Raw genomic sequence first — 288,358 nt, forward strand, 5'->3', positions numbered from 1 at the left:
GGTGGGAGGGGCAAGGCGAGTCCAGGTGGACCAAGGTGCCCACAGCAGCTCCAGAGCATCTCCAGGGAGCTGGCGCCCCTGAGCGGCTGAGGGCTGTCGGCCACAGACCTTTCCCTCAACCAGGGCACCCTCACGCCCACCCAGCCTGTCAAAGAGGGGCAGGTCTCTGGGTACCAGTGTCCCTGGCTCAAGATCATGGCCCCTAAGTGCCTGTGCCCTCCGTGTCACCCCGGCATCTCAGGGAGGGAGACTGCAGGCGGAGTCTGTGGTGCTGTGAGACCTGGGAAAGTGACCACGCTCTGACTCAGGACTCTCGGGTTCTAAGGGCAGGTAGAGGGCTATGAAGCCAGCCCCGGTTCTGGCTCACGCCTGGGCAGCAGCGTGTGTCCAAGCCCCTGAGGGGCATCCTGGTGCCCGGCCTGTGCTCCTGGGGCTCAGGGAGGGAAGTGAGGCTCGGGCCGCACTCAGGGCCGCTCATTCAGCACCCCTGGTGCTGTCCTCGCCCAGCCCCGCCTGGGCCCCCAACGGCCCGGCCGTGTGGGGGTGGTCTCTGGGCTGCTGGTTGGGGGGCACCGAAAGAAGACGAGGCTCAGCGACCCCGGGCCCCAGGCCCGGGCCCCAGCCCCAGTCCTGTGCTGTCGCCGTGTCGCCGTCGCGCCCCGCGCCCCCGGCTCCCCCACCTGCGGCTCCAGGGGCCAACCGCTGCGCCTCGGGGGCCGGCGCGGAGGGCGGGGACCCCGGAGGCTCGGGGGCGGCCGCGGGCAGCAGCAGCAGCAGCAGACAGAGCAGGCCTCGTCCTCGGGGGCTCCGCGCTGCCGCGCCCATTGCCAGGGGCGCTGACCCTGCCATGACCCCCTGACCCTGGGCCCTGACCCCGCCCCAGCCCAGCCCTGACCCCATTCTGACCTCCGCCCATCCTGCCTGGACTTGCCCCGCCCCGCCCCGCCCCCGCCCCAGCACAGCAGTGACTCAGCCCCGACCCCACCCTGACCCCCAGCCCCGCTGGCCTCTGACCCAGCCCTCACCCCAGGCCCTGACCCTGTCCTCACCCCACCCTGACCTGGGCCGCACCTGGCCCTGATCCAGCCCTGACCCCGGCCTTGACTCCTCCCCAACCTGGTCCTGATCCCGCCCATGCCTGGCCTCTGACCACAGTGCAGTCAAGCGCTCCTGAGAATTAACGAGAAAAGACAGTAGACAGGACATAGAAAAATCAGAAAGGGTACGAAAAGGTAATTCATGGAAAAGGGAATTAAAAAGACCCACAAACAGGAAAAAATGCTCAATCTAATTAGTTATCTAGACAATGAACGTTTAAACATTAAAATGTGTCACTTTCAACGGTCAAATTGCAAACATTTTCTGAGATTAATACTGACACCCTAATCCTATGTTAATCTGTGATTTCATCCAAATTTCAAAGATGTGTGCCGTATTGTCTATTCCAGGATGTAATGTCCTGAGTGTCTTGGTAAGATTGGAGGTAAGAGTTCATCATCTCTCATTTATTTCCTTAATAGTTCGTCTTCCTCACTGAACTGTCCACTCCAGACCACAGGGAAATTATTTTATTCCCCACTATGTCTAGGGCTGAGAGAGCGAGGGAGACAGCACTGCACACAGTATGCGAGAGTATCGAGTATCGGCTCAATAACTACTGTTGTTATTAAGAAGACACAAACCAAGGGGCACACAGCCTTACTTATTGGTTAAAAACTTTAAAGTGCAATAAATTAAAAAATATATATTTCTGGTCTGGCAAAATTTTATTAGTGTTAGGAAGATTTTGTACTTCAGTCTAGAGACTGGAAGAATTCACGTATTTTGTAAAAGGGAATGCAGGGTTGATGGTGAAGGGAGGTGAAGAGAATGAGGACCATCTTGAACGACAATGTGAGGTTCCTGTGGAATGTACAGGTGAATTGGTCCAACAGGTGTTAGAAATAGTGCCAATCTGGAATTCGGGAAGTCGATTTGGGTTGGAAATATAGAGACTTTAAGGTGTGAGGTGATAGTTGACGCCACGGACAGTTGACGGGAGTGGATAAATCATCAAAAGAAAGCATCTAGAACAAAATTAGAGACCAAAACATGGAAAGGAGCCAAATAAGAAAAAGGAGCCAGTAAGAGACTGAGGACTGCATGGGGTACATTTAATCCACAGAAAGACTAAATTAGGTAACTGTTTGAGATTTCTTATTAACTGTTTCACAGCTTTATCGAGATATATTTTGTATACCATAAAATTCACTTACTACAAGGGACAATTCAGTGATTTTCAGTAAATTTTTAGAATTGTGCAACAATCACCAAATTTGCAGTTAATCTCTCCTCCCACACCCAGCTCCAGACAACCACTGCTCTGCTTTATGTCTCTTTAAATGTGTGTTTTCTGGACATTTCATGTAAATAGAATCACTCTCAAGTTCGTCCAGGCTGCCCCACGTGTCACCATCCTGTTCCTCTTCGTTCCACTGTATGGTTGTACCACACTGTGATTATCCATTTACAGTTGATGGATGTTTGGGTTGTTCACAGTTTTTGGCAACTGTGAGCAATGCTGCTGTGAATACTCGTGTGCCGGTCTTCGTATAGATATGTTTTCATTTCTCGTGGCTAGATTCCTAGGGAGGAAACTGCTGGGTCATATGGTAAGTTTATCTGTAGAGTTTTATAAACTGCCAAGCTGCTTTCCAAGGAATCTGTGTCATTTTCCATTCTTGTTATGGCGTATGGCGTCCACTTCTTCCGTGTGCTTGCCAACGCTTGTATTATCTGTCTTTATAATATAGTCATTCTGGTGAGTGTGAAGTGGTATCTGATTGTAGTTTTAATTTGCATTTCCCCGATGACTAATGAAGTTGAATGTGTTTTCATGTGCTTAATTGCCACTCATATATCTTCTTTAGTGAAATATCTATTCAAATCTTTTTTGCTTATTTCAAAACATGTGTTGTTTCTTCTTTTATTATGCTGTAAATCTTCTTTATATACTGTATTCTGGATGGAAGTTTTTTACCAGATACGTGACTTGCAAATATTTTCTCCAAGTCTGTGGCTTGTCTTTTCATTCTTTTTACAGCAGCTTTTGAAGAGCGAAAGTCTTAAATTTTGATAAAGTCTAATTTATTAATTTTTTCTCGTGAGGATCATGCTTTTGATGTCATGTCTAAGAGGTTCTTCTCCTATGATTTTCTCCAATGTTTTCTTTGAGAAATTTTAAGGGTTGGTGCTTACCTTTGGATCTATGATTAATTTTTAGTTCATTTTTGTCCAGTGTGATGTGACTTTTGTTTGTTTTTTGGCTTTGCTTGTGCATATCCATTTGTTCCAGCACCATTTCTTTAAAAAAACAAACAAAAAACACTGGCCTTTCCTCCATTGACTTGTCTTGGGACCTTTGTTGAAAATCAATTCATAATAAAAAGTCAGGTTTTATTTCTGGACTCTTGATTCTGTGCCCTGGATCTCTATGCCTGTCCTTGTGCCAGGATCCCACTGTCTAGATTGACATGTGTTTGAGGTAGTGAATGAAAATGAGGTAGTGAGTGAAAGTTCTCCAGCTTTATTCTTTTCCCAAACTATTTAGGCTATTTTAGGCCCTTTCCATTCCCATATAAATTTTAGGATCAGCTTATCAATTTCTACCTCCACAAAGTCTGCTGGGGTTTTTATAGGGACTGTATTGAATTTAGAGACCAGTTTGAGAAGAATTGTCTTCTTGATAATATCAAATCTCCTGATCTATGAAAAGAAATGTTTCTTCATTTATTTAGATCTATAATATCTTTCAGCATTATTTTTTAGTTTTCAGTATATAGATCTTGAACTTCTTTTTTACATTTATTTCTACGCATTTCATTATTGTCCATGCTATTGTGAATGAAATTATTGTTAATTTCTTTTTCATATTTTTGAAGCTAGTGTATAGAAATACAATTATTTTTGTAAGAAATATTGCTTCCTGTGACCTTCCTAAACTTGTTTATTACTTCTAGTCTGTTTTGTTTTGTTTTGTTTTGGTCAGTTCATTGGAATTTTCTACATATAAGGATCATGTCCTCTGAGAATAAAAGTTCTGCTTCTTCCATTCAAAGTTGGGTGACTTTAATTTCTTCCTTCTTCCCTCCCTCCTTCCCTCTTTCTTTCTTTTCTGATAAGAAGTCAGCTATTAATTGAAACAGTCTTTTATATGATCATCACATATATCAAGATTCCCTCTTGGTCCTTGTCTTCTAATGGATTGATTTTGATGTTTCCAAATGTAAATTTCTTTGGTTTAAACCTATTTTGAGTTTGTTGAGCTTCTTGAATTTTCAGATTATTGTTAAATTATTTTTCATCAAATTTGGAAAGTTATCATTATACTTATATTGATATGTTTGATGGTATCCCACAGATCTCTGAGGCTCTGTTCAATTTTCTTCATTTTTTTCTCTTTCTGTTTTTCATATTGGATAATTCCTACTGATCTATCTTCAAGTTCATTTATTCTTTCTTCTGCCATTTTGAATCTTCTGTTGAAACTATCTAATGAATCTTTTATCTTCATTATTATAGTTTTCCACTACAGAGTTTCTACTTGGTTCTTGTCTTATAATTTCTATCTCTTTATTAATGTTTTCTATTTGCTGAGTCATTATCATCATACCTTCCTTTAATTCTTTAAACATGATTCCTTTCCATTTTTTGGACATATTTATAACAGATGCTTTGAAATCTTAGTCTGATAAGTCCAATATCTGGACCCCATCCAGTTCTTATTTTATGGTTTTCACTTTCCTGTCCATTTTTTTGTTGAAAATTGGACATTTTCGAAAAAATACTGCATCCATTCTGGATTTTCATTTGCCTCCCACCTCCTGGAGTTGTTGCTGTTCCTTCTTTTTAGTAATTTACCTGGATTAATTATGTAGTGCCTGTCTCCCTTGTGGTATGCAGTAACTGATGTCTCTGTTCAGGTTTTTATTTTTAAAAATTCTTGTCTTCATGTTTAAACCTGGCTTTCTAGGAGTCACCCTTGTGTTGGTATAGCTTAGCACTTGGTCAGAGGTTACACTAAAATATCTTGAGTCCATGAGATTTTCACCCTTTTCCAATGGACCTGTGTGTGGATTGGGGAATGCATTCAAAGTTTAGGCTGTTTATAAGTCTTTCTAGGTTTTCCTTTCTACTGGATCCCCTCCTGTCTCCTCCATGCCTGCACATGGCCTTACATTCAACCAGGGATATGTAAATAGCTAAGGTTGTCTCCAATTTTTCCCCAGCATTGCACATGTGTTTACCTGTCCAGACCGCCAACGAAATGTGGGAGTTTATTATGGCCCACTATGGCAGTCTCATTTTTCAGATTTCTCTAAGTTTTTGGTTAGCCTGCCAGTCTGCTGTTAACCTCAACTAGGATCATGACCTCAGGCTATCTGCAATGTTGCCGTTCCTCACTGGTTCCCACCAAAATTGCTACCGTTCCTGACAAAGGCCAAAGGTGTTGGGTATTTCAGAGTTCTGCTCCAAATCAAGTCAGACCTCTCCAGCAGTGGCACTGCCAGTTTTCACAGTTTGCCCCACCCTGGTAGGACTACTGTTGCTAATGGAGCCAGGGAGGGGGCTGTTGGTATGAGCTGCCACAGGCAATAATGCCACGGGGAACTCCCACTGTTATCACTCGAGGCTCTGCAGTTTTTTGTTTTTACTTTAATAAACACTTCTCAATTTGTGGATGCACTAGTCAATTTATAGAGTTCTGAAATGGTTGCTTTCAATAATTTTGTCTGGTTTTATCACTGCTTTTCAGAGAGAGGGTTTGATGAGCTCCCCATGCCATTATTCTAGAAATCCCACCCACATTTCTTCTCTATCAAGAATGAATATGTTTAAATATCCACATATAGCACAGGCCAGACATCAGGTCTCCTGTCCACTCAGATGCTGTTGAGAGTCCTTCCTGGTTCCCTCTACCCCATCTTGGCATTCTAAATCTCCTCTATGCCACACTCTGTGTCACCTCCCAAGCATCCTTCATGCTCACTTTGCCTTGCCTTCTAGACCCCAGATTGAGAGAATCTCTTGAAGTGCCCTGTGTCCCCAGTCACTCCAATGACTCCTCCAGATATTCTCTGGCCCCTGATGCTGCTACGACTGCTTACTGGTGTCTCTCTCCTGACGCTCCAGAGATTCCTTCAGAGTCTCCCATACTACCAGTCAGCCCCTCAACTGACTCCTTCCAAGTTCCTGTGTCCTCAGACATTCCTAAGGCTATTTTCAAGTCACCCATGCCTATACTGAGTAGACTCTTTCTAAGTCTTCCTGCCTGGGCCCTCTGCATGTCCTTCCCTGGCCCCTGTGTGCCCAGACACCCCCACTGCTCCCTCCAAGTCTCCTGTGGCCTCAGGCAGTCCTGCAGCTCCTTCCAAGGCTCTTGTGTCTCAGACACCACTGATTTTACTTCCAAGTCTCCAGGCCCGAAATACTCCAGCACTGCCCTCCAGATCACCTGCTTCCCAGATACTCTTGTGAATGCTTTCAAGCCCTGTGTGCCCCTAGACATTCCAGCAGCTACTCCTATGTCTGCTGTTCACCCAACCACCACTGGGATTCTTTCCTAGGCAGTTGCTATTCCAGACGCTCCCACAAATCCTCCAAGATTCCTCTGTCCCAGATAGTCTTATGACTCTTTCCAAGGGTCCTTTGCCCATAGACATACCAGAGACTCATTTCAAGTGCTCTGTTCCCCAGACACTCTCACGAGTCCTTCCATGTCTCCTTTGCTCTTAGAGTCTTGCACTATCCCTCCTAATTTCCCAGTGTGCCCAGACACTACTAAGACTACTTCCTGACCTTCTGTGCCTCCAAAACCTTTCAGTAACTCCTTCCAGTCTCCAGTGCTCACGGATGCTCCTGCTTGTGCTTCTCAGTCCGATGTGCCCCCAGACACTAGGGCAACACCTTCCAGATTCCTGTGCCCCGGCCCCCAGACACTACTTTGCATCCTTTCAAGTGTCCTCTATGCCAAGATGCTTGTCTGATTCCTCCGAAGTCACCTGTGTCCTCTTGATTCCTTAGAACAGCTCTCCAAGGACCTTGGGCCCCCAAACTCCCCAGTGACTCCTTCCAAGTCTCCTATGCCTGGCATTCCAGTAACTTCTTGCAAGACTCCTATAGCCCTAGACACTACTGCAACCCTTTCCAACTCTCTTGTGTCCCCAGACACTCTTGTGGACACCGCCAAGAGAACTGTGCCCACTATCCACTTTTGCAACTTTCTTCAAGGCTTCTGCAACCCAGACACCCCTGCAATTCTTTCCAGGTCTTCTCTACCCCAGATTCTTACATCCCTTTCCAAGATTCTCACTCCCTCTGAGACTAATGTCACTCTACCCAAGTTTCCTGTTCCCCTAGACACTCTGTAGTGTAAGCCCTAACAGTTGGTTTTCCTTTTATGTAATGCAAGTGCCTGACTTAAGGTTTGATTGCTGAGGCATCCACTTCAAAGATGGCTGTCACAAATAAACACACTGCCAGCCACACGACTAGACAGATAAAGAGCCAGCCCCTTCCGCCCAAAGGCTTCTTTGCATTAGAGATCTTGGTTGATTTTGACAACTGACCACTTGGACTGCTTGTTTTTCTCTTCCTGTGCTTTAAATTTCCACTCTCATGTTTTAAATGTACCAATAACGAGTGAGCCTGCAAAAGTCTAGGCCCCCACCCCCAACCCCAATAAAAGCAGAACCCAGGCCCCTACACTCTCTCTCTACCTGCAACCTTGCTGTGGGCCCAGGTGTGCTGTGTGCTTTCCAGGACTTGTGAGTAATAAACTTTGTCTCTTTCAAAGTGTCCTGATGGTTATTGCTGAGGGTGTCTTACAATCATAATAAGCAGCACAAGGGCCACAGCACTGTTATTGAAGGGCTGAGATCAGCACGCAACTCTCTTGAGACTTCCTCCAAGTCTTCTGCTCACACAGACATCTTTGAGATTCTTTGCAAATACACCTTGTCTTGAGAAACTCCAATGAGTCTTTCCAAAGTCTCCTGTAGCCTCTAGATGCCCCTGTGAGTACTTGCAAGAGTCTTGTGACCTTCCAGATACTCCTTAATTTCTTCCAAGTCTCCTAAGCACCCCTGCCCAGATGCTCCTACAAATCTCTCTCTGACTCCTCAGCCCCCAAGACGAGTGTGATGACCTCCTCTTTACCCACGTCCCTCAGGGACTCCCTTCAGTCTCATTTCCCCAGAATATCCTGTGACTTGGTCCATGTCCCTTGTTGGCAGTTTCTTTAATAAGCATACACTTACCAAATACTCAGCTCACACTCCTGGGCATTTGTCCCAGAAAAATGAAAACTACGTCTATGCAAAAACCTGTACGTGAATGTCCGACTCCTCTATTTTGTATGTGGATCACTGTCACAGCATGGCTGACAAGCGGTGTAGGTCCACACCCGGGATTCAAACCTGTGAACCTGGGCTGCTGAAGTGGAGCAGACCAAACCTTTAACTACTATGCCACAGGACCAGCCCTTTACATTTTTACATTTTATCTGCTTTTGGTGTCAGGGTAGTATTAGCCTCATAAAATAAGTTAGGAAATGTTCTTTTCTCCTCTGTTTTCTGGAAGAGATTGTGTAAAACTGATATAAATTTTCTTCAAATGTTTAGTAGAATAGTCCACTGAAACCAACTGGGCTTGGAGATTTCTTTTTCAGGAACTTGTATATTGTGAACTCAATTTCCTTAATGGTTAACTATTCAGATTATCTATTTTTTTGAGTTTTGGTATCTGGTTTTTGAGGAATTGGTCCATTTCTTCTAAGATACAGAATTCATGAATGTAGTAGAATTGTTCATAGTATTCCCTTCTTACCCTTTTAATGGCTAGAGGATCTATAGTGATATCCTCTGTTTCCTCCCTGATGTTGATGATTTGTATCTTTTCTCTTATTTTTGTTATTCTTGCAAGAGGTTAATCAATTTTATTTTACTTTTTTGAAGAACCAACTTTTAATTTCCTTGATTTATTTGTTGTTTTTTCTGTATGAACTACATTGATTTCTGCTCTTACCTTTATTATTTCCATCCATCTGCTTCATTTGGGTTTATTTTGCTCCACTTTTTCAAGTGTTTTAGATATAAATTTAACTACTGATTTGAAACTTTTTATACCTACTGTGAGCACTTAGTGCCATAAATTTCCCTCTTATCATGGCGTTAGCTGTGTTCCACAAGTTTGATATGTGGTATTTTCATTTCCATTCAGTGCTATGTATTTTTCAATTGTTTCCTTTGAAACAACTTCCTGTTTGACCCATGATTTAGTACTGGGTTATTAAATTTCAGAGTCTTTGGAGGTTTTCCTGTTTCTCTGTTATTTATGTCTGGTTTGATTCCGTGGTTAAAAAATATACTCTTTATGATTTCAATTTTTTAAAAATCTGTTGAGGTGTGTTTTATGGCCTAGGACATGGACTGTCTTGGTGAATGTTTCGTGGATGCTTGAAAAACAAACAGGTTTTCTGCTGTCCTTGGTTGGAGTGACCCGTATCTGTCAGTTAGACCCTGGTGCTTGATTACGGTGTTCAGATCTACCGCATCCTTACTGATTTTCCTTCTAATAGTTCTATCAGTTGCTGAGAGAGTAGGGTTGAAGTCCTCAATGACAATGATGAATTTTCTCAATTCTCTTTCAGCTCTATGAGTTCTTGCTTCATTCATTTTGTTATTTGATTCATGCACATTTAGGATTGTTTTATCTTCTTGGTGGATTGATTCCTATATTATTTTGTAATGTCCCTCTTTGCCTCTAGTAAATTTCTTTACTCTGAAGTCTATTGTATCTGACATTAATATAGAAACTTCTGCTTTTTAAAATTAACAATTGCATGGTATATCTTTTCCCACCCTTTTACTTTCAATCTACCTATGTCACTGAATTTGATAAACAGTATATAGTTGGGTTATGTTTTTTTATCCACTCGCACAATCTCTCTTGATTGGTGTGATTAGAACCAATCTTAAGGTAATTAAGGTAATTTCTGATATGTTAGGGCTTAAGTTGGCCTTTGTGTTATTTATTTTACATTTGTTTCATTTAGGTCTCATTTTTCTGTTTCTCTTTTCTAGCTTTTTCTGTGGCTTATTTGATTATTGTTTAAGATTCCATTTGGATTCAATCTTAGTGTTTTTAGCGTATCTCTTATAGTTTTCTTAGTGGTTGTCTGGGTGTTACAATATACTTACGCTCCTTATCACAGTCTATCAATATCTTACCACTTGGAGTAAAGTGTGAAAATGTCACTTTCATTTAGGTCCCTTTACCTTTCCCACTTTTATTTTTATTTATTTATTTATTTTTTATTTTTTTATTAACCTTTTTTTTAATTGAGTTATTGATAGGTTACAATCTTGTGAAATTTCAGTTGTACATTAATGTTTGTCAGTCATGTTGTAGGTGCACCACTTCACCCTTTGTGCCCACCCCCCACCCCACCTTTCCCCTGGTATCCACTAAACTGTTCTTAGTCCATAATTTTAAATTCCTCATATGAGTGGAGTCATACACAGACTATCTTTCTCTCGCTGGCTTATTTCACTTAACATAATTCCCTCAAGGTCCATCCATGTTATTGCAAATGGAATGATTTTGTTCTGTTTTGCAGCTGAGTAGTATTCCATTGTATATATGTACCACATCTTCTTTATCCATTCGTCTGTTGATGGGCACTTAGGTTGCTTCCACATCTTGGCTATTATAAACAGTGCTGCAATAAACATTGGGGTGCACAGGACTTTTGGGATTGCTGACTTCAGGCTCTTTGGATAAATACCCAGTAGTGGGATGGCTGGTATGGTAGTTCTATTTTTAGTTTTTTGAGGAATCTCCATACTGTTTTCCATAGTGGCTGCACCAGTTTGTATTCCCACCAGCAGTGTATGAGGGTTCCTTTTTCTCCGCAACCTCTCCAACATTTGTTGCTATTAGTTTTAGATATTTTTGTCATTCTAACGGGTGTAAGGTGATATCTTAGCGTAGTTTTGATTTGCATTTCCCTGATGATCAGCGATGATGAACATCTTTTCATGCGCTTATTGGCCATCAGTATATCTTCTTTGGAGAAATGTCTGTTCATGTCTCCAGCCCATTTTTTGATTGGGTTGTTTGATGTTTTGTGGTTGAGTTGCGAGAGTTCTTTATATATTATGGATATTAAGCCTCTGTCAGATAGATGACTTGCAAATATTTTTTCCCAGTTAGTGGGTTGTTTTTTTGTTTCAATCCTGTTTTCATTTGCCTTGAAGAAGCTCTTTAATCTGACGAAGTCCCATTTGTTTACTCTTTCTATTGTTTCCCTTCTCTGAGAAGGCATGGTGTCCGAAAAGATCCTTTTAATACTGATGTCAAAGAGTGTACTGCCTACGTTTTCTTCCAGAAGCCTTATGGTTTCAGGTCTCACCTTTAGGTCTTTAATCCATTTTGAGTTTATTTTGGTGAATGGTGAAAAAGAATGGTCAATTTTCATTCTTTTACATGTGGCTTTCCAGTTTTCCCAGCACCATTTGTTGAAAAGACTTTCTTTTCTCCATTGTAGGCCCTCGGCTCCTTTGTCAAAGATAAGCTGTCCATAGATGTGTGGTTTTATTTCTGGGCTTTCAATTCTGTTCCATTGATCTGTGCACCTGTTTTTGTACCAGTACCATGCTGTTTTGGTTACTGTAGCTTTGTAGTATGTTTTGAAGTCAGGGATTGTGATGCCTCCCGTTTTGTTCTTTTTTCTCAGGATTGCTTTAGAAATTCGGGGTCTTTTGTTGCCCCGTATGAATTTTAGGATTCTTTGTTCTCATTCTGTAAAGAATGTCATTGGGATTCTGATTGGGATGACGTTGAATCTGTAGATTGCTTTAGGTAGAATGGACATTTTAACTATGTTTATTCTTCCAATCCATGTACATGGAATGTCTTTCCATCTCCTTATGTCGTCATCCAATTCTCTCAGAAAGGCCTTGTAATTTTCATTATATAGGTCCTTCACTTCCTTAGTTAAATTTACCCCAAAGTATTTTATTCTTTTTGTTGCGATTGTGAATGGTATTGTATTCTTGAGTTCTGTTTCTCTTGGTTCATTACTGGAGTATAGAAATGCTACTGATTTATGCAAATTGATTTTATACCCTGCAACTTTGCTGTAGTTGTTGATTACTTCTAACAGTTTTCCAATGGATTCTTTGGGGTTTTCTATATATAAGATCATGTTGTCTGCAAACAGCGAGAGTTTCACTTCTTCCCTCCCTGTTTGGATTCCTTTTATTCCTTTTTCTTGCCTGATTGCTCTGGCCAGGACCTCCAGTACTATGTTAAATAAGAGTGGTGATAGAAGGCATCCTTGTCTCGTTCCTGTTTTCAGGGGGATGGGGTTCAGTTTTTGCCCATTGAGTATGATGTTGGCTATGGGTTTGTCGTATATGGCCTTTATTATGTTGAGGTAGTTTCCTTCTATGCCCATTTTGTTCAGAGTTTTTATCATAAATGGCTGTTGGATCTTGTCAAATGCCTTCTCTGCATCTATTGAGATGATCATGTGGTTTTTATTCCTCAGTTTGTTGATGTGGTGTATCACGTTGATTGATTTGCGGATGTTGAACCATCCCTGTTCCCTGGTATGAATCCCACCTGATCCTGATGTATGATTCTTTTGATGAATTGTTGAATTCTGGTTGCCAAAATTTTGTTTAGAATTTTTGCATCTATGTTCATCAGTGATATTGGCCTGTAGTTCTCTTTTTTTTTTTTAAAGATTTTATTTTTTTCCTTTTTCTCCCCAAAGCCCCCAGGTACATAGTTGTATATTCTTCGTTGTGGGTCCTTCTAGTTGTAGCATGTGGGATGCTGCCTCAGCATAGTTTGATGAGCAGTGCCATGTCCACGCCCAGGATTCGAACCAACGAAACACTGGGCTGCCTGCAGCGGAGCGCGCGAACTTAACCACTCGGCCACGGGGCCAGCCCCTGTAGTTCTCTTTTTTCGTGGTGTCCTTGTCAGGTTTTGGTATCAGTGTGATGTTGGCCTCATAAATGTGTTAGGAAGTGTTCCATCTTCCCTAATTTTTTGGAATACCTTGAAAAGGATAGGTATTAAATCCTCTCTGAAAGTTTGGTAGAATTTCCCAGGAAAGCCATCTGGTCCTGGGGTTTTATTCTTTGGGGTGTTTTTGATTGCTGTTTCAATCTCTTTCCTTGTGATTGGTCTGTTCAAATTGTCTGCCTCTTCTTGAGTGAGCTTTGGGAGATTGTAGGAGTCCAAGAATTTATCCATTTCCTCTAGGTTGTCCATTCTGTTGGCATATAGTTTTTTGTAGTATTCTCTTATAATCTGTTGTATTTCTGCAGAGTCTGTTGTTATTTCTCCTCGCTTATTTCTGATTTTGTTTATTTGAGCTTTCTTCCTTTTTTTCTTTGTAAGTCTGGCTAGTGGTTTGTCAATTTTATTTATCTTCTCAAAAAACCAGCTCTTTGTCTCATTGATCCTTTCTACTGCCTTTTTCGTTTCAATAGTATTTATTTCTGCTCTGATTTTTATTATTTCTCTCCTTCTGCTGACTTTGGGCTTCATTTGTTCTTTTTTCTCTAGTTCAGTTAGGTGTGCTTTAAGATTGCTTATTTGGGATTTTTCTTGTTTGTTAAGATGTGCCTGTATTGCGATGAATTTTCCTCTTAATACAGCTTTTGCTGTATCCCATATGAGTTGGTATGGCATGCTATCATTTTCATTTGTTTCCAGGTATTTTTTGATTTCTTCTTTAATTTCTTCAATGATCCACTGCTTGTTCAGTAGTGTGTTGTTTAGTCTCCACATCTTTGTGCCTTTCTCAGCTTTTTTCTTGTAATTAATTTCTAGCCTTATAGCACTATGATCTGAGAAGATGCTTGTTATTATTTCAATTTTTTTAAATTTGTAGAGGCTTGCCTTGTTTCCCAACATATGGTCTATCCTAGAGAATGTTCCATGTGCACTTGAGAAGAATGTGTATTCAGCTCTTTCAGGGTGGAGTGATCTATATATGTCTATTAAGTCCAATTGTTTTGGTTTTTCATTCAGCTCCACTATTTCCTTGTTGATTTTCTGTCTGGATGATCTGTCCATTGATGTGAGTGGGGTGTTGAGGTCCCCTACTATTATTGTGTTGTTTTTAACATCTTCCTTTAGGTCTGTTAATAGTTGCTTTATGAATCTTGGTGCTCCTGTGTTGGGTGCATAGATATTTATAAGCGTTATTTCTTCTTGATGAAGTGTCCCTTTGATCATTATATATTGTCCCTCTGTGTCTCTCTTTACCTGTCTTATTTTGAAATCCACTTGGTCTGATATGAGAATTGCAACACCTGCCTTTTTTTCCTTGCTATTTGCTTGAAGTATTGTCCTCCACCCTTTCACCCTGAGTCTGTGTTTGTCCTTGGGGCTGAGGTGTGTTTCCTGGAGGCAACAAATTGTTGGATCTTGTTCTTTAATCCATTTTGCCACTCTGTGTCTTTTTATTGGAGAGTTCAATCCGTTCACATTGAGAGTGATTATTGATGCATGTGGACTTAATGCTGTCAATCTGTCGCTCATTATCTTGTTTTCCTGTGTTTCTTTTCCTGTGTGCTTTAGACTACCCATTTAATACTGCAATTTCTTATGCTGGGTTTCTTAGATTTTTCCTTATCTATGATTTGTGACTCTGTTCTGTACTTTATTTTAGTGTCTACCTTGAAGTTTGTATTTAGAATCTCGTGTATAATATAGTCTATTCTCTGGTGGTCTCTTACTTACTCGACCAATACTGATTTAGACCCTTTGCTCTTCCCCTCCTAAATAATTATTTTCATTTTTTATTCCAACTTGTCTTATTAATTTGTAGTTAGAGTGCTAAGATCGTCCTTGTTTTGGTAGTTTCCTTACTTTTACCCTAATGTGATAGTTGAATATTTGCTATCCTGTTCTGGTTCTATCCATCGGTCTCCCTAGTCTGTGGCTTGTGTCTCCTTTCTCCCTTTTTTCTTTTTTCAAGTATGAGAGCCTTCTTGAGGATTTCTTGTAATGGGGGGCTTTTAGTTACAAATTCCCTTAACTTTTGTTTGTCTGGAAAAGATTTAATTTCTCCCTCATATCTGAAGGAAATTCTTGCTGGATAGAGTATTCTTGGCTGAAGGTTTTTATCCTTTAAAGCTTTGAATATATCACTCCATTCTCTCGTAGCTTGTAGGGTTTCTGTAGAGAAATCTGCTGACAGTCTGATAGGGGCTCCTTTATAGGTTATTCTCTTTTTTTTTCCTTACTTCCCTGAGTATTCTCTCCTTATCATTCCTATTTGCCAACTTTACTATTATGTGCCTTGCGGTGAGTCTTTTTACACTGACAAATCTAGGAGATCTAAAACCCTCCTCTGCACACATTTCTCCGTTGAGCCCTAGATTTGGGAAGTTCTCTTCAATAATTTCATTAAGCACACTTTCTGCTCCATTTTCCTTTTCCATATTCTCGGGAATTCCTATGATCCTTATGTTCTTACTCCTCATTGAATCCATTATCTCTCGGAGATTTTCCTCATTTTTTTAAATTCTTAGTTCTCTTTCTTCCTCTGTCTGGCGCCATTCAGCCTGTCTGTCCTTGATTATGCTAATTTGCTCCTCAATGTTGTCTACACGGGCATTCAGGGAATCCGTATTCTGTTTTATCTGGTCCATTGTGTTTTTCATCTCAAGTAATTCTGTTTGATTCTTCTTTATGATTTCAATCTCTTTTGTGAAGTAACTCCAGAACTTGGCTTGTTTCTCTATCTTTCTCTCTACCTCATTGAGTTTTTTTATTATAGCTGCTCTGAATTCATTATCACTTAGTTTACCTACTTCCAAGTCCTCAGGACTTAATTCTGTGTTTTTATTGTTTTCCTTCTGGTCTGGGGCTTTTATAAATTGCTGGATGGTAGAGGAGCGGTTTTTTTCTCATGGTGGTAGAATTCAGTTGCAGTTACAACCTGTCGCCACTAGATGGGGGTCGAGAGCGGCGTGTTAGCTCTCCGCCTTGCCGCTCTCCGCCTTGGGGCAAGATGGCTGCGCCCACTGGCTTTGCCGGGCGGAGGGGCTGTTACTCACACTCGACGGTCTGGGTTCAGATCAGTTCTGTTCTCCGGTCTCCCAAGGCCCTTGATTTATGGGGTCCCCGCAGACGGCAGCTTTCCCCCCATCAGCGGGCCTCCACTGAATCAGTGGCAGGAGTCCTGGATGATCCCCGGTCGCGCGGCCCCTCCCCCGCTCCTTCCCGACCCGCGCCGCAGCGATCGCAGACTCTAGGGGAGGGAGTGATGTCCTCTCTACCGTTCCAGCGCCTCCGAGGGTGTAAGCAAGGTTTATGATCTCCGCCTTCTTGGTATTGTAGGTCTGTAATGAGCTGGCATTATGTTTATTCTCTGAAATTCAGTTCTTCCAATCTTTTGTTGTATTTTGGAGGGGAGAGAATCCCGGGTCAGCTCACCCCGCCATTTTGCTCCGCCCACCATCCCTTTCCCACTTTTAAATATCATTGTCTAGAGTACCAGAAGGTATTCTAACTTTTGCTCCAGTCATCACATGTCATTTGAAACACTTGTGGGTAGAAGAACAGCCTATTGTATACACTCATATTTGTGTTCTTTTCACTGTTTTTTCCCCCTTCCTGATGCTCCAGTATTCTTTATCATTTCTTCCATTTGAAGAACTTCCTTTACATAAGGGTAGGTCGGCTAGCAACAAATCCTTTTGGCTTTCCTTCACTTGAGAATGTGTTCACTGTGCCTTCATTTCTGAAGGATAGCTTTGCCAGATATTCATTCTGCAGTTGATGATCTTTTCTTTCAGCACTTGAAGAAAACGTGTTACCTCCTTGTGATCTCCAGTTTCATATAAGGAATCTACTGTCATTTGAATTGGTGTCCTCCTATAGGTAATGACTCATTTCTCTCTGGCTGCTTTCAAGATTTTTTTCTTAGTTTTAGTTTTTAGAATTTTAATTATGATGGCTTAGTGTGGATTTCTTAGGGTTTATTTTGTTTAGTATTCGTTTGGCTTCTTGAATCTGCACATTTATGTCTCTTGCCAAATATGGAAAGTTTTCAGCCATTATTTCTTCAAATACTTTTTCAGTCCTACTTCTTTTCTCTTTCTGGGACTCTGATGAAACAAATGTTAGCTTTTTTGTTCTTGTCCCAGAGATTCTTGTTGTTTTTTTTTCTCAGTCTATTTTCTCTCTGTTTAGATTTGCTAAATTCTATTAATCTGTCCTCAAATTCTCTGATTCCATTTTCTGTCATATCAACTCTACCATTGAGCCCATGCAGTGAGTTTTTAAATTTCTTAATTCTATAATTTCCACTTGATTTTTGATATAACTTCTATGTTTTGCTGAGATTTTATACTTTTTCATTTGTTTCAAGAGAACTTGTAATTGTTTCAAGCATTTTTTTAATGATGGCTGCTTTAATGTCCCTGTCAGATAATTCCAATGTCATATTCATCTCAGTGTTGGTGTCAGGTGATTGTCTTTTTCTCATTTAAGTTGTGGTTCCTGGTACTTGGTATGACAGGTAATTGTTTATCGTATCCCACACATTTAGATCTTATGTTGAGAGACTCAGGATCCTATTTAAATATTTCATTTTAGCAGGCTGTCACCCTGTTTTTAGGTTAGCTCCCAGATCCTAGCCTACTTTGGTGGGCTGTGTTTGTTCCAATGACAATGTAATTTTCAGAGCTCTTGCGATGCTATTTAGGTCTGCTTGGCTTATTTTATACCACTATTGCTCTCACTTTTCCTTGCTGGTGTTGGAGAATGTGAAGGAGCTTCCCTAAAGCAGGATGCTTGGTGTCTCTAGGCAGGGGAAATGATGCTCTGGTCCAAAAGAGAACAAAAAGCTTCACAGGTCGAGCTGCTGAGGTGTCAAGATCCCCACCTCCAGTGCCTCCTGGCCACATGGCATCTGTCAGTAAGGGAGGGGAGTCTCTTCCTGGGCTGGGCAGTTTAGGGGGGATGCCCTTGCTGGCATCACCTGGCTGCTAGGTACCTTCCTTCTAGGTGGGGAGTCTCAGGTCTATGGAGATAAAGAGCATTTCCTGGGACAGGTATTCCTGTGGCAGGATCCTCCTGGCTGGTGTCGCCAAACTGCCTGGTATCTCTAGGTGAGGAGAGGGGAGACAGCCCTGTGAGAAAAGAAAGCACTTCCCCCCACCACTGTTAGCAGGGGCCCTAACTGATCCCAGCTGCTGGCATTGCTGAGCTCACCTGGTGTCGTCAGCAGGAGTTCCCTGCCATCCAGGGAGGAATGAACCCACCTGGGCTGTCTTTTGCTAATTTGGGAGCTGGGAAATGCTGGGTCACTTTCTTCTGTCGGGTAGGGGCATGTAAGAAGCACCATCACTATGTTGTTCCCCTATTCCCAAGGTCCATTCTCCAGGAGATAGATCTAATTCCATTTCCTTGGAATATGGGGTGGACTTTAAGATTACTTCTAACAAATAGTGTATGGGGGGCCAGCTCCATGGCCAAGTGGTTAAGTTCGCGCACTCCGCTGCGGCGGCCTAGGGTTCGGATCCTGGGCGCAGACATGGCACTGCTTGTCAGGCCACGTTGAGGCAGCATCCCACATCCCCCAACTAGAAGGATCTGCAACTAAGATATACAACTGTGTACGGGGCTGGGGGGGGGGGGGGTTGGGGAGATAAAGCAGAAAAAAAAATAGTGTATGGAAAGAGAAAAATGGTATGTTTACAGTGGAGAATCCTGACAGGCACCACCTTTACCAAATGATCAAGGTTAACATCACCAGGAATAAGTCACATTGGTATCATGTACCCTTTGATATGATACAATAAGGACTGTTCACTTCTGTGGTATTCTTCCCAAAAGTCCATAATGCAAGTCTAATAATGAGAAAACATCAGACAGTTCCCAAATTAGGGATATTCTATAAAATACCTGAAGAATGAAATACATTCTATAAAATACTTGAAGGCCAGCTCTCTTCAAGGGTCAAGGTCATGAAAGAGAAAGAAAAACTGAGACAGTGTCACAGATTAGAGGAGACTATAAAGAGACAGGCTGACTAAATGCAATGTGGGATCCTAAATTGGATCCTAGATCCGAAAACGGACAAGAGTGGAAAACCCAAACACAGTCTGTAGTGCTTAATAGTGTTCTTTCAATGTTAATTTCTTAGCTTTGATAAATGTACGATGATTACATAAGATGTTAATATTAGGAGGAAAAATGAAGCTACTAGTTGGCCCTTGGCATTCTAGTGTAAGCAACAGACTTCATATATTTATGTATTTATTATTGTTATAGACGCATAAGTTTCTCTCTTTTTTCCCCCAATGGTTTATAAGTCATTAGTGTACTCAGTTTGGTGCTCAAATTGTCTCAGACTTGGCCGGTAGGTGAGAAACCCTTCAAACTGGCTGTATCCTAGAGTCATGCTCCACCATGTTTTTTAACACTTCCTTACTTTCTGGCATTACAAGATATTCTGGGATCACCTCATACCTACCCTGCCCTAACCCTGGCAGTGGCCATTAATCCAAGAAGCTATGGTTCCCACAAATGGAAAATGGCGCTAGAGACTAAAATCTGGACACTAGATATACTCACTGCTACTGGAGTATCCTTGCTTCTTGGTCTTTTCAGCAGACAAAGGTAGAAAACATATATGTATCAACACATACACACAAATACATATGCACATGCACACAAATATGCATGTGCACATAAACATGTACAGACACACACATACAAATCTTAGGAATCTTAAGTTCACACCAATACTTCTGATTCCAGCCCATGCTCACAGAATTCTTCCTTGCTTTGTCCCATTCCACAATCGTATGACTTTCCTTCCACAGTGAGAACCTTGGCTCCCAACAACAAAGACACATGTACTCATGTACTCAATCCTATAATGCATCAAAAATAGTTTCAGAATTGCTTCATCATATTGCTACAAGAAAAAAACCTATGAGAGTTTAGGATTTGTTTGTACTTCTAACACACACATATAAAAATAAACTCTGCCAAGACTGAGGATATATAATCAAACACTACATTCATTATTATCGCCAAATTCTCAATAAGGCTTATACCATTCTGCATTGCTACTGACATAGTATTAAAGTGCCTGTTCCCCCACAGCCTCAACAATACTGAGGACTGTCACACTTTCGAATTTTTGCCTAGCTGATGGGTGAGAAATGGTACCTCACTATAGTTGTAACCTGTAGTTCTCTTATCATGACTGAAGTTAAACATCTTATTTGTGTATACTTCTTTTGGTAAACTGATCATTTCTTTTGTCCACTTTTCTATAGGATTTCTGGTCTTTTCTCTTTGATCTTTAAAACTTCTTATAAAATGAGGATATTAACCCTTTATCTGTGAAATACGTTGATTTATATGTTGACACACTTTTCTTCTAGTCATTTGTCTTTTGATATTACTTATGGTATTTTTTGCCATGCAAAAGTTTTTAAACTTTTGTTTACTCAATCTTATGAATCTTCTATTGCCTCTAGATTTTAAGCCAGCAAAGCCTCTAAGCCTTGGGAAAATGACCTTGTAGTGGCCATTCATTGACCAAGGCAAGGGGACATGGACAGTCTTGGACAGGACATTTGTTAGGCTCTAGGACATTTGTGCTCTGGGGATTAGAAAGAGCAAAGGGCAATGGCTAAAGGGACAGCGCCTTGGCCTGGTTGTAAAGGCAGGTGCTCCAGATCCTGAGCCCCTGACTGGAGGACTGGGGAGGGTTGTGGTTGAAGGCCCTGAGTCCTCAGGTTGGATCGCTGGCAAGTATGCAGAGCTAAAGGGAGAGGCCCAGGGCTGCAGGCATGAGTACTAACAGGTACCCCTCAATCTGCTGTTGGGGTAGCTGAGTGTGTGGCTTGGGGATATCACATGGCTGTTGGAGGACTTAAGAAGGGCTAAGAATGAAGACTATTATAATCTCGTTCTCCCCTCAGGCAGGACCAGTGTCCAGAACAAAACACAGTGACTCTCCCATGGTTCCCAAGAAGCTGAATACCTTGGGGTTTTTGACAGATGAGTGAATGAGCAACATAGCTATGTGTGCAACTTTGTAAAGAAGCAGTTTATTAAAACAAAAGGCCATAAAACACAGAGAGGACTGCTGCTTAGAAAGTAAACCATAAACCGACTATCTTATGAACACGGAAAGAAAGCACCATTTTTTCCCTCCATTCCATTTCGGGAAAGCAGAACACTTCCCAGTGATTTCTGCCATATTCACACTCAAGGGGAAAGGAAAGGTCAGGAGAACAGCTCTTGCGGCAGGAGGTGATGGCCAGACTTGGTCTTCCTATGTCTATGGAGGTGAGACTTCTGGCTAAAGCCACGACCACACTCCCTGCACACATACGGCTTCTCTCCCGAATGGGTCCGCTGGTGTCTGATGAGAGCTGACTTGAAGCCAAAGCCACGCCCACACACACCACACACACACGGCTTCTCCTCAGAGTGTGTCCTCTGGTCAGAGGTGAGGTTGGACTTCTGGCCCAGTCCTTGCTCACACATTCCGTACACATCAGCCACCTCCCCTGAGTGTGTCCTCTGGTGTCTAGTGAGGAGTGACTTGAAGCCAAAGGTGCGCCCACACTCAGGGCACAGGTACGGCTTCTCCCCTGTGTGTGTCCTCTGGTGCCTGATGAGCGTGACCTTCTGACCAAAGCCACGCCCACACTCGGGGCACACGTAAGGCTTCTCCCCTGTGTGCGTCCTCTGGTGTCCCATGAGGGAGACCTTCTGGCTAAAGCCACGCCCACACTCAGGGCACAGGTAAGGCTTCTCTCCGGTGTGCGTCCTCTGGTGTCTGATGAGGGTGACCTTCTGGCGAAAGCCATGCCCACAGTCAGCACAGACATAAGGCTTCTCCCCTGAGTGTGTGACCTGGTGACTGAGGAGCAGCGACTGCTGCCTGAAACCACGACCACACTCAAGGCACAGGAAGGGCCTCTCACCCGAATGCGAGCTCTGGTGTTGGAGGAGCGATGCCTTCTGGCAGAAGCCTCTCCCACACTCAGGACATATGAAGGGCTTCTCCTCCAAGTGTGTCCTCCGGTGCAGGATGAGGGCAATCTTTTGACGAAAGCCTCGCCCACACTCCTGACAGACAAAGGGTCTCTCCCCGGAGTGTATCCTCCTGTGGTTCGTGAGTGAGGACGTGTACCTGAAGCGTCGCCCACACTCCCTGCACATGTAAGGCTTCTCCCCGGAGTGCTTCCTCTGGTGGATGGTGAGGGAGGACTTCCGGCCAAAGCGTCGCCCACACTCTATACAACTATAAGGCTTCTCCCCAGAGTGCGTCCTCTGGTGCTTGACGAGGTCTGACCTCTGGCAGAAGCCTCTGCCACATTCGGGGCACACATGATGCTTCTGGAGACCAAAGAGGCTTGACTTTGTGCTATGTCCTGGTCTGTATTTTCCACATATGACTGCTCCAGATCCCGAGATGTCTGTCCCCGTGAACGTGGCGTCTGCCTCCTGAGAGCTCATCCCCTGGGTCGGGTCATGATCTATTACTCCACCTCTGTTGCCGTCCACCCAGTCTACTGGCTGACCTTGAGATGGGCTGAAGAATGCCCTCGAAGTCCCGCTGAGCTGCAGACTCCCGAACATGGTGCCAGAGCCTTCTGTCTCTCCATCTTCTGCTATTCCACTGGAGCAGCGAGGAGCTTGTAGTGGCAAGTGGCTTCCTGCAGATGAGCTTGGGAAGACCTGCGGGGGGTGACCGCACAGCACATATCGTGTGAGGAAGTGCGGACTGGAAAAGGCCACCGGGCAGGAGAGACAGGGCCGGAATTCTGCCTCTGGTTCTGCTGGAGAGAAAATCTTGGTCAGAGTCAGCACAGGTACCTTGTGGACGGTAACACTCGCCCAGCAGTCATTCCTCAGATGTTCACACAACAAAGACTTCCTTTCCAGACCTACCTTCAGCCCACGGTGACACATTAACGCACCTCCTGTTGCCACACAGAAAACCCACATGGCAAGCTGCCTCTAAATATCAGCCCAACTAAAACAGCTTCAAGAAAGCATCCCAGGCAACTCCAGCCCTATAAACTGCTGCCTTTGGAGCTACACGTTTCCCCCTGTTCACCAGCCAGTCATTAACACTGAGGTAAACAATATCCACAAATACATGCTTCACTGAAAGTTAAACTAGATGACTTATTACACATTTCTTTTAGTGACTTTTCCTACAGAAAGGATGGGGTCACTACAGGGAGTCACTCAACCCAGAGGCGCCACGGGTGAGGCATATAAAGGAGAGGTCCAAGACCCACGCAGGAAATGAAGCGCTGTGTCCTCCATCCTAAACAAGGATCTCGAGAGGACCATGTGCTGGGCTCTCTGTCAGGAAGTGGGGCCTCCGCAGTGAAACACAGAGACACGGTCTAGGCCTGCAAGCCTTTAAAGGGTTCTGATGATCTCAGTCAATCTCCTATCTGCTTTTCTCAGTTTTCTACAAATTGTTGTAAAAGGAAAAATTTCCATCTACCACCTTGCCTAGGAGATGTCAAATTTGCACGCCCTGCCCCATTACACAAGTTCTATCTACCTGAAGCTGAAGAAAAACATCATGAACCTTAAACAAACTCCACATACCATGCCTTTCCAGACCTACCTGACTCTTTCTTTGCCAACCAAAAATGAGACGTATTTTATGAACCATATACAACAGGGCTCAGCAAACTACTGCCCACCAGGCGTTTCGTAATAAAGGTCTGTGGACCACAGCCACACTCATTCTTTGGGCAGTTCCTATGGCAGCTTTCACAGACAACAGCAAAGCTGAGCAGTTGAGGCAAAGGGCATAAAGGCCACAAAGCCTAAAATACCTACTGTCTGGCCCTTGACAGAAAATGTTTCCCAAAACCTGATCGACAGCACTGACTCAGTCCATCTGTCTGAGATGCCAGCTTTCAGTACTGATAGTAACCACCATGAAACCCCTTCCTTTCCTCCTCAGCAAACTACCCCATGAACTTCGTTCTGTGTGTGTGCATGTTGATAGACCTAGAGCCTCCTGTGAAATGGTCTTGGGAATCACTCACAAGTGCTGACCCCACTGGACTTCCAGATGTGAAAGTGGACATCCTTTCAGTCTTGGTACACAGTTCGGGCCATCAGGGGTCCCACCATGGCTGACCTCTCATCACAAATATGCTCTAGTTCAGCTGAGCCGTCCACATGTTTATCTTATTAAGCTGGGCTGCCCACAGTATGGAAGCTCACGGCAGGTGTGTACATTTCTGGCCAGCAGTTTCCAGTAAATACTCTGTTCTAATTCTAGAGTTCTGACAGCAGAGCTTGCAGCACGAGCTACTGTCCACTTGTCTGTGACTCGATGGGAAGAGTAAAGCGGCCGCTGCCTTCTCCTTGGCTTGTTATACGCCCACTAGGGCATAAAGCCCAAGGCCAGTGTAACCTGCACCTTATTACAGGTGTGCCTTTCAGAGGGAGAGGGAGCCTGCTGTGTGTCTTCTGTGTTCACTGATGACTGGTTTAAATACAGTTAATGTCGGCCTATGGGAACCACAGCCTCTAATAAGAATGTTCACTCAGCCTAATTTTTGTGCCCATCTAGCAATGTGGCAAATTTTAACTGAAAGTGATTTAGAATTGCAACATCCGCTTGGGGAAACTAAAATTCAACATGGTTTCAAACATCCAGAAGTTCTGGAATAAAAGCAGAAATAGAAATAAAATTTTACCATAATGCTTTTTAGTCAATTATAAAAATTTCTAGGATGTAGAAGAAAATCAATCAGTTTATAAACTCTTAAAATCTACAACTGCTCTTGTACTGATTTATTTTTTCAAATCAAAAAGTTCTTCAACAATTGTACATGAACTCAAAATTTTCCAAAAGAAAAAACTCAATGCCTGATGGCTCCTTACAGAAACTCCCCTCCTGCACTGCAGGTGTGCGTACAGAAGCATAGCTGTGGGTCAGGTGGACGGCCTTAGACACCAGACTGCAAGAGACGAAAGAACCCTGGGCATTCACTGCTTTTAAACAATTTAAAGAATTTTAAGACTTGGTCCATAAATGTAAAAGGGAGACATTTTCAACATTAATCAGCATAAATCCTTGGAAATTAGACAACTTTAATAATATATCATCTCCACGATTTTATGACAATATAAAAGAAATGTTAGCATATGTGATGGTTAATCTTATGGGTCGACTTGGCTGGCCACAGGTTGCCCATTTAATCAAACACAATTCTGGGTGTTTCTGTGAGGGTGTTTTTGGGTGACTTTAACATTTAAACAGAGAGACTGAATACGCAGACGGCCCTCCCTAACGTGGGTGGCCCTCATCCCATCAGCTGAAGGTCTGAATAGAAGGAAGACGGATCCTCTGCCAAACAGGAGGGAATTCCCCCAGCCCGACTGCCTTCCAGCTGGGACGTGGCAAGGGGCTGCTTTCTGTTTTTTTTGCTTTTGCACTCAAACAGCAGTTCTTCCTGGGTGTTGAGCCTGCTGGCTTTTGGACTGGCACTACACTACTGGCTGTTCTGGGTCCTCATCTTTCTGACTGTGGATCTCGGGGCTTCTCAGCCTCCATAATTGTGTGAGGCAATTCCTTATAATATCTCACTGCCTGTATGTATGCACACATACGCACACACATATCCTATTGGTTCTTTTACTCTGGATAAATATAATACTGATTTTGGTACTGAGAAGTGGGGTGCAGTGTAACAGATACCTAAAATTGTGGAAGTAGCTTTGGAACTAGCTGATAGTAGAGGCCAGAAGTTATGAGGTACATGCTAGAAAAAGCCGAGATTGACAAGAAGGGACTGTTGCTAGAAATACGGATTTAGTTAAAGGTGATTTTGGTGAGGACTCAGAAGGAAAGGAGGAGAGCTGGTGAGACAGCTTCTGTCTTATTAGATGTACAGAAACATGATTGACTAGCATTCTCTAGAACAGATTCTCTAACGTTGAGCCTTGCATCTGTCAATCAATTCCACCTGGTCAAGGGATATAATTCTTTTTAAACGTGGTTGGATACAATCTGGAATATTTTTATCACATGTGAAGGTTCCTGGCTCCACTACCAACTTAATTACTTTAATAAACGTAGCATTACTCAGATTTTGCTCCATCCCATGTTAGTAGTATTTTTCAAGGAATTTATCCCTTTCATTTAAGATGTTAAACTTGTTAGTACCAACTTGTTCAGACTTTATTATCCTTTTTTTTTTTTTAGATTTCTTTTTTCCCTTTTTTCTCCCCAAAGCCCCCCAGCACATAGTTGTATATTCTTCGTTGCGGGTCCTTCCAGTTGTGGCATGTGGGACGCTGCCTCAGTGTGGTTTGATGAGCAGTGCCCTGTCCGCGCCCAGGATTCGAATCAACGAAACACTGGGCTGCCTGCAGTGGAGCGCGTGAACTTAACCACTCGGCCACGGGGCCAGCCCCAAACTTTATTATCCTTTTAAAGGATGAAGGATATGTACTGATAATGTCCCTTTCATTCCTGAATTGATTACTCATGTCTTCTTTCTTTTCTTCTCGGTTCATCTACCTAGTGATAGATAATTCTGTTGATCTTTTCAGAGAATCTATATTTGGCTTTGCAAATTTTCCTGTTGTTAATCTGTGTTACATTTCATTGATTTCTGCTCTTAATTTCATTATTCTCTTCCTTTTACTCACTTTGCATTTACTTTGCTCTTCTTTTTCTAGCTTCTTAAGGTAAAAGCTTAAGTCACTGATCACAGACCTTTCTTCTTTTCTAATATAAGCACATAAGGCTATAAATTTCCTCCTAAGCATCTCACGGATTTTTATTTTGCTGAGAAGAATTTTAAAAGATCTAGGTAGCAGGTTGTAAGACTTGATATTGGTAAGATATAATTTCTCCCTCAAGTTATCTGTGGATACACTGAAATGTCAATAATAAACATAATTCAGGTTTTTCCTTCTTTTTTTTATGAGAAGCTGATCCTAAAATTTAAGTGGAAATACAGAGGATCTAGACTATTGAAAGCAATCTTGAAAAAGAAAAACAAAGGGAAAGGAATTACATTACCTGACTTCAAGACTTCCTATGGTCCTACAGGAACACAGACGGTGTGGTTTGGTTTAAGGATAGACATATGAAGGAACAGAACAGAGAGTGTACACCAGACTCACACTTAGCCAGTCACTGGATTTTCAACAAAGTGATCCAATGAGGAAAAAGCAAGACTTTTCAACAAACGGTGCCGGAGCCACTGGGTATCCACATGAAAAAGAAAAATAAACTGTGATCCCTGCCTCACACTACGCACAAAAGCTAATTCAAGACAGATCATAGACTTAAACGTAAAGGCTCAAATTAAATAGCATTTGAAGAAAATATAGATTATCTTCATGACAATAAAAATTTAAAGAGAGAGAAAAGTTGAGACTTCCTCAAAATTAAACATCTGCTCATCAAAAGCTATTGTTAAAAAAAATGAACAGAAAGTTTCAGACAGAGAAAAATATTTCCAAAATGTACACATGACAAAGCACTGGTATCCAGGATTAATAAAGAACTCACAGAATTCAACAATAAAAAGAAAAACAATGAATAAAAACTTGGAAAAAGATTTGGATACTTCACAAAGTAAGGAATATGATATATATGAATGATCAAAAAGTACATAGAACGTGCTCAACATCATTAACCATCAGGGAAATGGAACTTAAAACCCCATGAAATACCACTACACATCCATCACCAGAGACAAAACGAAAACTGTCGAGGAGGATGTGAGGCAATAGGAATTCCCATATGTTGTTCATGGAAGTGAAAAATGGTACGACCACTTTGGAAAAGGTCTGGTCACTTCTCATAAAACTGCACAGTTACTCTAAGACCCAGTGTACTGGATTGAATAGTATCCCACCCAAATTCATGTCTACCTTGAACATGTGAATGTGGCCTTATTTTCAAACTGTCTTTGCAGATGGAAACAAGTTAAGTTGAGTTCATAGGGGATTAGGTGAGCCTTACTCCAATGACTGGTGTCCTTACAAGGAGAAGGAGGTTTGGATACAGAGACACACAGAAGGAAGAAGGCTCTGGGACCACGGAGGCAGAGACTGGAGTGACGCAGCTACAAGCCAAGGAACGTTAAGGATCGCCAGCAACCACCAGAAGCTGGGAGAGAGGCAAGGAACGGATTCTCTCTCAGAACCTCAAGAAGGAACAAACCCTGCTGACAGGGTGATTTTGGACTTCTGGTTTCTGAACTGTCGAGAGTATACGTTTGTGTTGTTGTAAGCCTCTCAGTCTGTGGTAATTTGTTATAGCAACCCCAGGAAACTAAAATATCCAGCATATACCCTAGGTATTTATCCAAAGGAAATGAAAACTTAGGTTTAGTAAAACAAACAAACAAACAAAAAACCTAGCATAGAATGTTAATAGCAGCTTTTTCAAAATAACTAAAAACTGGAAGCCCTGAAGATGTCTACCAAGGAGAATGGATAACATATGTTATCCATACATATGTTGTATATTCACATGATGAGATGCTACTTGGCATTAAAAAGAAACAGACTACTGATGCGTGCAACATAGATGAAGCCCAAAAACTTTATACTGAGTGAAAGAAGACTTACTCAAAAGAGTACATATTATATGATTCCATTGATGCAAAATTATACAGCAGGCAAAACTAATCTACAGAGAAGTAAAATCAGACCAGTGGGACCTCTGAGGGATAGGTACAGGGTTTGCTGGGATGGGCCACAAGGGAACTGCGATGACAGTAATGATCTATATTTTGATAAAGTTTGGGCTGTAGAGGGGTATGCATTGTTTGAACTCATAGACTAGTACACAAGATTTTGCGTTTCATGTAAGTAAACTCTACCTAAAAAGGTAGAGTCTACCTAAAATAAACAACTCTAAGTAATGACACATATGCTATGCATTACTCCTGGGGCCAACCACCTTTAATGGGGCCCCCCCAGCTGAGATGAACTGCCAAGGGTTGACCCTCTTAAACTTCAGTGTCTAGAAACACTCAAATAGACACCCTGGACCTGAGTCCATGGGCCCCCACCTGCCAGACCATCCACATGAGCCAACCCAGGAGGAGACTCTCCCTTGCCTCTCACCACATGTTAGATCTTTGCCAGGACCACTCGGTGGTCAGATCAGATCTTCTCACACACTCACACATGCCAACCACTCTGAGGGATAGAGAGCATCTGAGGAGAATGAGCAATGGTGCCAAGGACATGCCATGAAGACCTCGCGAAATGACAGCAATAACCACCCGTGAACAGGCCTCATGCTCTTTACCTACCCACAGGAGGACACCAGTTTCTTTTCCAAGACGAGTAAGGCCTTGAAACAGTACACCTACTCAGATAAGCTCAGCTACTCATCTCTCCCAGAGGAACTGCTTGCCCTAAACGCCTTACTCTTACCAACCAAGGAGACAGCACTAGAAATCTGTCAGAACAGCCAAAATAAAAGACAGTGCTAATACCAAATGCTGGCAAGGATGAGAGAAACTGGATCGCTCAAACATTGCTGGTGGGAATGTAAAATGGTATAGCCATTCGGGAAATGAGTATGGCACTTTTTTTTACAAAACTAAACATGTGTTCATCATATGACCCAGCAACTGCACTCTTGGGCATGTATCCCAGAAATGAAAACCTTATGTTTATACAAAAATCTGTACACAAATGTCCACAGCAGCTGTATTTATGATAGCCCCAAACCGTAAACAACCCAAATGTCCTTCAGCGGGTGCACAGTTTAACAGACTGTGGTACATTCATATCATGGAACACTACTCAGCAGTAAAAGGAATAAAGTATTGATACATGCAACAGTTTGGACAGATCTCAAGAGAATTACGCTGAATGAGAAAAGGCAATCCCAAAAGGTAACATGATTTCTTTTATATAACATTCTTGAAATGACAAAATAATAGAGACAGAGAACAGATTAGTGGTTTCCAGAGGGGAGAGAGGGGAGAAGGAAGGCAGCTGGCTGTGGCTATAAAAGGGGAGCCCAAGGGATCCTTGTGATGAACTGTTCTATATCTTTGAATATGGTGGTAGTTACCTGAACCTACAAGGGACAAAATTTCATAGAACTAAATCAACATACACATGAAAGAGTCAAAGTAAAACTGGTAAAATCTGAATAAGGTCAGTGCATTGTATTAACAGAAATACAAGGCTGGTTTAACAATAAAAAAAAAATCAATGTAATTCACCATATTAGAAGACTAAAAAAGAAAAACACATAGAATCATTTCAAAAGATACCCAAAAAGCATTTGACAAAATCCAACACCCATTCCTAAAACAAACTCTCATCAAACAAGGACTAGAAGTCTGTCAAGCTGATAAACGGCAGCTATAAAAATTTATACTTAGGAGGAAAGCACGCCGCCTAAAACTGGGATCAAGGATAGGACGTCCACTCTCACCATTTAAATTCACCCATGCATTGCATGTTCTCGCCAGGGCAGTGAGGCAAGAACGGGAGAGTAAAGATATACTGACTGGAAAGACAGAACTAAAACTCTACTTATTCACAAACAACACGATCATTTATGTAGAAAATCCTATAGAATCTACAAAAAGCTACTAGGACTAAGAAGTAAGTTTTGCAAGATTACCAGATATAAGATCACTACACATAAATTAATTGTATTTCTATTTACTATCCACAAACAATTAAAAATTAAAATTTACAAACAGCTTAATTTAAATAGCTTCAGAAATATGAAATACAGAAGATAAATCTGACAAGAGATGTGTAACACCTGTACGCTAAAAACTACAAAACAATGCTGACAAAACTGAAAGAAGTCCCACACAAATAGAGAGCTCCACTGTGCTCAGGTATTGGATGACATAGTACTATTTACATGCAAGTTCTCTGCAAATTGATATCGATTCAACTCAATCCCAAACAAAATCCCATGAGGCTTTTTTTTGTGAAAATTGCCAGGATGACTCTAAAATCCAATGGAAATGTAAAGAATCTAGAATAACTGAAACAACTTGGAAAAAGAAAAAAAGTTGGAGGCTTTATACCAGCTGAGTTCTAGACTTATTATAAAGCTACAGTAATCAAGACTATGTGGCACTGGCATTAAGACAGACAGAGAGAGGAGGGGAAACAAGAGTCCAGATAGAGGCCCATTCACATATGGTCAATTGATTAACCACAAAGGTATATAGATAATCCAGCACAGACAGGGTTATCTTTGCAATAAATGGAGCTGGAAAAACTGGGTATTTGTATGCAAAAAAATGTACTTAAATCCAGATCTGGTATCAAATATAAAAATTTACTTAAAATAGGTTATAGAACTAAACAGAAAATAAAAATCATAAAACTTCTAAAAGAAAGACTATATGAAAACCTTTTTGACATTAGTTTAGGCAAAGATTTCTTAAACACACCACCAAAACTGCAATTCATCAGAGAAAAAATTGAAACTTGGACTTCAAAATTAAGAACTCCTCGGGGCTGGCCCCGTGGCCGAGTGGTTAAGTTCGCGCGCTCCGCTGCAGGCAGCCCAGTGTTTCGTTGGTTCGAATCCTGGGCACGGACATGGCACTGCTCATCAAACCACGCTGAGGCAGCGTCCCACATGCCACAACTAGAGGGACCCACAACGAAGAATATGCAACTATGTATCAGGGGGCTTTGGGGAGAAAAAGGAAAAAAATAAAAAAAAAAATCTTTAAAAAAAAAAAAAATTAAGAACTCCTCCTTGAAAGAGAATTAACACTTAACACTATTAAGACTATGAAGCAAGCCACATACAAAATATTTGTAAATCAAATATCTGATGATAGGCTTTTATACAGAATATACGAAGAACTTTCAAAACAATTTAAAAAAAAGGAAATCAATTTTTTAAATGGGCAAAAGATTTGAAAAGACATTTCACCAAAGAAGATATCCAGATGGCAAATAAGCACATAAAAAAGATTCTCAACATCATCAGTCATTAGGAAAATGTCAAGTAAAACCACAGTAAGATGCTACTACACAGCTATGAGAATGTCTAAAATTAAAATAATAATACCAAGTGTTGACAAAGATGTGTTGCATTTGGAACTCTCATACACTGCTGGTGGGAATATGAAATGAGGCAGCCACTTTGAAAAACAACTTATGAGTTTCTTAAAAAGTTAAATATGTACTGTACCATACAGCCTAGCCATTCCAGTACCAAGTATTTATCCAAAAGAAATAAAAATGTACATCCAAAGACTTGTCATGAATGTTCACAGGCTTTATTTGTATTTGTCAAAAACTGGAGACTGCCCAAATGTCTTTCTATAGGTGAATGGTTAAAGAAATTGTCATAAATCTATATAATGAAATACTACTCAGCAATTAAAAACATGAACTATTGATACACGTAACATTATGGATGAGATTCAAAATAATCATGTTGAGTGAAAGAATCCAGTAAGTATTCTGTAATGACTCAATATATGCAAATTCTAGAAAAAGTCAACAAATCCATAAGGATAGAAAGCTGATCAGTGGCTGCCCGGGTATGGGGAGGAGAGGGAGGGCAGTGAGGGTGGAGGCAGGGGTTACAATGAGGCACAAGGAACCCTCAGGGGGATAAGGTATCCTCACTATTTGGATTGTGGTGACGGTTTCATGGCTGTATGCATAAGTCAAAACTTACCAAATTTTATATCTATGCAGTTTATTATAGTTTAATAATATCCCTTACTTATTATACCATAATACCTTAGCATAGTAACACTTTTATATTATACCTTACATAATAGTTCTTTTTTCAAAAAGACAAAAGCACTGAGTTTGCCGAAAAGTATAAGTCCAGATATATGGTGGTATTTAGAAGAAAACAAATAACAAAACAAAAATAAAATGCCAGGAATGTAAAAAAAAAAAAAAAAGAATGACAAAAGATAAATCGGGCAAAAATTTATCCTTATATCCCAAAATTCACATAACATTAATTCAAGTTGGAGTAAAGACCTAAATGTTCCCAGAATTTCTACAAATCAATCAAGAAAGAAATGGTCCGTCACATCTCAGAGGAGGAAACAGCCGTGCCTGATCAGCTTGGGAAAGATGCTCACGCTCATGGGAGAGCAAGAGAATCCTCTGAGATTCATCCCAAACAGGTGGGCAAAAAGTGAGGTGACAATACCTAAATCAATACTGACAACAATACTGTCCATGCTGACATTACCAGGGTTGGTGAGGACGTGGAACAAGAACTCCCATCACTGCTGCTGGGTGTAAGCGGAGTGCCAGCCTCAGCACATAACATGGCATAACCTAGTCAAGGTGAGGCTATGCGCGCCCATGAACCAGCTACCGCATCCTGGATATGCATCTTGAGAGAGACTCACATGTTCCCAAGGAAGTAACAAGAATATATAGCAACACCATTTCATAGTCAAAAATTGGAAATAACTTAAATGTCCAAAAGAAGAGAACTGACAATTTAACTGCATTAAAACAGAAATATTCATATAATGGAATCATGTAACAGTTTTAAAAAGGATAAGCTAAACCTACACATTTTGACACAAATGAATCTCACATAAAGTTGGTGAAAAGGCATTTTTGGAAGGATGTGTACAATACACTATGTGCAGACAAGTTTACAAACATGCAAAATGACATCTCTATGGCTGAAGGACCCATCGAATGGAAAAAAAAATCAAGGCAGTCATGGGTATGCTAATGCAGAAATAGAACTCTCAGGGGCGGGGTGGAGGGCAGGACACAACCAGGAAGGTACAGGGGCTCTCACCGGGTTTTATAACATTTTATTTCTTAGGCTGCGGGCTGGCACATTGGCACTTGTATGATTCTCCACAGTGTGCTGTAATCTGAAATAATCTCTCATAAAATAAAAGAAACAAAGTTATGGGAATTTATGGGGTAGACTGGTGTACAAAAAAAGTTATCAGGTTAAGAACAGAAACTGGACAGTCTCCAGCAGGTGCAACTGACTTAGTCTCAGAGGGTAAACGCTACATTGAAGGTCAGGCAGACCAACAAAAGCCCAGGAATGGGGGATCCTAGATGTGCTGGAGAGGCGACGCCAGGTGAGTAGAGTGAGACTCCCTGGGGGAGGAGGGTGGCGGATGCCAGGGAAGCCCCCTGGGGTGAGCGTGATGGCACGAAGGGGGCCCTGGAGAAGAGCTTCCTCCCCAGGAGCTCACAGGACTCCTCCGTCCTCACTTGCTGAGCACCTCACTGCCCTGCCCCCGTCCGCCTGCTGCTTCCCACTCACCTGGACAAAGGTCCAGAACACCTTCGCTCTCCTCTCTCCAGGGCTCATCCGCTTGCTCCAGTTGTGTGATGAGTTTGGGTTTAGAAAAGGCAATTCCTTTTGGGAATTGAAACAGAGAAAGAAACCAGGGTGACCTTGGGTTAGAGGCTTAAGAGGCTATCACAGAACTCAGCGTCAACTGGGCAATGCAATAATCCAGAAGTGGGCAGGGAAGCACGGAGGGTGGCAAAGGCTCTCTGAATGCTGAGAGAGGATGCTACGGGGCGGGGGTAGCCTGGATCTGAAGATAGTACACTGGTTCTCCCCTGTGCCTGAGGGAATATAAATAGTCCCCCATTTGAAGCAAGATCACTTCAGAGGAGGAGCCTGGCCAAGGAAGAAGCCTGAAAATGCAGTGTCAGACACCACACACACACACAACTTCACTATTTCCAACTCGACAGAATCCAGAGACTCTCTGGGGGTATGGGGAAAATACGTCTTTCTTTCTGAACCAAAAGCATGACAGCTGCTACATAAAATCTTAAGATGCCCAGAGTCTGCGATCTGAGACAGGCCATTCTTACCCAGCGATACCAAGTGGCTATAGTTCTCCAGCATTACATCCCGATACAGGGTCCTCTGAGCAGGACTCAGGAGCTTCCACTCCTTCTGGGTGAAGGCCACAGCCACATCTCTGAAGGCCATCAATGCCTGTAACACAAACACATCCCTGCTCACCAAGGAGCCAGCACGCCCACTAGTCAACAACCTTAGCCGCTAACCAGGGCTGAGGCAGCAAGAAGGCTAGCATGGGGTACCCAGGTGAGATCCACAGATCCTACTTTTAACCTGGACCCTGGTGCCATGTGTTCAAGATATTAATCCCCTTCACACATTGCTGGTGGCTCTATTTTGGGTTTCTCCATTTGGTTCTATTAATCTCTATGTCCATGACACCGTCAAAAACACAGTTTTGATTACCGTAGCTATATAGGAGGTCTTGAAATCAGGTAGACTGACTCCTCACTTCACTCTTCATTTTAAAGGTAACTTTAGCTATTCTAGGGCATGTACCTTTCCATATAAATTTAGAATAATCTTGTCTATTATCTACCAAAAACCCTTGCTGGAATTTTGACAACATTTGCATTAAACCTGTCTATCAATTTGGGGAGAACCGACATCTTCACTATGTTGACTCTTCATATCCATAGACATGATGCGTTTCTCCATTTATTGAGATGTTCTTTGATTTCTTTCATCAGCATTTTGTGGTTTTTCAGCATACAAATCCTATATAAGTTTTGTTGGATTGATACCTAAGAATTTTTTCATTTTTTTAGTGATTTTTAATGGTATTGTATTTTTAGTTTCAGTGACCACATGTTCATTGCTATGATACAGAAATACAATTGTTTTTGTATGTTTATCCTGATTCCTGCAACCGGGCTGAAGTCACTTATTAGCTCTGAGAGTGTTTTTCTCCCAGGTTCCTTGAGATTTTGTACACAATCATATCATTTGCATATGGGGACAGTTTTATTTCTTCCTTTATAATCTGTACGCATGTTATTTCCTTTTCTTGCCTTATTGTAGAACTTCTAGCACAATAACGAGTAGGAGTGGTGAAAGCAGACATCCGTGCCTTGTTCTCAATGTGAGGAGGAAAGCATTATGGCTCACAGCATTAAGAATACTGTGCTACAATGAGATAACACGTCCCACCCATAGGAGAGGTACGACTAAAGAAATGGAAAAGAACAAGTGTGGGCAGGGTGTGGAGAAATTGCAACCTTTGCTGGTGGGAAAAGTAAAATGGTGCAGTTTCTGTGGAAAAGAGTTCAGCAAAAGTTCCTCAAAAGGTTACACATACAATTTACCATATGATCCAGCAATTTCGCTCCTAGGAATTGAAAGCAGGGACTTAGATACTTGTACACCAATGTCCATAACCACATTATTCACAATAACTCAAAGGTGGAAACAACCCAAATGTCCATCAATAGATAGATGAAGAAAATGTAGTATATGCACACAATTGTGTATTATGCAGCCTTACAGAAGAAGGAAATTCTGAGCCAGCCCTGATGGCTTAGTGGTTAAAGTTCGGCGTGTTCTGCTTTGATGGCCTGGGTTCAGTTCCCAAGTGTGGAACCACACCACTCATCTGTCAGTAGCCATGCTGTGGCAGCGGCTCACACAGAACTAGAAGGACTCACAACTAGAATATACAACTATGTACTAGGGCCTTGGGGAGGGGGGTAAAAAAGAGAGAGAGGAAGATTGGCAACAGATGTTAGCTCAGGGCGAATCTTTCCCAGGAAAAAAGGGAAAATAAAGAGAAGGAAATTCTGATACATGCTACATCAGGGACTAGCCTTGAAAACATTATGCTCAGTGAAATCAGCCAGTCATAGAAAGACAAATATTGTTTGATTCTACTTATAGGAGGTACCCAGAATAGGCAAAATCATGGAGACAGAAAGTAAAATAGAGTTTACCAGCAGCTGGGGGTGTGGGGAATGAGAGTTAGCATTTAATGAATACAGACATTCAGTTTGGGAAGATGAAAAAGTTCTGGAAATGGATGGTGGCAATGGTTGCACAAAATTGTGAATGTACTTAATGCCACTCAACTGTACACTTAAAAATGGTTAAAATGGTAAATTTTATGTTATATATGTTAACAATAAAAAAAGAATGTTAGCTACAGATTTTTTCTGGATGTCCCTAATCAAATAGTTGTTGAGTTCTATCAAATGTTTTCACTGCATCAACCGATATGATCATGTGGGTTTTCTCCTTTAGGCTGTTAATATGGTGGATTACACTCACTGAGTCAAATACAGAACCAGTCTTGCATTCCTGGAGTAAACCGTACTTGGTGATGATGTATAGTCCTTAACAGTCATAGGGCTATTCAAATTATCCATTCCATATTGGGTGTGTTAAGGTAGCTTGTATTTTTCAAGGAATTGGTCATTTTATCTAAGTTGTCAAATTTATGAGTGCAGAGCTGTTCATAATATTCTCATTATTCTTTTTGATGGCTACAGAGTATATAACTATATCCCTTGCTTCATTCCTGATACTGGTAATTTCTGTCTACTCTTTTTTTCTTAGTCTTGCTAGACGTTTATCAATTTTATTTTTTCAAAGCAGCAGCAATTTGATTTACTGATTTTCCCCATTTCTGCTTTTCAATTTCATTGACTTCTGCCTTTATCACTATTATTTCCTTCTATGTGTTTGCTTTGAGTTTATTGCACTTACTTTTCTAGGTTCTTGAGGCAGAAGCTTAGATTATTGTCTTGAGACTTTTCCTCTTTTCTAACACATACATTTAGTGTTACAGGTTTCTCTCCCAGGACTGCTTTGGCTGCATCCCATATACTTTGATATACTGCATTTTCCTTTTCATTCACTTTCATGTATGTTTTTATTTCCCTTGAGACTTCCATTTGTGGTGCATGGATCATTTACAAATATGTTGTCTGTTTTCTAATTGTTTGGCAATTTTTCTGTTAACTTTCTCTCACTGATTTCAAGTTTGATTCCATTGTAGTCAGAGAACCCACTCTGTACAATTTCAATTCTTTCAATTTGTTAAACAAACTTCTATGTTTTGTGTGTTGTATTATGTATGTATTCTGTTTTATGGCCCAAGATATGTCTATCTTGGTATCTGTCCAGGAGTTTAAACAACTGTGTGCTCTGTTATTGTTGTGTGGAATGCTGTATAAATGTTGATTCAATTCTGTTGGTTGATGGTGTTGATAATTTTTTACTGATTTTTGCTCTAATTATTCTATTGATCATATAGAGAAGGGTATTAAGTCTCCAATTAATTGTTGATTTGTCTATTTCCCCTTTCAGTTTTCTTTTTACATATTTTGAAGCTCTTGTTTGATGTGTGCACAGTGAGGATGACTAATCTTCCCGGTGAACTGACCCATTTATCGCCCTCTGTGTCTGGGAATTTGCTTTGCTTTGATGTCTACTTTACCTGATATTAATACAGCCACGCTGTTTTCCTTTGATTAATGTTTGCATGTGTCTTTTAAAAATCCTTTTACTTTTAACCTGCCTACACTATAATATTTGAAGTGAGTTTCACTTAGATAAGATAATAGGGTTTTCTAAATCCACTGTGTCAGTCTCTCTCTTTTAGTGGTGCATTTAGACCATTTTAATTTTGTTTTCTTTGCTTTTTGCTTCTCAGTTTTCTTACTATTGACTTCTTGTGGGTTACTTGACCTTTATATAATTCAATTTTGATTTATCTAGTGTCTTTTAGTGGATCTCTTTGTATCATTTTTTTATTGGTTGCTCTAGGTTCTACATTACCTATACATAACTTCTCAGTGTACTGGGGACATCGTTGAACCAGTTTGAAGGAAGTACAGAAACCTTACGTCCCATTACATCCTCTCCCCTTCCTGTTTAAAATATAATTCTCTTCTCCTTCCAGAGGTTCAGTGACACAAATGTTAGCTATTTTGTTATACTCCCACAGTTCTTAAGACTTAACTCATTTTCTTCCCAGTGTATTTCTCCCTGTTGTACAGATTGGGTGACTTCTATTGCTCTATCTTCTAGTTCACTGATTTCTCTGTTACCTCTAAGCTGCCGGTAAGCCCATCTACTACTGAGCCTTTTTGTTCAGGTACATATTTTTCAGTTGTAACATTTCCATATACATAATCATAATATCTTCTATTTCTTTGCAGAGGCTTTCTAATTTTTCATTTATCTCAAGTGTGTTCTTTAGGCTGTGGATAACCAACTGTCAGAGCACCATGTGTATAAAGACTGTCCTTTTCCAATTAAATGGTCTTGGCACCCTTGTCAAAAATCAACTGACCATATGCAAGGGGTTTTCTTCTGGGTTCTCGATTCTATTCCATTGCTCTATGTCTAACCTTATACTAGTACAACACTGATTTGGTTACTGCAGCTTTGTACTAAGCATTGAAATCAGGCAGTGTGAGTCCTCCAACTTTGTTTTGTTTTTTTTATGATCGTTTTGGCCATTCAGGTTCCTATGAGATTCCAAATGGATTTTAAGATAGGCTCTTCTATTTCTGTAAAAAACAAAAATGAGATTTTGATAGGAATTGTACTGAATCTTCAGACCACTTTGGGTAGTACTGTCGTCTTAGCAATATTTAGTCTTCCAATCCATAAGCCTCGGAAGTCTTTCCACTAATTTAGGTCTTCCTTAATTTCCTCCAGCAACGGTTTGTAGTTTTCAGTGAAGAAATCTTTTGCTTCCTTGGTTAAATTTATTGCTCAGTATTTTATTCTTTTTGATGGTGTTGTAAAGGGAATTTTTAAAAATACAGAAATACAACTGACTTTGCATGTTGATTTTGTATCCTACAACTTTGTTGAATTCATTTATCAGCTCTAACAATTTATTTTGTGGATTCTAGGGTTTTGTAGATATGAGATAACATCTTCGGTGAAGAGATAATGTTACTACATTTCCAATTTGGATGTCTTTTCTTTTTCTTGCCTAATTAACTCTGACTAGAACTGCCAGCACTATGTCGAACAGATGTGGCAAAAGCAGGCATCCTTACCTTGTTCCTATACTTCAGGAAAAAGCTTTTCGTCTTTCACCATTGAGAACAAATGTTAGCGTAGATTTTTCATACATGGCCTTTATCATGTTAAGGACGTTTCCTTGTATTCATAGTTTACTGAATATTTTATCATAAAAGGATGTTCAATATTGTGAAATCCCTTCTCAGCATCAATTGAGATGATTGTGTGGTTTTTATCCTTCACCCTCTTAATGTGGTGTATTACAGGATTGATTTTAATATGTTGAAACATCCTTGCAATCTGGAAGTAAATCTCACTTGGTCATGAGGTACAATCCTTTTAGGATGTTGCTGAATTAGGTATGGGAGAACTCTGGCGAGGATTTTTTGCATCTATATTCATAAGGGATATTAGCCTGTAGTTTTCTTTTCTTGCAATGTCTTTGTCTGACACCTCTGGTATCAGAGTAATGTCATCCTCATAGAGTGAATTAGGACATGTCCTCTCCAGTGTTTTGGAATACTTTGAGAAAGATTCATGTTAACTCTTCTTTATATGTTTGATAGAATTAGTGAGTGAAGCCATGTGGTCATGAGATTTTCTCTGTTGGGAGGTTATTACTGATTCAATATGCTCCCTAGTTGTAAGTCTATTTAGAATTTCTGTTTTATCCTGAGTCAGTTTAGACAGATGTGTCTTTCTAGAAATTCGTCCATTTCACCTTGGGTTGCCAATTTGTTGGCATATATCCGTATTCCCTTATAATCCTTTTTATTTTTTAAAAAAATTGACAGTAATGTCTCCAATTTCATTTCTGATTTTAGTAGTTTAAGTCTTCTTTTTTTGTCAGTCAATCTAGATAAAATATTTGTCAATTTTGTTATTTTTTTTAAGGAACCAACTTTAAGTTTCATTGATTTCTCTATTATTTTTCTATTCTCCATTTTATCTTTGTTCTAACCTTTATTATTTCCTTCCTTCTGTTAGCTTGGGATTAGTTTGTTCTTCTTTTTCTAGTTATTTAAGGTATGCTATTAGGTTATTGATTTGAGATCTTTCTTCCTTTTTAGTGTATGCATTTACAGCTATAAATTTCCCTCTAAGCACTGCTTTCACTCTATTCCATAAGTTCTGGTATATCATGTTTTCATTTCCATTCATCTCAGGCTATTTTTTCCTTCCTCTTGTGATTTCTTCTTTGATACATTGGTTAAGAGTGTGCTACTTAATTTCCAGAGTTATTGTGAATTTCCAGAGTCCCTTCTGTTATTCATTTCTAGTTTCATTCCACTGTGATCAAAAAAGTATGATTTCAGTCATTTCAAATTTATTAAGACTTACCTTGTGACCTAACATAAGGTCCATCCTAAAGAATGTTCCATGTCGCTTGAGTAGAAGGTATATTTTGCTATTGTTGGGTGGAGTGTTGTATATACCTCTAAGGTGCAATTAATACACAGTGTAGTTCAACATCTATCTTTCCTTACTGATCTGTCTGGCTGCTCTATTTATTATAGAAAGTTGGATATTAGAGTCTCCAACCATTATTGTAGAACAATTTTTCTCTTCAATTCTTTCCATTTTTACTTCATATATTTTGGGACTATATGTATATATTTATAATTGTTATATGTTCTTTCTGTAGTCAATGTTTTATCAACATATGATGTTCTCTTAATCTCTTGTTCCGTTTTTTGATTTAAAGTCTATATTTTGTCTCACAACACAGCCATTCCAGCTCTCTTTTGGGTACTATTTGTATGGAATATCTTTTTTCATCCCTTTACTCTCAACCTCTTTATGTTGTTATATCTAAAGTGAGTCTTGTGTAGACAGCACATACATATATCTTGGTTTTTTTACTCTAGTCTACTAGTCTATGCCTTTGATTGGAGAGTTCATTTCATTTACATTAAAGGTCATTGCTGAAAAGGAAAGATTTACTTCTGCCATTTAGCTGTTTTCTGTGTGTCTTCTATGTCAGTTGTTCCTCAATTCCTCCATTACTGCCTTTTTAATATTTATTGTTTTTTCTAAAATAACACTTTTATCCCCTTCTTTCCTTTTCTGTATGTTTTTTAGTATTTTCTTAGTGGCTATCTTGTGGATTACAATTAACATACTAAACTTGTAAAATCTACCAACTTAGTTTCAATAGTATAAAAACACTCTGCTCTACTTTTCCATCCCTCTCCACTTATTTTATATCTGTCAGGTTACATCTTTATACTATATACTACCCCTATTTTATAATTGTCAGATTACATCTCTATATTTTGTATGCCCATTAACATAAATTTATAATTACTTTGTGCATTTGCCTTAAATCATATAAGGAAAAGCAGAAGTTACAAACCAAATAAAAAGTACAATAATAGTGGCTTTTATGTATACCTATGAAGTTAACTTTACTAGTGTTCATATTTCTTTTTTATGGTTTAGAGTTACTATCTAGTGTCATTTCAGCTTAAAGCAGTTTTTGTAAAGTGGGTCCACTGTTGATGAGCTCTCTCAGGTTTTGTTTATCTGAAAACATCTTAATTTCTCCTTCATTCTTGAAGTATAATTTGCTGGCTATAATCTACACAGAACTGAAATATAATGATGTACACTCGATATTTATATAATATTACAAACCAATGTAACTGCCAATAAAAAAATATATATATAAAGAATTATTACTTGATAGTTTTTCTGCCAAGACTTTAAATGTGTTATCCTACCGACTGGTGGCCTCCTTTGTTTCTGATGAGAAATCAGCTGTTTAATCTCATTGAGGATCCTTTGTAGGTAACAACTTCTCACTTGCTGCTTTTGAAATTCTGTCTTTGTCTTTGGGTTTTGATAATTTGACTATAATATGTTTTGGTGTGGATCTTTTGAGTTTATCCTGTTTGGAGTTTGTTGAGCTTCTTGAATGTATAGATTTATGTCTTTTATCAAATTTGGGAAGTTTCTGGAAATTATTTCTTGAAATTTTCTTTCTCTCTCTCCTTTCCCTCTGCAATTCTCATCATGGGTATGTAAGTACACCAAATGGTGTGTCACAGGTCTCTTAAGCTCTGTTCGTTTTTCATTATTCTTTTCTCTTTCTGTTTCTCAGAATGAATAATCTCAACTGAACTATTTTCAAGTTCACTGACTCTTTATTTTGCCTGCTTAAATATACTGTTGAACCCTCATAATGAATTTTTCACCCTAGTTATTATACTTTGCAGCTCCAGGTTCCTCTTTCTAAGTTCTCTTAATTAATATTCTCTATTTGTTCAAACATTGTTGACCTAGCTCCTTTAGTTCCATGACCAAGGCTTCCTTTAGCTCTTTGTGCACATTTAAGATAGTTGAGATAAAATCTTTGTGCTCGAACTTCCTCATGGATGGTTGGTATGCAGGAAGTGTAAAATGCCACAGCATTCTCCTGCCACAAAGTCGGAGCTTCTTTCTTCATCAAATCTTCCAGTTTTGACTAGATTCCAAAGTTCTACAAAAGTTAATTCTGACAGTTTTTGGCAGCTCATTAGTTGCTTTTGGGCAGATGGATTTCCCTACTCAGCCATTTTTGATGATACAAGTTCTTTTTTTAAAAATTGTAAAATCCCATTTATATGAAATATCCACAACAGGTAAATCCAGAGACACAAAGCAAGTTAGCGGTTGCCAGTGTCTGGGGAGAGCAGCAAGTGGGGAGTGACTGTTTGATGTCGGATTTGGGAGTACTGAAAAAATGCTGCTACCAGACAGAGGTGATGGCTGACAACACTGTGAATACACTAAACGCCACTGAATTGTACATTAAAAAATGGTTAATTTTATGTTATGCAAAATTCACATCAATAAAATTTTTTTAAGTCACTTCAAGGAGATGTGCATCCAAGGGCACTTTCTGTAACAGGGCCCAGAATATTAACACTTTCAACAAATCAGAAACAGAGGGACTATTCACAGGACTCTCACCATCCTACCTACACTCTCAGTATGATCAGAATTTCCCCCACGTTCCTTACTGTTCCTATGTCAGTACTCTGAGGTGGAGTCAGGCTCCATATGGGGTTAGCACATGGAAGTTCCCTGTATGTCACTCATATCTATGGCCTTTCTCCCTCTTTCAATTCTCTGATACTGAACAAACTTAGAGTTTCACATTCAACGTATTTATAGCATTCTCTCCACCCCTGTGAATTTCCACTTGTGGATTATCTGATGCTTGTTCAATTGTGAATTTTGACTAAAGGCTTTTCCACATTCAAAACATTTATAGAGTGCTATGGGCTGAACCATGTCCTCCCAAAATTCATGTTGAAGCCCTAACCCCCAATATGTCTATATGTGGAGATGGGGCCTCTAAGGAAGTAAGTATGGTTAAATGAGGTCATAATGGTAGGACCCTGACACAAAAGGGCTGGTGCCTCATAAGGTGAGAAAGAGACTCAAGCTCATTCTCTCTGCCATGTGAGCACACAGTGAGAAGGAAGACATCTGTAGGCCAGGATGAGTCCTCACCAGGAACCAAATCAGCCGGCACCTTGATATTAGATTCCTAGTGTAAAGACTTGTGAGAAACACATTTCTGTTGTTTAAACCACTAGTCTATGGTATTTGTTATGGCAGCCCTAGCAGACCAATACAGACTTTGGTACTGAGAGTTGGGTGCTGCTGTGACAGATACCTAAAACTGTGGACGTGGCTTTGGAACTGTGTGATGGGCAGAGGCTGGGAGAGTTTTGAGGTGCATGCTAGAAGAACCCAAGACTGACATGAAAGGACTGCTGGCCGAAATATAGACATTAAAGGTGATTTTGAGGAAGGCTAAGAAAGAGGAAAGTTAGAGAGAAAACATCCATCTTCTCAGAGAATGCACAAATAACCATGAACAGAATGTTGGTAGAAATAGGCATTAAAAGACATTCTGGTGATGTCTCAGATGGAAATGAGCAGCAGGTTACTGGAAACTGGAGGAAAGGTGATCCCTGTTATAAAGTGGCAAAGAACTTGACTGAACTCTGTTCTGGTGTTTTGTGGGAGGTTGAACTTGTGAGTGACCAGACTGGATATTTAGCTGAGGAGATTTCTGAGCAAAGTTTTGAAGGAACAGTTTAGTTCCTCCTTACTGCTTATAGTAAAATGTGAGAGGGGAGAAATGAATTGAAGAAGGATTTGTTAAGCAAAAAGGAAACTGCACTGAAGATTTGGAAAATTCTCAGCCTTTGCAAAAAAGTGAGAAAGCTTGCTCTGAAGAGAACACTGAGGGCATGCTGAAGAATGATTTGATAAAGAGATTAGGATGAGTGTGAACCACGAATTTAATCAACTTCAGCAGAAGCCAGGAAGAGAAGGGATTATACCAGCAGAAACACTGCCAGCTGGGGCTAAAGTAAAAAGAGAAAGCAGGATGGAATGAGGAAGTCTTCGAACACGCATTATCCTTCAAGAAAAGGGAGGAATAACCCTGAAAGCAATTCAGAGATTGTCAGGGCTGCCAATCCCACAACACAGGCCCAGGGGGCAAGGCTGCCCACTCCTCAGTTTTAGCAGGGCCTTTGCTGAGAGCCATGGAGGCAGGGTTGCCCCTCTGAGCCAAAGGGACACTGTCAACCCAGAGGACCTGGAGAGGAGAACTTCAAACCAGAAGATTATTCTCAGCCCAAACATCTGACAGAATTTATCTGGCTAGGCTTTGGACTTGTCAGGACCTGCCACCTTATCTTCTTTCTCCCTTTTGGAATGGCAATGTCTGCCCTCTGCCTGTCCCACCATTTTATTTTGGAAATTAACTTGTCTGGTTCACAGGTTCACAAGTGGAGAGGAATTTTGCCTTAGGATGAATGGTACTTCAATTTGTGTCTCACACATGCCTCTCATTTAGAGGATATTTATATGAGACTTTGGACCTTAAAGTTATGCTGGGATGAGTTAAGACTTTGGGGTCTCGTAGGATGAAATAATGTATTTTTCCTGTGAGGAGGGCATGAACTTGGGAGGCCAGGGTTTGGAATGCTATGTACTACACTGTGTCCCCCCAAATCCACAAGTTGAAGCCCTAACCCCAATGTGGCTGTATTTAGAGATGGGGCCTCTAAGGAAATAATTAAGGTTAGATGAGGTCATAAGGGCAGGGCCCTGATCCCACAGGAATAAGAGGAAGAGACATCAGAGCTGTCTCCACCATGTGAGGACACGGCAAGAAAGCAGCCATCTGGAAGCCAGGAAGAGAGTTCTTGTCAGGAACTGAATCAGCCAGCACCTTGATCTTGGACTTTCCAGTCCCCAGAACTGTGAGAAAACAGAATTTCTATTGTTTAAGCCACCTAGTCTGTGGTATTCTTTTATGGCAGCCCCAGCAGACTAATACATGGGGTTTCTCTCCAGTGTAAACTCTGATGCTAATCAAGGTTTGCATTTGGACAGCAGGCTCTCCGTCTGTTACCACATCCACAGAGCTTCCCACCAGTGTGGACTCGGTGGATCCGGGGGGAAGATGGTGGGAGCTCTGGCTGGAGCACTCCCCACAGACACTACATCTGTATGGCTTTTTTCCCCTTCTCTGATGCTGGCCAAGTTGTGAGTTTGGACAGAAACCCCTCCCACATTTATCATATCTGCAGGGCTTCTCTCTGAAGTTGACTTTTTGGTATTGGGCCAGATGTGAGCTACAGATACAGCGTTTCTCACACACCTTTTACACTCACAGGGCTTCTCTCTGTGAGACTGTGAGTTTGCCTGTGGAGAACAAGGTGTGAGCTCTAACTAAAGGCTATCCCACACTTACTGGATTTTTAGTTTCTCTTCCAAGCTCTGATGCTGAAAGAGACCTGAGCTGGATTAGAATCCTTCCTTTCCCCACATTTGTTGCAGCCATAGGGTTTCTCTCCAGTGTGCAATCTCCAATTCTGACTGAAGCTTTTTAAGCATACAGTACACTTGCACAGTTTCTCTCCCGTATGAATCCTCTGATACTAAGTTTTGAGCTTTGAATGAAAGATTGACTGCCATTATCACACAAGTAGAGTCTCTCACCAGAATGAATTTTCTGATGTTGCCTGAGCTCAGAATTGAATCTGAAGCTTCTTCCACAAATGACACATTTGTGGGTTCTTCTTCCTGAACAATCACTCTCTTGGGTAGGAAAGTCTGAGTTTAGACTGACATTGCTCCTATGCTCATCACATCCCAGGGTTCTTGCTCCTGTGGAATTTTCCTTATGGAGCATGGTCACTTGCCAGTAAAATAAGAGAGTTCCTTAGGGAGGGTCTTGGAGGAATCTAACCTGAGCCAGTGTGACAAGCTTTCCCCAAAGCAGGCTCCTGAGGACCATTCCTGGGGACCATTCTCGGTGCCAATAAGACACAAACATCTGACATTTTTTCGCTCACAAAATAAGATGGCTTGTCTCCACCTTCATTGGAGAATGATGTTTTGATTTAGGTTGTGTATGCGAATCTTCTCCTACTCAAACGTGAGTTCACTGAAAGCAGAGGCTATGATGTTTCTGTCCTGACGTTCTCTGTCTCATCAGGCAAAGGAGGCTTTGCATTCTGTCCCTACGTGTCCAACACACAAGAAACACAGACAAACTCCACAGCAGCTCATCAGCTGAACTGGCAAGCTAGCACTGTGGCCATGTGTAGTGCCTCTATCCAAGACTGAGAAAGGAGGCAGGTGTTGGCTCCAGGGTGGTGGTTCCAGTCACTTCCCAACTACTAAGTCTCCTTGCTTGGCCTCAGTGCTGGTCCTTGTAATCTCACCATCGTTGCAGACCATGAGCTTTATCATGAAGGAGTAGAAAGTCAGGTGGGAGGGAAAACACAAGGGCCCAATCAGCAATATCCTGTCCTCTCGGTCCCTCCGGGGACACCACAAGGGTCTCCAAGTTGGATGCCAGGGGAGGGGCTAGCACAGAAACTCTAGCCCCAGGCATGGTGAAAAGCATGGCTGATGGGGCAGAAGCACCAAGATTAACCTCATCGTTCTGTTTGAAATATTCTCTAATTTCTCTTGTAATTTCTTCAGTGACCTAAGGATTAGTAAGAAATATGTTGTTTAATTTCCAAATATTTGATATTTACTTAGATATCTTATTATTGATTTGTAATATAATGCTATTAGAGTCACAGAATACACTCTGCATTCTTTAAACTCTTTTAATGATGTCTTTTATAGATTAGCATGTAGTCTATCTTGGTGACCACAGTGATAGTACTTGAAAATAATGTGCATTCTGCAGTTGTAGGGTGCAGTATTCTATAACTATCAATCAGGATGATGCAGCAGCTAGTTTTCTTCAGATCATCTGTGTCTTTAGTGGTTTTTTACCTAGTTGTTTCTATCAATTGCTCAGAGGTGGTTAAAACCCACCTCTGGGTTGTAATGGTACAATTGCTTTTTTCTTCCTTTAATTCTGTCAATTATTTTGAAGCTTTGTTATTAGACACACACATAACTGTTACGTCTTCCTAATGAAGTGACTCATATCATTCAGAATTGGTCTTTCTTCCCTCTGTCTTGAAGTCTATTTCATTTGATATTACTCCATTTTCCTCTTCCTTGTTGAGTATAATTACAATAGAGACTTTAAAGTGCTTGTCTAATAATTTCATCTACGGGTGAATTATGGTACGTGAATTACATCTCAATAAAAAATTTAAAATTTGAAAGATGGGTAGGATTAAGAATAGTCAAGGAAAGAATAGAGGTCTAAGGGGCTGGCCTTCTGGCCGAGTGGTTAAGTTCACGCGCTCCGCTGCAGGCAGCTCAGTGTTTCGTTGGTTCGAATCCTGGGCGCGGACATGGCATTGCTCATCAAACCACGCTGAGGCAGCGTCCCACATGCCACAACTAGAAAGACCCACAATGAAGAATATACAACTATGTGCTGGGGGGCTTTGGGGAGAAAAAGGAAAAAATAAAATCTTAAAAAAAAGAAAAGAATACAGGTCTAAGAATCTAGATGAGGCCTAGAGGGAGGGAGGGAACAGAGATACCATGAGCAAAGGAAGAGAGGGAGCAAGCACCAGACATGGCTGGGCTGGAGCAACTGGCAGGAGGGAAAGGAAGTCAGTGGTGGAACAGAGGGCAGAGGTGTGGCAGCATCCTGTGGATGGTTCTGAAAGCAAAGAGAAGAACAGAGACACTCTTCTATAGAGCTGTAGGTCATGCCAGATGTAACACTCATGCCTCCTCTCTCAGTCATATTTTGTGGTGAGAATAACTAAGTGCAAAATTCATTTCATGGATAAAATTTCCACAGAACAGGTTCTCAAATATTGAGAACAAGTTAAATTTCCAATAACTGAGAAATAGTGGTATGGAATAGTGAAAATCTGTGAATGTTTGTAACCTGTAAAGAGTCATAGATTTGAATGTGAATATTAGTGGTTTCTCCATCTTTAAAAGCATGATGCTGAGGCAGTCACTAGTTTTAATATGCTACAATTTTATCATTAAAATCTGTCCAAGATGCACACAGACCAAAATTATTAATTAAATTCCAATGATAGGAATAACTGAATGTTCATTAACTGATAGATGAATAAACAAAATGTGGTATATCTACACAATGGAGTATTATTCGACCATAAATAATAATGAAAATATTACTGCTTTGGGCTATGACATGGATGAACCTTGAAAATATACGCTAAGTGAAAGAAAACAGACACAAAAGACCACATATTATATGATTTCATTTATATGAAACGTACAGAATAGTCAAATTCTTAGAGACAAAAAGCAGATTAGCGGTTGTCAGGGGCTGAGGGAAGGGAGAATGGGGAGTGACTCCTAACAGGTATGGGGTTTCCTTGGTGGGTAATGAAAACATGAGGGTTGCACAGCTTTGTCAATATACTAAAATCTACAGAATTGTACACTTTAAAAGGGCAAATTTTATTGGATATAAATTATACCTCAGTAAAAAATTTTTAAAATGTTTTAATTCCAGTGATAGGTAAACCCCTAAAAAAGTTGGGAATCTTATCAGAATGGAGTCTGTGCTGTAGATATCATTGTTAGTAGACCATCAAAGGCTCCTGCACACAGCAGACATTCAAAACAATTTTAAAGAGTCAGTGAAGGAGTACTAGCTAATTTCTTACACGTTAACAGCCTGTAGGCACAGCCCCCTTCTGTATCACAACTCTAATGCATATTCCAATTTCCCCTCTCAGGCAAAGGCCCTTGGGAGAAATGCCTAACTGTCATGTTGTATATATAAGTCAGAATATTCCATATAATTCAGATGTGACATACAACAAAGTACCTGGAAATGCGATTTGAAAAACTCTAAAATATGTAATTTTTATGCCTCAAAATAACAAACAGCAAAACAAACAAACCCCTTTGTTTTTTAGTTTTTTCAAAATAATGGTCCCTTTATAAAATAAGTATAAGTGCCAGATACTCTTACAGGTATGGAAACTTCATCTTAAAAAACTAAGCCAGTCAGATGCTTATGCCCTGGCATCCAGGAAAATAATGAATATTGAGAGACGTTGGTCATAGACAGGATGAGGTTCAAGGTGTGCTAAGGATCCCACAGGAAGTGGCAGAGTAGAGACAGGAAAAGTAAGCCAGTACAATGTTCCATTTCAGCCAAGAATGCTTCTCTATTAACATCATAAATGGTAAAGTGCAATGTACAAAAGAAAAGCTGTCCCTGTTACTTTAGGGAACATGGCATGCATTAACATACACACTTTCTCTCAAAGGTAGAAAGATTTGACAATTGAGGGACACAGAGCTCTCAATGATATTCTGTTAACATCAAAAACCAATCATTTTAGGGAGCCGGCCCCGTAGCTGAGTGGTTGGGTTCATATGCTCCACTTCGGCGGCCCAGGGTTTCACCAGTTTGGATCCTGGGCACAGACATCAGGCACCGTTCATCAGGCCATGCTGAGGTGGCATCCCACATGCCACAACTAGAAGGACCCACAACTAAAAATATACAGCTATGTGCTGGGGGGCTTTGGGGAGAGAAAGGAAAAATAAAATCTAAAATAACCCCAATCATTTTAAACTTATATAGTAACAGACAAATATCCACCATATAAGCTCAGTATTACTATCAAGTTCACATCTTCTTGCAAAAAAATTCTACACTGGACATATTTATAGGACAGGCAATGCAAAACTTACACTATTTTGTGTAACTGATATAATTTACACATAAGTATCCTGCCTGGCATCTGTTTAGGTCGTCAGTAAACATCAACTTTACTCGATTATGTCAAATTCACAGGCTACCTAGTCTTAGGGATTATAAAATCTTTCCTTTAGGACATATATTTATTCAGGTAGTATTTATTTCCAATCCTTGATTTTAACATGGCAAACTCCTTCTCAAAATCCTTCAAAACCCAGCTTGCTCCAAGTTCAAGTCCACACTCCTCAGCCTGGCTTCCAGGATTCTGGCTGAACTGTCTCCCTCCAGTCTCAGGGGGATGCAGGCAAAGCCTTCAGGTGCCAGACAAGTAATGAGTGAGCAGAGCAGGGGTCTCGGTCTCAGGGTCAAAGGGCACAAGGAGGTGTGACTAAACTATGGAGATGCTATTTGGCTCCAGCTACCTGTCATCCACCAAGAGTGGGGACTCAAGACAGTGGGGAACAATCTATTCTCAGAAAAATTGGCAATCCAGACCTTTAGGGTAATCTACAAATTTTTAAGTGTAGAAAACTCATTTAAATACAAAGCACGGGCTGGCCAAACCAAATTCTATCCACATGTCACAAGCAAATAGAATGTCAGCATCCTCACCTCTACAGAGAAACCAACGTGACTCAAGGCCACTGGCTGCTTCAAGCTTCCCACGTGGTGAGGGACAGTCCATTGGTCACCCAGTGTCTGAGACGCGATAGGCTTCCTGCCACATCCCCACAAGAATGCCTTCCCTCAGCTCTTCAATTTGCCCAGTCCATCAGGGGCAGCTCAGGGAACTCCTCCTTTAAAGACTTCCTTCACTTTTTTTGGCCTTGGGACTTGCTGAGCACATGAGAGTGAATGTCCTGTATTTTCATTTTGACTGCTCAGGCTGAGCAGTCTGTGCTGATAACAGTTTATTACTTGGTGAATTCCTGAGTCACGAATGGAGTAGGGAAGTCTGAGAGAGGGCTCCAGGTAAGATGGACCATACCTCCAAGATCAGGGCTGGGTATGGCCTAACACCAACAAGGCAGCTCCAAGACAAGAAAAGGCAATGGGTCCATCCTGCAAGACCTAGGAAGAAAGGTGAGGACTTACCTCGTCTGTGGCTGTCAGGAGCCCTGGGGCCATATTCCTGGTCTCCTGAGTGCTCCGCCTGGAGGAGAGTCAAGTTGCAGAGGCAGATCTAGGGAAAAAGAAGAGAAGTAAGAGGGATGCTGAGGAGGAGCATTGTCTGCCCAGCCTCCCAGGTCAGCAGAGGAGAGGGGGAGTAAGGAAGGCAGGTTGCAGAGGGCATCAGAGCAGCCCACTCTTAAGCAGTAACCAGTGTCCTGTAGGTAAGGCCCCCAGAGCTGGAACAGCAGCAGGCTTGGCCTCAATCTCTGGTTGGGAAATGAAGCCCCCAGCAGCTGCGAAAGACTCTGTCACTGTGTGGACTCTGTTAAGAGGAAAAGGGCCTCAGAGTGCCCACAGGTAAGCATTCACATTGAGAAGTAAAGTGACTTATCATAGTGAAAACAGAAGCTACCCATCCGTATCTGCCCTGAGGCCAAAGGATGAGGCCCAGGAAATTCAAAACAGAAGGAGCACTACAGGACTCCACAGAATGGCGACCTGGGGGAGACCTGAAGCAGGGGGAAGCCATAACCTGGTTGCACCCTCCTCTCCACTTAAATATCCAAGATTAGGTTCCCAAAATTTGAAATGTGACTTGAAATTTAAGAATGGGCAGTCAGCAAATGGCTCAGTCTTCAATAAGTCAATTTCATAAAGAAATTTTTAAAAGAGGAGATGCTCCTTAGTGAAAAGATACTTAAGAGAGAAATCATTCTTCAGATGTCATCTACAGGCCTTGACTGGGCCCTAGCTTGCACAAATGAAGAACTGAAAAACGTTTGGGGACTACAAAGGACAGTTCAATATGAACTGCGTATTAGATGATGTTAGAGAATTATTGTAAACATTGTTAGACGTGACCATGATATTCTGGATATAGAGGAAAACGACAGTCATCATTAAGAAACGATGCTGAAGTACTGAGGAGTGAATTAACATATTTATAATTTTTTTTAAATGTGACGCTTTTGACAAGTTAATAGCATTAAAAGAGGGTGGAGAGCTCTTATCGAATAAAAGGAGACCTAAGAGGCACATCAATCAAATGCAATGTGTGGACCTTGTTAAGGCATTTTTGAGGCAATTGAGGAACTCTGAACACTGATTAGATATTAGATGATATTAAGGAATCAATATTAATTTTATTAGGTTTAGGTTAAGAAGGGGCTGCACTGATGCACCCATGGCACAGTGCTTAAGTTTGGTGCACTCCACTTTGGTGGCCCGGGTTCATGGGTTTGTGGGTTTGGATCCTGGGTGCAGACCTTTACCACTTGTCAGCCATGCTGTGGTGGCGACTGACATATACAGTGGACGAAGACTGGCAACAGATGTTAGCTCAGGGCTAATCTTCCTCAGCAAAAAAAGAAAATAATAATAATGAGCTTCACTGATACCCTCTGCAAATAATTGTGGCTATGCTTTAAAAAAACAGAGTGCAAAATCTATAGCTAACATCATATTTAATGGTGAGAAACTAGATGCTGTCTTCATAAGATCAGAAACAAGGTAAGGATATCTTCTCTCACCACTCATATTCAACATCACACTGGAAGTCCTAGCTAATGTAAGACAAGAAAAGACAATAAAAGGTACACAGATTGGGAACGGAGAAACAAAACTGTCTTTGTCTGTGGATGACCTGATTGTCTATGTAGAAAATCCCAAAGAATCAACACAAAATTTCTGAGACTAACAAGTGATTATATCAAGGCTGCAGGACACAAGGTTAATATACAAAACTCAACTGCTTTCCTATATACCAGCCACAAACAAATGGAATTAGCAATTAAAAGCACTACAACATCCATATTAGCATCCAGAAAAAGGAAATACTTAGGTCTAAGTCTAAAAAATAACTTTTGTATAAGATCTGTATGAGGAAAACTATAAAACTCTGCTGAAACAAATCAAAGATCTAAACAAATGGAGGTAGTCCATATTATGCACAGGGAGACTCGATATTGTTAAGATGCCAGTTCTTCCCAACTGGATCTATACGTTCACACAACCTCCATCAAAATCCCAGCAAGTTACTTCAAGGATAGCAACAAATTGGTTCTAAAATTTATATGGAATGGCAAAAGATCCCAAAGAGCCAACACAATACTGAAGAAGAATAACGAAGACTGATACAACCAGATTTCACAACCTACTACAAAGCTACAGTAATTAACAGAGTGTGATATAGGCAAAAATTAATTTAAAAATAGACAAAAAGATCAATGGAACAAAACAGCACAGAAACAGACACACAAAGAACAAAGGAGCAAAGGAAATTCAAAAAATAACTCAATATGAATCAGAGACCTAAAGGTAAAATGTGAAACTATAAAACTGGAAGGTAACATGTGAGAAAATCTAGGTGACCTTGGGTTTGGCAATGTCCTTTCAGATATAACACCAAAAGTATAGTCCAGGAAAGAAAAGAATTGGTAAGTCAGGTTCTGTTAAGATTAAAAACTTCTGCTCTGCAAAAGATACTGGTAAGAAAATGAAAAGTAAACACATAGACTGGGAGAAAATACATGAAGAAAAAGAAGTGGAAAAGAGAAACAGAATCATAATCAGAGTTAAGAAAACTTGCTACACCTCTCAGCAAAATAAAAAGCAAATTGGGGTCGGCCCTGTGGCATAGTGGTTAAGTCTGCACACTCCGCTTCAGCAGCCTGGGTTCGCGGGTTCATATCCCAGGCATGGACCTACACCACTTGTCACTCATGCTGTGCCAGCAATCCACATATAAAATAGAGGAAGACTGGCAATGGATGTTAGCTCAGGGTGAATCTTCCTCAGCAAAAAATGCAATAAAAAATAAAAAAATGAAAAAATAAAAAGCAAATTGACAGTAATATCAGAGATTTGAAAAACACTATCAGGCAGTATTGATCTAATTGACATTTAAAGAACACTAAGCCCCACAAGTGCAGAAGGTGCACACAGAACATTCACCAAGGTAAGTGAAATTCTGAGGCATATAAGTCACCAACTTCAAAGGACTAAAGTTTAAAAAGAGTATGTTCTTTGCCCAAGATGGAATTAAAGCAGAAATCAGTAACAGGAGGCTCTCTAGAAAGACCTCCAGAATGAGAAATTAAGAAACAGTGGTCTAAAAACAGATGGATGAAAGAAAAAATTCCAACAGACATGAAGAGATATTTTGAACTGAATGATTCTAATAAACACAACATATTGGAACATATCACAACTAACAAAGCTTGTGACATGGAGCTGTTATGGGCTGTATTGCGTCCTCTATCAAATCCATATGTGAAAGTCCTCACTTCCAGTACCTTAGAATGCAACAGTATTTGGAGATAGGGTCTTTAAGTTAGAACGACTTTATCAGGCTGGGCTCTAATCCAGTGTAACTGGAGCCCTTATAAGAGGAAATCTGAACATAGATCTAGAGGGTAGACCACGTAAACACAGGGAGAAGATGGCCATGTACAAACCAAAGGAAGGCCTCGGAAGAAACCAACACTGCTGACACCTTGATCTTTAACCTCCAGCCTCCAGAACTGTGAGAAAATAAATTTCTGTTGCTTGAGCCCCCCAGTCTGTGATGCTGTTATGGCAGTCCTAGCAACTAATACAGCAGCTAAAGCAGTTCTTAAATGGAAAGTTATAGCTTTAAACAAGTGCACCGAAAAAAAGGCTTTAACTAATTAAAAGAAACTCAACTCTTACCTTAAGTTTGGAAAGGAAGAGGAAAAAAAAAGAAGAAAGAATAAGTAATAAAGAAGAAAAATCAGTGACATAGAAATGAGAATTTGTAATTGAAATACAAAGGGAATTTAAAAAGCCAAAGATTGATTATACGAAAATGATTACAATTGCTAAACCCCAGGCCTGAAACTATAAATCTCCTAGAAGGAAACATGGAGAAAAGCTTCATGACATCAGAATGGGCAATAATTTCTTAGACATAACACCAAAAGCCTGAGCAACAAAAGCAAAAATACACAAGTGAGACTACATTAAACTTAAGAACTTCTGTGCAGCAAAGAAACAATCAAAAGTGAAAAGGCAAGCTGTGGAATGGGAGAAAATAGATGCAAACCATAAACTCCGTTATATTGTGCTTTGCAGACACTACATTTTTTTGTAAATTGAAAGTCTGTGGCAACTCTGTGTTGAGCAAGTCTATCAATGTTATTTTTCCAATAGCGTTTGCTCACTTTGTGTCTCTGTGCCACATTTTGGTAACTCTCACAATATTTCAAACTTTCTCAACATTGTTATATCTGTTAGGGTGATCTGTGATCAGTGATCTTAGATGTTACAATTACAATTTTGGGGGAGTCCACGAACCACGCCCATATAAGACAGTGAACTTAATGGATAAAGGTTGTGTATGTTCTGACTGCTCCCCCAACTGGCCATTCCCCTGTCTCCCTCTCTCGCCTCGGGCCTCCCTATTCCCTGAGACACAACAATATTGAAATTAGGCCAGTCAATAACCCTACAATGGCCTGTAAGTGTTCAGGTGAAAGGAAGAGCGACACATTTCTCACTTTAAATCAAAAGCTTAGAATGAAGAGTGATGTCAGCATTATGGCCAAGTGAGTCCTTCCCTTAGACTCTCCCCTCTAAGATACAATGAAAAGGACATTCATAAGCCAACAGAGGACATTCACACAACACAAGACACGTCTGAGAGACCCACACACCCATACGTCTGAAGGTGGAGGTGCTGGACTCCCAGGGAAGAAGTGGAAGGAGGGAAGGGGATCTCCCCTCCCTCCCTAGGAGTGACCTAGGGCAGGGGACTGCAAGCGGCTCTAAGAAGCAGAGGAGAGGGACGGCTTTCCACGGAAATGCCTTCGCCCTCTGAACTGCCTCTCAGCTGTGTGGGTAAGCTCCACACAGAGGAGGCTAAGCTATAGCAGTGGTGTCTTCATCAAGCCAGATCCCCAGGAGAGCAGATAGCGAGAATGCCCCCAGGATCGCAAGGGGGAAACAAAGTGCCCCTTTTGCTGCCCAGCACACCAGCTGGGCCAGTCCACCAAAGCAAGGGACCCCTGTGAGAAGGCCTGCGCATACATCAGTAAAGCAACAGCTGCAAGCAGGCAATCACAGACAGGCCCTGTTAGTGTAGATTCCAAAGAACAGGCACAGATGCCAGAGAGCATGGCAGGCCCAGAATACACAGCTCCTGACCCACCTGACGGTGGTGGCAGGTGGAATCTGTGACCATATACTACCAATATGTGAAAGCACAAATCCACCCCATCAAATAATATGAAGAGGTACACTAATATCCCAGGGCAAAGCAAAATGACAAGCACCCAGAAATCAATCCCGAAGCCACAGAAATTTATGATCTAAATGGCAAAGAATTCAAAGTAGCTATCATAAAAAAACATAACAAATTATAATAAAATTCAAAAAGACAGTTCAATGAAATCAGGAATAAAATTAATGAACAGAGGGAATTCTTCACAAAAGAGGTTGAAACAATAAAGGAAAACCAAACAGAAATGATGAAGATAAAAAACACAATGACTGAGATGAAGAAAAACCTGGAGTCCCTGAATGACAGAGTTGATAGTATGGAGGACAGAATTAGCAGTTTGGAGTACTGAAGCATAGAAATGTTTCAGTGGAGAAGAGAGACGTAAGACTAAAAAGAAATGGAGAAATTCTCTGAGAAATATCTGACTGAATTAGGAAACGCAACATAAGGATGATAGGTATTCAAGATGGAGAATAAATGGAGAAAGGAGCAGAAAGCTTGTTGAAAGAAATAATAGCTGAGAACTTCCCAAACCTGGGGAAGGAGATGGAATTACAAGTAAAACAAACTAAAAGAACTCCTAATTACATCAGTGCATAAAGAACTTCCCCAAGGCATATAGTAAAACTGGCAAAAGTCAATGACAAAAAGAGAAATATTAAGGGCAGCAAGCCACAAGAAAATAACCTAGAAAGGAACCCCTATCAGGCTTTCAGCGGATTTCTCAGCAGAAGCCTTATAGGCTAGGACAGAGTGGAATATATTCAAAATTCTGAAAAACAAAAATTTTCAGCCAAGAATACTCTATCCAGTGAAAATATCCTTCAGATATGAGGGAGGAATAAAAATTTTCCCAGAGAAACAAAAGCTGAGGGAGTTCATCACCACAAGACCCTCCCCTTCAAAAAATGATCAAGAGGGCCATCATACCTGAAAAAGAAAAAAAGGGTTTACAAAGTTATACCACTAAAGATAAAGGAAAAAAAAACATCAAAAATAACTATAATCTTTCTCTCTCTCTCTTTTTTTCTTTGGTGAGGAAGACTGGCCCTGAGCTAACATCTGTTGCCAATCTTCCTCTTTTTTGCTTGAGACAGATTGTTGCTGAGTTAACATCTGTGGCAGTCTTCCTCTATTTTTTGTATATGGGACACCACCACACCATGGCCTGATGAGCGGTGCATAGATCCATGCCCAGGATGCAAACCCACAAATCCCGTGCCACCAAAATGGAGTGCATGAACTTAACCGCTATGCCACTGTGCCAGCCCCAATATAATCTCGTCATCTTAAACTACAACCTCAAAATGGAAGAAGTTGTGACAACAATAACTTACAAGGGGAAGAGAAAAGGGATGGAACGTGCTTAGATGAAGGAAATAAGACGTTATCTGAAAATGGAATATCTCATCTACAATATTTTTTATACAAACTTCATGGCAACCACTAAACAAATAATGAGAACAAAGACATAAATGTTAAATAAAGAGAAAACTAAGAAAACCATCATAGAGAACTACCAAACTAAACTGGCAGTTCAAAATACACAGGACAAGAAACAAGGGAAATACAGAACAACCAGAAAACAAGTGATAAAATGGCAGCATTAAGCCCCCATATATTGATAATAACCCTAAACGTAAATGGATTGAATTCACCAGCAAAAAGACACAGAGTGGCTGGATGGATTAAAAAACAAGACCCAACAATATGCTGCCTCCAGGAAACACATCTCACCTCTAAAGACAAACATAGGCTTAGAGTGAAGGGATGGAAGATAATACTCCAAGCAAATGGCAAACAAAAGAAAGCGGGTGTTGCCATACTTACATCAAAACAGACCCAAGACAAAAAAGGCAATGAGAGACAAAGAGGGCAAGTATAATGATAAAAGGGGCATTCCACCAAGAGAACATAACACTACTGAATATATATGCACCTACTACAGGAGCACCAAAATTGAATAAAGCAACTATTAACAGACCTAAAGGGAGAAATTAACAGCAACACAATAACAATGGGAGACCTCAACACATCATTTACATCAATGGATAGATCATCCAGACAGAAAGTCAACAAGGAAATAGAGGACTAAATGAAAAATTGGACCAGATGGCCTTAATAGATATATACAGAACATTCCACCCAAAAACAGTAGAATATACATTCTTCTCAAGAGCACATGGAATATTCCAAAAGACAGATCATATGCTGGGAAACAAGTCAAGCTTCAATTAATTTAAGAAGATTCAAATCATATCAAACATCTTTTCCAAACACAATGCTATGAAACTAGAAATCAACCATAAGAAAAAAGCTGGGAAAGTCACAAATATGTGAAGACTAAACAACATGCTACTGAACCACCATTGGATCAATGAGGAAATCAAAAAATACTGGAGACAGGGCTGGCTCCGTGGCTGAGTGGTTCAGTTCACGCACTCTGCTTTGGCAGCCCAGGGTTTCACCGGTTCACATCCTGGGCGCAGACATGGCACCACTCACCAAGCCATGCTGAGGCGGCATCCCACATGCCACAACTAGGAGGACCCACAACTGAAAATATACAACTATGTACTGGGGGGCTTTGGGGAGAAAAAGGAAAAATAAAATCTTTAAAAAAAAATAATGGAGACAAAAGAAAATGAAAATACATCACACGAACTCTTACGGACTGCAGTGAAAGTGGTCCTAAGAGGGAAATTTATAGCAATACAGGCCCATCTCAATAATAAAAATCTCAAATAAGCAATATTAAACTATACCTAACAAAATTAGAAAAAGAAGAACAGAGCCCAGACTCAGCAGGAGAGAAATAATAAAAATTAGAGCAGAAATAAATTAAATTGAAAACAAAAAAAGTAGTAGAAAGGATCAACAAAACTAACAGCTGGTTCTTTGAGAAGATGAACAAAACTGACAAACCATTAGCCAAATTCTCCAAGAAAAAAAGCGAGAAGGCTCAAATAATAAATTTAGAAGTGAAAGAGGAAAAATTACAACAGACACTACAGAAATACAGAGGAGTATAATACTCTGAAAAACTATATGCTTGCAAATTGGATAACCTAGAAGAAATGGATAAATCCTTAGAATCATACAACTTCCCCAAAGTGACTCAAGAAGAAATAGAGAATCTGAATAGACCGATCACAAGGAAAGAGATTGAAATAGTAATCAAAAACCTCCCAAAAAGCAGAAGTCCAGGACTAGATGGCTTCTCTGGAGAATTCTACCAAACATTCAAAGAAGATTTAACTAGTTCTTCTCAAACTATTCCAAAGAATTGAAAAAGACAGAATACTTCCTGACACATTTTACAAGGCCAACATCACTCTGATCCCAAAGCCAGACAAAGACAACACAAAGAAGGAAAATTACAGCCCAATATCACTGATGAACATAGATGCAAAAATCCTCAACAAAATATTGGCAACCCGAATACAGCAATACATTAAGAGGATTATACACCATGATTAAGTGGGATGTATACCAGGGACACAGGGATGGTTCAACATCTGCAAATCAATCAATGCGACACAGCACATTAACACAATGAGGATTAAAAATCACATGATCATCTCAATAGACACAGAGAAAGCATTTAACAAGATCCAACATCCACTTATGATAAAAACTCTCAATAAAATGGGTGTAGAAGGAAAGTAGTTCAATATAGTAAGGCCATATATGACAAACCCACAGCTGATAACATATTCAACAGTGAAAAACTGAAAGCCATCCCTCTGAGAACAGGAACAAGACAAGGATGCCCTCTATCACCACTCTTATTCAACACAGTACTGGAGGTTTTGGCCAGAACAATCAGGCAAGAAAAAGAAATAAATGGTATCCAAATTGACAACGAAGAAGTGAAACTCTCGCTGTTTGCAGATGACACGATTTTATACATAGAAAACCCTAAAGAATTCATCAGAAAACTATCAGAAATAATCAACAACTATAGCAAAGTTTCAGGGTACAAAATCAACTTACAAAAATCAGTTGCATTTCTAAATTCTAATAATGAACTAACAGAAAGAGAACTCAAGAATACAGTCCATTTACAATCACAACAAAAATAATAAAATATCTAGGAATAAATTTAACCAAGGAGGTGAAAGACCTATACAATGAAAACTATAAGACACTATTGAAAGAAATCAATGATGACATAAAGAAATGGAAAGATATCCCATGCACATGGATTGGAAAAATAAATATAGTTAAAACATCCATACTACCTAAAGCAATTAACAGATTCAATACAATCCCAATCAGAATCCCAATGACATTCCTCACCAAAATAGAACAAAGAATCCTAAATACATATGGGGCAACAAAAGACCCTGAATAACTAAAGCAATCCCTAGAAAAAAGAACAAAGCTAGAGGCATCACAATCCCTGACTTCCAAACTATACAAAGCTATAGTAATCAAAACAGCATGTTACTGGTACAAAAACAGACACACAGATCAATGGAACAGAACTGAAAGCCCAGAAATAAAACCACACATCTATGGACACGTAATCTTCGAGAAAGTAGCCAAGAACATAAAAGGAGAAAAGATAGGCTCTTCAATAAATGGTGTTGGCAAAACTGGACAGCCACATGCAAAAGAATGAAAGTAGACCATTATCTTCCACCATCCACAAAAATTAGTGCAAAACAAATTAAAGACTTGAATGTAAGGCCTGAAACCATAAAACTCCTACAAGAAAATACAGGCAGTACACTCTTTTACATTGGCCTTAGGAGGATCTTTTCAAATACCATGTCCACTTGGGCAAGGGAAACAAAAGAAAAAAATAAACAAATGGGACTTCATAAGACTAAAGAGCTTCTGCAACACAAAGGAAATCAGGAACAAAATGAAAAGACAACAAACTAACTGGGAGAAAATATTTGTAAGTCATATATCCAACAAGGGGTTAATCTCCAAAATATATAAAGAACTCATACAACAACAAAAAAACAAACCACCCGATCAACAAATGGGCAGAGGATATGAACACACATTTTTCCAAAGAAGATATACAGACAGCCAACAGGCACATGAAAAGATGTTCAACATCAGTAATCATCAGGGAAATGCAAATCAAAACTGAGATCACCTTCCACCCATTAGAACGGCTATAATCACCAAAACAAAAAATAACAAATGTTGGAGAGGATGTGGAGAAAAGGGAACCCTCATACACTGCTGGTGGGAATGCAAACTGGTGCAGCCACTATAGAAAACAGTATGGAGATTTCTCAAAAAATTAAAAATAGAAATACCATATGATCCAGCTATTCCACTACTGGGTATTTATCCAAAGTACTTGAAATCAACAATTCAAAGAGACTTATGTACCGCTATGTTCATTGCAGCATTATTCACAACAGCCAGGATGTGGAAGCAACCCAAGTGCCTACCAACTGATGAATGGATAAAGAAGATGTGGTATATATATATACAATGGAATACTACTCAGCCTTAAAAAAAAAGACCAAATCATCCCATTCACAAGAACATGGATGGACCTTGAGGGTATTATGTTAAGTGAAACAAGCCAGACAGAGAAAGAAAAACACCATATGATTTCACTCATACGTGGAAGATATACTAACACATGGACAAAGAGAAGAGATTAGTGGTTACCAGAGGGGAAGGGGCTTGGCAGGTGGGCATAAGGGGTAAAGGGGCACATTTATATGATGAATGACAAATAATAATGTACAACTGAAATTTCACAGTTATAAACTATTATGACCTCAACTTAAAAAAGAAAAGGCTTAGAAATGATTAAGCTTAGTGAGGAAGGCATGTTGAAAGCTGAGGCAGGCTGAAAGCTAGGCCTCTTGCTCCAAACAGTTAGCCAAGCTGTGAATGCAAAGGAAAAGTTCTTGAAGGAAATTAAAAGTGCTACTCTAGTGAACAAACAAATGATAAGAAAGCAAAACAACCTTATTGCTGATATGGAGAAAGTTTCAGTGGTCTGGATAGATCAAACCTGCCACAACATTCCCTTAAACCAAAGCCTGATTCCAAGCAAGGCTCTAACTCTTCAATTCTGTGAAGGCTGAACGAGGTGAGGAAGCTACAGAAGAAAAGTTTGAAGCTAGTAGAGGTTGGTTCATGAGGTTTAAGGAAAGAAGCCAACCCCATAACATAAAAGTGCCAGGTGAGGAAGCAGGTGCTGGTGTAGAAGCTGCAGTAACTTATCCAGAAGATCCAACTAAGACCATTAAAGAAGGTGGCCACACTAAACAGCAGATTTTTGATGTAGACAAAATAGCCTTATATTGGAAAATGATGCCACCTAGGACTTTCATAGCTAGAGAAGAGAAGTCAATTCTTGCTTCAAAGGATGGGCTTTCTTGTTAGGGGCTAATGCAGCTGGTGACCTTAAGTTGAAGCCAATACTTACCCAGGGCCCTTAAGAATTATGCTTAATCTACTCTGCCTGTGCTCTCTATAAAAAGATTCCTTTCAAAATATGACTGCTCATTGACAATGCACCCGGTCACCCAAGAGCTCTGACGGAAAGGTACAACGAGATTAATTTTTTCACGCCTGCCAACATGACATCCATTCTGCGGATCATGGATCAAGGATCAAGGAGCAATTTTAACTTTGAAGTCATTATTTACGAAATACATTTTGTAAGGCTATAGCTGCCGTAGAGAGTGAACCCTCTGATGGATCTGGGAAAAGTCAATTGAAAACCTTCTGGTGAGGATTCACCATTCTAGATGCCATTAAGAATATTCATGGTTCAGGGGAGGAGGTCAAAAATATCAACATTAAAAGGAGTTTGGAAGAAGTTGATTCCAATCATCATGGATAACTTTGAGGGGTTCAAGACTTCAGTGGAGGAAGTAATTGCAGTTGTGGTGGAAACGGCAAGAGAAGTAGAATTAGAAGTGGAGCTTGAAGATGTGCCTGAATTGCTGCAATCTCATAAAACTTTAGCAGAAGAAGAGTTGTTTCCTATGGATGAGAAAACAAAGTGGTTTCTTGAGATGGAATCTACTCTTGGTGAAGACGCTGTGAAAACTGTTGAAATGACAACAAAGGACTTAGAATATTACATAAATTTAGTTGATAAAGCAGTAGCAGGGTTTGAGAGGACTGAATCCAATTTCAAAAGAAGTTCTACTGTAGGTAAAATGCTACCTAACGGCATCACATGCTACAGAGAAATCATTCATGAAAAGAAGTCAATCAATGCAGCAAACTTCATTGTTGTCTTAAGAAATTGCCACAGCCACCCCAATCTTCAGCAATGACCACCCGATCAACCAGCAGCCATCAACATCGAGGCAAGACCCTCCACCACCAAAAGACTACAACTAGCTGAAGGCTCAGATGACGGTTAGGAGTTTTTAGCAATAAAGTATTTTTTAGTTAAGGTATGTACATTGCTTTTTTTAGACATAATGCTATTGTACAATTAATATGATACAAAGTAAACATAACTTTTATATGCACTGGAAAACCAAAAAATTTGTGTGATTCACTTTATTGTGATATTCACTTTGTTGCAGGGGTCTGGAACCGAACCCGCAATATGTCTAAGGTATACGTGCATTGGATAAGGGGTTAATATCCAGAATATATAAAGAATTTCCACAACCCATTAACAAAAAACAAATAACCTGACTAAAAAATAGGAAAGGACTTGAATAAACATTTCTCCAAAGAAGAGATACAAATGGTCAACAGCATATGAAAAGATGCTAACCATCACAAATTATCAGGGAAATGCAAGGACATGGAAAAATTGGAACCCTAACGTATTGTTATTGGGAATGTAAAATGGTGCAGCTGTTTACTATTACTATTCCACACTGTTTACCATGTAAAACAGTATGGAAGTCCCTCAAAAAATTAACATTAGAACTACCATATGATCCAGCAATCCCACTTCTGGATATGTATCTAAAGGAATTGAAAACAGGATCTCAGATATTTGTACACCCACATTAGCCAAGATGTGGAAGCAACTTAAACATCCATCAACAGATAAACAGATAAAGAAAAAGTGGTCTATACATAAAATGGAATATTATTCAGCCTTAAAAAAGGAAGGAACTCCTGCCATATGCTACAACATGGCTGAACCTTGATGACATTACGCTAAGGGAATTAAGCCAGTCACAAAAAGACAATCACATGATTCCACTTATCCGAGGTACCTAAAGTAACAGAAACAGAAGGTAGAATGGTAGTTAACCAGGGGCTGGAGGGGAGGGGAAACAGGAAGGTGATGTTCAACGGGTAAAGATTCACTCACGCAAGATGAAAAAGTTCTAGAGATCCAACAATGTGGATATGCCTAACAATACTGTACTATGCACATAAAAATTATTAAGAGGGTAAATATATGTTACATGTTTTCTACCACAATAAAAAAGAACAAAAGAGAGTCAAATCTCTCCAAAAAAAAATTGTTAGATCCCTAAGAAGCATGATTAAATTTAAGAAATAATTTTTAAAAAAAGGTCAAATAGTAGCAGGAATGAAAGATGGAACATCATTACAAATCTTACAGGCATTAAAAGGACAATAAGGGATTCCTATTTAAAAAACAAACTGTAGGGAGTTCTCATCAAGATGGCGCTGTGAGCAGACATTGAACTCGCCTCCTCCCATGAACACAACCAGGTTACAACAATTTTAGGAAGAATCACCCTGGATTGAAAACTGAAAACTGGATAAAAAGAACCCCCACAATAAGGGACAGTCCTGATGAAAGCAGAAGAGGCAGTAACTCTGGCCAGAGAGGAAAAAAGCCACCTTTAGGAGCAGCAGAGCATCTCAGCTGGCCAGGTGGGAGCCAACCTAAGGTACGAGCCCTCCCTGGAGGAGTGAGGTCTGGAGCGGGGGCAATACTGCTATAACCATCCTTTGGACTCAGCCCAACTGAGAGGGGGTCTTACTGCCTGGCTTTGCTGGCTATTAACTGCAGCGAGGACACCCCAGAAAAGCTATCGGCCAAAAGCCAAAAAGATCCGGGTCTTAAAGGGCCCACACACAAACTCACTCATTGCAGCAACCTAAAATCACCAGAGAGAAGGCTGACTGTCCTTTGGTAAAACGAGACTCACCTGGTGGGCTCTGGGGGCATCTTGGTGAGAGGAGGATCCTCTCCGGAGACTGAGTCATTGATGGGGGCCGTTGTTCTGAGCTGGTCCAGGTGTGCTGATATGGACACAGGTGGGGGCCATTGAGGTGCGTCCCTTGGGCTGTTAGCCCAGGGGTCTGCCACACCCACTAGAGCACAGATTTAATCCAGGTCAGCCAGGGCAGGCAACCCGCCCTAGGGACTGGCCCCACCTAACAGCAAGCCCTCAGGCTACTTTTCAGCCTGCATTGACTGAATGCCTTGATCCTCTACAGACAGGCAAAGGTGTCTGCCTCTGTTGGGCAGGGCCTGTGTGAAGACCTGGTGAACTGTGGGGAGCATTGGGGCAGAGGTGGGGGCCTCTGCAGTGCAGCGGTGGGGTACGCTCCAGGGGGTTGAGAAGTGTGCATGGACCAGGACTGTGCTGACAGTGTATGAGGTCCAGAGGGGGGTGAGGCTTATCAGCGGCAGAAGACTTGTGTTTCACAAACAGCCATAAAAAAGATCAGCCCCACCTTCCAAAGCCTGAAACAACTGAGGGCCTCCATGCCAAGGGAGAGCCCTACTCAGCTGCACTCCTAAGAGAATTGACATCAGCCTTGTTGGCCTCAGGCCTATCACAACTGTACGCCCATGAGCCTAGCAAACAGCTACACTGGGTACCAACCCAATTAAGAGGACAATTGCAATAAGAGTGTGCTAAAAGGTGGGACCAAGATGGCGGAGTGAGTGGTCTTCTTTGTCTCTTCCCTGTCGAATCTACAACTAACTGGACATTCACCGATTAACTAAGGATATCCAGATAGCATCTCAAGACGCCTAAGAGGTGGAAATAGGTGAAAACTCTCCGACCCCCAACCCCTGACCCCCAGACAGCCTAGTTCCTGCAGGAGGCTCTCTTCCAGCTGACTCCCCCATAGCATCGCCACACACCAAGGGTGGGAGTGTGCACTCACCAGTGGAGCGATGGTGGAAACAGGTGACAACAGCCCTACTCAAGCCCCCCGCGATTACATCTAAGCCCAGGGGGAATCCCCAGGGTCCCACACCCACCGGCAGGGAAGGCCTCCACTCGCCATTAGCAGGGAGGCCCTGCCCAGAATCCAGAACAAAGGGAAGCTCCCAGTGGGCAGATTCCCCGGCACGGCACCAGACCGCAAGCTGCTGCTGGGCCCACGGTCTCAGGCGCACAGGTCGGTGCAGGGGGTGCCCGGACTTCCCGTAGACGTGCTTGGGGACATGGTTGGAGCTCCAGCGCCTGGCTCTGCAGCCCGGGGGGAGGCTCCGGGGTCCCACACCTCCCCGGCAGAGAAAGCCTCTGCTCGCCATTAGCAGGGAAGCCACGCCCAGAATTCAGGACAAAGGGAAGCTCCTGGCAGGTGGATTCCCTGGCACTGCACCAGACCTCCAGCTGCCGCTGGGCCCACAGTCTCCGGTGTACTGGTCGGTGCAAGGGGTGCCCGGACTTCCCGTGGACGTGCTTGGGGACTGGGTGGAGCTCCAACACCCAGCTCTGTGGCCTGTGGGGATGCTCCAGGGTCCTGCACCCCGCCAGCAGGGAGGGCCTCTGCTCACCATTGGCAGGGAGGCCCCGCCCAGCATTCGGAACACCAGGAAGCTCCCTAGAGCAGAATTAGAAGCCACTGCCAGGCCCACGGACTCTGGCCATGTCCCAGAGGAGGCAAGGGTCTCCCAGAGATCCCATGAGAGTGGAGTGGGGAAGACTGGAGCTCTGGTGAAATGGTTACGTAGCCCAGGGGGGAACTCCAGGTTCCTACAGCAGCCTTTACGATAGCCTCTGCACAGCACTAGTGGAGAGGTCCCGACTGGCAATCGCCAGGTGGGAAGGCCCTGGGGCAAAAGTAGCACAGCTAGGTGAGCTAACGACAGACTGCAGAAGATACCCATAGCTCTGCTGGGACCTATAGTGGACAAGTGTGATCTTGTGGGCTCTTTTAGGGACAAAGCAGCAATTATAGGTGATCCTGCTCCTGGCTGCTGGGAAAGCCCACAACACCGCTGCAGACCACAAGGAGGGAGCACGTCTAAGTGGGCTGCAACAGGAGGCACCAGCAGCCTGAGGCCCCCTTGCGATTGCCCCCACAACCAACGAGGGACCTCACAGGACCACTGTGACTACGAGGAGGGGTCCAGGTCCAGTCAGTAACAGCTGACAGGGTTCCTGGTTGGTGCAGTCTAAACAGCTGCACCCCCCCACACCAGTCGCAACAAGTGGAAGCAGTGACTAAACTCTATCCCTATGCGGCGGCACAAATCCACGCCATCAAGCAGTATGAAAAAATATATTAAATCTCCAGAACATAAGGAAAATGATTAGCACCCAGAAAACAATCCCAAAGACAATGACCTAAATGACGATGATTTCAAAACTGCCATTATTAAAAAACTCAACAAGTTAAAAGAGAATTCAGATAGACAACTCAATGAGTTCAGGAGCTATGTCACAAAAGAGCTTGACACTATAAAGAAGAACCAATTAGAAATACTGGAGATGAAGAACACAATGGATGAGATTAAGACAAATCTGGACTCTCTGAACAGTAGAGCAGATAATATGGAGGACAGAATTAGCAATTTGGAGGATACGAATATAGAAATGCTGCAGACAAAGGAGGAGAGAGAACTAAGACTAAAAAGAAATGAAGAAACTCTCAGAGAATTATCTGACTCAATTAGGAGATGCAACATAAGGATTATAGGTATACCAGAGGGAGAAGAGAAGGAGAAAGGGGCAGAAGGCCTGTTCAAAGAAATAATAGCTGAGAACTTTCCAAACTTGGGAGGAGAGATGGAACTTCATGTGACAGAAAACAATAGATCTCTAAACTTTATTAACGCAAGAAGACCAACCCCAAGGCATATAGTAGTGAAACTAGCAAAAGTCAATGACAAAGAGAAAATACTAAGGGCAGCCAGGCAGAAGAAAATAACTTACAAAGGAAACCCCATAAGGCTATCAGCAGATTTCTCAGGAGAGACCTTACAGGCTAGAAGAGATTGGAATGAAATATTCAAAATTCTGAAGGACAAAACCTGCAGCCAAGAATACTCTACCCAGCAAAAATATCCTTCAAATACCATGGAAAAATAAAAACTTTCCCAGATAAACAAAAGTTAAGAGAGTTCATCGCCACAAAACCGTCTCTCCAAGAAATGCTCAGGAAGAACCTCATTCCTGAAAAATCAAAAAAAGGAAAGGGGATACAAAATCCAGAACAAAGGAGATAAGCAGAAGGACAATAACACAAAGTAACAGCTCTCCATCAGGACAAAATGCAAAAGGACCGGAAAACAAGTGATAAAATGGCAACAGTAGGCCCCCATGTTTCAATAATCACTCTAAACGTGAATGGATTGAACTCTCCAATCAAAAGGCACCGAGTGGCAGGATGGATCAAAGAACAAGATCCAACAATATGCTGCCTCCAGGAAACACACCTCAGCCCCAAAGACAAACACAGGCTCAAAGTGAAAGGATGGAAGACAATACTCCAAGCTAATAATGAACAAAAGAAAGCAGGTGTTGCCATACTTACATCAGACAAAGTAGACTTCAAAGCAAAACAGATAGAGAAAGACAAAGAGGGGCAGTATATAATGATAAAAGGGACGCTCCACCAAGAAGACGTAACACTTATAAATATATATACACACCTAACACAGGAGCACCAAAATTCGTAAAGAAACTATTAACAAAACTAAAAGGAGACATCAACAGCAACACAATAATAGTAGGGGACCTCAACACCCATTAACACCAATGGACAGATCAACCAGACAGAAAATCAACAAGGAAATTATAGAATTAAATGAAAAATTAGATCAGATGGACCTAATAGATATATATCGGACACTTCATCCAAAAACAGCAGGTTACACATTCTTCTCAAGCGCGCATGGAACATTCTCAAGGATAGAACATATCTTGGGAAACAAAGCAAACATCAATAAGTTCAAGAGGGATGAAATAATGTCAAGCATCTTTTCTAATCATAATGCTATGAAACTAGAAATTAACTACAAGAATAAAGCTGGGAAAGGGTCAAAAATGTGGAGACTAAACAACATGCTACTGAACAAACAATGGATTATTGAAGAAATTAAAGAAGAAATCAAATATTATCTGGAGACAAATGAAAATGAAAACACACCGTACCAAATTATTTGGGACACAGCAAAGGCAGTCCGAAGAGGGAAATTCATTGCAATACAGGCTCACCTCAATAAGCAAGAAAAATCTTACATAAACAACCTCAAACGACACCTAACGGAATTAGAAAAAGAAGAACAAACAAAGCCCAAAGTCAGTAGAAGGAGGGAAATAATAAAAATAAGAGCAGAAATAAATGATATTGAATCAAAAAAGACAGTAGAAAGGATCAATAAAACAAAGAGTTGGTTCTTTGAAAAAATTAACAAAATCAACAAACCCTTAGCCAGACTCACTAAAAAAAAAAAGAGAGAAGTCTCAAATAAATAAAATTAGAAATGAGAGAGGAGAAATCACAACAGATACTGAAGAAATACAAAGGATCATAAGAGAATACTATGAAAAGCTATATGCCAACAAATTGAACAACCTAGAAGAAATGGATAAATTCCTAGACTCATACAACCTACCCAAACTGAATCAGGAAGAAACAGAGAATCTGAATAGACCAATCACAAGTAAAGAAATAGAAACAGTAATCAAAAACCTCCCCAAAAATAAGAGTCCAGGACCAGACGGCTTCTCTGGAGAATTCTACCAAACATTCAAAGAAGATTTAATACCTATCCTTCTCAAACTATTCCAGAAAATAAAAGAAGATGGAGCACTCCCTAATACATTCTATGAAGCCAACATCACCCTGATCCCCAAACCTGACAAGGACAACACAAAGAAGGAAAACTACAGGGCAATATCACTGATGAACATAGATGCAAAAATCCTCAACAAAATTTTGGCAAACCGAATACAGCAATATATCAAAAAAGATTATACACCATGATCAAGTGGGATTTATACCAGGGACACAGGGATGTTTCAACATCTGCAAGTCAATCAACGTGATTCACTACATTAACAAAATGAGAAACAAAAACCACATGATCATCTCAATAGATGCAGAGAAAGCATTTGAGAAGATCCAACATCCATTTATGATAAAAACCCTCAATAAAATAGGTATAGAAGGAAAGTACCTCAACATAATAAAGGCCATATATGACAAACCCACAGCCAACATCATATTCAACGGACAAAAACTGAAACCCATCCCTCTCAGAACAGGAACAAGACAAGGGTGCCCACTTTCACCACTCTTATTCAACATAGTACTGGAGGTTTTGGCCAGAGCAATTCGGCAGGAAAAAGAAATAAAAGGAATCCAAATAGGGAACGAAGAAGTAAAACTCTCACTGTTCACAGATTACATGATCTTATATATAGAAAACCCCAAAGAATCCATAGAAAAACCATTAGAAACAATCAACCACTACAGCAAAGTTGCAGGGTATAAAATCAACATACATAAATCAGTAGCATTTCTATATGCTAACAAGGAACTAACAGACAAAGATCTCAAGAACTCAATCCCATTCACGATCGCAACAAAAAGAATAAAATACCTTGGGATAAATTTAGCCAAGGAAGTGAAAGATCTATACAACAAAAACTACAAGACCTTCTTGAAAGAAATCGACGACGACATAGAGGTGGAAAGACATTCCATGCACATGGATTGGAAGAATAAACATAGATAAAATGTCCATACTACCTAAAGCAATCTACAGATTCAATGCTATCCCAATCAGAATTCCAATGTCATTCTCTACAGAAATTGAACAAAGAATCCTAAAATTCATATGGGGCAACAAAAGACCCCAAATTGCTAAAGCAATCCTGAGAAAGAAGAACAAAGCTGGAGGCATCACAATCCCTGACTTCAAAACATACTATAAAGCTACAGTAATCAAGACAGCATGGTACTGCTACAAAAATAGATGCACAGATCAATGGAACAGAATTGAAAGCCCAGAAATAAAACCACACATCTATGGACAGCTAATCTTCGACAAAGGAGCTGAGGGCCTACAATGGAGAAAAGAAAGTCCCTTCAACAAATGGTGCTGGGAAAACTGGACAGCCACATGTAAAAGAATGAAAATCAACCATTCTTTTTCACCATTTACTAAAATAAACTCAAAATGGATCAAAGACCTAAAGATTAGACCTGAAACAATAAGTCTTCTAGAAGAGAATATAGGCCGTACACTCTTCGACATCAGCTTCAAAAGAATCTTTTCAGACACCATAACCCCTCACATGAGGGAAACAATAGAAAGAATAAACAAATAGGACTTCATCAGACTAAAGAGCTTCTTCAAGGCAAGGGAAAACAGGATTGAAACACAAAAACAGCCCACTAATTGGGAAAAAAATATTCACAAGTTATTTATCTGACAAAGGGTTAATCTCCATAATATACAAAGAACTCACACAACTCAACAATAAAAAATCAAACAACCCAATTACAAAATGGGCAGGGGACATGGACAGACATTTCTCCAAAGAAGATATACAGATGGCCAATAGACACATGAAAAGATGCTCATCATCACTAATCATCAGGGAAATGCAAATCAAAACTACACTAAGATATCACCTTACACCTGTTAGAATGGCAAAAATATCCAAAACCAAGAGTGACAAATGTTGGAGAGGCTGTGGAGAAAAGGGAACCTTCATACACTGCTGGTGGGAATGCAAATTGGTGCAGCCACTATGGAAAACAGTATGGAGATTCCTCAAAAAGTTAAGAATAGAAATATCTTATGACCCAGCCATCCCACTACTGGGTATCTATCCTAAGAACCTGACATCAGCAATTCCAAAAGTTCCATGCACCCCTATGTTTATCGCAGCATTATTCACAATAGCCAAGTCATGGAACCAACCTAAGTGCCCAGCAACTGATGATTGGATAAAGAAGATGTGGTATATATATACAACGGAATACTACTCAGTCATAAAAAAGGACAAAGTCGTCCCATTCACAACAACATGGACAGACCTTGAGGGTATTATGTTGAGTGAAATAAGCCAGAAGAGAAAGACGAACTCTGTATGACTCCACTCATAGGTGATAGTTAACATATGGACAAAGAGAACTGATCGGTGGTTGCCAGGGGAAAGGGGGGTGGGGGGAGGGCACTAGGGGTGAAGTGGTGTACCTACAACAAGACTAATAATGATGTACAACTGTAATTTCACAAGGATGTTAACTTTCATAACCTTAATAAAAAAAATAGTTAACTCAAAAAGTTTTAAAATGAGAGAGAAAGAAACAAAACAGAATGGAGAAAAAGCAAAAAGCAATACGGTAGGTCTAAACCCAAATGTGTTAGTAATTAATGTAAGAATAATGTATGTAATATATGTTATATATGAATTAAATTCTCTAATTAAAAAAAAAAAAAAACTGTAGGGCCAAAGTTCTAAAAAGTTAGATGAGGACTAGCTCTAATGGCCTAGTGGTAAAGTTTGGGACATTCCACTTTGGCGGCCCAGGTTCAGTTCCTAGGTGTGGACTTACACCACTCGTCAGTGGCCATGCTGTGGCAGCAGCCCACAAACAAAAAGAGAAAGAGTGGCAACAGATGTTAGCTCAGGGTGAATCTTCCACAGCAAAAAATAGACAAATAAATAAAAAGTTAGATGAAATGGACTAATTCCTTTCAAAACAAAACTTATCAAAACTAAAATAGAAATTTTGAATAGCCCTATATCTGCTAAAGATATTAAAATCATAATTTTATACTTTATCAGAAATGAAAGTCAGGGTCACTGATAAATTCTATCAAATACTTAAGTAGGAAGAGAAGGGAATACTTCCCAATTCACTTTATGAGGCCAGTATAACCCAGATACCAAAATCTGAAAAAGAGATTACAAGAAAGAAAATTACAGACCAATATCCCTTATGCAAAAATCCTTTAAAAATATTAGCAAGTCCAATCTAGCAATACAAGGATAATATGTCATGAACATGTGAGACTTATCCAGGAGATGCAATGTTAGTTTAACAATTGAAAAGCAACCAATTTAATTATTTTGATTAACAGAATAAAGGAGAAAAATCACCTCAAGAGATATGGGGAAAAAATGACAAAATTCAATGGTGACGTATGATTAAAAACTCTCAGCCAACCAGCGACAGAAGGAATGTCCTCAACTTAATAAATAAGCAACTACAAAAAGCCTAGAGCTAATATCATACTTAATGGTAAAATATTGAAGGAAAGGATGTCTGATCTCACCAGCTCTATAGAACATTTGATTAGGAGACACAAAGCAAAAAGTGAAGAAAAAGAATGAAAAGAAATAAAGATTGGAAAAGAAGTAAAAAACAGATAAACTTAATAACTTAATAAACTTTGTATCAACTAAAATGTCTTAAAGTCAGACAATCTCAGGGCTGGAAAGAGTACGAAGCAAGAGAATTCTCTTTCAATGCTTGTAGGAGAGTAAAATGAACAAGTTTTGAAAACAGTATGGCACATTCTTATAATGTTAAACATACACCTATGATCTAGCCATTCCCAAAGAACCAAGGTTAATGAGAGAACCAGGAGAATTTCTTGGCAGCGGAGATGCACTACAAGAAATGGTTCCTTCAGACTGAAGAGAAATGATGCCAAATGGAAACCTGGATCTTCTGTGATGACTGAAGATCACCAGAAATGATAAATACATTCATACACAGAAAAGACTCTTTGTTTCTCTCCTAAAGTTTAAAAGACACACATGGCTGTTTATAGCAAAAATAATAAAATCACACTGTGTGATTGATGGCACAAGTAGATGCAATACATATGACAATTATAGCATAAAGTGATGGGGTAGAGGATTGCACATCCCTTATTTTACATGAACTGGTACAACACTAACTCTAAATAAACTGTGAAAGTTATGGATGTACACTGTCATATCTAGAGCAAACACTAAAAATAAAAAGTAAAAATGCAAAACAGTATGGCTAAATGGCAATTAAACTAAAATGAAATTCCAAAAAATAAATAAACGACCCAGAGAAGGCAGGAATAGGAAGAGAGGAACAAAAAACAAATAGAAAACAAAGAGTAAAAGGAGGGACCTAAACCTAACTATATTGATAATTACAGGAAACAAACTCACCAATTAACGAAAAGGAATGTATTGTCAGATTGCGTAAAAAACAAGACCCTGCCATAGGTTATCTACAAGAAACACACTTTAAATACAAACGAATAGGTGAGCTGAAAGAAAATGGATGGAAAAAGTTACAGCACACAAACAGTAAACTCAAGAAGGGTGGAGTGGCTTGTTAATATCAGATAAAGTATATTTCAAAACAGAGTATTACCAGAGATACAAAGAGATGTTTCATAATAAAAAAAAGGGGTCAATTCATCAGGAAAATATACCAAAGGTAAATGTATATCCATTTTCTAACAGTGCTTCAAAATAGATGAAGCAAAAATTAAGAGAATTAATGGAGAAATGGACAATTCCACAATCCTAGTTGGAGAACTTAACGCTCTGTCACAGCAATTGATAAAATAACCACTGCTAAGTAAATTGATAAAAATAACTAGACAGACCAGTAAGGAAATAAAAGATCTGAACATAAAAATCAACCAACTTGACCTAACATTTTATTAGAACACCCAACAACGAGAGAATATATTCTTTTCATGAGCCTATGGTACATTCACCAAGACACAGTATATGCTGGGTCATGAAATAACTCCCAACAAACTTACAAAGACTAACATTATATATAATTTGTTCTTTGACTTGAATGGAATTAAATAAGAACTCAGGAAGTTATCTAGAAAAATCCCAAACATCTGGAATTTAACAGAGACTAAGCAGAGGAAAACTGGATTTATCAAATGTAGACAACTCACTTGATGACGTTCGTCATAAAGGAGAGCAGAGACGAGGTAACAACTGAGGAAGAAATCATGACCCTGCTGAGCCAACACAAAGGCGAGGGGACAGGAGAAGGGCAAGAAGAACTGACAGGACTGAACAGCTCATCAGATTAGTGGGAAACCTGGAAAACACAAGGAGGCAAGGAGAACCCTGTGGTCATGCAGCATGAGCCAAGGGGTGGAATCACGCCATTAACAAAGATCAGCAAGGCCAGAATGGGTGAAAAGGGGAAGCAGGTATTCAGAAGGCAGAATTCCAAATACTCTCCCAATACATGCCTCTTACCTGGGTTGTTGAAAGAGTACGATTTAAACTGTAGCAAGGAATTTTGAGACAATTGTGGAAATTGACCACAGCCTGCGTATTAGATGACATCAAGGAACTTTGCTTAATTTTTTGGGTGTGACATTTGGTAGAAAGGTTGTTTTCTTTAAAGTCCTTATTCAAAAGAGATGCATACTGAAGTATTCACAGGTAAAATGATATCTGGGATTGCTGCAAAATACTTCAGCAGAGAAAAGGAAAAGGAAGAGGGGAAGAGCAGAATGTTGACAACTGCTGAAGCCGAGTGAGGGAGCACATAGACGCTCTTTCAATATGCCACTACTTTTGGCTGTATCTGTAAAATTTGCATAATAAATTTTAAATTTAGTAACTCCACACCCCAAAAATAAGGAATGTGGAAAAAACTTTAAGGTGGGAGGGGGAGTGGACTGCAAACACTGGAAGGTCTGATTCCCACCTTCTGTTAGTGTCATTAATGTCACCAACACAAGTTAATGTCATTAGGGGCTGAGATCAAGGATCAGGAGAAAGTGAACGAATGTCTTATCTTTATCAGCATTAGATGTATGAGACAAACTCGAAAAACAGTACACCTCTTTTGAAATTTTCATTAAAACTCTGAAAGTTAAAGAACAGCCAGCTCCAAAGTGGAAGCTACTTAATCCTCTACTACCCCCCTTCGCTCTCCATAAAAGGAGACTTCTACTAGCTAACGTGCAAGACGGCTGAGGAAATACGATATGGCAGTGAACAGAAGGCTTTCAAAACGGCACTTCTCAGCACCACTGTTTTGCCAGCACTCCAAAGATCCGAGGAGACAACCCTGTGAAGCAGGTGGACAGAAACAACGCGGGAGAATTCCCTGAAGATGCTGGAAAGCCCCTGAATGAGGGCAGGGGGATGCGCCCCAGGAGGACCCCTGTGCAGGGATGTGCCCCTTTAAGTACAGGCCTGGCTGTCTGGGAACCCTGCAGCTCTGAGCCCCAGAAGGGACGTTACAAGGCCCAAGAATCGAGGAGCAAAGCAATCACTCTCCATTATGGGGAAAACGTCACCAGAACACAAGGAAGCGGTGCCCACCAGAGACGGGCTGCCAGGCCCCTAGGCGTTCTCCCCTCCCGGATCGCCCCTGGGTGTGGGGGGTGGGGAGCAGAGAGCTCCAGGGAAGACCAGGGCACAGCAGAAGCATCTCCAGCCTCAGGCTTCTCTCCGAGCCCAGGCGGCAGGCTGGAGACCCTCATTAAAGTAAGGTATCAGAACGAGGCAGGGGAGGGAAGGACGGCCCGCGGGCCACAGTCAGGGGGTGGCAGATGCACCCAAAGAGATGCACACTTGGGGCTGCGGATTTGGGGGAGAAAGGACAGAACTCTCATCGATAAGTGGTCAATCTGAGCGGCGAATCCATGGAACTTCGCGGCTACTCCTGGGTACGTTTGCGGTGTTTTCATCATGAAAGCTGATAAGAAGAACTTAAGCCTGGATGTCTAACCCCCACGCCCTCTCCCAGCCCGAGTAATTCAGGGGCTCAGCAGGCAGCCCCCTGGGGCTTGGAGAAAGTGCCCTGCCCCGGGGTCCGCTGCCCCCCCCATGCTCCCGGAAGGCCCCGGCACCGGATGAGCCAGACCGCTGCGGCAGTCGCCGATCTGGACACAGGGACGCCCCGCGCAACCCCGGATGTCCGACCCCGCCAGGCCCTTCAACTCCCCCAGGAGCTCGCGGGCCCCAAGGCCGCTGACTCAAGTCGTTCGGCCCTCGCCGCCCCCCACCATCAAGGCACGTCTGGGGGTCCGGCCCAGGCCAAGCCTTCCCCCAAAAGCCGGGCCCTGAGGCCAAGCGGCGCCCCCATCACCACGGGGGACACCGCCCGGCCGCGCGCCCCAGCAGTGGGACGTCTGCTCCGAGCCAGGGCAGCTCGTGTCCCCCAAATCCAGGACAGGACGCTGGGCCCCCGGCGCGGCGGACGGAGCGCGACCCGAGATCCCGGGCGGACCGCACCCGACCCCGCCCGGACAGTCAGACCTCAAGGAACCGGCCACCGCAGCGGGCCCTCCCCCGCCGCTCTCGCCCGGCTCTCCTGACCCTCCCTCCCCAGAGAGGGCGGCCACAGTCGGCGCGCTCACCCCGGCGCCCGAGCGCAGTCAGCCCGCTCTGAGAGACCACGGCGGGACGCACCACCCACAATGCTCCGGGACGGCCTGCGCGACCCACAATGCCCTGGGGCGGGGCGCGTCAATACCCACAATGCCCCGAAGCTTGGGCCGCGGAACTACGCTCCCCACAATGCCCCGGGCGCGGGCTCGACCGCGCAGACGCCTCGTCGCTGACCCGGAGTTTGGTGGCGCTGGTCGTCATCTCCTCAGCGCCGCGGGCCCGCGCCACAGCCGCTTGGGCTCTTGCGGGATCTGGGGAAGTCAGACAAGTCAAGTCAAACGGCCTTTCGGGCACGTGAGAATGGGGCCTCAGGTGAGCACTACGAGTTTTCTTTTTAACCTACAGGTTCTTGTAATTTTCATTTAAATTGCTGTTAAAAAAAAAGAAGACGTTGGTCACCTGGATGTGTGCTCGTCCTCCCTGGTGCGGACTCCCGCCGGGCTTTTACGTTTAAGTGACGACGCGGAGTGAATGCACTTCTGAAAAACGCCGACGGTCCTGCCCTTTTTCCTTTTTAAAGAGGAAGATTCTCAAGTTTATGGAAAAAACAATAATTCGAAGAAAACCGAGGAGAAACTAAACGTGGAGACATTTAAAGCTACAATAATTAAAACTGTTTTACCAACAGAAACCGTTGATTAGATGTAACGGAACAAGAGTCTCTGTAGAAATACACCCTTCTGGGAACAGACAGAAGTGTTTTCAAGTTACTTCCTGTTTGCTTCTTCTCTAAATGAAGTAACAGGAACCAGAGTAGCCTCCTGCCTAAAAGAGCTTTAAAAAGGACAAAATAGATGCAACAGCTGGTTCGAAGGCGCTGAACGTGAGACACTGAGGAGCAGTGAACCCTGAGGGCTGGGGCACAGCCAGGACAGCCCTTCGCTTCCTCCGGCCGAGAGAAGCTTCAGGCCGCGGGAACCGGAGCGGAGGGGCCTCCGGCGTCTGAGCGCCGCCCAGCGCGCCTGCGCCGCCTGAGGGAAGCTGTGCGCTGCAGGGGCCGGGACTGGCGCCTGTTCCCGCCAGGCGGGGGAAAGCTGCACCATTCACACGGCCTGGAGGAAAGTACTCAAAAAGGTTTTTTGCCTCAAATGGGGCAAAATTAGACCTAAATGCTTGATTGAGATAATTTTTATAATAAATTTGGGGGAGAAGCATGTCACATATGTTTCCGAAATCTTGCATCACTCCTTTTTTGCACTCATTATGTATGCTGAATTACACATATTCTTATATAAAATTTTAAAAGAAGCCTAAATTCAAGGTCTCTCATGAGCTATAAATCTAATATAATCCAATTAAAATAGTATTTTCAACACCATAAAGTAATTCTAATATTTATCTGGATGACTATATTGGTGATATCAAGAAAATGGTAATAAATAATACAGCTGAATTTGCTTTATTAGCATTTTAATATAAAACTATAATAATCATGTCACAGTGATGCAAGTCAGCTGAATGGAACTAAAGGGGAAAGTCAATAAAGTAAGAAGGAAGCAAGTGAGACAGGAAGAAAGGGAGAAAACTGAGGTGATTTCAGAACAGTTTCGAATGCTTAAGAATATAGTTACTTATCTGGGGAATTAAACTAGTTCACAAAAAAAAATATAAAAAGAAAAATCAGGGGCCAGCCCGTGGCCGAGTGGGTAAGTTCGCACACTCCGCTGCAGGCGGCCCAGTGTTTCGTAGGTTCGAATCCTGGGTGCGGACATGGCACTGCTCACCGAGCCACGCTGAGGCAGCGTCCCACATACCACAACTAGAGGGACCCACAGCTAAGAATATACAACTATGTACTGGGGGGCTTTGGGGAACAAAAGGAAAAAAATTAAATCTTTAAAAAAAATACAAATCAGAAATGTAACATGATGAAATATAAATGATTTTGAAAACTATCTTGTGGTATGGAAGGCCTTTGCATATATTACACCAAAGCAGAGACCATCAAGAAACAGATGCCTCAAGACAACAGTGCTGGGATAAGTGTGTTCATGCTCCTTGGCAGAGATCTTACTCATCTCTCTGGGCTGAAATCCAGCTGAAGTGACTGAGTCTGCTATGAAGAGAGAAGAGGGGCGTTTCTGTAAACTCTTTATTGGTGGTTTAAGCTTTGAAACTACAGAGGAAAGTCTACTGTGAGCTATGGAGAAAACTTACAGACTGTCTGGTAATGAGGGACCCTGCAAGCAAAAGATCAAGAGTATTTACTTGGTTTTGTAACTTCTTCATCCATGGCTGAGGTTGATGCCACCATGGCTGCAAGATCTCATTCAATTGATGCGAGAAAGCTGGAGCCGAGATGTGCTGTAATGAGAGAAATCTGGAAAACCTGGTACTTGTGTAACTGTGAAGAAGCTGTTTGTTGGTGAAATTAAAGAAGATACTAAGGAACATCACCTTCAAGATTACTGCAAGGAATATAGAAAAGTTGATACCATTTGAGATAATTACTTACAGTCTGGAAAGAAAAGCGGTATTGGCTTAATTACTTTTGATGATCGTGATCCTGTGGATAAAGTTGTTCTGCAGAAATACCATACCATCAGCGGTAAGCATTAAGAAAGGTGCTGGGGCCAGCCCTGTGGCGCAGCGGTTAAGTGCACATGTTCTGCTTCGGCAGCCCAGGTTCGCTGGTTCAGATCCTGGGTGCGGACATGGCAGCGCTTGGCAAGCCATGCTGTGGTAGGCGTCCCACATGTAAAGCAGAGGAAGATGGGCACGGATGTTAGCTCAGGGCCAGTCTTCCTCAGCAAAAAGAGGAGGGTTGGCAGCAGATGTTAGCTCAGGGCTAATCTTCCTCAAAAAAATAAATAAAAATAAGAAAGGTGTTGTCTAGACAAGAAATGCAGGAAGTCCAAAGTTCTAGGAGTGGCAGAGGAGCCTACTGTAGTTGGAAGGATTCATGCAGAGGCAGTGGAAATTTTAGACCAGGATCAGAAAGCAAATTTAGAGGAGGATCTGGTGGAGCACATGGATTTGGGAGGACATGGATTTGGGAATGGCTATAATGGGTGTGAAGGAGGTTCTGGAGGTGGGAGTTCTGGAAGTAGCACTGGTTACTAAGGAGGAAGAAGATACAGTGGTGGAGGACCTAGATAAGGCAACCAGGGTGGGGGCTATGGAGGTGGTTATGACAACGCTGGAGGAAGAAATTATGGAAGTGGAAATTACAATGATTTTGGAAATCACAACTAGCAACCTTATAACTATGGTCTAATGAAGAGTGGAAATTTTGGTGGCAGCAGGAACATAGGGGGGACCAAATGGTGGAGGAAACTATGGTCTAGGAGGCAGTGGAGGAAATGAGGGTTATGAGGGAGGGTTATGAGCTTCTTACCCTATTTGCCATGGACTTCACTGTATCACTTGGAGAGGACAAGAGCTGATAAGTAACAGAAGAGCTTCAGGTTATGAAAATAATGTTTAGAAAACTTAGATATGCGTAAATATGGAGTGATATGGCAGAAGACACGAGAGAAGATGCAGAGAGGTGTTTTGTGAATGGATTGCATTATTTAATAACATTATTATAGAGGAAGGACTGTAAAAAAAATGCCTTTGAGACAGTTTCTTACCTTTTTAATTGTTTCTGGTGGTATTGGTAATAATTTAGAAACATTCCTTCCTTGATAATGTTAAATGTGTAAGTTTCAGGTGTTATGTGAAATCTTTTAAAACAATTTTCTTAAAATATTGAAACGCTACTAGCCAGGATGACAGTTTCTTTTTAAAGAATTTAAGTGCATGTGTAGAGTTAAGAAGTTCTTGTGGCCAGCCCCATGGCCGAGTGGTTAAGTTCACACACTCCACTGCGGCAGCCCAGGGTTTCACCAGTTTGGATCCTGGGTGCAGACATGGCACCACTCATCAGGCCACACTGAGGCGGCGTCTCTCATACTACAACTAGAAGGACCCACAACTAAAATATACAACTATATACTTGGGGGATTTGGGGAGAAAAAGCAGAAAGAAAAGAAAAAAAGAAGCTCTTGTACATTTATAATAATTTAATAAAATAATTATAGAGGAAAAAAATGCCTCTTCATTTCCAGCCAAAGTAGAATAGCCCTCTTCCTCCTAGGCTCTCCCTCTTACCACGAAAAACTTGACCTAACACAACAAACAAGCATGGGCAGAATCTGAATGTGAAGGAAGACTGTTATTGAGCCACACAGTGTGTTCCCTTTGTTACTGCTGTTTCCCATATATACTGACTAGGGTGCTGGAGAAGCCTCCAACCAGGAACAGCCCAACCAGCATGGACCAAAAACCCTCCAAGAAACAAGAAAATTCTGTTCTCCCTAGCCAAATGACTAGGAAAAGTTTAGGCTAACATCAGAAAACTTGTGGCAATACCACCCTACTCCAACCAAGCACCAATGTAAAAACCTCATCACACTCCACAGTTTCATAGGGCCAAGCAGAGAGCTGATCTTCCATCTTATTATCCCCTACTCTGCGAAGCAGAAGGTAGCCCTCTAACTGCAAGTGGTGTCGGTAGGCTGAGTGGAGAGCTGATCTTCCCTCCTCCGCTAGGTGGAAACAGGCAGTGCTCCAATTTCCCCACTCTCTTATTCCACACCCCTATAGTAGTGTCAGTGGGGTCCTACAGTGATTTGAACCCCCACTCTTCAGTAACAAAACTTAATGAGGAGGTGCATTATGAGGCTAATTACACTACACTTCACTACTACCACCACCACTACCCATTCACCCAGTTAGCAATGCCTAGCACCCACACTCATAGAGAGCATTCCACTCTTCTCCACCTGACCCCTGGTGTCAGCCAAGCTCAAGAGGGAGCTGAATGAGACTGAACAGGCAGAGTGAAGCAGGGCTAGTCAGCCCTCCACTCTCCCCAACCCCCGTCAAGAGGGCCCAGTGGAAACCTGAGTCTTCACACCCAGTGGGTATCAGTAAGTCAGAACAAGGTGTTGCTAGGTAAGGTAGTCAATACTCTGCTTCACTCCTCCCCTGGTGCCAGGGGGCCAAGTGGGGAGGTGACCTTCCATCCCTCTGGGGTCAATGAGGTAAAGTAAGGTGGTAGATGGTGGGGGTGACTAGCACTCTGCTTGCCCCCTCCTTTCTCTCTCCAGGTGTCCATGGTGCCCAGCCAAGAGCTGGGCTAAAACTCCCACTAAGAGGCAACAAGTAGATGTGAATTGGTGATCCAGTTTAGCTAGGAAGATGTCAGCAGCAAAAACAGGGAGCTGAACTTCTACCCAGCCATCTGCAATGAAACAGTGTAAGTGCTCCATTTTTGCCAGGGTGGTCCTGGAGCACAGAGGGAAGCTGAACAGCCATACTTAGGTGGCCCTTGTGCTAAACCTCCACTCCTAAAAGAAAAAGAAGATTAAATAGGATCCACAGTCTCTAATATAATATCAATTATCAAAAATGCCAAGAAAATCAACAGAAACACCAAATTGAATGAGATAATGGAATTTCTAAGAATTTTAAAGCCAGCATTATAAAATGCTTTAACAAGCAAGTATAAAATCTTTTGAAACAAATGAAAAAATAGAAAAATCTAAGCAATGAGATGAAAATTATGAAAAGCAAATTAAAATTATATAACAAAAATATAATAACCAAAACAAAAAAATTTTTTTTGACTGAATGGGCTCACTAGTAGAGTAGAGGTAAAAGAGGAGAGAATCACTGAAATAGAGGACAGACCAACAGAATTTACCCAATCTGAATAGCAGAGAGAAAATAGATACAAAAACAAAAAACAGTCTTAGGGAACTGTGAGGCAACAAAAGAACTTTTTAATATTTCTATATTAAAAGTCTTGAGAGTTTGAAAAGTATTTGAGGAAATTTCAAGGATTTGAATATGTTCATGTTATCTTTTTCATGTTATTAATTTTGACTTTGATTCAATTGTGGTCAGAGAACATACTTGGTATTTCAGTTATTTTGGATTTGCTAGGATATGATCTACCATGGTATATGTTCTATAAATACTTTTTTAAAGTATATATTATGCTGCTGTTTGGTAGAATGTCCTATAAATGGTGTTTAGAACTTGTTCATTGGGTGATGTTCAGTTCTATACCCTTGCTGATTTTGTGTATATCAGTTGTTGAAAGATGGGTGTGAAGCATCCAACTATAACTGTGGACTAGTCTATTTCTTTCTTTAGTTCTATCAGTTATTCCCTAGTAGCTTTATTAAGGTGTAATTCATATACCATACTGTATTAATCAGGGTTCTCCAGAGAAACATAATCAATAGGAGAATATATATGTGTGTGTGCGTGTGTGTATGTATGTGTGTATGTATGGAGAGAGAGAGGTATTGAGATTTATTGTGAGGAATTGGCACAGGCAATTATGGAGGCTGGGAAGTCCAAAATCTGCAGTGGGGGCCAGCAGGCTCAAGACCTAGGAGAGGTGATGGTGCAGATGAAGTCTGAAGGCATTCTGCTGGAGAATTACCTCTTACTCAGGGGAGGGTCAGTTTTTTGTTCTGTTCAGGCCATCAGCTGATTAGATAAGGCGCACCAACATTATAGAGGGCAATCTTCTTTACTCTTCTGATTAAAATGTTAATCTCATCCAAAAAGACCCCCTCAAAAATAGCCAGAATAACGTTTGACAAAATATCTTGGCACTCCATGGTCTAGTCAAATTGAAACATAAAATTAACTATCACAAGTCCACCACCTGTCAACTTGGCATCTAGACACACATCTAAATAAAGACAATAAGAAGGCCATACTTCTAACTGATGCACAACTATCCTGCATACAAATGAAAACACACTAACCCTTTCTCCAGAAGAGGATGCAAAGTCCTTAAATGATGTTAACTCTTCTCCTTGATATCCCATAACTTAAATACTTTCATGTAAAATTAAGAATACTTAAATACTATAATATAAAGTCAGTGCAGCTCAAGTTACATGATAGGGGATAAGAGAGGGGAGAAAACAAAGATATTATATTATGTATACGTACACATACCCCACACAAACATATTCATAACATAACAAGGAAGAAACACTCATGACAGTTACAGTCCTCATTTCTGTAACTGGTCACATGGTTGTCACTGGTATTTCTAACTACCTTCTTCCACTACCCATTCCATATTCCCTTTGTCCGCAGCAAGCACCTCAGCTGGTCGTGGTTCTTTACCTGGTGGAGTGACCCAAACCATTCCTGAAGGAGTTGGGCTACTAGTAGCCCTGCCTAGATTGCGTAGTTGTAGTTTTCCATTCACTTTAACCACAGGGCATGGCAATACTAAGAGACCATAAGGAATCTCCTGTATTCCAGACATTCTTTTCCTTCCTCTATTGTGGAGTAACAGTCCAACTTCTCTTGGTAGTCAGGAGACTACCTTTCTTTACCTGTTGATTCAGAGGCATGAGGAGTCCAAAATGGCCAGATTAACTTAACTTAACTTCTTAACTTCCAGTTTAACAGAATCATTATTGTGTTTCCTGGTGGAAGCATTCCTTCCTTTGGAACTAAGGCCTCTAGGCCAGCAGAGTATAAGGTCATGGGGACAGGAAGCAAATATATTGTTAGTGGATCACCAGGGGTAATAGTGAGTGGTACAACTCCCAGTTTCACCCCTTGATTCCTGGACCTGTGAATCCTGGCTATAGGAGAAACAGCACCTTATACCTGGTACTGATTCAGAGTATATACAGCCTCCTGGAGAACTTTTTCCTGCTCTTACAAGGTATGGCCACCTGAATGGGGATGTGGTGCAAATCACCACCCCTGCATCTTTTCAGTCCTTATTGGTGGCACTAACCTCGGAAATCCCTCCAGGAATGCAGTACTGCCTTTACTATTTTTCTATGTAGAGGCAGTTCTAGTGGCTTCCACTTAGCCTTTTCCACCATGGTAGCCCTTACTCCATAGGTCAGGGAACCAGTGTGGGAATTCCTCCAGTTACTTAGTATATCTATTCCAAGTACAGTTCTGGAACTTGGGGAATAACCACAGGATGAATTTGGGGACCGACTGGGCCCACTGCCAACTTTATTCATTATGTGACCTTCATAAGCCCCTACTCTAGTGGACCATGGTGACATTTTGAGTCTCCTGGAATTAGTGTCAGTTCAGGGACAATGTCCAGTAGTCCCCAAAAGGTCTCATTATTCCCTTTTCCGCAAGGCACAATCACACCAGTAAAGGCCATAGGTTCCTTTGGGAAAGGCTGGGACACCCATTAACATTATAAAGTTTTGGCAGTATACCAGGGTCCTTCCTCAAGGGCACCCAGCCTCCCCTTCAGTCAAGGAGTTCTGAGTCTGTAAACTGGGCTCATGTCTTGGAATTGACTCAGCAGCAGTGCCTGTTTTTATAATTTAGGTTTGACTTTTGTTCACTTGACCTAGAGCTTTTCTGCTTATACAGATCAAGTAAGAACTTAGTAGCCTTCTTATCTATTTCACTTCTAGGAATACCAAGACTAACTAGCAAAAGCCATAGGTCTAGAAGCAAAGAAGGGTGGTGGAGGTGGATTCTGAGGAGAACTGGCATTGTCTTGGAAAGGCAGCTGCCTCTGGGGAGGCCATTATAGTTTCCTGAGACAATGTAGGGTTAATTTCCTCAGACTGAGGTAGAGAGGCTGCTTCTACTGGCAAAGAAGACTCATCAGAATTTATGAGTTTAATATCCCTAGCTTCATCAAGGTCTTTCCACACATCCCCATTCCAACTTTCAGGATCCCATTCCTTCCCAATCAGTGCCCTTACTTTAACAGTAGACACCCTGCAAAGCTGGGAATTCAGTTTGCACTGTAAGTCAGCCACTTGAAAAATGAGATTCTGGGTTTGATTTTCAGCAATCTTAGCCCTGTGGCGACAGGAGATAAGAGTTTCTTTAAGGGAAGACATAGAAGCTTTCAGATAATTTATGTGGCACCTGAGCTGGGAATTCAAATCTCTGAGCCATCCTTTTCTTTCCCCACTTTGTCCAGTGACATTAGAAGCAACCAGCAAATTTCGTTATACTCATTAGTTTGACAAAAATGTTCAAAAGCATCATATACATTGTCACTTAGATCCTTGCTTCTTATAAGTATTTGATTAGAAGTATCCAATGATGATATTTTACATCTCTATTGCCAGATCACATCATGGACTATCTGTGCTCTCTTTGCCATCAGAAATAGAGTCATTAGTGTCTTTAACTCTTATCAGATAAGAGAGCCAGTTCTAGAAACCCCAGAGCTAATTCAGAAAATTCTTAAGATTCTATTCCTAGAGGATTCTGGGAAGATTATGGAGTAGGAAGCACCAGGAATCTGTATCCCCACCAAACAACAATTGCACTGGTAGAATCTCTCTGATGTAATTATTTTGGAGCTCTGGAGTCTGTTGAAGGCTTACAAGATTGAGAGGAAGGCTCGGACAGTAAACTGTGGTCAATTTCATTCAATTTCAGCTCTTAGTACCATAGCAGCTACACATCCCCCACCCCCAGCCACATGGTAGGCAACTGTGCACATGTTGCTGGATCAGCTCACACACAGCATGTGGGAGCAAGAGTGAGCAAAAAGGACTCTGTCCTCCAGGTATTGGGGATCTGTGCTCTGATCATGGCTTCTCATTACAGAAGTGCAGACAAAGAGGCAGGCAGACGTTGTGGCTTCACCTCTGCCCCATTGTTGCAAGCCCCTCCCCCCTCTGGCTCAGTGACTTCCAGGAGATTTAAAGAGCCAGCACCCTTTCTCCCTTCCTTTATTTTTTTGTTTTTCCCCTTTGGGAGCCAGACATTAAAGACTAGGACATTCAAAAACAACTGCCTATACAAAGAATACTAGAAAATGACTGTATATGCCCAAGGAAAGGCTCAGAAAAGACATAAGAAGACATTAAGTTTACACTTCAGGCTGATTCTCAGCACAGAGAGGTTACAACAATCCAAAAAAAGGAAAATGAAAAAACAATAACAAAAAACAAACCCTGGGGAAGGGAGAGAATCTGCTTTCCAGAATTATCACATTATTAAATTCAAGTGTCCGGTGTTCAACAGAAAATTATAATATAGCATAAAAAGAAACAGGAAGGTATGGCCCATTCAAAGGAAAAAGATAATTCAACACAATCTCTCCCTGAAAAAGACTTAATAGAAGATATATTGGACAAAGAATTTAAAACAATGGTCTTAAAGATGCTCAAAGAACTAAAGGAAGATGTGGAGAAAGTCAAGAAAATGATGTGTGAACAAAATGAAAATATCAATAAAGAGAAAACCTAAAAAGCAACCAAAAGAAATTCTGGAACTGAAAAGTATAATAACTGAAATTAAAAACTCACTAGCAGGATTCAAAGGCAGACTGGAGCATGCAGAAGAAAGAATCAGTGAACTTGAAGATAGGACAGTGAACATTATTAAGGCTGAAGAGCAAAAAGAAAAAAAAATTGAAGGAAAGTGAATAGAGCCTACAAGACCAATGGGGTACCACCAAAAGTACCAACATATGAATCACAGGAGTCCCAGAAGGAGAAGAGAGAAAGAAACCGAGAGAATATTTGAAGAAATAATGGCTGAAAACTTCCCAAATTGGAACAGAGACATGAATATAAATATCCAAGAAGCTCAACAAACTCCAAGCAAGATTAACTCAAAGAGACCTACACTGAGACATATTATAATCAGACTTCCAAAAGACAAACAGCAGCTCTTGAAAGCAGCAGGAGAGAAGTGAATTATCACACACAGGGGATCCTCAATAAGATTATCTGCAGATTTCTCATCAGAAGCTTTGGAGGCCAGAAGATGGGTCAATATATTCTAAAAGTGCTAAAAGGAAAAAAACTGTCAACCAAGAATCCTATATTTTGCAAAACTGTCCTTCAAAAGTGAGGAATAAATCAAGATATTCTCAGATAAACAAAAGCTGAGGGAGTTCATGACCATTAGATCTTCCCTGCAAGAAATGCTTAAGGGAGTCCTGCAAGGTGAAACAAAAGGATGCTAGACAGTAACTTCAAGTCATATGGAGAAATAAAGATCTCAATCTAGGTAAATACATGTACAATTATAAAAGCTACTATTATTGTAACAATGGTTTGTAGCTATACTTTTGTTTTCTTCGTGACTTAAGAGACTAATAGATTTAAAGAAAAATATTAATGTAAAAGCTAAAATTATTGTAACTTTGGTTTGTAACTTCAAATCTTATTTTCTATATAATTTAGAAGACTAAAAGAATTACTAGTTTAGGTTTTTGGGCATGCAGTGTACAAAGATGTAATTTTGTGACATCAACAACTAAAAGGGGTGACTATGGAGCTGTAAAGAAGCAGAGTGTTTTATGTTACTGAAATTAAGCTTCACATTCAAATTAGAGTATTAAAACCTTAGGATGTTAAAAGTAATCCCCATGGTAACCACAAAGGAAAGAGCTATAAAATATACACAAAAGGAAATTAGGAAGGAATTTAAACATTTTACTACAAAAAATTGACTAAACACAAAGGAAGACAGGAATGCAGGAAATGAGGGATGAAACAGCTATAAAGTATATAGAAACGAAATAGCACAATGACAGAAGTAAGTCTCTCCTTATTAGTAATTACTTTAAATGTAAATGGATTAAACTCTCCAATAAAAGCAGAGATTGGCAAAAACACATTATTAAAGTATATGCTATCTACAAGACACTCATTTGAGATCCAAAGACACAAACAAGTTGAAAGTGAAAGGATGGAAAAAGATATTCCATGCAAAAAGTAACCAAAAGAGAGCAGGAGTGGCTATACTAACATCAGACAAAATAGACTTTAAATCAAAAAAAGTTACAAGAGACAAAGAAGGACATTATATATTAACAAAAATGTTCAATAGAGTAAGAATATATAACAATTAAAACATTTATGTACTGAAGGACAGACTATCAAAATATATGAAGCAAAAACTGACAGAATTGAAGGAAGAAAGAGACAGTTCTTCAATAATAGTTGGATTCTTCAATACCCCACTCACAATAATGGGTAGAACAACAATACAGAAGACAAATAAGGAAATAGAGAACTTAAACAACACAATATACCAAATAGATCTAACAGACATATACAGAACACTCCACTCAAAAACAACAGCATACACATTCTTCTCATTTGCACATGGGACATTTTCCAGGATAGACTGTATGTTAGCCCACAAATTAATTCTCAACAGAATTAAAAAGATACATGTCATACAAAGTATCTTCTCCAACTACAATAGGATAAATTAGAAATCAATAACATAAAATTAGAAAATTCACAAAATCATGGAAACTATATAACACACTTTTTAAAAACAATGGACCAAGAAGAAACACAAGGGAAATTAGTAAATGCTTGGAGTTGAATGAAAATGAAAACAACATACCAAAACCAAAAAGAGTGTTAAGGGGAAAATTTACAGCTATAAATGCCTACATTAAAAAACAAAGATCTCAGGTGATGTCAGCATCGTGGCAGAGAGAGTTTTTCCAGTAATCTTTCCTCTCCAACATACAAGAAAAAAAATCCATATTCCAACAGAGGACATCCAAACACAACACAAAAAACGTTGGAGAGACCCAGGCAGCCATAGGACGGAGGACAGAGAGGCTGGAGCCCCACCTCGGAGGTGGCGGAAGGGGATAAGAGAAAACTTCACTTCCTCCCCTAAAGACTGCGATCTGGGACTGAGGGAGGTCTCTGAGAGGGAAAGAACAGGGGAGGGGATGTTTGTTTATGGGAACATCAAGGACTCCCAAGGGCCCTTGCAGCCTAGAGGGAAGCCCTCTACTGGGGCAAAAGCTTTACGGGTGGGTGACCTTATCAAGCCATTACCCCAAAAGAGCAGATAGCAAGAGCAGAGGGAGAAAACCCTGAGAGCACGCAGGAGAAAGCGCCTCCCCATACCTGCTCAGAACAGCTCCAGCCCCTGGAATTTCAGCTGAAGGCAGAGGGCTCAGAATACATGGCTCTTGACCCCCACCCAGTGGTGATAGGCGGTAACTGTGACCAAGTAACACCAGGATGTGAAAGAGCAGAGCCACTCCCTCTAGCAATATCAAACATTATATTAGATCTCCAGACCAGAGAGAAAATGAGAAGTACCCAGAAATCAGTCCTGAGGATGCAGAAATATGTAATCTAAATGAAAAAGAATTCCAAACAACTATCATCAAAAAACTCAACAAGGTAAAAGAGAATGTATAGAAACAATTCAACAAGTTCAGGAGCTACTTCACAAAAGAGATTGAAACTATAAAGAAGAATCAATCAAAAATATTAGAGATGAAAGACACAATGAAAGAAATAAAACAAAATATGGATTCCCTGAATGCTAGAGTGGACAACATAGAGGAGCATATCAATATAACTGAAAATAGACATGTTGAAATGCTCCAGATAGAGGAGAAGAGAGAACTAAGACTAAAAAGAAATGAAGAAAGTCTCCAAGAAGTTTCCAACTCAATTAGGAAATGCAACATAAGAATTATAGGTATTCAAGAAGGAGAAGAGGAGAATGGAGTAGAAAGCTTGTTCAAAGAAATAATAGCAGAGAACTTCCCAAACCTAGGGAAGGTAATCCATGTGGAAGAGGCTGTCAAATCTCCTAAATATGTCAATGTGAAAAGACCTCCTGCAAGGCATATAGTACTGAAACTGGAAAAACTGAATGACAAAGAATAATAAGGGCAGCAAGGCAGAAGAAAATAACCTGCAAAGGAACCCCCATCAGGCTTTCAGCAGATTTCTTGGTAGAAACCTTACAGGCTAGGACAAACTAGAGTGACATACTCAAATCATTGAAGGACAAAAACTTTCAGCCAAGAATACTCTATCCAGTGAAAATATCCTTCAGATATGATGGATAAATAAAAACTTTCCCAGACAAACATAAGCTAAGGGAGTTCATAGCCACAAGACCCACCATACATTTCGTGTATGGCCCTCATACCTGAAAAAAAAAAAAGGGAGTGGGGGGAGAAAGGGATTACAAAGCACAGAGTAAGGAGTTTAAAAAAGGAGTTAGAAAAAAAAAACCCTCAACAAAATACTAGCAAACAGAATTCAGCAGCATATTAAAAGGATTATACAGCATGACCAAGTGGGATTTATTTCTGGAATGAAGGATGGTTCAACACTGAAAACTGATCAATGTGACATGAAGGGGAAAAAACATATGTTCATCTTGATGCAGAAAAAGCATCTGACAAAATTCAACACCCTTTCATGATGAAAACACTCAACAAAGTAGGAATAAAAGGAAACTATGTCCACATAATAAAGGCTATATATGAAAAACCCACAGTGAACATAATATTCAATGGTGAAAGACTGAAAGCTTTTCCTCTAAGAGCAGGAACAAGGCAAGGATGCCCACTTTCACCACTTCGATTCAACATAGTATTGAAAGTTCTACCCAGAGCAGTTAGGCAAGAAAAAAAAATAAGTCACCCAACTGGAAAGGAAGAAGTAAAATTATCTGTATTTGCAGATGATATGATCATATATGCAGAAAACCCTAAAGACTCTCGAATTTTTAGAACAACTGAATTCAGCAAAGTAGTAAAATACAAAATCAACACATAAAAATCAGTTGCGGGGCTGGCCCTGTGGCCAAGTGATTGAGTTTGCGCGCTCCATTGCAGGCGACCCAGTGTTTCGTTGGTTCAAATCCTGGGTGCAGACATGGCACTGCTCATCAAACCACACTGAGGCAGTGTCCCACATGCCGCAACTGGAAGGACCCACAACGAAGAATATACAACTATGTACCGGGGGACTTTGGGGAGAAATAAAATCTTTAAAAAAAAAATCAGTTGCATTTCTATATACAAACAATGAAAAATCTGGAAAGGAAATTACAAAAACAATTTCATTTACAATAGCATCAAAAAGAATAAAACACTTAGGAATTAACTTAACCAAGGAGATGAAAACATTGGACAATGAAGACTACAAAATATTGCTAGAAGACATAAATAAGTGGAAATACATCCCATGTTCATGGATTGGAAGACTTGATATTTTTTAAATGTCAATATTACTCAAAGTGATCTACAGATGCAATGCAATCCCATCAACCCCAAAGACATTTCTGAGGAGTAGAAAACCCATCCTAAAATTCATATTGAATCTCAAGGGACCAGAAATAGTCAAAACAATCTTGGAAAAGAAAAACAAAATTGGAAGACTCACACTTCCTGATTTCAAAACCTAATACCAGGGCTGGCCTCATGGCCTAGTGGTTAAGTTCAGCACACTCCGCTTTGGTGGCCTGGGTTCAGTTCCTGGGCGCAGACCTACAGCACTTGTCAGCGGCCATGCTATGGCAGCAACTCACATACAAATAGAGGAAGACTGGCACAGATGTTAGCTCAGAGCAAATCTTCCTCAACAATAACAACAACAAATACCTAATACCAACAATCAAAACAGTGTGATCTGGCATAAAGACAGACATATAGACCAATGAAATAGAATAGAGAGCCCAGAAATAAACCCTTGCATATATGGTTAAATGATTTTTGACAAGAGTGCCAAGACTATTCAATGGAGAAAGGACAGTGTTTTCAACAAACCGTGCTGGGGAAACTGGATATCTATAAGCAAAAGAATGAAGCTGGTCCCTTCTCTTACAACATATACAAAAATTCTCTCAAAATAGATGAAAGACCTAAATGTAAGACCTAAAACAATAAAACTCTTAGAAGAAAACATAGAACAAAAGCTTCACAACATGGGATTTAGCAGTGATTTCTTGGATATGACACCAAAGGCACAGGCAACAAAAGAAAAAATAGACAAATTGGGCTTCATGAGAATTTTAAAATTTTGTACATCAATAGACACTATTCACAGAGTAAGAAGGCAACCCACAGAATGGGAGAAAATATTTGCAAATCATATATCTGATTATAAATTAATATCCAGAAAAATTCAACAATAACAAAACAATCCAATTCAAAAACAGGCAAAGGACTTGAATAGACGTTTCTCCAAGGAGGATATATGAGTGGCCAATAAGCACATGAAAAGATGCTCAACATCACTAATCATTAGGGAAGTGCTAATCAAAACTACAATGAGATACCACCTCACACCCATTAGGATGGCTACTATCAAAAAAACAGAAAACAGGTATTGGCAAGGAGAAAGTGGAACTCTTGTGCACCATTTGTGGGAATGTAAAATGATACACCCACTGTGGAAAAAGTATGGGAGTTCCTTAAAAAATTAAAAATAGAATTGCCATAAGACCTAGCAATTCCACTTCTGGGTATAAACCCAGAAGAAATAAAAGCAGGGTCTCAAAGAGATATTTGTACACTAATGTTCATAGCAGCATTCATAATAGCTAAAACGTGGAAGCAACCCAAGTGTCCATCAAGTGATGAATGAATAAGCAAAATGTGGTGTATACATACAATGGAATATTATTCAGCCTTATAAAGGAAGGAAATTCTGCACTATGCTACAACATGGATGAACCTTGAGGACATTATGCTAAGTGTCAGCACAAAATAACCAATAACCATTCTATAGGTAAGAGAGAGAAGGTGAGTTTGATTTGAGCCAGGGTGAGGATTATAACCCAGGAAGGCAACTTCCACAAAGGAAGAAATTGTTCCTGAGAAGCATGGTTTTCATGCTTTTAATTGGATTGTCTTTTTTTTATTGAGTTATTAGAGTTTTTTAGATATTCTAGTTATAAGTCCTTTACCAGATACATGACTTACACAAAATTTCTCCTAGTCTGTGGGTTGTCTTTTCACTTTTTTGATGGTGTGCTTTGAAACAAAATATTTTAATTTTGATCAAGTGCAGCATATCTATTTTATTGTTGGTTGCTTATGCTTCTGGTGTCATATATTAGAAACCATCGCCTAATCTAAGGTCACAAAATTTTACGCCTATGTTTTCTTCTAAGAGGTTTATAGTTTTAGCTCATTTTGTGTCTTCAATCCATTTTGAGTTACTTTTTCTGTATAGAGTGAGACAATGTTCAAATTCATTCTGTTCCATGTGGACATCCAAGTGTCCTAGCACCTTTTGTTGGAAAGACTATTTTTCCCCCATTGAATTATCTTGGGATGTTTGTCAGAAATCAATTAATCATCTATGTTAGGGTTTATTTCTGGACTCCCAATTCTATCCCATTGATATATTTGCCTACTTTATGCCAATACCACATTGCCTTGATAGAGTAGCTTTCAGGTCAGTTTTGAAATAGGGAAGTGTGAATCTTGCAACTTTGTTCGTTTTAAGATTTTTTGGAACTCTAGGCTCTTTGAATTTCCATATGCATTTTAGGATCAGCTTGTGAATCTCTACAAAGAAGCCAGCTGGGATTTTAATAGGGATTCCTTTGACTCTGTAGATAAATTTGGGGAGTACTGCCATCTTAATAATAATAACTCTTCTAATCCATAAATATGGAATATTTTTTCCAACTATTAATATCTTCCCTAATTTCTTTCAACAAATTTTGTAGTTTTCAGAGTATGGTTTACATTTCTTCCTTTAAATTTATTCCTAAGAATTTTATTCTTTTGATGCTCTTGTAAATGAAATTGTTTTCTTAATTTCATTTTTGGATTGTTAATTGTAAATTTATGAAAATAAAATTTATTTTTGTTTCTTGATCTTGTATCTTGAAACCTTCCTGAACTCACTTATTAGTTCTGTTAACTTTTTTTTTTTAAAGATTTTATTTTTTCCTTTTTCTCCCCAAAGCCCCCCGGTATATAGTTGTATATTCTTCATTGTGGGTCCTTCTAGTTGTGGCATGTGGGACGCCACCTCAGCGTGGTTTGATGGGCAGTGCCATGTCCGCGCCCAGGATTTGAACCAACGAAACACTGGGCTGCCTGCAGCGGAGCGCGCAAACTTAACCACTCGGCCACGGGGCCAGCCCCAGTTCTGTTAACTTTTTAATGCATATTTTAGGATTTTCTATATACAAGATTATGTCACGCTAAAGAAAGCATTCATCTTCTTTTCTAAACTAGATGTCTTTTATTTCATTTTCTTGCCTAATTCCTCTGGCTAAAACCTCCAGGAAAACGTTGAATAAAAGTGGTGAGAGAGAACATCCTTGTCCTGTTCTTGATCTTAGGGGGGAAAGAAATTCAGCCTTTGAACATTTAGTATGATGCTAGCTATTGTTTTTTCATGTATGCCCTTTACTAGGTTGATAAATTTAGCTTCTCCCTCCTAATTCGTTGAATGTTTTCATCTTGAAGTCATGTTAAATGTTGTCACATACTGAGTCTATTGCGATGATCATGTGAATTTTGTCCTTTTATTCTATTGATATGATGCATTACATTAATTTGTTTTCAGATGTTAAATCAACCCTACATTTCTGGGATAAATCCCACCTGGATGAGGTACATAACCCTTTTTATATGTTGCTGGATTCAGTTTGCTAGTTTTTTTGTTGAGGAATTTGCATCTATATTCATAAGAAGTATTGGTCCATAGTTTTCTTTTCTTGTGATGTCTTTGTCTGATTTTGGTATCAGGGTAATATTGCCTCTGAGAATGTCCTCTCCTGTTTTGAGGAAGAGCTTATGAAGAATTCTTATACATTCATCGTTAAATGTTTGGTAGAATTCACCAGCAAAGGCATCTGGGCCTCAACTTTTCTTTGTGGGTAGTGTTTTGATTACTAATTCAACCTATTTTCTTATTTAGGTCTATTCACATTTTCCATTTCTTCCTGAATCAGAATCAGTAGTTTGTATCACTCTAAGAATTTGTTGATTTCATCTAAGTTGTCTAATTAGTTGGTAAACTATTGTTCATAATATTCCCTTATAATCATTTTCATTTCTGTAAGGTCAGTAGCAATATCCCCTCTGTCATTCCTGACTTTAGTCATTTGAGTGTTCTTTTTTTTTTCTTGGTCAAGCTAGCTAAATGTTTGTCAATTTTGTTAATCTTTTCAAAGAACCAACTTTTGGTATCCTTGATTGTTGGTTGTATTATTACTATTCACTATTTCATTGATTGCCACTCTACTCTTTATTTCCTTCTTCTGCTTGCTTTGGATTTAGTTTGCTCTTATTTTTCTAGTGTCTCAAAGTGGAAAGTAATTAATTTGATATTTTCTTCATTTTTAATATGGGCATTTACAGCTATAAATTTCCATCTAAGTACTGCTTTCGCTGCATCCCTTAAGTTTTAGTATGTTGTGGCTTCATTTTAATTCATCTCAAAGTATTTTCTAATTCTCACTGTGATTTTTTTTCTTTGACTCATTGGTTATTTAAGAGTGTGTTGTTTGATTTTCATATATTTGTGAATTGCCAAAATTTTATTCTGTTATTTATTTCTAATTTTACTCTATTATGGTCAGAGACATATTTTGTATTAGTTCCATCCTTTATTGAGGCTTGTTTGATGGCCGCGTGTATTTCCTATCCTAGAAAATGTTCCACGTACCCATGAGAAAAATGTGTATTCTGATGCTGTTGGGTCTGGAGTGTTCTGTAGATGTCTATTAGGACAATTTGGTCTATAATGTTGTTTGTCATCTTTTTACTTATTGATATTCCGACTAGTTGTTCTATCCCTTATTGAAAGTGAGATATTAAAGTCTCTAACTAGTATTATTGAATTACCTATTTCTCCCTTCAATTCAGTGAGTTTTTGTTTCACATGTTTTAGGGTTCTCTTGTTAGGTGCATCTACGTTTATAATCATAACTTCCTGATGAAATGATCCTCTTTATCACCATAAAATGTCCTTCCTTACATCTAATAATTTTTGTTTGAAAATCTATTTTGTCTGAGATTAGTATGGTGACTCCAGCTATCTGTGGTTGCTGTTTTATATGATACATCTTTTTCCATTCTTTTGCTTTCAATCTATTTGTATTTTCAAATTAAAGTCTGGGTCCTATATACAGCATATTGTTGGGTCTTGCTTTTGTATCCAGCTGGACAAATACTGCCTCTTGATTGGATTGTTTTATCCATTCACATTTGATGTGATTATTGATATAGTTGCATATATATAAATCTGCCATTTTATTTTGTTTTCCATCTATGTCTTTTTTGTTCCTTTATTGCTTTCTTTTGCAGTAAGTGAATATTTTCTAGTGTAATATTTTAATGACTTTTTAGTATATTTTAAGAAATCATTTTCTTAGTGCTCTCCCTAGGACTTACCATATATATCTTAACTTACCTGAATCTACTTCAGATTTATACTAACTTAATTCCAAATGTATATAGAAATGTTACTCCCATATAGGTCTATTCCCTCTTTGCCTTTTTTGTGCTATTTGTTTACACATACTGCTTTTATATATGTTTAAAACTAACAATACATTGTTATAATTATTATTACATATAATTTTATGCCTATTATACAAGCTGAGAAAAGAAAGGAAGTGTAAATTTGTAGCTTTTTATATTAACCTTCCTATTTACCATTTCTGATTCTCTTCATCTGTTCCTCTGGGTTTGAATTACCATCTGGCATAATTTCCTTACTCCAATACAGCTTTGCACTGACCTACTGCCTTGGTGCTGTCAAATATATTACATTTCTACATTATAGGCCCAAGAATATAAATAAATATATATATTTTATATATACAATTTATACAATTGCTTTTTGATTCAGTTAATAGAATATGAATTTATACTTTCATAATTACATAATTGCCTTTATCACTGCTCTTTGTTTTTTCATGTGGATTCACATTACCGTCTGTGGTTATTTACTTTCACCCTAAAAATCTTCCTTTAATATTTCTTGTAAGTTGAGTATGCTCTCAATGAATTCTCTCAGTTCTTGTGTGTTCCTTTCTTTTGAATGTATATTCACTTCTGGGAATGTATTTATTTCCCCTTGATTTAAAAGATAGTTTTCCTGGCTATAGAATGCTTGTTTCACAGGGCATTTTCTTTGAACACTGAATATCGTTTGTTCTGGCCTCCAATGTCAGCACTTTGATGTCAGCACTTTGATGTCAGCACTTTGAATACGTCAGTATGTTCTGGCTTCCAATGTTTCTTATAAGTCACCTAGTTAAACTTATTGAGGTTCCCTTATATGTAATGAGTTGGGGGTTTTGTTTGTTTTGCTGCTTTCAAATTTTTCTCTTCGTTTTTGTCTTTGACCATTTTTACTGTGATGTGCTTGAGTGGGCATCTCCTACTAGGAGTTCATTGAGCTTCTTGGATATGTAGATAAATGTTTTTCATCAAATTTGGAAAGTCTTCAGCCATTACTTCTAATTTTTTTTCTGCTCCTTTTAGTCTCTCCTCTCCTCCGGTACTTCTCTTATGCATATGTTGGTGAGTTTAATGGTGTTCAACATTTCTCTGAGTCTGTTTATTTTTCTTCATTCTTTTTCTCTCTGTTATTCAGATTGCATAATCTGTATAAATCTACCTCCAAGTTTGCTGATTCTTTTGCCAGTTCAAATCTACCATCAAGTCCTAATGAATCTTTCATTTTGCCTATTGTACTTTTCAACTCCAGAATTTCCATATGGTTCTTGTAAATAATTTCTTCTTCTTTATTAATATTTTCAATTTGATGCCATTGTCATCATGGTTTCCTTTAAGCATGGTTTCCTTTAGTTCTTTGAATATATTTACAATAGCTGCTTTTACATCTTTGCTAAATTTGACATCTCGGCTCTCTCACAGGCAGTTTGTTTTTCCTGCCCTTTTTACTGTGTATGTATCACAGTTTGATGTTTCTTTGCACATCTTATAACTTTTTGTTGAAAACTGAACATTTTAGGTAATATATTGTAGAAGCTGGATACTGATTACCCTATCCCCTCCACATGGCCTGTTTTGTTACTGTTTGCTTTTTTATTTGTTTAAGGATTTGGCTAGATGATTTCAGTGAACTCCATTTCCCCTGCAGTTTGAAGCCGCTGATCACTCCTCAGAGGGTACAGCCCTGGACATCCACACCCTGGGATGACAGAGGTTTTAGCAGGGCTCTCTTTGTCTCTTTCTCCCATCTCTCTGCTAAGCTGCCCTCCTTTGTTGGTATTACACCCAGCTGTTAGGCTCCACAAATTGCTGGTGTATCACTCTATTGTTTTCAACAAATTCCCAGTGCATAAATTGTTCCACAGTCAGACCTACTTAAATTCAGGCAGGCTTATTTTCTGAGGCCAGTCTTTGAGGTTTGTTCTAACCCTTAGAGAGTGCTTCTTAGCTGTCTTTTTCTCCAGTTCTCTCTAGTAAACTAGCTGGTCTACAATTGGCTTGTTGCTCTCATAGAGCTACCAGTCTCCTCCTAATTGCTTACTACCAAAATCTCCATTGTTTCTGAAAGTGCATTTAGACTTGAACTTCCCAATGCTCTGTTTTAAATAAAGGTAGTTTTGTTTGGAGAGCTGCAGAGCTCTTTGTTCTTAGGGACTGCCTCTCTCCCTGGGTAAAATCTTTGAGTCACTGCTCTGGGCACTCTATGGGGTTGGTAGCCTCTGGCCTTCTGAGCTTGACTCCTCTGACATGAAATGTCCATCCTATGACAAAGATGAGGTGAATATGTTCAGGGGCCCAGTTTTCTTGGCCTACTAGTTTTCATGGCCCTAGGAGTGGGGTTGGTGGAGGAAGGGAGCTCCCACCTTCTGAGCCTCATTTACCAGGAATTTAGCCTTTTCAATTTGGAGTTGGATGGAATGAGGAATTCTGGAAGCTACCCCTCCTGTGATATGTCAAATTCCTTAATTAGGAGCTGAGGGAGAGTGACCACTGTCTTCATGGCCATAACCACCCAGCGCAGAGCTTCCAAAGAGCTGAGCTGGGAATGTGGAGAGGGCGTGCCATGGCTCAGGTGCCAAACACTTGCTATTCTTACCAAGATTTAATAGACTTTCTTGAATAAATGTTTCTTCATTTGCTGTGTACCCTTAGGATTGTTTCCAGTCTTGCCCTTGTCCCCGAACCTTTGTTTTCTCTTCAATGCCAGGAACTCTCTCTACATTAATTATCCTAGCACTCAAGGCTCCTGACAGTCCTGGGCAAAATTTACCTGTCTGTCAAGCATGCCTCATTATCATGTTTAGCCCATGCACCCTGCCTGTGCCTTAAACAGTGTGTAAGCTGAGGACAGGCAAAGATGGAGAGGGCTATGGTACGTTGTGTGGGAGAGGGCCTTTCCAGGGGGAAAGTCATGGGAGCAAAGCCTAGGGGATAGGTGAACAAGGTGGCGTGCATGGGAAGCAGCGAGCAGACTGTTGGGTGCACGAAGCCACCCAGGGTGGAAGATGAGCTGCAGCACCATCCACAGCTGCGCTGTTAGGACCCGGAGCGCAGGTCTGTGGTGCCTGGTTCTTGTTCACTGGGTGAAGAGGAATCCACAGAAGTGGTTTGAGAGGTAAAGACACGGCCCTCTGCGCCCCCTGCAGGGCACCTGGCTCCTGATTTCACTCCGACTGCCTCAGAGGTCAGACACTCAGTCTAGAGTAGACTCCCGGGGCTCCCCTCCCACTGCATTCCCCTCGAGGCCTCTGGGAGGCCAGCCTCACCCACCATCAGAAAGGGAACTGTCTGCAGCCTCAGACTGCTGAGACACACCGTCTCAAGACCTGAGAAAGGAATAGAATACAACCACAAGATCTCAACTTCTCCTGCTTGTCCACATAGAAGTCTCTCTAAGCCTCAATTTCCCCAACTGTAAAATGGGGGCAACAGCACCTACTTTGGAGGGTAGCATGTGGATTGAATGAGAGAATGTAAGACAAGAACACAGCACAGGGTGTGGCACGAAGCCAGTCCCCAATAAAGCCTTCTGCCGTGGCCTTCCCTTGGGACAGTCCGCCCTCTAGCACATTCCGTCCTCAGACAGTGTGGTCTGAGCACACAAACCAGCTATGCTCCACTTGTCCACTGTGGCTTTCCAGGACTGTTTAACATTTACAAAAGTTACAGTACATTATAGTGAATATTCTTAAACATGCCTCGTTTTGTACATTAGCAAGTGTTCTTTAAAGTACATTTCAAGAAGTAAAATTTTCTGAGTCATATGGTATTTACATATAATTTTAAAATATTTTGCAAACCAGCTTTCCAAAATGGCTATACCAATTTACATTACCACACACTTTACAGTTTACATTCCCAGCACATGCTAGCCAACACAGATATTATTCAACTTCTTTAAACTTCTGCCAATGTGATAGACAAACGTTTCTATCTTATTGCTCTCTAAATTTTCATTTCCCCAATTATATTTCCTCACTGGTGGTGTTGAACGTCTTTTCATGTTTATCCTTCCGTGAGTTGCCTGTTTATAAATTTTCCTATTTTTCTTTTGTGTGTTGGCTGGGTCCTCCAGGAAGCAGATGTTGAGACAGAGTTGGGAGTGAAAAGGTCTGTTAGGGAGTATTTTCCTTTGCAAGAAAAAGGGAGGAAGCAGGATTGGGAAGGGGACCCATCAGTACATGACACAGATGCCAATCAGTGTCCCACATTGGGCTGACATGGCTAGGCCTTCGTGCCACAATGTTGCTCAGCCATTGGTGGAAGCCCCCCAAAAGTGTGACTTTGGCTCCAAATTTTAGGTGACCCTAAAGGAGCCTGCAGCTGAGGGCCATTAGTTAACCACACTCCACAAGTTGTTTTCTTATTGGTTTGTAGCTTTTCTTTATATAAAAGAATTACTACTATTTTGTTGTATAAATAAATGTTTTCTCTTGTGTATTCTAGCTTTTGTATAGACATACCTTCCTGACACTGACATTATAAAACTATTCTCCCATATTTTCTTCTAATACATTTAGATACTTTATTGATAATCCATTTTATGTGGTGTGAATCATAAATATAGATAGTGGAGGTATAAATGTATTATTTTCTAAATAGACTTTCACTTGCCCCAACAGCCTTTACTGAGTTCTTGGTCGTTCCCACTTATTTGGCAGGCTAACTTAATCACATATTACTGAAGCCTGCACTTCAGTAATCCAAAATCCACAAGAGTGACATAATAGAAAAAAATAAGAGAAACCACAACTTGCAAAATGTACCCTGACTCACAAAACAAACTGCACCAAACCAAAACTAAGACACTCATCACAGACTCTCTAAGTTAAAGTTCTTATAGCACCAGTTTGTTGTGACAGACCCATGTGTTCTAAGATAAGACCACAGACAAACCAGCCCAAGAGTGACATAAACAGACTCATATGTTCTAAAAATAAGACCACTGTTTGTTAGAGCAAGTCCCTAGTTTATAAATTCTGAGTAATCCCTGCCAATACCATCCTATGACTAACTCCAGGCCCCAGACCTACCTAACAACCCTGCCCCACCTCACTCCAAGATGCCCCACACAGTTCCCTAGGGTGCATGTTCTACCCTAGAGCCAAGAGAGAAACCTGTCTTTGACCACAGGTGTGTTCCTATGGTCTTTGGGCAATGGCTTTATCAATTTTTTAAAAGTTACAAATTTAGGGGCCGGCCCCATGGCTGAGTGGTTAAGTTCACACACTCCACTGTGGTGGCCCAGGGTTTCACTGGTTCGGATCCTGGGTGCGGACATGGCACTGCTCATCGGGCCACCCTGAGGCGGCATCCCACATGCCACAACTAGAAGGACCCACAACTAAAATATACAACTATGTACTGGGGAGAAAAAAGCAGAAAAAAAATTACAAATTTAAACTTGAAAACAAAAAGAATACTCACTATCTCAATAGACAAGAAAAGGTGACAATTCCATGAAACAGGGGAAGAAGACAAGCAGTTAGTGGAAGACATGGCCTCTGACTACAGCCGCAGCCCAGAACCAGTGCTGGAGAATCCTGCCTAGGACTGCGAGAACTGGAAGAAAGCTTCTCTTGCCTGTGTGATGAGCCAAGAACAGGAGCAGCCCAGGGACAACAGACAGGGAAACTGGAGAAGCACTTCATCAAAATTGAAAACATTTGTTCATCAAAAGACACTGAAAGATAATGAATAGGCCACAGACAGAAAAGGACTTGTGTCTAGGATATATAAAGATACCTCATAACTCGATAAGAAGACAAGCAGCTCAACTGAAAAATGGACAGGGCCTGGTCCCGTGGCTGAGTAGTTAAAGTTCTGTGCATTCCACTTTGGTGGCCTGGGTTCGCGGATTTGGATCCTGGGCACGGACCTACTCCACTTACCAGCCACACTGTGGAGGTATCCCACATACAAAAGAATATAGGAGGATTGGCACAGATGTTAGCTCAGGACAAATCTTCCTCAAGAAAAAAGAGAGGAGGATTAGCAGTGGATGTTGGCTCAGGGGGAATCTTCCTCAGCAAAAAAAAAAAAAAAGGACAAAAGATTTGAACAGGCACTTCACCCAAGAATGTCTACAAATAGCAATAAGCACATGGATGATGTGCAGGTCAGCCAAATGTAAATTTAAACCACAATGAGATCCTACTACATACCTACTAGAACAGCTAAAATTAAAAAGACCCATCTGTCCCAAGTGCTGGGGAGGGTGTGGTGCAACTGGAACTCTCATTGCTGGTGGCAATGCAAAACCACGGTGTGGTTACTTTACCATACGACCCAGCAATTCCACTGCTAGGAATTTACCCACTAGAACTGAAAGCTTAAAGATTTGTACTTGAATGTTCATAAAAAGCTTTATTCATAATACCCAAACCTGGAAACAACTGAAATGTCCATCCACTGGTGAATGGATGAACTGTGACAGATACATAGAATAGAATACTACTTAACAAAAAAGAGTACTGCTTTGCTATAGGATGCGTAAGAACATGGATTAATTGCACAATCCATATGCTAAGTGAAAGAATCCAGACAGAAAAGGTTACATTCTATATTATTCATTCATATGATATTCTGGAAAAGGCCACATTATAAGGGCAGAAAACAGATGAGTTATCAGAGGCCAGGGGTGATGGGGGATTAACTGCAAAGGGTCTTGAGGAACTTTATGGGGCGACAGAAATGTTTTATATCATGACTGTGGTGGTGGTTACATAACTGTACACATTTTCAAGACTCATCAAATTGTAAATTAGTGAATTTATTGTATGTAGATTCTATCAAATAAAACTGTTTTCTTTTTTAAGAAAAGCTAATCTTTATCTCAGAATTACAGATGCATATATCCTTGGGTCCAATAATTACATTTCAAGAAATTTATTCTACAAACACGTGCACGTGTAAAATCACTTGTGTACAAGGTTATGGCATCGCTTGTGGATGCCTCACTAAAGGAGTGTGGGGTAGAGAGCGGGTGGGGATGGGAGGGAGACTCTTTGCTTTTGTACTTTTTGGATTTTGAATAGTATGACTATACTCATTACTTGGTTTTTAAAAAAAGCATTCTTTTGAGCAATTTTCCTGGCCCAGGTGAGAGATGCTGGTGGGCTGGCCAAGGGTCTCTTCACCTCAGGGTAGATGCACATTGATCATGTGGCCCAAGCAAGTCATTCCCCTCTCCATCTCCATATCTGTGAAACGCTTCCTTGCTCCTAGTCTCTGGCTGAGTATCATCCTGGGTTTTTCCAAATCCCAGGGTACTGTAACAGCCTTCTCTTCTGGGACTTTGCACCCTCTGAAGGCTGGTTCTTTCTGCCCTCCTTTGCTCTCATACTAGGTTGAGGGCACCCCAGGGCAGGCAGCATGTAACTTCTCTGTCTTCGGTGCCAGCAAAGGGCCCAGCCCAGGGTGCTATTTGATGACCAGACCACCAGATGGCAGGAAAGCTCTGTTTCCTGGAGGCTGAGTCTAAGGTGCTAGATCTGTCCAATACGGCAGCCACTAGCCACATGACGGCTATTGAGCACCTGAAATGTGGTGAGTCCTAATTAAGATTGTTTTACGTGTAAAATACACATGGGATGTTGAAGACTAAATATGAAAAAAGAGCATAAAATATCTCAACATTCTTCTATCAGTTACATGTGGAAACATTTTAGACATTAGGTTAAATAAAATATATTAAAATTTTCACTTGTTTTCTTTTCATTATTTTTAATGTGACTACTAGAAAATTTAAACTTACACACGGTTCACATTATATTCCTACTGGACAGTGCTGTGCTAGACCCTCTGTAAAACCGCCCAGGAGAATTGGCAAAGAGCCAAGGAGCTGGTACACACCCCTACCCCCAACCTCTGCCCCAAGATGGAGAGCCATATGGCATGTGGATGTCACAGAACAACTCCACCATCACAGCACAGCTGGTCCCAGAGGTAGAGGTCACAGCAAGGCCCTGAGAGCAACAAGAAGCCTCCGACCATCCTAACTGCTCCTCCCTGGGGTTGGGTACCAAGGGGACTCCATGTGGGAGAAGGCAGCCCCCAGTGGGTGCTGTCAGTGCCAGCCAATATGCAGCACTTACCTGTATTCCCTCCCTTGCCACCTACATCAACCCAATTTCAATGAAGAAATGATGGAGAAGGGAAGAGGCAGCTGCCCAAGTTCCCCAGCCAGTGACTCATAGCACTGTATCTCGAGGTCACCAGATGCAGCCTGTCTTCCTCTGTGTCACACTGCCATCCTCGTGAGCTCACCAAGAACTCCGAGAGGGGAGGAACTAGCCTTCCACACCCTCCCTACTGTGTCGGAAATCTGGATTGCCCGGTATCTCGGTTCTGTCCTGTTATGGATCGCCTGTGCTTTCTTGAAGGCATAAACAGAGTGGCAATGCCCACACAGTGGACAAGTGGAGCATAGCTGGTTTGTGTGCTCAGACCACACTGTCTGAGGACGGAATGTGCTAGAGGGCGGACTGTCCCAAGGGAAGGCCACGGCAGAAGGCTTTATTGGGGACTGGCTTCGTGCCACACCCTGTGCTGTGTTCTTGTCTTACATTCTCTCATTCAATCCACATGCTACCCTCCAAAGTAGGTGCTGTTGCCCCCATTTTACAGTTGGGGAAATTGAGGCTTAGAGAGACTTCTATGTGGACAAGCAGGAGAAGTTGAGATCTTGTGGTTGTATTCTATTCCTTTCTCAGGTCTTGAGACGGTGTGTCTCAGCAGTCTGAGGCTGCAGACAGTTCCCTTTCTGATGGTGGGTGAGGCTGGCCTCCCAGAGGCCTCGAGGGGAATGCAGTGGGAGGGGAGCCCCGGGAGTCTACTCTAGACTGAGTGTCTGACCTCTGAGGCAGTCGGAGTGAAATCAGGAGCCAGGTGCCCTGCAGGGGGCGCAGAGGGCCGTGTCTTTACCTCTCAAACCACTTCTGTGGATTCCTCTTCACCCAGTGAACAAGAACCAGGCACCACAGACCTGCGCTCCGGGTCCTAACAGCGCAGCTGTGGATGGTGCTGCAGCTCATCTTCCACCCTGGGTGGCTTCGTGCACCCAACAGTCTGCTCGCTGCTTCCCATGCACGCCACCTTGTTCACCTATCCCCTAGGCTTTGCTCCCATGACTTTCCCCCTGGAAAGGCCCTCTCCCACACAACGTACCATAGCCCTCTCCATCTTTGCCTGTCCTCAGCTTACACACTGTTTAAGGCACAGGCAGGGTGCATGGGCTAAACATGATAATGAGGCATGCTTGACAGACAGGTAAATTTTGCCCAGGACTGTCAGGAGCCTTGAGTGCTAGGATAATTAATGTAGAGAGAGTTCCTGGCATTGAAGAGAAAACAAAGGTTCGGGGGCAAGGGCGAGACCTTAAAAGACCTTAAAATGGTCTTTCGGAATATGTAACAAAGATGAGATGGAGAGCCCAGGGAAGCTCAGTGATTCCAGCACAGAGATTCCATCAAAGACATGGGCTCCAGCCTAGCCCTGATGTAAATCAACCACACAGCCTTGGGCAAATCACTTCCAGTGTGCCACACACATGTAACAAACATAGAATTTAATTCTTACAACTGGGGATTATATGCTATTTTCATCTCTAATATCACACAGCAGTAAGAGCTGGACTCAGGAATCCACAGGCCATATCCGTAATAAGAAAGGCACAGATGCCTAAACTGCTCAGCTAGGGAATCTATCACACAGTAAGCTTCAGGAGGGAAACGATGGGCCCAGACCAGAAAGTGCAAGCAATGGAGAGAAGACCTGAGTTCCACAGATACTGAAGCAGCAGAAAAACAGGACTTTATCATTAGTAATAACATATGAATGTCAATTGTACATTTTATAGAGCTCATTCACATCCACTGTTTCAGAAGAATATCCCAAGAGACTTGTAAGCTGACAGAGCAGAGAACTTTACCCCATTTTGCAAGTAAAGAAACAGAGGCATCGCTGGGAGAGAGCAGTGCCACTTCCTGCAGAACATTTTCCCATTGCTGTGTTAGTCAGAAGTCTTGGGCTTGCAATGAGGTGAACCAGACTCTACTCAGCTTAAGCAAAAGGGGAAATTCAATGGAAGGATGATGGGGCAGGAGTGACACTGGACCTCAGAGACAACTGGGACACGGACTCAAAAGACATTAGGAATTTCCACTCCCACTCAGGACACAGAAAGTCACAGGAAAGTGTCTCTCCTACCCTAAGAACAACAATAACTACAAAAGTCAGATAACCTACAAAATCATAATTTAAAAAAAATGATGGTTTAGCCCATCAGAAAGCTGAGGTCACCAAGAAAACTACTAAGCTAAAATACAAAAAGTGATAGGCCACTCTTGCAAGAGAAGACACCCAGTTATCACTGAAAGAGCAACAGGAAGAAGAGGAAGATGCAATAGACATGCGTAGGAAGAATTTTTGAAGGTCAAATGTGGGCTGTTTGGGAGTTTGGAACCTTCAGTAGCTCCAGATACTGAGGGGAGCCTACAAACACAGACTGCTAAAAAAAAAAAAAAAAAAAAAAAAATGGAGACAAAAAAAGAAAACAGAGAGAAACCCCTCAGGAATTCAGGGCCTTATATGGAGTGGGGCAGTGGCACTCTACAGCTGAGGGATGGGTAGGGGAACGGAGAGAACTGGCTGAGGTGCAGTGGGCAGCATCTGCTAAGTCTTGGGGCAGAGTGGGAGAACTGAGGGAACTCTAGGACACTCTGGGTCCTACAAGAAGCACAAGGCAATGGCAGTCTATGGAAATCATTACCAAGAGAGGAAACACTCTTGATCTAGAGATGGCCCAATGTTGGAATTACCAGACAGAAATATTTTATGAGTAGTTTAAGGAACCTAGGGGAAAGGAAGGACAACATCAATAGGGGGGAACTTTAGCATCCAGATGAAAACTTTTTTTTCAAAAAGAGCCACAAGGAAAAGCTAGAAATAAAAAATTTATCAGAGAAGAAGAATTTTTTCAGTGGACTTACCAGCAAGACACAGCAGAAGAATCAATAAAATTAAGACAGGTCAACAGAAAATATTCAAATTGATACACAAAAAGTAAAGAGTGAAAAAAGTGTTAAGAAAGGATTTTGGGGGGCTGGCCCAGTGGTGTAGTGGTTAAGTTTGTGCACTCCACTTCAGTGGCCCAGGGTTTGTAGGTTTGGATCCTGGGCATGGACCTACACACTGCTTATCAAGCCATGCTGTGGCAGCATCCCACATACAAAACAGAAGAAGACTAGCACAGATGTTAGCTCAGGGACAATCTTCCTCAGGCAAAAAGAGGAAGATTGGCATGGATGTTAGCTCAAGACCAATCTTCCTCACCAAAAAAAGAAAAAGACTACTATGAACAACTTTTTGCCAAAAAATTGGACAACTCAGAAAAAACAGAAATTTCTAGAAATACATAAATTATTAACCATTAATTCATAAAGAAATAGAAAATCTGAATAGACCTAAAATAAATGAAGTAACTTAAATTGTCCACCAAAGAAAATCCCAGGCCCAAATGGCTTCACTTTCAAATATTTAAAGGAAAATAAAAACAATACTTTACAAACTCAGATAATAAAGGAGGAGGGTACATTTTCCAATTCATTCTATGAGGATACTATAATCCTGATACCAAAGCCAGACAAAGACATTACAAGAAAACTGCAAACCAATATCCATCATGAACACAGGCACAGATCCACATCAAAACACTAGCAAACAGAATCCAGCAACATGTAGAAAGGATTCTATGGCAGAGCAGCTGAGACTGGTAACAAGCAGGCAAGGCTGGCAGCACAGAAATGAAACAAAGGAGCAGCACCCCAGGGTGCTGGGGACTAAACTGTCATTAGAGGCACAGCCCACAAACTAGGCCAGAACGTACAGGATAAAGCTAAGTAGGTCAGCTGCATAACGTAATAGCAAAACTATCCAGGACATGATAAATCACCTACCATAACAAAAACCAGGAAAACCACAGTATGAATGAGAAGAGCCAATCAACAGATGCCAACAGCAAGAAGACCCAGATGTTGGAATTATCTGATAGGGTACTGTAAGCAGCAATCATAAAAATGCTTTAATGAGCAATTATGAATCCTCTTGACTGAAATGAAAAACAGAAGATCTTAGCAAAGAAACAGAAGATACAGAAATGACCAAGTGTACAATCATGGAACTGAAAAAATACAATAACCACAATATAAAAACTCACTGGATAAGCTCACTAGTATTCAAGAGAAGACAAAGGAAAGAATTACTGAACTTGCAGACTGACTGACAGACTTTACCTAATCTAAATAACAGGAGAAAACAGAATGAAAAGAAAAAATGAACAGAGCCTCAGAGACCTATAGGATAATAACAAAGATAACATCCATATCATCAGTGTCACAGAAAGAGAGGAGAAAGAGTGTGCAGTGGAAAAAATATTGAAAGAAACAAATAATAGAACAAAATTTCCTACACTTGGCAAGAGGCACAACCCTACATATTCAAAAAGGTGAGTGAAGTCACAAAGAGAATAAATCCAAATAAATCCATGTCAAGACACATCATAGTCAAAATTCTGAAAACTAATGACAAAGAACAAATCTTGAAAGCAGCCCAAAGAAGGGAGGCATTACCAACAGAATAATGATTTGAACAACAGCAGATTAGTCATCTGAAGCAAGAATCCAGAAAGAAGTGGCACGACATTTTTCAAATGATGAAAGTAAATATCTGTCAACTCCAAATTCTATATCCAGTGAAAATATTCTTCAGGAATAAAGGGGAAATAAATACATTCGCAGACAAAGAAAAACTAAGGGAATTTGTTGCTACCAGACCTCCTAACAGAATGACTAAAGGGAGCTCTCCAAACAGAAAGAAAATGGTAGAAGAGTCATGGAGCTTTAGAAAGGAAGGATGAACAATAAAATATAGGTAAAAACAGGGATAAATATATTATCCTTCTGCCTGTGAGTTTTTAAAATCATATTTAAGAAATAAAAATTATAATACTATCTTATGTGTAGAGGAAATACTTAAGACAATTACATTTAAAAAGTAGGAAAAGTAATGGGACCTAAATCTAAGTTGTCTACACTTCATTCAAAGTGGTAAAATACTGATAGCAGCAGTCTGTGATAAGTCATATATACATATTGTAGACCTAGAGCAATGATTTAAAAAAGAGAGAGAGATACAATCAAAGAGATTTAGTCAATAATACTATAAATAAATCACAGTGGAATTCTAAAAAACGTTCAACTAATCCACAGGAAGGCAAGAAAATGGAAATAAGGAAACAAGGAACAGAAGGAACAAACAAAATAAAACAGCAAACCTACACCTTAACATATTAATTATACTACGTGTAAATAGTTTAAATGCACCAGTTAAAAGAAATCACAGACGATCAACAAGGAAATAGAGGACCTGAACACCACTATAAACCAAGGACTCCTAACAGATATCTATGAAACCCCATGCGACAACAGCAGAAGACACATTTTTCTAAGTACATACATACATTCCTCAGGCTAGATCATATGTGAGGTCACAAGAAAAAAGACATGATAAATTTTAAAATATTGAAATCATAAAACTATCTTCTCTGAGCACATAAAATGGAACTTGAAATCAATCAGAGAAGGAAAACTTGAAAATTCATAAATATCTGGAAATCAAACAGCACACTTTTAAAAAATGGATGAATGAAAAAATTACAGGGAAAATTAGGAAATACTCTGAGGTGAATGAATGAAGACAACATACTAAAACTTATGGGAAGCAGGAAAAGCATAATCAGAGAGAAATTTGTATCTCCAAATGTTTACATTAGGAAAGAGGAAGAGCTCAAACTAATAACCTAACTTCATAGCGTAAGAAAGTACAGAAAGAGCCAGCCCTGATGGCCTAGTGGTCAACGTTCTGCACTGTCCCCTTCAGCACTCTGGGTTCATTTCCTGGTCACAGAACCACACCACCAGTCTGTCTGTAGCCATGCTGTGGTGGCAGCTCACATAGAAGAACTGGAAGGACTTACAACTAGGATATTCCACCATGCTTGGGGCTTTAGGGAGAAGGAAAAAAAAAGTACAAAAGGAGCAAATTAAACACTATAAAGATAGCATAAAGAAAGAAATAATAAAGATTAAAGCAAAAATAACAGTAATAGAGAATAGAAAACCAAGAGAATCAACAAAACCAATCATTAATTCCTTGAAAAGATCAATAAGATTGACGAAACTTTAGCTAGAATGAATAATGAAAGAAAAAGAGAAAATGCAAATAACTAAAATCAGAAGTAAAAGTGGGGAAATTCCCACCAACTTCACAGCAACAAAAAAATAATTGTAGGAAGATATTACGTACAACTGTACAACAACAAATGAGACAACCTAGATGAAATAGGAAAATTCCTAGAAACACTCAAATTACAAAAAATGACTCAAGAAGAAACAGAAAATCTGAATAGACCTATAACAAGAGATTGAATCAGCAATCAAAAAAACTTTACAAGAAAGAAAATTTCAGGTCCAGATAGCTTCACTGGTGAATTCTCCCAAATGTCTTAAGAACTTGATCAATTCTTTTCAAATTCTTCCCCAAAAAACAGAGGGAGGAACACCTCTTAATTCATCCTGAGATCAGTATTACCCTGATACCAAAGCTGGACAAAGACACTACAACAGAAGAACCTACAGACCAACATCCCTTATGAAAGTAAGGCACAATTCCTTAACAAAATACTAGCAAACCAAACCCAGCAGCACACCAAAGAGCTTACACATCATGATCAAATAAGACTTATCCCAGAAATGCAAGGAAGTTCAACATAAGGAAACCAGTGTGATATACCACATTAACAGAATGAAGGAAAAAACCCACAGTATCAACTCACTTGATGCAGGAAATCAATTTCACAAAATTAAAGACTCTTTCATGATAAAAACCAGAAAACTACAAATAGGAGAGAACTTCCTGAACATAATAAAAGGCATTTGTGGAAAACCTACAGCTACCATCATCCTCAAAGGTGCAAGACCAAAAGCATTCCCCCTAAGATCAGGAACAAGATAAGTATGCCTGCTATCTCTACTGTTATTCAAGGAGGTGGAGTGGTACCTCATTGCGGTTTTGATTGGCATTTCCCTAATGACTAATGATGCTGAGCTTCTTTTCATGTGTTTGTTGCCCATTATCTTGTTTAGAGTATATCTTCTTTGGAGAAATGTCTATGTAAGTCCTTAGACATTTAAAGTAATGATACACGCTATAATGTGGATAAACCTTGAAAACATTATGCTAGGTGAAAGAAGACAGACATAAAATGTCATGGATTATATGACTCCGCTTACATGAAACATCTAGAATAGGAAAATTCAGAGATAGAAGCTGACTGGTGGTTGCCAGAGGATGGGTGGGTAGGGAATGGGGAACAATAGCTTAATGGGTACAGGGTTTCCTTTTGGAGTGATGAAAACATTCTGCAACTAGATAGAGGTGGTGATTACAACATTGTGAATGTACTGAATGCCACAGAACTATTTACTTTAAAATGGTTAATTTTACATTATGTGAATTTTATCTCAATGGAAAGGAAAAGTCAATAAAAGGCATCCAATTTAGAAAGGAACAAATAAAATTATCCTTATTTGAAGATGATTGCCTATGTAAAGAAATCCCCCAAATCTCAACAGCAACAACAACAAAACCCCAACGCCTCCTAAAACTAACGTTTGAGTTCAGTAATGTCACAGGATATAAGGTTAACATATATAGACCAATTACATTTCTATCAACTAGCAACAATCACATTGTAACTAAACTTTAAAACACAATACAACTTAAAATGTATACTTAGTTGTAAATGTAACAAAACACGTAGAAGAACTGTATGCTACTAATTACAAAATGCTCACAAAAGCAAAAAAAGGCTCTTTTTATGTTCTGGTTACTCAACGTAGTAAAGATATCAATTCTATCTAAATCAATCTACACAATTCCTATCAAGACTTCAGCTATATATTTTGTAGATAAACTTGTTATAGAATATTTGTAGAAAGGCAAAGGAATGAGAACAGCTAAAATAATTTTGAAACAAACACAAAGAATACAGAAGTAGGAATCACTCTACTCAATCTTAAGACTTAGTATATAGCTACAGTGATTAAGACAGTGTGCTACTGGCAGAGAGATACATACATAGATCATGAGACAGAACAGTAAATCCAGAAACAGACCCATACATTTAAGCCCAGTTGACTTTTTTTTTTTTAAGGAAGATTACCTCTGAGCTAACATCCACTGCTACTCTTCCTCTTTTTGCTGAGGAAGATTGGCCCTGAGCTAACCTCTGTGCCGATCTTCCTCTATTTTGTATGTGGGATGCTGCCACAGCATGGCTTGATTCAGTGTGTAGGTCCACAACTTGGATCTGAACTGGCAAACCCTGGGCCACCAAAGCAGAGTGCATGAACTTAACCACTATGCCACTGGGCTGGCCCCAAAGCCCAGTTGACTTTTGACAAAGGTGCAAAAGCAATTCAATGAAGAATGAATGGTCTTTTCAACAAATGATGCTGGAGTAACTGGATGTTCATAGGTAAGAAAAATTTATCTTGACCTAAACCTCACACCTTTCACAAAAATTAACTCAAAATGGATCATGGATTTTAATGTAAAATGTAAAACTATAAAACATTACCAAAAAAACCCAGAAAATCTTTGGGATCCAGGGCTAGGCAAGGAATTATTAGAAATGTCCCTAAAACAATAAATAAAAGAAAAATGATAAATTGGAGTTTATAAAAATAACAAAGTTTGCTTTTGTGAAAGACTTTGTTAAAAGAAGAAAGGACAAGCAACGACTGGTATAACATATTTGCAGCCACACTCAACAAAAGATTCCTATCTACAGGATGTTTTAAAATTCTGAAAATTCAACATGGAAATACAATCCATCTATAAAATGGGCAAAAGACAAACATCTCATCAAACAGAAAATAATGATGGCACATAACCACATGAAAAGATGTTTAACATTACTAACCATTACAGAAATGCAAGTTAAAACCACAAGAAAATAGAACTATACACCCATTAGATTTGCTAAAATAAAAAAGAGTTAGCAAGATGGCAGACTAGGAAGGTCCAGGCCTTCATTTCCCCAAGATACATTAGAAATACAACTAGAGGGGCTGGCCTGGTGGCACAGTGGTTAAGTTTGTACACTCCGTTTCAGTGGCCTGGGATTTTCAGAAGTTCATATACCAGGTATCGACTTACACACTGCTCATCAAGCCACACTGTGGCAGCGTCCCACATACAACGTAGAGGAAGGTTGGCACAGATGTTAGCTCAGGGACAATCTTCCTCACCATAAAAAAAAACAATACAACTAGAGACTGACTAAAGTAATTTTATAGGAGCTCTGGAAAGCAGTCAAAGATTTACTGAAACCAAGCAAATGCCCAATCAAGAAAAAGCCAGATTCAAATTGTAGGAAATTTTGTGGCATTTTTACCCACTCTCAAACACGTTCTCTCTGGTGTGGCATGATTGAGAGGAAGTAACCCCAATTCCCAGCTACCTCCCTCAGGCCAGAAGGACTAGTCTGTGGGACGCCCAAGGGACTGGTTTCTGTCTTGCCTGACTCAGGGCTCAGACAGAGACAGCAGCATAGTTCAGACCTCAGATTGGCAGAAGTCATTGAAGGAAGTGGAGAACATGCAGCACGTGAGAAAAGGGGGACTACAGACCAAGGATGCCTGGAGCAAGAATTACAGGCAATGGAACACAATAGAATATGTAAGGCCCTGAGAAGCTGTGGTGAGATTCTCTCAGAAGTTAACACATTTAACAGCAGCCATGTATTCTGGGGGAATTGAAGGGAAGAAAAATGCACACCTATGGCCCAAGCAAGATGCATACCCAGAAAAAAACTGAGATGTTAGCTTCACCCTGGGTGGATCGCAAGACTGAAGACATACCCTACTAATTACTGAAGGTCTTCCCTGATTGTCTGCAAAGACAAGGAGAAATGACTATTTTCCTACATGCCCAATTTTTTAAAAAAGATTACAAAGGCTACAAAGAAACAAGAAAAACGGCTTATTCAAAGGAAGAAAATAAATCTCCAGAAACCATGCTTGAACAAAACAGTCACTGGATTAATAGACAATGTCTTTAAAACAACTGTTTTAAATACGCTCAAAGAGTTAAAGAAAAACCTGGACAAAGAACTAAAGGAAATCGGGGAAACGATATATGAACAAACTAAGAACATCAACAAAGGGACAGAAAGTGTAGAAAGCACCCAAAAAGAAATTCTGGAGCTGAAAATATAACTGATTTGAAAAATTCACTAGGCAGTTCAACATCAGACTCAAATAGGCAGAAGAAAGAATCAGTTAACTTGAAGACAAGTTACTTGAAACTACTGACTCTGAGGAGCAAAAAGAAAAAAGAATGATGAAAAGTGAACAGAACCTCAGGGATGTATGGGATACCAACAAGAGGACCAATACATACATTATACGAGAAGAGAGAAAGGGCAGAGAGACTACATGAAGCAATAATGGCTAAATATTTCCAAAATTTCAGGAAAGAAAAAGCTCTACAAATTCAAGAAACTCAGCAAATGCCAAGGAGGAGAAATCCAAAGAGACCCACACCAAGACACATTGTGAGCAAACTGTTAAAAGCCAAACACAAAAAGAGAATCATGAAAGCAGCAAGAGAAAGCTCCTCATCACGTACAAGGCATCCCAAATAAGATTACTGGTAGATTTCTCAGCGGAAACCTTGCATACCAGAAGGCTGTGGGATAGTATCTTTAAAGTGCTGAAGAAAAAAACTGTCAACAGAAAACTTATTTATACTGTGAAAGTGTCCTTCCAAAAGGAGAAATTAAGCAATTCCCAAAGAAACAAAAAGCTGAGGGAATTCATTATTACTAGATCTGTTCCACAAGAAATGTTCAAAGAAGTCCTTCAAGTTGAAATGGAGACACTAAATCTGAAACTGTAAAACTCCTACAAGAAAATATAGGGGGAAAGATCCTTGGCATCAGTCTTGGCAATGATTTTTTGGATATGACTCTAAAAGCACAAGCAATGAAAACAAAAATCAATAAGTGGGACTACATTAAACTAACAAGCTTCTGCACAGCAAAAGAAACAATCAACAAAACAAAAAGGCAACCTACAGGATGAGAGAAAATATTTGCAAACCATTTACTGATAAGGAGTCAATATTCAAAATATATACACAACTCATCATACAACTCAATAGCAAAAAGTAAATACTCCTATTAAAATATGGACAGAGGACTTGAATAGACATTTTTCCAAAGAAGACATACAAAGGGCCAACAGGTACATGAAAAGGTGTTAACATCAGTAATCATCAGGGAAAGGCAAATGAAAACCACAACGAGAGAATAACTATTATCAAAGAAAGCAAGAGATAACAAATGTTGGCAAGGATGTAGAGAAAACAGAATGCTTGTACACTGTCGGTGGGAATGTAAATTGGAGCAGCTACTATGGAAAACAATATGGAGGTTCCTGAAAAAACTAAATATAAAACTGCCATATGATCCAGCAACTCCACTTCTGGGTATACATTGAAAGGAGATAAAATCAGTATCTCAAAGACATGTCTGCGCTCCTAGATTCATCACAGCATTATTCACAATATCCAAGACAGGAAAACAAGCTAAGAGTCTATCAACAGATGAATGGTGGAGAAAATGTGACACTGGAATATTATTCAGCCATCAAAGGAAGGGAATCTTGCCATTTGCAACAACATGGATGGACCTTGAGGGCACTTTGCTAAGTGAGATAAGTCAGGCAGAGAAAGAGAAATATTGTATGTCACTTATAGGTAGAATATAAAAACACTGAATTCATAGAAGCAGAGAGTAGAATGGTTACCATGGGCTAGGGGGTGGGAGAAATAAGGAGATGTTGGTCAAAGAGTACAAACTTCCAGAGATAAGAGGAGTAAGTTCCAGTGATCTAACGTACAGCATGGTGACTACAGTTAACAATACTATACTGTATACTTCAAAGTTGCTATGAGGGCAAATGTTAAATGTTCTCACAATAACAACAACAATAAAATGGTACTTATTTGAGGTGAAGGATGTGTTAACTAACTTTATTGTGGTAAACATTCTGCAATGTATATGTGTATCAAATTATCACATTGCACACCGTGAACTTACAGAATGTTATATGCCAATTATATATCAATAAATCTAGGGGGGAAAAGCACAAAGAGATATCATCTCACTCCTCTTAGAATGGTGATTATCAAAAAGACAAGAGATAACAAGTGTTTGAGAGGGTGTGAAGAAAAGGGAACACTTGTACACTGTTGGCGGGAATGTAAATTAGTGCAGCCACTGCGAGAACCAGTGTAGACGTTCCTCAAAAAAATTAAAAATAGAACATATGATCCAGCAATCGTACTTCTGGGTTTATAAACTGGAAGGAAATGAAATCAGTATCTCAAAGAGATATCTGCACCCCCATGTTCACTGAAGCATTACTCATAATAGACAGGATACGGAAACAATTTATGTCTGTTGATAGATGAATGGATAAAGAAATTGTGCTACATACATACAATGGAATATTACTGAACTGTGAGAAAGATGATCAACTTGGAGGAGGTTATGTCAAGTGAAATAAGCTAGATGCAGAAAAACAAATGCAGCATGATATCACTTATATGTAGAATTTTTAAAAGTTGAACTTACAGAAATCAACTGCAGAATGGTGGTTGCCAGGGGCTGGGAAGTCAGGGAAATGGAGACACACTGGTCATAGGGTTAACTCTTTTTTAACTTTGGTTAACTTTCAATTATAAGATGAATAAGTTGTAGAAATCAATATATAGCATGATAACTATAGTGAATAACGTAATTTATATTTGAAATTTGCTATGAAGGTAGAGCTTAAGTGTTTTCAACACATAAACACAAATGGTAAGTATATGAGGTGATGGATATGTTAATTAGCTTGACTGTAGTAATCATTACCTAAAGTATTCTTATATCAAAACACCACAGTGTATACCTTAGGGGAATGACATCACCCTCATAGCTGAATGAGCTGTTCCCTTAGTCTCTCCCCACTAAGTTACAACCAAATGGACACTCATTAACCAACAGAAGATTCCCTACAAAGCACAATAGGACGTCTGAGAGATCCATGCAGCCATACATCTGAAGGTGGGGATAGTGGATCCTCAGGAAGCAGTGGAAGGAGGTGAGCAGAACTCCCCTCTTCCCCAGTGACAGCAACCTAGATCATGGTTCCTCATATGGTAGCCAGCGCATGACTGTAAGAGGAGGCAGGGGAGCAGGCAGGCCTACACACAAACACTTTGCTTTTGGAGTTGCAGTCCAGCTCCACACCAAGTGGAGTGGCTCAGCCACGGCATGGGCGCCCCCACCAAGTGCAGCAGCCCAGGTGAATCACCCATGAGCACAGAGCAGTCCCATGTGCACAAAAGCAAGCACCCCTCCCACCCCACCTAGCACACCAGCTCAGCTGGTCCCTGGCCGAGGGAGCAGATCCTCACCAGAGTGCCTGCACATGCGTGTGTGACCTGCCAAGTGACTGCAGACAGCGGGAAATGCAGACAAGCCCTATGGGCACAATTTCCAGTAAATGCAGTGGGTTCAGAAAACACAGCTCCTGCCCCACCCCATGGTGGCAGTTGGAATCTGTGACCTGATATTACCACTATGCACTGGCAAAGGATCACTACATCAAACAGCAAAAAGAACTACATTCACACTCCAGAACAGAGGAAAAATGACAAATCTCCAGAAACCAATCCTGAAGTCACAGAAATTTAAAATCTAAATGATGGAGAATTCAAAATAGTTGTCATACAGACACTCAACTACTTACAAGAAAACTCAGAAAGACAGTTCAGTGAACTCAGGAATAAAGTTAAGGAACAGAGGGAATTCTTCACAAAGGAGACGGAAACCCTAGGAAAAAAGCAAATTCTGGAAATGAAGAATAAAATGAATGAGATAAAAAAAAATCTGGAAACCTTAAAAATAGAGCTGATGTTATGGGGGACAGAATTAGTAACGTAGAGGACAGAAGTATAGAACTGTATCAGGTGGAGGAGGATAGAGAACTAAGACTTTTAAAAAAACGAAGAAATTCTTCAAGAAATATCCAATTCACTTAGGAAATGCGACATAAGGTTTATAGGCATTCCAGAAGGAGAAGAGACGGAAAAAGAAGCAGAGAGCTTGTTCAAAAAATAATAGCTGATAACTTCCCAAATCTGGGGAGGAAGCTGGACTTACAAGTATATGAAGCCAACAGAACCCCTAATTACATCAATGAAAAAAGACCTTCTCCAAGGCATATACTATTAAAACTGGCAAAAGTTGATGACAAAGAAAAAATATTAAGGGAAGCAAGGCAGACGAGAATAATCTACAAAGGAACCCCTACCAGGTTTTCAGCGGATTTCTCAGCAGAAACCTTACAGGCTAGGAGAGACTGGAATGATATATTCAACATACTGAAAGATGAAAATTTCCAGCCAAGAATATTGTATCCAGTGAAACTATGCTTCAAATATGATGGAGAAATAAGACCTTTGCCAGGTAAACAGAAGCTGAGGGAGTTCATTGCCACTGGACCTCCCCTACAAGAAATAATCAATGATGCCCTCATACCTGAAACAAAAAGGCAAAGGTTTACAAAGCCTTGAGCAAGGAGATAAATTGACAAAATCAAAAAATTCTGGCTCTGTATCAGAAGAGATAGCAAATAATTATAAAGATAAAAGGAAGGAAAGCATCAAAAATAACCATAAAAACTTCATTTTAATCACAAACTCACAACCCAAAACAGAATAATGTGTGACAACAACAACTTAGGGAAGTGGAAAAGGATGGAACCTGCTTTGGCTAATGGAGATAAAGGCTATCAGAAAATGTGCTATCTCATCTACGACATCTTTTATACAAACCTCATGGTAACCACTAAAGAAAAATCAGAGCAGAGACACAACGAACCATAAATAAAGAGAAAACTGAGAAAACCATCATAGAAAACCACCAAACTGAAATGTCAGTCAGAAATACAAGAGAAAACAGGGAAATATAGAAGAACTGGAAAACAAGAGATAAACTGGCGGTATTAAGCCCTCTTATAGCAATAATCACTCTAAATGTAAATGGACTGAATTCTTCAATCAAAAGACACAGAGTGGCTGGATGGATTAAAAAACAAGACCCAACAATATGCTTCCTCTGGGAAACACATCTGAGCTCGAAAGACAAACACAGGCTCAGAGTGAAGGGATGGAAGACAATACTCCAAACTAATGGCAAACAAAAGAAAGCAAGTGTTGCCATATTTATATCAGATCTAGCAGACTACAAGATAAAAAAGGCAATGGGAGACAAGAGGGGCAGTATATAATAATAAAAGGGACACTCCACCAAGAGGAAAGAACACTAGTAAATATATATGACCCTAATACAGGAGCACCAAAGTACATAAAGCAAGTATTAACAAACCCAAAGGGAGAAATTAAGAGCAACACAATTATAGTACAGGACCTAAACATCCCACTTATATCAATGGGTAGATCATCCAGACAGAAAGTCAACAAGGAAATATTGAACTGAAATGAAAAACTGGATGAGAGGGACTTGATAGATATATATAGAACACTCCATCCCAAAACAGTAGAATACACATTCTTCTCAAGTGCGCATGGAACATTCTCAAAGATAGACCATATGTTGGGAAATAAGGCAAGCCTCACTAAATTTAAGATTGAAATCATATCAAGCATCTTTTCCAACCACAATGCTATGAAACTAGAAATCAACTACAAAACAAAGGTGGGAAAGTCACAAATATGTGAAGACTAAACAAGATGCTACTGAACAACCAGTGGATCAATGAAGAAATCAAAAAAATACCTGGAGACAAAGGAAAATGAAAATACATCATACCAACTCCTACAGGATGCAGCAGAATAGGCTCTAAGAGGGAAATTCATAGGAATACAGGCCCATCACAACACACAAGAAAAATCTCAAATAAGTAATCTTAAACTACAGCTAAAGAACTGGAGCCACCCCTGATGGCCCAGTGGTTAAAGTTGGAGCACCCCGCTTCAGCAGCCTGGGGGATGTTCCAGTGTAGAGAACCACACCACGTGTCTGTCAGCAGCCATGCTGTGACAGCAGCTCACACAGTAGATCTAGAAGGACCTACAACTAGAATACACAACTATGTTCTTGGGCTTTTGGGAGTGAAAAAAAAAAGAACTAGAAAAAGAAGAAATAAAAAAAGCCCAGGGGCTGGGCTGGTGGCGCAATGGTTAAGTTCGCATGTTCCTGTTCTCGGCAGCCCAGGGTTTGCCACTTAGGATCTCAGGTGCAGACATGGCACTGCTTGGCAAAAGCCATGCTGTGGTAGGCATCCCATGTATAAAGTAAAGGAAGATGGGCATGGATGTTAGCTCAGGGCCAGTCTTCCTCAGCAAAAAGAGGATTGGCAGTAGTTAGCTCAGGGCTAATCTTGCTCAAAAAAAAAAAAAAAAAAAGCCCAAAGTCAGCAGAAGGGGGTAAATAATAAAAATTAGAGCAGAAATAAATGAAATTGAGACAAAAAAAAAAACAGTAGAAAGAGTCAATGTAACTAAGAGCTAGTTCTTTGAGAAGATAAACAAAATTGACAAGCCCTTAGCCAGACTAAGAAAAGACCAGAAAAGTCTCAAATAAATAAAATTAGAAATGAAAGAGGAGAAATTAAAATGGAAAATACAGAAATACATAGATTTCTAAAAGAATACTATGAAAAACTGTATGTCCACAAATTGGATAACCTAGAAGAAACAGATAAATTCAACAACCTCCCAAAACTGAATCAAGAAGATATAGAGAATCTGAATACACCAATCACAAGTAAAGACATTGAAACAGTAATCAAAAACCTCCCCAAAAAAAGTCCAGGACCAGATGGCTTCTCTGGAGAACTCTACCAAACATTCAAAAAAGATTTAATACTTATCCTTATCAAACTATTCAAAAAAATGGAAGAAGATGGAACATTTTCTAACTCATTCTATGAGACCAACATTATCCTGATACCAAAACCAGACAAGGAAAGCACAAAGAAGGAGAGCTACAGGTCACTATCACCGATGAACATAGATGCAAAAATCCTCAACAAAATATTGGCAAACCAAATACAGCAATACATTAAAAGGATCATACATCATGATCAAGTGGGATTTATACCAGGGACACAAGGATGGTTCAACATCCACAAGTCAATCAATTTGATACACCACATTAACAAAATGAGGAATAAAAACTACATGATCATCTCAATAGATGCAGAGATAACATTTGACAAGATCCAACACCCATTTATGATAAAAACAAAAAAACTCTCAATAAAATGGGTATAGAAGGAAAGTACCTCAACATCATAAAGGCCGTATATGACAAACCCACAGCCAACATCATACTCACTGGTGAAAAACTGAAAGCCATCCCTCTGAGAACAGGAACAATACAAGGGTGCCCACTCTCTCTACTCCTATTCAACATAGTACTGGAGGTTTTGGCCAGAGCAATTAGGCAAGAAAAAGAAATAAAAGGTATCCAAACTGGAAAGGAAGAAGAGAAATTTTCACTGTTGTAGATGACATGATCCTACATACAGAAAACCCTGAAAAATCCACCAGAAAACTATTAGAAATAATCAACAACTACAGCAAAGTTGCAGAGTACAAAATCGACTTAGAAAAATCAGTTGCATTTTTATATGCTAATAATGAACCAGCAGAATGAGAAGTCAAGAATACAATCTCACTTAGATTGCAATGAAAAGAATAAAATATCTAGGAATAATTTAACCAAGGAGATGAAAGACCTATACACTGAAAATTGTAAGACATTATTCAAAGAAACTGAAGATGACATAAAGAAATGGAAAGATATTCCATGAGAATGGATTGGAAGAATAAACACAGTTTAAATGTCCATATTCTCCAAAGCAATCTACAGATTCGGTGAGATCCCAATCAGAATCCCAATGATATTCTTTGCAGAAATAGAACAGAGAATCCTAAAATCTATATGGAACAAAATACCCCAATTAGCCAAAGCAATCCTGAGAAAAAAGAAGAAAGCTGGAGGCATCACAATCCCTGACTTCAAAATATATTACAAAGCCACAGTATTCAAAACAGTACAGTACTGGCACAAAAGCAGACACACAGACCAATGGAACAGACTTGAGGGCCCAGAAATAAAACGACACATCTGTGGACAGCTAGTCTTCGACAAACGAGCTAAGAACATACAATGGAGAAAGGAATGTCTCTTCAATAAATGGTGTTGGGAAAACTGGACAGCCACATACAAAAGAATGAAAGTACGCCACTATCTTACACCACACACGAAAATTAACTCAAAATGAATTAAATCCTTGAATATGAGACCTGAAACCATAAAAGTCCTAGAAGAAAATATGGGCAGTACACTCTGACATCAATCTTAGCAGCATCTTTTCGAATACCACGTCTATTCAGGCATGGGAAACAAAAGAAAAAACAAATGGGACTACATCAGACTAAAGAGCTTCTGAAAGACTAAGGGAACCAGAAACAAAGCAAAAAGAAAACCCACCAACTGGGAGAAAATATTTGCAAATCATATATCCAACAAAGAATTCATATCCAAAATATATAAAGAACTCATACAACTGAAAAACAAAAAAACAAACAACTTGATCAAAAAATGGGCTGAGAATATGAACAGACATTTTTCCAAAGAAGATATAAGATGGCCAACAGACACATTAAAAGCTGTTCAACTTCACTATCTATTAGGGCAATGTAAATCAAGACTACAACGAGACATCACGTTAGACCTGTTAGAATGGGTATAATCACCAAGAAAAAAAACAACAAATGTTGGAGAAGATGTAGAGAAAAGGTAACCTTCATACACTGCTGCAAACTGGTACAGCCACTCTGGAAAACAGTATGGAGAGTTCTCAAAAAATTAAAATTAGAAATACCATATGATCCAGCTATCCCACTATTGGATATTTATCCAAAGAACTTGAAATCAACAATTCAAAGAGACTTATGCACCCCTATGTTCACTGAGGCATTATTCACAATAGCCAGGATGTGGAAGCAACCCAGTGCCCATTGACTGATGAATGGATAAAGAAGATGTGGTGGATATATACATACAATGGAATACTACTCAGCCTTAAAAAAAAAAAAAAAGACCAAATTTGGGCTGGCCCAGTTTTGTAGTGGTTAAGTTCGTGTGTTACACTTCAGTGGCCTGGAGTTCACAGGTTTGGATCCTGAGCATGGACCTACACAGCACTCATCAAGCTTGCTATGGCAGTGTCCCACATAGAAACAGAGGAAGACTGGCACAGATGTTAGCTCAGTGACAATCTTCCTTAAGCAAAAAGAGGATGATTGGCAACAGATCGTAGCTCAGGGCCAATCTTCCTCACCAAAAAAAAAAAAAAAAGGGACAAAATCATCTCATTTGCAACAACATGGATGAACCTTGAGAGTATTATGTTAAGTGAAATAAGCCAAACAGAGAAAGACAAACATCTCATGATTGCACTCATATGTGGAAGACAGACACATGGATAAAGAGAACAGATTAGTGGTAACCAGAGAGGAAGGGGGTGGGGTGTGGGTGAAAGGGATAAAGGGGCACATATATATGGTGATGGATGAAAATTAGACTCTTGGTAGTGGGTACAATGCAGTCTATACAGAAACTGATAAATAATGTACACTTGAAATTACACAATGTTATAAACCATTATGACCTCAATAAAATAACTGAAAAACAAGATTATGCTTGGAAGTAGGGGGAAAAAAACACTACACTGTATAACTTAAATATATATAAGTTTTTGTCAATCAATCCTCAATAAAGCTGTAAAAAAATTTTTTATAAAAGGATAAAGCCTCATATGTGTGGTAAATTGATATTCAATTAAGGTGCCAGGCCATTTCAACTGGAAAAGGGTAGTCTTCTCAATAAACGGTGCTGAAACAATTGGATATCCATAAGCAAAAAGATAATTACCTCATACTATACACAAAAATTTAACTCAAAATGTACCATAGACCTAAATGTAAGAGCTACAATAAAACTCCTAGAAGAAAGCATAGGAGAAAATCTTCATGATCCTGGGTAAGGCCAAGAGTTCTTATACATGAGACCAAAGACATGGTCCTTAAAAGGAAAAACTAATAAATTGGACTTGATCAAAATTAAAACCTTTGGTGCTTCAAAAGACACGACTAAGAAAATGAAAAGCAATAGACTGGGAAAAGATATTTGAAAGCATATATCTGACCAAGGATTTGCACCTAGAATACATAAAGAATCCTCACAACTCAATTATAAGAAGATAAGCCAATGAAGTAATGGTTAAAAGATGCGAGTGAACATATTAACAAAGATGACACAAAAATGGCTAATAAGCCATGAAAAGATGTTTAACATCATTAATCATTTTGGAAACGCAAATTATAACTACAATGAGCCATGACTAAACACCCATCAGAATGGCTACAATCAAGAAGAAAGAAATTATCGAGTGTTGGTGAGGATGTAAAGAAACTAGAACCGTCATATATCACCACTGGGAATGTAAAATAGTAGAACCACTTTGGAAAAGAGCTTGGCAGTTCCTTAGAAGGTTAAACATAAACTTACTATATGACCCAGCAATTCCACTCCTCAGTATTCCTCCTAGAGAAATGAAAACAAATGTCCACAGAAAGATTTGTACACAAATGTTTGAGAGCCAACTCTACAAAAACTCCAAATGCCCATCAATCAGTGAAAGGATAAACAAAATGTTACATATCCACACAACAAAATATTATTCAGCAATGAAAAAGGAGAAACTACTCATATACGTTTACAATACGAATGAACCTTTAAAACATGTTAAATAAAAGCCACATTCAAAGGACTACCTATTGCATGATTCTGTTAGGGACTAGGTCACCCTCCTCCCAATCACAAAAGAATTATCAATCAAGCAGATATTTTTTTTCTTTTTCTTTTGTTTTTGCTGAGGAACATTCACCCTGAGTTAACAACCGTTGCCAGTCTTCCTCTTTTCATTTTCGTATGTGAGCCACCACCACAGATGAGTGGTGTAGATCTGCACCTGGGAACCAAACCCAGGCTGCCGAAGCAGTGTGTGCCAAACTTAATCACTAGGCCAATGAAGTTTTTTCAGTAATTGGAATATATTTTCCCACTATTCAGACATCCTCTGCTCTGCCATTCACCATACCCTGTCTCCCCAGTCCCTATATTTGGGTACCCAAGATATTAAAATAACCATCATAAGATTATTTAAGAAAAGTTTATTTATAATCTTGGGAGCATTAGACCAACGTAATGGACCTCAAGCCTTGTGCATCTTTTTAGACTTTCTCAACCACCTTCTTTCTCATTTTGGTCAGTGCTCAACCTCTGCTCAGTCACTCCTCCACTTTCAGACTTGGCTGAAACATCACACCTCAGGATTTAGTATTTAGCTTCCTAAGCAGCTGCCAATGGGCTGGATGATACAATCTCGAAGTTAAGAGGGGTTATCTCCCAGTGACGATTTATGACCAATGGGTCCCAGACTAACAGGAAGCAAGACAGGGAAGTGAGCTGGACATATTTAAAGCAGCAAAGGGCCCATATATATGCAGGTAGATCTCACTTTGCACAGTACTGTGTTAACACAAACTCATTCATACAGGGACCTTGTTCTCACTTAGCGTGGTTCTGTCAGGCAAAGCAAAGGACATGATTCTTATGTGCGTGAGTTTCTGTTAACAAGGCACCACGCAAAGCAAGGACTGGATATATACGTATATGTGCGCCCGCACACACACACATTGCATTTGTTGCAAGCCTGTCATGTGAAACAAGCTCATATCAAGTACTCTGGATAATATACCCAGGTTTACGAGATGGTGCAAGAAACTTAATCTGTATTACCTGTGAGAAATAAGCTGTATAGTTTGCTTTAAAAAATCTGTTTCTCTATCAGATTTCATTGCATATCATCAAAGCAGCTCTCTACTTATGAATAGTGTTTTGTTAACTGTAGGAGTTCAAAATTTGCAATTACCAGTCAGGAGCACAAAAATGTAACTTTAAAATTTTTATTTCTATCTTGAGCCTCCATTACTACTAATTGCAGGAAACTGAAATGTCATCCATTTAAGGTAATTATGTTTTAGTAGTCTATCAAATTCAAGGTCCTCCCCCGGCGCCATTTCCTCCCTGAGGGTGACGTTTCCAAAGGGCTAACATCTCAGCACAAGGGAGCGGTGTCTGGTCCACATGCTGTCCGGGCGTGGTCCTTGCTGGCTGCTGCTTCTAAGACCCAGGTTTCTGAAACATAGTCTTTGGCGTCAGCCTTTCCCCACTACATGCTGTGCTCATGTTCAGGTCCTGCCGTGGCCTCCAGATGCCAGAGATCCAGTCTCTATCACCCTTCTCCCAGCCAAGAGGCTCCTTCCTACCTGATGGCCTCAGCACCTTCACTCGTCCCTCACTTGAGCACACTTAAGACCTCTCCTTAGCCTTCCCTGAGATAGGAAGGATCCTGTGAGGGGAGCTGTCCTCTGCAAGTAACAGCACACCCACACACTGTGAGGTAGTTCCTTTTTCTCACATAATTTGAAGTGTGGAGGTGGGCAAATGCTGGCAATGGCTCAACAGCTCAATGTTGTCAGAACTCCAGGCTGGCAGTGACCTCGCTCTGTCCCTCTCATGGTCACAAGATGGCTGCAGCAGCTCTGGTCATCACAAAACCACATTCAAAGGTAAGCAGCAGGGTACAGCACAAGGCAGTTTCTCCTTCAGAACCTTCCTTTTATGAAATCCTCTCCCCCTCCACCACCACTCCTTACATCTCATTGGCCAGATCTGGTCACAATCTACTGCTAGTCCAAGAGCTAGGGCACCTTTTCTGAGATAAGGATGAAATGAAATCAAAGTTCTCCTGGCAGGAAGCTGTCTGGGTGGTTCCCACAGCCACTTCCATGGGTAGCACACCACTCCTCTGGCCCTTAGGCTGAGGAGCCATGCTGTACACAGGCTTCCGAGGTCTGTGCTCTCCCAAATTATGCCCTGGGAGCCCAGCCTCCCACGCCTGCCCCCAGACGCCCCCATCCATCTAGAGAGCTCCCCCATGCCCATTCCAGAGGGCACTCAGGTCAGGGACCTTTTCTCCAGCACTCACCAGTCTGGCTGCAGTGTCATGCCCTCCCATCCTACTGCCTGCTGGTACAATTCTTAAGTGGAGAAACAATCCGCTGTGCATTTTCCTCTACTCCATTGCTAATAAATGCAATTCACTGTCCTCAGTCCCCCACGTTTAGTTCTTGACACGTTCATACAAAATCCCAAAGTATCATTTTAATTACCTACTTCTGGCATGAATTTCCCAGTCCGGGCACCCAAAGCCAAGAACTTGTCCCTTGGTCATTGCTGAGTACCATGTGTCCTTCCCTCCATGGGGCAATAAGCTCAGCCTCTAAGCCTAATTCTAATGGTGGGAAAACTTCAAAGGAAAGGGAGAAACAAAAGATGCTTTATTGAAACGTACCACTGTGGTCAGTGGGGCCATCCCCATGGCCAAGTGGTTGAAGTTCCAAGGCCCGCTTTGGTGGCCAAGGTTCGTGGGTTCGTATCCCAGGTGTGGACCTACTCCACTCTTCAGCCACACTGTGGAGGCATCCCACGGACAAAGTAGAGGAAGACTGGCATAGATATTAGCTCAGCAACAATCTTCCGCAAGCAAAAAAAAAAAAAGAGGATGGGCAACGGATGTTAGCTCAGGGCCAATCTTCCTCACAAACCACCCCCCTCAAACCAAAAACATATCAGTGGTTAGGATGTCAATACTAGGGAAGTTTGCGGGGGTGGCGACAAGGTGTACGTGAACTGTGCCTTTTGCTTAATTTTGCCATGAACCAAAAACCGCTCTAAATAGTTTGTTAATTTGAGAAATAGATGTGTTTAGTTCCAGTCCCGTACGGGTCTCTGTGCTAGAGGTAATACACATCGCAGGGTGCACACTGGCCTCCTAACGTGCTCTCTGCTCAGATGGAAAAGCCCCATGCAGCCCTTCTGACTGAACCCCTCCAGTCAGCTGAGAATTCCTCACCATGCCCAGAGGGCTGGGAAAGCCTGCCCAACTGAGGCTGCACAAGTGGTAATGGCAGGGACGGAACAGAGCCCACTGGTCTTCCTCATGCCAAGTTTTATCCTAATACCCTTTGCTTCGCTTTCTCCCATCTCCCTACTAGTGGAACCAATTCTACTCAGCCTGGCAATTGGCCTGGTAAGCCACTTCCCAATCTTCCTTGCAGCCACAGTAGGGCGACAGCACCAACTGGTGAGTGGAAAAGGAGTCACTAGGAGACGCTGCTGAGAAAACGCTTCAACCAGATTTGATGGCTGAAATGCGCCTGCCCTTCCCCTTACATCTTTGTGTCTGGAAAAAAGGTGACGGCCAGTTAATAGCAGACATGTTGTGACAAAAACGTGACCTTGAGAATGGAAAGGGTGTGCTACAGATGGCGGAGAAGCTAAAAAGAGGGCTGGCCCTGTGGCGTAGTTGTTAAGTTTGGCATGCTCCCTTCAGCAGCCTAAGTTTGTGGGTTTGGATCTTGGGCACAGACCTACACCACCTGTTGGCCACGCTGTGGCAGCAACCCACATATAATAAGTGGAGGAAGACTGGCAAAGATGTTAGCTCAAGGCTAATTTCCTCAGCAAAGAAAAAAAAAGGTATAAAGGATCTAGGACACTGGTCATGCTTGCATACCAGCACTGGGCAGCCTCCATTATTTAAAACACTAGTTCATCTAACCCACTCTTCTTCTTCTGATAACAGCAGTTCAATGAAATTACATCAGGCTCTCTTAAGGAAAAATGCCTTTAAGTTAAACTAAAATTCTAAATTATGGGTTTCAAGCAATAAGCAAGATTTCAGATTCCCAAGGAGTCAGAACACAGCAGATGCTTCCTTCAGGCGGGCCAATCAATCAGCAAACACTGCTGAAGGCATTACGTCCAATCCCCAGAGGGCTCCGCAGCTCTCCTCCCCTCCCCTCCCCAAAAGTGGAAGGCAAACTAGGAAACATAAAGAACAATCTGGAAAGTTAGTTGAATGAAATGGGGAAAAAATGAGGGCCAAGTAGTGAGGTCCAAATACTTTAATAAGGAAGATGTTAGAGATTTAGAATACTTCTACAAGCAGAACTATAGAAAATTTGCAATACTGATTTAAAAAATCATCCCTAATCCTACTATAGCCAGTATCACTTTCAATTCCTTGTTCTTTTCCTATGCATTTCCACTCAAATCTGTGTACAGTACATGAAACTGATATAGTTCTGCTACTCATGAATCGAAATCTTTAAACTCTTTGATTTTAAAGGGCTGCACAATGTGAAAGGTGCCTTAGAAGCCATAACCAACTATCTCAACTTATAGAGGAAACTTAAAGCCCCACGTGGCAGAGGAGCAGGACATGCCTAGATTGCACCTCCTGACCTTCCTCCCACTGGAACATCCTCTAAGGAGAGGGAACAAGATAGGAAGCTGTACTGAATCCCCTTTCAACCATTTCACCTAAGTCTTTTAAATATATTACTGTTCAAAATAGTTTGAAAAGAATTAATGCTAATGCACACATCCCAGGCTCAGCACCATTCTTACTGTGACAAATGTTTGCACCAGACTGGGGAACTGAGGAGAGATAATGGAAAGTTTTTGTAAGGTAGTGTCTGCCTGAGCAGACTAAGAATGAGAATTACTTTAAGAAAGCAGTGTGTCCTGAGCAGATGTAATTGTGTGTACAAAGACACAAGCGTTTACAAAATGTAAGAGTGGGATACGGCTGGAGTTAGCTTCATGAATATACATCTGTGAATGACAGTACAATCAGCAAATTACTGCTAATAAAAAATCAAAGTGAGTACTTTAACAGATCTTAAAACAAGTCTAAATACTTAAAAAATGTACCTAGTTCTGCAAGGATGGAGATGAAAGTTAAGAATGATTTAAGAAGCACAATTTTCAAGTAGTATTTTTATTGCAAAGATGGTTAGCAAATTATAGTAACTCCACTACCTTACAACCATTTTCATTTTGTTGACCTTCTAGGCCTCATACATATTAAACAGATTCAACCACAGGGTTACATACCATAATGGGCGCTCAATGCAATGATGGATTCCCACAATATGCAATTCCACCAGAAGTGACCCACATTTCAAGTCCAGAAGACAAAGAAACCCAGAAACTTAACAAGATAAATATTTACAAATAGTGTAGGACAATATTTTTGTACAGCAAAATATTTCAATAGTATTGTTAAACATCTTTCAGGTCTAACAGAGGCTACTGAGGGGAAAAGAGCTGGCAGTCTCCAGATCAGAAAAAGGAACCTGACAAAAATAAAAAACAATACTCTCCAAAACTCCCAGCAACCCTCAGTGAGACACATAAGCAACTAGGTACACTTCAGAAGCCTTAAATTCTCATCGGATGACTTAGTAATCAACGCTGGTACCATGCTGCTGTTCATAAACCACAAATGCAAGTATTGCTTCCTTTGGTATTCCTGCAATGTTTTCATTTATGAGAAAACCTGCAGAAGGAACTCTGCTTACACCAAAGCAAGGCAGCAAGGAAACAGGTGACCGTGGAATAATCAGGCCCTAAGAAAGGCAGCAGGTCGTATAGTTATCTCCTTGTGGGCAAAATCCCTGCCCTAAAACTATGCAACCTACTACCTCTTCCTAGGAACCCATTTTTTTTCTTGCCGGTCTTCTACTTGGCAGATGCACTTCAAATTAACCTGTTAAATTAGGCCATATTCTTTGGGTTTTATTTCAAATTCAAACCAAATGGAATTCTTTCACTGATGCTTTTAAAAAGTTCCTGGCCATAAGACCTTGGTTAAAAACCACAACTTCATTTGCTTAAAATCAAACCTCGTTACAAAGGAACAGTAAGTAATTCAATTATGTCAGAGGATGCAAACCAGAAGCCTAATACCCAGCCCATGATACACTGTTGGAGTCACAGACTTTTTAAAACATTAAACTTTGCACGAAAATGTAAATATCAAATTTCATAAAATCTCCCTCTTGATAAACTGGAAAATTAGGTGACACTATGTATAAATATCCTGCTTGCCACCATCAACTGGTACAAATTAACTTACTGCCTGTGCCCTGTAGATGTTTCCTAGTTACAGCCAGCTCCTCTTGGACCCAAGTATTTAAGTTTTTGACCTTTGAATGAATAAATGGAAGCAAACTGGTACCACAATTTTTGATGTTGCCATCAAAAACAAGCTTTTAGAGACTGTCACACTCTCCACATAAAGGTACTCAAGTGTTTTTTACAAAATGTAGGGAAATATTGGGAAACCACAAAACTCCACGACTGTACTGGCCACACAATGAACAGGAGAGTCATCTAACTTGTCGGTTTAACAAAGATTAAGCCAAAGAATTTCTCAAACATTCCCACTTTTCTTTGGCACACCAAAAGGCAATGAATGTAAAAATGATTATTTCCCCCAATATTTACATGTCCAGTTTATAAGACAGACCAATTCTGGATCACGTAAGTGTCCATTTGTATGCCAGGGATAAAACAAGGCACAAATCTGACCCAGGATAAATCATCCGGGTTGGGCCCATCCAAGAGAGAATTTGATGTTTCTCTCACGCCAAGTTCCTACTGCCAATAGCATACACTGTGGTTATCTTAGATATTAAGATTCATGATCAATGGAAATATTTGGGAAGAGGTCACCTCTCCTTCACCTTCACACTTTGCCTTTTTCTTCTCCCAAAATAAAATAAACTGCAAGCACTTAAAACAGGGAGCTTTTCGCCTTGCTTGATTATAAGAGCCAGGCAGCATGTGATTTGGCCACTGGAAGAAAGCTGAGACATGGGCCGTCATGGGTGTTAAAACTCCAGTAGCCTTTCTAGCATCATCCTCTCATTTTCTTTAAAACAATAAACTATGGATTTCCCCATCTGTCAGCTTCAGGGGATGCCCCTTTGTGAATGAAGGCCCACTTCAGGTTTTGGGGCAAAGGTGAGGTCTTCGTGCCATCCGAGGGAGCACAGGTAGAGCGCAGAGCCCATCTCTCCTTTTCCAGGCTGGAGAGTGAAGCCTTCCAAAACAACACACCAATGAAGACGCGGGTACACACTGCCCAAGGCCACCCCAAACCCAAACTGGGCCGTGAACCACAATCACCCTGACGCCGTTCTAGCTCAGGGTCTTTTCAGTTGCATTTACCTTTACCGCCCAGGTCTCACCCCGGACACAGGCAGCAGCAGGCAGCGCAGTAAACCAACTCACAATTCCAAAAGGGCCCAGTCCCCATTAAGATTTCCTGAAGATCACCTTCTTCACTCTTGGAGATTTCTGCTTAATTTCAGATTTCTGACATATACCATATGTGAAAATTAAAAACTTAGATCACTGTGTCTATTATAGGTACACTCTACTTGAACAGAGAAAATTAGCACTTAGCGTAAACAAACTGTAAATACAAAACAATGTCAAAATTAATTCTTCTGAGTTTTAATACTATCTAGATAAAAACAAAATGCAGCAAGTCCACTCCTCAGGGAAGGCAATAGATTGTATAGTTATCTCCTGAACAGGGTAAAATCACTACCCCACAACTATACAATCTACTACCTCACTCCGACAGAGCAATCTTTTCTTCTGGAACGGAGAGCACATCTCTTTCAAAAGGAAACACAACACAAAATCAACAGTATCAATCAAAATAAAATATACACTTATTCTGACATACGGAAATGTGAAGTAAAAAGTATCCCCACCCCCATCCAGTCTACTTGCTAAAGTTTTTTCTCTCTAAAAGAATAAGCAACTTGCACACCATAAAGAAATGCTGCACTACACAGCAGGTTTACACAAGTTAATCCTAAATATTGTACAACTAGTTATATTAGCTTTCTATGAGGCTGCTGGGATGCAGATTTTTCTATCACGTTAGGAAAGACAGTAGATTGTATAGTTATCTCCCAGTGGTGGGTGTGACCCTAAAACTATACAACCTACTACCTCATCCCACAGTGAAGAGAACGTCAAGGGTGAACGTTGAAAAGGGACCACAGCTGAGCACCACAGGAAGGCTTTCTCCTGGTAATCCTGGTTCCCTGTGTGATTAAGGAGAAAAATAGTATTAGGCCATTTTCATTCACTTAACTTGAACATAAGTTTAACTGAACAAATCTTCTAAAAATCAACAATTTAACTTGTAGTTACATGTATGATCTATGCGGTGCTTTCATTTCCTATAGTTGGTTATTATTATTTAAAATACTTGAATCCACTCCTAATGCCATATATTCACAAGATTCAGAAATCACCTTACCACAACTCTTACTTAACTATTATCAACTTTTGGTTTTCTTACAGTTACTAGAAATGAAATCACTTATCATTCCTTGAGAAGCCAAAAAAACCCATTACAAAGGAAAAGAAGAGCCTCTAATGAAATCTAATGATTCAAAATCCAAAAATCCCATACATCATGCATAATCCATGATTAAATGCACTAATGTACAATGGGATGATAAAAAGCAAACACACAAAGAGAATCTAATTTTTAAATTAACCTAACTCCTGTATTCCATGCCACCAAACACTAAGTGGTCTTATTAACAGAAAATCAAAGATAATCTGCTGGATCTGAGTCAGGGTCAGGTTCCCTCTTTTAGCTAAAAAGGTGCTGTGATAATCAAAGGCAGGGACCCAGGGACTTAACACCTTGGTCCAATACCCTCTGAACAAAGCAATATGATCAATTTCGTTTTATAATCAAAATCTTAGGACTCAAATTAACCTAAACCATATTAAATATTAGTCTTCAACTTAGACTTCATATTTAACAGGGAGCTACCATATTTATTTTTTTTAAAAAATACACTAAATTTAATGCTGAATAAAGTTACTAAGTAGTGACTTAGTAACCAAAACATGTAATCAAAAACACTCATGACAAATAACTCAATGAAATAGAATTGAAAGTCCAGAAACAAACCCCATATATTGGGTCAATTCATCTTAACAAGAGTACCACAACAAGTCAATGGGGAAAGAACACTTTTTTCAACAAACGGTGTCAGGACAACCAGATATCCATATGCAAAAGAATTTGGACCCCTACCTCACACCATATGTAAAAGTAACTTAAGACAACCTATTTTTTAAAAGGGCAAAAGATTTGAATGGACATTTCTCCAAAAATATGGTTCATAAGCACAAATGGCCAATAAGTATATACAAAGATGCTCAACATCATTTATCAGTTATTACGGAAAACCAGACCCACTGGGATGGCTATAATCAAAAAGACAGATCAAAAAGACAAGTAAGTGGTGGCAAGGATGTGGAGAAATCAGAACCCTCATATACTGTTGGTGGGCATGTAAAATGATGCAGGTGCTTTGGAAAAATTTAGCAGTTCATTGATAAGTTAAATAGTTATCACATGACTCAGTAATTCTACTCATAGGTATATTCCCAAGAGAATTAAACAGAAAAACTTGTACGTGAATGTTCATAGCAGCATTACTCATTTAGAGTGAAAAAAAAAACCAAGGTTCAAATCCTGGCCCTGCTCACTCACTGCCACTGAAACCTGGTGTAAGCAATTGAGATCTTCTAGCCCCTCAGCTTTCCCAGCTGTAACATCATCACATTGGACTAAATGATCTGTAAGAATAAGGTTTACCACACATCCAACATACATAAGGCCCCATGTCAAGCCCTTCATGGGTGCCACGTTATTTGATAGTCTCATCATCTCTATATTACAAGGTGAAACTGGTGCTAAAAATTTTACTAACTTGCCCCAAATTACAGGAGATAGCACTGAATCTCCAAACTTACTATACCTGAGGCCCTTTCAATTCTGCAAGGCTGGACGATTCAAGGCATGAAGATGCAGACAACTGTCCCTAAAAAGTCAAGCCTTTACAAACTAAAATCTTGCCCTAGAACCAGGACAGTTCTTATTTAAAAGAAGAATAACAGCCAACAGTGAAACCACTGGTACAGTGGAACGCCGGCACTTCTACCCCAACCCTCAACTCCGGACCAATTTTCTCAATTAAAACGTGTCTGAATCTTTATCAGAGTAATAGAAAATGAAATAAACGTCGAATCCAAATGTATTCATTATTCAATCTTGGTGAGTGTGGCATGCTTACTTTGTACTAGTTTTCTTGATCCAGCCATGTAAAAAGGTACCATATTGGTAGAAAAGCAATCTGGCAACTTACATACCTAAGGCTACTAAAACGCTCAGTTTTGGGGGATACATACACAAATGTAATCTAAAAGTTGGATGTTTATGGGTGAGGAGCAAGACCAGATATCTACTATGTAGCATCGCTATTCATTAGAGCAGCAGTTTCTACCTTTCCATGATCCACACCAAGAAAACTATTTTATATTTCTAAACGGTACTTATACATGTCTATAAACAAGTAATATTAATATAATCCTTATATTGTTCACAAATCAACACTATCCCTTACCCTCTCTTGTATTTTCTATTTTCTTATACATAACAAATTGATTTTACCATCCACTGATGGTTCTCAGCCTGCAGTTTTTAAGGAAATACTGATTACAACAAATTTTTAGATACTAAAATCTAACAGCTGAGAAGCAATGTTTAATTAAGCAAGCTTTCAGAAACAGAGAATACAATCCATATACTAGAACTTACAGATTATGAGGACCCATGGAAATGTTCATTAAGAAATAAGACTGTAAAAACCATCACCTGTTCTCTGATCACAACTATAAGATGCTTGACTACTGGGAAAAAGAGAGGAGTAGGATTAACTAGTCAGCGTATTTTCAGTTCTTGAGATTTTTTCCTCTACAGTTAAACCGTACTTCAGAATCAGACACCTGGTTTGAATCCTGGCTCTGAATTTACCACATCTTTAGACATACCATGTAATCTCTGAGCCTTTGTTATTTTAGTTTACAAAAATCAGACAAATCTTACAGAGCTATTAAGAGGGATTCGATACAATAAAAAAGAGTCAAGTACATAGTAGATGTGGATGCTCAGTATCTTGAGCTGCAACGGGCAATATTACATTTTTAACAGCATCTTAAACAAGATGCTGTTAGTTAAAACTACCTGAATTTGTTCTTTCAGATAATTCTTCTTAAAAAAATAACATACTTTTACATCTACTTTCTATCTTTATTCACATACTAACTCAATCTGAAGCTAGAACTACTCCCCTCACCATTAAAAACTATGGTGATTAAAAGTCATAATTCAACTTGAACAAAATATACTCTAAGAAACCGATTTCAGGTCAACACACCAGTATAGGCAATGGCTTTGGGGTCAAGCAGCTACTTAGTGGCTGTGATCTTGGGCAAGTTACATAAACTCCAAGGTTTGGTTCTCTCATCTCCAATCGGGGAAAGGTAACATCCATACCTCCTGGGGCTGATCGGAGGACTAGAAACACATACAAAATATCTTAATGATCCAGAAGTACTTAACAAACAGAACTATTCATCTTAACAAATCAATCTGAGAAACTAAAACAGTAGTCTTACTTTCCCAGATAAACTTGTGACAGTCAAAAACATTTATCTTCAATTTAAAATGTTATGCCAATTTAAAATGTGCTATAAAGAGGCAAATCTACTTATTAATTATGAATGAGGTTGTTTGTCTAAATTTGTGTTTATATCAAGGGTCCATAACTAACACTCACATTCTAAAATCCACTTATATTTTAGAAAATGACAGTGTGTATCATATCATGTTTAACATATTTGTATAGTCAACACCTTAAAGTCAGGGTTCTTAACCTGCATCCACAATGGCCTTCAGTAAGCCCCAGAAATTGTGTATAGAATTTTTCTACACTAGTCCATAGTTTTTATCACTCTTGCAAAGAAGTCTATGACCAAAAGGTGGTTAAGTGTCATAGTCCTAAAAACACATTTGAATATACACTGTGAAGGCTACATATTAACGAAGTAGAATATATAAATTTCACCTTTGCATTTATCAATTTTACTAAGATAGTATTTTAAACTAGCTTCTAAATTCTTAAAATATGCTAAACTAACTTAGTCCAGAAGGAGGCATACTCTACCTTTTATATACTTAATACCTATTAAGAGGCTGATTTTCACTTCTGAGTGAAAACGTTGTTTTGCCAGAAGTCAAATTTCCTACCTTTTACATTAATTGACATACTCCTATAAACAAAGTAGCTCAGCCAAGTTTTATTTTTAAACACCTTTATTCATATGCCATCTTATGGTTGTATAAATTTCACTTTTGCCAAACTTCCTTACAAATAAAATATTTTCTTCAGTCTCATCATTCAGTTTCACTCGCTGACAAATACAAATCAAAATTAGAACACTGGCCACTTAATAGATGTCCTTCAATCTCAAATACTCAGTTGAACATCAATGAAATTATTTATCTGATGATGCTGACTGAATATTAAAACATCACTACTAAGCAAACTCTCTAACAGTATTTTGCTTCTTTTGACAGAGCGTATGGAATATTTTTAGCAGTGGATCACCCCATCAATGTAAGTTGACATGTGAAATTGACAAGGTCCAGTTTTTAGACTTTCACTAATGAAAGTTAACCTAAATCAAATCTAAGATCTTGATTTCTTATTCCACCAACATTGCCCTAAAACACAGGTAAGTACTAGATGATGTTTTCCAAACGACCAACTCTGTGATTGATTCATTCTTAAGACACCCAGCAGGTGTGCAGCACGCTCTCGACTGGATCAAATTATCTAAACTGAGATTTTTTTAAAAAGGTAGCTAGTGCCAAGTCAATGCCCAGTATTCCTTCCTAAACCTTCCAATGTAAACTGCTAACCTGGGGCCAACTTCTGTGCTACAGGTGCATTGTGTGCTCCCTCCGTATACATAAGAAAAGTAAATTCTGCTACAAACCCCATAATGCACGCAAATATTATGGTAAGGCAGAGTATTCCACTTCAGTGACCTGTTCTGCTTAATGGTCATTAGATATACACCATTACTTCTCAATCCTTTAAAATTCTCAGCCTTCCTATTCTTCATTATACTGATATTTTCTCAGGTTGAAAACCTACTGTATAATCTACACATCCCCCAAAGCCAAGAAAAAGTAGGTTCTATTTATTTAATCTAAATTCCAGTTTCCTACAATTAACTATATCCCTAGCAGAAAATTCAGTCTACACTGTATTAAGAGTGAATTCACTAAGACAAATGTTCTCTCTTATGCAGTAGGCAATCATGTAATTAACCAAATTAAAAATAGGGGAGAGAAGAGATTCTCAAGTGAACAGATAGTGTAACTTCATGACAGAGCAAAGGATAACTACTTAACAAACAACAAAATGCCTCCAAATCGTATTGTTACTGTCATTTTAAAACAGATGATCTAAACTCTCTTAAAATATTCCTAGAGAAGCAAAAAGTAATACTTAACAAAAGTGTAGTTGTCAGCTGCCTCAGAATACCTAAATCTTAGATCCAGAAACAGCCTGAGGAATCACCTGATGCAATTTCCTCACATTTGAGATAAGGCTATGGACAGACAGGGAACACTTGTGGCTGTTAATGTGAAACTGCAAATACTCAGCTGGAGAAATCTAATTTTTGAAAAGCAGCTAGACAATTCACTCCAATTGCACTATCCACTTGGTAGCCATTAACCACGTCACTATTGAGCACTGGAAATGCAACTAGCCCAAAGTGAGGTGTGCTCGAACCATAAAATACACTCTAGATTCCAAAGACAGTATCAAAAAAGAACGACTCTCAATTTTATCTGGTATTTCATGAAGTCCACTCAAGTGATTGTGCAATGCTTAGAACACCTGCACAGGCAAAGCACACACAGTGACCAGGCCTCCTTTACTCTAATCCTGACGTCACAGAAGGCAATGCTGACAACTCACTACTGGGGATCCAGATTCTTCTACTCTCATCTAGACGTGGAAAAAGCATTGGCAATTAATACTCTGGGATGGAGAAGATCCTTCACTGTCTAAATAAAAGCTTCTCAGGCTATTAAAAATATTAAGTGAGGCGTGGGCCCGGTGGTGCGGCGGTGAAGTGTGCACGCTCGGCTTCTCGCGGTCCGGGGTTCACCGGTTCGGATCCCGGGTGCAGACATGGCACCGCTTGTCAAGCCATGCTGTGGCAGGCATCCTATATATAAAGGAGAGGAAGATGGGCACGGATGTTAGCTCAGGGCCAGTCTTCCTCAGCAAAGAGAGGAGGATTGGCAGCAGATGTTAGCTCAGGGCTAATCTTCCTCAAAAAAAAAAAAAAAAGATTAAGCGATTAAGATGCATGCTGGTCATTGATAGCAAATTTATTTCCCCAACTCCCAAAAACTAAAGTGAGGGGAACATGTTCCATCAAATATAAATAAGCAGGGCTGTTTTTAACACTTCTTGGAGAAGACCAGCACTACAAACGAGAAAAATAACCTTTAGAAAGACTATTTTTCAAACTTTTTTGACACTCACCCTGAGAAAGCTATTTTGCAGGAATATATACGCATATGACTGAACCGGTAGTTTCATATAACACTAATATCTTCTACTCTATTTTTTAAAGATTATGATCACCACCCAGTGAAAATGATTTCACGATTCAATGAATCAGGCCCTGCAGGTGAAACGCTGGTTTGGAGCCCCTCACACTGGACCACTCCCAGAGTCGACGGCTATCGCTGTGTCAGCTATTGCAGGAACAGGATCGAGGATCTAGGGCGCTGTGCTCTAAACCAAGGAACTCCAGCTAACGCTTACAGGAACAAAACGCCCTTTTTTGAGACCAACCTGTATAACATTGATCTCTTCAGACTATAAAGTCTAAGCTTAGTGATGTACAAAGTTTCTCTTTTTTACAAAAAAGGTGTTTTTGTTTCCCTCAAACTTGCAAAATCCCCGAGCCTCTCAAATTCAGCAGCTTCAGTGCAGCGGGCAGGAGGGGGACTCAGCCCGCTTCAAGGCAGGAAAAATGCCTTCTAGCTGTCGCTGCAAAGTAACCATCCAAAAAGGGTTACGTCTCCTCCCGACACCAACTCTGACTGTCCGTCCCCAAGCGACACGCTTTAAACGCGACTTTCTCACGAATTTAGAAGCGGTCAAGGCGTCACTCTGAAACACTCGGGAAGTTTGAAACAACAGGGCGAGCAGCCGCGCCGAGGAAAGCTGACGCCCTCGCGGGACCCGCGGCGCCGCCGCCCGCCCGACACGCCGCCCCCGAGCCGGCGCCGCGCGGACAGCGGCCGCGAGCCCGCTTCACTTTCTCCACTCCACGCGACCCGGGGTTAACGTCAGAGCTGCCTGCGCGTCTCCTCGCACGGCCGCCGGGCTTTCGGGCACCGCCGGACGCGGGCGCGACTTCGGAGCTGGGCGCCAGGGAGGCGGCATCTCCGCCCGCGGCGAACGCCCATTCATTCTCCCGGCGGCCGCGGCCCGCACGCGAGGGCCCCGCCGCCCCGGCCCCGCCCACCAGGAGGCAGCGGCCAGCCCTCCTGCGGAACTCGGAGGCCGAGGGCCACCGCCGGCCAAGGACACAGAGGTGACACGCTCCTCGCCCCGAGCCGCCGGGGCCCGCCCGTACTCCGGCCCGGGCGCGCAGCCTCGTCGGGGCCGCGGCCCTGCGGGGGCCCAGGGCGCCAGGCACCAGCCCGACCCCCGGAGACCGCTTCCTCCCGCGCGCCCCCACCCGCCAAGCACGGCCCGCGGCGGCCCGGCCGTACCGCCGCTCCGGGCACGGGGCTCGCCGGGCGCCGATCGGCGCAGGGAGCCAGCCAGGGCCGCCCGCCCGCGCCGGCCCTCCCCCCGCACTTCCCACCGGCCCTCCCGCATCCCAGCCCCCAAGGCCAAGGTCTCCCCGGCCCACAAACGTGATAGCGGAAGTGACGTCAGGGGGACCTGGCGGCGCCCGCAGCCAGTCACGCCACAGCGGGAGGCGGCGCCGGCCAACGGGCGCGGGCCGGGGGCGGGACTTCCCCCGCCCAAGTATGATTGAAGCGGGGGGAGGGGCGGGGTGAAGAATGTGAAGAATGACCCCTCCCCCCGGCCCGTGAGGCGCTGGGCGGGAAGCGGAGGGGGTTGGGGCCAGCCGGCCACGCGGCGCCCATCCCCCGCCCGCCCGCCCAGCCGGCCGCGCCGCCGCCCGCCCCGACCAGGCCGCCGCCGGCCAGCCTGCAGCACTGCCCTTCGCCCGCCGCCGCGCGGCCGGGGCTCCAACGGAAGGAAGATGGCGACGGGGCCGCGCTAGCCGTCCCGCCTCCGTACCCACCTCAGGCTCGCGGAGAAGGCTGCCGCCCGCCGTCGTCTTCCGCGGGGACAGCCGGGTCCTCGCGCCCGCCGCCGCCGTCCGCCGCCGCCCGAGAGCCGCGCGCGAGGACCCAGATGGAGGCGCGGGCGGGCGGGCCGCGGCGGCCTGAGGGAAAGCGGCGCGGGCGCCGGGAGGCCGAGGCGGGGGCGGGCGCGAGGGCAACGCGCGAGCCCATTGGCCGCGCCGCCTGACTGACGAGCGCCTTGCCCTTTCGCCTCAGCAGAGCCAGGCGATCCGGGACCCCACTGGAGGGCGGCGGCTGGGCCCGCCCCGCGCGGGGCGCCAACGTGGGAGGGGCTCGCGGGGCCGCCTCCCTGCCTGCTCCCCGCTTCCTATTGGACGGCTGCGAGAGTGGCGGGGCAGCGTCCCGCCTCCCGCGCGTGATGGACGGGCGTCGTCACGTGGCCGCCGAGGGCGCGCGGGGCGGCGGGTGGTGCGCTCCGGCTTGGGGGCGTGTCCTCGGTGCGCCCACAAAGGCCGGCCCGCTGTGCCTCAGTTTCCCCTCCTGCGGATGACGCCGCCGTGGCGGCCGGCCGCCCGAGGCTTTGGAGGCTTTCGTCTTCAGCCGCCTTTCGAAGCAGTCCTCAATCCTCCTGGTTTCGAGTCGCCTGAAGCGTGGCTCCCCGCGCCCGCTAGGACGGCCCTGCGCCCGGGGAGCGCGCGGTCGGGGCCTCGGGGCCGTCCTCTGGGCGCGGACGCGCGGGGGCGGCGCCCGGGAGCCGTTCTGTGGGCCGCGGGGACGAGGAGCCGGGGACCCGGAGCTCCGGGGGAAGACGGGGCGCGGGGGCCCGGGGCCGGGGCGGCCGGGTCGCCGCGGGGTGTCCGAGCTCAGGGGCGCCGGGCCGCCGCGACGGAGGGGACTTGCCCCTGGGGCCCCTGCGGCGCCGCGACCCTCTGGACGGCGCGCGTCCCGGTCCCGCCCGAGAGCCGGTGGGCCTGCCCGGCGGCTGGGAGACGCCGCCCCGCCCCGCCCGGGCCCCGTTCTGCCCCGAAGGCCGCGAGGGGAAGGACTGATGGAGTTGGCCGGATAAGTGAAGCCCGGAAAGTTAGGAAGTTAAAAGACTAATGCCAAGTTGGAAACACAATTTTGTGAAATCTCTAACAGGCAAAACATTAGCTGGAGCGTCTAGTGGTTAAGAGCGAGGACTTGAATCCCAGGTCTGCCTCTTCCCCGCTGGGCCAATCGCTTATCCGATAACGGGGATTATGACAATCCTTGCCTTGTGGAACTATTGTAAGCGTCCCACGAGTGAACGTTACGAGTCCTTAGAACAGTGCTTGGTGCGTATAAACTGTGTAAGTGCCTGCTAATGTGTTATCCGTAATATATAAAGTGGATATGTTTTCGAGTCCATAGGAAAAAAGTGAAGGGTCCTTTAAAATATACACAAAGCTTGTGAACTGCGATTCGCAAAAGAAAGGAAAACGGCCAATACATGTGAAAAGATGTTCGCCCTCTTTAGTAATCAAATAAATACAAATCACATCTGTCGCCCAGTTCTCCATAGGTCATTGTTTAAACATACTCTAAAAAACCACGATGGTGATGTAGACGTAGATTTGTTGATCCGGGAAAATTACCAGGGTTATATTGTTAAGTGAGAAGTAAGGATACAAAGTAATGTGTATGACATGACCCCATAAATCTTAAACAATGGCTAGTTCCGGAATTATGATCTTTGTTGCCTTCACCCATTTCTGGATTCTTAGCAATGAGTGTATTGCTTTCATAATCAGGAAAATTACAAATATAAAAGCTATGCCAGTGACGGTTAGTTGTTCCCCAGTATCCACTGTCGGCTTTTTTTGTAGTAAACACAAACCCGGTGTTCTGGTGAGAGCAGAACTAGAGTGCCCTTGGGTGCAGCCATGTGACTAAGTTCTGGCTGGAGCAGGAGGAGGACAGGCAGGGTTTCCCGGTTCTGCCCTCCAAGGGAAGGGCTTCCCTTTGTCTCCCCCTTTCTGATTTCCAGTGGCCTGAGTGGAACGGGGTGTAGTGGAGAGCCCCACGGGGTGAACCCCAGGCCCCTGCTGGCATCTTGGGGCGTCCTCCAACAAAGCTTGGACTGGAATTGAGAGAGACCTGACTTCCATCTCTCCTAAGCCCCTCATTTGGGGGATACTTCCACGGGCTCGGGCAGCATGCTCCCCCAGGGCGCTCTCATTCTGCAGGTGGGTTCTTAGGAGGTGGAGACGGCACTTTGTGGAAAGACCACACACCTTTGATCGTAGGTGAAAGTCCCAGCTCCTGTTTCCCAGGTCGCCCTTGGGCAGAGACGCTGCGTTAGATCACAGTAGGGCAGTGGTTTGGAACTGCTGAGTGACCTGGCTGTCACCAACGTTATTTGAAGAGGTAGAAGAGGCAGGAAGAGCACACATTTAAATCCTCACTCAGGCCCAGGATGACCTGCTGGCAGTGCGAACCAGCCTGCGGTGATCCTTGGGTTCAAGTCTGAGCCTGCCCTGTGGCCTGACCTCAGCCTCCCTGCCCCCCACACTGGTGGGGGCAGCTCCTACTACTGCTCAGGCCATCTTCGCCTGGCTGGTCCTAGTCTCAGGTGGCACTTAAACGTGGCCTGCTCAGAGAGATGTTCCGGCCACCCAGCCTGAGCCCCACCCCATCACGACTGCACACTCTATTTTTATGACACTGGTGGCAGCATTTTGGCATCCTCTTGAACCCATCCTGTTTTATTGTTCTCCCCTCAAGAGAGCAAGAACCATGTCTGCATTTTCACAGTTGTGTCCTGTTAAAAAGACAACAGGCCCAAATTGGAGTCACTTGTGCTATGCCCCACATCAACAAACTAGGGCTTAATACCTAACGTAATTGCAGTCCAGCCTCTCCCAGGAATGTGATCCTGAACCGTCAGTCTGAAATTTCCTGAGCAGCACCAGAGAGATAATCCACTAAGAGAACTTTGTCCCCTAAAGGAAGGTGATCTTGCCTGAAATAATCCTTTTGTTACTTATGACTTCTTCCTTGTCCCACCGACTGTCTGCCTTTAAAACCCTTTCCTTTTCTGTAGCTCTTCAGAGTTCCTCTCTACTTGCTGGAGGGGATGCTGCTCATTCATGAAAGGTTGAATAAAGCCATTAGATCTTCAGATCTACTCAGTCGAATTTTGTGTTTTAACAGTCTGCATCTCCTAGAACAGGGCCTGGTGCACACAGTAGGTGCTCTGTAAACATCTCTTGAAGTGTGGAATTAAAAGCCAAGAGACTAGGGCAGTGGCAGTGGGGGCTGAGCTCAAAGGATACACATGGTGGAGAGGCCACAAGCGAGTATCTAGGCCCTGAAGGCTTCGACCAGCCACAGTGTGAAAAAGCAGAGGGAGCAGCAGCCAGCTGGGCCACAACAAGGAGCTGCTGAGTCCCGAGAAGACCCCCAAACTCCCGCCGCTGAGTTCCCAGAGTAGCTGAGCCCCACAGGACCCCACAGGCCCAATGTCCCCCTACACACACATTAAACCCTACACCACATCCATTTATTTTAGTCTTGCCAGACCCCCAAAACAAGACCAAATATACAATGTGCAATGCCTAATCCTCATATAAAACAGCATAAATTTTACCCCATCATACCAAAACACTAAAAATCTACCCAACAGTCCCCAAATTCCCTCACACTGACCATCTCAGATCCCTCTTCTGGTTCCACCTCTCCGCGGGCAGCCTCAGAACAAAACCCTTCCTCCACCTTTGTTTCCCTGCAACCAAAACAACCCAAGGAAAGCAAGCACACTCCTGGGAATGCCCTCTGACTGGCTGCCCTCCACCCGGCCCTCCCCCGGGTCTCTGTGCGCCGCTGCCTCCGGCCCTATGCTCAGCGAGCTGGGTGTGGGGTCGAGACCTCTTGGTCTCCCTGCCCTTCATAGCCTAGACCCCGATCCTTAGTCCTGGGGCCCCCATGGTGGGCCCATCAGGAACATGACGTCTGCACAGCCCTCCCGAGATCCCGCCCACTCTGGCCGGCCGCACCCCAGGGGCCTCTTGCCTCCCGGTCTGTCTGCCCATCTGCCGGGAGCAGCTGCCACATGAGGAGCCACAGTGGAAGGAGGGAGGCCCCAGGTGTGGAAGGCACCCCCAGCACCCCCGGAGTGCAGTGGGCAGTTATACTCTCCACCTCCACCAGAGGCTGCAAACTGCAGATGGCCTGGAGGTCCCATCTGGCTCACAGAAGTGCTTTGTTACGCCCACGCAATGTTTTAAATCTATTTCTAATTAGCTGCTGGCTTTCAAAAGAATCAAGACATTTAACACAAAAAAATCTGGGTTTCTTGCTTTTCTCAAAAAAACTGGAATCTCTGGCTACACTCAGCCTACATTCCAACAGGACAACATTTTCTTTATGCACAGCGTGGGCTCTGCTATTTGTCACAGCCCACCGCCCCCCAGCCTGCTTCATTTTTATTCGGAGCCTGGCTCCATGGTCATCTGTTCGTGGCCTCACCACCTCCTCCTTGGGGCCCGGCTCCTGCCCCACTTGGGTCGTGGGGTTTGGTCTAGGCCAAGAGAGTTCTTTCCTGGGAACATATTAAACAGGAACTGGGAGGAGGGAACCTCTTAGCCTGGGACGCCAAGCTGTAACGAGAGAGAGGAGGTCATTCTGCAGGACAGACACAGAACAAGCATTGAGAAGCAGAGGCTTCTGACAGCAACTAGGTCTGAGTCTTGTCACTCCTGAGGCCACCCTGCCCTTTCCCTCTGTCACTTGCAACCAGTCACGACTGACAGTGAGGTGGCTGGGAGGAGGGTGGGCTTGAGAATGACATTGGGAATCCACATTTCTGCCATGCTGCTCACTGTGCGGTTCTGGACAGATCGCTGACCTCCTCTCAGGGCCTTCATCTGCACAGCGGGGCCTCTACGTCTCCCCTCCTGAGGGGGACATCCGTCATGTTGCTCACGGGAAGCATTAAATGCAATGCTGGTGCATAGTAGGTGCTACTAAGGATTCCATAAACACTGATGGACTTCATGGTAGATGTTTACCAAACTCTGGTGGGCTGGAATTAAGAAGCGTGAGCTCCCTCCTGAAGGAGGGCAGCGGTGTTCTTTAAGGAGGTATTTCCAGATCAGTCCTGCCTTCAGACACTGGGGTGGGCTGGAGGAAGCCAGGCCTCCACCAGGTGGCCCTGGATTTGCGTTATAGTCCACCCGTTCAATGACTGTGTCATCTTGGGCTAGTTATTGAAATTCTCTGACCCTGAGGTTCCTCCTATAAAGTGGAGATAAGAATTTTCATCTCTTTCAGTTATTTTCAGAATGGAATTAACTTATTAACATAAAGAGTCCCTAGTAGTGTATACTAAGCATTCAACAAATTGTAGTTATTGTGATGGAAAAAGAAGAAAAGCCATGGGGCAGAGCAAGCCAAAGGTTTCGTTTTTTGGGGAGCTGTTGCTATTGTGCTTTCTAGTGTCTGGGGCTCAGCTGAGGTACAAGCGCACAGTCGGTCATCGGAGCACAGAGCTGTTCTGTTCAGTTGTGCCAAGAACTCACCTCCTGCGCCACCCACTCCTCCAGCCATGCCAGCAGCCCTGAAGGTTCAAAGCCGCCTGTGTGAGCCGTAAGCAACAAGCTTTTTAAGCAGATATCCATTAACAAAAAAAAGGAAAAAGTTTTGGACGATCAATTAACAACGTCACACCCCAAATCAAGAGAAAAACTACAATGTGGGAAATATCTTCTTTTGCTTTTAAAGATTGGCACCTGAGCTAACAAGTGTTGCCAATCTTTTTTTTTTTAATTCTACTCCCCAAAGCCCCCCAGTACATAGTTGTATATTTTTAGTTGTGGGTCCTTCTAGTTGTGGGATGTGGGACACCACCCGAGCGTGGCCTCACGAGGGGTGCCATGTCCATGCCCAGGATCTGAACAGACGAAACCCCGGGCCACCAAAGCAGAACGTGTGAACTTAACCACTCGGCCATGGGGCCGGCCTCTTTTTTTTTTTTTCTTTTTAAGAAGTGAAGTCCAGCAACTTTCAAGTTGCAGCAAAATGATAAAGGTCACGGACATTTTGAAGCACAAATACTGCATTATACAGTGGACTCTCTAGACCCAACCTCAGCTCCCTGTGCAGAGGACTTGCTGGGAGAAGAGGCAAAGGAGGAACAAGACGGGTTTCCAGGAAGCTTTGCCTCTTCACTGGCTTTTGGCACAGAGCCCAACACTGCCTTGAACAAAATATCCTTAAGCGCTTGTGGGGGCAGACGGCCCTGAGCAGCGCAGCCTGCCTGCCAGGCCTTGAGGAGCCCAGCCGAGCTGGCCAGCACTTGGTTGGTCTCAGAGGGCACAAGAGGCAGTGATGTCTACTCCTTTAATGAGCTCTTAAAAAATAGCGCCTGAGGGAAACACTGTCCTTGGTAGGGACCTGGGGGACATGCTGCCCTCCATGAATCTCTCCATCTCGACCTTGAGCCCTTTTGCTCCTGGAGAAACTGCGCTCACTCGAGTGATGCTGCAGGAGCATCTTCATCTGCTGCTACAGCTGTCGCGGGGGCCTCCCACTCCCGGGCCACCAGCTGTAACTTCTGCAACCTGAAGCTGTGCTCCCTCTCCAGCTGCTTTTTCAAGGTGGTGATCCCTCATTTGATGCCATGGAGCAGGCTGTCTCTGATGGCGTTGACCGTGGCCCGCATGTCGGCAGTGCTGGTGGAGAGTTCCCAAATGAGCTTCTCTGTGTCCTGTGGGGGTGGTGGGAACATTTCCTTAGGAAAGACCTCCGGAGGGCAGGCCCCAGCACCTTGGCAAGGCATGGCCTCAGCCTCCACTGGGCCGGGGCCTTGGGCACTGCCGGTTGCCTCCCCTGCACCCATGTTTCACCTCTTTCCTACCCAGAGCACACTGACTCTTCTGGCCGGCAGTGTGGGCAGCTGGGAAAGTACCACATTCGCTTCCTGCTTCCTCACGGTTAGGGTGGCCAGGCGTGCAACAGAAGCAGAAGTCGGAGTTCTTGGGAGGGGCTTCTGGGAAAGCTGCTTAAAAGTGGGCAGATGTCGCTGGGGCAGCCTGGACCCTTACCCTCCCCTTTCCTCCCACTGGGCCCTGGGGTCATGCCACATGGGCAGCCACCCGTACCCGTGGTCTGACCAGAGCACATGGCACTGCTGAGAAGAGGGTGGAACACCATGAGGCCACCAGCCCAGCCAGCCTTACTTCCTTACCTCTGGACATTTCATTAGGTAAAAAAACAGAACCCTAATTTTTTTTAAGCCACTGCTCATGGGTTTCTATTACAATCAAATGCAGATTCTTATTGAAAGAATAGCCAAATGGAAGAATAACCCAAATAATTTTGAGGGGAATGAAATCTCAGACCCACTCTTTGTGATGTTTCTAGAAAAAGTCAAGATCTCCCACTCTGGACTGTCCACAGCCTACAACACCCTTCCCTGTCTGACAACCTGCCAGCCTCAGCTCCCAGCACCTCTGTGAGCACCTCTCCCCACGTGGGAGGCGCACAGTGTAGGGAAAAGTGCCCCGATGGAGAGGTCATGCAGACCCTGCAGTAATCTTGGCTCTAACATCTGAACAGTCCCGTATCGGAGATTCCTGCCTTGGGAAAAAGAGATCGTTGTTCTGAAGAGAAGGAAATGAGGCAACAACTATGTGGCGCCCAGCACCAGACCAGGCACAGAGTGGGCACTTACCAAATTGAACTTACCTTCCCCGATGCCTCCTCCCCGTCACGCAGCCAGAGGCTCTTCCATCTACACGCTTTATACAGGTCTTGTATATGTCACCATAGTCAAAACAGTGCAACACAAAAATATTCTAGCATTACATGCAAACTTTGAAATAATGTGACTCTCCCCCAGCTGAAAATTCTTCAAGAATCACCATTTCCAAAACGATGTTTTTAAGTTGCCAATTTAGCTGGTAAATAGTTATGCCCGCCATCCTTTACCACCACGCAGTGCCTGCCCAGTATGTGTTTGGGTGTCCTGCCTGACCCGCCAGACTAACCTTGAGGGCGACAAAACCAAACAGACATAATAAAAGTACAGCGGAATCTCACGGCACTGCCCAGGGCTCTGACGAAGGGGAAAGGGAGACCAAACAGGGGCGAGGCAGCGCCGAGGGCTGAGGGAGGAGGGGGCTCACGAGTCTGGATGGTCTGGGAAGGCGTCTTGGAGAAGCTTACCTCTGAGGAGAGGACTGAACGATGGTCATGCGATGGTCGTGTCTGAGGGAAAGAGCTTCCAGGTGGAAGGGCCACAAGGACAAAGGCCTGAGAAGGAAACAACTTGGCGTGTCTGGCGGAGCTGGGTGAGGCTGAGGGGCTGAGCCCGCTCAGAGTGGGCGCAAGGGCGGGGGGCGGGAAGGCACACGGTGGATTCATTTGCCATATAACGGACCTCCCCACAGTTGGGGATTTTGAACAAGCAAATGACCTAAAACATGGAACAATCACTCTGGCTCTTGGTGGGTCAGAGTGGGCACGAGGAGCCCATGTGGGAGCCACTGGAGTGTCCAGGCCAGAGGGATGAGAGTGGGCAGGGGAGGCTGGAGAGGCTGTGGCGGGGATGCATCTGGTGACGGAAGAGGTGCTTGAGCAATGCCTGGCACTAGGAGAAGACTCGCAGGAGCAGGGTTAGGGGCGTCAGGAATTCGGTTTGTCCAGGTCATGTCTGAGATGCCTGAGGAGGTCCAGTGAGGTTTCAGGGAGGCAGCTGTAGGTGCAGGACTGGCGCTCAGGACAGACATCTAGGCTGGAGATAAACTTTGGGGTCATCAGCACAGATGGGGTTCTTAAAGCTAAGGGACTGAGAGAGATTGCTTACAGAGAGAGTGTAGACCGAGGGCAAGCTGAGCCACAGGCCAGGCGGGTGTTTCCAGATACACAGATCTGACAGCGTGGAGGAGCACAGAGAAGTGGCCGGGTGTTTCCAGATACAGAGATCTGACAGCGTGGAGGAGCACAGAGAAGTGGCCGGGTGAGCAGATACATAGATCTGACAGCGTGGAGGAGCACAGAGAAGTGGCCGGTGAGCAGATACATAGATCTGACAGCGTGGAGGAGCACAGAGAAGTGGCCGGGTGAGCAGCAGAAGGTCGGACAGCCAGGAAAGGCTGAGCCCGGAGGTTAATTCTCTCCAGTCCAGAAAGTGTGCCTGGGATGGGAATGCACGACTTCCAAGGTGCTGGCACACTGGGGCAAGAGGGAAAGAGGCCAAGAAGGAGCAGGCCAGTGATCTCATTTGTACCCTTCGCCCTCTTGGGTCTTTTAAGATTCTTGGTGTTTTGAGTTTTTCATATTAGTTTGGTTGTTTCTTAGCTTCCAAGAAACTTTACAGTTCTGTATTATACAGGAAATATTGAAATTCTACAAATTGTGGACTTTTTTTTTACCCTTGTATAATGATCTATTGTCTGATAAATAAAGGTTAAAAGATGTGTTTTCTGATAAGCATTTTAGGCTTTACAGAGAGAACAGAGCCACGAATACAAAAACAAAAATTTAACAGTTTGCAGCATTGTATTCATTACCTTGCATGCGTCATTTTTATTTCTGTTTTTATAAGGAACAGGTGATGCAGCAAAAATATTTTTTAGTGGGATAATAACTCCCATGGAGAAGTTCACAAAAGAACAAGCTTGCTTATTTCCCTCGACCCTGAGTCTCATTTGAAATACACCTGGATTCTCCAGGGCGTGGAGTGGTGGTCTTCTCGACCCCTCAGTGAACATGCCATCAAACTTCAGCCTCAAACACTCCTATACCTTTCACAGGACCAAGATGCTCATGGTTGGCAAATACCTGCTGGTCAAACCAAAGCTTTTGTGAGCAGCAGGGGCATCAAGTCACTGAGCGGGGCCTCTGTCCTGCTCACCGCCCGACACTCGGTGTCCAGCACGCAGGGGCACCCGATAGACACAAACGCCCCAATGAACGACTGACGAAAGTGCGTGCTTCCTTTACCGATGATGCCATATGTTTGCCAGAGTTTGATAAGCCCAATTTTTCAAAATATTCTTTAAGTTTTAAAACAGCTTTATTGGGTATAATTGACATGCAAAAACCATACAATTTGATAAGTTTTGAAACTTATTTGATGTTTCGAGGCCATCACCACAATCAAAACAGGGAACATATCTATCACCCCCAAAAGTCTCCTGGTACCTTCTGTAATTTCCCCCTCCTCCCTGGTCCTCAACGTCCCCTCCCCAAGCAATCATTCCCCTCTCTCTAATTGCATATTAGTTTGCATTTTCCAGAATTGTATACAAAAGGAATCATACTCCTTTTTGGTCTGGCTTCTTTCGCACAGCAATTTTCAGATTCCTTCATGGGCGGTTGTGTGTATCAATTCATGTCCATTCATCTGGACATCTGGGCTGTTTCCAGTTTTTGTCTATTATAAATAAAGCTGCTATGAACATTTGTGTATAATCTTTATATGCACACATATTTCCTTTTCTGCTGGGTTTTGAAACCTAGGAGTGGAATGACTGGATCATATGTTTAACTTTTTAAAAAACTGCCAATCTGTGTTCTAAAGCATCTGTGCCATGTTACCTTCCCACCAGCAGCGTCCCAGAGTTCCAGTGCTCCGCATCCTCAGGGGTGTCGTGGTACCTTACTGTGGTTTTCATCTGCATTTCCCTAGGGACTAGTGATGCTGAAAAATCTTTTCCTGTGCTATTTGCCATCTGTATAGTGTCTTTGGTGAAGAGTCTGTGCAAATTCATTGCGTACTTTTGAGTTGTGTGTCTTCTCACTGTTGAATTTTGAGAGTTCTTTATATATTCTTTATCTTTTATCAGGTATGTACTTTACAAAGATTTTTTTCTCCTATGTTTTCTTCTACAAGTCGTATAGTTTTAGATGTTATATATAGGTCTATGACCTATACAGAGTTAAATTTTGCATATAGTGTGAGGAATGGATGCAGGTCCATTTCTTTCTTTTTCCCTTTTTTTTTGCAATTTTTCTTTCCAGTTGTTGCAGCACCATCTGTTGAACAGGCTTTCCTTTCTGCACTACTTTGCCTTTGCAGTTTTGTCAAAACTCAGTGTCCATATGTGTGTGGAAGTACTTCTAGACCCTGCATTCTGTTCCACTGATCTATTTGTCTATCTTTAAGCCAACACCATCACTTTGTAATAATTCTTGAAATCAGGTAGTGTTAGCTCTTCTACTTTATTTTCAAATCGTTTTGGTTATTCTAGAGCACTTGCCTCACCACATGCGCTTTAGAATCATCTTGTCAATTAAAAAAAACTCTGCTGGGATGTCAATTGTGACCGCGTTAAATCTGTAGAACAATTTGGGGAGAACAGACATCTCAACAATATTGTCTTTCTATTGTGGATAGTATTTATCTCTCCATGTATTTAGGTCCTCTTTATTTCTCTCAGCAATATTTAATAGTTCTCAGGGGACAGATATTACACTGTAAGATTTATCACAAAAATCTTTTGTAAGATTTACCCATAAAGCATTTCATGTTTTTGGTGTTATTGTAAATGATGCTTTTAAGTTTTTCATTTTTAACGGTTTGTTGCTATTTAGAAATACAATTGATTTTTGTACATTGATCTTGTATCTTTCAACATTGCTAAACTCACCTATTTGTTCTACTAGCTTGTAGATTCCATCAGAGTTTTTACAGAGATGACGAGGCCGTCTATAAATAAAGACAGTTTTGCTTCTTCCTTGGAAAAATCAGAGAATCTGAGATATTTTTAGATTGCTGAGCTTTTATTAAAATAGGTTTTTCCAAAATTTTTTCTGTCTATTGAGATGATCATATGGTTTGTCTTTTTTATTTCGTTATTATGGTGAATTCTATTGATTGCTTTCTGAAGGTTAAGCCAACCGCGTGTTACTGGGGTGAAAATGTGTTACACTTTCATGTACATTTGGATCTGATTTGCAAAGTTTTTAGGAGAATTCTTGCATCACTGTTCATAAGGGAGATTGGTTATGATTTTCTTGGCCTGGTTTTGATTTCAGGGTCATGCTGGTCTTAGAGAGTGAGTTGGGATGCATTCCCATTTCCTCAGTTTTCTGGAAGTTTGTGTACATTTGGTATTGCTTCTTCCCTAAATGTTTGGTAGAATCCACCAGTGAGCATATCTGGGCCTGGAGTTTTCACTGTGGGAAAGTTTTTAACTACAAATTTAACTTCTTTAATAGAGAAATGGCTATTTTTGTAACTGATTTCTCCTTGGGGAAACTTTGATAGTTTGCACCCTTCACAGAATTTAATCTAAGTTGGGGAATTTATTGGCTTAAAGTTGTTCACAACAGTCCCTCTATCTGTTGGAGCCACTCCTCAGAAACAGAGGCAGATGGTGACGACACCACACACACCAAGGGGGTGAAAAGGGCTGTCACTCACATAATGATGCTTTCTGGCGGAAAGCGGGGCGGGGGCGGGGAGGGGCAGCTCCAGGCAAGTCTGAAAACGGCCTGAGAGAGCAGGGCAAGCGGACTGGTCTGGAGGTTTTTTGGTGGTTATGAGGGGCTGGGTTGAAGGTTCCCACACACAGCCTGGTTTGAACTTGCTTAGCAGCTTTCCCAGAGGTGGAACAGACGGGGAAGAGGCAGAAGCGAGGCTCCAAGCTGTCAGCAGCCAAACACCAAACATGGAGTCTGACTCTTTATTACATTATATTTTTAACATCTGTAGAATTTGTAGTGAAGTCCCTTCTCATTCCTCATCTTGGCAAATTGTGTTTTCTCTCTCTCTCTCTCTCTTTTCCCCTGAGCAGTCTGGCTAGAGGTTCAATGCTATTGATCTTCTCAAAGAGCTAGTTTTTGGTTTCATGGATTCTCTTGTTTTTGGTTCTTGATCCCGTTGTTCCTGCTTTGATCTGTATTATTCCCTTTATTCTGCTTGCTTGGGTTTAATTTGCTCTTCTTTTTCGCCCTTTCTTAAGGTGGAAGCTGAGGTCAGTAATTTCAAATCTTTATTTTATAATTTAAATTTCCCACCACATGCTGCTTTAGTGGCATCCCATAATTCTGATGTGTTGTGTTTTCATTTTCCTCCAGCACAAAGTAACTTCTAATTCCCTTTTGGTTTCTTCTTTGATCTATGGGTTATTTAGAATGTCTTATTTATTTCCAAATAATTGGAGATTTTCCAGAAATCTTACGTTATTGATTTCTAATTTAATTCCACTGTGGTCAGAGGACACACTTTGTACGATTTGAATCCTTTTAAATCTGTTGAGCTTGTTTTATGGTCCGTATTGGCAAGCTGTGTGCACTTGAGAAGAACGCGTGCTCTGCTGGTGTTGGGTGGAAGGGTCTATAAATGTCAGGCAGGTCTGGTTAATAATATTCAAGTCTTTTATATGTTTGCTGAATCCTGCCTACTTGTTCTATCAATTATTGAGAGATTGATATTGAAAATTATGGACTTGTCTATTTTTTTTTTTAGGAAGATTAGCCTTGAGCTAACTACTGCCAATCCTCTTCTTTTTGCTGAGGAAGGCTGGCCCTGAGCTAACATCCATGCCCATCTTCCTCTACTCATGTCCGCACCCGGGATCTGAACCAGTGAACCCCAGGCCGCCAAGAAGCAGAATGTGCGAGCTTAACCACTGCGCCACCAGGCCAGCCCCCTGGACTTGTCTATTTCTAGAGTAGTTCTATCTGTTTGGCTTTATACATTTTGAGGCCTCCTTATTAGATTCATAGACATCTCAGACTGTTGTTACTCTCTTGATTAATCGACCCCTTTATCAAAATAAAATGACCTTCTATACCCCTGGTAATAGCATTTGGTCTGAAATTTGCTTTGCCTGGTGTTAATAGTCATTCTAGTGTCTTTTGATTCATGTTGGCATGACACGTCTTTTTCTATTCTTTTATTTTTAACCTATTTATATCTTTATATTTAAAGTGCAATTATCATAGGCAGCATACAGTTGGGTCTTGATTTTTTTTTCATTCTGACAAACACCTTTTTAATTGGGGTAGTCAGACTATTTCAATTTAATGTGATTATTGACATGGCTAGATGTGAGTTTTATCATCTTGCTATTTGTCCAATCTGTTTTTTGTTCCATTTCTCCTCTTTTTCTACCTCCTTTAGGATTACTTGAGTATTTTTTATGATTCCATTTTATCTCCACTGCTGGCCTATTAGCTGTAACTCTTTCTTTGTTATTTTAGTGGTTGCCTCAGGGCTGACACGTCTTGAACTTGTCACAGTCTACCTTCAAGTGTTATTACACCCATTCCCAGAGAGGATAAACCCGTTTAAGAGTGTACTTCCATTTTGCCCTCCAGCCTTCATGCTACTATTGGCACGCAGTCTACTTTTACATGTTGTAGACCCCACAATATCTTTTGCTATTTTTTAAGCAGTCAGTTATCTTTCAGAGAGATTTAAAAAATATGAAGACAATTTTATACGGTTATGCATTTAGTTGCCATTTCTGCTGCTTTTCATTCCTTTGTGTTGATCCAGATCTTCCTTCTGCCCAAAGGACTTACTTTAACATTTCTGTAGCCTGGGCCTGCCCGTGATGAATTCTTTCAGCTTTTGTATGTCTGAAGACATTTTTATTTTGCCTTCACTTTTGAAAGATATTTTCACTGGATATAGAATTCTAGGTTGACTTTTTTTTTTAATTAATACTTTTAAGAGTTTGCTCCACTGTCTTCTTGATTAGATGGTTTCCAGTAAGAATCTGACATCATTCTTATTTTCGTTCTTTTGTACATAACATAACTTCTTTTCCTCTGGCTGCTTTTAAGATTTCCTCTTTATCGTTGCTTTTCAGCAACTGAGTATGATGGGTTTTGGTATAGTTTTAACCATATTTCCTGTGCTTGGGGTTTGTCAAACTTCTTTGATTTGGGTTTATAGTTTTCACCAAGTTTGGAGAATTTGAGGTCATTACTTCTTCAAATACTTTTTCTATCTCTCCCCAACCTTATCGTTTCCTCAGGGATTCCAATTACCCAGATGTTGAGACACCTGAAGTTGTTCCACAGCTCACTGCTACTGTTTTAAAAAAGATTCTTCTTCCTTTCTGTGTTTCATTTTGTATCACTCCTATTACTACACCTCCAAGCTTTTCTGCTCAATGTCTAACCTGCTGGTAGTCTTATCCAGGGCATTTTTCATGACATTGTAGTTTTCATCTCTAGAAATTCAATTTGAATCTTTCTTTGTATCTTCCATGTCTCTAACCTTTTGAAATATGGAATACAATTATAATAATTTTTAATATCTTTGCTAATTCTAACATCTGTCTCAGTTCTGATTTGATTTTGATTGGTTGGCTATTGTTTTCATTATGGGCCATATTTTTCTGCTTCTTTGCCTGCCTGGCAATCTTTGATTGGATGGCAGACATTCTGAATTTTACCGTGTTGGATGCTGTATATTTCTGTATTCCTATAAATGTTCAATTTTGTTCTGGGGTACAGCTAAGTTACTTGGAAAGAGTTTGATCCTTTCAGTTCTTGCTTTCATTATTTCTTAGACATGTCTGGAGCTGTGCTCAGTCTGGTCTATGACTTTCTGAGTGCCCCTCCCTGTGTCCCAGGATTTATGAGTTTTCCAGTCTTGTTAGTGGGAACAGGCATTATTCCCGGTCCTGACTGAGCTCGGGCACTGTTCCCTCTGTCCTTCCTCTGCTCCCTCCCCGACTGGAGGTGGTTTCCTCTCAAACATGTGCTGACCAGTTCTCTGCTGAATACTCGTGGGACCCTCTGCAGATTTCTGGGCTCTCTGTTTGGGCAGTGCTCTCTTCTCTGGACTCTGTCCTGTGCACTCTGCCCACCTTGACCTCCCCAGAATCTCAGCTCCATCTCCTGAACTCAAGGAATCTGTCAGACTTTGCTTGGGTTTGCTCTTTCTGCCCCATGGCCTCAAAACTCTCTCAAGGAGGTGAACTAGGGCAATGCAGGGCTCACCTTATCTATACCCTGTCTCTCAGGGATTATTGTCTTCATTGAATGAGGTACAGGGTCTTGAAAACTGTGGTTTCATATATTTTTCTGCTTATTTTGTTGGTGTTTCAGAAAGAGAATAAATTCAGATCCTGTTATTCCATCTTGGCCAGACAAGGAAGTAACAAACCCAATTTTAACAACCATTATTTGGTATTGAGAAGATCTACGAAAGTCAGCTGTGGGGGACACAGATATTCTGCCCAGATCTCCCTCTCCAGGGAGGACTCACTTCCTGCCGTCGTATGACCAGCCTCCAGCTGTCATGCCCTCCAGGGTTACCCTCAGCTGTGCCCTTCTCAGAGCAGCCCACGTGCAGTGGCTGAGCAAGAGGACCTGCAATAGCCTGGCCATTCCAGCGTGACGTGGGGTGCTCTGACGGACAGCGTTGGCCCAGAGTCCCCACCTGGACCAGGCCTGCATTGTAGTTTGCCTTCCCTTCTGTTTCATCTGCTTCTTCCCCTTTCCTTTCACAGGTGTCGATCTTGGATATCTTGTACCCAAAACTCTGTCTCAGCTTCTGCTTCCAGAGAACCCAACGTACAGTCTGGACTCTGAGGTGCTAGTGTGGATCAGCGCCCAGCACACACTGGCCATTCTGCAGATGCCCCTTCTCTACAAGACCTGGAAGCTCACCACTAGAATTTGTTTCTCAAAGACCATCAAGTCTTCAGCGTGTGTGTAACTTAGAAAATTTTGTTCTTTTGACAAAATGTATCCAGAGGTTAATTCCTAAAACCTATGTTGCTGGCAGAAAAGTCATGAAATGAAGAAAATAGGCCATAGAAGTTAGGACACATCTTACTTCTTCATCTTATAAGACGGTAAATGAGGCGGCCATTCACCTACTGTTCTGAGAAGCCCTTAAGGCAATCAGAATCCACCCATTTCTCAAGGTACACATTTTAAAACTTGACATGTTTCGGACTTAAGGAGAGTCAGTCTCCAGAGCATTTCTCCCTCGTGATTAAACACCGTCTCTGTCAGTCTAGTGCCCTGAAGAGAAAACTGTTTGAGCTGAAATCAAACCTTGCGCTGCTGTCTACGCAGGGAAAGGACGGGAGCCAGGGCCCGTACCTGCCGCCTGGGCCAAGTGCTCAGATCTCTGCAGCACGAGCTGAGCATCCTCAGCAGAGCTCTCTCTCCTCTCGGCATAGGCATCAGAAGGCTTGGCCATCTGGTGAGACTTGTGGTCCCAAAGGGCTTGCACATCCCACATACTGGTTCTTCATCACACAGGCACATCTTATGGACAGAAGAAAAGTCAATGGCACTCGTTCCCCCACACACTCGGGACCTGCCCTGCCCCACGCAGGGGACGTTCCAAAGGTGTTTTTAAGCAGGTAGCAAAAGTGACTGGCTCAGGAGGCCCTGGCGTGTGGAGGACAGAGGTGACGGCAGTAGCTGGTACTTGAGTGGTGACTTAGCAAGCACATCCGCATTTGGTATTTCATGGAATGCTCACAACGACCCTTTAATTTAGATAGAATTGTGCCCTTTTTAAGGGGAACAATGCTGAGATGGCTCCAAGGTGTTAAGTGACTTGCCCAAGGACACACTGCCAGGAAGGGACAGCATTGGGATCGGAAAACGAGGGCTTTTCCGCTCTGCCAAGCCACAGCCTGATAGGGCTCCTGTGAGGACTGAATATCGTGATGTGTGCCACATGCCTGGTGTGGTGCGTGACAGTCAGTGGACATCACCCTCATGGGAGCTATTGATAATATCATAAGGACCCCGACAAAGCTGACCCCACTACAGGCTCAAGATAAGCTGGGCATGGAGCTGGGCAGTGGCATAGCAGTTAAGTTCACACTCTGCTTCAGCAGCCTGAGGTTTGCCGGTTAGGATCCTGGGTGCAGACCTACACACTGCTCATCAAGCCATGCTGTGGTAGGCATCCCACACATAAAATAGAGGAAGATGGGCATGGATGTTAGCCCAGGGCCAATCTTCCTCAAAAAAACAAAAAGAAGAAAAAAGATAAGCTGCGTGCATCTCAGATGGAAGTGGTCAGGAGGAGCTTCCCCACCCTGCCAGTCCCTCCCTTCCCTATTTGGCTTGTGGGAGCCTTGGAACGAACACTTGTGTCCTGGAAGGGAGGTAACTGCTGAGGATGAGACAGAACCACTGAGAATTTGTGGCAACAAAACCAGTTTTTAAAGGCAGCATCCAAACGGGAATACCGACCGTCATCCTCTTCTCCTGAGTCCTCTTAGTGGCCTGAGCTAGCATGCCCCAACATACCACTCTGTCCTAGAGGGAGGAGGGCAGCTAGAAGGAACAGAGCAGACGCCGGCGGAGCTGGGAGCAGCCCAGGAGACTGGCTGAGGGTGGAGAATCTCAGGGAGACCCTGTGCTGTGAGGACAGACCCTGACATTCTGCACTGAAGAGCCAGGAGCCCGGGAGCTATGAAACCCTGCATGGGAGGCACGTCTATGCTTCAGGAGTGGCTGCAGAGCTTCAAGCTAGAGACAAATTATGAAGACTCGAGAATACTTTTGTGTGTGTGTGTGTGAGGAAGATTGGCCCTGAGCTAACATCTGTTGCTAATCTTCCTCTTTTTGCTTAAGGAAGATTGTCGCTGAGCTAACATCTGTGCCAATCTTCCTCTATTTTATGTGGGATGCTGCCACATCATGGCTTGACGAGCAGAACTAGGTCTGCGCCCAGGATCTGAACCTGCGCACCCCAGGCTGCTGAAGTGAGTGTGCAAACTTAACCACTACACCACTGGGCCAGCCCCAAGACTTGGGAATATTTTTTTTTTTTTGAGGAAGATTAGCCCTGAGCTAACTGCTGCCAATCCTCCTCCTTTTGCTGAGGAAGACTGGCCCTGAGTTAACATCTGTGCCCATCTTCCTCTACTTTATATGTGGAACACCTACCACAGCATGGTGTGCCAAGCAGTGCCATATCTGCACCCGGGATCCGAACCGGTGAACCTTGGGCTGCCGAAGCAGAGCGTGTGCACTTAACCGCTGTGCCACCGGCTGGCCCGACTTGGGAATACTTTTGACCTCCTCCAAAGAAATCTCCAACTTCATTCCTACCTGATCATTAACAAAGCAGCCTAAACCTGGGGGTTGGTGCTACGTGATCTGTGAGACATGGAAACCTCTGCCTCTCCAGGGTTGCCGGGAGATCAGCTGGGCTCAGCTTGTGAATGGGCTTTGTCAACAGCAAAGACTTAAAGCTGGAGCGGTGCTATATCAGATTCATAGCTGAGTTAGATCTGACATGGGTCATCCTAAAGTCAGCGCCAAAGGGGAAGGTTATTTACGGCAAATTACCTTTGAAGATCCCTTAGCGGAGGACTACGGGATTAGAGTACACATGGTTTCACATAAATCACGCTGTAGACATGTGCACATAAGCATCACACAGAAGACGACACAGGGTCACATGACGTACCGTGTGGAACACTCATGCTGAAGATCAAACATCAGAATCATAGGCAGCTCTCTAAACTGTTCAGTCCCAATAGGAATGTGGAACCAACAGACGTAACAGCAGATTCGCTGGTCCCATCTTACCCCACCCTCTCTCCCGGGGATGACCAAGGGAGACTAAATTCTCATAAATCTGAACATGATGCTACTTTGCTGTTACTGTTTGAGCCCCTCTATCTGAGGTCCCTTAAATCCTGCTGTGGGCTGCATGGCTGAATACCACACACACACGTACACACATGCACACACACACCGCACCACACACACACACACCAAACCCTGGGCTCCACCACTAAGAAGAAGGAATGAAGTAAACACTCATGTGTGCATTTATATGGAAAGTAATCCTCTGAGCAAACTCCTGAGCAAATACCTTGGTTTCAGCTATAAGGTTGCTGAGTAATTTGGCAGATTGGGTGGGTAGGCAAGAATAACATGAAATAAAACGTGTAGTTGAGTACCAGGTTCATGCTTTCTCCACGCTGCTCACACATTTGGGCAAGCTGGTCCTGCTCCTTTGTGTGAAGTGTCTCAACTTCCTCCTTAAACTTCTCCAGTATGTTTTCAGCGAGGATGTTCCTCTGCAATCCATTCGTTCTCCTGCCCCTCAAATAAATGACCTAAAACACAGAGATGGCACTAGCTGATGGCAAATTCTCTGGGCCAACGGTGACATTGTCATGGGGGAAGGACGGGGTACCTCCCCTCCTGCCTGCATACACACCATCCAGCGGAGGAGGGAACACACACCCACCTGAGCGAGTGCAGAGAGGGCTTGCAAAGGAAGAGGCATCCAAACTCTCCTCACCCTACAGCCACCCCTCCCGCCCGAAGGCCCCTGGCCTGGGCTGGAGTGTGCATGCTGTCGCGGTCTGCGGGAACAGGTGCCAGTGACTGCATCAGGTGAAACGGGAACCTATCTTCTTGCACTTGGTGTGTCTTGATTAGCACCCGCTCTGTCTTCTGGGAAGCCCAGCCCATGGGGAAGATGGCCGCTCACAGACGACTGTGCGCCTGGATGCGCAGGGGGGCCCAGAGAAGGAAGGGCTAAGCCTCCTTGGGGCGACGGACGAGATCAGGCCTGGGGTCTCAAGAAGACAATGCCTGAACTAGACACTGAGGATCAAATGGACCAACCACGTCTTTTGTTTTCTGTATTTCTGGTGCTCTGGCATCTGGGGCCTTGCAGACCCTGGAGGGATGGCCCCTCACGGGGCTAGCCAATGCTGGACAGAGTAAAAGACTCACCTGGGTATGTACCTTTCAGATGCAAACCCACCCATCCAGAGCCCTAATCCCCCAGGGCAGGTGCCAGACAACTCTGACGGCCCCTCGGCCCCAGAGCACGCTGAATTATTCAAACTGGCCAGTCTGAGGCCTGCTCACTCTGCCTCACCTGTTCCTTCCCGAGGAGCCACAGTCAAGGCTCTTGCCCACAGTCCTGCCACCTCATGATGCACCCTTGTGCTTCCCCGTGTGGCTCCTGTGACATGGTGTGCCCCCTCCTCTTGGGATCTATGAGAAACAAACTGTCTTTCACTGGCAGTTGTCTCTTGATCTGTTGGCCTCATCATACCCAAATAATAATAAAACCTAGATTTGAAAACACAAGAAAAACAGACAACACCAGATGCTACCCTGAGTTACCATCGTAGTCCACTCATCTGGCAATAACCTTTAAATCCGCTTAACAAACCTTTATTAAGTGCCTACCATGCTAGGGACGGGACAATGAGCAGGGCAGACACACCCGGTCCGGCCCTCAGAGCCTTATCAGCTGGAGAGGGAAATAGATGCCAAACAACCGTGATGCTAGCACCATCCTCGACCTCCAACGAGACAGTTACTCTAAACCCTCCATGGACCCAGGTGTCTTTTCCGTCTGTGCCACTTTGGGATCAGGGTGAGTGAATAACTGTAGATGTTTGTTACTTACTGTGTGGAGAAAGCATGGTAAGTAAGCCAGGAGTCTGAATGGAAAGATCCAAATTCACGCTCCAGCTTTGCGAAACTGGGGACTATCCAGTATCTATTACGAAGAGAACGGATAAAGAAATAGGTGTGTGTATACAGTGGAATACCACACAGTAATAAGAAGAGGAACTATCGGTACATACAACAACATGAATGAGTTTCAGAGAAATTATGCTGAGTGGAAGAAACTAGTCACAAACAATATTACATGATTCCACTTATATAATTTAGGCAAAACTAACCCACAGTGAGAGAAGTCACAATGGTCTCCTGTGTGTGGGGGGGAGGTGTCACTGACTGGGAAGCTTGTGGGGTGAAGGAATGTTCTAGATCTTGAACTGGGTGGGGCTTATATGGAGATACACATACATAACTTATTGGGATAAAGAACGCTTCAGAGGTGTGCACCTTGCAACCTTACTGTAGGTATTCCTACCTCAAGGGAAAAGCAGCTGGAGAACCTGAGCATTGAGGCTTGACTCGTCCTTGGTTTCCTCATCTGTGGAACGGGGATCTAGTCCCTTCGTAATTCCTTAGACTCTGTCTGGGAACGCTTACTACCGTTATTGTTAAAGTGATTGTTCTGTTCCTTCTTTGGAAAAAGTGCCTACATAAACTTTCATGGAGGTCCTGTAATGCCAAATAAAGAGAGATTATCTTGCCCGTAACCCCAGCATGTTAAATGCTAGCATCTTTTTCAAGATTGTCCTCTCTGGACCAAGGAGCGAGCTGCTCGGCCAGTGCGCCCTTCCCATGGGGGACCCCCTGCAGGAATTTCCTGGTCCCTCTGGAATGAGAAAGACCTGGACTTGAGAGCCAGCGACCCCAGTTTGAACGCAGCCAGCACTCACTACCAAGCACCAGTGGTGTGTTCTTCTCCTCCAGAATTCAGTGGCATGGATGCTCCATGGAAAACGAGCTGGCCGGACCCCCAACACCAGCCCCTGGGATCTGGGCCTTTGTTTCTTTTCAAACAGAACTGAAGAGCCTTGAAATGTCCCAGATGGCCAGACCCCCGCCGCCCCTACCCCCAGGCCCCTGCGTCTGCTCCATCACTCCAAAGTCCCCCCCCCCCCACAGGCACCTGGTGGGAATACCCCTCGCCTCTGGCTCCATGTCCTGTATCTCCTGTCGAGTAAGATGCTCAGCTGCACCTGCTCAGTCACACCGTCCCTGGGAACTGCACCGGCACAGCCCAGCCACCCCCAAACCCCAGCTCCACTAAGGCCTCCAGCACACCTCCCATGCCATTCGCATTTCCTCAGTCCGCAGGGCCTCGTGTCTGCCTCGGGAGGGAAAGCCCGAGGGTGGCCTCCTCTTAGAGACCCGGCAGTCCCAGGGTTCTGTCATCTCAGGTGCTGGCACAAGCAGAGGTTTAAGTGTGCTGTTCACAGTCGCGCTGGAGAGACTGAAGGCAGGATGAAGCCCCCGAAGGGGACAGCAGGGGCTTGAGCTAAATGCAGCCTTCAGAGGAGGGGGCACCAGTGATGTCCACACTGATGGGTGAGGAAACAGGCAGACAGAGCATGTTGTTTGAACTATGGAGAACAGCCTAGACAAAGTTAGAAGAGGTGGCCTCCGGGAGTGGGCCTGGCGGGAGGCGGAGCAGCGGGCACGGCTCTTCATGCCACACGCTTCTCTAGGGCTCTCCCCTTAACCTGCATGTGTTATTCTGATGTGATTTTAAAATAAGTACACAAATAAATGAAAATTCCAGGGTGAAAAATGAAAAGCGTAAATAAATCTGGTGCTTGTGAACTGAGCCCCCAGGGCCCCCGCAGGCCGCTCATCACCTGTCTCTCTGATCGGCTGCCCTCTGCGCCTACTGATGTGGGTCCCTGCGCGCTTCCCTTCTCCTCAACCCACTCAGTCTGTACTTCCTCCCTTCCTTCCACAAGTACCCAAAGGACCTGGAGAAACACCCGGCTTGGTTCCCACGTCCCAGCTAGGGGACACACTGCACAGGTCACTGCACAGACAGGTCGTCGAAATGAGGTGATGCAGCCAGGGGCGCCCTCTCGAGGCTTACATGACACTATGACCCCTTCCAGGTGAAACTTTTCTCCCCGTGGTGTACAGCACAAAACACAAAGCTCTCTGCATGACCCCTTCAACCTGTCCCAACCTGCCCTCCTGGGGACACTCAAGTGCCCTGCCTCTCCCACCACCCTCCACTGAAGGTCACCTCCTGACCAGCCCTCAGCGCCTCTGGTCGTAGGTCCCTTTCCTGGGCCCTGGCGTCTGCTACCCTCTCTTCATGGAATGCTCCCTCATCCGTGTCTGCCCTGCTCTGCAGACTCTCCCCAGCTGTCACGTCCTCTGAAGCCTCCATGTCTCCACTGGGGGATGTCTCATAGTATGCAGGGCCACTCACTCCTGCAGGGATGAGAGACGTCTCTGCATCTCTGGTCCTGGCAGAGTGAGGAGGCCCTGGCAGGCGTGAATCCATGCTCCCCTACCCCTCACGCACTGAGTAGGGGAAACATTCCTTCTCGGTACTGACATACAGTACAGTACGTTCTCACTCACATACTCAGTAAGGGAAACGTTCTTTCTCTCTTGGCGGTTCTGTTGGAACCTACTCTCTAACACTGAGCCACAACGCATGTCCTCCTGTAGACCCTACCCGGGTCCCACCGTGTCTTAAGCCTGCCTCCCCGCCCCACCACGATGGCCCTCCAAAGGTGTGGTTCTGGCCAGCCAGCCTTCGTTCTGCAGGGTGGACATCCCCAGTTCTTCCGTGGGGCAGGTCCTGAGGAGCGCTGGCCAGAGAGAAAGCTGCCGCCTCAGTGCCGAGGGGCCCAGACCCCCCTCGCCTTCCTGCACACGGGGCAGCAGAACTGCCCGCCGGCAGGGCTGCAGCTCTGGCCACCGAGCTCAGCTCCAGGCACTGCTTGCAGAAGTTGTGGGGGCAGGAGAGAAGCAGTACAGGGTGAGAACAGCTCCGCGCACACAGGGCGGCACAGCCCCGGGCCCAGCGCCTCCACAGCTGCCCCGCGGGCACCTGCTGGCTTCTAGAACAGGTGCAGAATATCCTGGGAGACAGGTCACACAGACGTGGCCAGGCTTCCTCGGAGGACGGAAGAGGTCCGGGAAGCTCCACAGATGCCCGGGGCACCAGGACGTGCTGAGGGGGTGGCAAACTGTGGCCCTCCAGCTGAATGCAGACTGCAGCTTCCTTTGGTACAGCTCATGAGCACAGGGGGTTTGGACGGTTTTTTTTGAAGAAGGTCACAGATTGACCTTTTTTGTTTTTGTTGTTGGGAAACATTTGCCCTGAGCTAACATCTGTTGCCAATCTTCCTCTTTGTTTTGCCTTCCTGAAGCCCCCATGCATAGTTGTATATTCTAGTTATAGGTCCTTCCAGTTCTTCTGTGTGACCCGCCACCACAGCATGACTACGGACAGACGGGTAGTGTGGTTCCACACCTGGGAACTGAACCCAGGCTGCCAAAGTGGAGCGCGTAGAACTTTAACCACTAGACCATCAGGGCTGGCTGGTTTTTATGTTTTTAAGGGACTGTAAAAAACAAAAACAAACAAAAAACAGAAAAACACAAGAATACATAACAGAGAACTTAGGTGGTCGGCAAAGTCTTAAATACCATGTTTGCTTTCCAGTTCTTTACTTAAAGAGTTTGCTGACCCCTTCTAATTTGGAAGACAAATGTAACTGGAATCAGCCCACCTCACATGCACATCCGCCTCGCTCACACCTTAGCTGCTGGTGGGCATGACGAGGAGCAGGGGCCTCTCGCCAGCCTCAGTCTACAGCTGGCGATCGTAGGCCAGTGGCTGTGCGCCTCTCTCCTGTTTCTGCAGCCAACACACATCGAACTGGGTCATCTCCAATCCCTTCCAGCTCTGAACTTCTGTGCATCTACAGCCTCTGGTGCGTCACTTGACCTTTCCTAACCTGGCCCCTCTTGTAAAGGGGACGATGGTGTGAGTCCACCTGGCTCATGGTTCTTTGGAAGATCCACCAGTGTTGACAAGGAGCATTCATCGAGCCCCTATGCTGGATCAGGCAGCTGGCACATCCTCTCTCACTTAGTCCCCACAACCCTGAGGGGCTCAAGTAATTAGCTTTCACCTGAGTCAGGGACACTGAGGCACAGGGAGGTGGCAGACGCATCCAGGACTGATGGCACGTTGTGTCCCACCCAACTCTTTCTCGCTGCTAAGAGGCTGTGCTGCCTCACTCACGAGGGCTGTGCAGGCGAGAAGGTCCTCAGTGAGGCGTCCGTTTCCTTCCTCTCCCACATGAGCTCACAAGACCCCGGACAGCAGGGAGAAGGCAGTAAAAACCTGCCCACTTGCTCTTAGCCTCCCCCCACAAACACGGATTGGGCACTGAACGTGTTCAAGACACACATCAGGCCGTGTGGGGGCTTAAGATGTGCTTGTTATTCGTGATGGTGACAGCCTTTCTGCAGCTCCCAGGGAATCGGCTCTAGCTCATGAACACAGATAAGGCAAATCCTGTTCCCAGAAGACCCTCAGTCCAGAGAAGAAGGAACAGAAAGAGAGGTGCAGATGTCCTGGCCGGCCCCCCAGCCTTTCCTTCCCGGACTGTCTTCCAGGACAGAGTCCAGAAACACTGGCTCTGTCGACCACCACCCGCCCCCCCACCCCCCCTCCCCCCCCGCCCCGCCCCCCACCCCCGTCAGACTCTTTGATGCTGGGGGGTGGGTGTGTCAGATGCTGTTGGCCAATGATAGTTGCCTTGAAGTCTGCTGAGAGGTTTGGGGGAACTTTCCTGCTTTCCTAATTAAGGAGACAGGTATGGGTTTCACCACACTTCCCTTCATCTTTCTGCCTTGTAGGAAGACTCTTAACTTGAAGTTGCAGCAGCCACTTTGCAACCATGAGGATCACAGACATGCAGGCTGACTGAGGCCTGTTCTCCCCTCCCTCCAGCTCACTATGCCTGAGAAAACAAAGCCACTGTGAACTGAGTTTGCAATCCTAACTGATAAAACAAGGCAGGAGGTATTATGAGCCGTGAAAGGGAAGAAGCTGGAAGCATTTAGGGAATAGGAGATTACTCACACTGGGAACAGAAGGGACGTAGAAGGCGTGGCAGCCACTGTGTTGCTCGTTCTACGGAGCCATCAACTTCTGTCTTGCTAACAGCCCCCCAGCTATGTTCAGGACCCCAGAGCGTCCCATCCTGATATGCGCCCTGACTGGACAAGACCAGAAAGGCCATGCCATCCCCCAGGCTGGATACTACCCCTGTCACTGGACATTTAGGGCTCGCTTGGCCACCTGGCCCAGCTCTCTCCATGAGATGTCAGGGGAACTTATCTAGGAGGTTACTGCGAGATTTCCCCTCCGTAATAAAAGGGGAAATCTCCCGCCCCCTTTCTTCCTGCCTTGAGTGCAGTTCTGTGAAGACATGACTTTGGAGCTACAGCAGCCATTTTGTGATCAAGAAGTAAATCCCTGAAGATGAGCAGAGACACCAGCAGAATTGGCTCCAGACTCCTTGTAAGTGAAGAGTAGTCTTTGTTGCTCATGCCCTCTCCATTGGGCATCTGATAGCTCGTTCTCGGCTGGTGCACTGGCTTTCTGGAAGACAGGCATTTGGGTCACATTTGGACACACAGATATGAAGGAGAGGAGGCGTATTCTGTGAAAGGAAGCCTTGGACCAAGGCCTGGAGCTGGAGACAGCGAGCAGTTCAGTTGAACAGCAGTGTTAGTGTTTCAACCAGGATTCTTTGTTACATGTGTCAGAGTTTCTAATCCAAACTGGCCTACGGGGAAACTCATGAATTAATTTTCCCCAAACTGAAACACTCAGTTTGGCCATGGGCATTGCTGGGTTCCAGGTCTGAATGATGTCATCAGGCCTCAGTTTCTCTTCGTTCGTAGTCCCGTGGGGCTACCTTATGCGATTGTAGCCTCCTATCCTCCGGATTCAAATCCAGGAATTCTTCCCAAAAAGCCAGATTTGCTCTGATTAGACCTGCTGAGGCCCAGGCCCATTCCGGGCCCTTCTGCCCTTCCATAAGGATGGAGATGTGGGCTGGTTGGGGGCTGGGCTAGGGGACCAGCAACTGCTAACCGACTGAGGGCAGACACTTTTCTGTCCCTTCGTCCCCCTGTCTGTCCCCACTGTGCTCCTGCTTGAGGGGTGGTTTCACCTCTGTCCTGACTCCTCTGCTGGCCCCTGTCTGTGGCACAGTCTCCCCGCCTGTGTCCCCCTCGGACACACCTCTGTGCCAGGTGCCTGCTGGGTGTGGGGTCAGACTTCAATTGGAAGCTGTCCCTGCTTTCCTTCGGGGACCCTGCGGTCTGGTGGGGGAGCCACCTCCCACCCCAGACTCTGCTGGGGACCAGGGAGCACTGTCCTAGGGGAGAACTGGCCCAAAGAGTAGATCGCTGGCCTGGGGCTGGGGAAGCTGCACAGAGCAGGGGTCCTCAAGGTGGGCCCATCAGGAGGGGAAGGGCAGAAATAGAGCAGGAGGGGGGCTCGGAATTGTGCGGGGCCTGAAACGCTGAGTCCTGAGTGGGCAGGCCTGGGCTCTGGTTGGGGCCTGTCAGGCAAGGCCCCCGAGAGACCCTGGGACTTGGAAGGGGTAAGGATGTGATGAGATGCGTCTTTAGAAAGACATGAGGGCTGGCCTGGTGGCGCAGCAGTTAAGTGCACACGTTCTGATTCTGTGGTCCAGGGTTTGCCGGTTTGGATCCCGGGTGCAGACGTGGCACCACTTGGCACGCCATGCTGTGGTAGGTGTCCCATGTATAAAGTAGAGGAACATGGGCACGGATGTTAGCTCAGGGCCAGTCTTCCTCAGCAAAAAAGGGGAGGATTGGCAGCAGTTAGCTCAGGGCTAATCTTCCTCAAAATAAATTAATTAATTAATTAAAAAACAAAACAGACAGACAGACATGAGAAGCGTGGGAAAGACCCAGAGACTGGCTGGGGGACGGAGATGAGGGGCTGCAGCTGAAAGAGCAGTGCCCAGGACAACCTGAAAGGGGGGGTTGGGGGAGGGGCGAGGCAGAGGCTATGAGGGAGGGGAGCCAGGGCTGTTCTGTGGAGCCACGGAGAAAGGGACGCAAGAGAAAAGCGGCCACTTTTTACAAAGATGCTCAGCACCGGCACAGCCGCCCCTCTCCCAGGCTCTCCACCAACATGGGGGGCACGTGTACCCCTCTCCATTCACAATCGCCAAAAACTAGCCCCAGCCGAGTGTCCTGCGGGAGAGGATGAGCACGCTGTGGTTCCTCCACACGATGGAAATTTCCTCAGCCACAAAAATGAGCAAAGTGAGAGAAGCCAGACCCCAAAGGCTGCGTGTTGTGGGACATTCTGGAAAAGGACAAACCAGACAACAGCCGGGGGCGGGGTGGGGGGGATGGGGGAGCCGGGGCGGGGCTGCTTCCTGCGCTGACAAGCGGTTCTATATCTCTCAGTGGTGGTGATTACGTGCCCCTCCGTGTCAAAATCCAAACCACGAAAAGCGGAGAATGTGACTAAATTAGCTGTATCTCAATATACCTGACTTACGGGATGCCCGCCTTCCGGGGGGAGGAGGCTGAGCTGCGGTGTCTGGCGCTGCATGCGGGCAGAGCAGGGCCTGGACCGTGGGCCACGTGCTGGGGGAGAACGGGGGACGGGGCTTCTCCAGCCGGATCCCTGGAGCTGGGGGAGGACAGATCCTGGAGCCTCCCATTCCTCCTAGTCATCTCATCAGTATTCTGAACCTGAGATAGCTCAACCGAGAAGACCCCTGGGTCAGACAGCCCCCCGCGGGCCCCCCGGTGAAGGAGGAGGAGTCTATCCTTCCTCCTCCTTGCCTCCTCCCAGGAGTTAGCAGAGCTCCTGCACAAGCCTCCTCGTCGGCCAGCCTCGCACAAAGGGACAGAGAAAAGTGATTTCTCCCGGGTGAAGGGAGGACCCCAAAGTAGAAGACAGGTCTCAGCTCCTGGAGCCGGTTCCTCAGGATATCTGTGGGTGCAAACAGCACACACAGCCATCCACCCGTCCATCACGGAACAGGGGCCCCGCCTCGGCCTGCTTGGGAAGGGCCGGCCTCCAGGACACAATTCTACATTTTAAGGAGAAAATATGCACGTGTTCCAGCCTTGCTGAAGGTCCCGGGCCTGGAGCCCACTGTGCGGCTGGGAGGGGGAGCAGAGGATCAGGCCCAGGGGCCCTATTGTCTCCGGCTCCACGTGGTCCTGAACCTCAGCACAGTTGTGGGACCCAGAAGGACTGGGATCAGACATTTCACCAGCCTTGGGGGGGAACTGGGGACTTGGGGTCAACACTGAGTTGATTTTAAAAAAGTAGAGAAATGTGGTCTTTCTGGTCCATGTTTAAAAAATTGGATATGAGGCTCTTTGAAATTTGGCACCAGAATGACCGCTGGCTTTATTTCTACCCCAGTCTCTCCTTACAGTCCAGGGACAGAGAAGGATTTGGCTTCCTCTGAACAAAAGGCCAGAAGTCCCTCCGCACATGACTTCTCTGTCCAGAATTCCCACCCTTCTGTGGTCCGCAGGCCAAGCCCAAGGATTCCCCCACCTTCCTCCCAAGGCCTCTGGCTCCGAGGGCGGCTCCATGGTACAGCCTGTCCTGCCTGGGCTGTGGTGTGCTCCCAGGGCCACCTGCCTCCTTAGTGGCAAGCCAGCTGTGCGCCCTGTGTCCCTCAGGCTGGGGAGTGGAGGTGCTCATTCAGGTGAGGACTGAATGAATGGCACAGGGGAAAGGATGTAGATGGTCTCGTCCTTAATTCGACTTTCTGCTCTGCGGCTCCCACACAGCACTTTGTGAAGGACCATTTCTCATTTGCCTGAAGTTTACTCTACACACGGGGTTTCTTCATGACTCACAGTCCCTGGGCGGCAGCCAGGGGGCTCTCTGTCAGAATTCCGGGGGTGACGACTTCTGGGCACACCAACAGCGCCAGTGCGGGAGGAGACAGGCTGAAGCCTTCTGAGGCTCTTTAATTAAATCGAGGTCTCTGTGCCTTCAAATTAGTCTGTGAAGCAGGCTGTCGAAATTTTTAATTGTTGAAAAAAATCATTATGTGCTATAACGGCTAGATCTCCTCTGAAACCTTTAAATATAGAAAGCAGGAAGACAAACATCTGCTAATAGAGGTTGTGCTCCGAATGGGCGGTGGCCAAAAAAATCATGTGTTAGTCAGAGTCTAGAAAAATAGTGTTTTACTTTTACCAAGTAATATTTAGAGAACTAAGGAGGGAATGTAAAACATCTGTTAAAAAGCAGATTTTTTCCTAACTCGGTCCTTCAGAAATTCTCAGGAAAAAACATTTTAAATAAGAAATAAATTTAAATTCATTTAAAGATATTTTATAATGTGAAAACAAAGCTTCTACTGTAAAAATATTACAGGTCAGAGAGAGAGGTTCTCTGAAGATTCAGAGTCAACAAACATCAGGGCCCAGTTGTGACATTTCTTTTTAACTTTAAAAAGCAACAGTGTATATGTGGGCATGTTTGTGTTATAAAGATTCAGATAATACAGTTAAAGCTCAAGTCTCCCTTGAACATAACAGCCCACCTCAATCCCCTCCCCAGAGAATGCTGGGGCCATTTTAACGTTCCTCCCTCCAAAATGGTCTTTTCCTCATTTGCGAATATATTTTTATTTTATTTAACAGCTTATTGGGGTTAAACTGACATACAATATTTAAGGTGTACAATTTGATAAGTTCTGACATGTATACACCCCTGAAGCCAATGCCACAATCAATATGGTGAACATGCCATCTCCCCAAAAGTATCCTTGCGCCCCTTTATGATCCTCCGTCCCCTCCCCGCCCACGCCCAGGCAACCACAGACCCGCTTTCTGTCACAAAAGGTTACTTTGCATTTCTAGAGTTTTATATAAATGGAATCATACAGTACGTACTCTTTCTCCATCTGGCTTCTTCTGCCCGGCACAATTAGGCTGAGTGTCATTCCTGCTGTTCTATCTAACAAGAGTTCACCCTTTTTATTGCTGCATAGTGTTCCACGTGCAGATACACCACAATTTCATTCTCCATTTACCTGTTTGTGGACATTTGGGCTGTTTCTAGTTTTTGGCTATTCCAAATAGAACTTCTGTGAACACTCACATACAAGTCTGTGTAGGGACATACACATTTTTTTCTCTTGGGTAAATGCCTAGGAGTGGAAAGACTGGATCACATAGTAGGTCCATGTTTAACTTTTTAAGGTATTGCCAAACTGTTTTCCAAAGTGTGTACCATTTCACATCCCCAGTAGCAGTTTTGAGAGTTCCCATTTCTTTGCAACCTCGCCAACACTTGCATTGTCCTCCAACTTTGTTCTTTTTCAAAGTTGTTTTGGCTGTTCTAGGTTCTCTGCCTTTCTATATGAATTTTAGAATCAGCTTATAAATTTCTACTAGTGTCCTTATAAGAGACACGCAGAGGACCAACAGAGAGGAGGAGAAGGCCACGTGAAGATGGAAGCAGAGATTGGAGCGATGTGGCCACAAGCCAAGAAACATCCTGGGACTGGAGCCCCCAGAAGCTGGAAGAGGCAGGAACTGTTCTCCCCTGGAGCCTTTAGAGGGAGTGCAGCCCTGCGATACCGTGATTTCAGACTTCTGGCCTCCAGAACTGTGAGAGAACAAGCTTCTGTTGTGAGCCACCAAGTTTGTGATCATTTGTTTTGGCGGCTCCAGGCAACTCACAAAACAGGTCTTTCACATTTTCTGTCAGATTTATGCCTTAGTATTTCATCTTTTTGATGCTCTGCTAAATGGCATTGTTTATTTCAGTTTCGGGTTGTTCATTGCTAGTGTAGAGAAATACAATTGATTTTTACCTACTCATACTGTATCCTCCCATTTTGCTAAACTCATTTATTAAGTTCTCGCAGCTTTTTTTCTGTGGATTCCGCCAGATTTTCTACCTAGATGAACATATCTGAGAATAAAAACGGTTTTACTTCCTGCTCTTGATGGCTTTCTTTCTTTTTCTGGCCTGACTGCACTGGCCACAACCCTCGGGACAGTGATGAATAGGAGTGGCAAGCTGGGTCTCTCTGATCCACTCCTGATCTTACGGGACAGCCTTTCATCATTACACGTGATGTCAGTTATTGGCTTCCTGTGGATGCCCCTCTGCAGGTCGAGGAAGTTCTGTTCTAGGATTCGTTTGCTGAGAGTTTTTATCAGGAATGGATGTTGGATTTCGGCAAATGCTTTTGCTATGTCTCTGAAGATGATCATAGCTTTTTCTTTTCCAAGTTGTTTGTATGGTGATTTTCTCAGGCATGAAGCGATTAGTCTGCAGCTGAGCTCTTGAGGGGCCCTCTGCAGACCTCTCGGCCCCCGGCTGTGCAGCTCCCTCCTGTGGTGCTCTGTCCAGCAGCTCGGAGCTGCCTGGTCTCTCCCAGCTCTCAGCTCCACGTCCTCAAGCAGGAAACTGCCGGGCTGTCTGAGTTCCCTCTCCATTGCCCCAGTCTGGAAACTCTCGAGGCAGTAAGCTGTGGCAAGGGTCACTGTCTTTTGGTGTGTGAGGTCTGGTTTCTTAAATACTGTCGGTGGTGGTGGTGCTGGTGGTGGTGGTAGTGGTGTGTGTGTGTTTGGTTGTTTCAGGAGGGAGGTAAATATAGTCCTTGTTACTCCATCTTAGCTGGAAGGGGAGGTCACATATAGAGTTTTAAGTAAGTCTTAAAAAAATAACATGTTGTACATATTGCTTTTCTTTTTTAAACTTCATATCACAGGAAATTTTGAAAGTATGCAAAAATAGAGACAGTAGGATAATGAATCCCCACATGCTCAACACCCACCTTTCACAATATTTATGGCCAATATTTCATCTACAATTCTGCCCTGATCTTAGAGGACCCTTTCTTTATTTTGCAAGCATTTATTTCTGGCACACTTTCATTATTTGTAGGGATGTGATTCTGCACTGAATCCATTAATCTTTTTTATTCTTTTAATCATTTTACATAGGACTTGACTCTGGGCTTCCATCGTTGCTCACATATGTGAGGGGCTCCCAGTGCCCTCCCAGCTTGACGGCTCTAGGGCTTCTTTCTCTGAGGTCTTTGAAAGGTGACGAAAAGAATGACCTCGTACCTCTGTTCCCCTCCCTGCTCTTGACTGACCTCCTCCTCCCTTTGCCCCTAATTCCTCCCTCCTCATCAAACGGAATTCTCCTCCTGCAGCGCATCCTTAGGGGGAGGTGTTCCTGGAAAAGAGCTTTGGGTTGTTAGTTCTGAGCACTGACAGAGGCCATACACTGTCAGATACCTGGGGGCTGCGACTCTTCCAGGGTGTCTGCAAGCTTCAAACTTTTCATTATAATTCTAAGATGTTATATGCATTTCTCACTCTCAGAGTGTGCAGTGGGATTGTCCAGAGGTTACAAGATGTGTAATAGTATAACGGATCGAATGCAGAAGCAGACATGAGAATCCAGCCATCTTCCATCAAGTCAAACCTTAAAGAGAGTTGCAAAAATTTAAAATAAGGCCACTCGTTAATTTTTTTGTTTGCAATATATAGTTATTTTTCACAAAGATATTTATGTTAACAAGAACTGAATGGATTTATGTTCTTTCAATATGAATTATTTTAGAAATTTGTCTTAATTTCTAATATTAATAGATACACTACACATAAGCAAAAGCTCTTTGAGGAACTTAAAGATTCTTACGATAACAAAGGGGCCCTGAGACAAACCAGTCACAATTGATGCATAGGAACCAGGGTTGCGTGTGCCTGTGTGTGTGTGCATGCATGTTCACATGTGTGTGTAGGAGCCAGTGTCACATGTGCATGGGTGGGCACGTGTGGAGAGTGTGTGCATGTGTGTGTGTCATATGTGTGTTTCAGTGCTTCGGCTGCGTGGCTGACTTTCTGTCTAGTAGTCTCTCAGAGGCTGAGAGTGGTGTGTTGGAACTCCCAGCCCTAACTGTGGCTCTGTCTGTTTCTCCTTCCAGCTCCATCAGGTTTTGCTTCATGAATTTGGAGGCCCTGGTGATTGGTGTGTACATATTCAGGACTATGTGTCCCTGGTGGGTTGATTCCTTTCTCATTATGTAATGTTTCTAGTAATTTCCTCTGTTTTAAAGTCTACTTTGTCTGACACTAATAGAGCCATTCCTGCTTTAAAAAAAGTTAATGCTTGCATGATGTATCTTTTCCCATCATTTTACTTTTAGCCTATCTATAACACTGCATTTTAGTGAGTTTCTTGTGGACAGCATTTATTCCTCAGACCACTTGATTTAAGGTAATTGATATGTCAGAGTGTAAGTCAGCCATTTCATTATTTGTGTTCTGCTTCTCATTCTGTTCTTTTCTTACTTTCCTGTGGGTCACTTGGACTGTTTTAAAATTCCACCTTGATGGATGAGAGTTTCTGAGCATGTTGCTTGCATGATGCCTTCAGTGCGGATAACTGTGCCTTGTCTGTTGACACTGATGTTTCACTGCTTTGAATGAAGTAGAGAAACATTATTTTGATCATGCCCCTACATACTCTGCTCCTTGTTTCTACATCTAATTGCCCTAGTATTTCTTCTGTCCACACTAGACACTATATCAGAGAAGGTTTTGCTTCAACCATTAGGTATGAGTTAATAGGTTTATGAGGACAGTCCATTATCCAGGCTCATTGCAGTGTCCTTTCTTCCTTTCTGAAGTTCCAAGCCTCGCCCTCTATCATTTGCTTTTGTCTGGAGAACTTCCTTTGGCTACTTTGTAACGAAGAGTCCCTGTTGGGGTGTGCCATGGGGACTGGGTGGGTATATCTGCTCAGTGCTGCTCACTCTGCCTCCTCCTTGCAGACCAGGGGATGGAGGGGGGGGTGGGAGGGGCAGTTCAGCACCCCAGTTCTCTCCCACCTCCTGCAGCATCTGTGGCCTCCAGGTGGTGTAAGCTCAGCTGCCCACTAGGCCCTGCTAATGTCAGGGGAGAGGAGGGTGGGGAGGCAGCATGCCAACTACAAAGGCTGCCACGTCCTGCCTTGCACTTCCTTGACACTTGACTGCCCGAAATTAAGGGAAGTGGAGTCACGACTAGCTTCCCCTTGCACCCTCCTAGTCTTGTCCATACTGGATGGATGTGGAGGCCCAGCTACCCATTGGGCCCCACTGACATGGGGATAGGGGTGGGCATAGGGGAGGGGCTGGACTGCTGACCAGGCCTGCTTTGCACCACTTCAGTTAGTCCCCTTGGTCCCTGGTGGGGGTGGGGGTGGGAGCTCAGCTCCCTCTGGGTCACTGACACCAGGGTGGCAAGGGCAGTAACTGGAGTGCAACCAGCCTGCCTCCATTGCCATAAGTCTTGTTGCTGCTCAGTGGGAGTGGGGTCTCAACTTGCTGACCCACCCTCCCACTACAGTGGGGGAACTGGAGCTCACCATCCTGCTTCTGCCAGGTGGGGATGGATATCTGCCCCCACTTGTCCAGTAACACCACGTGGTGGGAATCAGAGTCACCACCTGCTTCTACTGGGAGGACAGGACGGTGCAAGAGGCGGTGGTTCCCCGTTGATGTCTGGCTGGAGCAGGTGCTGTCAGAAGGGTCTTCTGGTGTCAGGATGCCCTTTTCCTGGTCCTGTTTCCTGGGGGACAGGTGTCCCTTGGAACTTTATTGTTGTGCCTGTTGACAGTCCCAGGTCAGAGCTTCCGCTGCGCCCTGTCTGCAGCGGGAGCATAAGGGACCTCAGGGGACCCCACAGTGGTGTCCCTTCAGCTCCCAGGCCCTTGGCTGCCCACCACCTTCTTTCCACCTGTTGGTCTTCTATGCTTGTGGTTTTGCTGTCATGTCCAGGGTTGTTTAGTTGTAAAATGAGGACCTGCAGGAAGGGTGCTCCTCCATCTCGGCCAGAGCTGAAGTCTGCATGGGGGCTCTTAACCTGGGAGTACAACGTCAGAGCTCCCCCCTCCTGTCCTCTATTCCCTCCCCTTTCTTATACTCACAGTTGTTGAGTCCCTTCCATGAGCCAGGCGTTACACTAGATATGGCAGGTCCATGGAGGAAAAGAAAGAAAAGCCAACAAACACAGCAGCACGTGTTCAAGTCCTACGAGAAACAGACATGCACATGAGCAAGCACGTGAGAGAAGAGGATACACAAATGGTGCCAAACACATAATAAGATAACACATCAGGACACTATCTCGTACCAACCAGGTCTGTGAAAATCAAGAACTCAGAAAGTATTAAGTGTTGACAAGGATGTGGAGCAATAAGAACTCTTTCCCCACTGCTGGGAGTGCAAATAGGTACAACCATATTTAGAAATATTGTCATTGCTGGGAAACTGGACATGTACATACCCTGAAGCCCGTACATTCCACTCTGAGCTACACAACCTAGAGAAACTTGCACGTGTGCACCCACGTGTTTATATTTATGTACAGATATCAACCATCCTAGTGTCCATCACAAGTCAAAGGATCAAAGGTGGTGAATCCACAGCAGTGAACACACAGGCACTACAGCATCACACATCAGCATGGGTAAATGTGAGGAGTGTGTGGAACAAAAAAAGGAAGTCACAGGAGAAGATGCATTGCATTCTCCAATTTATGTAAAGTTTAAAAACAGGAAAAACCAAGCAACATGGTGTTTGAGGTAAAACTACAGAGAAACATACCAGGTACAGTGGAAGCCCTGAGGAGGAGCTGGGACTTTTGTCTCCTCCTCTCAGTCAGCTTGCGCTGTGTAACAAATACCAGACTGTGGCTTTCCCACAGTTCTGGGGGCTGGAGGTCCAACATGAAGGTGTTGGCAAGGCTGGTCTCCCCTGAGGCCTCTCTCTTGGACTTGTAGACAGCTGTCTTTGCCCTGGGTCCTCACATGGTCTTTCCTTTATGTGTGTCTGTGTTCTCATCTCCTCTTATAAGCACACCAGTCACATTGGATTTGGGTCCACCCATATGACCTCATTTTAACTACCTCAGCAAAGACCCTATCTCCAAACACAATTACACTTTGAGGTGCGGGGGGTTAGGACTACAGCATATGAATTTTAGGAGGGCATAATTCAGCCCATAACACCTCCCTACCTCCTTGGTCTGTGGGGTAGGCAGGTAGTTGAATTTCATTACATTTAACAGAGTTAATTAGCACATATTCTGTTCCAAGGAATCAAAGCTGAGTTTTGAAGGACATTTGGAATTAGCCGAAGGATAAAGTGTTGAGAATTAGTTCTTTCATTATTGTTCAGAAAGAATGGAAGTGTGGGCTGAAGGAGGCAGCTGGGTGGCGGCCAACGCAGAACTCAACAAGGGTGCTGACGGAGGGAGAAGATGGCATGGACAAGTGACGTGGCGGATGCGGACACGCACTAGACTTGGCTCCTGACGGAGGGATGAATGACTGAGTAAGTGACTCCTGGGTGTCCTCAGCATCAGCAGAGGGCCAAGCACAGACAAGGCACAAACCTGTTGCTGAAAGAATCTAAGTTTCATAGTGGTCTCTTCCACTTGTATTAGAACTCTACTGTGAGCATACAGGATATTCTCAGAAAGTAACTGATCATCTAATCTAAACTTTGCTAAAATAATTCAGGAAATGTCACCTACAAGTCCCAGGAACATTAAATATTAGGTTGAACCATATGAAATGGCCAGTATTTCATCATTTTTGACCTGCAGAAACGGCCATTTCATATGGTTCAATCTAATTCAATGTCTGAGTAGTTTGTTCTATTTTTAAGAGAAAGAAAATGATAAAGCAATTCACTAATTCAAAACCAAGGAGTATTTACAGAGTATGATCAAATGGTCACCTGAGGAGGAACCAATTCCAAAATGTAGCTTCTTCCTAACAAGCAATCTTAAGAGTAAAACATCTTTTCATTTTAATCAAGAAAGCCAGGAGGCAAGGGCCCCACAGCCTTGTGTTGTGATATGAATTGCAGAGAATGTATGAAACTTTTATTTTCAGTGCAAAAGGTTTTATGATGTCTTATTGGGGCATTATTTTTAGTGACTGGATGTTTTAATTGATAGCTCAGAATGAAGGCTTGCCACAGCTCCACCGCCGAATGGCTCCATTGTGACTGCTCATAAATCAGTTTTATTGTCAGTGTTGGGCTGATCAGAGATCAGCTCATGCCTGAAAGCATAACTAAAAAATCATGCACTGCTGCCTAACAGGATTTGTAGAATTTTTCTCCTGCCGTTTTACCTGTAAACAATTTTCAACCACCTAGCATCGAGAAGAGCTCCTGTAGGTAAGGCACTAATCTTGGGCCACATTCATGAAAATAAAAAGCACTAAAGGGAATGTCATTCTTGACTTACTTGCACTGAAAAGATATCAATGCTTATTAATTTGGAACAACAACAACAACAAAGATCCCACTCTGTTTCTACAACACAGTGCCTCTGGACATTTTTTCAGACACCTAGAGAGCAGCCTGAAACAGCACCCAAGTATAGGAGTAGGCATTCTCCATTTAAGAGAAAATAGAGAAACTTTACCTCTACTGAAGTATGATATATGGTTATTCTTATGGAAACCAGAGCGATGAAAGCACATACTCTTTTTCAGACAAATCTGGGAAGCTGGCTGAAGCTGTGACTAAGCAGACCAGCACAGTATTTCTGACTTATGCATGTAGATCAAGCAACCTCTAAACCAGCAGCACCGCATCTTAGAGAGCACCAGCAAACTCTGAAATAGGAAAAACCAAGAGTGGCAAGAAACCATGCACTTCCTAAGAGTGATATGCTAGAGATCATATGATAGTAACAGAGCCAGCTCAACATTTTCCAGAGGACAAAAAACATGGGATATTTTCGCTGAAGTATGAACAATGTGATGCTCTATAATGCTGTGAGTAGTCTTCTGCCAAAAGGGCCTCCAAGTCCCCGACGGGGCGCTCAGTGCGGGGCAGCTCCACCTGGTTAGGAGCCCCACCGGCAGGCGGCTTCAGGAGGGAGGAGAGTGTGGTCCAGAGTCAGTCAGACTGGGATTCCTTCATCAGGCGAGTATGAATAATACTGCTCTCTCAGTCAGTCTGCTGAGAAGTAAAGTGAGACAACACATGTGCCCAGCCGTGGCAGTAAGTTCTGAACGTGTGCACTTGGCCCTTCCCACTTCTGTTGAGCCCAATTTTGCAACCCCGTGACCTCTTCCAGTAAGTGGATTTCTACCTCTGGGCTACAAAGAACTCCTCACCCATTTAAATATAGGAAAGCAGGAGTCTTGTTGGCCTGGAGATTTTCTCACCCCTTCCTCTTAGAGCTCTCCTGTCCTGGTACCCCTAGCTTGGTCATGTTGGATCAACAGAGCTGGCACTAACTAGAGTCTGGCTAGCTAACTACTCAGCCCAAAACTCAGTCTGCTCATCAGGAAAACTTAATCACAAAACTCCATTTTTCTCATCAGGATCTCAGAAGCACCAAGCTAAAGAAGCACAAGACGAGGGTTATGGGTTGTTCTTTCCACTTTTATTCAAATAAATACAATATTTGTATACAGCCTGATTAATTTCTCCCACTATCTCTATCCTCTAGTCTGAAAAGACTGTTTCAGATACACAGGCCAACAGCTACTTATCAAATGAGCCATGGTGGCACCTGCCCAGGTGAGAATGACTGAGACAAAGACTAACATCTTTTTGAGTAAAAAACATATTTTTGCAATGTACCTTTGGATAAAACATAATTATTTTCTCCTCTTCTTTCCCAGGTCAGGCACTTGAAAATGAGAAATTTCAGAAATGGGCAATCCAGTTCATCAAACTTCACTGGATTTTAGTTCCTAAGAAAATTCAAACAGTGTGGGAGAAAACGGTATTTAGGGTTTGCCACCAGAGTTAGTAAGACTGATGATAACTAGAATATATTTGATGTGCTAAAGCCTGATTTGGAAATGCAGGAGTTGGAGCAATTTCATTTTCTGTAAATTAGTCTTGCTTCCCCTGAAATTCTGTCTTTACAATTAAGTAGTAGGTTCTTTAGTTTGAAATAGGTTTAATATCACCTTTATTGGGAAAAACTATCCTCTCTGTGGCTTGGCCTCTGATACCCCCACATATTCATTTAGATAATGGGTATGGCTTCAATTGCTGACTGATAGTTTGGTCTACAAGGAACTAGCTTAGGCGGTTACTTCATATCTAAAGCTAGTAGGGTAAATGCAATCTATGTGGGTCAAATTCAACTTAAAAATCTTAATTCTTACAGTAAAAAAGCAGCCAAAGATAGGGCCCTGAGGCACTGGATCTAGGGAACGGCGGTTCTGGGAGGTGTGGGCCAGCGCTCGCGCTATCACACCGTCAGCAGGGACAGCTGCCTCTGGAGAGTGGCTGCAGTGCCGGAGACAGTGGGGCTGCACAGAGCCTGTCCCTGCGAGACTAACCTTTCTGTGGAGTCCTGCTTCAGTTCAGGGTAGCTTCCCACACCGCCTGCCACTGACTCTGCTTTCTCTGTGAGGATGCTATTTGGCTGTGCGGCCGCCCATGGGAGTGGGAATAAGGCTTGATGTGTTGAGAACCCCTCCTGCCTCCTGTGACAGCAGGGTTGGCAAGGTCGTCTGGAGGCCTGATAGAGAACAAGTCTACTTCCTACAAGTGAAAAATCCCAACCACCTCCAGTCAATGCTTTAACGTAAAACTAAATCACTCTGAAAAATAATACACTTTGAAACATTTTGCCATATTTATAAAAGAAAAGAAAAAACCAAAAAAATTTCAAAAATTTTTAAAAACCTTTTAAAAATGTTGTATCAACAGCCTTCTTATTAACAAATATAAAACACTTTAAGACACTAGGTGACTTCCTTAGGCCATGTGTCAGGGGGATGGATATACAGTGAAGGTTTATTACTAAAGTTATCTGTTTGGTAAAAACTCTAGGAAGAGGTCCATCAACAAAATAACTGTTTTGGAAAGAAGCATTACAACTTTCTCCAAAATGTCAAAAAGAATAAAGATGTAAACACCACATACTTAAAATATTAATACAACAATATTAATTCAGTTAAATAAATAAGAGAAAGTGGCACCAACTTTATAACACAAAAATGTAATTCAAGGATATTTTAAAATAAATAATTCCTCTAAACAGGAACAAGCATTCTTAGCACAAACCAAGAGCATCTGAAATAAAGTGCTATGAGACGAAGCAGCACCACACGTCAACCTGTTCACCTATGCACAAAAATGCCGCCTGGATCTTCAGGTCTGAAACCTTTCACCACAAGGGAAAGTCAGCTTCACGAAACATTGGGCTTAGGGTTGTCTTTAGCCATTTTTCTTTTTTCTTCCAGTGTGTGCTTAAATATTTCCTTCAGGGTGTTGTAAACTATAGGTCCACTTTCAGAATCAAAATTAACCTGGTGACAAAGAAAATTTATATTCAGGACACTGTTAGAAGGATTTTAACCAGTTTCTATTTTGAGAGAAAAGAAAGGGGGTAAAGAAAAAAGTATGACTTATAAACAAAATTATACATATAAAAAGTACACACAATATATTTCACACATTAATTTTAATTGAAAGATTCTATTAGAATTGCCAGTCATGTCAATACCAAACTTACGAATGAAAACTAAAAAAATTAAATCTAGTGCCTGGATACGTAGTACACTCATATACACCATCATGAAGCAAGTCAAGAGTGATGTGAGGTGAGTTTTAATCCAGACACTAATCACTGATGGTGTGAGAGAAAGGTCTCCTTAAGAAAACAGCACACACCTGCTCTAAGTGTTGCACTAAGACCCCTGAGGCGACCTGAACAGGAAGCCTGACTCTCTACTTGCCAGCTAGGTAGCCTCAGGTCACACCTAACCTCCCTGTAAGAGAGGTCACGCTACTACCCACCTTAGGATTTCTGTGAGTACTAAGCACGACAGCATGTTTGGCACAGATCAAAACCTCCATAAAGCCAGTGTCCTTGCCCATGGTGGGAAGGCACCATGTATACATATTTTGATTGTCTGCCCAAGTTCCTCATACTGCAGGGTCAGGAGTGATAGCAGGACAGAGAACCAGAGCAATCACTACACCTCCCCAAAGTCCCATCCCCAAAGAAATGTGTGACTCCTTAGGAAAGGATCAGGATCATTTGGCCAGGGACCCCCTCCTCCTGGAGCAGAGGGAGGGAAGAGTCTGAGATTTCACCCTGCTCACACACTAACAAGTTCGTCTGCCAGCTTCGTGGACACTGGCAGGAGACAGGAGACTGCTGAACTAGAAACAAACAACTTTATGACTGAAGGCAGCATATGCTTCATAATCACACAGGTTCCCTTGCCCTCTACATTCCAGGGGTCTGAGACTGAGGGGCACAGGTGGAGGCTGCACAAGCAAGGGGTCTGCATCCTAGCTGAGGAACCCCAAGCTTAGGCAATCCCAATGTTTGATGAGGGGGCTGCAGCAAGCCAGCTAAGCTCAGGCCTGAAGGGAAACATGACCTTTATTACAGTGGAAGCAGACACTGCACAGACTTCCTTGAAGAGCTAGCCCGGACCAAGGACTGTCAGGGCCTCTACCCATAAGATTATGCACAAGGGGAGAGACCCAGGAACTGTACCCTAACATTCTTATAGACAGGTTTGGAACAACTGGTATTTCTAACTGTTCATCAGTATCCCCCAAAAGGCCAAAAGAAGTTGTAAAGAATTCCTACTGCTTTCAGAAAGAATATTAAGGACTTTTTTTCAATTAGATTCAGAAATTTAATTTTATCTTAGCCATTATATTGCCTATCCTATCTACAAAAACTTACTAACATTAATAATGGTTTGAATTGTTTACTTTGTTAAACATCAAACCATAACCCTCCCCACATGGCAGGCAGCCTCTCAGTCCATGAAAATGCTAACACAGATGTAAAGGATCACTTGATTGGGTTTGAGCCGCTGACTCTGGAAACTGTCAGAAGAGACTGGGAGGGTGCAGAGCGGGTTAGTGCCATAAAGCTCCAGACGAGGAACAAGAAAACCAGCAAGGAGGACGTCATTTTGGAAAGAGAGGAGGGGGGAGGAAATTGGTGAATGAGTACAAATAATAATTGCTATTACCATTAAAGTTTATCACAGGTGCTATCACTGAAAAGCTGAGTTCTTTGTTTAATGACATTTTCATATCACACATGAGAGATACCAAATACGTTAGCTGAAGGTGTGAGGGGAACGCTTCTCTTGGTGTGAACCTGGCTTTTTTCTTCAGAAAGATTGCTGCAAGCCAAAAGGATATGCAGAGAAAGGATACTTTTTGCTTAGGATTTGCCAACCAGGACACAGAGCCGAATCGTCAGCGCTGGATGTTGAATTCTCAATAGACAGTTTCTTGTTTAGACCCAGGATAGAAGTGGCTCAACAAGAAGACTCTCTGACGCCTACTAGGCACATGATTTAAAAATACTTTCTCAACACTCAACTGTTTCTCTATAAAAGCTCTTTGTTCCAATGTTCTCCTTCAAAATCCCACAGTTCAGCTTTTTCTAATATGACTGTTAGGAAACTGATATTTCTTTGGCCAAAAGTCTGCAACTACTTTCAAGAAATGTCAAACACATATTTCCATCAAGAGGAAACACAGCTCAAGTTTTATTTTACAGGAGGTTGGTGGCCTGTGGACTGTCGTTTACAAAGACTATGCTGACTGCAGTCTGAAGGGGGAAGAGTGGACCCACCTTAGTGAAAGCTTTGATGGCTCGGGCAAGGATGGCCTCCTCCACGTCCACAGGAATCGTCTGCAGGCTCACTATGCAGCACAACACGCAAAGTATAGTCTGCTGCTGACCCTGCTTTTGTAGAAATCAAAATCAAACAAGTTGTTTGAAAAAATGCCTCAAGGAATAAACTCAAAGCAACTCCAGAGCCAGGGACTGGTTTGCAACCAAATGCTCACAACCTCAGACACTGAGCCATCTACAAAGGCTCGACTAGAGTCTCCTGTGACGTGTCAGTACAGTCTGAAAGGCTTTCACGAGATCAAATCAAAGCTGTTTAGTTATTACAAGAAGTACAACTGAATCTGAAGATAAGAGCAATTTCAAACCAAATGTCTTCCTTACAGTGAACTAAAGAGACAAGCCACTCTTGTTGTTTTCAGACATAACTGTTTCAGTCAGCTAGTAGATGCTGACATGGCACGGCAAGACGTGGACTGGTCAGCGGGGCACCCAGCACTCAGTACCTGCGTGCCCTACCTGTTGCAGACGCCATGGAGGGAGAAGGGGTGGAAAGAGAGATAGCACAGCTCTCCAGGAAGATGCTGGAACTTAAGGGGGGAGGCCCCTAAGGAATGTGTCCCCAACTTGACTCCTGGGGTTGTTCACTTTAGACAAGCAAAGGGGAAACTCTACCAGTGGAGCAACATGCCACTACTTTCATTTCTGGAAAGCTACTGTAAGGATATAATCTGAAAAGCAGACAGACCTGCAAGCACAAATGATCATTACAGTGATGCCTATTGAAGTAAAAAGTAAAAACCCCAAAATAATGTAAAGTTCCTACACATAAGGGTGAGAGTGAATGATGATGAAACAGGACGATGTGACAGAAAGTGCACAAGCTTTGTGCCAGAGCCAGCTGAATCTGAATCCTGCTCTGATACATGCTGTGCACCTTGGGGAAGTTGCTTCACTTTCCCTTTTCTGTAAAACGAGGCCTCGACCTCTCCGGGCTATGGAGATGAACAAAGGTGAAAATGGAATTTATGACCTAGCAAGGGCCTGGGCCCACTGCCACCCAACAAAGGTTAGCCATCTCCCTTACATCCCTCCTTTTCCTCTCTGTAATTTAATTCCCGAGAATACAGCCTAAGAAAAGGACTCTAGACGCAGGAAAAACCTGATCTTTAAAGACGTGCATCACACAACTGAGCATGTGTCTGTGCGTGCCTGTCTATATGTGTCTCTGTGTGTGTGCGTGCATGTGTCTGTGTGTGTAGTAGTCATAGATGAACTGGAAACAACGAGATGTTTACACTGCAGCACAGTAGGTAACTAGAGTAGATTATGAGATAACACTATTTCATAAAACAAAACAAAGCCTATTTTTAAATGAAAACAATATCTCTATATGGTTAAAAATAAATTGTATACAAGGATCTACAATGAAAAGTCTGCTTCCCTTCCTAGATCCGTTGTCTCCTACTATTGTTCCCTAAAGGAACAATATTTTTTCTTCTATATTTTATACATATATAAATTATATACATAAATGTACATATGACACATGTGCCTTTTTAAGAAATACAAATGAGTGCATATTCCAACCCATCCCATACTTCTCACATTATATGTCCATAGTAAATAAGTAGAAACAAATACTTGAAAGTGAAAAAGTGGTTAGTTATGACATATCCCCATGGTAGAGCATTACCCACCCATTAAAGTTAACATTTATGAAAAACTTACAGTAAACATAGAAAAATACCTATGTTATAATTTTGAGCAACAATGAAGCATAAAATTGTATGTGAAATGATTTTTACCAAGTTAACTTATCTACTAAGATTGAAAGAAAAGACTTGAAAACGTTTAAAGTGGCTCTCCTTGGATTATGGGTATTTTCCCTTTTTATTTTTGTATTTTCTAAATGTTTATACTGGGTCTGCATTTCTTCTCTTACCTTGGAAAAACTTAAATTAGACCCAGATATGGGATTCTGTATGAATTCTCTTTTTTATAATGGATTTTTTAGTGTGTGAAACTTGTGCTGAAGGTCTTAGTTAACTTCATCAACTGTCCAACAGCTACTTTACCTTCTCTAACAGAAATAGCGCTTCTGCAGCGTCTGCACGCCTGTCAGCCAGCATGTCCACGTCCTCTTTGGTTATCACAGGCTCTTTCAGCTGCTCCACCCAAGACCACATCAAACTGCACAGGATGAAAGGATCCCTTTCGCCACATATTCTTTCCCAAGCTCCGTCTCGGGAATTTAGTTCTTTCTAGAAAGAAAGGAAGAAAGAAAAAGAGGGAAGAGAGAGGAGAGCAGAGCAGAAAAAGAGATGAGAAGAGAGGAGAGGGAGGGAGACAGAGGTACAGAGAGGGGGAGAGGGAGGCAGGCACCATTTGACATTTGATGACCCTTAGGCTGTCCAGGAGAGTGAGTCTCAGGCTCTGGGTGAGGAACGGGACCCCTCCCAGTGCCCCCCACTTCCAGGCGGCACACTGGCCTAAGACCCTGAACTTCTCTAAGCCTCAGTTTCCGTCTGCGAGGTGCGACCCTGCCCACAGGCACTGGGCTGACTGGCTGAGAGGTCTGTTAAAGCTCCTGGTGCACAGAAGGGCTTAGTTAACCCAGGTTCTCCACCTCACTGAGAAACCACAGGAACAGTCCAGGAAGAGGGAGCCTTCCTTTTCAGGCTCCTTGGAACAAAACAGAAATATTTATTACAATGAGGCAGAATGGTAGATGAAAAAACATAACTAAGAGAACATTTGCAAATTAACCTGGGATAAGGAAAAGCTTCTGACCGAAACTTCAAAATGTGCCCCCAAAAAAGTGCTTTAACATTGGTAAACATGGTATATGTAGTTCTTTCAAATTCCTTTTTAGAATCCTATGCAGAATTTAACAAATAACAAAGTCCTGCATCCTGAAATCTGATAGGATGAAAGAACTAGGAAGTCTTGCCAATACTCCAAACGCCTGGACATAATTTAAGCAGATTCTAAAACTTCAGAGAGAGCAGGGGAAGAGTGGGACAAAAATTTTAATTTCTGACAGGGTTCAGATTTACGGTAGTAAATAAAATATATGTTTGCAATAGTAATAAGCATAATAATTGCTACCATTCATTCATTCACCCATCCAATATTTACAGAATATTTACAATATGACAGGAACCAGAATTCACGACTTCTCTCTGGTTCTTAAAGCCACCCACCAGAGAGGCCCAATAACCTGCCCAGAGCCCGATGCAAGAAGAGGGTAAAAGCAGCATTCTCACCCAGTTCTGCTCTACCCCAGTCTGTGATGTTTCTGCCATGCCACCAGGGTCCTCTCTATTAAGTCATAAATAAGCTAATACTTTCAGTTGTGTAAAGTCCTCTGTATCCCACTGATCATGTACAGAGCAGAATAGTTTTTATTCAATTATATGTAGCTAATGAGAAGATAAGCTGGGCAGAAAGGACACAATTCAAGGACCCTCTTAGTAAAATGACTATCGCATCATGATGTTTTCTGACACCAGTGGGGTTAGGAAAGGTAGGGATGATGGGAAGGATTAAACACACGAGCTGTATCCTGGCTCTGCTGCATTTGGACCGTGTGACCATGAGCATGTTACTTGACCGCTGTGACCCTTAGTTTCTCCATCTGTGATACTTAATTCACAAAGACTGTAAAGATTAACAAAGATGCTGTAACTAATATTCATCTGCCTCAGAGGATTACTGTGCAAGTCACATGAAGTAATAGATGTGAAGGGGCCTCGTACAGGCAAAGGTGGCATTATGCTATTCAGATCATGTTCATTTTACTCTTTCCAGAATCCAACTGATTTGTTTTATTGCTGAAAGGCCCCTAGTAAAATCTAGGAAAGAAAAAAAGGGCAAATCCATGCAAATGAAAGGGTTGTGTTCACCTCTAGAGAATGCTTTTGGATGTGTTACTCACTGAAACAGTCTGGCCCACGTGGGGCTGAGCCAAGGGGGGCTGCGAGCTAGGGCGCCTGAAACCGGAGGCCCTACTGCTCACTAAGGTGGCTCACGGCGAGGCAAGGGAAGACCTGCTGCCTGGAAGGCTTGTTTAGTTTGGAGCAGGAAGTAAAGAAAACACTTCATGTTGGAAGAAAGCAATACATATAACTACCTGTTAAGCAAATAGTTTAGAACTGCCTACGGTTCTGACGGAGAAAGCGTGTGTGGGAGTGCCCTCCTCCTGTCACCCAGCTGTTAGCAGGTGGGAGGCTCCACGCTCGGTTTTCCCACTTCTGCATCTGGAAGGTTCTGGCCCTCTTAGAAAGTGTACATGCCTTGCTTAACTAATGGTAGAATCCAGAAGAGCAGCTATGCAAATAATCTGTAGTAGATTACGGGCCAACAAGCCAAGATTTCAGTGAGCCAGGCCTCACTCACTCCCCAGGTCAGTGCCACACGTGGGCAGTTTACCCGCGTCGGATAACTAGGTGTATAAGGCCTGCCTCTTCTCTAGACCAGCTGCTCACTCAGGGCAGAGTGCGTGGCCGATTTAAGATTGACTTTTTAGTGAAAGTACAACACAAAAAGGGGTTAAAATTTGAAATTTCACATTCTAATGAAGATAAAAGCCAAGAAATGGACCGCAAAGACCCCATTCTCAGGTAAAACTAACAGCGCAAACGTGCTCTGGGGTCACTCCTGTTTGTGTTCCCGGACCCCAGAGGTGCCACACTGGGTGGACTGGGAAGGCTGCACGAGGGATGCGGAGCAGGGGCATCTGTTGCAAGTCCCTCTGGCCTCACTCAACACTTGGGTTGATGAACTTTGGAAAAGAGCTTCGTCTGATTTCATTTATGTCTCCTGGTCAGTGGTTCTCAAAGTGTGGCTCCCTGCCAGGCCTCAGGTTAGAGATACTTCAAGGTCTGTTCTAGAGCTGTCTGCTGTGGGCTGTCCATCCGTCTGTCAGTCCCACAAACCAGCAAGAAAGAAGGAAGCTACAGACATCAATCAACGTCAATGGCTCACTCAGTCAAGCACCCTGCTAAATGCTAGCACTAAGTGCTTTCTTTCACATGGAGACTAGAAGGAACCCACAGGACAGCTCTGTGTCTGTCGTTTCTATGACAGCAGGCTCGTATTATGGGGGAGAAACCTGAAGTTCAAAAGTTAAGTATTACACAAACATGTTTTCAAATTCCTATAACAAATGAATCTGGGGAAACATATTACGTTTTTGCTCTGACATAGATATTTCCCACACATATATAATGAAAGGAAATACAAATACCTGCCACATTTCTACCTTCCTTTTCACTTCCTCCTTTTCTGCAAACTCATTTAAATTTGCCAGGGCTTTGGCCACCAGTATTCTCCTTGCTTCAACACTCAGTTCAGACTGCAAAGCCGTGTGTGGAGCGACTTCAGACAGATCCTTGCTGTCCTGGGGTTTGGGTCCAGTCGAGGCCCGTACTTTGGGACTGGAGCCACAGCCCACAGGGCCGCAGTGAGTCTCACCATCTTGGCAGCAAGCACCCTGACCGTCACATCTGCAGTGGGGCACTTGGTGGGGAGAGCGGCATAGCTCCTTAGGGATGTTTGCAAAGTTGGGGGAAACTGGCTCCCCAGGGCTGTGTGAACCTGAAATGCCCCCAGAGAAGGTTCTGCTCCGCTGTACTTCCTTCGGAATATTCTTCCTATGGAAAACTGGGGACCCGTCATCTTTGAGTCCTTCCAGGCCTCCAAATTTAGTCTGATTCCAGAAAGAAAAGGTATTGCGGACCAGTGCTTCCTTATTTAAATCTAGTTGTGGAGTCTGCGGGGAGTGACAATGGCTTATGGGCTTCTGCTGCCTGGGGTTATGGCAAGGCAAGACCTGGGCAGGCACTGTCCACGGAGTCCCTCCTTGCTCCAGAAGTGACTCAGCTCTCTTTAAATCCGAGTCACTGTAGCTGAGCTGCCTTTTCAGACGAGTCAGGGGCTGAAGGCACTCGACTTTCCGCCTCTTCCAAAGAGGGTCAAACTCTTGTTCACTGGAAAGAATCACCTCCTGATTCTCAAAATTGGCTGTCACTGCAGTGGGGGTGAGAGAGTCTGAGGCATCACTGTTGTGCCTCAGTAACTCTTTATCCAGCTGCATTGTAACCATCGCAGAAACAGTCTTTTCAATTTCGGCAGAGAGGCTGGGGACCTCTGCCACTTCTTCGGTCACCACTGGCCTGTTCTCAGCTAAGTCCAGCAGCAATTTGCAAACAATGTGGATAATTTTTGGCACGTGTTTCAGGAGTCGTGCCTCATAACCATGAAGCAGGTGCCGCTGGCGAATTAGATACTGTGCTAAGGTGACAGCATGTGCTTTGGGGTCACAGCAAGAGAATACATTGCGAAGAGGAATCAGAAACTGAGTAAATTCCCTTACACATAGTAGCTGTCCTCGAGTTTGTATGGAATTGGGTCGCTTTGCCCGAACAAATATAATTGCTTGGTCGGCAGTCATTCTTGTTGCAAAAACTAAGTAACATGCTATTAAAACACCTAAACAGTGAAGAAGAGAAAATTGCTATGAGAAAAGCTTACATGTTTATTTATTTATACTCTTTGAGTATTTTAAATTTGAATATGTATTAGGAAACCATATAAATACAGGGACATTTTAAGGACAATTATAACTTTTTAAATTTTGTATGGTGTTTATCTATTTACTAGTCTATATGGCACCTATCCGCTTGACTGAGAAGCCTCAGATACGTCTGTAGCCTGGGGCAAGTACAGACACTGTCACGGTGAAGCTGAGTAAGTATGGAGGAGGAGGCATGATGGAGTGTGGGTAAGGGGGGGGTGAGTGAGTGTGATGAAAGGGGGAATCACAGAGTGTGGAATGAGGGAGATGACAGTGTGAGTGTGGATTGAGGGGGGATGAGTGAGTGTGGAGTGAGGAGGGATGACAAGTGAGGGAAGAAGACTGAGTGAGTGTGGAGTGAGGGTGATGACTGAGTGAGGAGGGATGAGTGAGTGTAGAGTGAGGAGGGATGACTGAGTGTGGAGTGAGGGGCGATGAGTGAGTGAGTGTGGAATGAGGACGGATGAGTGAGTGAGTGTGGAGTGGGGGGGATGAGTGAGTGAGTGTGGAGTGAGGAGGGATGACTGAGTGTGGAGTGAGGAGGGATGAGTGAGTGAGTGTGGAGTGAGGAGGGATGACTGAGTGTGGAGTGAGGAGGGATGAGTGAGTGAGTGTGGAGTGAGGAGGGATGACTGAGTGTGGAGTGAGGGGGGATGAGTGAGTGGAGTGAGGGGGGATGACTGAGTCAGGAGGGATGAGTGAGTGAGTGTGGAGTGAGGGGGGATGACTGAGTGTGGAGTGAGGGGGGATGAGTGAGTGGAGTGAGGGGGGATGACTGAGTCAGGAGGGATGAGTGAGTGAGTGTGGAGTGAGGGGGGATGACTGAGTGTGGAGTGAGGAGGGGTGAGTGAGTGTGGAGTGAGGGGGGATGACTGAGTCAGGAGGGATGAGTGACTGTGGAGTGAGGAAGGATGAGTGAGTGAGTGTGGAGTGAGGAGGGATGAGTGACTGAGTGTAGAGTGAAGGGGGATGAGTGAGTGAGTGTGGAGTGAGGGGGGATGAGTGAGTGAGTGTGGAGTGAGGGGGGATGAGTGAGTGAGTGTGGAGTGAGGGGGGATGAGTGAGGGAGTGGGGGGGATGAGTCAGTGTGGAGTGAGGGGGGATGACTGAATGAACTGATGATCCAGTGGGTTTTTCCTCCTTATGCCCAACTCCAACATAGAAGAAAGTAAATCCTCCTTCTCTCTACTCTCAACAGCTCTTAAAAATTTCCATTCAATCAATCTATACACCTTTCTTGGAACTTCCCACCCCTGCCATCTTTGCCTTCAATTGTTGGCACATTCCAGTCTGGCATTCTTCCCACTTGGGCATTTTCTTCTTTAGAGATTATTCACATTCACAACCTGGTTTTTTCCCTCACAATTCTTCTTCCATACTTGTTTCTACACCAATACATGTTTTTCTTCAAACCGTGATATAACTCTATTTTTCTATTAGCACTTAATAGTAAGGAAAACAGCCTTAAGAGTGTAAACATTATGTAGTCTTGTTAATTAATATCAAATTAAAATGAATAATAGAGGCAATAATTAATCAATTAATGCAAATATAACAGTTAATTAAGATCAAAGTAAAAGGCAAATAAAAAGACATCCGTGTGATTCACCAAGTTTGCGAACCTCATTACACATGAAAATCAGAACCTCCAAAAATTGCATGTTTTCCCAGTACGTGGTAGGCTTCAACATATCTTTTTCACTAGGACATGCAGGTCTTTAGTGTAAGTATGAAACATCTGCAGAGCTATTGTGAGGAACTGCCAGGAATGGTGAGATTTTGGCTTGACCCTAAGAGCTGATGATCTCAAGCAGAACTGACTCCTGTCCTGAAGATGCTCCTGAGTAGGTGGGAGACTCCGTGGCAGGTACACAGGCAGACAACAGACAGAGTCGAGCTCAGGTGTCTGGCTGGACCAGATGAAAACGAAGATTCCAACCCTATGGAATCTATTTTCATCCAATAAGACTGAGACTCTGCTGCATTTTTAAGTAAAATCATTGATTTTTATATAGAATTCTAGGCACAGATAGACACTCCTTCACAAACAAAATCCTTACAGCCATGGATTTAAATCTTGGCTCTGCCACTTACCCAACGTAGCAAATTACTTAACCTCCTTTAAAACTCACGTTGTTGCTGAAGACTTAAAAAGGTAGTAGATGGAAAATGCTTAGAACATAGCAAGTGAGACAATGCTTGCTATTTTCATTATTATTTTGATTAAGGAAAACTACATTTTTTAAAGACACTATGTATTAAAGTCTTGATTTTTTTCCTTTAAAGAAGAAAATCAGAGTGATCATTTAGCTAGCTGTGGAAACTCACCTGTTATCTAAATATGATGAGTTTTCAACCCTAAGTCATTCAAAAATACTCACAAATATTTGGTAACTGAAATTATCTAAGATACTTCAAAAATCTTTTATTAACTTCTTCCATTTGATTCCAAAGCTTTGATAGGATTCTGAAAAATATTTATCCTCTAGAATTAGGAAATATTATTCCTTACATATTTAAATACGCTACAAGACAATAAAACCACCTCCTAGAATTTACCTGTTCGACCAAGCCCTGCGTGACAATGGACAGCTACTTTTCCTTCTTGTAAGGCAAACGTCATCACCTTCACCATATCTAAGATGGTGGTAAGGGATGCTACACCATAATCTTTCCACCCGAAATTGTAGAAATAAACTGGACAATGAAAAAGAGAAAAAGAAAAAAAATCAACATACAGGAAAAATACTTGCAAACACCTGAAGAAAGTTAGTGAATTCACGAAAAGTATAAAGATGTAAGGCACGCAGATCTCAATGTTTGTGTAGGCCTAAAATAACTGGCTTTCTACATTTTCAGTAAGTTTACCGTTAGCAGTTTTTAACGAAGTACACTCAATATTACTTAAGACATTTCCTGCTAAAACTCAGACAGAAAGAATTAAGGAAAAGCAGGATTGCAAATTAATAAAGCTAATGATCTATACCAAAATTACTCAGCTATGGAGGGAAAGCATGCAATCTTGTTTAAGCATGGAAATGTGTCTAAATGAATAATAAACAGTATAAGGTGGTACAGACAGATTTTCCACCTAATGGGAAAAAAAAGGTAGACACAAAGTTTTTAAAAACAAGTTCCAAAAATGGCACAGGTTGATCCTTTCCAGCCTGGTGTGAATGACACACACTTGGTGGATTCCTCCCAAAGCTCCTGCGACCGAGGAAGTTCTGGGATTGTCACATAAAGAATCCCTCATCCTACCCAGGGGCAGAACTGTGCAGCAATACAAGCATGAGTGAGTTCTGGGTTCCAACCCTGCTGTCATGTTTGAGCTGTGTGATCTTAGGCAAGTCAGAACTCACTAAGCCAGCGTGGCCTCATGTGTTAAGCAGAAACAACAACTACTATGTTACATGATTGCTTTAAGGATTAAATAAGACGACAGGTCTGGCATACTGTAATTAACACAGGCATTATTTCCACAAGGTCTCCTCCGAAGAACCCTCCCACAAAAAAAGAAATCCTGTACTTTCCACAGCAATACCAAAGAAGAATGGCAGCATTGCTAAAAGTCAAAGTTAGCTCATCTTCACTTTTAGGAGCCCTACTACTATGCAGGAGGCATTTATTTCCACCACGTTTTTAACCTAAGAGCTGAGCAAAGTCTGAGTGCTGTCCTTGGTAACTCACAGAGAGGAGGATGGAAGGACTTACTGCCGGCCTCCATGAAAGCCTCAGGAAGGTACGTGAAGCCACTCTCCTGTTCCAGAGGGTTCCCACAGCTGGCATGCTCGCCAGGGCGCTGCAGGTTGATGATTGTTTTTATGCCACGTCTTAAAGGAAAGAGAAAAAAAATTAGTCACATTGGGAGATAGTGTTTTAAAAAATTAACCCTTTTTTGACATCAATAAACATTACTAATTTCCCTCAAAACTTTAATTTCTTATTTGAAATAGGCTCTTTGCTGCCCATTGTTACAATGAAAGCACTTTTCCATTTGAAGTCAAAAGCACTGGAAGAGAAAACACGAGGGGATTATTACAGCGGCACTTACGTCCGGAACTGCTCGATGATGCAGTACCTCTTGAGGAGCTCTGTGGACGGGCGAGCCATGGCCAGGATTTTATCAGTGACCCTACAGAGGGAGGAGGGACTGGTAAGACGCACAAAGCCCAGAACATCGCAGCTCTAAGGACTGAGAGAGAGAGCAAGCCCCTACTTATTCTATGATTTCAACAACTCTACAAGGTAAGAATCTTTTTAGACAAATCTGGCTTCAATTTTGCATCACAATTAGGTCTCTAAGAAACCCAAGCTTCTTAAATCCCTGGAAAAAATTCCAGGACATAAAGTATTTATGAACTCTGGCATAGCTTTTTCAAAGACTCTCATGAGATTCTACTGGACATGGAGAAACCTCAGCTGCTAGCAAAGGTAACAATTTGGGTTAGTTATCCAATGTTCCTGACCAAATGAGGAGGGCCAGTGGGGAGGCAGCCTTAGTTACCCTACTTTCTGCACCTGCCACCTAGTGTGCTAAGTGGGGGTAATAACGTCTGCCTTGCAGGGTTGGTGTGGGAATTCAATATGACGTGGATATAAAATCTTGAATATAAATCATGGCATGTGGTTAATAAATGCTGAGTTATTGTAATTTAGCAAAAAATATGGGCTTTGGAGTCAGTCGGGCCTGGTTCCAAATGCTGGATTTTCTACTTTCTGGCTGTGTAGTAAATTACTTAGTCTCTCTGGACTTCAATTCCTTCATCAATAAAATGACATTAACAATGCCTGCTTCACAAGAATTTTACAAAGATGAGATAATAATTTGAAAGTGTCTAGCATAGTGCCTGGCTAGCAGCCAAATGGATGTTTACTGAGTATATAAATGGACAGCGGCCTAATAAAAGGCTGTCACTCTTATTAGGACTCTGGGCTCTGGATTGAATTTCTTGCCAGTGCGTGGTAAAAGATACATCAGGTGGTCTACCAGACGTTGTGGGTCACATGAACCTGAGAGGAATATCAGAGACATTAGATGAGCAGGGCAGGATCCAGAATGATATCACCCTCCTCCCCTGGGTAATGTCTGAATACCCCCCAAAGGTTTGGTACCCCCCAAAATGTAATAGTACTTAGTATAAGATGAGGAGAGATAAAACATGAAAGCAGCAGAGGTGAAAAAGACTCAGATGGTTTGGTCAATAACTAAAAATATAACCGTAACCTTAAGCTGCATGATTAGTAATTTACTTGTCCTGACCACACGTCAGGAATACTGTTTGCTTTTTCACAATACTCTTTAACAGAGATAGTGATGGACCAGAATATGATCTGTGGAGAACAACAGTGACAGTGGACCCCCAACTGTATCACTACACACGCACCCAGCAAATCCAATACGAAAACGCACAGGGTGCAAGTTAGATAAGCTGGTCGACAAACATCGAATTAGTAAATGGATTCTTGCTGTATAAAATGATTCACTACCAGAGTTCTTTACCTCCTAGTGTGTTTAAAATGTGATTTGGTTTATTTATCAGAATTCTTCAAACACCACTATATCAAAAAAAGTATACTTGCCCATTTACCATTACTAATAAAAAGCAGTATGATTCAATAAGGAATGAATTGCACTCACATAAACAATGCAAGCATCTTATATTGTCTACTGAACCAACAACTTGTACGACTTCTACTGAGGCAGCCTGGAAGTATATTTGCATGAAAATGTGTACTTTAATAAAGAATATAAGAAGAAAATAAAAATGAGGCTAAAGCTTACATGTATGAAACTGCAAAACTATATAAGTACCTCAAAATTTCTCAAATTTACAGCTGAACATTTTAACAATTCTAGCAATTTCTGAAGTTTAAGAGCTATCTAGCTATCATTTCTTGAAGTATCTAGTTACCATTTCTTTAACATACTGTGCATACATCACTTCACTTAATTAAAAAAAAACCTGGGGCTGGCACAGTGGCATAGTGGTTAAGTTTGCATGCTCTGCTTCGGTGGCCCAGAATTCATGAGTTTGGATCCCAGGTGTGGACCTAGCACCACTCATCACGCCATGCTGTGGTGGTATCCCACATAAAATAGAGGAAGATTGGTACAGGTGTTAGCTCAGGGACAATCTTCCTCACAAAAAACAAAACAAAACAAAAAACAAAAAAGCCCCTATGGGGTTGGTTTTACTATTTCCATTTTACAGATGAGGAAAGTGAGGTTCAGAGTGCCTGTGTGAGCAGGTCAAGATCACAGCTCATCAAGCAGCAAGGCCAGGGAAGGGAGGTGAGATCCTCTGACTTCAAAACCCCATACTCCTCCTACAGCCCACTGCCTTCTGGCATCACATACATCTCCATTCCCTTCCCTAGTGAGCAGTAGGTATGAGCTACTGAAGGGACAGAATCACTTACCAGGATGAGTAGACCCCCTTAACGGCTTGCTCCTGCTCACTCCAGCGGGCTGGATTTTCATACTTGCATGCTCTGCCACCACACGCCATGGAGCAGGCCATGTGTCCAGGAATGACATGCCGTAAACGCTCTCCGACTTTCGTATACTTTGGTGTTGGACGCCCAGAACTTCCTAGAACATACAAGGAAGGCAAGATTCAAAATTCCACTCTCCAAACGGAACAGTACCATGGGAAACAGCTTCCATTTTCTCTCAGGATTGCACATAACGAGCCAGCGCTAACCCCCTTCATTTTGTCAGGAATACAACTGCTTCCTTTTCGTCTTCGTGAATCTCCTATATTAAAAGATAGAAAAGGCTTTCACACACAGTCATCTCCACATGTCACGTTGGTAATGAAGAGGAAGAAACTGTAAAAGGAGATCTTTTATAAGGGGTGAATTTTGTTCAAAAACTATTTTTAATGAAAAAACACAAAACATTCAATCATTTTATCTCCTATGACACGTCCACTAAAACTCTTGGCAAAACAGACAGTAAAAAGTATAATGGAGAATTAACTATCAAAATTTAAAAAGGAATACACACAGCACAGCCTCTTCACATTCCCTAAATTTAAACTCGAAGGAACAGCAATCTTTAAGAAGAAAAAGAACGTTTTACTTTTCCTCTCGGGGCAAGTTGGGTTTCTCTCAGCACCGCTGACAGAGGACACTGCCACCATCACCTGGAGAGAGGACGAGGAGAGCATCTTAGCGGCTGAGCTGCGCCGCCCCTGCTGCAGCCGCAGGACGGGGTCTGAGGTGGAGTGCCGGCGGCCCTGGAAGAAGGAGCTGAGGAAGGGCACGGCCGAGAGCCGCCGGGGCGGGTCCTGCATGGCGCTGGGCTTCCAGGAGGCCAGAGCTGGAGGCAGGAGATGTCAGCACCAGCCTGCTCTGTGGGGAAGTTACACTGACATGAGCATCGCTCTGCGTGATCTAACAGCCATTCAGGATAGGCTGACTTGTTTCCATAGTGACGAACAAAGAAACTACTGATTCCCACTCAGATTTGTACAGGCAAAATCTTGTATGAATGGATTACGTTTTGGATAGATTGCTCAAATACAGGGAAGAATAACATGTATTTTAAGTAGATTATACCTAAATTGCGACTACTCTATTTTGTTTCTCAAACACATTTAAAGATCTGACTGCTCAAAGAATTACATCTAAAATATTGTAATGAATTTAGAAAAATGTCTTTATGAAGCAAACACTGCTTTCTACACATATATATTTTTTTGGTGAAGAAGACTGGCCCTGAGCTAACATCTGTGGAAATCTTCTTCCGTTTTGTATGTGGGATGCCACCAAAGCATGGCTTGATGAACAGTGTGTAGCTTCTGTGAACCTGGGCTGCTGAAGTGGAGAGTGTGAACTTAACCACTATGCCACCAGGTCGGCCCCTATGCATATATTAAAAGGTTTAAATTCTATTATTCTTTTCATATCTATTCTCTGAACACTTTGAAAAAAATTCTCTTTCTACTCCTCTCTAGAATAGGATACAAAAAAGTTAACTGTAATGGAGCAGGATATGCTAGATGCTTTATAACTTTAAAACATTATTCAATTTTTCAAAACCAAAAAACCCTGTATATTTTCTCGATAGAACTATTAAAGAAATACTTGGATAGAATAAATTAAATCACCTGTAAGGTTGACACATTAATCAGAAGACATTTACTTTTGTATTTTTATTATCTGAATGTGAAAACCCAATTCTTGGTTATGCCTTTATTGGATAGTTACAGTAGCCATGCCTCTCAAAAACTCAAAAAGACACAATTCTGTGCCTTTTGTAGCCAAACAAGGGGAGGGGGGTGGAAAGAAGCTTCAGTAATGTCTTGGTGGATAGGAAGAAAATTCACTAAGTATCAGATTTTCTTAAGGAACTGGATGAGGGGGAGGCTGCAACTTGAGGATAAAGGATATAAAGAACAGAAACGCTAACAACTGCAGATTGTCCGCCTCCTCCCTTGTTAATGTCAGGCCGACCCCCCACCTTCTCAACCCCCACCGCTCTCTCCCCCTGTTTCTGTCTCTCCAAATGGCATTTCAGCCGTGTGCAGACAGAAACAACCTACTGCCATAGACAGGGCTCTTTTTTGTTTTGTTCTGTTTTATTTTAACGATTAATAATGTTTTAAGCAAGCTCCTTTTAAAATGCACCCCCCATCTCCCCAACTGAATGTACTCTGTCAAATAAGAGAGAGAAGCTCAGTTTGGTGCCCAAAGTCCTTCTCCGAGTGTAGCACTACGCCCTTGTTATCTCATATACAGCAATGGAGGAAGATTTTTTTAATGTAAACAATCCAGAAAGCACAGCTTCCACAGAGCTTTACAGGAGAGGAAAGAGTAGAAGGTGTGGCGTGTAAGGCAAGTTGGAACCTGACGGCAGAAGGCCTAAAGTGCTCAAATTGAGGGGTCCACCCGCGTCTGCTATCTGGGGAACTGGTGGCTGACTCAGTTTCTGAAAAGTCTCCCTGTGGAGGTTCAGGCCACTCCGCAGAGACAGGGCTGGAAGCCAAGGACTGGGGGCCTGCATGGGTGCGAGACAGTGTAGCGGCGGACAGATGGTGCCAGGACTTGGAGCCTAAGTGAACAGCAGCGAGCTACAGCAGCTATGAACACAGGAGCCGGTGAGAAGGCACAAGAGAAAACTCAGCAGGCAAGCTCCACCCGAGATGAAAGGCATGTGAGGCGGCAACTAGGAGGTCTCCGCCAGTGAGTGGGAGACACCTGAGGTCAGCAGCTCTAAGGACAACCACAGAGGAGAGTCCACGTGACTCTGCTCCCAAAGGTTCTGAAAATGAAAATGAATTTGATGAGGGCAAGACTTGTCTGGACGAAGCTAAGAAAGGGATGGTTTATGTACCATCTCAAGAACAGTTTCTGCTGTGAAATCTTAAGAACTGAGTTGACTTCAAATAATCACATAAGCATTGAGTGGACTCAGTTAGTAGACAGTCAGGGACCCCGAGTGCAGGTCTTCAGGGAGTGGAGCTGAGGCGCATGGGGGTCGGAAGGGTGGCTGCAGACCTCCTGCTCAGCACCTGCTTGGCAGGCTCATCTAGGGCTCCCACTGGTGCTGGGAAGCGCCTGGCAGTGGTCTGGCCCTGAAGTGGAGCTCTGCCCCCCTGTGGGCACAACAGACAGGGCACAGGCCTCTACCCCTAGAAACATGAGAATCCCTCCATCCCCACTGCCTCATGCTCCAAACTATTCCTTGGCAAAATGCCCAATTCACCGCCAAATCCATTTTTAAAAACTAGTTTTAATTTTAAAAGATTTTTCCTTCTTCTCCCCAAAGCCCCCCAGTGCATGGCCATATATTCTGGTTGTAGGTCCTTCTGGCTGTGCTATGTGGGACACTACCTCAGCATGGCCCAATGAGCGGTGCCATGTCGCACCTAGGATCCGAACCAGTGAAACCCTGGGCCACCAAAGTGGAGCATGCAAACTCAACCACTTGGCCATGGGGCCAGCCCCTAAAACTAGTTTTTATTTATGCCAAATGGTTTTACAGTAGGGAAATGTACCTTCAGTCCCACCCTAATGCTCTAGACTCAGCTCCTTTCCCATCTTTGTCCACAGACTCGTGGATTTCCTGCACATTTATAATCACATTCAAATACACTTTTCCTGCTTTTTCTAAGCGGCATGGCAACATCTTCCCATTTCGCTTTAGTTTTCTTATAATTTTCGTTTAATGGATGCACAAGGATTACCGCACCTCAAGCTGATGCATCATAATTTACCTAATCTTTCCATAGCAGTTGGATATTTAAGCTATTAACAATGGTTTTATTTAAAAATAAGACAAACATTTTCAAGACTAGAACCTTTCATTTCTATGTTTCTCCTTCAGTAAACTCCCGAGGATTTTATGACTGGTGAGCAAAACAAATTTTCAAGGCTCATATTTTTATTTAGTTGAGTCTTTACATGTTTCAACAACCAAGTGTGAAGCAGCTGAAAGAGGGAATATTTTTAGCAACTCAATGCAGGTTTTTTCTGAGGCCAGAGAGAAACACAGCATTAAAAGAAGGATGGAGAGACGCCACTCTGACAGGCTGTGGTACCGACCTCCTCGACCTCAGAAATCTTCCATTTCCTTTCCTTGGGCTTCTTGGATCTAATCTTGACGAAATAGACACACCCAAACTGAGAGACAATCTACAAAATAACCGGCCTGTACTCTTCAGAGGTCCAGAGCATCAAGGGAAAGACTGAGTAACTTGTTCTAGAGTGAAGTGAAAGGGGCAGGACAACTAAATACAGCATGTAAGTCTGAATATTGTATGGTATGACTTTACCATGAGGAACAGGAAGATAATCAGTGAAGCTTGAGTGAGGTCTGAGGAATAGAGGGCAACTAGTAATGTATCAATAGTTATTTTCTGGTTTTGGGTCACTGTAGAAAATGTCTTTGTGTATGGGAAATATACACTAAGTTATTTGAAGTAATGGGGCAGCATGTCTGCAGCCTTTTCTCAAATGATTCAAGAAAAAATATTCTTTGCATTATACTTATTGCCTTTCTGTAAGTTTCAGATTGCCTCAAAATAAAAAGATTCTCTCCAAAAAAATTTTAAAATTAAAACTAAATTGTTCAACTGTGTTGCATGCTGCTCAGCAGTCACATAAGACGAAAACTATAAAAGAGGCCATCGGAGACCTCAGCAAGAACAATTTTCAGTGGACACTGGAACCCGAGATCAGAGTTAAATAGCTTGAGGAGGAGACAGGTGACAAGTGGAAATGACACATGCAGTCAGATTTGTTAGAAGTTTAGCTGTGAAGGAGAAGCAAGGACCCTCAGAAGAAGAGTAGGTATAGTGAAGGATCTGGAAACAATGACATATATTAGGAATGTTCGAAAAACCAAGATTTAGCCCAAATAGGGGCTAATAGGGGAGAGCTGATTTGGGCTGGGGAGGTGTTGGAGAAGTTCTGTCTTCAGATATTTGAAAACATTGCAAATCAAGGAGGTGCTTTTTATTTTCAGAGGGAAGAACTAGAACCACTGTTTACAGAGAAATGGATTTTGACTCAAAATTAGAAAATGTTTTGGGCCATCCAACAGTTGAATAGTCAGTTGCCTTTTGAGAAATGAGCCTCGTGACACAAAAAGTGGAAAACAAGAGTGGAAAGTTAGCATTCCAGCCCAGTTCCTAGAAGTGACTCTTTTATTGACTTAGGAGTGACTAGATGGACCTCCACCTCCCACTCCATTCTCGTGCCTAGTGTTGCAGGAGTTTGTTTAAATAGGAAGTTATTAGCCCTTTCTGAAATCTTGAGTATAAAAGGAAATTACCAGTTCTTGGGATTCCAGATCCGCTTAGGCTCTTTAGTGCTTTAACCACCCACATGTAGAAGTAAGGAGGTAAAGGCTGAGGCCTCATAGGTACCTTTTGGTAGGGTTCTTTGTTGTTTATGGTGCTTATCACAGTGTAGGTAATTTCACTTGTGCAGTGACAGTATCTCATTTGGTTCCTTCAGTATTATTCTGAATTTGGGTTGGTCTGATTGCCCACCAGCAAGAAAGCCATTGGCTGAAAAGGTTTTATGGGATGGAGCCTGGAGTGCAGCAGAGAGGGCTGTTGGAGAGGGGCCTTTCAGCTGCTTGGGGGAAGAAGGACAGAGGGTTGCTCATGGGGATTATCTTTGGTATTGTTTTCCTACTTTTTCTTGAAGCCTCTTTTTTTTTTTTTTTGAGGAAAACTGACCATATATGCAAGGTTTTTTGTTTTTTTTTTTACTGGAATCTCTATTCTATTCCATTACCTTATATGTCTGTCTTTCTGCCAGTGTCACACTGTTTTGATTACTGTAGCTTTGTAGTATGTTTTGAAATCAGGAAGAAAGTCCTCCAACTTTGTTCTTTTTCAAGATTATTTTGGCTATCTGGGGGTCCTTCAAGATTCCACGTGAATTGTGGGGTGGATTTTTCTATTTCTGCAAAAAAAAGTCATCAGGATTTTGATAGGGACTGCATTGAGTCTGTAGATCCTCTTGGGTTGTGCTGACATCTTAACAATATTAAGTCTTCCAATCCTTGAACACAGGATGTCTTTCCATTTATTTAGATCTTCTTTAATTTCTTTAAACAATGTATTGTAGTTTTCAATGAGGCAAGCTGAGAATACTAGGGCCCTGGTTGCCCTCACTCCACCTCGTTTGTAGGTCAGAGGCTCCATGCTGATAAAAGCAAGCCAAGAAGACCAGAAGCTACTGCCTCAACTCAGCTTGCAGAGTAGGGGTTATCACTTAGAGAAGGGGGCTGCTGTCCTCGTCCCAAGCTCCAGAGCCATGCCTAGGACATTGTGCCCAGAGGGAAAAGGCAGACCTTAAAAACAGAGAACTCTGAAGCTCTTACCAAAGAAACTGTCTTTATTTCAAACACAGTGTTGGGAAGTTCAAGCCTAACAACATTCTCAAAAACAATGAAGGCTTTGGTGCTCAGCAATTAACAGGAGGCAGGTAGATTCATGAAAGCAACAAGGTAAACTGTAAATCAGCTGGCTTACTAGAAGGAATCAGACACAGAGACAACTAACAGCCCTCAAGGGTAGGAACAAAGATCACCTGAACTTAACTGGATCAAACTATAGAGCTATATATGCTCCAGGGCTTTATCAAAAAAAAGAGAGCGACCAGCAGGCAATTAGTGGAACCCAACAGCTGGGTGTAATAACAATTGAGGGAGACAGCTTAACAGGAAGATTAGTGAGAGAGAGGGAGAGAGAGAAAGAGAGCCTTGCCTCAACCACTGTCCCCCAGGGTGACTGTGTGTGCATGCCCTAGGCTGCGCCCTCTGGGGAGTCACAGGGAGGCTTCCGACTGAAATGTCTAGTCAAGTCTCCAAACACACACACAAGCAAAAACAATAAAACAAGCCTGGAAGTGGGGGGGAGAGAATCAGCTTCCAGAGGTGTCATTAGGACTTCCTGTGAGAGAGCCCAGATATCAGATTTACAGACAGAGATTCAAAGGAGCCATTATAAATGTGTTCAAAGAATTAAAGGAAACCATGCTTCAAGAATTAAAGGAAGCTATAATGACAGTGTCTCATCAAATAAAGAGACAGAAATTATAAAAAAGAAACAAATGGAAATTCAGAAGTTGAAAACTACAATAATAAATTCACTAGAGGGGCTTACCAGCTGATTTGATGTGGCAGAAGGAAGAATTAGATAACTGGGAGACAGATTGATAGAGATTATGCACTCTGAAGAACAGAAAATAAAGAATGAAGAAAAATGAACAGAGATTCAGAGAAACATGGGACACTACTAAAAGTTCCAACATACACATAACAGATGTACCAGGAGAGATGAGAAAGGAGCAGAAAAACATGTTAGAAGAAATAATGGCTTAAAACTTCCCATATGTGATGAAAAACATTAATCTACACATTCAAGAAGTTCAACAAACTCCAAATAGGATAAACAGAAAGAGATACACACCAAGACATGTCATAGTAAAAATAGTGAAAGGCAAACAGAAAAAGAAAAATGATTCATTCCTCATGCACAAGGGACCCTCAATAAGATTTACTGCTGATTTCTCATCAGAAGCAATGGAGGCCAAAAAGCAAAGCGATGACATATTCAAAGCACTGAAAATTAAACACTGTCAGCCAAAAATCTTACATCCGGCAAGATTATCTTTCAAAACTGAAAGGGAAATAAAGACATTCCTAGATTAACAACAACAACAACAAAACCAGAGAGAATTTCTTGCTAGCAGACCCAGCTTACAAGAAATATTAAAGGAAGTTCTTCCTTCTGCCACATCAAATCAGCTGGTAAGCCCCTCTAGTGAACTTATTATTGTACTTTCCAACTTCTGAATTTCCATTTGCTTCTTATAAACAAGCAAGTGACCCAGACGTCAACGTGAATACACATGAAAAAAGAAAAGATGTGGGTAAATTACAAAAGAGTATAAAAGACTGTAATTACATAAGAATATAAGACTAAAAATGTGTTTTTGTTGTCTTCTGTGATTTAAAAAGAATTATACAAAACAATATATAGATAATTTGTATTGTTGAGCCTAAATACATAGAAATATATATGACAATAACAGCACAAAGGAGTGGGTGGGAGTAGAGTTGTATTAAAGTAAGGAAATGAGACAAGATGATGATTCAAATCTACAAGAACAAATGAGGAAAACCAGAAAGAGCAAAAAACAAAGTTAACATAACAAACTAGTATTCAGAATATAAAAAGAACTCTTATAACTGAACAATAAAAAGACAAATAACCCAATTTCAAAACTGGCAAAAGGGGCTAGCCTGGTGGTATAGTGGTTAAGTGCGTGTGCTCTGCTTTAGCAGCCCAGGGTTCACACGTTCAGATCCTGGGTGCAGACCTATGCACCACTCATCAAGCCACGCTGTGGTGGTGTCCCACATACCAAATAGAGGAAGACTGGTACAGATGTTAACTCAGGGCTCGTCTTCCTCAAGCTAAAAGAGGAAGACTGGCAATAGATGTTAGCTCAGGGCCAATCTTCCTCACCAAAAAGAAAAAGGGCAAAGGGTTTGAAAAGACAGTTCTCCCAAGAAGATATACAAACGGCAATAAGCATGAAAAGATATTCAATATCATTAGTCAGCAGGGAAATGTAAATCAAAACCACAGTTTGGCAGTTCCTCAAAATGTTAAACATTGAGTAACCATGTAACCCAGCAATTCCACTCCTAGGTATATACCTAAGAGCAATTAAAAATATGTCCACACAAAAACATGTCCACAAAAATTCATAAGAGCATTATTTATAGTAGCCAAAAGCAGAAACAACCTAAATGGATAAACAAAGTGAGCTATATCCATACAATGGAATATTATTCAGCAACAAAAAGCATGAAGTATTGATACATGCTACAACATGGATGAAACTTGAAAATATAACATGCTAAGTGAAAAAAGGCAGACACAAAACATGTTGTATTATTTTATTTATATGAAATGTCCTGAACAGGCAAATTCATAGGGACAGAAGTAGATTAGTGGTTGCCAGGGACTAGGGAGAAGGTGGAATGGACAGCAAATTGGTACAGGATTTCTTTGTGATCTGATGAAAATGTTCTGGATTTAGACAGTGACTGATAATTTTCCAGCTTTGTACATACACTAAAAACCACTGAATATTTGAAAAGGGTAAATGTTATGGTATGTGAATTTTATCTAAATAATAAAAAAAAAAGGGCAAGAGATTTGAATGGGCATTTCTCCAAAGAAGATACAGAAATGGCCCATAAGCACATAAAAGATGCGCAGCATTACTAGTCATCAGGGAAATGCAAATCAAAACCACAATGAGACACCACTTCATATCCACTAGGATGACTACAATCAAAAAGTCAGATAACAACAAGTGTTAGCAAGGATGTGAAGAAATTAAAGTCCTCATAAACTGCTGGTGGGGATGCAAAATGGGACAACTACTTTGGAAAACAATCTGGCAGTTCCTCAAATGAAGAGAGTTGTCATATGACCCAAAAATTCTACTCTTAGGTATATACCCAAGAAAAAGGAAAACATATGTCCACACAAAAACTTACACACAAATGTTCAAAGCAGTAGTCCCCCCCTTATCTGCAGTTTTGCTTTCTGTGCTTTCAGTTACGCACGGTCAGCTGCAGTCTGAAAATATTAAATGGAAAATGTGCTATATCACAATGCCTATGTCATTCATCTCACTTCATCTCATCATGAAGGTGCTGTATCGTCTCACATCAACACAAGAAGAACGGTGAGTACAGTACAATAAGGTATTGTAAGAGAGACCACATTTACATAACTTTTATTACAGTTTATTGTTATAATTGTCCCATTTTATTATTGTTGTTAATTTCTTATTATGCCTAATTTATAAATTAAACTTTATCATAGGTATGTATGTATAAGAAAAACACAGTATGTATAGGGTTTGGCTCTATCCGCAGTTTCAGGCATCCCTGGGGGTCTTGGAATGCACCTCCTGGAATAAGGGGGAACTACTGTATTACTCATAATAGCCAAAAAGTAGAAACAACACAAATATCCATCAATTGATGAATGCATTAAAAAAACGTGGTGTAAAGCAGGCTAGTTGGCACTCCTGTCCCTAGTATCAGTGGGGCCCAGTGGGGAGCTTAGCCTCCAACTCCACCTGGTACCTACGAGGAGAAAAGAATAGGTGGCACTATGCTCCCCACCTCCCCTTCCACTGATGTTCGCAGGGCCCAGCAGGGAAATGAGGTTCAGCTGCACCCTACAGCAACAAAGTGGGACAAATAACCCTTCATTTCCCCTTCCCAGATAGCTGTAGGGCCCAGTGGGGAGCTGATAATCCTTTTTCCCAGGGCTGATCTTACACCACCACTCAAAGGCAACATGACAGTTCAGGGCAGTCATGCACTTCTGCTGCAAAGGTGTCAACAGACTTACTGGGGAGTGGAAATTCTACCTCATTCATCTGCAAGGAGGTAGTGAAAGCAAGTGCTCCACTTTTGCTGGGGCGGTTTCAGCAAGGCTGAAAAGGAAGCTGGGCATACACATTCACCTGGTTCTTAAGCTACACTTCAACAGGGAAAACACCTACTAAAATAAGAAGAAATAGGGGGGCCAGCCGCATGGCCAAGTGGTTAAGTTCATGCACTCTGCTTTGGTGGCCCAGGGTTTCACTGGTTCAGATCCTGGGTGCAGACATGGCACCGCTCATCAGGCCATGCTGAGGCAGCGTCCCATATAGCACAACCAGAAGCACTCACAACTAGAATATACAACTATGTACCAGGGGGCTTTGGGGAGAAGAAGAAAAAGAAAAAGACTGGCAACAGATGTTAGCTCCGGTGCCAATCTTTAAAAAAAAAAAAAAAGACAACGATGACAACAGAGGATCCAAAATGTCTCCAATACAATCAAAAATCAGCTGATGAACCAAGAAAATCACAACTCAAATGAGAAGAGATGTCAAAATAGAGATAAATGATATGTTGAAGTTATCCAAAAGCTTTAAAGAAGCTATCCTAAAAATAATAAGTAATTATAAATTCTCTTGAAAAATGTATAAATAGAAATTCTCAGCAAAGAAGTAGAGGTTATTAAAAAAGAACTAAACAGAAATTACAGAACGGAAACAAACATAACCAAATTTAAAAACTCTGTGGATGGACTCAATAGTACAGTAGAGATGACAGAGAATACAATTAGTGACCTTGAGGACAGGTGAACAGAAATTATACAATCTGAACAATAGAGAGAGAAGAGACTAATAAAAATGAATAGATTCTCAGGGGCCTCTAGGATATTAACAAAAGAGCTAACCTTCATATCATTGAGTCCCAGAGGGGGAGCAGAAGAAGAGTGGGACTGAGAAAATATTCAAAGAAATAATGGCTGAAAATCTCCCTAATTTGAGGAAAGACATAAATCTACACATTCAAGAAGCTAAATGCACCTTAAATCGGACACACTGAAAGAAATCTATGCCAAGACGGATTACAAGAAAACTTCTGAAAACAAAACACAAAAAATCTTGAAAGCAACTAAAGAGAAATGACACAGTTATAGGAAAAGACCAACCTGAATGACAGCAGATTTCTCATCTAGAAGAATGAAGGCTGGAAGGAAGCGGCACATTTCAAGTTTTTTGAGAGCAAATAAATGTCAAATGCAAATTTTATATCTGGCAAAAATATTCTTCAAGAATAAAAGAGAGGAAAGATGTCAACAAAACAGAAGACTAGGCAGCTCCAAACACTCATCCCACTGCAGAAACATCAAAACACAAGCAGAAGCTGTCAGAACCAACTCCGTCAGATCTCTAGAAAATGTTCAAAGATGTACAGCAACCAAGCAAATGCTGAATCAAGAAAAAGGCAACTTAAAAACGGGAGGAAAGCTCTGTGACAATTTCACATGTCCTTATCCCACTCTGTCCCCAGCTTGGAGGCAGTCTTGAAAATGGCAGCCCAACATTCCCAGTGTGGGACCCTGGTTCCAGAGGGAGCAGAGTAGACCTTAGTGGCAAATTACCATGTGTGTTTCTTCTGACCTGTCTGGGGGATAACTGAAGGACTGATGCAAGGTGCTCACTCAGGGCAGAAAAGTGAGGGATATTACTTGAAAATACTGTGTGATGAACAAAAATCTGCTGCCTCCTGGGGCAAAAGACTACTGCTGAGACACTGGAAAATGCTATGAAACATTTAAAGAAGAATGAATGCCAATTTTACACAATATCTTCCAGAAAAGAGAAGAAGAGGGAACATTCCCAAGCCCTTTTATGAGGCAAGGATTACTCTGTTACTAAAAGCAGACAAAGTACAAAAGAAGAAAGCTATAGTCCAATGTCTCTCCAGAACTTAAGCACCAAACCCTCAACAAAATATTAGCAAGCCAAATCCAGCAATGATTAAAAGGATTTAAGTACCACTACCAAGTGGGATTTATTGCAGGTATGTAAGGATGATTAAATACTCAAAAATCAATAAAATCCACCATTATCAACAGGCGAAAGACGAAAAATCATATGATTATTTTAACACAGAAAAAGCCTCTGGCAAACTCCAACATCCATTTACGACAAAGACATCTCAGCAAGTTAACAACAGAAGGAAACTAATTCAACTTGTTATAGAGCATCTACTGAAAACTTTTAACATCATACTGAAAGGTGAAAGACTGAATACTTTCTCCCTAAGATCAGAAAGAAGGCAAGGATATCTGCTCTCCATGACTCTCATTCTGCTTAGAAGTTCTAGGCCACTACAATAAGGCAAGAAAGAGAAATAATGGCATACAGGTTGTAAATGAAAGAAATAAAATTATCCTCATTTGCAGATTATACTGCTTAGCAGAAGTTCTAGGCCACTACAATAAGGTAAGAAAAAAAAGCAATGGCAGATAGATTGTAAATGAAAGAAATAAAACTATCCTTATTTGCAGACGTTATTGTTTATATAGAAAATCCCAAAGAATATCCAAAAACCTCCTAGACCTTATAAGTGAGTTCAGCAACCACAATGGGATACCACTACACACCTACTAGAATGGCTAAAATAAATAATGACAACCCATAATGCTGGCAAGACTGCAGAGAAATTTGATCACTCGTATATTGTTTCTTGGCAGTTTCATATAAAACTAAACATGCAATTATCATGTGACTTAAGAAGTAGACTTTTGGCCATTTATCCTAGATTAATGAAAACTTATGCTCATACAAAAACCTGTACATGCATGTTCAGAACAGCTTTATTCATAATAGCCCCTAAAGGAAAACAACCCAGATGTCCTTCAACAAGTGAATGGACAAACACCCTATGGTACATCTACGTTGGGGAATGCTACTCAGCAATGAACAGAAATACACTGTAGATACACACAACCTGGATGAAATTCAAGGGAACTTTGCCAAGTGAAAAGAGCCACACTTAAATGTTATATGCTGTACGAGTTCATTTATATAACGCTCTTGAAATGAAAAAATTATAGAAATGGGGAACAGATCAGTGGTCATCAGGGGCGAGAGTCATGGGTTGAAGTGAGTGGCTAAAAGGGCAACAGGAGGGATCCTCGTAGTGATGGAACTGCCCTGTATTTTGACTGTAACAATGTCGATATCCTAGCTGTGATATTGTCCTGTAGTTTTGCAAGATGTTATAATTCGTGGAAAGTAAATAAAGGGTAAATGAAATCTTTCTGTATTATTTCTTGCAATTGCATGTGACTATACAATTATCTCAATATTTTAATTAAAAATGTATATATAATCAAAGAAAAAACAGCCATGAGGTGGGCCTAAGTGAGGGTCATTTAGCAGAGGTCAGGGCCAATGCAGGGAAGGTGACTAGTACAGTGTATAGTAATCGACCTGGCAGGGTGTTGGTCCTGTACGGAGAAAAGAGCTGAGTCAGGCAGTGAACAGGCAGGGCTGGGAGACTGATTATGAAAAGGAGGACTGAGTAAGTACATAAACAAATCGGGGGTAATAACAGCCAGGTTTCTCATTCTTGGAGAAGGGAATTATAAGCATAAAATTGAGAAAAGCTAGAATGATGGTAAAGTGTTGGATTAGAACAGGAAGTACCAATATGGACTCATGGTTTTCAATACATACAGAGAGAAACAGAAATAAATATACATGTAAAAGTGGGTAGATGTATATGCATATAAATATTATAAATATTTAACACATATTAATATATTATATTTATTTTTAAATTATATTTATAATACTTATTATATTTATATATATTTTTATTATAATTATAATTATAATATAATATATTAACATATATTCCCCAGCTTTGTCTCGTAGGGAGCTTGGGAACTGAGACATTCCAGCATTAGTGAGCACATCTAGTAGTGGGCACATCTTGATTTCTAAACACCACTCCCCACTAAAAGGAACCTGGCTCCTTGGAGAAGAGGCTGATTCCAGGGCTGGGACAGGGAAAGTACAAGGCGAGACTGGAGTATCTTGCTGTGCCAGAAAGCAAGGAATGCAAGAACGATGGGCACATGTAAAAAGGATACAGCTGACAGCTCGAAGGGGCTCTTACTGGCAAAATATGGGACAATTTGAACATCAAAAGAAATGATAGTAAAAAATTATTTTCCATTGAACAAATCAGGAATTGACACTGAAATAAAGAAAAAACTGAACAAATAAATAGGAAAGTTTTTTCTTATGGTAGAATGCCAACTAAGAAATGCAGAAGGAATAATGGAATTAGAAAACCTCCATTTAGTTATCTACCATAGTTATCTATCATAGAAACATCAATGGATGTTCAAACTATTGGGTAAAAATTGGATGAGGGGGCCAGCTCAGTAGCGTAGCAGTTAAGTTCTCGCGCTCCGTTTCGGTGGCCCAGGGTTTGCTGGTTTGGATCCTGGGCACAGAATTGGATGAGGACTAGGATATTTACATAGTTTCAAAGCATGTCTCCATAAAATATTAATTATGAAGGGAGGAAGGATAATTTATGATGGATAAATCTTGGCAGACACCACTTTACTGACATGATCAAATTTAACATTTCCAGTGACAGGGCAAAATGACATCTTGCGTCACCTGATGGCATGCAGTGAAAAAAGCACAGAATCACTTCTGTGATGTTTCTGCCAAAAATTCATAACTTGAATCTTATCATGATGAACAGGAGACAAAACCAAACTGAGGAACATACTATAAAACAACTGGCCTGTAATCTTCATAAAAGTCATGAAAGAACTAACTATGGTCATTGAAAGAAACTGAAAAAACACGACAAGTATCTTTTTGCTATTAAAGGATATTACTAGGACAGTTGACAAAACTTGAATGGGAGTGTCTGGGTCAATAGTACAAAGGAATTTTTTTGTGCTTCTTTGTAAGCTTGAAATTATTTCAAAATAAAAGAACTAACACCACAATAAGAGAGACATCCTGGGCATCCTGATGGAAGAATATAGCACCATTCACGAAATATTGTTGCCAACAAAAAACAATCCAACTAGACTCGACATCCATCTACCAATTCAATTTATAGGAAATACCATGTGGGTATAATCAGCAAAATAAAGATTGTGGCAAACTCTATAGGGGAAAAAAACCTGTTTCCTCAACCAATAAACTATAAGGAAAAAGAGATGGGGGAAACCCAAGTGAAGAGATGTAAGATACATATCAACCAACTACAATATATTGTCTTTGTTGGATCCTGATTCAAACAAAAATATACATTATCTATGAGACAATCAGAAATTTGAGCAACGTTTAGATTTTTGATGATATCAAGCAATTATTGTTAAATTTTTTTAGTGGTACTTCCAGTGGAGGGTACCTCCATGAGGGGGTTGTACCTCCATTGGGGGGGTTACCTCCAATAGGGGATTGGTATCTCTATACTGGAGGGTGGTACCTCCACAGGAGGGTGGTGTATCTCCATGGTGGGGGGGGTGATACCCCCATGGGTGGGTGTATCTCCATGAGGGGGTTGTACCTCCACAGGGGGTGGTACCTCTATGAGGAGGAGGTCGTACCTCCATCGTGAGTGGTACCTCCATGGGGATCTTATTGTATTCTGTATACTTTTGTGAATATTTGAAATGTTCTAAGAGTTTTTTTTCCAAAAAGTAGTAGAACCAAGATTTAAAACTAGGTTTGTCTCATTCCAAAGCTAGTCTTTGTGCTTGTTGAGTTTTCTATTTTCCTTTAAAAATAATTTAAATACTGTATTTATGTATCCTCTAATTAAATTTTCCCATGATTCATTAGCTAACATTTAAAAAAAAATACTTCCCATCCCAATGTTAACCCAATAAAGTATAACTGACTATCTTTATAGATGAGATACACTTTAAGAAAGTGAGATATAAACTAAGTTTTTTTATTTTTCCAGGTTTTTTCCCTAACTAAAAATTAGCTACATTTATATAATGAGGAAATTTTTAATAAAAAGATGGTTTTGGGAAGGGTATAGTGGATCACAATAGGGGCATTACAACTTTCCTGAGGGCATTTGGAAATGGGTAGGGTATTTCTGGTTGTCACGGTAATCTAACAACATTACTGGATTTAGTGGCGGCGGGGGGGGCAGGCTACTTAATGTCTACAGTGCTGGGGGCTCTCCTGTGTAATGAAGAGTTTCTCCACCTCAAAAGCCAATAGAATCCCTGATGAGAGACACCAACTAAGAGGTAACGTTCCAACAGAAGAAATGACAGGGGAAAAGGTTCATCTGACTTACACTTGTTGGCTGGAGAGTTACTTAGGGGAAAAAAACCCATCATTCTACAAGAGAAGCAGCAAAGAGACACATTATTGCACTTGCACTTCTTTCTAAAACCAGGGAAACTAACATCTGGTAGGTCTGGCAAACAGAAGCTGTCCACAAATGGTAGTCAGCAGTCGTATTAGTCCTTCTAGAGTCAGGCACAGCACAGACAGATGAAGGAGGATCTACAAGGATCTGGAATTTAGACAAGGTCACAAGTAGGAAACACTGGTTTTCTTGATGAAAGAGAGCTCCCCCTGGTGGAGTGGTTAGATTCCAACAATAATTGAGAACCAATTATTCCCAGCAAGCGCTGAAGTCCAACACCTTTAGACCCTTACTCCTTTACTTTTCCTTATATTATCTCATCTATACTTAGGGGGAAAAATCCTTCAAAGTTCCCCATACAGGAGCACTAAAGTGAACCCAGAGCGGGCAGTAAGAAAATCATGCAAGGGGTACTGCCAAGAAAAATCACTCAGCATCTTTTGGATAACTGCTGGCAGCAGGAGCAAGACCAGCAGAGCCAAAGTGGTGGAGATCAGGGCAGGCTCCCAGCTCAGCACTTATGACAGTAAGAAAGGGTGAGGGCAAGTGTGGCAGAAGAGCCCAAGTCACAGTACCCTTTCTTTCCTGGGCACACATAAAAATCAAAACTGTGGGAAGGTGACAGAGGGGAGAAAAAACTGGGAGGAGTAGAGCTAGCAAGCTTCTGAACGTGCTCTGTAAGTGACAACTGCAAGCAAGGAAAGAAGAGAGAAATGAAAGGTTAATTTCCAAGGAGGCGAGTTTGACGAGAGGAATGAACAGAGAATTTTAGGCTAAGAGGATAAGGCAGGAGACAAACATTGTTTTCAACATTCCTTCTTAAAAGGCCAAAGTCAGGATTTTGAAAAGGAATTTTAACAGGTCAAAACTGTGGGATTCCAATATGAAGAATCAAGTCTTTTCTTTCATGCCCATCCATGCAGTTTTATTAAACTCTAGTTTGCACAGAGACAGAAAGTATACTAAAGAACTATTACCTTTCATATTTGCAGCATACCCACTGTTATTCACCAAAGTGGAATATGGGTGTTCCTTTTGAGGCAAGACTCCGGCAGCCATGGTAGTCTGTTGGGGGAAAAAAAAAGATTATTTTTTGAAAGTGTGCCTATGAGATATTCATTTACGAATCACTTTTAATATGTTATACTTCTGTTGTCTAACACAGTAGTTATTCACTAAGCAGTTACTGAGCACTTGAAATGTGGCTTGTATAGATTTGAGATGTGCTGTAGGTGTAAAATACAAGATTTTGAAGACAGTACAAAAAATGCAAAATATCTCACTAATAATTTTTACATTGATTCTACATTGAAATAATTTTGATTTACTGGGTTAAAATAAATTATTAAAATTAATTTTCTCTGATCTATATTTTTAATGCAGCTACTAGAAAATCGAAAATTGAATACGTGGCTCACATGACATTCTACTAGACAGTGCTGTGCTAGACATGCAGGGCACGGTAGAGGAAAATAAGACATGCTCTCCCTTATGCATTTACAAGCTGTCGGGAAGATAAGCTGCAGACACAAGTAACACTACTATGTGTTAAGTGTCCCAAGACAGGCTTGGACAAGCAGGAGGGCTGTCCAACTTGAGGGCAGGCACAAGGCTTTGAGGAACTGGCATTTGACCTGGGCTCAAGGAGGAAGATTTATTGTGGACCTGACGGTATGTGAGGCAATTGAACGGAACCCCTCATTCTTTACTAACTTGAGGTTTACTGAATTTATCTGACTTTACTCTGCACTCAAGTCTTCGTCTAGCTCGTGCTAAATTACAGGCTAAGTGATTGTTGTGTTGCTATAGTCTCCACTGAGGAAAGTTATGTAAATTGTTTTATATGTCAAAAAAGAAAAAAAGTCACCTTTCTTAAGCTCTTATGTGTCGGACTATGAAATAAGAAATACATATATTGCTCTCTTCCCCCCCCCCCCTCCAATTCCTGGCACAGAGCTCCTGAAACTTTTCTAAATTCCCAGGTGATAAGAGCACTAGGAGCATCTTTTGTTCTAAAGAGCGACTCTGGGTGGGCTCCTGGATGGCTCCTGGATGGGGGCTGGTCACCAGAAAGACCAACTCATGATGAGAAGGTTGGAATTTTCTGCTCCTCCCCCACCCACTTTTCTAGAGAGGGGAGAGGGGCTGGAAACGGAGTTGATAATCGATCATGCCTACGTGAGGAAGCCTCCAGAAAATCCCAATAGCACAGGGTGTGGAGAGCTTCCAGGCTGGTGAACACATCCAACTGCCAGGAGGGTGACGCATCCCAACCCCATGGGGACAGAGGCCCGAGAATTTCAAGTTCACTAAAATTTTACTTCTAAAATCAAGTTTTATATGTTCAAAGGGTATAAAATTTAAAATCTTAAGTCCTACTTGATGATGCTGTCTCCCTTCAAAGGAAATATAAAAATAAAATCATAGGCTACTCTAAAATGAAAGAAAAAAGAATGATTTCTCCAATATTAATAATTATCACAAATCTGGTATCATACTAATTAATAAAAAATTTTATAACGTACATAACATTTTAAAAGAATGTTACATAAAGACAAGAAGTCCAAGGACAAGTTGCTCCAGGAAACTCATTAGCAAAAACTTAATTTGAAAGGATATCCATTAAGATTAGATTTACAGCAAATGTTTTTACCATACTATTTTTTATAAACTTGGACTATATTCTTAAAGCATATTTTGACAAAAAAACAACTATCCCCATTTTAGAACCATGGAATTTTAGAGCAGTCACGGTTCTAGCACTGGTTGTTTTGTAGGTGAAGAGTTATAAAGTATGTCCCAGGTGATCCAGCAAGGACCAGTTGTCACTTTGTGAAGCCTTCCCTAATGCCACCCTGTGCTCTTCAGCTGTACCGTAATGAAATTTGGCTACTGGACTAGCTCCCCTGCACACCACGGAGAGGAGAATCCAGAACTTCCTCATCTCTGCCTCTCTAGAGAAGGGGAGAGACTGGTGTATGGGACATGCTCATGGAACATCTGTTGAGCTGAAATGGACATACTAGACTGAGTTTCTTGGATCTATTCATGTCTTATTTATCTCTGTGCCCCCAATACCTAAAGCCCAAGGAAAACATGGCTATTAAAAGAATGTTGAATTGGAGCTGGCCCAGGGGCGAGGTGGTTAAGCTCGCACGCTCTGCTTCGGCAGCCCGGCGTTCGCTGGTTTGGATCCTGGGCACAGACCTATGTACTGCTTATCAAGCCATGCTGTGGCAGGCATCCCACATATAAAGTGGAGGAAGATGGACATGGATCTCAGCTCAGGGCCAATCTTCCTCAGCAAAAAGAGGAGGATTGGTAGTGAATGTTAGCTCAGAGCTAATCTTTCTCAAAAAAAGAATGTTGAATTAATGGTAGCCTTTCAGGTGGCAAAGAATACAAGCATGACTGTAAACTGTCTTAAAACTTTCTAAGTAGCCCCTCAGAAACTCAGAGATCTAAGGAGCCTCAGAAGTCCTCTAGCAGTATCCTAACCAACGCGAGCATACTCTCCACAATGCCTTTGTTCGAACAGTACCAGTGACATCATTGCACAGCTCTGGTAGTTAGAAAGCTCTTTATAATGGTGTTGCTCTGTAATTTCTGCCCTTTTAGACCACACAGAACAACAAGCCCTTTCTTCCACACATCTCAAGCTGGTGATCATGCTGCCCTTATTCCTGAATTACATCTTCCCGACCACACACTGCAGCTCCCCTCCCCATTCCTCACATGGAATGCTCCTAGACCTCCCCACCCAGATGGCGAGCACCTTCTACTCACAACCCATATTTATTCATATTCTAGTGCCCAGAGCTGAAGTCTATCCTCCAGACGGGTGTGATGATCAAAAATTACAACAAAAGCAGCCAGCCCCCTTGTCTGGGCAGTGTACGTGCCTTACGTCACACTCGTGTTTCAGCAGTCTCAAGACACGTGAAGACACACCAACAGTCAAGGAAAAAACTGGCTAAAAATGATTTAATACATTTTGAGGTTAAAAAGCAGACATTCAGTACAGATAATTAAACATACATAAAAGCTTAAAAGTGAAATAAATGGTACAGAATGAAAAGGAAAGTCTCTGCTTCTACCTCCCAGCCCAGGTTTTACTGCCCAGAGGTAAACAAGCTAAACACGGCTCTAGTTCTTCTGGGGGTAGTCACTACACTTACACCTCTAGTTAGTATTCTACCACCTTTAAGCACAGTATTGAAGTCCTGGCATAAAAGATGAGGAAATTGGCTCATTTACCCTACCTATCTCCCACCAGGCCAAATCTTTCTCCATTTAATACATCGCAGTATATTTAATTCCTCTGATTATCTTTGTAATTTTAAATAACATCCTTTAACCATTTCTTATTCTATTAACTTTAAACAGTATCTGGATTCCCTACTATGTAAAATAAGTAAATTAGTTTACCTGTACTACTGTCCATTTCTCCTTTCCTCTCTACTTTTCAAGTTCTAACCGTACCATTTCTTTTATAGTAAGATTTTTAACTTTTTAGTTATATCTATAATTAAGTTTCCCACGCTTTGTCTATAGATTTATTCTAAAATGTGAGACAAATTACAATATAATAATTTTGTGTGTGTATTAGATATTATATATATCTGTATACACATACTTTTAAAAAAATTTTCACCAAGTACTATGCTTGGACCTGTATAGAAAGAAGTATAATCTTGTGTCACTGTACCTGTGCTGCTCAAAGTAAATCATTCCAAGCATCAGTGTCCAATGGATTATCTTTCATTTCATCAGTTGCTTAAAACAAAGGCAAATTCTGTTTTGCTGCAAATTTACACCATGCATTTCTTATACAGACTTCTCCCTGGTTTTTAATCACCTTTTTCTTACATCCTTCCTCATATCCTTAAGATCTTTCCGTTTCTTAATCATACTATCATAATCATACTATAACTTTTTCCAAGCCCTTTGGAATCCTACTCTAATGTGGACGAAAAGCTTCTTAGGCCTACTACACAGTTCTCTACCTGGGATGTCTTTCAATTGCAGCCCTGACTTGAGGCCACTGGTCCTTAGATTCTGTTTAGGCTTTGATTTATTCTGAGGTAATTTTTTCATTAGGAATGAACAGAAGGTAAACTCTCTATGTCTTTTCATTCTGAAAATACCTTTATTTTATCCTCGTACTCAGCTGATAATTTGCCTACTTACAGAATTCTAGGTTAGCCGTGCCATGTTAGAATTTTGAAGATACTGTTCTACCGTGTTCCAGCAAACAATACTGCTAATGAGAACTCTGATGCCAATCTGTGACCTGTCAGAGATAAGCTGCAGGATCTTTATATTTGGTGTTCTGAATTTCACGAGGATGTCTACTGGAAGCTGTCCTTTTACAACCTAATCAGTTCCTGCTGGGCCCTTTCAATATGCAGATTGATGTCTACTTCAGCAGCTAAAATTGCCTGTGCACCAGTACCATAATTTATATTAGGTGCTTTACTTCACAAAATCTATGTCATCTGCACAGAATTGCTCTATCAGGGCCGTACTATCATTATCTCCATTTTCTCAGATGGAAACCTTGTCTGAGACCACACATGTCTAGTGGCAGAGCTGGGACACAGACCTAGCCTGTGTGCTCCTAATGCCAACCCGCTGTGCCCACAGAAAGATCAGCCCAATAGACACAATTTATTAGAAGGCACATCTTTTCTCTCTTCCTCATTAATGTTGGGCATTTTACATCTTTTTAAAAAAATTTTTTTTTAATTGCAGTAACATTGGATTATAACATTATATAACTTTCAGATGTACATCATAATATATTTCGAATTCTGTATGGATTACATCACGTTCACCACCCAAAAACTACTTATAGTCTATCCCCTCACATGTGAGCCTACTCACCCCTTTTTCCCTCCCCTCCCCCCTCCCCCTATGGTAACCACCAATCCAATCTCCAATGCTATGTGTTTGTTTGTCGTTATTTTTATCTTCTACTTGTGAGTGAGATCATAAGGTACTTGACTTTCTCCCTCTGACTAATTTCACTCAGCATACCCTCAAGGACCATCCATGTTGTCACAAATGGCTGGATTTCACCATTTCTTATGGCTGAGTAGTATTCCATTGTGTATAAATACCACATCTTCTTTATCCATTCGTCCCTTGATGGGCACCTAGGTTGCTTCCAAGTCTTGGCTATTGTGCATAATGATGCAATGAACATAGGGGTGCACGTATCTTTATGCCTTTGCGTTTTCAAGTTCTTTGGATAAATACCCAGCAGTGGGATAGCTGGATCATATGGTAGATCTATTTGTAATTTTCTGAGGATACTCCATACCGCTTGCCATAGTGGTTGCACCAGTTTGCACTCCCACCAGCAGTGAACAAGGGTTCCCTTCTCTCCACATCCTCTCCAACATTTGTTGTTTCCTGTCTTGTTAATTATAGCCATTCTGACCAGAGTGAGGTGATACCTCATTGTAGTTTTGGTGTGCATTTCCCTGATAGCTAATGATGTTGAGCATCTTTTCATATGCCTGTTGGTCATCTGTGTATCTTCTTTGGAGAAATCTCTGTTCAGATCCTTTGCCCATTTTTTAATTGGATTGTTGGTTTTGTTGTTGTTGAGCTGTATTAGTTCTTTGTATATTTTGGATATTAACCCCTTATCTGATATAGGGTTTGCAAATATCTTCTCCCAATTGTTAGGTTGTCTTTTCGTTTTGTTGATGGTTTCCTTTGCTGTGCAGAAGCCTTTTAGTTTGATGTAGTCCCATTTGTTCATTTTTTCTTTGGTTTCCCTTGCCTGGTCAGACATGGTACTTGAAAATATGCTGCTAAGACCGATGTCAAAGAGTGTACTACCTATGTTTTCTTCTAGAAGTTTCATGGTTTCGGATCTTACATTCAAGTCTTTAATCCATTTTGAGTTGATTTTTTGGCATGGTGTAAGGGAATGGTCTACTTTCATTCTTTTGCACGTGGCTGTCCAGTTTTCCCAAGACCGTTTATTGACGAGACTCTCCTTTCTCCATCGTAAGCTCTTGGCTCCCTTGTCAAATATTAGCTGTCCATAAACGTGTGGGTTTATTTCTGGGCTCTCGATTCTGTTCCATTGATCTGTGTGTCTGTTTTTCTGCCAGTACCATGCTGTTTTGGTTACTATGGCTTTGTAGTATATTTTGAAATCAGGGAGTGTGATACTTCCAGCTTTGTTCTTTTTTCTCAGGAATCCTTTGGCTATTCGGGGTCTTTTGTTGTTCCATATAAATTTTAGGATTCTTTGTTCTATTTCTGTGAAAAATGTTGTTGGAACTTCGATAGGGATTGCGCTGAATCTATAGATTGCTTTAGGAAGTATGGACATTTTACCGATGTTAATTCTTCCAAATCCAAGAGCACAGAATATGCTTTCATTTCTTTGTGTCTTCAACTTCTTTCATTTTACATCTTCTTAACAATGTCTTATTATGTTTTACTTTGCATTTCTTTTTATTTTATTTTAAAGATTAGCACCTGAGCTAACAAGTTTTGCCAATCTTTTTTTTTTTTTCTGCTTTATCTCCCCCCCAAATCCCCCCAGTACACAGCTGTCTATCTTAGTTGCATGTCCTTCTAGTTGTAGCATGTGGGACACCACCTCAACGTCGCCTGACAAGTGGTGCCATGTCCACGCCCAGGATCTGAACCGGTGAAACCCTGGGCCGCTGCAGCGGAGTGTGTGAACTTAACCACTCGGCCACAGGGCCGGCCCATGCATTTCTTTATTTTGTGAGGCAGAGTAGTTCTTCAGAGGCTTTTTTAAAAAAAATAATTTCTTATTAATAAACTGCTTGCTTTAGAGCTTAGCCCTTTTCCCAACCTAGACATCTGCCCCTTTCTGACTGACTTGCAAGACGTTTTTCTATACCAAGAATATCAAGTCTTCATCATATGTCACACATATTTTAAGTTTATCATGTCTTACATATGTTAATAGTCTGTTTTGCTAGCAATCTTACTTTTTTGTGTAGTCCAATCTGTAAGATTTTTCCTTTGACTTTTCTGGCTCTAGTGCCACAATAAGAAAGGCTTTCTCCAATAGAAAATGTGAAACCCAATTTTAATGTCTCCCATTTGGGGGTGATAAATGTCCCTCTGTTGCAGGTTGACAGTACTATTGCTAAAATGCAATAATTAATCCACAGAATTAAAGATGGTCCATCTTCAAAGAATATCCTAATGTGACTGTAAAAGCCATGCTTAAAAATAGTAAAATAAGGGCCAGTCCCAGTGGCCTAGTGGTTAAGTTCAGCATGCTCCACTTCGGTGGCCTGGGTTTGGTTCCTGGGTGTGGACCTACACCACTCTGTTAGCAAGCATGCTGTGCTGGCGGCCCACATACTAAAAAATAGAGGAAGGTTGGCATGGATGTTAGCTCAGGGTGAATCTTCCTCAGCAAAAAAAAAGAAAAAAAAAAGTAAAATAAAAATGTCCTTTGTAAAGCTTAAATACTATGTTTTTACGAAACAACAGAAATACACATTTTTTATGAAAAAATAATTCTTCTAACCTAAGAAAAACAGTGGAAGAATGGAAAGTTTGCTTTAATGGTCTAATTACCTGTTACTATATGCTTAGAGTTAAATTACCAATTTTCAAAGATCTCAAATAGATAATAAACATTAGTTTGAGAAACAGAAAATTTCAAGACCTCCCAAAGTCTGAGAATTAAAACAGAAAACCAGCTCTACCTGTACCTGTAGGGTCCTCAAAAGAACACAGCGCAGGTTCCTTTTCATTCCTCCTGCAGCTGCTGATCACTTATTCAACAGGTCTCAATTACTGACTTCCTTTCCTTCTCTCATTAGACTAGTTATTTGGAATCAGCCTGGCAGCTCCAGAGCTGCCTTCATTTTAGGCTAATTTAGCCCCACTGCTAAGGCCACACCTTTCTGTGGCTTCCAACTCTACTCTGGGTGTCATGAAGCCTTTCTTCTCTGGCTGGTGGGAATGGGAACCATTTCCAGCCCTCTGAGAGCCCTGGAAATTGCCCCGTTTGCTCCTTCCTCTAGCTTTCCCCGGCCTTGGGTAGTCTGCCCAGGTGAGCACTCAGTCATACACCTCCGGCCGGCAAAGACCTGAGGGCCCTCTGCAGTCTCCAGAGCTCTCTCTGTGCTGCTCCCTTCTCCCCAGGACCCTACACTGCACTCTAGCCACCCTGGCTCTCCGTGCATCCCTAAGAAGGCTCTGTTTAGGTTCTCCTTGCTGCACTGCAGCCTGGAAGCTGCTTCCAGGGAGGCTGCTAGTGTACTCTCAGGCTCGCCATGCTTGTTTCTCTTCTCTCAGAGATCATGGTCCTGAGCTGCCTGCTTCCAATGGCCAAAACCCATTTTTTCTACATTTTGTTTGGTTTTGTAGTTGTTTAAGGCAGGAGGGTAATTATAGTCTCTGTTATTTCATCTTGGTTAGATGCAGAAATTCCCGATGAAATATATACAGCTCAACTACGTTAAACTATACTGTACAGTCAGAAGTTCTGTGTTTAAATCTTGACTGTTTATTGCCAGCTATATGAATTGTTCTGAGCTTCAATTTCCTCTTTTGTACAATGAGGATTAGTATATCTACTTTCTTAGGTTGCTATGAGGATGAAGAGAGACTGTATGTGTTTTTAGCACAATGTCTGGCATATAGGTATTCAATAGTTGCTTGTTATTTTAATTTGCATACCAATATCTGTAACATTTTTGTTTCTTTCCCTTCTAAGTCTACATTCACTTCATTTCCCTCTTACTTCTGTAACAATCTATAAAGTACTCCCTTCGTTACTGTAGAACAGTCCTGCCAGCAGTTAGCGACAGTTGAGCTTCTCAAGATTTATGAAACATCACCTCCATTCACAACTGAATTCATTCCATGTGCCTGGTTGTAGTCAGGAGAAAAGGGTTTGAACAGTAATCCTGTCATTTTGCTGCACAATCACGTATTATTTAAGCTCATCTCCTGTTGCTCATGACAGATATTTTTCTCACTCTGTCCTACAGTTTGCTTTTGTCCCAAAGAGTCCCTCCAAAATGACTCAACTGTTTAGGATTAATCACATGCTCACTAATAAGCACCTGATACTTAAAACTCAGAACACAATGAACTATTACTCATACTGTTAGGAAGTCGTCATAAGTAAGAGTTTGATATAAAGAACGTTCTATTTCATAAAAAAGTCATTTCACACAAGAGCCTGGGCTCTGAGACGGACTGAGAAGTTCTTAGGTCACTACTTTCCCTTCCATCTTCCAGACACAGCGTTCTGCCAAAATCTACATGTGTACTTTGTGGAGAGAATTTGTGGGGACTGCATTAAGAAGTGCCTGGGGGGTCAGAAGTGTGGTCGAGTTCCGCCCAGACCCCACAGCACTAGCACTCTGCCTTGCGTCAGAATCACCTTGGGTGCTTGTGGAAAATGCAAATTTGTTGGTCCCACCCTCAAAACATCTGAGTTGGTAAGTCTGGTGAGGAGTGTAACAACCTGTATTATCAACCTACACTCCACTCATTCCGATGTAGGAGGCCCTTTGTCCGCACTTAAAGAAATACTGTCAATATGATCAGATTCTACACAGCAATCACAGTAGAAGAATTTGAGGTTGAAAAACTTAAGTTCTTACGGGTTAAAAAGAGAGATGGAAGCCCAAGTATAAGAGTGAACCTATGAAAGCTCTCTATATATGTTTATGTTCACAAATAATATAATAACTGAAACACACAAGCTTACTCCAAGCCAGGCACTCTTCCAAGTGCTTTATATATCTTAACTCATATAATCCTCACCACAACACTATTGAGTGAGTACTCTATTGTTCTCATTAAAAAAATAGAGTTTATCTTTCACAGCAGTTTTAGGTTCCCAGCAAGACTGAGGTGAAGATACAGAGAGTTCCTATATACTCCCTGCCCGAGATGCATAGCCTCCCCCATTATCAACATCCCTGACCAGAGGGTACATTTGTTACAACTGATGAACTTACACTGACACATCATCACCACACAGAGTCCAGAGATTACCTTAGGGTTCATTCTTGGTGTTGTGCATTTTATGGATTTGGACAAATGTATAATGACATGTATCCACCATTACAGCATCATGCAGAGTATTTATACTGCTCTCAAAATCCTCTGTGCCTCACTTAGTCATCCCTGCTTCCCAGCCCGCCCCACCCCAGCAACCACTGATTCTTTTACTGTCTCCACAGTTTTGCCTTTTCCAGGATGCCATATAGTTGCAATCATACAGTATCAGCCTTTTCAGATCGGCTTCTTTCACTTGGTGATATGCATTTAACGTTCCTCCATGTCTTTTCATGGATTGATAGCTCATTTCTTTTTAGTGCTAAATAACCATTATTTGGAAGTACCACAGGTATTTATTCATTCACCTACTGAAGGGCATTTTAGTTGCTTACAAGTTTTGGCAATTATGAATAAAGCTGCTATAAACATCCATGTGCAGGTTTTTGTGTGGACAAAAGTTTTCAGCTCCTTTGGGTAAATGCCAAGCAGCATGACTGCTGGATCACATGGTAAGAATTTGTTTAGTTTTGTATATTATTCCCATTTACAGATTAGGTAACTAAGGCAAAGAGAAGTCAAGTAATGTGCCAGAAGCCACAGAGCTATTGAGTAGCAGAGCTGGGATTTGAATTCACACAGTTCAGCTCCAGAGTTTGTGCTCTTAACCACTACACATACACCTTTTCAACAATAAAGATTTCATACTAAATAAAAGGAACTTCATTGTTACTTCATGCATTTTAACTTAGCTACACTGGATTCTGCACCATTTATAATTCCTTCGCTTCCAAGAAACTTTTTAGATCTCCTTACCCACAGCAGGATTTTCAAATTTGTTTTGCTTTGTGCAGACAATATGCTTATCCTTCATCCAAATCCTCATTCACTGCTGTCCCAGAGACAAATATCAAGAACATAGCTCCTTTACACATTTTGGCCTCCTCCCTCCTAACAGAAACAGAAACGCAGCTGGTCTGAGAGTAAGGTTATAAAACCCAAACATGTTTTCAATAGAGCTGTTGGCAGTTACTAGCTTTGTGAGTAGGCACACTTACTAACGTCTCAGAGCCTCACTATCTGCCCTGCGGAGGTTGTAAAGATGACCTGAGATTCTGTATACAGATCTACTTCTGTGCCTGGGCCATAATTCAATCTGTTCTCAACACAGCAGCCAGAGTGATCTTGGTAACTTCAAATAGCCAGTCCGTGGCAGCCCTTTTCAAAACCCTTCTAGCCACCCTATTTACAATTTAAACCAGCTCCCCCTCCCTGTTTCACTTTTCTCCTCAGGACTCATGAAGAAAACATACCCAACACATATGTAATTTACTTAATTACCTCATTTTTTGTCTGCCTTCCCCTACGAGAATGGAAGCTCCATGAAGGCATACATTTGTCTGCTGTGTCAACTGTTGGAGTAAGCCGACAACAGGGCCTGAGCATCTTCACAGCAGGCGCTCAGTGAAGATTTGTTGAATGAATACACGAATAAATGTCAATAAAAGGTAGCTAGCTGCCCCCCATCATTATTTCATCTCTGAACCCCAGCTTTTTCACCTGTAAAGGAGGAACGGTAACCATACCTTACCTATCTCAAGGTATTGCCAAGAGCCTATCAGTTACGTCACAGCACCACTATGCAAATGCAAGCAATGGCATTTTCCTCATCTTCGTTTTCCTGATCACATTTATACCTCCAACTTCCTGCCAATCTTCACCCTGACAGATTTGTGTTCTTTCTAATTCCCTGAGGGGTAGATCTGTTTTCATTTCAGCCAAATATACATGAGGACAATAACTTCAACCCTCAGCCCACATTTTTTCTCCTTTAGGATACCATTCCTAACACCAATTACACGTTTTATTCACATCCTCTCATCACGTAGGGTTGACTGAAGATTTATCTAGTGGCTTAGATGCTATAAAACACAGCTTCCTAAAACCACAGTAGCATTTTGTCCTTAAAGAATTAAAGCACTCCTTATGTAGTACAACAAAACAGAACAGGCTTCTTTTAAACTGAAATGTCCTCATCTCTGAATCCACAACTTCAAAAAAAGGAACTTTATGAAATCCCTTGTCTCCTCACATCGCCCCTGGTGGCAGGCAGGCAACATTCAGAAAACACTTTCTTTTTTTTCAGACCCCTCCAGCCTTTCTAACAAGCTATGTCTTCAGGGAAAGAACTAAGGCTGCCTTGAACATACATTCTGTCTAGCAGTTCGCTATGAACCTCACTGGCTTCTGTGATCTCACACCTTAAATATACCTTAGGGAGGGTTCCTGGCTCTCAGGAGACTCATCACAGATCAGAGAAAAACACTACAGCAGGATCCTCGCTATTTCATCATTTAAGAAATATGCTGTTCAGATTCTTCAGAAAACACATTATGATAAAGCAGACGGGTAAAATGTTAACAATAGGCGAAGCTGGTTTTCACAAGCAAAGTTTCCATATTCCCTGGCCTTTCCCAACAAACAGCCACACCCGGGCTACTTATTCCTACAGGTCTGAACCAACCTCACCCTCCAGTCACCACCACAGATACTTCCAAACTTATCAAGAGGTCAACAATTCCTAATTCAATACCCATCAGAACCACCTGGAGGGCTTTCTTAAAAACCCAGAAGACTACTGAGGGCACTAGCCCCAGAATTTCTGCTCAGTAGGTCTGGGTGGGGCTGATAACTTGCATTTCTAACTAGTTTCCAGTGATGCTGATGCTTTGAGAACCACTGCTTTAGGAAAGCAGTTTACATTTACCTAACAGCAGGTATTCACACAGGTTACTGTGAAGGTGTGTCTCCTAGGTTCTGTTTAGTTGTCAAACAGTAAATCCTTCTTTTTAAGTTCCTGAGCCAATCTTCACAAAATCTTGAAATACATTAAGAAGCCCCACATCATCTAGACAACCAGATCTAGAAAGAGCCTCATATTCCCAGGTGAGACCTGGGTACTAACATTCCTACTAAAATTCTAAAAACACATCACCTGGACTCCAGGCCTTGTTATGCAAGTGGTATCACCAAGAAGAAAGACTTCCCACATCAGCCACCTTTTGATCAAGCACCAGATAAGACACCATAATTTGGCTTCCTAACCAACAGATGTTCACTATCTAAATATTCCTTTTAATAAATATATAAATATTGTGGATACATAATTATGTTCACCTTTAAATACACATTTTGTGACATACTGTTCAGAATTTTTTTCAATCAGTTTCAGTTAGTTCAACATGAAAAGCTTAAAATACTGGGTAAAGCAGAGTTATTCACGTTACCATTTTCATTTATTTACGGACCAAGAAAGATAACAAGATTTTCTACCTCTTTAATTCCTGAACTATTTCTCTAAGAAAAAACTATTCTGTGAAACATATTTCAAGCACTTTGGTGACTTAAAACATAGGTAGGTGTGTGGCTCCCGGAACTTAACAGGCTTAGACCAGGACTTCTTATAGCAAGATACAAACTACAACAACTGGTTTCAGTAGTGGATTGAACCCATATCCCTCCTAAGACCTTGGTGAAAAGAAATTTTAAAAAGAATAAGCCCATAGAGCAAGGAGCAGGTGGAGGTTATCAATGGACTAGTTACCTTGGTAAGCTTTTGGAAGAAAGAAAGCATATAGAAGAGGCAACTAAAACTGAGCTTAGGAAGTTGTAGCCCAGAATACGACCATGAAGAGGGTACTACAGGGGAGGTATGTACCTCTCCTACAGAACAGATGGTTGTATCTCATCAGAAAAGATGGAAAGCAATGAGATGACCATCTTCAAAGTGTTGAAAGAAACAGGTGGTCAACCAAGAACTCTATATCCAGCTAAACTCTCCTTGAAAATGAAGGAGAAATGAAGACATCTCCAGATTTAAAACAAACAAACAAATGAAAAAACCTGAGAGAATTTGTTGCTAGCAGACCTTCCCTACAAGAAATATTAAAAGGGAGTCATTTGGACTGAAATAAACGACACTAAAGGGTAACTAGAATCCACACAAAGAAATAAAGAGCACTGCCCCAAAAAAGCTAATTAAATAGGTATTATGAAAATACATATAAACATAACTCTTTTCTTGACCTGTTTTAAAAGACACCTGCATAAAGAAATAATTTTAAAATGAGTTGATATGATGTATAAAGATGTAACTCAAATTGTATGACAATAATAGTGCAAAAGAGGGGGAAGGGAATGGAGGTATATCAGAGAAAAGTTTTTGTATACTACTGAAATTAAACTAGTATTTAACCTGAACTAGATTGTTTTAAATTAAGTGTAATCCCAGGGTAAGCACTAAACGAATAATTCAAAATATACAGAAAAGCAAAAAGAGAATTGAAAATGCATAATCAAAAATACCTAACACAAAAGAAGGCAATAATCAAGGAATAAGGAATGCAAAAGACAAAAGACATAAAAAACAAATAGGAATTTGGCAGATGTAAAACCCAATCTATCAGTAATTATATTAAATGTAAATGGATTACATGCCCCAATCAAAAGTCAAGGATTGGCAGAATGGATTAAAAAAATAATAAATCTAACAAAATACATATAAGATCTATCTGAGGAAAACTACAAAACTCTGATGAACAAAATCAAAGAAGAACTAAATAAATGGAGAGAGATTCTACATTCATGGATGCGAAGATGCAATACTGTTAAGATGTCAGTTCTTCCCAACTTGATCTATAGATTTAAGGCAATCCCAGCCAAAATCCCAGCAAATTATTTTATGGACAGCAACAAACTGATTCTAAAGACTATACAGAGAGACAGAAGACCTAGAAGAGCTCATACAATATTGCACGAGAACAAAGTTGGAGGACTGATACTACCTGACTTCAAGACTTACTATAAAGCTACAGTAATCAAGACAGTATGGTATTGGCCAAAGAACAGACACATAGATCAACGGAACAGAATAGAGAGCCCAGAAATAAACCTACATAAATATAGTCAACTGATCTTTGACAATGGAGCAAAAGCAATACAATGCAGCAAAGATAGTCTCTTCAACAAACAGTGCTGGAACAACTGGACATCCATATGCAAGAAAAAGAATGTAGACACAGACCTTACACTCACAAAAATTAACTCAAAACAGATGATAGACATAAATGTAAAACACAAAATTATAAAACTCCTGCAGGGTAACATAGGAGGAAACCTAGATGACCTTGGGTATGGTGATGTCTTTTTAGATATACCAAAAAAGACAGGATCCATGAAATAAATAATTAATAAGCTAGACTTAAAATTTAAAACTTCTGTACTGCAAAAGACAATGTCAAGATAATGAGAAGACAAGCCACATACTGGGAGAAAATATTTGTAAAACACATATCTGACAATGAACTGTTATTCAAAACATACAAACAATTCTTAAAATTCAAGAATAAGAGAATAAATAACCTGATTAAAAAATGAGCCAAAGACCTTAACAGACACCTCACCAAAGAAGACATACAAATGGTAAATAAGCAAATGAAAAGATGCTCCACATCATGTAGTATCAGGAAAATGCAACTTAAAACAACAAGATACCACTACACATCTATTAGAATGGCAAAAATCTGAAACACTGACAACACCAAATGCTGGTGAGGATGTGGAACAATAGAAACTCTCGTGAACTGCTGGTGGGAATGCAAAATAGGACAGTCATTTGGAAGGTAGTTTGGTGGTTTCTTGCAAAACTGAAAATACTCTTACTATGGAATCCAATAATTGCATTCCTTGGTATTTTCCCAAAGGAGCTGAAAACTATTTCCACACAAAAACCTACACATAGTTGTGCAGCTTTATACATAAAACTTGGAAGCAACTAAGATGCCCTTCCACAGGTGAACTGATAAATAAACTACAGTACATTCAGATAATGGAATATTATTCAGCACTAAAAAGATATGAGCTATCAAGCCATGAAAAGACATGGATAAATCTTCAATGTGTATCACTAAGTGAAAGAAGCCAATCTGAAAAGCATGATTCCAACTATATGACATTCTGGAAAAGGCAAAACTACAGACACAATAAAAAGATCAGTGGTTGCTGGGGGTGGGAGGAAGGGAGGAATGAATAGGCAGAGCACAGAGGATTTTTAGGGCAGTGAAAACATCCTGTATGATATTATAATGATGGATATACATCATTACACATTTGTCCAAATCCATAGAATGTACAACAACAGGAGTGAACTCTAAGATAAACTATAGACTTTGGGTGATTATGCTCTATCAATGTAGGTTCATCCTTGGTAACAAATGTATTATTCTGGTAAGTGATGTTCATAATGGGGGAGGCTATACATGTGTGGGGGCAGGGGATATATAGGAAATCTCTGTACCTTCCTCTCAATTTTGTTGTGAACTTAAAACTGCTCTAAAAAAAAGGACCCAGAGAGCATAAAATACAAAAGCACAAACTGGATTCCATCAAAATTTTTAAAAAATGATCCAACTATATGCTGTCTACAAAGACACACTTTAGATTCAGAGACGCAAACAGATTGAAAGAAAAAGGATGGAAAAATATACACCATGTAAGTGGTAACCAAAATAGAGCTGAGGTGGCCATTCTAATATCCTTACAAAATACTGTAAGACAAAAATTTTTACTAGAGAAAAAAGGACATTTTACAATGATAAGAGGATCAATTCATCAGGAAGATATAATGACTATAAAACACACATGCACCTAAGAACAGAGCCCCAAAACATATGAAGTAAAACACCTGAAGGGAGAAAGAGATAATTTAACAAAAATTGAAGACTTCAATACTCCACTTTCAATAATGGATAGAAAACGAGGCAGAAGATCAACAAAGTAACAGAAGACCTGAAGAATACCATAAATACCTTGTAGCAGACATCTACAGAACACTCCAGATCCAATAAAAGCAAAATACACATTCTCTTCAAGTGCACATGGAACACTTTCCATGGCAGACCACATGTGAGGTCATAAAACAAACCTCAGTAAATTAAAGAATTAAATCATACAAAGTATGTTCTTTGACCACAATGAAATTAGAAAACAACAGGAAAAAATGTTGGAAAGTCACAAATATATAAAAGTTAAACAACATATGCTTAAATAACCAATGTGTTAAAGAAGAAAATACAATAGAAAATATAAAAATATCAAAACTCATGGGATACAGCCATAGCAGTGCTTAAAGGGAAATTTATAGCTGTAAGTACACATATTAAGAAGGAGAAAGAACTCAAATCCATAACCTAACCTTTCACCTTAAGTAACTAGAAAAAGAGCAAAATGAACCCAAAGCAAGCAGAAGGTAGGAAATAAAAAAAAATTAGAGTGGAAAGAAATGAAATAGAGAAGAGAAAAATAATAGAGAAAAACTGATGAACCCAAAAGTTGGTTCTTTAAAAAGATCAGCAAAACTGACAAACTTTTAGCTAGACTGACCAAGAGAAAAAGAACAAATTACTCTATTAGGAATAAAAGAGGAGACATCATAACCAACCTTAAATACAGACTTCTATAAAGAAAAATACGCCAATAGCTAACAAAGATGAAATAAATTCCTAGAAAGATACCAACTACCACAAATACCTTTAAGAAGAAACAGAAAATCTGAACAGACCTAACAAGTAAAGAAACATAATTTCAAAAACTTCCCACAAAGAAAAGCCATGCTAAGATGGCTTCACTGGTGAGTCCTACCAAATTAACACCAATTCTTTTCAAACTCTTTCAAAAAATAGAAGAGGAGGGAACATGTGACCATTCTATGAGTACAGTACTATGCTGACACTAAAATGAGAAAGACACCACAAGTATAGACTGACATCTATTATTAATATGGAGGCAAAAATCCTCAAAAAAATGTTAGCAAAACAAATCTAACAGCATATAGGAACGTATATATACCATGACAAAGAGGAATTTATCTCAGGAATGCAAGGTTGGCTTAACATTCAAAAGTCAATTAACGTAATACCTCATTGCAATGGAATAAGAGACAAAAACTACACGATCATCTCAATTGACACAGAAAAAGTATCCGACAAAATCCAACATCCTTTCAAGATCAACTCAATAAACTAGTGTTAGAAGGGAATTTCCTCAACCTGATAAAGGGCATCTATGAAAAACTCACAACTCACATCATATGTAACAGTGAAAGATGGAGAGCTTTCCCCTAAGATCAGGAACAAGATGAAGATATGTATTCTCATCACTTTTATTCAACATTGTAATGGAGGTTCCAGCCAGTGCAATAATGCAAGAAAAGGAAATAAAAGGCGTCCATATTAGAAAGGAAGAAGTAAAACTATTTCCATCTGCAGATGATATGATGTTGTATTTAGAAAATTCTGAGGAATCCAGTAAAAAACAAACTATTAGAACAAATAAACAAGTTCAGCAAGTTGGCAGAACACCACAATGATATATAAAAACAATTATATTTCTGTAAGTTTAAGTTAAATTTTAATTTTATTTCTAGAAGTTCTGCAAGAAAAATATGCTGTTTTTAAAGTTGAGGCAGTTCCCCTCTATTCCTAATTTTCTGAGTTTCTTTTTTACAATAAGTCAGTGTTGAATTGTGTCAAATGCTTTTTCTGCATCAATTTATATAATTGTGTGATTTTTGTCTCTTTAACCGGTCAACATGGTGGAGTACACTGATTCTCAAATATTGAACCAGGCTTGTACCCTCTCTCAGCACTGCTTTGGGTGTGGCCTACAAACGTTTGATATGATGAAATTTCATTCAATTCAATGTATTCCCGCCCCCTCCTCGAGCATGTCCACTCTCACCACTTTTATTCAACTTGTATGGAGGTCTAGCCAGTGCAATAATGCAAGAAAAAGAAGTGAAAGGCCTCCATATTGGAAAGAAAGACGTAACATTATATTTATTCAGAGATGACATATAAGCTATGTAGAACATCTGATGCAATCCACAAAAAATCTACTAGAAATAATAAGCCAATTTAGCAAGGCTGTGGTACACACGATCAATATACAAGAATTAATCATACATTTATATAATAAGAATAAATAATGAAATTAAAATAAAAAAATTTATAATAGCATCAAAAACTATGAAATATTTAGGGATATATCTAAGACACTGAAAACTATAAAACTAATGAGAAAAATTAAAGAGGACCTTAAAAAGATGGCAAGATCTCCTGTGTTCATAGTTCAGAAGACTAGTTAAGATACCAGTTCTCTCCATAATGACCTTAGATCCATCACATTATCAACCAAAATTCCATGAGGCTTCTTGGAGAAATTGACAAACCAAATATAAAATTTATATGGGAATGCAAAGGATCTACAGCAGCCAAAACAACTCCGAAAAAGAATTAAAAGTTGTCAGTCTAACACTGCCTTGTTAGAAGCAACAGTAAGGCAGTAGCTTAAAGCCAAATAAATGAAGCAATGGAACAAAAAACATCTAGAAATACATCCACACCTACTGGACAACTGATTTTTGACAAAGATGCAAAAGCAATGAAATAGAAAAAGTATGCTCTTTTCAACAAAGTGTGCTAGAACTGAACATCCATATGCAAAAAACATGAACCTCAAATGAACTCTCATACGGTATAGAAAAATTAACTCAAAATAGATCATACACCTAAATGCAAGAATTAAAAACATAAACTTTATAAACATGAGGCAAAAGCTGATAAAACTGAAAGGAGAAATAGACAAATCCACTATTTATAGTTGGAGGCTTCAACACCCTTCTCCAAGTAATTGATAGACCAAGCAGGCAAAAAAATCAGTAAAAATACAGAGAACCTGAACAGCACTACTAATCAATGTGATCTAATTGATATTTATAGAATATTCCACCCAATAACAGAAGCACACATGGAATATTCACCAAGATAGACCAGCTTCTGGCACATAAAACACATCTGAACAAATGTAAAAGAACAGAAAACACACAAAGTATGTTCTCAGAGCATACCAGGCTAAAACTAGAAAGCAGTATTTCAAACAATTCAAAATATTTGGAAATTAGACAACGTACTTCTAAATCACACATGGGTTAAGAAGTCTCAAGAGAAATTTTAAAACATTTTGAATAAAATTGAAAATATAACTTATCTTGCACAGTAATGTGAATATACTTAATACCACTGAACTGTACACTTAAAAATGGTCAAGATGGTAAATTTTATGTTTTGTGTATTTTACTACAATTAAAAATAGTTAAAAAATACAACAAAATTTATGGGATGTGGCTAAATTAGTGCTGAGAGAGAAATTTATAGTATTAAATGCATATCTTAGAAAAGAAGATCTAAAATCAATAACCTAAGCTTTCAACTTAGGAAGCTAGCTAAAGAAAAACAAATTAAACCTAAGGCAAGTAGAAGGAAGCAAATGATAACCCTCTAGCCAAACTAACCAAGAGAAAAAAGAGAAAACACAAATTATCAGTATCAGGAATAAAACAGGGGTTATCACTACTAATCCCACATTTATCAAAAAGATAACAGAATACTATGAACAGCACATAAGTTTGATAATTTAGATAAAATGGATCAATCCTTGAAGGGCGCAAACTACCAAAACTCACCCAAAGAGATACAGATAATGTGAACAGCCCTGTATCTAAAAAAGAAATTAAATTAGTAGAAAACCTTCCCAAGAAAGAAAACACCAGGCTCAGATGGTTTCACTGGTGAATTTTACCAAACATTTAAGGAAGAAATATCACTTTTACAATCTCTTCCAGAAAACAGAAAACTTCCCAACTCATTTTGTAAGGCCAGAATTAACGTATCCAAAAACTAGAGAAATATGTTATAAAAAATAAAACTACAAATATCTTTCAAGAATTTAGATGTAAATATTAGCAAATTGAATCCAGCAATATATAAAAAGGGTAATACATCATGATCACATGGGGTTCATTCAAATAACGCAAGGCTGATTCAACATCTGTAAATCAATCAATGTAATTCATTATATTAACAGACTGAATGAGAAAAATCATGTGATCACATTAATATGTGCAGCAGAAACAAAGTTCAACATCCATTCATGATAAAACTCTCAAAAAACTAAGAATGGAAGGGAACTTCCTTAACCTAATAAAGACTATTTTAGAAAATCACAGCTAGCAACATACTCAATAGTGAGATGTTAAGCTTTCCTCCTAAGATCAGGAAGGAGGCAAGGATGTCTTCTCTCACTTTCTTTTTTCTTTTGTAAAGATTTTATTTTTTCCCTTTTCTCCCCAAAGCCCCCCCGGTGCATAGTTGTATATTTTTAGTTGTGGGTCCTTCTAGTTGTGGCACATGGGATGCCGCCTCAGCATGACCTGATGAGCAGTGCCATGTCTGCGCCCAGGATCCGAACCAGTGAAACCCTGGGCCATCAAAGCAGAGCACCCGAACTTAACCACTCGGCCACAGGGCCAGCCCTCCTCTCGTCACTTCTAATTCCATTTCATACTAGAAATCTTAGCTAGTGTAATCAGACAAGGAAAGAAATGGAAGGTATCTAGATTGGAAAGAAAGAAAGAAAACTGTCTTTAGTCACAGACAACATAATCGTCTATGCAGAAAACCCCAAAGAACATACCAGATAACTCCTGTACATAATAAGTGAGTTTAGCGAGGTCAAAAGGGACACAGTTAATGCAAAAGTCAACTGCTTTTCTATATACCAGCAATGAGTACTTGGAATTTGAATTAAAAAAATAATATATTTATAATAGCATCTGTCAAAATGAAGTCCTTAGGTATAAACCTAACAAAATATGTACAGGATCAGTGTACAGAAAACTAGAAATCACTGATGAAAGAAATCAAAGAAAATCTAAATAAATGGAGAGATCTCTTGTGTTCTTACATTGGAAGACAACACAGTAAAGACATCAATTCCTTCCAAACTATTCTATGGCTTAATGCAATTCCCATCAAAATCGCAGCCAGGTTTTTTGCAGACATACACAAGCTTATTCTAAAATTTCATGAAAAGGTAAAGGTACTAGAATGGGCAATTCAATTCTGGAAAAGAACAAAGTTGGAGGATTCATATTACCCAATTTCAAGACTTACTACAAAGCTACAGTAAAGAACATGGAGGGCAAAAGAATAGACACACCAATCAATGGAACAGGATAGAGAGCTTGGAAATAGACCCACAAAAATATAGTTGATTTTTGACAAAGGTGCAAAGACAATTCAAGGGGGAAAGAACAGACTTTTCAACAAAAGATGCTAGACATTGGAAGTGCATATGCAACAAAGTAAACTTTACACAAAAATGAACTCAAAATGGATCATAGACCTAAACGTAAAATGGAGAAACTACAGAATTTCTAGAAGAAAACACAGGGAAAAATCTGCACAATTTTAGGTTTGGTGCTGAGTTTTTAAGTACAATATCAAGAGCAAAATTCACAAAAGAAAAACCTTTAAGTTGGACTTAATTAAAATTAAAAACTTTTGTTCTATGAAACACACTGTTAAGAGAATGAAAAGACAGAATGGGAGAAAATATCTGCAAATCACTATCTGATAAAGGACATGTAACCAGCATATACAAAAAAACTCTTAAGACTGAATAATAAGAAAGCAAACCACTCAATTTTTTTTGTTTTTGGTGGGTTTTTTTGTGAGGAAGACTGTCCCTGAGCCAACATCTGTGCCAATCTTCCTCTGTTTTGTATGTGGGACACTGCCACAGCATGGCTTGATGAGCTGTGTGTAGGTCTACACCCCGGATCCAAACCTGTGAACTCCAGGCTGCTGAAGTGGAGCTCAAGAACTTAACCACTACGCCACTGGGCTGGCCCCACAACCCAATTTTTTAAAATGGGCAAAATAAGAAGGCAGGAGGGAGAGCAAGACTGATAGGAAGGACAGAGCTCCGGATAGACAGAAAATGATTTCATATTCCCAAGAGGCCTACTATTTTTCTTTTGTCTATATACTGGTAATTTATAGCTATTATAGATATCCATATGTTGTATTTTTATTTAAAAAGCTAAAAGGCCATCACTGTGTGTAAAAGTGTGGTTGCTGTAGTATTTTTCTTGTAGAAAAGAAACTGGTATTAATTTAAATACTTTTGAGTAAGAAATGGTTGAGCAAATTATAGCATCTATTTCTAATGGAATGATTGTCAGCTATGCTTTTAACAAGTTAGATTTATATGTAATGACCTGGAAAATTGCCTGTAATACACTGACAAGTTAGAAAAATAAAAGCAAGTTGCAGATTAATAATTTTAGTCTTTACATTTATGTGTAAAAAATTTCAAAATGATAGAAAAAATGCATCTGCGTTACAAGAAGAAATGGGGAAAATGTAAATTCTCTAGAACCTTTTCCACCTAGAGTTGAATTAATCTTCACAAGCTATAAAAGGAACATCAAGATTGACTTTGCAAAGGCATGATTCTAAATGAGAAAATGTTTCCATGAGCAGCTAAGATCACATGGCCCTTCTTAAACATACAGGAGTTCGTCACTGAATCAATTAGAATAGATCCATTTACACCATTACAATGCCTGGCACACAGCAAGTGCTCAAAAATTTTTAATGAAATAAAGTCCTGAGTTCATATTTAGAGCCAAAGAATCTTCCTTTTGAAGGACAGAATGCCACAAATTACCAGCTCAAACGTGCAGAAGAAACGGTGCTGCCTGAACTGTAGTGAATAGAAATGATTCAAAGACCAAAAAGGTATGCCTTTGTTTCCCTCAAATAACTATGTGTGGGTCTTCTAATCACTCTCCACCTGCAATGGCCAGCTCCTTGTGCTATAAACACTGCACCATCCAGACAGGAAAGTCTGATCCAGAGATTGATTCTTATTCATGCCCACACAGAAAGAACAAAGAGAGGAAGTATTCTTTCACAGCAGCTAGAACTAGACTGGGTGATGGCCTTGTGGGAGAAAATGCTGCTCAAAACTTTATAGATTAAAATCATAAGGTTTACCACCAAGAGGACAAATGTTAGGTTTTATAGCACGACAAAAAAGTAGTGCCCAAACTGGTGGCTCAGAAAACATGATTAATAACAAACTGAGAAAATACTAAAGCACAATCCCTATTAACATTTTTAAGTTATTTTTTTCATGCAAGTGTAACTAGTTAGGGAGTGCCAAATTTTCATCATTGCAACTAGTCACTTGCAAAATTCACTCTAACAATTCAATCTGTTCAATTTACTATGATCAGATTGATCACTGTTTGATCAACTAGGGAAAAAAAGCTATGTAACTTCTAAATCACATCTAAGGTTACTGGGCTAGTTGTTCTCTCATACACGTGTTTTAAGGGTCAGTACATACTCATCATTTGTGTTAAAATTCCCATGGGCTTAAGGATCAATACATTTTACAGAAATCACTGAGAAAGATCTTTTTGGACATAATTTTCTACCAAACTAGGTGCCCATACTGTTACTAAAGGGAATGACTTCCAAGAAAAATAAGATTATGACTTCTTACAAGTTAAGCCAAAGCACTATCAAATCACTGACATTTTTACGGAACAAATATAAATTACATCTCTTGGATCTATTGTAAAAAGTATTTCCGACCTGGGGCCAGCCTGTTGGCTTAGTGGTTAAGTTCCTGCAATCTGCTTCCACGGCCTGGGGTTCACCGGTTCGGATCCCAGGTGTGGACATGGCACCACTTGGCACACCATGCTGTGGGAGGTGTCCCACATATAAAATAGAGGAAGACGGGCACAGATGTTAGCTCGGGGCCAATCTTCCTCAGCAAAAAGAGGAGGATTGGCGATGGATGTCAGCTCAGGGCTAATCTTCCTCAAAAAAAAAAAAAAGTATTTCAGACCGGAATCTTTAACTGTGCTTGCTCATTTATTTTCCTTAAGTTCCTCATTTTCTGACACACAATGTACTTTAACAATCTTAACTGAGACTTAAGAATTTAAGAGAATCATCTAACTAATATTTTGTTACAAATTAAACTCAGTGAGGAACACATTTCCTCATGATGTTAACATTCAGAGACGTCACAGCTTTATTGTTCAATCATTTATCACAATCTGTAATTACCTTGTTTTATTTGCTTATTGTCTTTCCTGTATAATTTCTATAAGACCAGGGACCCCGTCTGTTGTCTTGCCTGGCACTAATAAGAGCTCATAAGTATTTATTGAATTAACAAATGGATGATTCTGTTCATAGAGAGCAAAACATGATAAAGAGCTGGATAGTCTGTGTCCTTAGATTTCTCAAAAAATTTTTAAAAGGTGTCTCATTATTATTTTTATGGACTTTTTTATGCCTCACACATAGATCCTCAGAAAAAAATTGGATTTCTTTTGGAAACAAAAACGACCTCGAATATTACTGCAGGACTGGAACAAATTTGCTCTAAAAAGAGTGCAGGAAAAAGAGAACCAAAAGTAAAAACAGTTGTACTTAGTACTGTACCAGGGCTTTATATCTGCTCAGATCAAACCCTGGAGGCACTGTCCCCATCTTAAAGACGAGCAAATTGAGAATCAGAGAGGAAGTCATTGGCCCAAGATCAAGACAGTGTTGGAACTGAGATTCGAAAACCAGTTCTTCCTTAAACCAAAACCCACTTTATTTCCTCTAGCCCATGTTGTCTCCACAGGAATCAGCAAAAATAAATACAATTTTTCAGTAACAACACATTAACTGCATTAAACGACAGTCAATATCTGCAAAGATATGTTCTGATTATCCAACTTATATAATTTTTAGAACAAGAAATATCTAAGTAAATTAAATAATTAAATCAAACGTATCTTTTGGTGAGGTTGAGGTGACATGGGAAAGAGCAGACAAAGCTACTAGAAGAGAAACATTTCAAGGTACAAGTTTTCACGCCCACTATACCGCTTGTTTTAGAACTAAAGAAAACCTTCAGACTTTGAGGCATTCTTAGTTTGGAAAAAGGATGAGATACGGGGCTGGCCTGGGCCGAGTGGTTAAGTTAGTGCACACGGCTGTGGCAGCCCAGGGTTTCGCTGGTTGGGATCCTGGGAGCAGATTCATGGCACCGCTTCTCAGGCCACGTGGAGGCAGCGTCCCACATACAGCACCAGAAGGACCCAGAACTAGAATACACAACCATGTACTGGGGGGCTTCGGGGAGAAGAAGAGATTGGCAACAGACATTAGCTCAGGTGCCAATCTTTAAAAACAACAACAAAAAAAGGATGAGATATGCCCTTAAGAGAACTGTTATTAAAGGTTCACCTTCGGGAGAATTTTCAGATTTCCAATTGGAATTTTGAAGTGCAAGCCCATCGCTCAGAAAAATTTTCTAAATTTTGTGAACCTCAACAATCTGTGTGATTAACAACAAGGAGATGGTTAATTAACAGAATATAACAGAACATGAAAATAATTGTTAGGCTGCTGGCATTATGGGTGAATGGGGGTTTTTAAATTTTTTCCATGGTGTTTTGAAGTTTGTTTAATATTAACTTTAAAAGAAATGCCTCGAGACTGGTTTCGTAGGAGGGTCAGAACAGCGCCGAAGGAAGCGCTGCACAGAAAAAAGGCCAAGCAAAACGGCCCGCGCTCGCGCCACCGCGAGCCGGCTCATACCTTGGCTTCGCCCAGCGCAGGGCTTCCTCCCGGGGCTCGGGCGCCGCATGTCTGGAAGACGAGAGGAGTCTGCTCAGAGAGGGAAAGGCGCGGTGCCGGGCACAACCCAACCAAGCCAGGGCGGGAAATCGGCCCAGAGCCCTTGCGTGCGGAACGTCCCTGAGGCACCGACATGGAACCGCCGGGAGAGCTGTTAAGACGCGAGCCCACAAGGAGCGAGGGCTGGGACTCCGCGCTGTGAGGACTCTCACGGGGGACCTCCCGTGCACACAGGCGCGGACGCGAGCCGCCCGAGGCTGAGACCACACGGGGAGCGGCGCGGCCGGGCCACGCAGGCTCGCCTTTAATCCCAGCGCCTCCGCCGCACCCTTCCGCCCGCGAGCCGCCCAGACCCTCTGAGCCCCGATTTCCTCGCACGGGAAAGGACGGCACCTCCGGTGTCGCGGAGAGCAAGCACAACGACGTGCGCGTCCGCGCGCGGCCACCGACCGTCACAGCGGCGGGACGGCCCTCGGGTCCTGGAGCGCCCGGTCTCCGCCTCCCCCCGGAGCCCGCCCGGCAGTGTCCTCACCGCGGCGCCCTGCTCCCCACAGACGCCCCCACGGGCAGAGCGGGCCGCCCACGCTGAGGTCGCACGTCCTGGAGCCAGGTGACGAGGTCGCGGCCACCCCAAATTGGGGCAGAATCGGGTCTACGGCAGACCGCACGCCGCCGTCGCGGCCGTCCCAGCCCCTCGGGTCCCCGCGTGCGCCCCTTCAGTCAACCAGCCGCCCGACGACGCCGGCGCCCCTCTCCAGAGGACGGCCGCCGCTCCCCCCGCCGAGCGCCCCGGGGCCGGCCGCTCCGCCGGAGAGGCCCCCGTGCCGCCGCTCACAACCGCACGGGAAGGCTGGGCGTCACCAGCGGCCGGCCGTGCGCCGCCCCCTGCCCCGGCTGACCCCACGGGCCGCGCTTCGCCGGGGCGCCCAGTGGACCCGTGCCCGGCACGCCCCGCAGGAGGGCCACCCGCCGCCCCTGCCGGCCTGGCCGCTAGCCCTCCCGCTACCGCCGCCGAGCGCACCACTCACCGCCTGGCGCCCTCGGCTGCGGCGCCGCTCCCTCGGCCCCCCGCGCCCCGCCCCCTCTCCGCGCCCGCGCAGCACCAATCACGGCCACGCGCAGCTGCACGTGACGCGCGCCGGCCAATGGCAGCCCGAGGCGGTCCATGACGCGGTCGGCGGCTCCCGGCGCTTTCAAAGCAGGCGGCGGGCTGCGAGCTGAGGACTGATGGGGTGTGGGGTGCAGGCTGAGGGGCTGGTGGGGCCGAGAGGGGCTGCGGGCTGAGGAGGCGCGGAGCAGTGTGGGAGTGCGGGCTGAGGTGCGGGCGGGGCCGCGAGGAGCTGAGCCGGCGCGGGGCAGTGTGGGAGTGCGGGCTGAGGGGCCGGTGGGGCCGCGAGGAGCTGAGGCGGCGCGGGGCCGTGTCGGGGTGCTGGCTGAGGGGGCGGGGGGCCGTGTCGGGGTGCGGGCTGAGGGGGCGGGGGGCCGTGTCGGGGTGCGGGCTGAGGGGGCGGGGGGCCGTGTCGGGGTGCCGGCGCAGGGGGCGGGGGGCCGGGTCGGGGTGCGGGCTGAGGGGGCGCGGGGCCGTGTCGGGGTGCTGGCTGAGGGGGCGGGGGGCCGTGTCGGGGTGCGGGCTGAGGGGGCGGGGGGCCGTGTCGGGGTGCGGGCTGAGGGGGCGGGGGGCCGTGTCGGGGTGCGGGCTGAGGGGGCGGGGGGCCGTGTCGGGGTGCGGGCTGAGGCGGCGCGGGGCCGTGTCGGGGTGCTGGCTGAGGGGGCGGGGGGCCGTGTCGGGGTGCGGGCTGAGGGGGCGGGGGGCCGTGTCGGGGTGCGGGCTGAGGGGGCGGGGGGCCGTGTCGGGGTGCGGGCTGAGGCGGCGCGGGGCCGTGTCGGGGTGCGGGCTGAGGGGGCGGGGGGCCGTGTCCGGGTGCCGGCTGAGGGGGCGGGGGGCATTGTGGGGGTGCGGGCTAACGGGGCAGTGGGGCCGCGAGAGGGCGCCGGGCACGGGATGTTGGTGGGCCGTGCAGGTCAGAGGCGGTGTGCGCAGGGATCGTGGGGGGCCGCGCGCAGGGGCCCGAGGGCCGTGGCGGGTCGCCGCCCGCTTCCTCCCTACTGCGGGGCTTCCCTGTGGGTCTGACTCCCGCTTCGCGCCCCGGGGTCCGGAGGTCGGCGGCGGGAGGGCGACCGTCTCGGCGTGTGGCCGGCATCTCCGAGGACGGGCGCTGGCGCCTGCTTCCCGCCCTCTGCCGCCCGCGCCCTCCCGGTCCTGACTGCCCGCTCCTCCGGCCCGGCCTCCGGCTGGTCCAGGACGTCCCAAGGACTCGCAGGGACCGGCGGCCAGCGCGCCTGCTCCGTTAGCACGTGGGCTGGGGGGCCTCGCCTGCGTGTAACAGAAGCCCCCCAATTCCAGCATCCTAAGCCCGCCGGGCTCTTCTTCCGTCTCATGAGAGGAAGCTTGGGGTAGGTGCTGCAGAGATCCAAACGCGGCTCTGTCTTTACAGCTTGGCTTCCGCCCACAAACTGGGGCCAAAAGGGTTGTCGGCGCCAGCCTTCACGACCTTATTTTGGAAGAGGCCTGTCCAAGAGCCCCACCCAACAACTTCTACCCACAGCCTGTGGGCTTGGACTGAGCGCCGTGGCTCGCCTCGCCGAGAAATGTCATCCGAGCACCTTTCTGCTCAGTGAGACGCCCCTCCGAAAAGGAGGGGAAAAACGCGTTCCGACGACAACCAGCGGTGTCCACTGCATCTGCGGTTTGCTGTTTCTGACTTTCGCCGCTGGTCCTGGATCACACAGCGCAGTAGAAATAATCCCTTCCCTGGACGTGCCGAACAACGCACGAGGCACAGACGTGCTCTGTGGCTGACCCGCCGGCAGATCCTTTACGTGTATTTTTCCTATTTTCACCAACCGTTTAAGGCGGGCGTTCCCGGCCCCGCGCTGCCGATGGACGCTGAAGATAAGTGGTGACGAACTGCCCTGCAGAGGGGCTCTCAGACCAGGCGGGCTGGTAGGAGTCACTACACAGTGTTTCGAGCACACGCCTCAGGAATATGGTTTTGTGTATACTGAGTCCACACGGGTCACTGACTGAAGCGGACAAGAATCCACAGACGGGATGAGGGTAAGGCCGCTCCCCTGCAGCTCCGGAAGCAGGCCTCGCGTGATACGTCACTGTAAACATATTGTCACGGCAGAACACCAGTATAGGGATATTGTAAAGACAGATGTTTTCCATAAACAGTAGAGTCTAAAGGAAAATCGGGGGGCCGGCCTGGTGGCGCAGCGGTTTAAGTGCACAGGTTCCACTTTGGTGGCCCAGCATGTGCCGTTTTGGATCCCGGGTGCGGACATGGCACCGCTTGGCAAGCCATGCTGTGGCAGGCGTCCCACATATAAAGTAGAGGAAGATGGGGATGGATGTTAGCTCAGGGCCAGGCTTCCTCAGCAAACAAGAGGAGGATTGGTGGCAGATGTTAGTTCACAGCTAATCTTGCTCAAAAAAAAGAAAATTGGGGGGCCAGCCTGTGGCCAAGTGGTTAAGTTCCCACGCTCTGCTTCTGCGGCCCAGGGTTTTGCTGCTTCCAGTCCTGGACGTGGACCTAGCACCGCTCATCAGGCCATGTTGAGGCAGCATCTCACATGCCACAACTAGAAGGACCTACAACTAGAATATACAACTATGTATTGGTGGGGGGGGGCATTGGGGAGAAGAAGAAGAAGAAAAAAAGATTGGTATGGGAACGCGTGAGAAGGGCATCCAACCTGGAGGGGAGGCGAGGAAGAAGGAGGCGGTTGTTAGAGAAGACCTAAAGAGATGGTCTTGAAGATTGAGCTAGAGAGGACCAAGCTGAGTGTAGGGAATAGTTGTACAAAAGTATGTAGATGGCAGAGAGAGTGTAGTGTATGTGACTGCTGGGTGTGAAGGCGGGTAGGAGAGTCAGGCAGTGCCTTGTCACCATGGATCATGTATGCACGCCCAGGAGTTTGCATCCTGTGGCCGCCAGCATCCATTCCCTCCTTGCTTTTTGGGGTAGCTGCTTTATCTGCAGTCTTGGTGGCATTCTTGACTTACACCCCTTCTGCTCCCCCGGCCAAGGGCTGCGCAATTGACTCAAGCTAAGCCAATGGGATCATGTACCAAGAGTGAAAGGGAAGGAAGAGGTTGGGGAGTTGAGAGTGTTTAAACATCCCCACTGGAGGTGGGGGAGGGGATTGCCTTTCCATCCAAGGAAAGATGACGAGATTGAATGGAGAGCACAGCCGAGGGGAGAGGTTATGTGTGTGATATTTTCTTTAGCCAATAACCTGAAGTCTCGTTAGTTCGTTTTCACATCTCACAACTGGATATAAAGTCTGTATTTTAGTCACTGGAAAGATATACTCTACGGTTGTTATGATCATATTTTCTAACCAAAACTTAAATACCTAGTATTTGAAATCAGCACTGTTGTGAAGATCTGGACTATGTAGACATCATTTCTCTATGATAACTTTTATGGGATGTTCCACCAAAAATTTTTTTAAGCAATATGTGCAAAAACCCTATCCAATTTTACTCTCCTTCCAGATTCACTTAACAACCTTCTTGGAATTTCAACTCTATAACAACAAGGTTCCCCAGTGGAAAAGTGACTAGTGTGTTATTTATATTATGCATAAATTCTTTAGATTTCTGAATTTCTGAGGGCTTAAAACTGTTGCATCCTCCCATCCAGAACAAAACAGAACTGACTGCCTAGGCGAGCTGCTACCTTCAAGACCTCCACTAGTATTGTTATCTCAAGACACACCCGGTAGCTGTGATCCAGGCATAGGAAGCCAGAATTGATAGTAGGTGCTTCTGCTGTGGCTTCTGTAAAAGCCGCTAATCCCCTAGTAGGGAGAAGGCATACTGGAGATCTGGACAGGAAAACCTAACATTTCCAAGACTTTGCTTCGTAGTAGAAAGAGCTGAATGGGAAGGCAGAGGACCCTTGCCTCACTTCCACGTTGAAATCTGATAATCCTAGTTTACACTCAGAATGTAGCTTCAAGAGAATGTGGGAAGTGTAGCTTCCACATCTCCAGCCAGGAGAATGGAGTGGAAATGGTGATACCAACTCACGTTGTTCACCACACAGAAAGGCCATTCAATGGCCTGGTGAAGGAGGGATGATCAGATCTCACTTTATCCTCCATCCTCCCCAGGGATACTCTGATGTGTGTGCAGAAGCTCGCCTGGAGTTGGCACACTTCATTTTTGATCCCATGAAATCAAAGGTGCGTAATTTTTAAAAATGAAATAATAAGTTACTACATATCAACCCTTATTCTAAGCACTTCTACATCTCTCACCAAATAATACTGGCTTTCTAATCAAAATACTGAGAAAGGAAGAAAAGATGGTTGGAGAATTAGATATCAATTAAATTTATTACTTTGAGTCTGTGACATTCTTTCTTAGTGACTAAAATTGTTGATTTTAGAGCGCACACCTTTTCTGATGGTGAAAGTTGAATAGAACTCATGTGCTAAGGTATAATTTCTCTCCTTTCACTGCCACCCCGGAGTAACAGTATCTTTTGGAAAGACTCCCACGTATGGAATACTTTCCAAACTAATTAGTGCAGATGAAATGTGATTTTTCATCTCTCTGGCAACTTCACAGTTTATCTGAAAATGACTTCTTTGATCAACCACTGAAGCTTCTTAATTATTCCTGCTATAGGAAGCCCTGCCTAGAAGAAGTGATATAAACTTTGGAATAACGGAGCCCTAATGTGCTCAAAATGAAGAACAATAATGTTGAGAAAAGACAACATTGTGGGTGGTGTAGAATAAAAACAGCTTTGTTCTTGAGTTCCAAGAGGGCTTCTTGCAAGAAAACTTTTTAACTTATTTTTGAGGAGTGATACTGTGTTTCTGGTGACACTTTCAAAATAATGTTTTTTTAAGGCACATAAAGGTTGCAAGTTAGATTACATTCAAATGATAGTTTTTTAGCATTTCTGTGTATTTTAATCCCCACTCTTTTTTTTCTTCCCAGATTTGAATCTCTGAATGTGATTGATTAGACCTAACTCAGTAGATTGCTTTATGAATTAGACCCTTAAAAAGAAAATCTTGATATAAATATGAATCTTTAAGCTACATTTCCAACCTTCCACCAAATGTGTTCTCTAGTTAATATTAAAATAGTTTATCCCATGGCATCCTCTCCAAATATGTTCTCCTCAACAATGTCTTAGCCACTGCTTGACCATCTCTCTGCATCCACCTACTGTGATGGTGAGAAATGGATAATCTCTCTTTAAGAGTCAGTGATGCCCTTGTTGAAGCATTTACCCTGTTAGTCTAGCTTCAATGTCCCATTATTGGGTAGAAATGTTCTGGCACAGCAGTTATCCAAGTTGTGATTTTGTTTTCTTCTAATCATTTGCAATTGTGTTTGAAATAAGCCATAATGCAATTTCTCAATTTAATATGAGCTGTTTTTAGCAGTGCAAAAACTGATTGCAGTTTTTTTCATTTTATCCCTTAGTATAAGATGGGCATCCATGTTTAATCATGTCCACAGATTAGCTTAATGAGCACAAATGTGTTATATTATCTTTAAATAAATGGATGTCAATGTGTTTCGAGGCAAAACAAAAAAATGTTGCATCATCATGACACAAAAATGACACCATCACAGGTAAACTCTCCTCCCAAGATTTAAAATACTGATTTTTTTCCTTTAAAAATGGGAATATATCTACAATTGTAAAATACATGTTCATTTAAAAAATAAATTTTGAGAAAGGCAGAAAACTATGAGGGATGCACGTAGTGGTTTAAATTGTCCAAGACATTTTTCTATGAATATTTATTCAAACGTAAGTGTAATTTTAAATAAGATCGTATCACATACTATTTCATAACCTGTTTTTTTTTTAAAGATTTTATTTTTTTCCTTTTTCTCCCCAAAGTCCCCCGGTACATAGTTGTGTATCTTAGTTGTGGGTCCTTCTAGTTGTGGCATGTGGGATGCTGCCTCAGCGTGGCTTGATGAGCAGTGCCATGTCCTTGCCCGGGATTCGAACTGACGAAACACTGGGCCACCTGCAGCGGAGCACGTGAACTTAACCACTCAGCCACGGGGCCGGCCCCTCATAACCTATTTTTTACTTAACATAGACAGCGAACAAATTACCACAAACTTAGGAGCTTAAAACAACACATATCTATTATCTCACAGTTTTTGTTGCCCTGGCTGTAGTCCAGGTGTTGGCCAGGCTGCAGTCTCACCAGAAGCTTGACTGGGGAAAGATCTGCTTCCAGGCTCGCTCAGGTTATTGGCAGGATTCATCTCCTTGCATCTCTAGGTGGAGGTTCCTGTTTCCTTGCTGACTGTCAGCAGTGGGCTGCTTTTAGCTCCTGGAGGCCACCGTCAGTTCTTTGCCACGTGGTCCTCTCCATAGACCGTCTCACAACATGGCAGCTTCTTCAAAGCCAGCAAAAGAGAGAGAATCACCATTTTTAATGGTAGCATGATACTCCACTGTATGGATATAACATAATTAAACTATCCTCTATAAATATGAGGTTGCTTCAAATTTTTCTTTATTATGAACAAGGCTACAATATACCTCTGTCAGTTATTTCCTTAGGATAATACCCAGAAGTGGAATCGCTGAGTCAAATGGTATGCACTTTTTAAATCTTTTTTTGTTTTACGTGTTGAAAGTAACCATCCAGAAAACAAAGCCCATTATGCTTGCACTAAGAATGTATGCGAGTGCTGGACACATACTTGTATAATCCATAAATTTAATCTTTCCCAATCTAATGGTGAAAAGTTATATCTCGTTGTTTTAATTTGTATTTCTTTGGTGAGGTCAAACTTTTTTTATATTTATTGGACATTGCGTTTTGTGAATTTTATTTTCATGACTTTTGCCTTTTTTGCAACTGTGAAAGCACTTTGTACGTTAAGTGCTCTTTGTGGATTGCAAATATCTTTCCAAATTTATTTATGTTTGTTAACGTTTTGGGGAATTACTGGCTATATAAAAATTTTAAACTTTTTTCTGTTGGTCATTTTCTTAATGCTTTTGCCTTTGATTTCATACTTAGAAATGCCTTTCTCACCTCAAAAGTGTAAAAGTTTTCAAGCATTTTTTGTTCTAAAATTCTTATGGTTTCATGTTACATTTGAATTTAATTGTTCTGGAATTATTGTGCTGTAAGATTGACTGATTGGTTTAGTGACAACCATGACAAGTGTTTCTTTTTTCTTGAGTTATTCTAGATGGACAACTCTAGAGCAATTTTAAAAATGAATCACTTTTTGCTGTAGATTTGTGGGAAATAGAGAACACATCAGTTTTGTGGAATGTTCTCTTCATCACGTGCTTCTCTGAGCACTTTTATTTCCAGTAATAGCCACTTTCCCCTGAAATTTTATGGAAGTATGACTGGTGCTGTAATAACATTATATAAGAGGACATACTTAGTGATGAAATTGATAACAGGAAATAAATTAACATGATTGACCAGGAGGACATGGGACAAGGACCAAACCGCAAAAGCCCTTAAGAGGGCAGGATGGTCTTGCCACAGCACGTTTACTTTCAAAAGCAATAATGTTGAGGCCAAGGACACCCAGGCTTCTCTTGAGAGTGTGGAGCTATTCGTCACTACAAGTGGAAAACCAGATGGTCAGGGAGCAGTGGGAGGCTGGGACGGAGCTCCGTTGGCCCAGGGTAAAGCAAGTCTGTCAGGCCCACTCTTCTGCCCCAGGAAAATTCAGAGAAGACTGGTTCAAAAAGAAATCCTGGTGACCAGAAAGCCACAGGGGCTTTCGTGAGCTTTAATGTCTCTTAAGTGAATGAATGTGTGAAATGAAGAAGCAAAAGCAGATAGTAAACTCAAATGCTGTGACTCACTCACCTGCGATTCCCAGCACTTAGCGCGGAGCCCGCTCAGTGTGGGCTCCTGATGAATGTTCGTTCTCTCTTTCCCTGACCCATCCCCCGTCTCAGCGCAGTGACTGCATGTTGTTTGGGACTTAGCAAATGTTTATGAAGTGACTGATCGGATGGTCTGAAGAAATTAAAAGTGTTCCAGAGGGAGTTTAGGTTCAAACCAACTATCAAAGCCGCCCATTTATGGAGTGCTTATTTCTATAGTAAGTGCTTTCGTTGCACACTTGATCATTTAATCTTCGTGATAGCCCTGCAAGTTATAGCTGTTATCATAGTTCCCGTTTTACATGTGAAGAAACAGAAGCTCAGAGAGGAGCCAAAGTTATCCAGGTAAGCAGAGGAATCAAGGTTTAAAACCCTGAACTGTCTGATTACAAAGCCTGAGTAGTTTTTCAGTGTCCCTTCATGGCCTCTAAAAAGTTCACAAATCGCTGGAGCAAGACGTCTCTCAGCATTGAGTAGGCCTGTGCGCACCCAAGGCATTCCGTGTGGGTGTTTATGTCCCCAGATGGACAAGGCCCACACCCACAGATTGTTCAAGACCACAGGAGCCAGAGAGAGCTCGTTAACCTTCCGAATTCCTTCAACTCAGCTCCTCAGAGAAGACAGACAACGGATGCTCCATGTGCAGCTCACTTCCTCAGCTGCACGGCTATTTCTAGAGACGGCTTTAACTTGACAGGCTGGCTGAGAATTTCTAGCGGCTGCGGGAGCTGGCACATTGAAGTTGAGCTACAGCCTTAATACCTGCTTAATAACTCTGCTCCAAAGGCAGCCATCAGGCCAAGACAATCGGAATCAGAGTGAACTAGGAAGAGTGGTGGATGGGGGATAGGAGGTCTGGGTTCCAGCTCACTGTTTGTTAGTATTATTGTTATTTGTTCATTCATTCAGCAAATACTTTTTGAAATATGTGTTATGTCAGACTCTGTGCTCTAAGTATTTAGCATGAAGGGGTTGAGGGAGACCATCCCTTAATGATTTCTTCTGCTGAAGGGAAAACAGGGTTCATATGTGTAACCATTATTCTTCAGCCAGTTACTTCACCATCTGGGTGTGCCTTGCTCAGAAAGTAGGCCACACCGAAGGACGAGAAAGTGGGGCTCCTGCGGACGTGTGTGCTGGCCTGCTGTCAGTGCTGCTTTCAGACCACAGAGAATCTTGCCCCTCAGTGTTCTGTATTGAGAGTTATTCGATGTTATCATAACTCACAATTTCTGCCCTAAGGAATGTTCTAGGGCGAGGCGGGGTAGACAGACTGTCTTCCCTGCTGAAACCCTCGCCTGGTCTTCTCTGCAGTGCCTTGCTCCCATCTGTAGACGATCCTTCTGAGTTAGACTCCGACTCTACCAGGTGGGCTATGCCAGCCTCGGGTCCAGGACTGTCCAGTTACTGGAAGAAGGCCCAGCTTCAGCCGAGGGCTAGAGCAGACCAGACACATCCAAATACAGCTTAGCGTTGTCCTGGAGAGGAGGAAACGGCCATTTGAAACCTCGTAACTCCTCTCCGTTTCTTGGTGCCCTAAATTTCCATTTCATTGTGACTGAAAGTAAGGCTCACCTGCGTTTCGGCAGGTCAGAACAGACAAACTTTAAGGAGCTTTGAGTCTAGTGGTCACACACACCTGGACGTATTACTTCAACTAGACCTTGCCAGGTAGTGCCTTATACCTTGAAACCACTTTCATATCTTTCATTAAACCTTACAGTAGAAACCCTGTGAGGTATTTATTATCCTCATCCTACAGATGAAGGAACCTGGGCTCAGTCACGTTTCGTGACGTGCCCATTGGAGAGATGGTGCAGCTGGTATCAAACCATGTCTGTGATTCCCAGACCCCGGTGTGTAGGCAGGACCCTACTTGTCTTCCAAGGTTTCTCACTCCCCCACACCTCCATGTACACAACCTGTACAATTCTTGGGACAGAATCTAATGGGTTTTACTGCCATAATTAGGTTGTTACCTGGCACAGTTGATGTTAAGAAAAAGAAGATCCTGGTGGGCCTAACCTAATCACCCCTGACCTTTAAAAGTGGAGAATTTTCTGTAGCTGGTAGCAGCAGCATCAGTCAGAGATTTGAAGTAAAAGAAGGATTTGACGTGCTGTTTTTTGCTTGAGCTTGGAGGTGGCCACGTGGAAAGGACCTGAGAGGGGCCTCTGGGAGCCAAGAGCCAGTGGCCAGCAAGGAGGTGGGGCCTTGAGTCCTGCCAACAGATGAGCTGGGGAGGGGTCCCTCCCCAGAGCCTCCAGAGGGACACTCAGCCACACTGACCCCTAACTTCCAGCCCTGCAAGACCTTGAGAGGGAACCAGGCGGCCCACGGGGCCTCTGACTGCAGAACTGTGAGCTGATAAATGGAGGTTGTCTAAGCCACTTGGCTTGTAGTAATTTGTTTTGCAGCAATAGAAAACTAATATGTCTTGCTTTTCTTGCTAAATCTTAGGACTTGGAGCAAGTTTTAACTGTTCTGATCTTAATTTTTGTTTGAAAGAGAGTTAGATGTGATCTTTAAGGTCCTTCCATCTCACAGGATTCTAAGATTCTTAAAACGCTATGTTTGTCAGGATCAAAAGAAAACAATGCACTTGAAAGCCCTTTAATCTTGAGAAAATACAGAAATTGAAAATAGTATACAATCTAATAATGTTCCTAGGCATCCGATGGCCTCTTGGGATCTTCCAGGAACAGTTTCTCATGAAAAGTGATCTGTGTTTTAGGGCCACAGCGGTGGACATAGTGGGGAGAGAAAGCACTTCTGAGTGCTGAGGGCCCTCTCCTCTGTGGCAGTCGCCAGGGGCACGAGGAGGGAAGGGTCCCCTCCATGTCCTGAAGCACCTGGGTTGGAGGTGCTGTCAGAAGCAGGTGCGGCTCCTGCACTGGAGTCTGGCAGGTGGTGTCCACATGAACAAGCCCTGACGACAAAGTGATCTAACCTCCAAATGGGGAGGGAGTCTTCCTCAGAGGCGTCTGTGAGAGTCTGATAGCACCTCTAATTTTAAATCCACACAAGCGATACATGTTCATCCTGCAGTCTTGTGCACATCCCCTCTGAAGGATAGTTTTGAGTTTTACTTTCCTTAGTTAGAATTATCAAATCAATAGCATGTATTGAATCTACCCTTTTCAATGACTGCTCCACCAGCCCCTGCTCCCACTGGCCAGCCAGCACAAGATCCCATTAGACTCTCCTGAGGATTACGAATCACTTGTCCAAAAGAGAAACTTAATGTGCGTTGTAAAATGACAGTGCTGAAATCAGAATCACTGGCCTGTAAACTCCTCAAGGACAGGAGTCCTGACTTTCATGTCTCGACGTCTGCTAAAGCCCTCAGCACAGTTTCTTGCACACAGCAGATGCTCAGTGCTGAATTAAATTTGATTTGAGTTAAATTGAATTAGCACACAAATAAGCAAGGAACAGAGATCATATCAAAGCTTCCCTGATGGATTGTGCTCAGGCTTTTTGCACACACGAAACCAGAGAAGCCTTAAAGCCTAGAGCCAATGGGGAGACCACTTCCCCAGGACAGGACACATCACCAGCCCTTGTTCCTGAGAAAGTCATGCAGCTGCAGGAAGGCAGCTTGGAGGAAGCCCCACCATGCAGGCTGTTCTCGGAAGCACCCAGATGACTGCTGCATGTGCGGATGGTTAAATTCCACAACAGTTATGGATAATAGTGCGACAGTAACTGAAGATTTATTGAAGTAGTTCCTAGGCAGGCTAATCTCCTCCTGCCATTATCCCGAGTTAAAGACCAGACAGGTGGAAACCTGTGGGTCAATATTTTGTTTCTTTTGGTGGAAAGATTTTCTTCCCCTGAAATCCTTTTTTTGGTGAGGAAGATTGGCCCTGAGCTAACATCTGTTGCCAATCTTCCTCCTTTTGCTTGAGGAAGATTGGCCCTCAGCTAACATCTGTGCCAATCTTCCTCTATTTTGTGTATGGGACACCATCACAGCATGGCTTGATGAGCAGTGTGCAGGTCCGTGCCCAGGATCCAAACCTGTGAACCCCTGGCCCTGAAGTGGAGCATGCGAGTTAAACCACTATGCCACCAGACCCACCCCCTCCCCTGAAATCTTTTAAGTTTCAGTCTGGAAGAAACCTTAGAACTTATCTATTTCTCTACTATTTGATCTACATTAATTTATTTGTTGAACGAATATTAACTCTTGAGTGCCTACTATGACTTGGACACTCGGCTGGCCTCTAGGTTTGAGCTGCAAACGAGATCAATGAGGTTCCTTACCCTTATAGAAGCTTCCAGTGTAGAGGTTGACAATTTCAAGAGTTTAAGTATTATGATAGCCAAGGGCAAGATGCTCCGAGAGTGTGTTCTCAGAGAACGAACCTCGTCCAGGGAGGTGAGATTCTCTACAGAAATCATATTTTAGCTGATAATTAAAGGTGAATGTGAATTAGTGAGGTGAGGGAGAGAGAGGAGGTGGGAGGGATTCCAGGCCAAAAGGAACAACCACATTCATGCATGCTAGTCCTTATTAAATAGAAAAATCAAGGCAGAATTTCTAAAAGAGAAAGGACGCTGTAATGGAAAACTGTGAGGTTTTGGACCTGGACCAACCTCATTGCGTTTACTGAGAATTGTGCCACCTTGTGGCAGCTACTTATCAATGCACATACTGTGTGTCAACAGGTTTCCCTAGTATCATAGCTTTTCTTTTTTTTAAGCTGGAAGGTCCCTGCTTTAGAAAACAATTATTCCATTAGTTCCTAACTTTATCGAGAAGGATACTTATGAGTACCTGCCTCCTGCTATGGGTCATGTTTTGAAAGGTGTCTGTCAAACAAAAATACACTTCTTTTCCCTTTTCTTCCCCTGTTAACCTGATAACCTGGTTACATTATTAAGTTGATATAATTCCGTTTAAAAGCAAAGAAACTCTGTTTTGGTTTTATTTAGCCTGTAAAACCCCAGCTCTGCCTAACGAAAGCCATCTCACTTCTCTGTGGACTGTTTCCTCATCTGGAAATGGGAGTGACGAACTAGATATGACAGCACTTCCTTCATCAAGTGACCGCCAGGAGACATGAGCCCAGCAAGTGCTAAGTAAATGTGTATTCTCTTTGTAGCCTTTTCATGGGCAAAAGTCCCATTTTACTAGCTTACTGATGCCTGTTCACTGCCAAGGGCCCCCTGGAAACCAGGGGTCCCATTCTTGGTGTCTAACCCCAATCAAGTTCTTATTTTGCAGATGAAGAAACCAAGACCCAAGAGAAAGGAAATGGCCCCATTTCTGCCCCTGATCTTAAATTGGATGTCAGTTTATTTGCAGTCATTATGAAGAAGCAGTTAGTGAAATTAAGGCCTAGTGCCTCCCAGAAACGGAAAGAAGCCCAGCATGGTGGTGGGAGGAGGGCGTGAGCTGAGGCTGAACGGCAGGCAGCCGCATCGTGGAGGCCTTCTGGACATTTCAACTATCTTGTCTCTCTTGCAGGGGCCTGGGGAACCAATAAAGGATGCTAATTGTTGTTTGAGATTTGGAAACATCTTGACAACTACATTTTTTATTTTTCATCCATATGTCTGGAATAGTCAAATCACTGGTTTCAAGTTATAAAGTATTATCGTGTAAGTTGGTGGCAAGAAACGAATCTGCTTCTAACGTGGACAGGAATCACAAGCAGTGGGCTTAACCAGGCGAGAGAGAAGCAGGTTGCTGTGGACAGAAATCCCTCCTGCAAGGGCTGAGTGACACTGGCCGGGCCACTGAGGATTCTCCATCCTGAGGCGCCTGTCTTGGCGGCAGTATTCTTCAGATAGATCATTATGAGTCTGAGAATCTTCAAACTGAACCATGCAAGATGAAGGTGTACTCTGTCTAAAGAACTTTTAAAATATGTTTTTAATATTTGGGTTCCCTGTTTGGTTTTCTTTTTTAAAAAAAAAAAGAGGAATGAGGGTGGAGAGTTTGAGGAGCACGGGACCCAGAGCGTCTTCCATATCAGGTAAGCCAGTGACCCCAAGAACACACGAGAAGTGTCTTCTCTTTATCTCCAGCCTGCTCTCCCTCCTGTGTTCCAGAACCTGTACTTAGTCTATCCCCCAGGGACCTCCGACTCAGCTTTCTAGAGCTGGATTCTCTTGCTTTCCCACAAACTGTTCTCCTCTGGCTGAGTGAGTGGAGCCGCCTTTGATCCATCAGCCCAGATCAGAAAGCTGGAGGCACCCTCTGGCCTTGCTTTCCCTCCCTGCTCACCAGCCGTTGTCGTGTAGACTCCACCTTGGATTAAGATGCTTTTTTCCACATGAGGTAGGACCGCCCTCACTTGCATCTTCGATGTTCCTGGCCTGGGTTACTGCACCTGCCTCCTGAGTGATGGCTCAGGCTAGTCTGATCGCTTCCAGTCCACCCTCTGTACTGCCCTCCTGGGGAGCTTTCTACACCACAAGTTGGGTCATTCCACTCCCTCACCAAAGGCCTTTGTGTTTCCCTTATCCTTCAGAAGTCCAGCCTCCTTAGGGCGATGCGCACAGTGCTTCAGGACCTTGCCCCCTGCATGGCCAGCCTCACCTCTCCTCCCAGGCATCTTCCTCAATCCCTAAACCTGGCTGAGCAAACTTGGGACCATTTTTCAGATATGCCCAGCCCTCCCTCCCCTTTGCCATGCTGCCTCTTGGCCTAGATGTCCCCCCTCTCCTTTCCTCCTCCTTCATAAGTCAGCTCAGTTATTTCTTCCTACTCTTCTCCCTACCCTCCAGCCTGAGTTAGGTGCCCATCCTCGGAAAAGGAGTGTGTAATTGCATTACGCTGCAGCTTACAGTGTTTTTACATACATACTCATTTAATTCTTTTCAAAGCCTTGATCATGTAGATTTGTACCCATTTTTATAGAGAAGTCTTAGGGAGTTGGCCTGCCCAAGGTCACACAGCTAGTTAGTGATGGAACTTGGACCATAACCAGGTCTTCTAGTGCAGGGCTCTTTCCCCTGCACCCTGCAAAACGGAATCAGAGAGAGCAGAGAATGTGCCCTCCACACAGTGACAGACTGCCACCAAGAAAGTGGGGCCATAAGAGCAATCTTCTTTTCTGCCCACCCCCTGCCCTGGTTTGCCCTGATCTGGCCTAGCAGGACACCTGCTTATGAAGCCCAGCTTTCGGGCTGGGGAATGCATTTTTAGCTCTGAAAAATGTCATTTCTCCTGACATTTCTGAAAGGAATGAAAGCCAATTAACCCATGACTTTGTTGATTAATTCAATACCCAATTAATGTTAACAGTCAGATGAAAGAGGTTGGTAAGGGCAGTGTGAGCACAGCAGTTTCCTGACATCCCGGGTCCCATGGCTGGGAGCTTGGGTCAAAGTGTGTTCAGAATAGAACATGGGGAGAGAATTTTTCTCTGCAAACAGATCTTAGAGTTCTGATCGAGTAGGTGATATGGAAGCCCAAGGGGCAGTGAAGACCAAGAAGAACCGCATCGCCCCCAAGGTTTCTGTGACCATCTTGACTTGGGGACGCTGAGAGCAGATAGTTCAACCTAGGACTCGAATGGAAGAGCTGATGGGTCTCTGCCTCCCTGTGCTTTGCTGCCACATTTATGAGAGAAGAAAGGAGGATTTAAGGTCTTCTTTCCTAGTGGGTGTCCTTCTGTTAACTTTTGCTTTGTCTTCTTATGTTTATAGTGTTTAGTTAACAAACAATTATATATTCTTGGATAAGGTATCAGGTGCTGTCCTATGCATCTTCCAAACAAAAACTATTTCATTGAGACTGTGACCTCAAGGATGGGGCATGTCTCCCTCTCATGCTCCTTGTTCCATGCAGACTCCAGGGAACCTGGATCTGCTGCAGCTGTCAACTTGATTCGGAGAACTCAAGAAGAGATCTATGGATCTACCCATTTGTACTCTATTTTTCTTTCTTCCTTCCTGATGTTCCAAAATTCCTTCTATCATTTCCATCTCAAGAACATCTTTTAGGGTGTGTCTGCTGGTGACCAATTTTAGTTTTCCTTCCTCTAAGAGTGTCTTAATTTCCCCTTAATTCCTGAGGGATGTTTTCACTGGATGTAGAATTCTGAGTTCACTGTTGGTTTCTTTCAGTACGTAAAGTGTGCTTTGCCACTTCCCTCTGGCCACCATGGTTTCTGATGAGAAATCTGGTCATTTGAATAGTTTCCTCTACAGATAAGGTGTCATTTCTCTGGCTGCTTTTGAGATTTCTTTTTTTTCTTTTTTAGGTTTTAGGAGTTTGATTGTAATGTGTCTTGGTGTGGGTTTCACTGCGTTTATCCTAGTTGGAGTTACTCAGCTTCTTGAATCTATACGTTTATGTGTCTTGCTAAATTTGGGAAATATTCATCCATTATCTCTTTGAAAACTTTTCAGCCCCACCTTCTTTCTCCTCTCCTTCTGAGACTCTAATGACACGTGAGGTTTTTGTTATAGTTCTACAGCTCCCAGGAGCTCTGTTCATTTTTTTCAGTCTGTTTTCTGTCTGCTGTTCAGATTGGGTTGTTTGCATTCTGCCTTCAACTTCATTGACTCTTCACTGTCCTCTCCTCTCCACTTTACATGGTGCCCATCCATTGAGTTTTTCATTTGTATTTTCAGTTCTGAAATTTTCACCTGACTCGTCTTTACATCTTCTATGTCCTTGCTGAGACTTTCTGTTTTTTCGTTTGTTTCAAGTGTGTTCATATTTGCTTGTTGAAGCATTTTTATGGTGGCTATTTTAAAATCCTTGCCAGGTAATTTCAGCATCTGTGTCCTCTTGGTGTTAGCTTCTGTCATCTTTTCTCAATCAGGTTGAGATTTCCCTGGTTCTTGGTTTAACTAATGATTTTCTATTATATTCTGGACATACTGAATATTATGTTATGAGACCCTGGTTCTTTTTCACATCCTTTGTTCCAGCAGGCTCCTCTCTCCCTGCACTGTGGGGGAAGGAAGGCACCACCTTGGTACTGCTAAATGGGAGTGAAATCCAGGTTCCCCATTTGGCTCTGCTGAGCTCCTGGGGGAGGGCTCCTCATTACTTCAGTGCAGGTGTAGGAGTTCATGATCCCCCAACTGGCCCTCACAGACACAGTGGGGGAGGGGGCTCATTACCATCAGATGGGAATGAAAGCCCCAATTCCCCATTCGGCTTCTGACACCATCCCAGTGGGTGAGGGGGCCACCTTGTTACAGTCAGGTGTTACAGTGAGGATGGAAGTCTTGGCTCCCCACTAGCTCTTTGCAGATGGGGATGGAGCTGCAGTGTTTTCTGTGATGTTTGACTCAAGTTTTTCATTTGCATTTTCTAGTTCTAAGATTTATATTTGTTTTTTTCTTATTGTCTAAAACTCTTCTGTCTTTCTAGGCTGTCCTTTTCCAGTTCCTTTGGCTAGAGAGAACAGGCTTTTGTTGGATTTTGTTGTCTGTGCCCATTGTTGTTTGCAAGTTGCCAGCTTCTTCACTCCAAGTATTGGATGTAGGAGGGGAAAAGAAGATCCAGGAAACTCACCATTATGTTGTTCCTCAGGTCTCAATGTCCCTAGTCGATCCTCCTTCCTTTCTCCACCTTTCAGATAATTCTCATGTTTGTTTTATAGGTAATGTCCAGGATTTTTAGCTCTACTTAGTAGGAGGAATAGGGAGAACTGTGTCTACTCCATCTTGTCTGGAACTAGAAGTCCTTTTGTCATCTTTTTTTTTTTTTTCTGCTTTATCGCCCCAAATCCCCCCTGGTACATAGTTGTATATCTTAGTTGCACGTCCTCTAGTTGTGGCATATGGGATGCTGCCTCAACATGGCCTGACAAGCAGTGCCATGTCCGCACCCAGGATCTGAACCAGTGAAACCCTGGGCAGCCGCAGCGGAGTGTGTGAACTTAACCACTTGGCCATGGGGCTGGCCCCTGTCATTTTTTTTTTTTTTTTGAGGAAGCTTAGCCCTGAGCTAACATCCACCACCAATCCTCCTATTTTTGCTGAGGAAAATTGGCCCTGAGCTAACTTCTATGCCCATCTTCCTCTACTTTATATATACTTTATATCAAGCCTGCCACAGCATGGCTTGATAAGCAGTATGTAGGTCCCCACCCAGGATCCAAACGTGTGTACCCCAGGCCACCAAAGTGGAGCACACGAACTTAACCTCTATGCCACCAGGCAGCCCTGTTTTTTGTCAGCTTTTGAGGAGGATCTTAGAAGATGCATTCTTGTCATCCTAAACAGGTCTTTTTTTTTTAAAGATTGGCACCTGAGCTAACTGTTGCCAATCTTTTTTTTTTTTCTTTTATCTCCTCAAACCCCCCATACATAGTTGTATATCTTAGTTGCAGGTCCTTCTAGTTGTGGGATGTGGGATGCTGCCTCAACGTGGTCTGACGAGTGGTGCCATGTCCGCACCCAGGATCCGAACCCTGGGCCACCGTAGCGGAGCGTGCGAGCTTAACCACTTGGCCACGGAGCCGGCCCCCTAAACAGGTCTTAATGGAGAGGACAGTTGCAGTAGCAATTCTGAGGTGATTAGAAACTGGTTTTGATCCTATTTATCTGATCCTGTTTAATCCTCACAGCAACCCTGTGGGGTATGGATCATTATTATTATTATTGTTTTTAATTATTGTATTGAGGTCATATTGGCTTATAACATTGTGTAATTTCAGGTGTACAGTATTATGTATCAGGTTCTGTTTAGACTGCATTGCACTTACCACCAATAGTATAGATTTTTTATTGTTATTGTTGTTGTTGTCGCTTTTGGTGAGGAAGATTGGCCCTGAGCTAAAATCTGTATCCATCTTCCTCTATTTTGTATATGGGATGCTGCCACAGCATGGGTTGATGAGCAGTGTGTAGGTCTGTGCCCAGGCTGTGAACCCGTGAACCCCATGCCACCAAAGCAGAGTGCATGAACTTAACCAGTACACCACTGGGATGGCCCCACCAATAGTCTAGTTTTTATCTGTCACCATACATATGTGCCCATTTACCCCTTTCACCCACCCCTCTGACCCCCTTCCCCTCTGGTAACCATTAATCTGTTCTCTTTGTCCATGTATTTGTTTACCTTCCAGATATGAGTGAAATCATACAGTGTTTGTCTTTCTCTGTCTGGCTCATTTTGCTTAACATAATACCCTCGAGCTCCATCCATGTTGTTGCAAATGGGACAATTTTGCCCTTTTTATGGCTGAGTAGTATTCCGTTGTATATATATACCACATCTTCTTTATCCAATCATCAGGTGATGGGCATTGCATTGCTTCCATGTCTTGGCCATTGTGAATAATGCTTCACTGAACATAGGGGCCCATAAGTCTCTTTGAATTGTTGATTTCAAGTTCTTTTGATAAATACCCAGTAGTGGAATAGCTGGATCATATGATATTTCTATTTTTAATTTTTTGAGAAATCTCCATACTGTTTTCCATAGTGGCTGCACCAGTTTGCATTCCCACCAGCAATGTGTGAGGGTTCCCTTTTCTCCACATCCTCTCCAACATTTATTATTTTTGGTCTTGTTAATTATAGCCATTCTGACAGGTATAAGGTGATATCTCATTATAGTTTTGATTTGCATTTCCCTGATGACTAGTGATGTTGAACACCTTTTGATGTGCCTGTTGGCCATCTGTATCTTCTTTGGAAAAATGTCTGTTTATATCCTCTGCACATTTTTTGATTGGGTTGTTTGTATTTTTGTTGTTGAGTTGTATGAGTACTTTATATATTTTGGAAATTAACTGCTTGTGGATATATGATTTGCAAATATTTTCTCCCAGTTGGTGTGTTGTCTTTTCATTTTGTTTGTGGTTTCCTTTGCCTTGCAGAAGCTTCTAGTCTGATGAAGTCCCATTTGCTTATTTTTCTTTTGCTTCCCTTGCCTGAGTAGACATGGTATTTGAAAAGATGCTGCTAAGACCAATGTCAAAGATTGTACTGCCTATGTTTTCTTCTAGGAGTTTTTTTTTTTTTATGGTTTCAGGTCTGACATTCAAGTCTTTAATTCATTTTGAGTTAATTTTTGTGTGTGGTGTAAGATAATGGCGTACTTTCATTCTTTCGTATATGGCTCTCCAGTTTTCTCAACACCATTTACTGAAGAAAGTTTCCTTTCTCCATTGTATGTTCTTAGCTCTTTTGTCAAAGATTAGCTATTCACAGATGTGTGATTTTATTTCTGGGCCCTCAATTCTGTTCCATTGGTCTGTGTGTCTGTTTTTGTTCCAATACCATGAGGTTTTGATTACCATAGCTTTGTAGTATATTTTGAAGTCAGGGATTGTGATGCCTCCAGCTTTGTTCTTTTTTCTCAGGATTGCTTTGGCCATTTGGTGTATTTTGTTGTTCCATATAAATTTTAGGATTCTTTGTTCTATTTCTGTGAAGAATGTCACTGGGATTCTGATTGGGATTGCATTGAATCTGTAGATTGCTTTAGGTAATATGGACATTTTAACTGTTTTTATTCTTCCAATCCATGTGCATGGAATATCTTTCCATTTCTTTATGTCGTCATTAATTTCTTTCAATAATGTCTTATAGTTTTCGTTGTACAGGTCTTTTACCTCCTTGGTTAAATTTATTCCTAGATATTTTCTTCCTTTAGTTGCAGTTGTAAATGGGATTGTATTCTTAACTTCTCTTTCTGCTAGTTCATTGTAACTATATAGAAATGCAACTGATTTTTGTAAGTTGATTTTGTACCCTGCAACTTTGCTGTAGTTGTTGATTATTTCTAGCAGTTTTCTGGTGGATTATTTAGGGTTTTGTATATATAGGGAATATATATGTGTTATCCTCAAACAGCGAGAGTTTTACTTCTTCCTTTCTTATTTGGAAACCTTTTATTTCTTTTCCTTGCTTAATTGCTCTGACCAAAACCTCCAGCAATATGTTGAATAGGAATGGCGAGAGTAGGCACCTTTGTATTCTTCCTGTTTTCAGAGGGATGGCTTTCAGTTTTTCACTGTCAAGTATGATGTTGGTAGTGGGTTTGTCATACATGGTCTTTATTATATTGAGGTACTTTCCTTCTATACCAATTTCATGGAGAGTTTTTATCATAAATGGATGTTGGATCTTGTCAAATGCCCTCTCTGCATCTATTCAGATGATCATGTGTTTTTTATTCCTCATTTTGTTAGTGTGGTGCATCACATTGATTGATTTGCAGATGTTGAACCATCCCTGTGTCCCAGATGTAAATCCCAGTTGATCATGGTGTATGATCCTTTTAATGTATTGCCGTATTCGGTTTGCCAATATTTTGTTGAAGATTTTTTGCATCTATGTTCATCAGTGATATTGGCCTGTAACTTTCCTTCTTTGTGTTGTCCTTGTCTGGTTTTGGTATCAGGATAATGTTGGCTGCATAGAATGAGTTAGAAAATGTTCCATCTTCTTCCATTTTTTTGAATAGTTTGATAAGGATAGGTATTAAATCTTCTTTGAATGTTTGGTAGAATTCTCCAGAGAATCTATCTAGTCCTGGACTTTTGTTTTTTGGGAGATTTTTGATTACTGTTTCAATCTCTTTACTTGTGATTGTCCTATTCAGATTCTCTCTTCTTGATTCAATTTTGGGAGGTCGTATGAGTCTAAAAATATATCCATTTCTTCTAGATTATCCAGTTTGTTGGCATATAGTTTTTCATAATATTCTCTCATAATCCTTTGTAATTCTGTGATATCTGTTGTAATTTCTCCTCTTTCGTTTTTTTAAAAAATTATTTATTTATTTACTTTTTGCTGGAAAAGATTTGCCCTGACCTAACATCTGTTGCCAATCATCCTCCCTCTCTTTTTTTTTCCTCCCCAAAGCCCGAGTACCTAATTGTATATTCTAGTTGTAGGTCCTTCGGGTCTATGTGAACTGCCACCACAGCATGGCTACTGACAGATGAGTGGTGTGGTTCACATGCCTGGGAACCAAACCCCAGCCACTGAACCAGAGTGTACCGAACTTTAACCACTAGGCCATCAGGGATGGCTCCTCTTTAACTTTTAATTTTATTTATTTGAGCCTTTCCTCTTTTTTTCTTAGTGAGTCTGGCTAAGGGTTTGTCAATTTTGTTTACCTTCTCAAAGAACCAGCTATTAGTTTCATGATCCTTTCTATTGTTTTTTTTTAAGTGTCTATGTTATTTATTTCTGCTCTAATTTTCATTATTTTCCTCCTGCTGACTTTGAGCTTTGTTTATTCTTCTTTTTCTGATTCTGTTAAGTGTAGTTTAAAATTGCTTATTTGAGATTTTTCTTGTTTGTTGAGGTAGGCCTGTATTGCTATAAATTTCTCTCTTAGTACTGCTTTTGCTGCATCCTGTAAGAGTTGGTATGTTGTGTTTTCATTTTCATTTGTCTCCAGGTATTTTTTGATTTCTCCTTTGATTTCTTTGTTGATCCAATGGTTGTTCAGTAGCATGTTGTTTAGTCCCCACATATTTATGACTTTACCAGCTGTTTTCTTATAATTGATTTCTAGTTTCATTGCATTGTGGTCAGAAAAGATGCTTTATATGATTTCAGTCTTGTTAAATTTATTGAAGCTTTCCTTGTTTCCCAATATATGGTCTATCTTTGAGAATGTTCCATGTGCACTTGAGAAGAATGTGTATTCTGCTGTTTTTGGATAGAATATTCTATATATATCTATTAAATCCATCTGGTCTAGTATTTCATTTAAGGCCACTGTTTCTTTTTTGACTTTCTGTCTGGATGATCTATCCATTGATGTAAGTGGGGTGGTGAGGTCCCCTACTATTGTGTTGCTGTCAGTTTCTCCCTTTAGTTCTACTAAAAGCTGCTTTTTAAATTTTGGTGCTCCTGTGTTAGGTGCATATTTATTCATAAGTATTATATCCTCTTGGTGGAATGTCCCTTTTATCATTATGTACTGCCCCTCTTTGTCTCTCATTGTCTTTTTTATCTTGAAGTCTGCTTTGTCTGATATAAGTATGGCAATACCTGCTTTCTTCTGATTTCCATTTACTTGGAGTATTATCTTCCATCCCTTCATTCTGAGCCTATGTTTGTCTTTAGAGGAAGATGTGTCTCCTGGAGTTAGCATATTGTTGTGTCTTGTTTTTTAATCCATCCAGCCACTCTGTGTCTTTTGATTGGAGAATTCAATCCATTTACATTTAGAGTGATTATTGATATATGAGGGCTTAATACTGACATTTTATCTCATTTTCCAGTTTTTCTGTATTTCCATTGTTTCTTTTCCCTTGTATTTCTGACCGCCATTTCAGTTTTGGTGGGTTTTTGTGATGGTTTTCTCAGTTTTCTCTTTCTCTGTGATTTGTGGCTCTGTTTTGATTTTTTTGTTTAGTGATTACCATGAGGTTTGCATAAAAGATCTCACAGATGAGATAGTCCGTTTTCTGATAACCTCTTATCTTCATTAGCCTAAGCAGGTTCCATCCCTTTCCTCTTCCTTGTCTAAATTATTGTTGTCACAAGTTATTCTGTTTTTAATGTTGTGAGTTTGTGACTAAGGTGAAGTATTTATAGTCATTTTTGATGCTTTCCTTCCCTTTACCTTTTATAATTGTTTACTAACCTATTCTGATAGATAGCTAGAATTTTATGATTCTATGTATTTATCTCCTTGCTCCAGGTTTTGTAAACCTTTTCTTTTTAGTTTCAGGTAGGAGGGCTCCTTTCAATGTTTCTTTTAAGGCAGGCCTAGTGGTGATGAACTCCCTCAGCTTTTGTTTATCTGGAGAAAGCTTTTATTTCTCCATCATATCTGAAGGATAGTTTCACTGGATAGAGTATTCTTAGCTCAAAGTTTTTGTCTTTGAATATATCAATTCCACTCTCTCCTAGCCTGTAAGATTTCTGCTGAGAAATATGCTGAAGGCCTGATAGAGGTTCCTTTGTAGGTTATTTTCTTCTGCCTTGCTGCCCATATTATGTTTTCTTTGTCATTGACTTTTGCCAGTTTTAATATTACATGCCTTGGGGAAGGTCTTTTTGCATTGATGTAATTAAGAGTTCTGTTGGATTCATGTACTTGTAAGTGTAGTTCTTTCCCCAGCTTTGGGAAGTTCTCAACTATTATTTCTTTGAACAAGCTTTCTGCTCCTTTCTTATTCTCCTCTCCCTCTCAAATACCTATAATTTTTATGTTGCTTTTCCTAATTGAGTCAGATATTTCTCGAAAAATTCCTTCATTTAAAAAAAATCTTAGTTCTCTCTCCTCCTCCACCTGACGCATTTCTCTTTCTATGCTGTAATTCACTAATTTTCTCCTCCATAATCTCAGCTCTATTTTTTATGGTCTCTAGATTATTTTTTATCTCATCAATTGTGTTTTTTCATATTCAAAGTTTCTGTGTGGTTTCTTATTAGAACTTCAATCTCTTTGGTGAAGTATTCCTTCTTCCCATTAACTTTATTCCTGAGCTCATTGAACCATCCTGAGCTTTCTTGTAACTCACTGAATTTCTAACTATTTTGAATTTTCTGTCATTTAGATTGTAAATTTCTGTGACTTCAGGATTCGTTTCTGGAGACTTGTCATTTGCCTTCTACACTGAAGTCTTACTGTAGCTCTTCATGGTTTTTGATGAATTGATACTTTGCCAGAGCATTTGTGGTAGTATCAGGTTATAGATTCCACTTGTCACCACTGGCAGGGAGCAAGAGCTGTGTTTTCTGATCCCACCCCATCTGCTGGAAGTTGTGCCAGTAGGGCTGCTCTGCGTTTGCATGGCCTGGCCACATCTGCTTGGTGGGTCATGGCCACACACACATGTGAGGCCTCTGTGCTCCACCAGCAGATCACTCTCATGTGAGTGGGACCACTGTGCTTGCCAGGGGACCGCCCAAGCTTCTGAGCTAGGTGGGAGGGGAAGGGCACTTTCTTTCATGCTTGGGCTGCCTCTGTGCTCACAGGTGGCTTAGCTGAGCCACTGTGCTTGGTGAGCAGGGCTCCCTTGTGGGGGCTGAGCCATTACCACTCAGCAGGGATCGTTCCCATGGGCTGCGCTGCCATGGCTTGGTGGGCTCTCCTGTGGGCCAGGCTACAATTCCAAAAGTGTTCCTGTGGGCCAGGCTGCCCCTGCCCGCTCTTATAGTCATACCAGCTGCTGTGTGAGGGCCTGTGACCTGGATCCCTGCCACTGGGGAGTGGGAGGGGTCCACTCATCCAGTTCCACTGCTTCCTGGGAATCCAGTCCACCCATCTTCACATGTATGGCTGTGTGGATCTCTCAGATGTCCTGATGTGCTTTGAAAGGAATCATCTGTTGGTTAGTGAATGTCCATTTAGTTGTAACTGAGAGGGGAGAGACTAAGGGAACAACTCACTCCACCTTGATGCTGACATCACTCCAGGGATTATTATACTCAACAGAAAAGAAAACCAAGTTTAGGGTTAAGGAGGAAGATGAAACCTGAGTGTCCCTAGTAGTATGTAAGAGAGCCAAAAGATAAGCTACCACACTTCCATGTTTTCCTCTCTCAGAAATGCTTTGAGCGAAATAAGCTGTCATGCATGATTTTCCACAACCTCCTTCCCAGGTTATTGGCATCTCTAACTCTTACCTTCACTCCTGGAGAAAGAAGTGCTGGTCTTTCTCTCCAAAAGCTACCTCCACCTGCTCCAAGTCTCATCCCCCCTCCTCAGGATCCCAGTTTCTAACTTCTTACTTCTCTTATGTATCTTCAGTCTCTTCCTCTGGCTTCATCCCCTTACACTACAAAAAGGTGAAGGGCTCTGCCATCCTAGCATCATTGTCCTCTGACCCTCCCCTCCTGTGAGCCTCAGTGCCATCCCCCTCCTGCCTCCCTCTGTCGAATCCCTTGGCAAATGCAGTCAGGACCTCCACTGTCTCATCTCTTGCATCTCAGCACACTGCTTTGGCACTGGCTTCTGGCCCGCAGTCACACCCAAGGCTTTCCATGAGGACTTACAACCTGTGTTCAGTCCTCATGCTCCTGGGCTTCTCTTCATCTGTCTAGGGACCTGCTGTATGTCAAGTGGGGACTTTATAAAAGCACCAATATTGCGACCTCACCTCTTGAAGATTCTGATTTAGAGGTCTGCAGGGGAAGTCCCAATCTGCTCTAATCTCCCCAGGTGATTCTGATGCACACTGGGCTGGGACTTTGTTGTTGCATCCTATGCCCCCACCCCCCATGGCTCCTCCCTCAGCCTGGAGGGCATCACAGCTGCTCCTCCTTCTGTGCTCACACTAGGCAGGAGGGGAGGATGTACTGGTGCAGTTCCCGCCAACCTGTTGCTCACCAGAGCTGATTCAACTAATGAAATAATAGAGAAAACATGTTTACAACACTTGCTGTGCACCAGGCACGGGGCTCATGCTTTCCATGTGTTTCAGCCAATCTGGTTGGAGGAGAAGACACTTCCCTTGCTGAAGGCTTTGTAATAATAACCTTACTGCAGAGTGAGGTTATCTCCTCGAGACCCACCCCGCCACCCTCATTGCTTCCAGACTCACGACTAGAGGCGAACCCCAGTTGGATAAGCACTAACTCTGACCCAGATGGACATAGCGGATACATGAAGAGGATGGGAAAAGTTTGCTGATTTTTATCAGCAGGAGCCAGGACGATCTGTGTGGGGAAAGATTCTAAGATGTTAGTCCAAGGAGGATGGTATGTAGTGCTGAATCAGGACAGTTGTATCGATGTGGCTTGCCAGTACCTGAGATCCTGGATCAGGTGCTCAGCTCCAGCAATGGGGAGTGGCTCTAATTGTCTGTCTGCTTGAATGACTAAAACCTGGGCCAACAGTGAACTATATTCAATAATGATGAGATGCCAGAGCCTCCCTGGAATAGAGCAGAAGGAGCATCAGGAGGAAGGAGCTATGGGGTGTGCTTTGTGTGGCCCATCCGCTCACAGCTGCTGAGTCTGGACTGGGCTCGCTCCCCTGTCTCCAACACGGGCCAATTTCTATCCACATTAAATTTGCTGTAAATGTATTGAATTTACGTTTACACTTTGCTATTTCTTCCTCTTGTTCTGTTTGTTGTTTGGGTTGGAAAGTTTTTATGAACGTCTACACCTCTATTTTGGTTGAGCTCTGGGAAATAACGAAATTGAACATGTATGTTTTCAATCTGCCATCTTGAACAGACCAATATTTTTTTCTTTTTACAAATGGGACACACACATTTCCTGTTTCAATGTGCTGATAAATTGATACCATTGGTCTGGGAAATGCTTTTCTTAAAAGTTGTATATAATTCCTACATACACACACACAACATACACACACACGAACACCACTCTGTGCTCTCAGCTGACAAGAGCTGGGGAGGGAGGCTCCCCGTCCATCCTGGGGCCTTTGGCTCAGCGTACTGCACTATGAACGCTCTTGGCTTGAGTATATTCTGCAGAACACATTGCTTACTCTGCTTTGGCCTTTTTTCTGCCACTTATTTCGTGTTTTAGGGAACAGTTTTGACCCATCGTTTGGGTAAAAGGTGTTGGAGTGATCATTCTGGACTTGCCTCAAAGTGACAAAGGAAGGCTATTATGCTGGATGTCAGAAAGCCAGTTTCCAGGCAGCTCAAGTTGCCTTCACGGAAGTGGTGGAGGGAGCAGAGGGTGAGGTTCAGTGAGCCACTAGGGACAGGTGGAAGTCTTCTGCAATTGTAATGGGTGTCATCAGCTGTTCTGCAAGCCTGGGAGAGATGTCTAAGAGCATGGAAAGGAGTGTTAAATAGAAGCCAGAATTAAGGTTATAAAGCCCTGAGGAGCAGTCGCTCCTAACTTCTGTGCACCTTCTATGTCATGGCTATCTGAGAGAGAAGTAGGGGTCCAGGGAGCCTGGAGTGGTGTGCAGGGGTCATGCAGGCACAAGCTGGCCCCCTACAGGACCACAGAGCCCTCAGGCTTCCCAGTGCATTTGGAAAGAAACCACTCTTCCTGTTAGCCAGGTGGGCTGGCTGAACATCCCTGAAAACAGTAGCAGAAAGGAGAGACAATAGTCTTTTCCAGATGTGCCCTCAGGGGAAATAGGAAGCAGAGGGAAGGAATATGTGGATACAGCCTGGAAATAAGGTGCCAGGGCCTGCACCAGGTGGTCACCTTCTGAGACAGTGGGTGCCCGTAATTGCTGGCCTTTTGTTTTGCTGAGAGGGGCTACAAATTTGGGGACAGAAATGAATTCCCTGGAGGCAGGGGAGAGGCTGGGCTGCCCCCGGGGCCTTTCCTCCCGATGGACCCTTTCTGTATTTATTTAGAGCACTCAGCCTTTCCTTGATGTAAATGTTGAACAAATATTTTAGACAGTGTCATTTATCACCTTGTCTCCACCTGGCCCTGGGAACAGCTGTTGTGCTTACTAGTATGTCAGACCAGTATTTTTGATTCTATAGATCACTGTATTAGTCACAGTCCAGTCAAGAAAGGAGAAACCAAACTAGGTATTTAAACAGAGGAGACTTTACATAGGGAATTGGTTACAAATGTGTTAGAAGGGCTGGAAGCGCAGAGAGGAAGGAGTGATACCCACGAGCCTGGGAGCCCCCATGGCTCCTGCTCTGGAGCTGCCACTGGCTCCCGTGCTGCCAATGTTGGGGTGCAGAGCTCCCCTGCCTCGCCTGGTCCCAGAGCACAGTGATGCGCCTCCCACCCTCAGAGCGACTGTGTGCTGTCAGAGCAAGGGCAGGAAGCTTCTTTCCTCCATTTCCCATCTCCTGCCAGTGCCTCTGATGAGGATTATTTTAGGCTGAGTACTTTTAAAAACTGCAGATGAGAAGGAGGCTCTGAGAAGTGGAATTTGCTTGCCCTTTGATGAGAGACATTTGCATTTGTGATGGAGGTCTCCATCTGTGGGGTGTCTCCCTCTTTGCACCAGGAGGAAGGGGGGATGACCTTATCTCTAGAAACTCTTAATGGGGACGGCAAGGACTTAAGTCTTGTTTGTTGTGCTTGTCTGGTAACCTCACATAGCTGACTCCCCTCACCACCAGCATCCTCCAGGAAGCATAGGGCATCCTGACTTAATCCGGTCTGATTCTTATCTAAGGTTATAAGACCACCCAATAACCAGACCCCACTTGCACTGACACCATTTTAACAACTTTTTTTTATATATTCTTTCCTTTGTCTCACAAAGAGATAACTCACATACCTATGCCTTAAATTTAGCACTACTCTCAACCCATGTTTGCAGCAGAAGCGGCAGCAGCAGCTCTTTACTGCCCATGGGTCCCGTCCCTGTGCTATTCCACACTATTCTCTGAATAAAAGAGCACTACTGCCAGACCTTGAGAGTCCAAGAAATCTTTCTTTCGACTCCTTGGCTCACCGACCCTGCATCACTTCCATTGTCGGGACCAGAAGCCAGCTGTCCAGAGAATCTGGGAAATGCAGGTTTCAGACACTCTGCTCCAGTGGTGGAAAGTCAAGGACAAAAAGGCAGGCACGGAGCTCAATGACGGTAGAAGTAAGTGTGCAGCCAGCCCTGCAGCGCTCAGCACGGCCACCACCTCCCTACCTAGAGTGAAAGTCATGCTCAGCCAGGACGACAGAAGCTTCCTGCCTTTCTAGCACAGTGCAGCTGTACTTTGGTGGGGGACACTCTGCTTCTCATCCCCAAAAAGGGGCACACAAAGTCCGATTGCTCTGTGTAACACAGTCTGGATGATCATTCCTTTTCTGACTCAGTTACAATCCTACCTGGAAATTCTGTGACCCAAAAAGTCATGGAGATGAATCACCACCAAAACTGCTGAGTGAACAGTTAGGAAGAGGCAGAGGGAAGTGTGGTTTACACACACACACACACACACACCCCAGAAGGAAAACCAATGAGAACACGTGCACAGCTTGTCCAGTTTTCATTTATACAACTGGTCTTGAAGCCACAGTCAGTATTTGTAGTTTTCTTCCCCACTTCCCATCTCTGCTATCAGCCAGCCCCTCAGCTGGTTGGGATCCCAGCCCTAAGCATGACCCAAACCTTCAATATTTGAACATTTGAATTCTTAATGGTCCTGCTTCTATTGAGAGGCCATAGTTTTCCATTAGCTTTTAAAAATTAGCCTTATTGTGCCATGATTCACATGAATAATATGCTCTCATTTTAGTGTAGAGCTCTGAGTTTTGAAAAATGTCCACATCTGTGTGACCTCTGTGCAGTCAAAGCAGAGAACATTCCCATCAATCTGGGAAGTTCCGCAGGCCCTGTGCCATGAAGCCTGCTCGCCGGAGCCCCAGCCAACTGCCGGTTTGCCTGTGAGAGTCTTTCCTACAACAGAGTCACGTGGTATGTGCTCTTTGGTGTCTGGCTGCTTTGGTAGGAAAATGTCTTGGCGATGCATCTGCATTGTGTATGTTAGCAGTTGCTCACATTTTGCTGCTGAGTGGTGGTTTCCACCGTATAAATGCACCACAGCTTTGTTGATCTGTTAACTTGCTGATAAACACTGGTGTCGTTTCGATTCTGGGGCACGTGCCAGATCAGTTTATTGCCTCTGAGCTCCAAATTCGCCCCCAGATCACCTTCCCTGTGATAACGGCCTGGTTTCCATCAGCATTCCTTTTTGTAGGGAGCACGGTGCCCAGCGTTGTCAGCAGATGGCACTCGAGGGCCAAAGCAGGAGGAGGCCTCCTCCAATGGCACCCACGTGCTGCATCCTGCTTTTTCTTGCTTCTGCTGCACCCTTGGAAATATCCAGCAATGCTCTGTCCCAGCCACACTCCCAAAGTGCATGTCCCTCGTAACCTCGCTGCCCCGGCACAGGCCCGGTGGCCACTTTGCTGCAGTCCTCCCAACAGGGGTCCTGTGCACCGGAGACGTGTGTGCTGTTCTGTCAATGAGCAGACAACCTCAGAGGGTCGTGTCCTGCTGCCTGGGGACCCTGGACCAGTTCTGGCCAGGCAACCAGCAAAACTCTGTGCCACTCATTGGGCTGCAGCCACACATCCAACTATGTCTGAACCCTGTGCCTGGGGAAGTGCCCCTTCCAAGTTTGTTCTCCCATGTATGTTCTTGCTACATGTGACAACATAGGTGTCAGATGTGTTTTTCCCGCGACGTCCCACATGTTGTTTGTCGGGCCCCACTGTTCCCTTTAGGTTCTCTGTGTCTTTAGAGTTACTCCCTGATTAAGCTTAGTAATTCATTGTACTAAACTTCCCTTTTTAATTAGTGTGCGGTTTCTGTCTCTTGCTTGGATCCAAACTGATATAGAATTGATTCTGGGACCGGCCCCAGGAAACAGACATGTAAAAATGGAATCTGGAACTTGGTGTCATCATGCCCTCAGGCTCAAGCACGGTGCTGAGCCCCTGCCATGGAAAGTGGGCAGCTCATAATCATGATGCGGCAGCATCACAACCATGAATGGAGAGCCAAGTGACTGCTGTGGGTGACAGTTAGGGCAGGAATGATGCCGAAAAGGGCTGTGGGCGGGGCACATCTTTTGGGGGCGCTCGAGCTGTTACACAGAGAAAACGAGAAGCTTAGATGTGTTCACTCTCAGCTCAAGCCATCTCTGAGACCCAGAGAGCTTCCACAGCATCCCCCGAAGAGCCTCGTTTCTTGTAGCCACAGGGCTGAGGCTGATGGAAATCAAGCACAGATTTAGTTGTGCAGGTTGCTGAATTACAACAGTTGAGCTCACAGTCTTGTCAAGTTTCTCATGTGAACATTGGGAAATTGATCAGGAAAGAACGGGATCTTGGAACTTGAAACAGAGAAATCCGGTTGGACCCAGGTGAAACCAACACTATTGAACCCCCGAATCGTTCTGAGCCTCCCTCCCCAGGGGAAGCGGCTGGCCTTCTGGTGTCCCAGGAGACAGCTTCCACTTTAGACCCTGGGGTCATTTACCCTGGGGCAGACACCTCGAAAAGGAACACTCATTCTTTTCAAGATGCACCATAGCTGCTTCCTGTTGCCTCTAGACCCACCAGAAAGGTCAGGTCTCAGCATGGTATCTGGGAGCAGATCCACGCTGCCACCCGGGAGGACACAGCACAAACGCCAAAAGGTTTTCAAGACTTCACCAATGCATATCAGAAACCTGGGGACCAGGTGGAGATGGATGCTAAGGGTGTCAGATCAAGGAGACCAGACTGAATTTGTCGGTACAGGTGCACTTTCTAGAGAGACTGGATTTAACCTGTTGACTGGAGACGGCTTTAACAGCCTACCTGGTTGGTTGACTGAACGTGGACTCAGCAGTGGCTCAATGAGATTGGCATGTCAGTGCTTCCCAGCATGACGTGAAGCAGGGAATCCAAAGGCTGTAGACACACAGAACTGGGTTTATCAAGTGCAACCTGCACACCTACCCCTGAGCCTGCTCCATGAGAGGACCCAGAAGACACTGCCTTCACTGAGACATCGAGAGATGCAAGTGTGCCCGGGAATGAAGCAGAGTGGAGCCTGCTGGAGTGTAGCCTGACCATATAAAAGCAAACATTCTGGGTCTGGTAGCCAAAACTCTGGCTTGAGGTGCCACAGTGGAGAGTCATGGCCTATCCGCTTTACAGACCAGGTGGTTCACAGACTTGGAATCCCGTGAGGGCAGGCAGGCTGGGTTCCCGTGAGAAAAACCCTGCACCTCTGCTGCAGGTTCACACACACATGCTCCTCCCAAGGGACCTGGGGCCACTTACCAGAGTGCCTGGAAACTGGCTCTGAATTGACTCTAATTCCTAGGGACTCAGAATGCTACTCTGGCCAACGACTGGAAAGGCAATGGATGGAGTCTGGGTCTCACATAGGCCCAGCTGGTGCACAGACCCACCCTGGCACGTTGCCCACATTGGCTTTCCAACCCATGGCGGGAAGGCCAGTATGGTAGGAAAGCCTGAGTGGTAGCACTGGACCTCCCCTCCCTCCCAGGACAGTCAACTGGAAGCCGTGCTGTGTCCTCAGGGAACTGAAGAATGAAAGCCGCCTTCACACCCTGGAAGAGGCAGGGGCGGAGTGACCTAGTCATTCCCGTTTAGCTCACCAGGTGAGCCTGTGAGAAGCCGGCTGGATCTTGAGCAGAGGCTGTGGACTTGTAAACTGAAGCAGGTGGTGATCGGATTTCAGTGGCTGTCGCAGACGTAGTACCTTTACTAGGGCAAAGCAATACGGCCCCCAGCACTTGGTTGCAGCTATTGACCTGGTCAGTGCATTTCCCTCTATATCGATTTAGCACCAGAAGCAGCTTCCTGTTCCCTGTCAGGGCAGCCGTATGCCTTCACAGTGTTGGCGCAGAGCCCTGTTAATTCTCCTGCCCTCCAGCATGTTATGGTCTGAAGCCAGCTTGATGGTCTCGACATTCCACAGAACATCACACTGGCTCGCTCTGTCGCTCTGTCGGGTGACACTATGCTGATCGGGTCTAATACCTGAGAAGCAGAAAGTGCTGTAGATGCTTCGACTTATGCAAACCAGAGGGTGAGAGAGAAATGCTGCAAACATTCGGGTGTGGAGAGGGGCCCACCACGTCAGAGCAATTTCTGGGAATTCAACGTCTGAAACGTCTTGAGACATCCCTCCTCTGTTAAGACGAGTTGCTGTACCCTGCACCAGTGACCCCAAAAATCAGACACCACACTTGGTAGGTCTTTGGGGAATTTCGGAGGCAATATATGTCATATTTGGGTATGCTATTTGGACCTGTCTGCGTAGCCACATGAAAGGCTGCCAGTTTCAAGTAGGGGGTCAGAATAAGAGAAGGCTCTGCAGCAAGATCAGGCTGCAGGGCAAGCTGCTCTCCACTTGGTCCTCATGATCCAGCAGGTCCCGGGTTAGTGGAAGCATCTGGGGTAAATACAATTGCTCTCGGAGCCTCTGGCAGGCATCAATAGGAGGATCCCAATGATTGGAATTCTAGGATTTTGGAGTAAATCTATGCCCTCTTCTGCAGGTAATTACCCTCTTTTATAGCTGAACGCCTACCCAGGGAGCCTCAGGTGACCATGGGCCTGAGCTTCCCATCATGAACTTGGTGTTGTCTGACCCAACGAGTCATGGAACTTAGTATATACAGCAGCAGCCTATGATCATATGGAGATAGTAGGTAAGAAACCAAGCTTGGACAGGTCTGGAAGGGACAAGGAAGCGGCACACACAGACGGCTCAGACTCCTTTAACATCAACTGCTATTGCATTGCCTCCTCTCCCTCAATGTATGCCTTCAGCCTCCCGTAATGTTCCTTAAAACATCCCATAATATTCCTTACAACATCTCATAGTACTCCTTACAACATCCCATGGTGTTCCTTACAACGTCCCATGGTGCTCCTTACAACGTCCCATGGTGTTCCTTATAACGTCCCATGGTGCTCCTTACAACCCATTGACTGAGGGAAGAACTTGAGTCTGATTACCACCCCAAAATGAACAGCTGCACACTGTAACCCCACTCAAGGGTGACCCTGAAGGACAGTGTAAAGGAAAATTCTCCCAGTGGCAGAACTTTGAGCAGCAAATTTGATTACGAGAAAGGGAGAGATTGAGAGTGAGAAAGAGAGAGAGAGGGAGGGAGCCAGAGGTACAGATATAACTGATTCATGATGGGTTGACAATGATTTGGCTGCATGGTTAGGGACTCAGAAGGAAGGGTATTGGAAAATTGGGGATAAGGAAGTCTAGGGAAAAGGTGTGTGGATGACCCTCTCTGAACAGGCACAGAATGTGAAGATGTATTTCTGATCCATGTGAATGACCAGCAAAGGCATTCACTGCAGAGGAGGCTCTTAATCAGGTGGACAAAATGACATGTCTGTGAATATCAGTCATCCTCTCTCCCAAGCCATCTCAGTGCTTGACCAATGGGTCCACTAACAAAGTTGTCATGGTGGCAGGGATGGAGGCCTGGAAGGGACGGAGGCAGGGATGGAAGCCTGGAAGGGATGGAGGCCTGGAAGGGACGGTGGCAGGGATGGAGGCCTGGAAGGGACAGGGGCAGGGATGGGGGCTATACATGGACTTCCTGTACATGGTTGATGCCATTGCTGAGTGACTAATCTGCCAGCAGAAGAAACCGACACTAAACCCCTGATAAGGCTCCATAGTCAACTGGTTGGTTACATGGATTGTAACCAATTACACTGGACCTGTTCGAATATGGAGATAAGGCAGAGATCTCACTGGAATAGACACATATTCTGGGTATGGATTTTGTTGAAGAAGCAGCCATTGTGTGACCTGCTGCCTGCTTTGGGATCATCCAGTCAGTGCCCTGGGCCTGGAACATCCCCCAATGTGGAAGCTGGCTCTTCCTTGGCCCAGATTCTTCTTCCTTTTTAGGAGAAATCTTTCCCCATTTCTGAATAAGCAGTGAGCTTCTTGTATTGCTGAAACATGTGCATCATATGGCACCTTGCCAGCCCCACCAGTTTATCTGCCCCTGTAGGAAGAGTGGGGTCTTTGCCTGTAGCATGAGAGGGGTTCGTGCATGGTGGGGGCGGGGGGTGTTGGGAAGAGGGTCTGGAGCCAAGTGGGCCAGAAGGGGTGGGAATAGGCCTCTGGGAGGGCTCAGGGCTCTGCCGTAATGGCTGTGAGAGGGAACTGAGAGAGACAGGTTTGCTTTATTTAAGGGTGCTATCCACTCATAGTTTAAATTCTTTTTCAAAGCATAGAGTAAAGGATAAAAAGCACAAGCTGCCAGCATTCCATTTCTCTCCAATTCCACAGTCAAACTCCCCAGGTGTAGCCCCCATTAAAATAGTTTCATCTGTGTCCTTTTAGAAATTTTCCTCTGAAAAACAGGGATTTGGGGGGAAGACGATCAGTTTAGGTTGGACCCTTGAGACTGAGGTGCTGTCTGACATCCAGGGGGAGGATGCTGGAGGCAATGGAGAAGAAGGGTCTAGAGTTTAATAGAAGGATCTGGACTGAAGATTTTTATGATACATCCTCAGAAAAGTCCATTTTTGGAGCCTGGTATGCCAGCAATTGCTGTGATAATGATTTTTCCTGGATGTTAACGTGAAGACCATTGTTCCTAAGCTTGGGAACATCATAGGTGACCATGCCCTTTTTCAATAAGGTATTTGCACATGTCGCGGTGGTAAATCTCTTCTGCTTGAAATCGTTTTAGTTCAAGGATCCCACTGCATGGCTTCACACCCTGGCTATCTGGAAAGAGTTCCGTCCATGTTTATGACCTCAGTGTTGAGGGAGTTAGAGTTACTCTTGACCACAGGGAAGTTTTTAGTGGAGTACATTTCATCATTGGGCACAACTTCTGCCCTCTCAGCCTCAAAAAATATTACTAAAAAGAAATTAGGGCTGAGTTTTATTTTCTGTAATGATGACCAGCTTGTTTCACCCTAATGCTCACACCAAGAACAACTAGAAAAGTTGAACAAAATCTAAACACACATCTTTAGACAGCATTGCAGAGAGACAGGAAGCCCAGTGTGGGGAGCCTGACACCTGGTACACTTTCTCCTCAAGATGTGCACCAGTAACAAACGCTGCTGCTGCAGAGAGGCTGGGAGGCTCCTCGAGACTGTGGGTGGTTCCCTGGGCCTGGGGACAACAACCATCATTCAGAGTTGGTCAAGGAAGAGAGGGCTGTTCAACACCCAGGCTCTCAGCGGGGTCCTGGAAGGGTTACACCCTAAGACAAAGGGCAAAGCGGAAGCAGATCAGCTCTCACAAGGACCAGAAGCCAGCATAAGTCAGCTCAACCTCGTGTGAATGAAGTGTCCCTTACTAACTGCTTGCCAGAAGCAGAAATAAATCCTCTCTGTGTGAGAAGGGACCCAAAGTTTCAAATTATCTGCATAATTTTTAAACAACAAATGTCTGGCTCTCCACCAAATATAGGCAGGCACACAAAAAGAAAGTAATTAACTAAAAATTAGGGGAAAAAATAGGTCTGAAGGCAGAACCACAGAGGGGCAAGATAGTGGGATTATCAGACATGGACTTTAAAATAATTACATTTCATATCTTTAATACATCCAGGGAGAAAATGGAGAATTTTTTCAGAGAACTGCAAACTATTAAAAACAATCAAATGGAAATCCTAGAATTGAAAACTATAATAACTGAAATTAAGAACTCAATGGATGACTTCTATTTCTGTTCATGAAGGATTAAATGCTGTGGGAATTACCTTCTGGCCATAAAAAAGTAGAAAATGGGACAAGATATCTGAAACAACAGTTTCAGGCATTGGAAAACAGGGAGCACAGAACTGAGAAGCTGAAGGGAAGGTGACCCTACAATTACCCCAATTTACTGCTTGGAGTCAACTTCCAAGGAGCAGTGCAGAACAGGAGAGGGAAACCCAACAGCACTTGGAAGTCTCGCTGATTCAGCACATAGACCTTGGGTTTTGGGGATGTCAAGAAGGTTAGAAATTTCAGGACGGAACACAGAAGAGAATGGTGCTGTATAGAGAGCTGCAGACATCTGCAGAGGAATTCCATTGAATCTTTGTCAGAGTACTTGTGCATATTTGGGTGGAAACTCTCTAAAACCAAGGAAAGAAATCCCAGAAAGCAGTAGACAGGACAATTCCTGGAGTTTAGATAAGGCTGGGAATAGTTCATGTTCCCGCAGGCCTTGTAATGCCTGGGGCATTAGGTAGTGTGTTCACAAGGACCATGCCAAATAGTAGGGCTAAATTGTCCTCAGAATAGGAGCTGCTCTGAAGTAACAAATCTTAAAATCAAACCTTAAAAGGATTGAATTGATCTGCAAGTAAGTTAATTGACATGCCAGAACAAAATGCAACACTCTTTCAATACTATAACAGTATCCAGCACGGAATAGCCTGTACAACTTACAATATCCAGCATTCAATCAAAAATTAGCAGGCATGCAGAGTGGCAAGAATATGACCCATGACCAGGAGAAAAATCAATCAATAGAAACAGACTGAGACATGACAGACATAATGGAGTTAATAGACAAAGATATTAAAACAACCATTAAAAATCTTATAACTATAACTTACGAACTTGTACTTATGCTGAAGGCTATAAAGGAAAATGTGAACATAATGAGGAAAGAAATGGAAGATATTAAAAAGACTCAAATGGAAGCTTTAGAGATGAAAAGCATGATACTGAAATGAAAAACACACTTGATGAGAGTAAAAGCAGATTAGATTCTGCAGAAGAAAAGATCAGTGAACCCGCATCTATAGCAGTAGAAACCATCTGAAATAAAAGATTCAGAGAAAAAAACGACTGAAAAAAGAACGGAACTTCAGTGAGCTGTGGGACAATATCAAGTGGTCTAACAGACTTATAATTGGAGTTCCAGAAGGAGAGGAAAGAAAGAAAAATGTTTGAAGAAATGATACTTGAAAATTTCCAAATTTGAGGAAAATTGCAAACTCAGATATCCATGAAGCTCAACAAGCCCCAAATAGAAGAAACATAAAGAAAACCACACCAAGGTACTTCATAATCAAATTGCTGAAAACCAGTCCTAAAGAGAAAATCTCATACAACAGCTGGAGAAGAAGAGGCACATTATGAGAACAGAGGGAAGAATGACAGCAGACTTCTATTCAGAAAACGTGCAGAGGCCAGAAGGTGAGAAAACAGCAGCTTAAGCACTGAAAGAAGAAAACAGCAACCCAGAATTCTATACTCAGTGAAAATATCCTTCAAAAAAGATGATAAACAAAAGCTGAGATAACTTATCACCAGGAGAATTATACTACAAGAAATGTCAAAGGAAATGCTTTAAGAATAAAGAAAATGGTGCCAAGAGGAAATTGTGTTTCTACGTAAAAGAAATGAAGAGCATCTAAAATGGTAAATATGTGGATGAATTTGAAGTACATTTTCCCATTTTTTTAATCTTTTAAAAATATAACTGGGGGCCAGCCTGGTGGTGCAGCAGTTAAATTCGCACGTTCTGCTTTGGCGGCCTCGGGTTCGCTGGTTTGGATCCCGGGTGCGGACATGGCACTGCTTGGCAAGCCATGCTGTGGTGGCATCCCACATATAAAGTAGAGGCAGACGGGCATGGATGTTAGCTCAGGGCCAGTCTTCCTCAAAAAATTAAAAATAAAAATATAAATATAACTGACTTTTTAAAGCAAAAAACAACAATGTATTTTGGAGTTTATAAAATACGTGGAATTAAAATGTGTGACAACAATAGCACAAAGCGTGGGGAGGAAGGAAATGAAAGTTTACTATTGTAAGATTTATATATTATATATGAAATAATAGTTTGTGATCAGTGTAAACCCTAGAACAACTAATAAAATAAATCAATAAATTAATTAATTTAAAAAATAGATTTAGCTAATAAAACAAGCATAGAAACAAAATGAAATCATAAGAAGTATTCACACTAAAAGAAGGCATGAAAAGAGGTAAAACAGCAACAAGGAACAAATTAAAAAATATCAACACTGCAGACTCAAATCCAACCACATGGATAATTACACAAAACATTCATGGAAATGTTTTAAACATTCATACTAAAAGGCAGAGACAGTCAGATAGCTAAAAAAACAAGACCCAATTATGTGCTGTCTATAAGAAATTGGTTTAAATACAAAAACACAGATAGGCTCCTGGCCAGAGCAATCAGGCAAGAAAAGAAATAAAAGTCATCCAAATTGGAAAGAAACAAAACAAAACAAAACAAAAAATAGTGATTTGCAGATGACATGATATTATATATAGAAAACCCTAAAGACTCCACCCAAAAACTGTTAGAACAAATAAACAAATTCAGTAAAGTTGCAGGAAACAAAATCAACATACAAAAATCAGTTGTGTGTCTATACACTAATAATAAACTATCAGAAAGAGAAATTAAGAAAACAAGCCCCTTTACAATTGCATCAAAAAGAGTAAAATACCGGGGAATAAATTTAACCAAGGAGGTGCAAGATCTGTACACTAAAAACTATAAGATACTGAGGAAAGAAATTGAAGGTGACACAAATAAATAGAAAGATATCCCATGCTTGTGGATCGAAAGAATTAATACTGTTAAACTGTCCATACTCCCCAAAGGACCCTACAGATTCAATCCAATTCCTATCAAAATTAGAATGGCATTTTCCACAGAAATAAAACAAACAATCCTAAAATTTGTATGGAACCACAAAAGACCCTGAATAGCCAAAGCAATCCTGAGAAAGAAGAGCAAAGCTGAGACATCATGCTTCCTGATTTCAAACTACACTACCACGTCATAGTAATCAAAACAGTATGGTATTGGCATAAAAAACAGACATATAGATCAGTGGACCAGAACAGAAATCCCAGAAATGAACCCACACATATATGGTCAATTAATTTATGACAAAGGAGCTCAGAATATACAGTGGGGGAAGGACAGTCTCTTCAATAAATGGTGTTGGACAAACCAGAGAGCTACATGCAAAAGAATGAAACTGGACACAACCTTACACCAAACACGAAATTAACTCAAAATGGATGAAAGACTTGAACGTTAAGACCTAAAACCATAAAACTCCTAGAAGAAAACATATGCTGTCAGCTCCTTGACATGGGTCTTGGCAATGGTTTTTTGGATTTGACACCAAAAGCAAAAACAACAAAAGCAAAAATCAACAAGTGAGACTACATCAACCTAAAAAGCTTCTGCACAGCAAAGGAAACCAACAAATGAAAGGCAACCCACAGAAGGGGAGAAAATATGTGCAAAGCATTTATGTGATAAGAGGCTAATATCCGAAATATATAAGGAACTCATACAAATCAACAGGAACACAAAGAAACAAACAACCCAATTAAAAAATGGGCAGAGGATCTGAATAAACATTTTTCCAGAGAAGACGTACAGATGGCCAACAGCTACATGAAAACGTGCCCAACATCACTATCATCAGGAAAATGCACAGTGAGACACCTCACACCTGTCAGGATGGCTATCATCAAAAAGATGAGAGATAACAAGTGTTGGTGAGGAGGTGGAGAAAAGAGAACTGTTGGTGGGAATGTAAATTGGTGCAGCCACTATGGAAAACAGTATGGAAGTTCCTCAAAAAATTAACACTAGAACTACCATAAGATCCAGCAATTCCACTTCTGGGTGTTTATCTGAAGGAAACAAAAACACTAATTCAAAAAGATATGTGCACCCCCTTGATCACTGCAGCATTATTCACAATAGCCAAGACATAGACACAACATAAGTGTCCATCGATGGATGAATGGATGAAGAAAATGTGGTGTATATACAATGGAATGTTGTTCAGCCATAAAAAAAGAAAGGAAATCTTGCCATTTGTGACAACACGGAGGGAACTTGAGGACATTATGCTGAGTGAAATGAGTCAGAGAAAGACAAACACTGTATGATCTCACTTTTACGGAATCTAAATAAAAAAAAACAAAACAAAACAACCCCTGAACTCATA

The 288,358-nt window shown here is 42.4% G+C and overlaps 2 protein-coding genes and 1 pseudogene across 50 annotated transcripts; 1 reads left to right on the forward strand and 2 right to left on the reverse strand.

Moving 5' to 3' along the window:
* Window positions 1–20,094: 20,094 nt before the first annotated feature.
* ZNF169 (zinc finger protein 169) lies at window positions 20,095–144,752 on the reverse strand. Of its 19 annotated transcripts, none has more exons than XM_070496021.1 (6): window positions 78,872–78,951; window positions 66,468–66,561; window positions 52,113–52,200; window positions 34,912–35,038; window positions 34,346–34,441; window positions 20,095–22,886 (listed from the first exon to the last, which is right to left on the reverse strand). In XM_070496021.1, the coding sequence occupies exons 3-6, from the start codon at window positions 52,143–52,145 to the stop codon at window positions 21,325–21,327; spliced, it is 1,818 nt and encodes a 605-aa protein (XP_070352122.1). In that variant the 5' UTR covers window positions 52,146–52,200; window positions 66,468–66,561; window positions 78,872–78,951; the 3' UTR covers window positions 20,095–21,324. The 19 variants fall into 19 exon arrangements, with proteins under 19 accessions (XP_070352122.1, XP_070352118.1, XP_044612907.1 ...); XM_070496017.1 differs by having other exon boundaries at window positions 20,095–22,889; XM_044756972.2 differs by lacking the exon at window positions 66,468–66,561 and adding an exon at window positions 76,439–76,587 and having other exon boundaries at window positions 78,872–78,944.
* Window positions 80,816–82,368, forward strand: LOC106846173 (heterogeneous nuclear ribonucleoproteins A2/B1-like; annotated as a pseudogene).
* A 30,548-nt stretch (window positions 144,753–175,300) lies between the features above and the next one.
* PTPDC1 (protein tyrosine phosphatase domain containing 1) lies at window positions 175,301–247,247 on the reverse strand. 31 transcript variants are annotated; one of them, XR_011497303.1, is made up of 15 exons: window positions 246,103–247,157; window positions 219,469–219,556; window positions 201,634–201,805; window positions 199,265–199,345; window positions 198,925–199,043; window positions 197,770–197,907; window positions 193,882–195,125; window positions 190,709–190,894; window positions 188,631–188,744; window positions 185,350–186,324; window positions 184,637–184,749; window positions 180,391–181,054; window positions 179,334–179,461; window positions 178,275–178,464; window positions 175,301–177,645 (listed from the first exon to the last, which is right to left on the reverse strand). XR_011497303.1 is itself a non-coding variant. In XM_070495611.1 (11 exons), the coding sequence occupies exons 3-11, from the start codon at window positions 219,548–219,550 to the stop codon at window positions 186,205–186,207; spliced, it is 2,253 nt and encodes a 750-aa protein (XP_070351712.1). In that variant the 5' UTR covers window positions 219,551–219,556; window positions 246,103–246,153; window positions 247,170–247,247; the 3' UTR covers window positions 184,032–186,204. The 31 variants fall into 31 exon arrangements, 7 of the variants coding, with proteins under 7 accessions (XP_070351710.1, XP_070351712.1, XP_044612647.2 ...); XR_011497318.1 differs by lacking the exon at window positions 179,334–179,461 and having other exon boundaries at window positions 175,303–177,645; window positions 180,952–181,054; window positions 186,140–186,324; window positions 188,631–188,741; window positions 190,709–190,823; XR_011497299.1 differs by having other exon boundaries at window positions 175,307–177,645; window positions 184,637–186,324.
* Between the last annotated feature and the right edge of the window lie 41,111 nt (window positions 247,248–288,358).

Source organism: Equus asinus, chromosome 23 (assembly GCF_041296235.1).
Source record: "Equus asinus isolate D_3611 breed Donkey chromosome 23, EquAss-T2T_v2, whole genome shotgun sequence".
NCBI classification, from domain to species: domain Eukaryota; kingdom Metazoa; phylum Chordata; class Mammalia; order Perissodactyla; family Equidae; genus Equus; species Equus asinus.

Coding starts and splice junctions, on each gene's coding strand:
- ZNF169 (XM_044756970.2), bottom strand. CDS start 52,145: ATGGCCCCAGGGCTCCTGACAGCCACAGACGAG. Junction 35,039..52,112: donor TCCTGACAGCCACAGACGAG/GTAAGTCCTCAC, acceptor TTTGTGTTACAG/GCATTGATGGCCTTCAGAGA. Junction 34,442..34,911: donor TAGCCACTTGGTATCGCTGG/GTAAGAATGGCC, acceptor AATTCCCAAAAG/GAATTGCCTTTTCTAAACCC.
- PTPDC1 (XM_014864791.3), bottom strand. CDS start 246,276: ATGTCGGTGCCTCAGGGACGTTCCGCACGCAAGGGCTCTGGGCCGATT. Junction 188,745..190,708: donor CGCTATTTCTGTTAGAGAAG/GTAAAGTAGCTG, acceptor TTTCTACAAAAG/CAGGGTCAGCAGCAGACTAT. Junction 186,325..188,630: donor CCATCAAAGCTTTCACTAAG/GTGGGTCCACTC, acceptor CTTTGTCACCAG/GTTAATTTTGATTCTGAAAG.